General features: G+C 41.3%; 1 protein-coding gene and 1 pseudogene across 1 annotated transcript; one reads left to right on the forward strand and one right to left on the reverse strand.

Moving 5' to 3' along the window:
- Nucleotides 1-11,514: 11,514 nt before the first annotated feature.
- On the reverse strand, nucleotides 11,515-160,525 carry LOC136866015 (uncharacterized). The gene is made up of 2 exons (XM_067142626.2): nucleotides 160,290-160,525; nucleotides 11,515-17,204 (listed from the first exon to the last, which is right to left on the reverse strand). Exon 2 carries the CDS (start codon nucleotides 17,177-17,179, stop codon nucleotides 15,593-15,595), a length of 1,587 nt encoding a protein of 528 aa, XP_066998727.2. The 5' UTR covers nucleotides 17,180-17,204; nucleotides 160,290-160,525; the 3' UTR covers nucleotides 11,515-15,592.
- Nucleotides 83,806-83,924, forward strand: LOC136867561 (5S ribosomal RNA; annotated as a pseudogene).
- Nucleotides 160,526-288,358: the final 127,833 nt, after the last annotated feature.

Here is a 288,358-nt window from a genome sequence, read left to right on the forward strand (position 1 = left end):
GGGTTTTGAAGGTGACTACATACTCGCTACATTTCTGGCGGTGGTGTTCAATGACATTTAAAATTTATACATGTTCAATTACTTGGATAAATGACCTCATTTGATAGGCACTATATTTCCGACTTGGCTCGGGCACGCCATATACAGGCGCTTTGAAATAGTTCACAAAAAAGACTTAAGATTCTTCCGCCGTTGACACGTGGTGCGACTGACGTCACGTAACCCAGAGCGTGGGTCCAAAGGTAATCACCCATTTGCCACGTGTCAATTCCATGCTATCAAGAATCGAACTTCTTATTAAATTGACAATTTAATACTTGATATTCTTAGGGCACAAAGGTTATGGGTTCAATATGTATGTCTTTATAACCCAATACTATATTGTATTAACTGAAGTAGGCAGTTTGTGGGTTACTGTAGTCACGTCCTAGTTCGTGAACCATGGGCAACGGCTGAGTGGCCTAGTAAGTGGTCCTGAGAGTCGGGATACCAGTTGCTATGGAATGGGAGTGGGCATCTCGGACATATTATGAGTCATGGCCCTCCTTGTGCTCACGCGGCTAGGACTATAGAATTCACCGGTGCAAGTAGGGTAGCATCCTGCTTCATGAATTTACCGAGCTCAGAACATTTTAAGCAAGCCTCGGACCTATGGGAGTAACGGAGTCCCACTCCCATTTGACAGGCGAGGGACTCCTTGGAAAGAACTTGGCGAACGAAATGGGATTCGATGGGGAGCTATCAATATTAATAGGGCTTATGGGAGAAAGAAAGTAGAACTGGCTGAGTCAGCAAAGAGGATGCATCTGGATGTGCTAGGAGTAAGTGATATTCGGGTAAGGGGAGATAACGGAGAAGAGATAGGAGATTATAAAGTGTACTTGACAGGTGTTAGAAAGGGAAGGGCAGAGTCTGGGGTAGGGCTCTTTATCAGGAATACCATTGCACGCAACATAGTTTCTGTTAGGCACGTAAAATGAGCGAATGATGTGGGTAGATTTGTAAGTGGGAGGAATTAGGACAAGATTTTGTGTCCGTGTATTCACCATGTGAGGGTGCAGATGAGGGTGAAGTTGACAAGTTTTATGAAGCATTGAGTGACATCGTGGTCAGGGTCAACAGCAAGCATAGAATAGTGCTAATGGGCGAGTTCAATGCGAGAGTTGGGAATAGAACTGAAGGATACGAAAGGGTGATTGGTAAATATGGGGAAGATATGGAAGCAAATGGGAATGGGAAGCGTTTACTGGACTTCTTTGCTAGTATGGGTTTAGCTGTTACGAATACATTCTTCAAGCATAAGGCTATACACCGCTACACATGGGAGGCTAGGGGTACCAGATCCATAATAGACTATATCTTAACCGACTTCGAATTCAGGAAATCTGTTAGGAATGTAAGAGTTTTTCGCAGATTTTTCGATGATACAGACCACTATCTGATCTGTAGTGAACTAAGTATCTCTAGGCCTAGGGTAGATAAAGTGAAATCTGTCTGTAAACGATAAGGGTAGAAAATCTCCAGGACGAGGAAATTAGACAGAAGTACATGGATATGATTAGTGAGAAGTTTCGAACAGTAGACAGTAAGCAGGTTCAGGATATAGAAAGTGAATGGGTGGCATACAGGGATGCTGTAGTAGAAACAGCAAGGGAATGCCTAGGAACAACTGTGTGTAAAGATGGGAAAAGGCGAACATCTTGGTGGAATGAAGAAGTGAGAGCAGCCTGTAAACGTAAAAAGAAGGCTTATCAGAAATGGCTACAAACAAGGGCCGAGGCAGACAGGGATATGTACGTAGATGAAAGAAACAGAGCGAAACAAATAGTTGTTGAATCCAAAAAGAAATCATGGGAAGATGTTTATAATAACCTGGAAAGGTTAGGTCAAGCAGCAGGGAAACCTTTCTGGACAGTAATAAAGAATCTTAGGAAGGGAGGGAAAAAGGAAATGAACAGTATTTTGAGTAATTCAGGTGAACTCATAATAGATCCCAGGGAATCACTGGAGAGGTGGAGGGAATATTTTGAACATCTTCTCAATGTAAAAGGAAATCATCCTGGTGGTGTTGCAAACAGCCAAGCTCATGGGGAGGAGGAAAATGATGTTGGTGAAATTATGCTTGAGGAAGTGGAAAGGATGCTAAATAAACTCCGTTTTCATAAGGCTGCAGGAATAGATGAAATTAGAGCTGAAATGGTGAAGTACAGTGGGAGGGCAGGGATGAAATGGCTTCATAGAGTAGTAAAATTAGTGTGGAGTGTTGGTAAGGTACCTTCAGATTGGACAAAAGGAGTAATTGCACCTATCTATAAGCAAGGGAACAGGAAGAATTGCAACAATTATCGAGGTATCTCATTGATTAGTATACCAGGCAAAGTATTCACTGGCATCTTGGAAGGGAGGGTGCGATCAGTCGTTGAGAGGAAGTTGGATGAAAACCAGTGTGGTTTCAGACCACAGAGAGGCTGTCAGGATCAGGTTTTCAGTATGCGCCAGGTAATTGAAAAATGCTACGAGAGGAATAGGCAGTTGTGTTTATGTTTCGTAGATATACAGAAAGCTTATGACAGGGTACCGAGAGAAAAGGTGTTCACTATACTGGGGGACTATGGAATTAAAGGTAGATTATTAAAATCAATCAAAGGTATTTATGTTGACAATTGGGCTTCAGTGAGAATTGATGGTAGAATGAGTTCTTGGTTCAGGGTACTTACAGGCGTTAGACAAGGCTGTAATCTTTCACCTTTGCTGTTCGTAGTTTACATGGATCATCTGCGGAAAGGTATAAACTGGCAGGGAGGGATTCAGTTAGGTGGAAATATAGTAAGCAGTTTGGCCTATGCTGACGACTTGGTCTTAATGGCAGACTGTGCCGAAAGCCTGTAGTCTAATATCTTTGAACTTGAAAATAGGTGCAATGAGTATGGTATGAAAATTAGCCTCTCGAAGACTAAATTGATGTCAGTGGGTAAGAAATTCAACAGAATTGAATGTGAGATTGGTGATACAAAGCTAGAACAGGTCGATAATTTCAAGTATTTAGGTTGTGTGTTCTCCCAGGATGGTAATAGAGTAAGTGAGATTGAATCAAGGTGTAGTAAAGCTAATGCAGTGAGCTCGCAGTTGCGATCATCAGTATTCTGTAAGAAGGAAGTCAGCTCCCAGACGAAACTATCTTTACATCGGTCTGTTTTCAGAGCAACTTTGCTTTACGGGAGCGAAAGCTGGGTGGACTCAGCTTATCTTATTCATAAATTAGAAGTAACAGACATGAAAGTAGCAAGAATGATTGCTGGTACACACAGGTGGGAACAAGGGCAGGAGGGTACTCGGAATGAGGAGATAAAGACTAATTTAGGAATGAACTTGCTGGATGAAGCTGTATGCATAAACCGGCTTCGGTGGTGGGGTCATGTGAGGCGAATGGAGGAGGATAGGTTACCTAGAAGAATAATGGACTCTGCTATGGAGGGTAAGAGAAGTAGAGGGAGAGCAAGACGACAATGGTTAGACTCAGTTTCGAACGATTTAAAGATAAGAGGTATAGAACTAAATGAGGCCACAATACTAGTTGCAAATCGAGGATTGTGGCGACGTTTAGTAAATTCTCAGAGGCTTGCAGACTGAACACTGAAAGGCATAACAGTCTATAATGATAATGTATGTATGTATGTATGTATGTATGTATGTATGTATGTATGTATGTATGTATGTATGTATGTATGTATGTATGTATGTATGTATGTATGAAGTAGGCTTATTTTAATATCTATCCTTCTCTTTGTATGTATGTTACTAAAAATGAAACTTAATGTTTTTTTTCATGACTTACAACATTTGGACACCCAGGTTTAAACATGACAAAAAACCAACAATATATATACTCTTTGTTGAAGAATGTATGTATATGTATTAAATATATAAAGTCATGCTGTTATACACCGTATGGAAACACAGACCAATAAAACTCAGTAAAAGGCCACATCCCCCTCTTCCATCTCCGTCATATTTCACACCCACTTACCCAACTTCCTCTCTCGACACAACCCCCAACATGCCCGCAAGTCTCGTCCAGAGCGAGGGTGCAACCCTCTTGGTGGACCGCCTCAACCCTTTACGGTGGGGAATGTAAAATGTGAGGGCGTCAGATGCGCCTGCAATCGCGGCATGTTGTTAGAAAAGGCACTCTTAGTGAAGCTTTACTATACTTTATTTTCATGTCAGTAAACCCCATGTCATGCCGATCATGTGTGTCAGTTATTACCTCTTTACCTCCAATATTCTGTGGAGTATATCCTCGTCAAATGTTAACGGAACTTTTGGTCACTCTGTACCTCTCTGAATTCTATGTAAACATACTTGGAGAAAACTTTGACCCGGGGGTACTATCCGAGATATACAGTAGTTGCACAACTCTGTTCATGGTTTCGAGCTTTTCGATGACAGATATGCCCGTAATAAGACTGTCGCCTGCAAGGATGTAGGTAGAGATGTCCTCCTTACTTACAGACAATTCACAATAAGCGTGGTATTTCCGTTGATCCTTCCGGGTGACAAATCGTATAAAAATGACGTGAAACTATACCTGAAGTAGCGTAGAGAAGGTATCCTTCCTTTATGCTTGTCAGGGACTCATCAACCCGCCCATAGAACTATTCGTTCTTATAAAGAAGATTTAAAACTGAGGCACTGTAAATATCGATCATTTTATGTGTTGCTATAGACCGGCTTGGATCAGAAAATGCGTTTTCTATTCTCTCCAATTGAGCTCGTATCATGTGTTCCCGGAAGGCTGCCAACATTCGTTGAAAGCAAGAAAACCACCTAATTTCAAATTGTCATTGCGTGCACCCATAACCTTACCTTTTTTCATTTTGTCACTTTTTGTCACATTTTAGCAGGACTTCAGGGTATGTTAGAGGCCTGTTGGCCGCTTCGAGGCCCTATATGTGGGCTTATGCCCCTAGACCCCCTTTGCTTGTCCCCAGTCTTGTCTCTTGCCAGGCCTAACCAATCCAGTCCAATGGTCTTGTCAGTTGCCAGACCTAACCAATCCAGTCCAATGGTCTTGTCACTTGCTAGGCCTAACCAATCCAGTCCAATGGTCTTATCAGTTGTCAGGCCTAACCAATCCAGTCCAATGGTCTTGTCACTTGCCAGGCCTAACCAATACAGTCCAATGGTCCTGTCAATTGCCAGGCCTAACCAATCCAGTCCAATGGTCTTGTCACTTGCCAGGCCTAACCAATACAGTCCAATGGTCTTGTCAGTTGCCAGGCCTAACCAATCCAGTCCAACGGTATTGTCACTTGTCAGGCCTAACCAATCCAGTCCAATGGTCTTGTCACTTGCCAGGCCTAACCAATCTAGTCCAATGGTCTTGTCCCTTGCCAGGCCTAACCAATACAGTCCAATGGTCTTGTCACTTGCCAGGCCTAACCAACACACTCCAATGGTATTGTCACTTGCCAGGCCTAACTAATCCAGTCCAATGGTCTTGTCTCTTGCCAGGCCTAACAAATACAGACCAAGGGTGTTTTCACAAGCCTGGTTTTGTAAAGACTCTTGCCACTAGTTCCTAAGTTGGCAGCCTTGTGCAGCACGCTGTGATGACGTCCGAGCCGCACCATGTGGATCTGTAATCTATCTTTTGAGAAGGGTCAACGGAATGACAAATCTGCATACTGACAGAGAATTTGTTCATTTTTCGTAACCAATTTTGGCCAACTTTGGACCATGTAAATCATTCTTCAAGATTTCAGTTTTCTTTGAGCTTCATTCCTTTCAGCCGTCCAATGTTGTTTCTTCTTGGTCGCTGTTTCTGGCTCTAGAAACCCCTCAAATGCCCTGAAAGTGGTTCTGTTGTGGATGTCTTGATCCATGCTGTTCATTTCTTGCAGATTCTTCTTGGTGTTAACAAACCATTTGTCATAAGAGTTGCCTTTTCTATTGGGCTTGTTGAAATGGTTAACAATATTCTTTGGGAGTCAGTCGTCGGGCATTCTTGTAATATGTCCAAAGAATTTAACCATTCGTTTGAGTATTGCATCTGAAATCCTGCTGAATATTTTATACACTTCTTTGTTGCTGCGTAATCGGCATGTGCCAGCACATATTTTTGGTAGTTTACTGTGTCAGTTCGTGCTATCTACTTTTCAACAGGCACGAAAGCGGACGAGTATGATGATTTTTATAAGTGTATGAAAGCTAGTAGTTACGAGGTTCGCTAAGTCTCGATTGTCCATAGCATACAACAACGTAAACAGGATTCTGATCAAGAATGGCTGAGCACTTGATCTAGTACTGTCGAGTATATCCTCTGTTTCAGTGATCTGGAACAGAAGTATAGACAGAATCTCATGCGTCAGAGAATAAACATCATCCGTCCTTACATATTGACATGTGTATCTGTCAGACAGAAACTTAGTCTCTTAAAACTCAATCGGATGATGTATACAATTTTCGTAAGGCTAATTTTTAAAAATTATTGTATACAGAACTATTTGATATTGATGGGAGTACAGTGTTAATATATTCTGACGCAGATCAAGATCGCGACTTAAATGTGCGTCCATAGTGTGTAGGAAATGAAAAATATGTCCACCTCGGTTTAGTTGATTAATCAGGCGGAAGTCATACCATCAGATGAAGGAAGGAAATCCAAATTTTCACTAAGCCAAATTTAAAGAAATTCGCAGAGTTTTAAAACGGGATATCGAATTAAAGGCCACCAAACACAGACAGCTAAGCTACGCTATGCTACGCAACGCAACGAAAAAAGAAGCTCTATTGAAGTTACATGTAATGGCACACACAGACTGCTATGCTGAGCTACGCTAACCTAAGCAATACCAAACTAAATTTTACAGTTTGCTAAGGAGGCGATTTTCGACGTTGTAGGTGGATTCGCGCATGCGCAAGATAACTTTTTTTGTCCGGCATCTAGCAAACAGTCGTTTCATGTATGTGGCTTTCGTGAATTACTTCAATATAGTAGCTATTATATTGTTTAATTGGTTTTGTTTTCGTTATTATCATGGAAGGCAGACGAAAGGAAGAAAGACTGATTGGAGAGGTAAAAAAAAATACACTTGTCTGTCAAATTGTTAAAGACAAGCATGCAAGACAACTGTTGGCAAGAAATACATTAAACACTGGAAATTTATTTTACGTATCATTTATTGCTTTTACATATATTTTTACCCTACATTCTATCATTTGGATTTGGCAACTTCATTTTCATTTTTTTAAACATCATCCTCAGTGATAGACGGAAGTTCATGAAAATGTTTCTGATTTAGATGAAAATACCTTGTAATTCTTCGCCATTTCCATGCAAAGCTTAAATCAAATGATGTGACTCACCATGAATTATTCTCCTTCCAATTTCACTCATACAGTATCTTCTCCTCTCTTTAAACGGCTGCCTAACATAGTTTAGCTCAGCTTTTCATTCGTGACATAGCACAACATAGCTTGGCGTTACTTAACACAGAGTAGCTTAGCGTAGTTTTCTGTGTGTTGTGCCCTTAACGGATAAAAAATATGTGAAGAAATCTAAAAATGAGATCAGTTAAATATCAATAACCTGTGAACATTTGTTAAAAATAAAAGCAGATCTGCAGCATGAACGATAATGAAACATGGTGGACGATTGTTTGATGATAAGTCAATTGCTGAGGATTTTGCGAGTTATTTTTACTCTGCCTATTCTGAAAATTATGTTAAATATGATGCCTTAGCATATGAGAACCAGGAAGTAATTCCGAAACTTGTTGTTTCTGTTGTTAAAGAAATAAAAAATAGTGATATCTAAAAGGAAGCCCAAGAGATCTGCAGGTCCTGATCTTATTCTTCCGTATATAATAAAGGAATGAGGTGATGTATTTACTTACCCTTTATCAATTATATTAAATCTTTGCCTCCGTACCGGAGTGCTTCCACTCAGATGGAAAATTACGAAAGTAAGTCCATTTTACAAATCTGGAGACCGGTCAGTTTTAAGTAATTATAGGCCTGTGGCAATCGCCACTGGTATTGCAAAAGTACTTCACAAAATTTTATACCATCGCAGCTTTCAGCAGGTTCAATTTTCCATAAATAACTCTCTGCATGGTTTTATGCCCAGACAATCTATCGTAACTACTTTAATTGTATTCATTCATAAATTTAAACTGCTATGGACGATGGAGCTGAAGATGATGTGACTTATGCTGATTAAAGTATACGGAAATTAGCCTTTTACGTACCTATTTTCTAACAGTATGTTGACACTGTTCGTACCATACCTTTATAATCACCAACAATATGTTTCCTACATGGGATATGAGACGTCCATCTACTGCACTCAATCTCGTGTTCCTCAAGACTCGAACCTCGGCCCTTTGTTATTTTTGTTGATGACGAGTGACCTTCCGTTGTGTATAACTCATTCTAGTATTATACATTTCGCCGATGATGTAAAGATTCTTAAAATAATTAAATCTGTTACGGGGTTACCCGTGGAGCAGAAAGAGGTTAAAGAAGGTGCCGGGGTGAATGGGTCTAACTACAATATCAAAATTAAGTTAAAACTTAAACTGAAGGTTATATTTTCAGAACTTCAAACTTAACAATTTTTCATGAAAATATTACAGGTACAAATAGCAATTATTAAACAAGATTGGGAAAAATCCAAGATTCGAAACCTTAACACTTTGGGCTTTAAGCCCCCTAGTTTTACAATTTTACAAAAGGAAGAGGTATCATTTAATGAGGGGCAGAAATCCCCTAATTCAGGAGCACTTGCTCCCTAAATCGCAATATCTAGCCTCCCCAGAGGCACACTTTACAGTTACAAAACTTGAAAAAGAGCTAACGGGCTCTCAGTTTCTTACTGCCTACTCAAGGCAACATTACATCAATCTCTGGTCTCTCAAACCACCATTTACAAATTGAACTTACTTTTACAGGGGTATTTAATACCCAACCTACCGGGCCTTCATGGAAACGAAGATGTTAAATAACTGGCCCAAACACAAAAGGAATGGAGGCGTACACTGCGCTCCAAGATAATGAAAATTACAAGGCTCTCGGCCGATGAAAACAGGGGCTAATCCCAACCTACTGAGGGGACTCGTGTAGAAATACTGTAACTTTAATACATGGCAGAAACGAAAGGTTACAAAACCGTAGGCACATCAAACCAAGATGAAGGAGAGCTCAAGAGGGTATTTCACTCTCTATCCCCGATTTATAGTTAAAGACTTTCGAAGATTTTACATCGGCAAAAGAAAAGTTACATTTTAGAAAGGTTATATAGTTAAAGATTCGGACCTTTCCCTCGGGTTAACCTGCGGAGGTAGCAAGAAAGAAAGAAGTTGTAGATGTTCAGCTGATCGATGAAAGAGGCCGCCCGCCTCCTGCTTTGACACACACACTCAGTAAGATGACGATCAATTGAACAAGAGACGTGAAAATCCGCAGTTTATAAATCCTCACGGAAGGTTCGGGATCTTTCATGACTAAACCAGCCACACCATCTCACTTTTATTGGTTAAATCCAAAGTGAAGAAGAAATACGGGATTTGTTGGAAATTAATTACAAACATTAGGGATTGGCTAGATTAAAAACTGGCGGAAAGAAAAAGGAAATATTGCCAACCCAAAAATAAATGAGCATCATATCAGTTACAAAACCTAGAAATACAAAACTTCTTTAAATTATAAGTTCTTTCACTTCGCACCAGGGTGCATGATCATAGTTTTTAGTGGTGTCCTCTGTGGAGAAATGTCCAAACTTCTTGATGAATGTCAAACAAAACAAGTAGAAATTCACTCAGGTTAGGAAACTGCACAATAACAAAATTGCATTATATTTCTGTGGTGACATCTTCTAATTAACGTTCCAAGTTGGTGTAGTTTCAGTTTCACTGTTTTACCAATAGAGGAGTTCATTTAGGCGCTAGTTTTGAATGCACGGCGTTGAGGTGTACCTCCCGGTACAAAATCAATTCAGTACTGTCGAAAGTTAAAGGAAGACCTCGATAGTGTTCAACAAATGGAGGAGAATATGAATCGTCTGCACATCAACATTAATGAATTCTATGTTATTACATTTACCAGAAATCAGACTAAAGTCAGCTTTGAAAATAAGATTTGAAACTCATATCTCCGTGCAGTGAATTTTATCAAGGACTTAGGAGTAACGTTTGATTCAAAATTAACTTTCTGTTCACACTTAAATGATATGGTTGAAATTGCATAAATGTTAGGTTTTAGAACAGGATGTTCTCAAGACTTCACTAACCCAAATAGTATTATGGAACTATTCTACTAATTTGTAAGAATCAGGCTGGAATATGCCACTGTCATTTGGAATCTTCGTAGCTCGAAGTACAATGTAGTTGTCACGTTGATTGTCAGTTAATTGTGTTGAGTTGACTGAGCGAGATATCGGCCTTGTCTGGAGACGATCCGAGTGAACAGCAGTCGTGTGATTGTGAGAGTTATTGGCCTTGTCTAGAGTCGAGCCAGGTGGACAGCAGTCGTGTGATTGTGTGACTTATCCGCCTTATCAGGAGTTGAGCCGAGTGAACAGCAATCGTGTGATTGTGCAAGTTATCGGCCTTATCTGGAGTCGAGCCGAGTGAAAAGCAGTCGTGTGATCGTGAGATTTAGCGGGCTTGTCTGGAGTCGAGCCAAGTGAACAGCTGTCGTGTGATTGTGCAAGTTATCGGCCTTGTCTGGAGTCGAGCCGGGTGAACAGCAGTCGTGTGATTGTGCAAGTCATCGGCCTTATCTGGAGTCTAGTCGAATGAACAGCAGTCGTGTGATTGTGAGAGTTATCGGCCTTATCTGAAGTCGAGCCGAGTCGAATCAAACTACAGCGAACTGCTGAGCGAAGAGACTGATAAATGCATAGAGAAGTGGAAGGTGAGAACTGTCAATCAAAATTACGGAAGTAGCGTCCTTTCCAGTTAAAGGCTGCGGAGACCTGCTGTGAGGAATAGAGATTTTGTAAATAGCCACGAATTAGCGAACTATTGTAATTAATTTTCAAGTATAATTTTGTATATGTATGCACTATTTAGGTCATTCTAAATAAAATAAGATCAGTAAAACTATATGTTTTATTCATAAAAGTATGTATGAGTGTATGGTAATCGTTATTCTTCTTTAAAGTAGCATGGACCTTCCTGTAGTTCATCTCCAGACGAAACCTCTGCCATGTGTACTTTACAAATAGGTTATGAGTGGGCATATTTGTGGGATTAGGAATGTAAAACATGCTTCGAGACCAGAAGAAAGCCTTTTATATTCCGATATATTTCTGAAACTCACTTTATGAAACGAATCATCATCATCGTCATCATTTTACAATTCCAGTTTCCCAGGTACTGTTTTATGAAACGAATCAATAACCTATAACATGATTATTTAGGAATCAACTGAAATATTTAGTTCAGGTTTTAATTGTAGGCACTTATACTCACAAGCGGGGAAAATATTAGAATAAATATTTAAAAAATGTATTATTTTCCAAACTTTATTCCATAAAATACTGACATCTATGCCTTACTTCTCTAAATAAATATTACATCACAGAGCTTGTTACTTACAATTTAATAACAGCTATATATAAATTATGATTTCAAACACTGATTTACATAAACTTTATGAATGCTCAAATGTCAACGTATGATCACTTACTACTGTAATATTTCAAAATACTATGCATATTATCACAATTACAACAGGGAAGTACGCTAAAAATTGTTGAACAATCTGTTATGAAAGAATATTGATAGTGAAAACAGCTCTACAATAAATTTTGAAACAGCGTACGACAAAAACAGGTTATTGTGTTTATCATAATTTGTATTGTTCTTTAAAGTAGCATGGAACTTCTTGCATTTCATATTTCTACAAAAAACCTCTGCCTCATGCATTTTACAATATTAGGTTATGAAGTGGGCAATTTGAACCCCGACCAGCGGACGTGACGAATATTCTCTCTCGTTTCCTTATTGCACTGTTTTAATATACTTTCAGCTATGTTGTTATATAAATCTTGTACACGTTATAATCACAAAACACAAGTAAAACAAGTATATCATATTTAGTTAGCGTATCATTTCTACTTAAAAATTACAGTGTGCAGTGACTTATTCATATTTTAATGCGGAGATTGACAAAGGTAACGTGCAGCACTTTGTGAGATTTAAAATTTTAGCTCGTAAACGTTTGTGCGCTCCGTTATAAGAAGTGTACAAGTCGCTACATCAGCAACTCAACCCATTGAGGATTTTGTTAATTGATATTAAGGGCAACGACATCGTGGTAGTTGTTGGCCAGAAGAGATTTTATTTTAAGGATATTATTTTACATGTTAAACAGTTCTCATTTAAGAAAGAAAACACTCCGAACCCCGCTCAGCGGTCACAACGAATATCCTCTCCTATTTGCCTTAAACGGACAATTTATGACGTGTTTTAATGCAGTTACAGCTATGTAAGTGTGTGAATATTTTAAATTTATAACATGAGAAAGCTGGGAATTACAGTATTTTCAAGTCTTCATACTATTTTACGTCGAAGGAAACAAAGAAAATATAAGATTTTGCTGCAAGATTCTTTCCAGTATTCATTGAATTAATTCTATGGACAAAAGATATCTCAAGCCTTTGATAACGAATGTGTTTAGGCTAGTTAATGATGGTCTGAGAATCCTGGTTACTTAAGAACTTCTCAACTAATTGTTTACTCTGTGATCAGAGTGTCCAGTCTGGTGTTCATTAGGTAAAGTTCTTAGAAAGCTGAACAGGAATGTTTCGTGGGAACAGCTGTCATTTCCAGTACAATACGTGTAAACATAAACAAGAGCTCATATGTTTTCTTTGCCCCTTATCATAATAATATCCAAATTCCAATCCATAACACTGTATTCTCCTATTAATCCTTTCATGCCTGGTGTATAGGAAACAACCTTACTCCTTATCCTCGGTTAATATTGAAGACAGTGATTTATAGTTATTTTTTAACTGTTGGGTTTGATTTAGGGACCTTACTTGCCGATACAACGTCGTACAGTCACTGTTAATCTTTCAAGCTGGCACTATGTAGTAATTATTTTTTCGTGACGTACCGATACGTTTTGCCACTGCCATATTGTGAAAATCACCAGTGTTACATTTACGGGAGTAAGTGAAGCATATTTCCTTTTTCTGTGGAACTTTAAATCTGTTTGTGTAATACTAGGTAAGTATAATTGTGACATGCTCGAATAGTGCATTTAATAATGTAGTTAATGTTAAATGACGAACGCAGCGTTTCATTAATATGGTCTTATTTCGTCCATTCCGTGTGTATAGAGTTCAACTAGGATGTATAAAAAGCAAAAAAAAAAAAAAAAAAATCTGCAAGAGCTCTTCCGAAAAGAAAAGGAACATTATCTCCTCTATAAAAATTAGTTCAGTTGAAATGGAAGGAAATTTCGTTATCAATCTAACCTAACCTAACCTTCCACCCCGTCAGCATCCACGCGTACCAACCACCGTTTATTTTACGTGGGCCCTCCCCATCACATTACCACAGGCTTTAGGAGTACCTCTGGCTCAACCATTACTGGCCATGGGTACGTATTGCAGGGCGCAAGTATACTTGCAGTCGTAGAGGGCCACAAGAAGTAAGTTCCGTTTAATTGTGTAAGCTACTCTACCAGTAAGGTTATATCATATTAGCGCTGAACGCGTAGCACTTAGTATACGCGTAACTGTGAAACTAGCCTCACAGTGCGGCGATCACCTAATGGAAACTTGCCTGCCTGCGAAGTACAGAATGGGTTGAAACAAATTTTGGTTAACAAGTAAGAAAAGCAAATGGAATAACTCCTGAAAAACTCAGTTTGTTCTCCATCGATCGAAAAATCATTTACAAGGCAAGAACCAAAATGGTTGGGTTTTCGTTCAGTGTACGCAAACATTCGCTTCTTATTATTCTTCTCATTATTATTATTATTATTATTATTATTATTATTGAGAAAACAATATTCTAAAGATTGAAATAATAAAGAAACATCTTTGCATTAGGATATAAAAACTGATGTCCATAACAGAACTGATAAGTAAGACTCAAATCTGTGATGTGCCAGTGCTAAAAATTGATATCCTTAAAACGAATCTCCTTCTAACGTTAACTGTTTCAAGGAGAAAGTTATTTGATTTACGTCCCACTAACTACTTTTAAGGTTTTCGGATACGCCGAGGTGCCGGAATTTATTCCTGCAGGAGTTCTTTTACGTGCCAGTAAATCCACCGACACGGTGCTGACGTACTTGAGCACCTTAAAATACCACTGGACTGAGCCGGGATCGAACCTGCCAAGTTGGGGTCAGAAGGCCAGCGCCTCAACCGTCTGAGCCACTCAGCCCGGCGAAGCCATCTCAGGTACAAATACTAACATCACTGCACGTATCTAGATTCATAGATGATCTTCGAAGCAAGGCACAAAGAGTGAAAAACAGACTAAGCTGACTATATCCAAACACTTGTTGGAAAATATTTGATTTACACCAGAGCCAATTTATATCAGCCTTGAAGGTATAGCAACTACCATGTGTCAGAAGTATTGGAAGACTAAAATATGCAACATGTTTATTTTAAGAGTACGCAAATTCAGCATTAGCTGTAATTTTTTTTAAAAATAAGCACGCCTGCGTGAATAGGTAGGTGAGTACATTCAGTTTGCTTATTACTTTCAGACAGCGATCGCTGATCTTCCGAAACCTCTTTACTAGCTTAATGTAAAAATAAAATATGTATCGTCCTATGTACAATATCACACTGGCACAGCAGATATCACCTTCGATGAAAATCACTTTTACGTTTTCCACCACACAAAACTAAAATACCATTGCTATTCAGTTCTCAATGACTGAAATCGAATCATTACATTCATCAAAACCAAGAAAGTATACAACTGCCGTAAGCATCTTCTCTATTCTATCTTGTCATGTTCTGTAGGCACATTTATATCACTATTTTGTCACGAAAGACTACTGAGGGGAAATGAGAAGTTCACTTACGTTCTATATATAGTAGGTTTTTAAAATTATGTATATTTTTACAGTAGACTTGAAAATCCATGTCATAAAATATGTATGTAGTCCTCTTGGTATTTATATACAATATTGCAATCAATATTTAGAAACTTATAACTCAATTCACTAGAATTACTTCTATGAACATTATATCTTTGAGATTATTACAGTTCAACTTTCCTTTGGACTGCAGTCAACGTGAAGTTTATTCCATTTCTACAGCAGTGTCGGTGATCCTCAGGCGAGCGTTATCGCACATCGTGTTCTAATGTCATTGGTACAGACAATGCTCATCACAGTTAGACCTCTTTCCCACGCAAATACTCCAATGTGCTTCACGAAGCTGAAATTATCAGGAAACGCAATTTGGTAGTTTTCCCACCAGAATTTCAACGTACTCTGGCAAAGTGAATCTGCATTTCAGCACCAGTTTGTGGGTGTGGAAACATATATAACTTCACCGTGAGTAGAATGAAGAACATCCTCATTTAGGATGCATTAATCTCCATTACTAAAGCTGCGCGCAAAGCGAACCACTGCCTTGAGCCTGGTAAGGATAAACTCTTTCTTCATGTTCCCTTATCCACATCGGAGAAGGTGCGGTAGCCCGTTTGATGGATGACCTTAGAAGCCAGTTACTTAAGGCACGATAAGGTGGGAATCGGAGTAAGTAGCACATCACTAGGGAAGTGAAACGATACATGAATCCCTGGAAGTAAGTTAGAGAAGCCTCTACATGAGGAGACTGAATATTCAATAAACGGCACAAATAAAGAAGTGACACTTCAAAAGTCACTCCAGGAACGTAAAAACTGATACCTTCTACGACACAGCGGTACATATGTTCCCAGTTGTGGTCTACATCACGGAGCTTTGGTTTCATTTTATATTCTAGAAAATCACTGGACCGTTGTCTAACTGTTGCTAAATCACCAGTACAGAAATTGTAGCGATCTTCGATACCCAGCATATACCCAATGCAGCGCCACAAGTGTACAAAGCCTTCGAGATCTTCCTCAGATGCTCCTCCCGCACCAAATGCGCTCGGATATAGCACCATTAGACCTACAAATCCAAACTGAGTAACTGCCATGTCAGCTTGATTGATATACAGAAATTTATCTTTCGATGTATTTGAACAGAGTCCTGTTTCTTGATACGGACATAATGCGCGGAAATCTTCTCGAAGTTGATCACTTAATTCACTCCAGACTGGTGGCTTGAGAGTACATTTCTTCTCAAATGCTTGCGGGTCAAGGCTATTAATACGCTTCCTGTACGTTTCGTGTATATCTCGTACGATTTTCAAGTTTCTACGAGCCTCACTGTTCTCTTTCCATATATCGCTTTCATACCAGGACTTCACACGAATGACCGTCGAGAGATAACGCTTGAATGCCTTAAATGGTGTATCTGATTTCCCTGTGTATATCAATGGCTTCAGGTTTTCTGGATACAAGAAGAGTAACATAAGAGACAGCATTTCAGCGAAAACAAGACCGAAGAAATAGTCTAGCGCAAATTTTTGGCCTCTCTTGTATTTTTCCAAGTCTAACCAATCTGGAACTGAGTCCATCGATACTTTGGAGTCTCCTAAGGACTCACCCGTCTCGAGCAACTGAAGATATTCCGGTAGCACAGTTTTCACTGCAAGAAGGTCTTGGCCAATGAGGAAGTTTGTGATGTCAGAATACTGGTGCTCTGTTCCAGATGATCCAGCTGGAGATTCATCGTTATTCTGGTGCGATTCAGTGGCTGTAGATGTTGTCGGTGATGTCGACAAACTTGGCGTATTTTTATTTTCATTTTGTTGATGCTGATCATTTGCTTCAGTTGACATACTTATGTGATTTTTCAATTCGTTCCTACTGGAATCACTGTAAGAAGTTCCTTTGATGGCCTTATCTTGAGAACTGGGCGAAGAATAAACACGGCCATGAAAGGACAGCGTGCTTGATGTCGTATAGTCCACATTTTTGAACGGGCAGCTGATGAACTTCTCTGCAGGCGGTTCATGAACGTGGCTGTCTTCACTGATAAATGATGACTGCTCATGCAATTGTGATGTTTCATCAGCCTTTTCTACAATAGCCTTCATCGTAGGTTATGTATGAAAGTGCAACCTGAAACAGAAGAAAGATACATTCGTTCAGATAATGTGATTTAATAAAATTGGTGATGATGGTGATGATGATTTTTGTTGTTTTAAGGAGCCGAAATCGAGGTCATTGGTCCCTGATGAAATGGAATGAATGCTATAAATAAGCTGATTTTCTAAAATGATAATGGAAGAGTATGTCTACCCATTAATCGCATTTCTTGATAAGGGGTCGGGGTAAAATGAGAATGGAAGCGAAAGTACAATATCAGGACAGATATGCCTTACATGAAGGAGGATAAAATGGCGACTAATCTGGTTGAAAATGCAAAAGGCACTGGACTCTAAACTAATCCAAATGTCACCAAAAATAGAAGAAAACCAACATATTTCAAAACCTAGGTTGTAAAATATTCTGTTTTGAAAACTTACATGTAAATTGAAAGGCTAACTTTAAAAAATGTCAATGTTTAGGATTTCAGAATCAAGCTACGGTATATCAAAAGATTAATCAATCATCATCATCATCATCTGTTTACCCTCCAGGTTCGGCTTTTCCCTCGGACTCAGCGAGGGGTCCCACCTCTACCGCCTCAAGGGCAGTGTCCTGGAGCTTCAGACTCTTGGTCGGGGGATACAACTGGGGAGAATGACCAGTACCTCCCCCAGGCGGCTTCACCTGCTAAGCTGAACAGGAGCCTTGTGGAGGGATGGGAAGATTGGAAGGGATAGGCAAGGAGGAGGGAAGGAAGCGGCCGTGGCCTTAAGTTAGGTACCATTCCGGCATTCGCCTGGAGGAGAAGTAGGAAACCACGGAAAACCACTTCCAGGATGGCTGAGGTGGGAATCGAACCCACCTCTACTCAGTTGACCTCACGAGGCTGAGTGGACCCCGTTCCAGCCCTCGTACCACTTTTTAAATTTCGTGGCAGAGCCGGGAATCGAACCCGGACCTCCGGGGGTGGCAGCTAATCACGCTAACCACTATACCACAGAGGCGGACGAAGATTAATCAATACTTAAAATTTGAGCTAAAATCGATTAATCGGATCACTATCCCTCATAAAGCAGACAACGAGTACTGCTGAATGCTGGTCATCCCTGAAGATGAGGAAAATTGTATCAGGCAGTTCTTACTTTCGTTGGAGACTGACCAGGTCCACGCACTCAGACATTGTCAGTCATAGTAGGTCTACGTGAACAAACGCAGGGTCGCCTGCCTGCTGCAGACGGCGGTGTTAGAAGTACATTAATACATGATGGCTCAAACTTGCGCGGAACAATGATCTTGGAAGGGAAAGGTGTGGAAAGGAAGGTACCGGAGGGCGTAAATACTGCTGTGCTGCTCCCGTAATACAATTACAATTACGAGCAGCCGACGTGAACATTTCCGTAGCAACTAGCGAAGTGAACTTTGCTCCCCTCTCACTCATGCTGCAGCACATGGACTTGCTTCATACGAAACTCATTTTGTGCGCAGCTAAGGTTTTATGCCATCAGATAGTAATCTATCTCTACTAGGAACAGTGTTTTATATTCTTCATTCAATGGTAGACAAGTAGCATGGCTCGAATACTTCTGCAAGACAATAGGAATGCACTGAAATACCATCGATAGATGTCTCACGAGTGGTAGACGGTATGCGCTTGGCGATCGTCATTTGTTCCTCTATATTTTTAATGGAAGTTGCCTAGTTAATTGATGAAGTTAAAGTTTTAATATATCGCAATGGCAGAAAAGAATACAAGAAAACTGTGATGCTTGACTATTGCAGTGTTCCAATGTTCCGAAATCAAGGTCGATCGTGTTCATACCATCAATGTCCTAAGGAAAAGCCCTTCCGTAAAAAGTAGTTGCATGCACTTCGTAGACAGGACGTAGGAAATAAGCGTGTGACTTAAAAAAATATCAAGGTACGTTCGAAGCATTTTGCAGTTGAAGATTTTGTCATTACTGAAACGAGTGAATGAGATAATTAATTCTAAATCTTCAAAAACGCCTTTCTAATTCCTGTATCAATGTTCGAAGTGAGCAAACTTCTTTTCTAAGAAAGGTCTTGTGCCATTCTGCATCGTATGTCCACCTTTCTTCTGCCATCGTTAGTTATTTTACTACCCAACTAACAATATTCATCTACTTCCTTTAAAACTTCTATATGCTTTACGCCGCACCGACACAGATGGGTCTTATGGCAACGATAGGACAGGAAAGGCCTAGGAATGGGAAGGAAGCGGCCGTGGCCTTAATTAAGGTACAGCCCCAGCATTTGAATGGTGTGAAAATGGGAAACCACGGAAAACCATCTTCAGGGCTGCCGATAGTGGGATTCGAACTCACTATCTCCCGGATGCGAGCTCACAGCTGCGCGCCCCTAACCGCACGGCCAACTCGCCCGGTCCTTTAAACTTCAGTTCCCAATTTTCTGCATCACCTGAGTTCATTCGATTGGACACCATTACTTTTGTTTTGGACTAATTTGTTTTCATCTTGTACTCCTTCCTCAAGACTCTGTCCATATCATTGAGTAAAATTTGCAGATCGTCTGCAGACACAGATAAAATAACACTGCCATCAGCAAATCTCAGGATTTTGATTTCCTCTCCTTGGATTGTGATAGTCAAAGGAAGGGAATAGCGCTAATAGCTTGCCTGTGAAGAAGTAAAGATAAAGGACCAAAATAATTTCCTAGCAAAGCATTAGCCAGCAGGTTATAATTGATATCTGCCTTGAAGGTGAAGCTCAAGGATGCATATCATCAAAGTCCGACAGAACAAGTTTTTATTACACCTAAGAACAGTGTTGCAATACGTCATGGGTCATTTGTCTACGACAAAGCATAGCAAAGCATGTTGCATGAAGACAGGAAAATCACAGAGTGATAAAATGTGTGGAGAATATTCCATCAGTGAGACCTTGAAACTCTATCTCCCAAAGCTATTATAACATCAAACCTTTTTCTACACAAACCATCCGTACAAAGTGAGAAGTATTCCTCCGGTCAAGAAACGGAATAGCCGAAGTGTTCGAAGGGGACAACCACGAACGTAGTCATAAGAGAGTAGGAGGTCATGTTAATTCTTCAGTGGTAATATATGATGGTGGTGGCTCATCTTACGACGGGGGTCATGATTAGCTCAGTGGCTCTGATTCTGACTTCCCACCTAGAAGGTTGACGTTAGAATCCCGGTCCATCCTGAGTTGGGATTTTCATCTCAAAAATCACGTAGTATCAGGAAGGGCTTTTGGGATTAAACCTCCGGCCAAAGCCAAAATGAGCGTGCGAGTTGGCTATGCGGTTAGGGTTGCGCAGTTGTCAGTTTGCATTCGGGAAACCGTGGATTCGACCCTCACGGTCCGCAGCACATCAGGCAAATATCAGGGCTGTAGCTTAATTAAGCCCATGACGCTTCCTTCCCATTCCTATCCCATCGTGCGACGTAAAGCAAATTACTTACGTATCTAATTTCTGATTTCTTATCAATTATTTAACGAATAGATGAATCAATTTGTAATTTTACTCCAACTAACGGGTGTGTTTAATGTTCATTAAATTGATCAGAGATCTTCTTGATTCGCTATGTCCAACTCGGCTCTCCGAAAACCGTAAAATTAGTAAGTGGGACGTAAAAAAATAACACTCATTATTATTATTATTATTATTATTATTATTATTATTATTATTATTATTATTATTGCCGGCCCCGTGATGTAGGGGTAGCGTGACTGCCTCTTACCCGGAGGCCCAGGGTTCGATTCCCGGCCAGGTCAGGGATTTTTACCTGGACCTGAGGACTGGTTCGTGGCCCACTCAGCGTCCGTGATTAGAATTGAGGAGCTATCTGACGGTGAGATAGCGGCCCCGATCTAGAAAGCCAAGAATAACGGCCGAGAGGATTCGTCGTGCTGACCACACGACACCTCATAATCTGCAGGCCTTCGGGCTGAGCAGCGGTCGCTTGGTAGCCCAAGGGCTGTAGCGCTATGGGGTTTGGTTTATTATTATTATTATTATTATTATTATTATTATTATTATTATTATTATTATTATTATTATTATTATTATTATTATTATTATTATTATTATTCAATGAGCCTCCGTTGCTTAGGCGGCATTGCATCAGCCTCTTACCGCTGGGTTGCATGGTTCAAATCCCACTCACTTCATGTGAGATTTGTGCTGGACAAAGTGGAGGCGGGACATAATTTTCTCCGATTACTCCGGTTTTCCCTGTCACCTTTCATTCCAGAAACATTCTCCTATATAATTTCATTTCATCTGTCAGTCATTAATCATTGCTCCAGAGGAGTGCGACATTCCATTCTATTCCTGGCCCGGTCGAATGACTGGAAACAGGCTGAGGATTTTCATGTTCAGTATTATTCAATAATTTTAAATGAAGAACAAAGACTTAAGGAGAACGCTGCGCCTTCGATATTTTCATGGAGTGGCACCGGCACTCGGAAATAATCCCGAGAGCAAGAAAAAATAGAAGTAAGGAAGCAGCTATAACACCGTGTGCGGTTGTGTAACCCTAAATCACAGAGTGACCTATAATTTGACACTGGAACACCATCAATTCCAGACTTCCTGAATACGAAATAATTCATCAATTCCAAATTTAAAATATATATATCTGTCTTATGACCTGAAACAAGGACTTAAAATTCATACACTGAAGAGAAATTCAATTCAGTAGTAGTGGATGCAGCCTCAGATACGGCAGTCATTACAATATCGTGCTTTATGTACATCTCTAACCTAAAATAAATAAATAAATAAATAAATAAATAAATAAATAAATAAATAAATAAATAAATACAATTATATATTACGCATGTTTTCAAAAGGATATTTGAACTTAAAGAATTCAATCTTAACTAAAACACTAGAAGTCCTTGCCTTTCAGTCAACTCTTGCTTCTTTCGGGATAATTTTCCAACCTTTTCCTTTAATTCCGCTTTCAAATCCACAATCGTCATTACACCTATATTATTTCCTATCTCTCTTAAACCATCAGTAGAATATGGTCATTTCATTTTCGTGCATTTAAAATAACAGTTCCGTGTATATTTCGTAGGCAACGCTAAGTCCCATGTAAAACAGTCGACAAGCGTAAAGCGCATGGCGTGTATTACCATTATGCTGCCTAGCGGACAAGTTTTGTGTGATACACGGTGATACATCCCTATAGGATAGACTTAATAGACCATCCAATAAGGTGAGGAGAGGGGTGGGGTGGGGTGAGGTAATAGGACCACCCCCTGAAAAAGACACTGATTTGTTCATACAATTGAGGAATAGCCTTTCAATATTGACAGCTGTATGACTGATGACTTTGGAATTTTACCCTGAAAATATTTATTTATTTATTTATTTATTTATTTATTTATTTATTTATTTATTTATTTATTTATTTATTTATTTATTTATTTATTTATTTCGTTTAAGACTTAAGTGGTGGTGAAGTTAGGACTCGTAGCCCTCTCTTACGTTTAAGCCCCGTTGATTACGACATGTTTGAAGATATTAACGTTATATTATATTTTGTACCAGTAATAATGCTGCGTTTTATTTTTTACGGTAGTTTGAATAACATTGTTTATTGCATGATTATATAATCTGGAATTATCGTATAGATTAAAACCAACAGTTAACACTTTCTAATTTGTGACATTTCTAAGGTAAGATTGGAAATTTTTATTGTAAAGATGTTATGTAGTTTATTTTCCTTTGCATAGATGAAGTGTATAAAATGTTTTACTTTCACACAACAAAAACGAATTTCATGTACAGCTTCCAAGATACGAACCTAGGTGGAGGTGGTGACTATTGTTTTAATAGAAAGCACTACAAGAAAATCATCCTCTATTAACACTAATGAAAAGGAAAATAAAAGAGGTGTGGCTTTTCCAAGAATGAAGGAATCTGCGAAAGAAAGGGAAAGGCTACGAAGGGCGTGAAAATTAAAAACTCCCTAGGCCTCGCAATCCTAATACCGCTCGGGTCAGAAAAGAACAAGAATTGACTGAGGATGGTCGGATAGGAAATATGAAGGCGAGAAGCCTGGCACAAGGAGTGGAATCAATGCCAGACTCAGTTCGGAGACTCGCCGTCACCAACCCTCGCTCTCAAGATTATAGCCTCTGAGTTCTCTTTAAGTCGCCTTTTACGACAGGCAGGGGATACCCTTGGTGTATATTCTATCTACCGTACCCACGCGGGGGCGGGGCGTGGTTACGAACCTAAGATATATCCGTGAACATTTTGGCATCTAATCGCCTGAGGGGCCAACATGTCTTGTAAAACCTACTTTCAGAACAAAAATCAATCGTGCTAGATGTGTGTTTTTTTTCTGCAGCCCAGGATGTTCTACTGACGCACTCAGTCTTGCGTGTGTTCTTTATTTTGCATGTGTGTCAGTGACCCAGTATGCATGTTCTTTCTCTCTCATTGGCCTACTTAGCTGGTTTTCGTGAACTTCCCGGAGGCAAAAGACACTTGCGAATACGGCGAAAGTTCATTCAAAAGTTTTGATGGTTAGCAAGTAAACAAAACTGATTCGAAAACGAAGAGCGTCTAGTGGAGAGTGGCTGACAGGAGGGTCTTCCTAACCCAGGTTCCTGGAGTCATAATTGCTCTGTTTTGTCTCTTAAAACAACAACCTCACACACGCAGAATTCTGCGTGTGCCGATGGTGGTGGTGGTGATTATTGTTTTAAGAGGAAGTACAACTAGGCAACCATCCTCTATATAACACTAATCAGAGGGAAGAATGGAAGGGATCCGACACTTCGAAGAATGAAGATATCGGCCAAAGGAAGACAAGGGCCACGAAGGGCGTGAAAATGAAAGACTCCCTAGCCCTCGCAAACCTAATAGCGTCGGGGTCGGAAAAGAACAAGAGTTGACCAAGGGAGGTCGGATAGGATAGATGAAAGTAAGGAGCCTGGCACAAGTAAGTGGAAGCAATGCCAGGATTCAGCTAAGGGCCCCGTGGTCGCCAATCCACGCTCCAAAGTTCAGAGCCCCTGCGGCCCCTTTTAGTCGCCTCTTACGACAGGCAGGGGATACCGTGGGTGTTATTCTACTGCCCCCACCCACAGGGGGACGTGTGCCGATGATATCGTGAAGTTTGTTTACTATCTGTTACGTCAAGCTGAAATCTGGAATTCCTAATTAAGCAGTATCTGCTGCACTTAAAAGAAAAAAAAGGGCAGTATTTCATCCATATGCATTCCAGTAGATGAATATTATCGAATGCCATGGAGCAATCCAGACCAGAATGATGTACAGTCGAAACCGTTCATTGCGACATCGCTTTTAAAGACATATTGGATATAACGGCGAAATCTGACGGTCCTTTACAAACCCAATACAAACACTGATTTTAAAAAATCGCTTATTACGACGTGTCGTACAAAACGGCGTATTTTTATCACATTTTCGGAGAAATGTACCAACTACAACGTCCAATGTTAATTTTTTGTTTCTTACGCGTTTAAAGGTTATTTTTCAAACTCTCGTTTTGAGTAGATTGTAGATTTCAAATCAGTCTGTCTGTTAAATAGTCAAGGCAAGTATCGCTGTGAAGATGTCGCCAAGTAAAAGTAAAGTGTTTTATATTGTAGAAAAGTCACACATAATATTGAGATTAGAAAATGGGAAAACAAACGTCAGTATAGCGAAGAATTTGGTGTATCACTCTCAACAATTTCTACTATTTGTAAGGACAGAGAGAACATCTCATTTATTAGACAAGACCGTGTACGACATTACTGATCTTTTTACATTGTTCCTACATCTTTCCTCACTTATTTGTTGTATATTTTGCTGATATACTGCATTATTGCCGTTCAGTACTTATTTCACTTATGTTTTTCTTTTTTTTTAAGTTTTAACTTTATTCTGTTAATTGACCATGTGAGTGTGCAGCCGAAAACAGACGGATATGACATTTTTAGCAACAAAACAAAAAGATCGATTTGTGCGACTATCACCTATGACGACCGTTAATTGGCAGGCCTTTCGGAGTCGTCATAAACGGTTTCGACTGTAATTCCTTAAAAGTTATATGAAACCCAATCATTGGAACGTTCCATGTGCCTATTATTTACGTTTTTTTCGCTTTTACCACAAGTTTCTTAAGGCGGAAATAGCACCTTTTGAACAGACACTCCTAAATAATACACGGGTAGATGTAGCTATGTACAAACACAGTTACGAAAGGGTTAATAAGTTTTGTCTTCTTGAACTCTTGAGAATGGGTAAGTTTTGCACTGACTGTCAAGTTCGCCACGTTAGATTATAAGTTTGGGCCATAAAATGTGGTAACTTGCCAATCGAAAAGTTCCATGATTTATTACTAAGCGAATAATAATAATAATAATAATAATAATAATAATAATAATAATAATAATAATAATAATACACTGACTGACAGAGCAAATGCAACACCAAGGAGGAGTGGTTCGAAAGGGATGAAAGTAGGGGAAAAAACAGAGTCGGCACGGAAGAATAATTGATGTTTATTTCAAACCGATATGCAGGTTACACAATGCGCACGGCATCGACTCAGTAGGATGTAGGACCACCGCGAGCGGCGATGCACGCAGAAACACGTCGAGGTACAGAGTCAATAAGAGTGCGGATGGTGTCCTGAGGGATGGTTCTCCATTCTCTGTCAACCATTTGCCACAGTTGGTCTTCCGTACGAGGCTGGGGCAGAGTTTGCAAACGGCGTCCAATGAGATCCCACACGTGTTCGATTGGTGAGAGATCCGGAGAGTACGCTGGCCACGGAAGCATCTGTACACCTCGTAGAGCCTGTTGGGAGATGCGAGCAGTGTGTGGGCGGGCATTATCCTGCTGAAACAGAGCATTGGACAGCCCCTGAAGGTACGGGAGTGCCACCGGCCGCAGCACATGCTGCACGTAGCGGTGGGCATTTAACGTGCCTTGAATACGCACTAGAGGTGACGTGGAATCATACGCAATAGCGCCCCAAACCATGATGCCGCGTTGTCTAGCGGTAGGGCGCTCCACAGTTACTGCCGGATTTGACCTTTCTCCACGCCGACGCCACACTCGTCTGCGGTGACTATCACTGACAGAACAGAAGCGAGACTCATCGGAGAACACGACGTTCCGCCATTCCCTCATCCAAGTCGCTCTAGCCCGGCACCATGCCAGGCGGGCACGTCTATGCTGTGGAGTCAATGGTAGTCTTCTGAGCGGACGCCGGGAGTGCAGGCCTCCTTCAACCAATCGACGGAAAATTGTTCTGGTCGATATTGGAACAGCCAGGGTGTCTTGCACATGCTGAAGAATGGCGGTTGACGTGGCGTGCGGGGCTGCCACCGCTTGGCGGCGGATGCGCCGATCCTCGCGTGCTGACGTCACTCGGGCTGCGCCTGGACCCCTCGCACGTGCCACATGTCCCTGCGCCAACCATCTTCGCCACAGGCGCTGCACCGTGGACACATCCCTATGGGTATCGGCTGCGATTTGACGAAGCGACCAACCTGCCCTTCTCAACCCGATCACCATACCCCTCGTAAAGTCGTCTGTCTGCTGGAAATGCCTCCGTTGACGGCGGCCTGGCATTCTTAGCTATACACGTGTCCTGTGGCACACGACAACACGTTCTACAATGACTGTCGGCTGAGAAATCACGGTACGAAGTGGGCCATTCGCCAACGCCGTGTGTCCCATTTATCGTTCGCTACGTGCGCAGCACAGCGGCGCATTTCACATCATGAGCATACCTCAGTGGCGTCAGTCTACCCTGCAATTGGCATAAAGTTCTGACCACTCCTTCTTGGTGTTGCATTTGCTCTGTCAGTCAGTGTAATAATAATAATAATAATCCGCCTCTGTGGTGTGATTAGTTGCCACCCCCGGGGGCCCGGGTTCGATTCTCGGCTCTGCCACGAAATTTGAAAAGTGGCACGAGAGTGGAACGGGGTCCACTCAGCATCGGGAGGTCAACTGAATAGAGGAGGGTTCGATTCCCACTTCAGTCGTTCTCGAAGTGGTTTTCCGTGGTTTCACACTTCTCCTCCAGGAAAATGCCGGATGGTACCTAACGTAAGGCCACGGCCGATTCCTTCTCTCTTCTTTGTCTATCCCTTCCAATCTTCCCAACCCCCCACAAGGCCCCTATTTAGCGTAGCAGGTGTGACCGCCTGGTCGAGGTACTTGTCCTCCTCCCTAGTTGTATCCCCTGACCGAAAGGCTCACGCTCCAGGACACTGCCCTTGAGGCGGTAGAGATGGGATACTTCGCTGAGTCTGAGGGAGAAACTAACCCTGGAAGGTAAACGGATTAAGAAAGAAATAATAATAATAATAATAATAATAATAATAATAATAATAATAATAATAATAATAATAATAATAATAATACTGCCTCAACTAGCATGTGCAGGCTAATATAATCTACACTGTCTGCATGTTAATTTCCATTCACTCTACCATAGGGGAAAGAAATGAATCTCTTTCTTTTAATCTATAGCTAAATCTAAACGATTTTGTCGGGTAAACACCAAATGGGTCACCAGAGATCCTTTAAATTCCAACATCGCACGATATGGGGTGCCGAATGGACTACTACTGCTACAAAGTCATTTAGATATCATATTCAAGAAAGAACTGCAGCACCCACAAGGGCAATCCCAGCCATAAAGAATCTTTCAGCTCTGTCCCTGGATACAGCAATGGGACTTTTTAACACCTCTGTATCTCCAATACTAACATATGAATTAGAATTGATCTGGGATCGTCTAAACCTCAGAGACTTTGAAAAAAGAAAAGAAAGGGTCAAAGTCTGCTTAGTAAGAATGCACTGAGAGTAGGACAATCAGCATCAATAAGAATGGTTTATATGCTAGCCAAGGACCGAGCTCGATAGCTGCAGTCGCTTAAGTGCGGCCAGTATCCAGTATTCGGGAGATAGTAGGTTCGAACCCCACTGTCGGCAGCCCTGAAAATGGTTTTCCGTGGTTTCCCATTTTCACACCAGGCAAATGCTGGGGCTGAACCTTAATTAAGGCCACGGTCGCTTCCTTCCCACTCCTAGCCCTTTCCTGTCCCATCGTCGCCGTAAGACCTATCTGTGTCGGTGCGACGTAAAACGACTAGCAAGAAAGTATACTAGCCAAGGAGACATTTTACGCATAGGACTTGAGGAACTAACTGTTACTACCAGCTACAAAACAATATACAAAACATCTGGAGAGAAGAGAGGCCAAGAGTAAAGCGATAGTCCTAGACTTCTATCCAACAAGCGTAATGATGGAGAGAAACTGGGTGAAAGAACATCAGGAACTACGACACGTCGTGACCAGATATGCCATTCACGGTTTTCATCACAAAATATTCGCGACCAAATCGTACCACAATCCCAGCGAAAATTGTGTATGTAACCTCTGCAGCCGAGAATGTGACAAACAACACTAAGAAAGTGCACTAAAAATAATGTCATTAAGTGAATACAGTACAGTTTGTTTGGCCCTTCGGCTGGAATAAATTCTTATTATCAAAAGTCCGAATGTACTTGTGCCGGGTTCGAAGCTGAGACCTTGGGAAACAGAGGCTGGCACTCTCCTACTCGTCTACAGAGGAGATACTCAGATCATCTCATGTCATTTGTGAGTCTTTTGGATAGTAGGGTTGGGCATACCGGAACATTCAGTTGTTCCGCAACATTAGGAGCTTGGAGGCGGAGCGTTTCGGTACAGAGTGCCGCCACACGGGACGCGGGACTGTAACTGCATAGTAGAGAGAGAGAGAGGCAACATGACATCCTCCGCGTCAGCTGGAATGTGCCTGTACCGAATGTGCTGTGTTGAAGGCCGCACTAGATAAGCTAGTTGGCCTTGGCTGTGTGCAGTGGGCACTTGGGACACGGGGCTGTAACTGCGCAGTATAGAGCGTTCCAACCTTAAATTGCAGTACAGCAGTAATGGGATAATTCCGTCTCTTTCCTTCTCTCATGTTTTGCGGATAGCGCTGTCCTACTCTAATGCAGCGGGTTTGCCAAATATCCGTAAATCAGAATGTTATCGGTTAAAATGGGTAAATATCGTGTTATGTATAGAATTTCAAGGCGCATTCGATGCCGTTAACAAACAGAATGTAAAAAAATACTTTAGTGTGAAAATGGAAATATAATGGAAAGTTTCGCCAAATGCAAAATCTTCATTGCATAGAACTTATCATGTCATAACTCCTATTTTATATTCATTACTTTCCTAATTTTTTCACTACTGGTAAAGAAACATTTCAGCTCGATGTAGATAGGTTTATTTTTAAATTTAAATAATAACAAAATGCAGTATATGCGTTTATTTTCAGTCATGTTCAAGGAATTTTATGTGCAGGCACGAAAAAGTCAGTCGCTGGCCAGCGTCTTTCCTATTGAATTTGCATGGGGGGTTAAAGCGAGGCAAATGGTCTTCAGATATGGAAGTTATTTTTAAAACAATCCCGAAGTTCTTATCTTGCTTAGTTCTTAATTTGTGACAGGAAAAATATCTCCTTGAATTTTGGTTTCGCGCGTGGCTCGGCTGGCTGGTTGTCTGTCTGTCTAGCTGAAGTACCGGTAATGATCTTCCAAACATGCGCTTTAAACATTTCCAGACAGCAGCATGCAGTGCAGTGCTCATTTCGTCAGTAGTATGTATAATAGTGATTAAATACATATCAGTGACATATGTACAATTCTTGAGGGAAAGTGTATTTCGTTTGTGTAGTTCGTGAGTTCGTGCTCGTGCTTGAGGATCTAATTTCGAAGAAAAAGTGCAGAAGGATCATGGCGTGGTTAAAGCAAAGCAAACGGTCGTCGGATATGGAAGTTATTATTAAATCATACCATTCATACCTCAAGTCCTTATCTCGTTATCTCTTAATTTATGACAGGGAGAACGTCTCGTTTGTTTACGTTTCACGAGTGACTCGGCTGGCTGAGCTTTTAAATATACTGACAGCCGTGTGCAGTGGTGTTCATTTAATCAGTATTATAAGATTGATTAAATAAAGGTCAGTGATATATATATATATAATATTTAATGGCGTGTGGCCTCCGAAGAGGACGAGTGCAGGTCTTTCGAGTTGACGCCGCATAGGCGACCTGCGCGTCTATAAGAATCGCTCCCTACCTGTGATGAATTCTAATGCTGAAGACGGCACACACACCCAGCCCCCGAGCCATTGGAATTAACCAATGAAGGTTAAAATCCCCGACCCGGCCGGGAATCGAACCCGGGGCCCTCTGGACCAAATGCCAGCACGCTAACCATTTAGCCATGGAACCGGACAAGATCAGTGATAAATGTATAGTTCTTGAGGACAAGTGGATTGTGTTTGTTGTTGTTTGTTGTGTTTGTGTAGTCTGTGTAGTTGTCAGTTCGTGCTCGTGCTCGTGCGGGGGGGGGGGGTTCTTAGTTCGAAGAAAAAGTGCAGAAGGATGTACAATGGATCGCCAAATTAAAAAGAAACGTTCCGTAGGTAAACTCAGGGGAAAAGAACGCAATATTTTAACGAGTGTCCTGGATTATTTTTTATAGTCTATCCCGCAACAACAACAACAACAAAAAAAGCAAAAAACAGAAGGACGGCAGAAAAATGCATGGAAAATTAAATACGATGAAATTTTGCGAAGTGGAGTGCGTCGGGTGGTTCACTCTCTTTTACTTGCTAACATACCACCGACATTGAACGTGATTTTGAGTCGGGTAAATGGAGAAGATTCTTTGCCATGATTTTCCAAAACTACGTTGTATCGCTTCTTACATGATATAGGCTTCCGTTATTTAAGACGGGGTAATAAAGCAGCTTTCATTGAAACCGATGAAATTATTAATTGGAGGCACAGATATCTCAGGGAGATAAAACGTTTGAGGGCACAAAATAAAGTTATAATTTACACAGATGAATCGTGGGTAAATATTGGGCAGACAGTGACAAAAGAATGAAAGGACACGACAGTGAAAAGTGCGGCAGGACGCCATTGAAGGGGTGAGTTCGGGACTTAGGCCACCGAAAAGCCGAGGACCGTGATTTGCCTTAGTCCACGCGGGTAATGAACATGGTTTTGTTCCAAATGCTGAACTAACATTTTTATGCCATAAAAACATAAGACAACTGGGCAAATTACGTGAAGGAAGTAAAGAAAAATGAAAGAGATTAGTGGAAAGCAGACGAATTACAGGGCGATGTCGACGATAAAAAGTTTTTAATACGACGTTCTTCATCGTCCGGATCATTCTCAAGTTCATCTCCCGAACCCGGTTCATCCAAAGCGGGAACATTGCATTTCACTCTGTCGAGTTTTATTCTAGTAAAAAAGTCCCAAACAGGACTTCTGTGCGACATCATGGAAACTTTACCGTCTTTTGTACGGTATATATTCCTAGACTTCAATAAAAACACACTTATAGAACAGTTAAACACAAAACAGAACACATTAAGTTATTCGCATGTACCGATTTACTACCGAAGGCCAGTGGCAGGCTGCAACGGAACTCACAGAACAAAGAGGATATGACAGAACACGGAACACTCCAACACGAGCAGCACGTGGCGGGACTGGCGGCGGCACGGGCACACTGCACTTCCGTCTAGCGCCTGACACTCAGGAGCCGTCATGAGCCGTCATCGGCTATATCCGCTGTCACTTGACTCATGGTACCGAACGCATCGTGTCGTCACAGGTCCCGCTTACCTTTGATTACTTGCGAATCTTGAAGTGAAACCAATTAAACTAGTGTATTATTTAATTGTAAAATAGCCAAGAATAACTTCGTGTGCCCAGTATGTTCTACCCGTACTTCCTTTTATTATACACAAGGCTTTCTTTTCTTTCTTATAGTGTACGCATTCTCGAAGATCCCGCGTGAAAAGATGCTTTCAATAAGTAATCTGTAGCTTGCGGTAATGAGGTGAACTTTGTTAAAACGTGAACTTGAGTTTCTTTCTTTCAGAATTTTCAGTGAAATTATTACTTAAGCTAGTGTATTATTTAATTATCAAGTAGTTGCGAATAACTTGGTGGGCTCAGTATGTCAGAATGTTCTACATCCTTTAATTATAGGGAAACTTGAATCGTCATTTTAAGACGAAAAATTCAGGTGAAGAAGTGATATTTACAAGTCATGTAGATGTGTTTCATAATAATATTAGCGACTTAGTTTCTCTTTAAGGTGTTAGAAATAATGAATGTGTATCATATAGCATTAGAACCGATTACAAATTGAGCACGCGATAGCATTGTGAGCGTTCAATTATATCACTGAGCCTGTAATTCTGTTCACAATACACTCTGAACTCGAGGAAAGTGAAAATCATAAGTTCTGAAAAGCTCAAGCACAGGGAGAGTGTGGTGGCTAAATATCCTGCTACGACGATCATGCACGAACTTAGCCGATAAAAATGAAATGGCGTATGGCTTTTAGTGCCGGGAGATTTCAGGACGGGTTCGGCTCGCCAGGTGCGGGTCTTTTGATTTGACTCCCGTAGGCGACCTGCGCGTCGTGATGAGGATGAAATGATGATGAAGACAATACGTACACCCAGCCCCCGTGCCAGAGAAATTAACCAATGATGGTTAAAATTCCCGACCCTGCGGGAATCGAACCCGAGACCCCTGTGACCAAAGGCCAGCACGCTAACTTAGCCGATGACGGCTCCTGAGTGTCAGGCGCTAGAACAAAGTGCACACTGCCGGTATCGACAGTCAGCTAGTAGCCGAAGGGGAAGGGCAGTGCGTAGTGGCGCTTCTGACGGGATAGCAAGTCAATATCTCGGTCTCGCTTGAGAATGTTTCGGAGCAATTGACACTCCGTGTTCCGGAACAGCGGAACATAACTGTGCACCGGCACAGAGTCCCGAAACAGGGACATAGTGCCCAACCCTATTGGATAGGAGACCTTCAATGGAAAGATGTGGAGATGTCGAAAATGTTAAACTTGAACTTCTCTAGTTGTGTAATCACGTGACCCCTACTCTTTGTCAGTCTTAAGAACCGTAGGTCTGGAATCTAACCATGACCTCGCCAGAACTTTCAGCTCCCAACCAGTTTTTCATTTCAGCCTAGCCAGTTTACCTTGTTACCATAGTAGCCTTGGGCACCAGGAAACGGGTCAACTAATAATCTAGGAGGCACCACGGCTGATGCTATACGTCTACAACTTGATGATACTGATGACTAAGTTTCGGAAGTTCATGTTAAAAAAGTACAAAATATGCAAGCAATTCAATACAAAGAGATATTTTCTTAGAAATGAAATATTATTTTAAAATGTTAAGGGACATGCTTCGCCCATATTAAGGGCATCGTCAACCACAAACTCAAACCTGTATGGTGAAAAATCAGGATCCTGATTGTTCTTACAAGTCGTAAAAAGAGGATATCAATGTAGGTGTTTGTCTAAACATAAAAATTATCAGAATGTCCTTGGTTAAAATCATAGTATCAAGCTGCATGTCATAAATTCACATGATTATCCAAAAACCTGTTGGGGGTAGAGCAATAAACAGCTCAAACTTTATAATTAAACAGAAATGTGTTTCCTTGAATACTCCTGTTGGAGGTTTGAGTTTGAGGCTGATGATGACCATAATATGGGCGAAATATGTCCCTTAACATTTTATAATAATATTTAATTTCTAAGAAAAGACCTCTTTGTATTGAATAGCTGTATATTAAAAAGTAACACTTGTATACTTCGTATTTAAGTATTTACTATGTTGTAAATAATGATCTGGTACCCCTAGTTCGTATGGCATACCACACTGACTGAGCAAATGTCATGGGCTAGAGGAGCACTGATGAGCAGGTGTGTTGTCTGCGCATCACACGCCCCCTGTGCGAGCGACAGTTGAGTAGGAGACCTTGTGAGCAGTGGCTGTGCATGTGACAGGTGTAACATGGAACGTCGTCGTGAGCTGACACCGTTTGAACGGGGTATGGTGGTCGGTGCCCGACGGATGGGAAGTGCGATTTCGGAAGTGGTGCGGGAATTCGGCTTCACACGATCAACCGTGTCCAGGGTGCATCGTGAATGGTTGAATGCGGGTGTCACCGTCCACAACAGACGAACGATCGGCCGTCCAGCCGCCCTCGATGACCGTGAGCGGCGACATCTGAGACGGATTGTCAATAGTGACAGACGGGCAACCGTGCAACAAATCACGGCTCAATTCAAACACAGGCCGTGCTAGACACGTCTCCCAGTGGACAATCCGTAGGAACATGGGTTCTATGGGTTATGGGAGCCGGCGCCGCACACGGGTGCCACTGTTAACCCAACGTTATCGGCCACAATGACGCGCATTTGTCGCCAGTCACCAGGGATGGACACTGGAACAATGCCGTAACGTGATATGGTTGGACGAATCACGATTTCAACTGCACCATGCCGATGGGAGGCACCGTGTATGACGCAGACCACATGAAGTGATGGATACCGCCTGCCTCGAAGGTGTGGTCCAGGGCGCTGGTATCTCTGTTACGGTCTGTGGTGCATTTTCCAGGTATGGAATGGACCCCCTAGTTGTTCTGGAAGAGACTTTGAATGGTACACGGTATGTTGAGCTGCTCGGAGACCATCTCCACCCATTTTTGGCCTTTCAGCGCCCAGACGGTTCTGCGGTGTTTCAAGATGATAACGCGCTGCCACATCGCTCCCACGTCGCCCGGGAATGGTTCCAGGAACATTCAGCGGAGGTCCAACGACTGCCATAGCCACCCAGGAGCCCCGATATGAACCCTATCGAGCATATCTGGGATGCCCTGGAACGCAGGCTCCGTGCCATGGATCCTGCACCCACGAACAGACCAGCATTGGCGGCCGCTCTGCAAACGATTTGGTGTCAGCTGCGTCCAGACGACTACCACGGACTTGTCGACTCACTTCCACGGCGTCTCACTGCAGTTCGCAGGGCCAGAGGAGGCCCCACACGGTTACATTTGTTAAGTCAGTGTATGTTAATGAGAATATAACCTCCCACCTCAAAGCAGCTTTAACTTCAAATGAATGATTGGCACATTAACACAAAGCTGATATTATAACAAATAAGAAATAAGAAATCCCTTCAACTTCATTAATAGTACCATTCAGCTTTCAGCTCAGCCCCTGAGGTGTACTCGAACAGGAAATACAGGATTTTATGTGGACTGGCGAAGATATATTTCTAATAAACAAGCACAAGGAACTAAGTTTTACAGCACAAGCATATGGGCACTTGGAAACAAGGATCATGTAAGAGAAATAGATCCGTCACTCCTGTATAAAAAAAGTTCATTGAGAAAACAAGTCATGGAAGCTATAGTGGCCCCTTTTTCTCCGCCAACATAAGGAAATAAATACCACGATATTACCTCGTAATAAATTTGATAATGACAGTTGTTATTTTGCGAAAATTTTAATTGTGATAGAGATAATGATTGCATTTCGGTAGGAAAGTTGTATCACACAAGCTTCTCTCGTGTGCTTTACTTGACAAATAAACTGCAATTATCGTATTTGTTTGTTGGCAATCCTGTTATTACGTTAGCTTGTATCGTTGTTTCACCGTTCGCATTTAATTTAAATTTACATCTAGTGAATAATAAATGCAACATTGATTACGATCTAACATAACCTCATTCTTTCGCTCGTTCGTTCGTTGAACCCTTCCCACGACTTTTACGAATGGGAATAGAAAACAGGAGAAGGAAGGGAAGAAGTAAAACACAGCATAATGCACACAGTTTATATTTTAAATTTATTTATTCCAAACAACAGGTAAGAATCACAAACACACACATGCTTACTCGCAACAGCTAGGTAGTTCAATGTGAAGTAAGTTCCTGATCATAATACTGCGCACTAAGAACGCGTATAATTCTAATTTCACTCCATGCTCTAAAAAAATGGATCAAAAATCTCGTTCAATGCGAAAGAATCTCAACAATAATTTTGGTCTAACAAGCAATATTACTTGCCGTACGACCAAGTTCCCTTCGCGCGTAACGATAACGGTGTTGTGTTATGAATTTGCTGTATCGCGCAACTGCATGTGTAACGCCAACCACTGCCTTCTAAATTAACCCTCCAAAAGGGAATTTTAGTTTTTACTAGTTGGCGGAGATTAAGGGGCCCATCTCGGAACTGCTTGGGACGCTCCCTATGAAGTGTCACTCCTCCCCTGCTTGGAATTCAAACAACACAAATACTGTAGCATCATGGGAACCAAAGAGGATAGAATATGGTAACTATCGCTTAAAATAGATATAAGTTCGAACAAGGTCAATCGATTGGGTAAAGTCGGATTCAATGCAATCCAGCAATATTATCTGCATAATACTTGACGTAATACGACTATCCTTTGTCAGAAGTGCCCACTAAAATCGGGGACGGAAACTACCTGAAGCTAGCTACAGATTGGAACCATAAGCCCCATTAGACTTTCACAGGGGTGCTTTATACATTCATTCAGTATCATAGACCTGAGGTGCAATTCTCACTCTGTTTTCGTAAAATAATAATAATAATAATAATAATAATAATAATAATAATAATAATAATAATAATAATTGTTACCGTGTTTTAGCGGTAGGTAGAGGTGTAAGAAGGTGCGGGCGTGAATGGGTTTTCAAACTACGGAATCAAAGTTAATGTAAAATTTAACGAGGTTATATTTTCTTTTCAATATTAAGTAATAACAAAGAACAGGTACTTAGTAGCCAAAACACAATTTGAAATGTACAATTACAGGGGTTACAGAGTTTGGGCTTCGAGCCCAGAGTTCACAATTCTTGAGCAACTAGCCCAACTTTCCGATATACAAATTTTAACAAAGGGGCAGAAGACCCCAATCAAACCCTGGAGCACTTGCTCCAAATTACACAGTTAAGCCTCCTCGAGGCACACAACACTCCGTTTCCAAAAGAGCCACCCGCTCTTTAATTTAAGCCTCTCCCAGGCCACACCAAACTCCACCTTCAAGTTGTCCACAACGGACACAAACCCAGGGGTAAAATACCCAATCTACTGAGGTCTATTAAATGAAAAGCAGGTTAATTAAATGACCTCTAAAACAATTTGAGAGGAGGCGAACTTGCACTCCTAATACACTTTGATTTTAAAACCTACTTTGGCACTAGGCCGTTATTACAAGGGCTAATCCCATACTACAGAGGTGACTTAATAGCAATTTACATTACATTACGGAAGAATAGGTTGAGAAACAATAAGTTCACCTCAAAACATTATGAGTGGGAGCTCGAGAGGGTTAGCACTCTCTATCCCAGTATGTAGCTTTTCAAGAGAATAGAAGAAAAGACTAGTTACATTTTAGGAAAAGGTTACATGGTGGAACGCTTCGCACCCGCCCCGAGAGTTAAACTGCTGAGCAAGAAAAGAAAGAATTTATTAATCGGCCATTACCTTATTGTTGACCGCTGCCGAAGAAAGAGGCGCCTCCCGCCTCCTGCTAGGTACTTAACACACTGAAAGATGGAACAGAAGTGGCCCAGAGACCCAAAAATCAGCAGTTTAAATACTCTCGCGGAAGTTTCTAGGCGTTAGGGGAAAGAAAACACCCGCCCACAATGTTTTTATTGGATAGGACCCCGCAACAGATACAAGTTGGGGGAAAATACACCAGATTGGTCAGAAATTACTAAAAGAAATTCGGGATTGGATAAATCTAAAACAAGGGGAAAAAGGGGGGTAAACAGCCAACTTAAACCATAACAGAAAGAAATTTAACAAGAAACAAACTTTTGAAATAAAAATTTCTCCAACAAAATAGTTCTTTGACTCCGCACTAGGGTGCACTATTGTTGATCTTCAGTAGTGTCCTCTAGAAGAGAAAGTTCACACTTCTTACTTCAAGCGAAACAAAAACACATCAAAAGTGACACAGTTCAAAAACTCAAAATTTTCCACGTGGTGACATCTTCTGAGAAAATAGAGAATTAATAGAGTAGATAAAGTTCAACCTTCCTCCAGAAGAGGAGTTTCAACTGGCGCAACTTTTAAATAAACGGTGTAGAGGTGTACCGCCCGGTACAGACCTCCCCCCCCAAAAGTTCCTCCAAGGGGTAACACAGAAGAACATAAACTTTTGTTTGAAAATAAGTTCCAAGTTTTGATGTTGAGATTAAGATAACTTGCAGAAGTATTTGAGAAATTTCTTAAGTCGGTTCCAAAATTTTGTTGTTGCAGGTGAAGTAAAGTCTTTATGTTTATAGAAGTTGAATTTCTGAAGATAAGCTTTTAATACTTAAAAGTGAAGGAAAAATTTGCAATGTCCACCAAATATTGCTGTTGAATTCCCAAGTGTAGTTATCTCTTATAGTAACTGTCCATGTAGTTGATGTTGATGAAGTTGGATGGCCGGACCGGCCGTTGCAGCTTGCGTCCAAAAGGAGGCCGCTCGGACCCCTTAAGTACCCTGAGATACCGCTCGCCCGCACTATGAGGGGAGCAGAGGTGTTGAAGCACGCCGCGCCCGCGGTGAACATATACAGGCTGCGGGCAAGTAGCAGGTCGTGCGCCGCACATCAGCCTTGGCCGGGAGGAGAGCTCCGGCTCGCCGTGCACATGTCGTCCTCGCTGGAGAGGAGGGGGCCCATCCCCCTCCCCAGTTACTGCACGGCGCCGCGCGGCTGCGGGGGCACTGAAACATTAAAGCTAGGCGGCAGAATTGTGTTGGACCATCATGTTTCTTTTAAGGGCACAGGCATGTAAAGAGATTGAGGGGCCAGCGGCGTGCAGATATCCATGGCATTTCATCTAAGCCAGCCACTGAGTGTAGTGGAGCAGGAGACGGGAGCGTGGTAATGGCCGTGGAAAGGACAGAATGGCAGTTTAACGGGTCGGGACAGGTTTTACAAAAATGCTTACATCTGAAACAAAATATTATAGGTAGTGCAGAATGCCTTAAAAATGAAACTCAAAAAAAAATATAACCTTCATATCCTTTCAAAATAATATAAAGCAAGTTAACACAGAAATTACACCGGCTTCACCTGGGACAGGTGAACTCTAAATATCCTCTCGGTGGCTGGATTACTTAACAATAAGGTAACCGGCGTAAGAAAATCGAGAATGATACAAGGCCCCTGAAATCTGGGGGCAAGCTTGCCCGCGGGAACAAAATTTTTGACCATTACTTGGTCACCTACCTTTAAAGGGGTGGGTCTCCGTCCACGATCATACCTTTCCCTAACCTTTTCATGAGATACCTTAAGATTGGCTTTAGCCTTCTTCCAAAGATCTTTAATATTATCCGGATCTATTGTCTCGGGCAGAATGTCACTCAGAGACCAGAGGTTAGAGAGCGGCGTGTTGGGAACAAACTTAAACATCAAGGAAGCTGGAGTGAACTTGTGTGATTCATGAACCGCCGAATTCAAAGCAAAAGCTAACCAATGCAGGGACGTGTCCCACCTAGAATGATCTTCATGATGATAGGCAGTAAGTGCGGACCTGAGATTACGGTTAACCCGTTCAGCCAGAGATGGTTGAGGGTAATAAGCAGAAGTGGTTACATGAGAGATGGACAAGTCAAAACAGAATTTACGAAAAAGATTTGATGTGAACGCCTTAGCATTATCAGATACAATATATTGGCACGGACCAAAAGAAGCAAAAATAGAATTTAGACAGGTAATGGTGGACTGAGCGGTAGCCAGCTTAGTCGGAAATAACCAAGAAAATCTGGTAAAACCATCTACACATACAAAGATGAATTTGTTGGCATTTCCCTTCGACTGGGGGAAGGGTCCTACATAATCAATATACAGGCGTTCCATGGGGCGCGACGCTTGATGAGAAGACAAAAGGCCTACTTTAGTGGACATGGTGGGTTTACTGATCAAACAAGATTTACAAGCTTTTACAAGTTCCCGAATTTCACCGTCCATACCTTTCCATATGAACATTTCACGAATCTTTTCACGAGTTTTAAAGATACCCAGATGCCCTCCTAATGGGGTCTCATGATAATACTTGAAGATCATTGGTACGAGAACTGCTGGAACAACAACTTTCATCATCTTATCATGCCTCGAAGGGCAACATAAAACACCATTCCTCAGAACATAAGGGACAACATGTTCCCCAGAAGAAAGGGTTTCCATTATCGGAGCCAGCGTCGGATCTTCACGTTGGTATTTCTCGATATCCCTAAAAAGCATGGGAGCATCTGTTAGGATGGCATTAACCTCAGATAGCATGGACTCGGAAGGTGATGAACTGTCGACCGGTTCGTGGGTCTCGACGTCGTTATGAAACATACGGCTGAGTCCATCAGCAACAACATTTTCGGTACCTCTGATATGTCTAACATCAAACTGGAAGGCGGAAATACGAATAGCCCAGCGGGCTATACGACCAGTACGACGCGGCCTACCTAAGACCCAGCTTAAGGCTTGATTATCTGTCTCCAGGTCGAATTTAACATGTTCCAGATAGAGACGGAACTTTTCTAAGGCAAATAAGACTGCCAAACCTTCGAGCTCATAGATGGAATACTTGGCTTCTTGAGCCGACAATGTCCTAGACGCATAGGCGATGGGTCGCCTCCCTAGTTCAGTCTCTTGAAGAAGGACTGCCGCTACTGCTGACGACGATGCGTCGGTTTGGACAATGAATTTCTTCGAGAAATCAGGCATAGCAAGGACAGGGGCATTACAGAGAGCTAATTTCAGATCTTCAAAAGCGGCTTGTTGAGAAGGTCCCCACTCGAATTTGATGCCTTTCCTACGAAGAAGGTTTAAGGGCGCCGCTCTATTAGCAAAGTTAGGAATGAACTTTCTGAAGAAATTCACCATACCAATGAACCTGGCGATACCTTTAATGTCCTTGGGAGGTTTAGAATCACGGATGGCCTGTGTTCTAGAATGATCGACTGCTACACCATCGGGTGACACAATATGCCCTAGGAATGACATAGAGGGCTTAGCAAAGGCAACCTTGGACAACTTAACAGTTAACCCAGCCTTACGAAGGCGATCAAGAACTTCTCGCAGATGATCTAGATGTTCTTCAAAAGTCTCTGAAAATACTACGACATCATCTAAGTAGTGATATAAGTACTCGAATTTGATGTCGGAGAAGACCCTATCTAGCAGCCTAGTGAGCACAGCTGCTCCCGTGGGGAGCCCGAAAGGCACGCGGTTGTATTCATATAAATTCCAGTCCGTGGCGAACGCTGTAAGGTGTTTAGACTCTTCGGCAAGGGGAATTTGATTATAGGCCTGATTTAAGTCCAAGATGGTGAAGAACTTGGCCTTACGAAACCATGAAAAACAAGAATGAAGGTCGGGAAGGGGCACAGATTGTAACACCACCTTCCGATTGAGAGCCCTGTAATCAATGACAGGCCTGAAGCCTCCTTGGGGTTTCGGTACTAGAAAAATAGGCGAAGAATACGCTGACTTAGAGGGCCTAATAATACCGTCCTTCAACATCTGATCGATGATTTCCTTCAGAGCCTTCATTTTAGGTGGAGATAGCCTATACGGTGGAAAACGGACAGGAATCGAATCCGTAACCTCAATTTTGTATTCAATAAGGTCAGTAACACCAAGAGTATCAGAGAACACCTCGGGAAACGACTGACACAGTTTGCGAATACTATCAGCCTGCTCCTCAGGTAGATGTCTAAGGTCTAACAACATCTCATCCTGGGTAGGCGAAATAGAAGAACATGACACAGAATTACACTTTAATAGTGGTATTTTACAACTAGAAGCAAATTTGAATGTGCACGACCTAGACTTGAGATCGAGCACAAGACCAGTGTGAGAGATAAAGTCAGCTCCCAATATAATGGGGCAAGACAATTGCTTGGCCACAAACAATTTAATTTTCCATGTAAACTTAAAAACACGAATTTTGACCAGTAAGGAACCTAGAATTTCTAATGGAGATGAATTAGCCGAAACGTATTGAACAGGAGAAGAGACATAGTCAGGAAGTTTACAAACCGATTTCAATTTAGAATACCATTCAGCCGCAATAATCGAACAAACACTACCTGAATCTAAGAGAGCTGTTATAGGCTCGTTATTTAACTCAATCTTAAGAAAAGGAACAGGTGCGGGGGTATCCGCCGCAATCCTAAGACATTCTTTAGGGCATTCAAAAGATGAATTTGAAGGCTGATCGTTCTCTGCATTTACAATCTGTTTACTAGGGGCTGAGTCTCGGGAAGATGGATTAGTCGACTCAACCGAAGCCACTAGTCACTTTTTATTATTGGCATAGGTGGAATTTGCACCAGAAGTTGAGCAGGAGGGGGTGCTATTTGAGTTCGGACAATTCTTGGCGATATGTGAGAAGGCCCCACATTTAAAACAGCCTTGTGCTGAACCAGCTCCATTATTTGCCCTACTACTTTTGACCAATGGACATTTATTGCGAAGATGGTCAGGCGACCCGCAAGCATAACATTTACGGGGTGTGACTGGTCGGCGAGGTGGAGGCCGAGTGTTACTAAAGGAAGGCGGGGGTTCTTTCGCTACACGCAAAGAATCGGCGTATCTAACTCCTTCCGCTGAGACGGCCAACGCTTCAAGTTCAGAAAAAGTTTGCGGGCACGCCGCAAAACACAAGTATGACCTATAAGATGGTGAAATGCCTTCCACAATAGCTTGTACAATTTGGTCCTCAGGGAAGTGAAGAGCAAACACCCTGGTATAAAACTTAATGTCTTGTATGAAATCAGCCAAGTTTTCATCCAACCTCTGTACTCGATAATAGTATTTCTGAATCAGAGATGACCTTGCGCGGGCAGGAATAAAATTAGCAAGTAGATGTGCATGAAAATCTTCGATGGATGACTGTTCAGCTATGGCTCTTACTATTTTGTCGGAGAGAATACCAATAGCATACGGATAGATAATTTGCAAGATTTGACACGGAGACAGAGAAAGAACAAGGGCATGATCCTGAAATTCCACTAGAAATCTTAAAAATGAAATTACGTCACTGGTGGTATTAACAGAAAACTTGGATATACCTCTGAGCAACATTGCCAATGGATGAGGCAAGCTACTAAATCCGGGTGACATAGTAGGTAAAGGTTTCAATGGCAAGGAAGTCAATTCAGAACGGATGTTACTCAATGATGCACGACGTTCAGATTCGTTGTCCAATGGGGCAGGGATAGTTTGAGCAGCAACGGTTATCCTATTAACTTCTCCCTTGGGAGGCGCTTCCTCACTACCTGCATTCACTATGGTGGGTTGATCAGATTTGGGAGGAACTTCCCCAGTTAACAATTGAGTGACCTTACTAGATAATTCAGAAATATTTTCCAGGAGCGTACTAGCTTCCTTCCTCTGAACGTCATTCAGTTTTAGAGACAACAGATCGTTAACCCTATTCGAAAAATGATATAGCCTGCCTTGCACACGCTTAATTTGATTAGGAGACGGATCATTTTCCTCAAAAAAACTAACTACAGAAGCTAGCCCAGTAATATTCTCCGTGATCGTGGAAAGAGAGTCGTCAATTTCTTTCTCTCCCAAATTGGGGATGGAAATGGGCAAATCAAGAGACTCTCTAAGCTTGTTAGTGTCTATTGCAACCGTGCCTCCAGATTGCACATTTCTGATAGTTAATTCATAGATCAACTCCTCCTTGCGCAAATAGTTAAGAAGGAGAACATCGCGAGGGCCGGGCATGGTGACAGAACAATTTTGAAAAACTCAAAAAATTCCAGCAACTGGGAAAATAGTTAGAGTTCGGAACAAACAATGTTTAGCCGTCAAAAGGGGCTAAATTGAGACCCATTCAACCACGCTCTGCTACCACTTGTTACCGTGTTTTAGCGGTAGGTAGAGGTGTAAGAAGGTGCGGGCGTGAATGGGTTTTCAAACTACGGAATCAAAGTTAATGTAAAATTTAACGAGGTTATATTTTCTTTTCAATATTAAGTAATAACAAAGAACAGGTACTTAGTAGCCAAAACACAATTTGAAATGTACAATTACAGGGGTTACAGAGTTTGGGCTTCGAGCCCAGAGTTCACAATTCTTGAGCAACTAGCCCAACTTTCCGATATACAAATTTTAACAAAGGGGCAGAAGACCCCAATCAAACCCTGGAGCACTTGCTCCAAATTACACAGTTAAGCCTCCTCGAGGCACACAACACTCCGTTTCCAAAAGAGCCACCCGCTCTTTAATTTAAGCCTCTCCCAGGCCACACCAAACTCCACCTTCAAGTTGTCCACAACGGACACAAACCCAGGGGTAAAATACCCAATCTACTGAGGTCTATTAAATGAAAAGCAGGTTAATTAAATGACCTCTAAAACAATTTGAGAGGAGGCGAACTTGCACTCCTAATACACTTTGATTTTAAAACCTACTTTGGCACTAGGCCGTTATTACAAGGGCTAATCCCATACTACAGAGGTGACTTAATAGCAATTTACATTACATTACGGAAGAATAGGTTGAGAAACAATAAGTTCACCTCAAAACATTATGAGTGGGAGCTCGAGAGGGTTAGCACTCTCTATCCCAGTATGTAGCTTTTCAAGAGAATAGAAGAAAAGACTAGTTACATTTTAGGAAAAGGTTACATGGTGGAACGCTTCGCACCCGCCCCGAGAGTTAAACTGCTGAGCAAGAAAAGAAAGAATTTATTAATCGGCCATTACCTTATTGTTGACCGCTGCCGAAGAAAGAGGCGCCTCCCGCCTCCTGCTAGGTACTTAACACACTGAAAGATGGAACAGAAGTGGCCCAGAGACCCAAAAATCAGCAGTTTAAATACTCTCGCGGAAGTTTCTAGGCGTTAGGGGAAAGAAAACACCCGCCCACAATGTTTTTATTGGATAGGACCCCGCAACAGATACAAGTTGGGGAAAATACACCAGATTGGTCAGAAATTACTAAAAGAAATTCGGGATTGGATAAATCTAAAACAAGGGGAAAAAGGGGGGTAAACAGCCAACTTAAACCATAACAGAAAGAAATTTAACAAGAAACAAACTTTTGAAATAAAAATTTCTCCAACAAAATAGTTCTTTGACTCCGCACTAGGGTGCACTATTGTTGATCTTCAGTAGTGTCCTCTAGAAGAGAAAGTTCACACTTCTTACTTCAAGCGAAACAAAAACACATCAAAAGTGACACAGTTCAAAAACTCAAAATTTTCCACGTGGTGACATCTTCTGAGAAAATAGAGAATTAATAGAGTAGATAAAGTTCAACCTTCCTCCAGAAGAGGAGTTTCAACTGGCGCAACTTTTAAATAAACGGTGTAGAGGTGTACCGCCCGGTACAATAATAATAATAATAATAATAATAATAATAATAATAATAATAATAATAATAATAATAATAATAATAATAATAATAATAATAATTTTATTGGTTTTACGTTCCTCTAACTACTTTTACTGTTTTCGGAGACTTCGCGGTGCCGGAATTTAATCCCACAGGAATTCTTTTACGTGTCGGTAAATCACGAGGCTAATGGATTTGAACATCTTCAAATACCACCGGACTGAGCGAGGATCTAACCTGCCAAGTTGGGGTCAGAAGGTCAGCGCCTCAACCGTCTGACTCAGTCAGCCCGTAAAAAAGAAAAGAAAACAAGAAAACTAAGATTTAGCATGGTTTCTGGTATCCGTTGGCGTACGTTCCAATAGCATCTCTTTTTCAGAATTATGTCTTCTAAATCTGCTACCTGTATATTTCAGGAAAAAGAAAACACATCTAATACAGTATTTTGAAATCCTGTGTTTGAAACTCGACACAGGTAACATATGCCTTGTTAAAAACAATGCCATAATTTAAACAAAAATGCTCAAAACATAACCAAACTAGCTGATGTACCCGTGCTTCGCTACGGAATTCTACATTGTATACAGAATTCTAGGTTATGTAGTGTACACCTTGTGAGCAAGATTGTATTATATTGCACAGCTCTTAACGTTACCCTAGAAAAGCGACGGGGAAGTTACCAAACGATTTTTGTCATATGAAGACTGGGTTAGGGAATTTTCATTGTAATGGTAGGCCCACTTGTCTACCATCAGTCAAAATCAGGTTGGGGAGTTTTCATTATAATGGCAGACACACACTCTCCGCCTGCTTTTTTACATTACAATGACGTCAGTAGGAATGGCGCGATTAAAAGCAATATGAAATACTCGATCAAATAAAAAACCACGCATTTTCTCCTTTTTAACGAATAGTACTACGCTGCCGATCTAACAGTCCAAAGTTCCAGATCTGGAATGACCAGGCCGCAGACAGCCGTGATACGTGAACACACTTCGTCTTATTTCGGCCGCGTGGTGTGTCGAATAGTAGAGACTCTCAGGGCAAAAACTATGCCCTTTTACTAATCTGTTTTCTAGGAGTACCCGATAAGTCGGAAAATCTCAGTTCACTACACAGACGGCGGAAAAATCTATCTGACTTGGAGGCAAATTTTTCCTCTAAGCCACAGGAGAAACCCCCTCTTCACTGCTAATTTGGAGTAAAATGTATGTAGAATTTAATAAAAGTGATGAGAAAGAAGTATTTCTTAAGTAACGGCTCTTTTTAGGGTTGAATTTTGAATTATTTAGTGAATTGTAGTGCTATAATTTGGAATAGGCCTAAACTGTAATTCTAGACCAGGTCATACTACTATTACTAAGTGAGCCTCTGCCAACTGTGCACACTGCTCATTCAAAACAGCGTGTCCGAGTAGAGATCGAATAGCTGGAATACAATGATGAACCAGTGTGTTACCTACCAGCAGTAACAGACAATGTATGAAACAGAGGAATGACATGCTAAAGAAAAAAGTTTTCAAACTCCCCAACTATTTCCCTCCAATATTCAGTCAGGCTGTTATAATCGGTACGCAACAGTAATCCCATCTATCGGAGTTGAGGGTACCATAAGAGGCAAAGAACATCACAATAAACAATGATCAATGCAATGTTATTGTTGATCAATGTTATGCGCTTTCGATATTGTAGGCCTTCACATTTAGTTTTCTTCAGACTCTGAAATACTACTCTTACCATAGTCGGTACGGTAAAACTGAATAAAACATTAATGAACGGAAATTGTATTCTCTATAAATTTTGTTATGTAGTACTTTTCTATAGGACCAAAACATAGGTATTTAAAAATTACATTTTAGGCGCCTGCCCCGAAACTACCATCTCATCCAGGGCCAGTAAAATTGTTTATAGCTTAGACTATAGTTTCTTCTTCCCCGACTCTGTATACCGATTTTCATTAAATTCTATTCACCCATTTTCTCGTGGCTCGGCGTTGAAGTGGACTTAGCAACTAAAATCGAAATTCATGAATATCTGTGTTATCATAGCCGGTACGGTAAAAATGTATAATCCATAAATGATCGGAAATTTAATTCTATGTAACTTTAGTTATGTAGTATTTATCAATAGGACCACTAATAATATAAATATTTGAGATACTTTTAAATTTTTTTTTCCTAGCGGCTTTACGTCGCACCGACACAGATAGGTCTTATGGAGACGATGGGATAGGAAAGACCTAGGAGTTGGAAAGAAGCGGCCGTGGCCTTAATTAAGGTACAGCCCCAGCATTTGCCTGGTGTGAAAATGGGAAACCACGGAAAACCATCTTCAGGGCTGCCGATAGTGGGATTCGAACCTACTATCTCCCTGATGCAAGCTCACAGCCGCGCGCCTCTACGGCGCACGGCCAACTCGCCCGGTGAATTTAATTTTAGGCCTTCCCCTAACCTACCATTTCACTCAGCGTGAATTAAAATTATTTATAACCTAGATTGTAGTGGCTCATCTCCCGACTTTACATACCGATTTTAATGAAATTCTCTTCAACCGTTTTATCGTGATGCGTGTACAGACAGACAGACAGACAGACAGACAGACAGACAGACAGACAGACAGACAGACAGACAGACAGACAGACAGACAGACAGACAGACAGACATTACGAAAAAGTAAAAAGTACATTTCCTTGTTACTGTGGACATAACCGATACAGAAATACTATTCTTTGCAAATTCTGTGCAATGTACAGACAAAACTCTTATTATATATATATGACCTTGCATCACTTAAATTAGCAAAATATGACCAAAACAAAGAAAAAAAAAGTCGTCGAAATATGCATTTATATATAACAATTTTTTTTCCGATTTCGGGTAAAATGACCTCAGGAAAGAAATATTACTTTTCCTTCACATCCGAACCTTAGTGATGCCATGAATGGCTGAATAACTGCGAAATTTTGGAAGTGCCTTTGTAATATTTGACAGACCAGTGACATTCATTTTGTACACACATTTACAATAGGCTGAGCATTGTACGTGATGATTTTGAACACTTCTAATTGCCCCTGTAACCTTCGAGAAAAATCATTCTTTTTTATTTGTGTTGTGTTTGAGTCACTATTCCAGAGATTTGCTGTGCTAACCTTTTCATTTCTACATAACTACTACATCCTACATCTGCTCTAATCTGCTTGTCATATTCGTACCTTGGTCTCTCCCCACCGTTCTTACCACCTACACTTCCTTCAAAAACCAACTGTACAAGTCCTGGGAGTCTTAAGATGTGTCCTATCATTCTATCTCCTCTTCTGTTCAAATTTAGCCAAATCGATCTCCTCTCACCACTTCGATTCAGTATCTCTTTATATTCGTGATTCTATCAACCCATCTCAGCTTCCGCATTCTTCTGTAACACCACATTTCAAAAGTTTCGATTCTCTTTCTTTCTGAGCTAGTTATTGTCCATGTTTCACTTCCATATATTGTCACGCTTCAGACGAAAGTCTTCAAAAACATCTTTCTAATTCCTATATCAATGTTCGAGGAGAACAAATTTCATTTCTTAAGAAAGCCCTTCGTCCGCCTCTGTGGTGTAGTGGTTAGTGTGATTAGCTGCCACCCCCGGAGGCCCGGGTTCGATTCCCGGCTCTGCCACGAAATTTGAAAAGTGGTACGAGGGCTGGAACGGGGTCCACTCAGCCTCGGGAGGTCAACTGAGTAGAGGTGGGTTCGATTCCCACCTCAGCCATCCTGGAAGTGGTTTTCCGTGGTTTCCCACTTCTCCTCCAGGCAAATGCCGGGATGGTACCTAACTTAAGGCCACGGCCTTCCTCTTCCTTGTCTATCCCTTCCAATCTTCCCATCCCCCACCAAGGCCCGTGTTCAGTATAGCAGGTGAGGCCGCCTGGGCGGGGCACTGATCATTCTCCCCAGTTGTATCACCCGATCCGATGTCGGAAGCTCCAGGACACTGCCCTTGAGGCGGTAGAGGTGGGATCCCTCGCTAAGTCCGAGGGAAAAGCCAACCCTGGACAATAAACAGATTAAGAAAGAAAGAAAGAAAGCCCTTCCTTGCTTGTGCTATTCTGCATTTCATGTCCCCCTTACTTCTAACGTCATCAGTTACTTTACTACCCAAGTAACAATACTCATCTATTTCCTTTAAGACTTCATTTCCTAATCTAATATTTCCCGCATCACCAGACTTCATTCGACTGCACTCCATTACATTTGTTTTGGACTTACTTATTTTCATCTGGTATTCCGTTATTCAAGGGGCTGCCTGGCTGAGGCGGTAAAGGCGTGCTCGGTTCGCCCGGAAGGACGTGGGTTCGAATCTCCATCAGGAAGTTGTAAAATTTAAGAAACGAGATTTCCACTTCCGGAGGTGCAAATGGCCCTGAGGTTCACTCAGCCTACACCAAAAATGAGTACCAGGTTAATTCCTGGGGCAAAGGTGGCCGGGCGTAGAGCTAACCACTGTACCCCATCACGTGCCGCGGTTAACAATGGTGGAAGCCTTTACCTTCCACTCCCCTAAGGGCCTTCATGGCCTGTACGGAGGTGACTGTCTTTGTCTTTTATTCCTTTCTTAAAGTTTCTGTTCATACCATTCAGCAACTTCTCCAGATCTTTTGCACAGTGAGATAAAATAACAATGTCATCGGCAAATATCAGGGTTTTGAATTCTTCTCCATGGTCTTTGATTCCCTTTCCAAATTCCTATTTGATTTCCTTTATTACCTGCTCTATGTAAACGTTGAAAAGGAAAGGGGACAAACTGCAGGCTTGCCCCACTCCTTTCTGGATCGCTGCCTCTTATTCAAAGCCCTCGATTCTTATCACTGCAGACTGATTTTTACACAGATTGTAGATGATTCTTTGTTCTCGGTACCTGATCCCGATCACGTTCAGAATCTCAAATAGCTTGGTCCAATCAACATTACCGATTGCCTTTTCTAGATCTACGAATGCCATGTACGTGGACTTGACTTCCTTAATTCGGTCCTCTAAGACCAGACTTAAAGTCAGGACTGATTCACGTGTTCCCACATTTCTTCTGAAGCCAAATTGATCTTATCTCAACTCAATTTCATTTTGTCTTTTCATTCTTCTCTAAATAATACGTGTTAAAATTTTGCAGGTGTGAGATACTAAACTAAGGGGGCGGTTGTTTTCACACTTGTCAGCAACAGCTTTAAGGTGCTTTTTTTAATCAAGAAAGATGTTCCTTAGTAAATTTGTGTATATGGTTTATGACATATCCTTCATTAGCTGGAAGAGATTCTTTATATTTTAATTACATGGCTTTTAACACATTTTAAATGTTCTTGTTCATTTTTTGCCACTTCCTGAGACTCCACATAAAAACATAATAGACATAACGAATGATGCCAATGGAGTGTACAATACTTGATGCAGAGTCTGTGAAGAGGATCCTAAAAAAGATGAATACATTTATGTTGGATATTCAGATTTCCCTCCTCACAAACTTTACATTGACAAGTTGACCCTAATTGCTTCTTTCAGAAAATATAAACCCTGCAGTTTTGTTTTACTTTCTTGAAGACTCCACCGAACCCAGCCCTCCTGAACTACCTAACTTAAAATATAATATTAGTTAAATGAAGAAAATGTCACAATTTCAGAAGAAATCGTTACCAAACATCGAAAAATCAAACTGAAACCCAGGCGCCAATAAACAGCCACTGACTACTGTTCTACAGGTCGAAGCACGCCTGTCAATTATGTAAACATTATAGCCATCTTGATGCTGTTGCATACCAATCCACTTGTCAAACGCTGAAAATACGTTTCATAAAACAGGGAAAATGGTATCATGCAAAAGCTTGAAATTTAGATAAATGAACCCGTTAATAACTTAATTTCATGCATGAAATGTTGGTATTATGTTCTCGAAGATATATTTTGTTTTCAACATTTTCTGCCTTTATCCCCCCTTTAATATAAATCCTGATTATGACTCCTAGATTACAGAAATCTGTATTTATTAAGTAACCTTCCTTGTCGTTCTTTGCCATTTAAAGGTCATAATTCTCAATTCTCAATTTTACTTCATTATTTTATAATTTTGACCTATTAGTTTTACAAATTAATTAATTAATTTATTTATTTTTGCTAGGGGCTTTACGTCGCACCGACACAGATAGGTCTTATGGCGACGATGGGATAGGAAAGGCCTAGGAGTTGGAAGGAAGCGGCCGTGGCCTTAATTAAGGTACAGCCCCAGCATTTGCCTGGTGTGAAAATGGGAAACCACGGAAAACCATCTTCAGGGCTGCCGATAGTGGGATTCGAACCTACTATCTCCCGGATGCAAGCTCACAGTCACGCGCTACAAATTTATTATTTTTAAATTCATTTTTCATAGTTCTTTGTTATCATATAGTCATTCCAGTGCATTTACGTTGAGTACTCAAGATATATTTGAGTCTTTTTACTACTATTTTGTTTTACATCTGACTGACAAAGGCAGGTCTTACGGCGACGATATGAAAGGGCTGGGACTGTCCTTCATTAAGGAACAAGCCCACACTTCTTCCTCATGTGAAAATGGGTCAACAACAGAAAACCATCTGCGAGACTGTAGACAGTGAGATTCGAAGGTTCGAACCCACTGCCTCCCGAATGCAAGCTGACAGTCATGTGACCCAAATCGCGTAGCCAACTCACTCGGTCAACGTATGAGCTCAAATAGTACTTATTTCGGAGTTTTTCAATGAGCACGAACCTGCTGATAGACATTCGTCATTTACATTCGATACCTGTCTATGATCACCGTCATTCACTACAATGGGAAATAAGGTAAACAATGAAAGCTATATGGGTGTAATTTTTTTTATTTATTTCCCCAACTGGGGGATTGCTCCTGAGGACAAAGTATGCAGTAAGAGAATATATTGAAAGTAATTATGAAAAGTTTGGGAGATATGGTTCCTTAGGATTTGGACAAGGCAGTCACTGTAATTTTTTTAATTAATGCCTGATTGAGGTTAATGACCTGCAGAACCTGACGAAAAAGAGAGGAATACTTCCTTCAACGCTAACCATTAATCCCATAATTTCGATATCATCCAGCCGGCATCCTTGTAGATAGAATGCGATGGTTAGTTCATAAGTTGTTTTCTTTTCCTCAAATACCTCTTTGAGTTGTGTTTCGAATGTCTCGAATCTGATCGTAGGACCTATTATAAAGCTCTTTCGGTGGTCTTTGAAGGCTATCACGTCAATCCGACGGGCGCTGCCTGTAGTACAGAGACCGTGAACCTTCTCAAAGATTGTAAAGCCCTTAACACTTGAGCAGTGGTAGATCGTATTTTATGGTGCCTAAGCAGTAACCGAGGACGTGACAAAGAGTTTAGTGTCCATGGTCCTGCCTGGAATAGCTCGTACAGCCCCTACATTGCTTCTCATTTTCAAGTTATCACGCTATTCGCTACAAGATAATCCTTGAATTTCAATTATAATTTACCTCTCATGTAGATAAAAAACATTGTGGACAACCACAGCAAACTTCTGTAGATTAACGAGCGAGTTGGCCGTGGGGTTAGAGGCGCGCAGCTGTGAGCTTGCATCCGGGAGATAATGGGCTCGAATCCCACTGTTGGCAGCCCTGAAGATGGTTTTCCGTGGTTCCCCATTTTCACATCAGACAAATGCTGGGGCTGTACCTTAATTAAGGCCACGACCGCTTCCTTCCAACTCCAACGCCTTTCCTATCCCATCGTCGCCATAAGACCTATCTGTGTCGGTGCGACGTAAAACCACTAGCAAAAAAATATACGATCTGTAGATTCAATTATTTCTGAGAAACGTGTACCTGCCAGGGAATTATACAAAAACATGCATTCAGTTTTTTTTAATCAACTGTACATATCTTTCTTTTATAAGATAATATCGAAGTTACTTTTGTTCCTTTCCGATATTCTCCATTTAGGAATTGCATAGAAGTGCCTTAATGAACTTTCTTCAGTATATTCCAGTTATTTCTCAGTGCCACTTAAGCCATCCAGACTCATTTTAATTTTAGCCGGAGGCTTAAGGCCGAAAGCTCTTCCTGATATCACGTAATTTTTGGAATTTAAATCTCAACCCAGAATCGACCGGGATTCGAACCAAACTGTATGATAACATCAGAATGGATGAATTCTGACTACGAACTGCGGCATACCACAACGCGCTTCTTAAAAAAAATGTTCATAAAACCATTGAACAATGCAGGCAAAACAATATGACTACGAGAGGCACATCAGGATGAGTTATCTGACCTATTTATAACGAATGCTGCGGAGCAGCACGGGACCTCTAGTTATTATTATTATTATTATTATTATTATTATTATTATTATTATTATTATTATTATTTCGTTATGCCTATCCAAAGAGGGCGTTTGAACTTGTTCGTTGGCTTGATGGTTTTCAACTTCTTATCCTCCCAAAATCTTTTCCACCGAGCTCCATAGCTGCAGTCGCTTAAGTGCGGGCAGTATCCGGCATTCGGGAGATAGTTAGTTCGAATCCCACTGTCGGCAGCCCTGAAGATGGTTTCCCGTAGTTTCCCATTTTCACACCAGGCAAACTGGGGCTGTACCTTACTTAAGGCCACGGCCGCTTCCTTCCCATTCCTAGGCATTTCCTCTCCTATCGTCGCCATAAGACCTACCTGTGTCGGTGCGACGTAAAACAAATAGCAAAAAGAAAAAAAATCTTTTCCTGAATGCATTGTGCTGCGTCTTGCGTTCTGTGGACTATTATTATTATTATTATTATTATTATTATTATTATTATTATTATTATTATTATTATTATTATTATTATTAAATGTCATGGCCATCCATCAGTACTTCACACCACAGTCTGCACGGTTTCTAGGTAACATCGCGACGCACATTATATCAAAAGGCATATTATGATCATTTGATTTTCCCAAAGGGAACATTAATACGGTAACATCTTTTGTCATTTTTTGTCAGTTTTCTGAGGATTATTTTTGGCATTTGTAAGTCATTTTTTGGCATTCAGTAAGTAACCAATAGGGTTGGAAGTTTACGACATAAAACAGAAAAAAAATTCAAGCAAATATGCCCTAATACTAGGTAAATATGATCTAAAAGGTAAAATATGTCCTAAAACGGTAAAATATGACTGAAACATTTTAGGGATAGGTAGCAATTATTAGAGTATTACTAACAAGAGATGTGTCAAAAAATGACAAGGCATAACACAGCGGACACATTTAATCATAGGTAAATGAACACTTTATACATTTATTTGGTATCATAGCCTTGAGTTACAGTTCTCATTCTGTTTTCTTAAAAATGAAATTTTTTTACCTGCTGCTTTACGTCTTATGGCGACGATGGGATAGGAAAGGGCCAGGAGTGGGAAGGAAGCGGTGGTGGGCTTAATTAAGGTACAGCCCCAGCATTTTCCTGGTGTGAAAGTGGGAAACCACGCAAAAAAACCATCTTCAGGGCTGCCGACATTGGGGTTCGAACCCACTATCACCAGAATGACAAAAAATGAAGTACCGTATTAACATGCTTTATGGTAACTGTCGTCGTACGTTCGTACAGCAACTCTTTCTCGGAATAATGTCTTCTAAACCCGTTACCTGTTTCAGGAAAAGAAAGAAACATCTACTATAGTATTTTGAAATCCTGCCTTTGAAAATCAACACAGATAACATATACCTTGTTAAAAACGACGCCTCAATTTAAACAAAAATGCTCAAAATATAACCAAGTATGACCTTATATCACTAAAATGAGCAAAATATGACCAAAGCAATAAAAATGGCCAAAATATGCGTTTATATGCAACACAAAATTGCCAAAATATGCACTTATATGCAACACAAAATTGCCAAAATATGCGTTTATATGCAACACAATATTGCCAAAATATGCGCTTATATGCAACACAAAATTGCTTTAAACGGGGTCAGAAACCCATCATTCACAGTTATTTTTCAAACTTCGGGTATAATGACCTGAGGAATGAAATATGACTTTTCTTTAACATTAAAAGCTTAGTAAGCAACATCCAGGCCCTATTGTGGGCTATGTTGAATCCTCATTCCGGTGGATTAATAGGATTTTCATGAGATATTACTGCAAGTTCTTTCGTTATAGAATAAAGTTTCAACAAATAACGCTAAATAAGCAAACTAAGTTAAAATAATGTGGTGGTTGGTTGAGGAGAGAACTGGAAAGCATGATGGATGAAGAACAGTCTGACAGTGCAATAAGTATAGCTTTTGGACTGCTGTTCTTACGTTGTCAGGAAGCTATATATCTCCGTGTTGACCAATCTAGGCACCTTAACACATAATTTCTTACGTATTTCATCCAGTTGCGTGCAACAATTATTGGGATTACATTTCGATATTAACAGCGAGTAACACTCGCTGCATTTTACCAGAATCATCGGTATAGTCCTAACAGTAAGAAGAAGGTTTGGTTTTGGCTTATGTTTTGGGTCCTCATTAGCATCTAGCCACTGTGCATATTGCCCAAACTTATCTTATGATATTCATTTATCGTCACGTTGTCACTTTCTGTTCGGAAGTGGAATGTTTGTGCTTCAGATGAGCGAAGAAGTATAAAGGCACCCGATCATATATACCAGGTGGGGAAAAATAAAACTGGCTCGAAAAATTGACCCTTGTTAATGAATGGGAGAAGTGCCCAATACATGGAATGCTGCAAACGGTAATTTTGATGCACCAATCACTTGCTGCCACATGTCGGCGCGTGCGAATCTCCCGCATCTCCCGATTACATCGTTGTGCCATTATGTGTGAGTGAGTGAGTGAGAGGTGCAAACGTGTTTAGTGACCAGTTGAATGCAATAAAAATAGGTGCTCATGATAAAATAGCTCATGTTCATTGTTGTCGAGTGTTATACAAAGCACGATTCATGGAAAACCTGTGTGGAACTGTTTGCGCAAGAGTTTAAGACCGGACGTATTTGGGCAAAACCTCTAGCAAAGTCTGCGATGAAATACTTAGAGGCAAACGTGTTCTGCAGCGAATAAAAACCGCCATTATACGAAAAGATTTCGAACACCAGAAAAAATTGCTCGAGTGAAGGAAAGCCTGGAATGAAGTCCAACGAAATCTCAACGCCTTTTATCTGTGCAAGTGGAAATTAAGAAACACGACCTGCATCTGTATCCTTATAAATGTATTGTTGTGCATGCGTTAAGGCGTCCAGATGAACCTTCGCCTGCTGGGTTCTGCCGGTGGTTTCTGAGTGAAATGGAGTCAGGTCTTTTGGATCCTCAGTTTTCATTTCGTCAGATGAGGACTATTTCAGCCTGTCAGCGCATGGGAACTCACAGAACGCGCGCCATTAAGCATTAAAAAATCCCATCAGTTCGTCGAAAAGCCGTTGTATAATCTCGAGATTGGTGTGTAGTGCGCAATGTCTAATGTCCGCATCGTAACACGATTCTTTTACCAAACTGTTAATGCTAACCGATATATCCAGACACTGCTTAATCCATATATCAACCCACAGAAGATGAACAACTCTATGGATATTTTCGGCAAGATGGAGCAACAGCATACACTGCCTTGACTATCTTATCAAGAGCGCATAAGGTGTTCGGTGAGGAGAGGACAATCAGCAGAGGCAGTGCAATCAACTGGCCACCTCGATCACCTGATCACTCTCCCTGTGATTTTTACCTGTGGGGAAAATTGAAGGGTCAGGTGTACTCCAATAATCCTCACACACTAGAAGAGCTAGAGCAGAGCAATAAAAACGCTATTGCTGCTATCTCTGAGGCATAAATGCAACGCGTGTCTAATCGTTTGATAAATCGAGCACAGCTCTGCATCGATGTCGACGGTGGCCATATCCAGCATATTGTGTGATGTTCTAAAACAAGGGTCAATCCCGCGTCAGTCCTATTGTTAGTACTTTCCCGGCCAGTTTTATTTTACACTCCCTGTATTTTCAATACATTGATTAAAAATGAGTTTCATTAACATTGACAAAAATTCAAACTGAGGCTGACTGCGAGGTATGACAAGACCGAAAGCTCCATCCTTTATATTGCTCCTGGTTGCTTCTGCTGCGTTGTGGCCAAGTTGAAATTCGTAATGAGAGAGTAGATTGACTTCCATGTTATGTCTATCCGATCACACCGCGAACTACAATTCCAATGCTCATATGCACATATTCAGGGATATTAAACTATACTATCTAAGACCCTGGCACCGTCTGTTGGTGGTGGTTAATATAAATATCACTTCATCTAGAAATCCAACATTTCATATCCACCGAAGTGATACTTAAATTCGTATTTATTTTCATTCATTCCTTGTTTTCAAATAAAATATTCCGGATGTTTGATCTAGCGTTGCGACCTGAAATATTTTTGAGACGGAACAAGATATTGAAAAACTGATGTTTCTATACAGATGACTAAAAAATTTGAGAGTATGCACTTACTGAAGGAAACTGATGAAATTACTGCTTTTAACTCGAAGTTGTATTTTTTATGGAACATGTCTGTTTTTAGTGAAATAAATACCGTGTATGGGCTATGCGCAAAGGGCACTAGTTTTGCAATCTGAGTGAACGCTTTAGACTTTTTCAAAATAATTTCCACCACACTCAATACACTTCTCCATACGTCGAAACCAGTCACTGAACCAACTCTGCCACTTTTCGTCGGTTACACTTTCACACTCTTGATCCCATGCTGCCAGAAGCTCCTCGTCGGATGCAAAACGCCGCCCTTTTAGCTTCATCTTCACTTCTGGGAAAAGTGCGAAGTCACATGGAACAAGGTCAGGACTGTATGGAGGGTGATCAAGCACAGTCAACCCTGATCTGGCAAGAAAATCCATTGTTACATTAGCACGATGTGCCGGAGCATTGTCATGATGCAGGAGCCAAGTGTTGAGCCGTGACCTTGGACGGAGCTGCTTGAGAGCCTCGATGACCTGAGGCAGACAAGTGTCACTGTACCACTTCGCAGTAACTGTCCTGTGTGTTTCTAGCACAACCTGAGTCAGGATGCACCGTTTAGTGAAGAATACTGCAATCATCCTTTTCTTCACTTTCTCACAGTCACAGGAGTACCCTCATCTTCAAACAGCCACACCTTGTTCTGGGATTTTATTGGGACATCGTAATAATAAAGCCAAGTTTCATCCCCTGTAACGATGCTATTGACGTTACGCGAAGTCCCATTTTCAAACTGTTTTTGCATTTCTCGGCACCATTGCACTCGATGTGCCTTTTGTTCCTCTGAAATTGAATGGGGTACCCAAAGGGAACAAACTTTTCTAACATGGAGATGGTCGTGTAGAATTGAATGAATAGTTGGTGCAGGGATGTGGAGGGTCTCTTCTACCTGCCGATATGTTAACCTCCTCTCTTGCTGCAACATTTTCCTCACAGGTTCAATGTTTTCCTCAATCACTGATTCAGACAGTCGCCCAGAACGAGGATCGTCTTCAACCCCACAATTTTCTCTCTGGAACTCTTTATACCAGCGGAAAATTGTTGTCCCATGTGGAAAGTATTTCCCCAGAACAGGAGTCATTTCCTCCAGGCACTGGTCAACAGTTAATCAACGGGCAAAATTGTAGCGGATAACTGCGCGATATTCACCTTTAGACCACACTGAGATCTTAATTTGCTTTCAATCCCACTGCTTGGTAACAACTGGTGTGAAGGTCGCGCCTTGCTGTCTTCTAGACCAGTTTTCACCCCTCTTTTCATCCCTCACCATAAGAGGGGTGTCCAGAAAACCGTTTTTGAGCATTGCAAAACTTTCCTAGTGCCCTTTATTCGAAATCAAGGTATGAATAAAACAGCCTAGTTACACGCATACAATTACAACCATCACAATGACAGACGATTACAGAGAAAAGTGACTCTCTCTCTCTCTCTCTCTCTCTCTCTAATGATGTATCTAGTCTCTAACATATACGAACAAGAGGGAGATGATGATCCAAGCTTCTAATATATAGCTTCCTAACAATATAGGAAGTAACCAGGGTGTGGATATTGCAGTTCAAAGCAAACGCAAGACGTCCCACTGAACATACGTTCTACGGCCAATCGAATGCGACGTTTGTCTTTTTATCTGATCAGCCCAAATGGGGGCGGGGGGTATATTTTGTAATAAGATCACATATTTAATTTACCATCGAATCTTTACGAGTTCGATGATGTTTGATCTTCCTCCATGGCCAAAATAACGTAAGACTCTCTCAGTGACAAACATCATGCACAATTCTCAACACCAGTCTAAATACACTGTTCAATAGCTGAAAAGTCATAGAATTTGTGATAAATTTTGATCAATTCTTGTACAAAAACGTGGCCACAGCTACTCCAAATTGAATGCGCCATGTAGGGCTGTTGCCAATCGTTCTATTACAATATTGTCGTGTTTGTAGGTCTTAAATGCCTATAGTAATGTAAACCGTAACCTATAGTATTGTACGCCGTAGTGTTAAGCACTGGGAATACTGAAGTTGTGTGCGAATTTGTATATGATGATGCTGGATTTGGAATGTTAAAGTAGTAGTATTTCTTGTAATGTTTTCTTTTCATGGAATTGCTTGTTGTATTCTTGTTGTTGTAGTTGTTGGGTAATTATATTTTAACTTTACTTTATTATTGCACTACTGAAAGTGACCATTGCCACCGGAACACTTCTTATTCGTGATGTATTTGTTAATAATAACAAAAAACTTTCGACCATCGGACATATGTTCTGGGGAACGTATTGCGTTCCTTTTTGGGTGGGGTGTACTATCCTCGGCCGATTACTTTCCACATTTTTGGGAATATCCTGTATATTTACGAGAGAGAGTAAATACAGTAGATGGTTAGATCACCACTGCTTCGGCTGTTTGTGGAAAGTCAAGGCTTCGTCTCACCGAACCTGTCCCTATTTAAGTAATCCAAGAATGGGAAGGAAAAGAGAAGTTGAAGATCATGATGATGCTTGTTGTTTAAAGGGCCCCAACATCTATGTCATCGGCCCCTAATGGTACAAGATAGAACGAAATGAAATGATAATTACAATTTGAAAATAATATATCCACGGACTAGAATTAAAAAGAAATGATGATGATGATGATGATGATGATGAATTTAAAATAATTAGTGGATCTAACTGGCAATGCCTTATTTTCTTATAAAATTATATTGAAAATAGATCGAGGTAGAATAAGATCATTTTATATATAAGGAGTGGTCTGGACGAGACACGAATGTGACAGGAAGAGTGAGTTGTGAAAAACGACGTGTAAACTCGTTCAAATTCACTTTAAGAGATTGGTTTCGCTCAATATTTCCAAGTCTAAGCTCGAGCATTCTAGGCAATGCGTGTTTGAATGAACATCAGTTACCAAACGTGGATGAAAACGGGACAGATAGCTATGTTGAGGGGCTAGGATTTAAATGGTCACCTAAGGAAAAGTATAACTTAGTGCTAATAAGTTGCCTGTGAAGAAAAACGACCAAAATAATTTCCTACAAAGCATTACCCATCAGGTTGTTGAAATCTGTCCACCTTGATGGTGAAGTTCAAGGATACATACAATCAAAAACCGACAGAACAAGTTTTTCTTATGCCACGTGGCATTTGCCTACGGCTATTCATGTTGCATAAAGATAGGAAAATCACAATGTGCCAAGGTGTGTGGAGGATATTCCATTATCAAGACTTTGAAATAGCGCCTTCCAAGGCCATCACTACTTTTTCTACACTAATCGCATGTATGAAGGGAGAAATATTACGGTACTCGAGTCAAGCTAAGAATAGCCGAAGTGTTTGAAGAGGACAGCCAAGAACGTAACGTCGTAAAAGAGTAGTAGGCCTATGTTAATTTTTCACTGGTAGTAAATTGTAGTAATTTCATATCCACCTAACTTATACTTAAATTCGTACTTATTTTCATTCATTCCTTGTTTTCAAATCTAATATTCCGGATGTTTCATCTAACACTGTGACCTGAAATATTTTTGAGACGGAACAAGATTATATTGAAATTAAACTGATGTTTCTTCATAGATGGCTCACAAATTGAAAGTGTGCACATACTGCAGGAAACTGATAAAATACTACTTTCACTCCTTGCTTTTTAAAAATGTTTTTAGTGATATAAAAGTCGTTTCTGATGTTAAATTTTGGGCTGTGTATCCGAAATAAAGGTATGAATAATACAGCCTAGTTACACATACAATTACAACCATCACTACGGCACTACTCTCTCTCACTCTCTCTAATGATGTCCTTAGCCCTTAACATATACGAACAAAAGAAAGATGATGACCCTAGCTTCTAAAATACATGGTGTTCCCAAAAATATAGGAAGTGATCAGGGTGCGGATATTATAGTCCAAAGCAATTCATTCTTTCTTTCTTAATCTGTTTACCCTCCATGGTTGGTTTTCCCTCGGACTCAGTGAGGGATGCCACCTCTGCCGCCTCAAGGGCAGTGTTCTGGAGCCTCAGACTCTGGGTAGGGGGATAAAACTGGGGAGGATGACCAGTACCTCGCCCAGGCGGCCTCACCTGCTATGCTGAACAGGGGCCTTGCAGGGGAATGGGATGATTGGAAGGACCGTGGCCTTAAGTTACGTGGCATCTCGGCATTTGCCTGGAGGAGAAGTGGGAAACCACGGAAAACCACTTCCATGATGGATCGAACCCACCTCTACTCAGTTGACAACCGGAGGCTGAGTGGATCCCGTTCCAGCCCTCGTACAACTTTTCAAATTTCGTGGCAGAGCCGGGAATCGAACCCGGGCCTCCGGGGGTGGCAGCTATTTACACTAACCACGACACCACAGAGGCGGGCAATTTTTTTACTATTCAAATAGTTATTTCGTTCTCCCCACAAGGGGAGCGGGCCATCAGTCCAACAAGGGGACTCTCTAGCCGATTACATTTACAAATACAGGGAGAATAATTTAAGTGTTCCGACTTCTCGCATGCCGTGGGAAGTCCCGAGCGATCGCCATATGGCTTCTGTCAACACGGCTAGATAAGAAGTGTTCACTGCAATGCGCAACTGTTTAGCACTCTGTCCCTCAGTTAGTTAGAAAATATTGGACTTTTAAGGTGTATTGTGAGGTAATTATCACGATGGTTAAATACACTATAGAGCAAAGAATATTTTTGGTCGAGTGTTATTTGCACAAGAAGAAGAAACCAATTAAAAGGTGCCTTCGAAAATTCCGTAGACAATTTCCCGGTGCGACAGTACCATCAAAACGTTACGTGCATCAGCTCGTTTACAAGGGGCGTAGTACTGGTTCCGTAAGCTATAAGGGCTGGTTTACACGGGTAGAGTAGCGAGGTGAGTAGAGTAGTTAGTAGAGTAGCCACGTTACTCTACTCTACCGCTGTCTGGTAGAGTTGACACTCGTATCGTTCATACGGGAATAGAGTCGTACAGTAGAGTAGAGTACAGTTGTAGGACCATGTCAAGACGTAAGCACATCATAAGGAAGTGTTTAAAGACATTTACAAACATATTACTGCAGGAGGTTAGTGAAGCGTTAGAAGAAGAAGTAAATGAGGAAAAAAGGGAATGGGTAAGAAGCTGGCTTAGTAGGAGAGATACACTCGGGGCATCGGCATTAATTCTGAGAGAACTTGGCAATTTGGAGAAATATGGGGGGACAAACTCGACACAGTTGGCCAAGAACATGAGGGATCGTCTCAGGAATCATTTTGTTAATGAAGGAACAGTTCCCTGGCAGTACAAGCATGTATTTTAATCCAGGAACACAAACGATTGAATTTTTATGACTTTATTCATTATTGTACAAAAAGTAACGACAGTGTAATCATCCCCTCAGGATTTTACTAGTCTTCGTCTGTGAACACTGTAGTGGTGATTTCTAAGATAAAACTATATGAATGAGCTCCAGTCTAATTATAGATCATAATTCTGGCGAAGGTTTTTGTTCCACGGTGAAGGGGTGAGGTACTCCTTTCCCCAGTTAGACTGTAGTGATGTTTCTATTTCCATTTTTTATTTTTTTTTATTTCAGCCAACCTAAATCTTATCCGAATGAAATTTTACAGAATTCATTTCAAAAGTTATAGAAAGAATACCCATTGGCCATCAGTGTGGCGTCTCAGAACCCACGAGTCTCAAAACTCACGAGTAGAATAATCGGTTGCGTCATGAATAAATTTTTCGGTGTAAGTGTGTCGGATGGATAATCAATTGAATTATGTGAATAGATGAAAAATAGAAATACGCCTCTTGTTTTGCAATCCATGAAGTCCAATGCTGAAGACGGCACAAATACTCAGTTCCCGAGCCATAGGAATTAACAAATGAAAGTGAAAATCCCGGCCAGGAGTCGAATCTGGGACTCTCTGGACCCATTGGACCACAGGCCAGCATGCTAACCATGTATCCATGCAGCCGGGCGACATAAAATTAAAGTAGGTATATTGCCTGCTGCTAGTTAAAATAAATTTTCAGTTGGTAGTAATTACCGGGGCTTTGTTCTATTATGAGGCCAGAAGACGGCATTTACTTATATAAGAAACTTTATTTTACCGATATTAAATATTACGACTGTTAATTCACTCATTTAGTTTCATTAGAGATGAATTTGGTCATGAATCTCATCGCAGGGAAATTAAATTACTTATCTCCATTCCCTTCAGAAAGTGGGCGAGTATGATGAACGGTCTCTGATACGCTTTCCGAAAATAATATGAACTCATGCTCCACACGTATGACTGAGTCATGTACTCCCAGATGCCTTACTTAGCATAGATTAATATATTACATCACGCCCCCACGCGATTACACGAAACGCAATGTTATATACTCGTAGTATTGACTACTTGGGTCACCAAATTTATAAAATCATAAATTAAAATGTGTCAGAATTTTATCTAAAATATAGCGAAGTAGCCAATCGCTATCTTTGACGTTTTGTTGCTATATGACTTAAAAAAGACTCCACAGCGCTGATGTTGATGTTCTTTTCCCCGCCAAGAGAATGTGGAAAGGTTCATTAAAAATCAGTAAGTGTTGAAAACAATGTAGGAAAAGGTGGTGGTGGCGATTACTGTTTTAAGAGGGAGTGCAACTGGGCAGCCATCCTCTATTAATACTAATCAGAGGGAAAAAATGGAAGGTGGCCCATACTTAGAGAAAATGAAGGTTTCGGGCAAAGAAAGACAAGGGCCTTTTCTAAAAAATGTAAGTACCCCTGGGGCCCCTTTTAGTCACCTCTTACGATAGGCAGAGGATACTGTGGATGTTACTCTGCCACCCCAACACACAGGGGAAAATAATGGTCGGTGAATGACACAGAGGTGTATTATTATTATTCGCTAGGGGCTTTACGTCGCACCGACACAGATAGGTCTTATGGCGACGATGGAATAGGAAAGGTCTAGGAGTTGGAAGGAAGCGGCCGTGGCCTTAATTAAGGTACAGCCCCAGCATTTGCCTGGTGTGAAAATGGGAAACTACGGAAAACCATCTTCAGGGCTGCCAACAGTGGGATTCGAACCTACTATCTCCCGGATGCAACATTATTATTATTAATATTATTATTATTATTATTATTATTATTATTATTATTATTTTATTATTATTATTATCAAAACATTTTTCTGTGGTCTTAAAGGTAATATAACGTATTTTTCCTTTTGATATAAATTTAATGTTAATGGTATCGTGGCCTCAGGAGAGGCCTGGTGAGTGAGTCACCGCGCACCTCACCCCTCCTGCCGTCATCGCAGGCACCTGCTATCCGGAGTCGTGAATTTTGAGACTCATTGGAATATTAATTTAGCTCTTAGGGCTGGTTTACACGGGTAGAGTAGCGAGGTGAGTAGAGTAGTTAGTAGAGTAGCCACGTTACTCTACTCTACCGCTGTCTGGTAGAGTTGACACTCGTATCGTTCATACGGGAATAGAGTCGTACAGTAGAGTAGAGTACAGTTGTAGGACCATGTCAAGACGTAAGCACATCATAAGGAAGTGTTTAAAGACATTTACAAACATATTACTGCAGGAGGTTAGTGAAGCGTTAGAAGAAGAAGTAAATGAGGAAAAAAGGGAATGGGTAAGAAGCTGGCTTAGTAGGAGAGATACACTCGGGGCATCGGCATTAATTCTGAGAGAACTTGGCAATTTGGAGAAATATGGGGGGACAAACTCGACACAGTTGGCCAAGAACATGAGGGATCGTCTCAGGAATCATTTTGTTAATGAAGGAACAGTTCCCTGGCAGTACAAGCATGTATTTTAATCCAGGAACACAAACGATTGAATTTTTATGACTTTATTCATTATTGTACAAAAAGTAACGACAGTGTAATCATCCCCTCAGGATTTTACTAGTCTTCGTCTGTGAACACTGTAGTGGTGATTTCTAAGATAAAACTATATGAATGAGCTCCAGTCTAATTATAGATCATAATTCTGGCGAAGGTTTTTGTTCCACGGTGAAGGGGTGAGGTACTCCTTTCCCCAGTTAGACTGTAGTGATGTTTCTATTTCCATTTTTTATTTTTTTTTATTTCAGCCAACCTAAATCTTATCCGAATGAAATTTTACAGAATTCATTTCAAAAGTTATAGAAAGAATACCCATTGGCCATCAGTGTGGCGTCTCAGAACCCACGAGTCTCAAAACTCACGAGTAGAATAATCGGTTGCGTCATGAATAAATTTTTCGGTGTAAGTGTGTCGGATGGATAATCAATTGAATTATGTGAATAGATGAAAAATAGAAATACGCCTCTTGTTTTGCAATCCATGAAGTCCAATGCTGAAGACGGCACAAATACTCAGTTCCCGAGCCATAGGAATTAACAAATGAAAGTGAAAATCCCGGCCAGGAGTCGAATCTGGGACTCTCTGGACCCATTGGACCACAGGCCAGCATGCTAACCATGTATCCATGCAGCCGGGCGACATAAAATTAAAGTAGGTATATTGCCTGCTGCTAGTTAAAATAAATTTTCAGTTGGTAGTAATTACCGGGGCTTTGTTCTATTATGAGGCCAGAAGACGGCATTTACTTATATAAGAAACTTTATTTTACCGATATTAAATATTACGACTGTTAATTCACTCATTTAGTTTCATTAGAGATGAATTTGGTCATGAATCTCATCGCAGGGAAATTAAATTACTTATCTCCATTCCCTTCAGAAAGTGGGCGAGTATGATGAACGGTCTCTGATACGCTTTCCGAAAATAATATGAACTCATGCTCCACACGTATGACTGAGTCATGTACTCCCAGATGCCTTACTTAGCATAGATTAATATATTACATCACGCCCCCACGCGATTACACGAAACGCAATGTTATATACTCGTAGTATTGACTACTTGGGTCACCAAATTTATAAAATCATAAATTAAAATGTGTCAGAATTTTATCTAAAATATAGCGAAGTAGCCAATCGCTATCTTTGACGTTTTGTTGCTATATGACTTAAAAAAGACTCCACAGCGCTGATGTTGATGTTCTTTTCCCCGCCAAGAGAATGTGGAAAGGTTCATTAAAAATCAGTAAGTGTTGAAAACAATGTAGGAAAAGGTGGTGGTGGCGATTACTGTTTTAAGAGGGAGTGCAACTGGGCAGCCATCCTCTATTAATACTAATCAGAGGGAAAAAATGGAAGGTGGCCCATACTTAGAGAAAATGAAGGTTTCGGGCAAAGAAAGACAAGGGCCTTTTCTAAAAAATGTAAGTACCCCTGGGGCCCCTTTTAGTCACCTCTTACGATAGGCAGAGGATACTGTGGATGTTACTCTGCCACCCCAACACACAGGGGAAAATAATGGTCGGTGAATGACACAGAGGTGTATTATTATTATTCGCTAGGGGCTTTACGTCGCACCGACACAGATAGGTCTTATGGCGACGATGGAATAGGAAAGGTCTAGGAGTTGGAAGGAAGCGGCCGTGGCCTTAATTAAGGTACAGCCCCAGCATTTGCCTGGTGTGAAAATGGGAAACTACGGAAAACCATCTTCAGGGCTGCCAACAGTGGGATTCGAACCTACTATCTCCCGGATGCAACATTATTATTATTAATATTATTATTATTATTATTATTATTATTATTATTATTTTATTATTATTATTATCAAAACATTTTTCTGTGGTCTTAAAGGTAATATAACGTATTTTTCCTTTTGATATAAATTTAATGTTAATGGTATCGTGGCCTCAGGAGAGGCCTGGTGAGTGAGTCACCGCGCACCTCACCCCTCCTGCCGTCATCGCAGGCACCTGCTATCCGGAGTCGTGAATTTTGAGACTCATTGGAATATTAATTTAGCTCTTAGGGCTGGTTTACACGGGTAGAGTAGCGAGGTGAGTAGAGTAGTTAGTAGAGTAGCCACGTTACTCTACTCTACCGCTGTCTGGTAGAGTTGACACTCGTATCGTTCATACGGGAATAGAGTCGTACAGTAGAGTAGAGTACAGTTGTAGGACCATGTCAAGACGTAAGCACATCATAAGGAAGTGTTTAAAGACATTTACAAACATATTACTGCAGGAGGTTAGTGAAGCGTTAGAAGAAGAAGTAAATGAGGAAAAAAGGGAATGGGTAAGAAGCTGGCTTAGTAGGAGAGATACACTCGGGGCATCGGCATTAATTCTGAGAGAACTTGGCAATTTGGAGAAATATGGGGGGACAAACTCGACACAGTTGGCCAAGAACATGAGGGATCGTCTCAGGAATCATTTTGTTAATGAAGGAACAGTTCCCTGGCAGTACAAGCATGTATTTTAATCCAGGAACACAAACGATTGAATTTTTATGACTTTATTCATTATTGTACAAAAAGTAACGACAGTGTAATCATCCCCTCAGGATTTTACTAGTCTTCGTCTGTGAACACTGTAGTGGTGATTTCTAAGATAAAACTATATGAATGAGCTCCAGTCTAATTATAGATCATAATTCTGGCGAAGGTTTTTGTTCCACGGTGAAGGGGTGAGGTACTCCTTTCCCCAGTTAGACTGTAGTGATGTTTCTATTTCCATTTTTTATTTTTTTTTATTTCAGCCAACCTAAATCTTATCCGAATGAAATTTTACAGAATTCATTTCAAAAGTTATAGAAAGAATACCCATTGGCCATCAGTGTGGCGTCTCAGAACCCACGAGTCTCAAAACTCACGAGTAGAATAATCGGTTGCGTCATGAATAAATTTTTCGGTGTAAGTGTGTCGGATGGATAATCAATTGAATTATGTGAATAGATGAAAAATAGAAATACGCCTCTTGTTTTGCAATCCATGAAGTCCAATGCTGAAGACGGCACAAATACTCAGTTCCCGAGCCATAGGAATTAACAAATGAAAGTGAAAATCCCGGCCAGGAGTCGAATCTGGGACTCTCTGGACCCATTGGACCACAGGCCAGCATGCTAACCATGTATCCATGCAGCCGGGCGACATAAAATTAAAGTAGGTATATTGCCTGCTGCTAGTTAAAATAAATTTTCAGTTGGTAGTAATTACCGGGGCTTTGTTCTATTATGAGGCCAGAAGACGGCATTTACTTATATAAGAAACTTTATTTTACCGATATTAAATATTACGACTGTTAATTCACTCATTTAGTTTCATTAGAGATGAATTTGGTCATGAATCTCATCGCAGGGAAATTAAATTACTTATCTCCATTCCCTTCAGAAAGTGGGCGAGTATGATGAACGGTCTCTGATACGCTTTCCGAAAATAATATGAACTCATGCTCCACACGTATGACTGAGTCATGTACTCCCAGATGCCTTACTTAGCATAGATTAATATATTACATCACGCCCCCACGCGATTACACGAAACGCAATGTTATATACTCGTAGTATTGACTACTTGGGTCACCAAATTTATAAAATCATAAATTAAAATGTGTCAGAATTTTATCTAAAATATAGCGAAGTAGCCAATCGCTATCTTTGACGTTTTGTTGCTATATGACTTAAAAAAGACTCCACAGCGCTGATGTTGATGTTCTTTTCCCCGCCAAGAGAATGTGGAAAGGTTCATTAAAAATCAGTAAGTGTTGAAAACAATGTAGGAAAAGGTGGTGGTGGCGATTACTGTTTTAAGAGGGAGTGCAACTGGGCAGCCATCCTCTATTAATACTAATCAGAGGGAAAAAATGGAAGGTGGCCCATACTTAGAGAAAATGAAGGTTTCGGGCAAAGAAAGACAAGGGCCTTTTCTAAAAAATGTAAGTACCCCTGGGGCCCCTTTTAGTCACCTCTTACGATAGGCAGAGGATACTGTGGATGTTACTCTGCCACCCCAACACACAGGGGAAAATAATGGTCGGTGAATGACACAGAGGTGTATTATTATTATTCGCTAGGGGCTTTACGTCGCACCGACACAGATAGGTCTTATGGCGACGATGGAATAGGAAAGGTCTAGGAGTTGGAAGGAAGCGGCCGTGGCCTTAATTAAGGTACAGCCCCAGCATTTGCCTGGTGTGAAAATGGGAAACTACGGAAAACCATCTTCAGGGCTGCCAACAGTGGGATTCGAACCTACTATCTCCCGGATGCAACATTATTATTATTAATATTATTATTATTATTATTATTATTATTATTATTTTATTATTATTATTATCAAAACATTTTTCTGTGGTCTTAAAGGTAATATAACGTATTTTTCCTTTTGATATAAATTTAATGTTAATGGTATCGTGGCCTCAGGAGAGGCCTGGTGAGTGAGTCACCGCGCACCTCACCCCTCCTGCCGTCATCGCAGGCACCTGCTATCCGGAGTCGTGAATTTTGAGACTCATTGGAATATTAATTTAGCTCTTAGGGCTGGTTTACACGGGTAGAGTAGCGAGGTGAGTAGAGTAGTTAGTAGAGTAGCCAGTAGCTTCTTCGCTATAAATATCCCAATTATTGATCTATTTAATTTTTTTTGTTCGTTGCTTGTATGGCCCAGGTGTAGAGCTTAAACTTCTAGATCTGACACTGTACTGTAAACAATAATTATCTGGGATATTCCAAACAACACATGGAAACTATTCAATTTGTTGGGGAAATTACTGTTATTGCTGAAAATTAACGGCAGTGGCAAGTGATATGTAGAAGATCCCTATGTATGTTATTAATATGATTAATGTACACAGTCCTGCACCATTGTATTGCCTAACTTAAACATGTCGAGACACATGATGAACACGCTGTGTAACATTGAAACTTGAGAAATCTTCATATTAAGTGAAAATCCAGCTGACACTTGTTTATATTTTATGTTGTATCTTCGAGTGTAGATGTCTGCGGCACCACCTCCAGACTTCTTGGATCTTCGTATTTTCATGAGTTCTTGATTGTATGTACATCGTAATTTTTTATTTTCTGTTTCAGTTCCGTTAACCCAAAACCCTCTTTACTCATTTTCGCAATCAAGTCCTCTTCCGCCGCCCGTCTCATATTCTTATTTCTATAAGTAACGCTGCTTATGTTCCATAAACATTCTTTTTCGCTGTAGAGCTCCACAAATTTGCAAGTTTCTTCTTCCGTCCACTTCATTTTGCCGCCAAATAAACGCTCAACGTAATACCACCGTCTGCACACACATGCAAATACAGCAGTCGAATGACGCGGCAGCTGAAAAATCGAGCGTCCTCGGACTTCTCCGCCAGCTCTCGGAGCTCGGTTCCGGTGGAGGGGGAAGGATAGTGGTAGAGTTACTTTACCGCAGCGGAAACCCACTCTACTCTACTGCCTACTAACTACTCTACTCTACTTGCTACTATCCCGGTCGTTTACACGATGCTAGTAGCTCTACTATCCACTCTACTCGCCTCGCTACTCTACCCGTGTAAACCAGCCCTTAGTTTGCAGTCGTGAGTTTTGATACCATTTGCTACTAATTTTCGCACGTGAGTTTTGAGACGTAACCGGTCATAAGTACACTGTAAATTACGCTGGCGTAGGCCTAATTTGCAGTAGCTTCTTCGCTATAAATATCCCAATTATTGATCTATTTAATTTTTTTTGTTCGTTGCTTGTATGGCCCAGGTGTAGAGCTTAAACTTCTAGATCTGACACTGTACTGTAAACAATAATTATCTGGGATATTCCAAACAACACATGGAAACTATTCAATTTGTTGGGGAAATTACTGTTATTGCTGAAAATTAACGGCAGTGGCAAGTGATATGTAGAAGATCCCTATGTATGTTATTAATATGATTAATGTACACAGTCCTGCACCATTGTATTGCCTAACTTAAACATGTCGAGACACATGATGAACACGCTGTGTAACATTGAAACTTGAGAAATCTTCATATTAAGTGAAAATCCAGCTGACACTTGTTTATATTTTATGTTGTATCTTCGAGTGTAGATGTCTGCGGCACCACCTCCAGACTTCTTGGATCTTCGTATTTTCATGAGTTCTTGATTGTATGTACATCGTAATTTTTTATTTTCTGTTTCAGTTCCGTTAACCCAAAACCCTCTTTACTCATTTTCGCAATCAAGTCCTCTTCCGCCGCCCGTCTCATATTCTTATTTCTATAAGTAACGCTGCTTATGTTCCATAAACATTCTTTTTCGCTGTAGAGCTCCACAAATTTGCAAGTTTCTTCTTCCGTCCACTTCATTTTGCCGCCAAATAAACGCTCAACGTAATACCACCGTCTGCACACACATGCAAATACAGCAGTCGAATGACGCGGCAGCTGAAAAATCGAGCGTCCTCGGACTTCTCCGCCAGCTCTCGGAGCTCGGTTCCGGTGGAGGGGGAAGGATAGTGGTAGAGTTACTTTACCGCAGCGGAAACCCACTCTACTCTACTGCCTACTAACTACTCTACTCTACTTGCTACTATCCCGGTCGTTTACACGATGCTAGTAGCTCTACTATCCACTCTACTCGCCTCGCTACTCTACCCGTGTAAACCAGCCCTAAGAGAAAGAAGCGAAGGAGAACAGCTCTCACACAAGATATACAGGCAAGACTCCAGGTCAGTCCACATACTGTAAGTCGCTTCGGAGATTAGCTCAGGAAAGTGGTATTTCACCTTCTTCAGCACGTAATGCAACAAAATTGTTACGTTTACGATCTTATCGGACTCATTCAGTCCATAACATACTGCCTACAGATTTCAATGCAAGAATACGATTTTGCAATTGGCTAATAAATAGTGTCCACGACGGTGTTGTGGATCCGAACTTTCTTTTTATGAGCGACGAAGCCTGGTTTCATTTGAGTGGATATGTCAATTCACAGAACAATAGAATCTGGGATACAGACAACCCGCACATTTTACAGCCGAGACCTCTGCGCGATGTGAAGGTGGGTGTGTGGTGCGCTATCAGTGCCCGACGAATTATCGGTCCGATATTTTTTCAGGACACGATTACTTCTGACCGTTATATTCACAACATTCTGGAACCTTTTTTGCTGAACTGACTGAAGAAGAGAAAATGTACGGCTATTTCCAGCAGGATAGTGCAACGGCCCATAGGGCCCGTAGCTCTATGCGACGGTTACGGGAAATGTTCGATGATGATCAGATCATCAGTAAAGGCTTATGGCCCCCTCGTTCGCCTGATTTAAGCACATGTGATTTTTATCTATAGGGAAATCTTAAAGGAATAGTTTACAGGAATAATCCTCGAACTGCAGAAGAATTAAAAACTGAAATTAGGAACATTGTGCGTTCTATCGGTGTCCATGAACTACAAACTGTGTTTCGAAATCTCATTACAAGATGTGAAGCTTGCATTGCAGCTGAAGGAGATCACTTTCAGCATCGTCTGTAAATACTGGTGAGTTCAGTTTGATTTCCTAGTTGATTTATTTATTTGTTTATATATTTATTTATTACTGGCGAATTCAGTTTAATTTCCTAGTTGATTATTTGTTTATTCATTTACCCATTTGTCCAGAGCATCTATGTAGCCGGCGAGTTCAGTTTCGTTTAGTTTCTATAGGCGTAATCATGCCGCTTCTTTGAGCCGACTATGCCTGCTTGTCATGGCGGGCACTGCGCTCGCTGTCTCCGCTTCCCAGCGCGCCTAATCCTCGGCACTCCGCTTTGTACTTTCAAATTAATCACCCTGTATTTCTGTTTGAAAATATTTTGATGTAGTTATATGCTAATTTTACAGGTGTTGTGAAAGTAACTTTAAAAGTAAAAAAAGTCTTCTTTTGTAAAACACGTCATCAGAAAAGTCTTTTTCTTGAAGTACTGAATCACTACATTCATAATAAGAGAATAGTAAACATTGTTTTTCTTGAAGTAAGAGAATATTAAGCAAGATGATAAACAATTTCTAAATTTCAATCGATGACATAAAGACATCTTGTTCATGTGAATAAGCCAAATCGCCATAATTTGTGAGGGAAAGGTCACACGATACACTTGACACAGGTTTGATCAGAGATGGCGGTAGTATCGCTATTAATTCCACTAAATGTTTAAGGTGACAGGAAGCCTCCGTGGCTCAGGCCTCTCACCGCTGGGTTCCGTGGTTCAAATCCCGGTCGCTCCATGTGAGATTTGTGCTGGGCAAAGCGGAGACAGGACAGGTTTTTCTCCGGGTACTCCGTTTTTCCAGTCATCTTTCATTCCAGCAGCACTCTCCAATACGTTGCGTACGTTATTATACAAGGCTGGGAAATACGAGGCCTCGCTGGTCGTGCAACTGGTTTCCGCTCGGGCTCGTGAAACGCATCATTTTGCCGCTAGGTACGTTCTTCTTAGTCATACAATTGCGCGGGCGAAGTAATCGTTCAAATAATCGCGAGCGTGTCAAGACGTAATTTTTTTGCTTCATGGGCTTTCTAGTGCTAGTGCGGGTGATAATAATTTAGTGACTGAAATTAATAACCGTATTTACGTAATGCGAACATCGGATAATTCTTAAAAATCATGCTGTACTGTAGTGTTCCTTACTGTTAATCAAAGAGCTCAAAAGGATAAGGATTTCACAGATTTCAGAAAGACGAGAAACTTAAAACTAAAAGGTGTTTCACAATTTCTCGTCAAGGAAATAGACTGGGATGTCTGTGGAAACCTAGTATGCATCCAATGTTTGCAGTAGGCATTTTAGGACTCAGATTAGTGTAACCACATCACTATATAAGTCATACTTTCTAATGTCATCCAATCTGTATTTCAAGTTTTTCCCGGACACAAACAAGCACAATCACATAGAGGAAAACCACGTAAGAGGAAGGCTACAGAAGTGGGAAATGAAGCTAAACTCTAGAAGAAAATTGAACTTCATGTAAAACCAACCACATCTACAAACAGCGAAGAGAACAGCCCTCCACCTGTAATTATCAGTGAACCATTATATAAAACCACAGGCACAGAGTGTTCTATCAAACTTAAACTATGCAGCACTAAAGTAGGTTTGAAACTGAAAAGAATACCGGTAGTTAGAAAACGTAGAAAACAAACAGCACAAACAAGCAGACAAATACTATTACCCCTTTAAAAGAAAAGCATGAATCAACTCAAAAATGAAAAACATCAACATGGACTTGAGAGTTAACTAAATCAAATTACAGAACTAGCCGAACAGGGTGATTTGAAAGAAAATTTCTTGATTGAGCGGTTTCAAGGTTTTTGTAAACAGAAGTGTAAATTCAGAGAAAATGATGCCAAGGTCTGCATATTAGTCCAAAAGGTCATCCACAGGCTACAGGTTCCTAAGATCTCTTAATATTTTGCACCTACAGCACCAAAAATCCTTAAAAAATTACATTGACCATTCCAGAGGAGAGATAGGAATTTCTTCTTTGGTACGAGCTCGCCGGATTGCAGAAAAGAAATCTTTACAGTACGATAATGGAAAGGTTGCTTCTCTTATCATAGAAGAGGTGGCAATAAAATCAAAGCTGGTCTATGACAGGAATTTGGGTTAGCTTCTTTGAATGACTGATGTTCTGTAGAGAGAGATGCTGTCGGTATTGAAGACAAGCTTTCTAGTAAATTGCTCTGCTTTCTGTTCAAAGGTCTTTCCTCACATTACAGGATTTCTGTGTTATATTATTTTACACACAGCAAACCTTTGAACAGAAAAGTGTCAAAGCTAAGTTAGGCTAAGCAGTGATGTGACACTCTGACCTGGAGACCCATTACAAGGACTGATCTTGTAAGTATTCGTTTTTACGTGTGTATACATTGACTATAGATTCCCACAAACACTCTAAAATACCTTTGTAAGTGTGTATAAATTCGTGTTAACTGTGGATCCATACTACGACGACTCATGAAGGACTATTTGCAATACAACAAAAATAGACCATAAGCAACATTCAGAACGCGTGGTTTCTTCGTAAGTATCATAATTAGTTATACATTAGCGAATTTTCACAAGCACTTTTCACAAGATCCATGCTGAACATAGGAAGACAATCAGAACTTGTGTCTTAGAAAGGCGATCTTAGCGGGAGAATTGAAAACTAAATTCGATGACCCCACTTCTCATTGTTCATTTCCCAGCCTTGTTTAATAGCGTAAGCAAAGCTCCAATATTATTTCATTTCATCTGTCAGTCATTAACCATTGCCCCAGGGGAGTGCGACAGGCTTCGGCAGCCGGCACAATTCCTATCCTCGCAGCTAGATGGGGCTTCATTCATTCCATTCTTGACCCGGTCAAATGACTGGAAACAGGCTGCGGATTTTCATTTTCATGTGTAAGGTGACAGGGGAAAAATAACAAGAAGAACCTCACCCAGAGCTGTGTGATCTGCAGTGACCGAAAATTCCATTTGCTTTTAAATTTATCTAAGGGGTGAGGTTGGGGATGGGAAGAGGTGTTGATGAGAGTGTTGGTTGGTTTGTAAGAACAACCAAGGCAACGCAAGACGTCCCAGTGAACATACGTTTTACGCCAATCATTTATGAGTTTTGCCTGTGTACCTTATCAGCTAGAATGGAGGGGAAATTTCGTAATAATTTTGGGGTGGAGCGTTTTTCTTTAAGGCCGCATATCCTTCAATTTACCATCGAAACTTTGCGAGTTCAATGATGTCTGTTCTTGCTCCAAGGCCAAAATAACATAAGATTCTCTCAATGATAACGTCATGCACGATTCTAAACACCACTCCCAATACGCTGTTCAACAGCTAGAAAGCCATAAAACTTGTGATAAATTTTGAATCTTGTTGTATAAAAACGTGGCTACATCTACTCCAAGTGGAATGTGCCAGGTAGGACTGTTAGCAATAATTGTATTACAACATTGTAATATTTGTAATAACTCGTAAACTTTCGACTACCGGACTTACGATCTGAGGAACATATTCCGTTATATGTGGGTGGGGTTGGGGTTTACTATCCGCGGTCAATTACTTCCCGCATTTTTGGGAACACTCTGTATATTAATGAGAGGGAGAGAGAGCACTAAATGATTACATCACCATTACCTTGGTTGTGGAAAGTCAAGGCTTTGTCTCACCGACCCTGTCCCTATTCAAGTAATCCGAGAATCAAAGGAAAAGAGAACAACGTGCGGACTCGTTCAAACTCATTTTAAGAGAGCGGCGGTCGGTAATAACTCTATTAGTGGTGCCAGAACATTCAAAATTTGTAAAGAAATCTTTCAAAGTTGCTAGTATAGACAGTGCACATTTACAACTGCTATAATTACATTAACAAATTAGTAGTTTTAAATGTTTGGGTAATTCCACTTCTGCAATACTAAACCATTTTTATATTTATAAAGGGACATGTTTCGTCTCTCTTGTATGAGACATCTTCAGGTTTGATACAATTCTAGTAAAAACACACAATATTCCTGATAAAAATCTAAAATAATCACTTATAAATAGTTTAGGAGTCAATATGACTCACTCAAATTATACATAAAAATAACTGAAATCAGTTCATATTGTTAAAATATCGTGTGATGAAAATGTTGTCATGAAGGTAGACTGCTGGAAATTGTAAGTTCCATTGGATTTATAATTCCTAAATTAAAAAGTTCAATATTAGAGTAACAGTGTTCTGATTATGTAGTATTATGTAGTACTACTGGTTACCCGCGGCTTCGCTCGCGTGGACTTCGTAATTTGATAAAAGTAATCGTTCCTCGGTACTGTACTCAAGATATTTTCTGAAAATCCCTCAAGTATAAAAACTCACCGAAAAATTGGGTTCCATTTACCCCAGAAACTCTTTGTAAACCACGTTTGTGGTATTGCCTTTTGGGGCTAAGATAACTATGCGACATAAAATTGTACATGTGAGAAACAGTCTTCTCTGAAGTAGGGGAAAAAAGTGTTACTTTATTTTTAAAGGAGATTCCAAATACCAGTTTTTACGTATGTAGAATCTTCAGTTCTTGAGATATAAGTATCCTCATAAATAGAATTCAACTCCTTTTCCATCCTCCCCCCGTTAAGTTGATTCCCCTCTCCCCAAAATGGGCATTTCTTTGTTTTTAAAGGAGATTCCAAATACCAAATTCAGTTTTTGAGATATAAGTATCCTCATAAAAAGAATTCTTTTAACTTCCTTTCACCCTCCCCCATAAGTGAATTTTCCGAAAACAAAAAAGCGTTTCTTTATTTACAAAGGAGCATCCAGAAACCAATTATCACTACTGTAACATCTTCAGTTTTTGATATATATGTATCCCTATAAAAAGAATTCAACTCCTTTTCCACCCCACCCTCTAGTTGAATTCCCATCAAAAATGCATGTTCCTTTATTGTTAAAGGGGATTCAAAATACCACTTTACACGACTGTAACATCTTAAGTTTTTTAGATATAAGTATCCTCATACAAATAATTCAACTCATTTTTCAATTCTTTCACCCCACCCTCTTAAGTGGATTTTTCGAAAACAAAAGAATACGCGATTCTTTATTTTGAAAGGGGATTCCAAATACCAATTTTCACGTCTGCGGCGTATTTACTTTTTGAGATATAGCATCCTCATACAAAGAATTCAACTAATTTTTCAATTCTTTCACACACACACACCCCCCCCCCTAATATGATTTTCCGACAGTTCCCCTTAAGTGGATTTTTCGAAAACAAATTATCTACGATTTTTTACTTTTACAGGAGATTTTAAATACCAGTTTTCACGTCTGTAACATGTTACGTTTCTGAGATATACTGTAGATATAGTCTTTTAAAACATTCACCCGGTTCGTCACACCTGTTCACCTCCACTAAGTGGATTTTCTGAAAACAAAAAATAGTGTTTCTTTATTTTTAAAGGAAATTACAAACACCAATTTGCATGTGTGTAACATCTTCAGTTTTTGAGATATATGTATGTATCCTCATAAAAGTTATTCAACACATAATCAGCCTTTCTCACCCTCTCAGTGGGATTTTCTGAAAACAAATAAATACGTGTTTCTTTATTTTTAAAGGAGATTCCAAATACCACTTTTTACGTCTGTAAACGTTTACGGTTTTGAAATATAGATATACTCATTTATACAATTCATCCCCCTTTTCACCTCCTTAGCGACGGAATATCCTAAAATCCTCCGTTAGTGTGCACCTACACTCTAATATATATGTGCCGTGCGGTTAGGAGCGCACAGCTCTGAGCTCGCATCCGGGAGATAGTGGATTCGAGCCCCACTGTCGGCAGCCCTGAAGATGGTTTTCCGTGGTTTCCCATTTTCACACCAGGCAAATGCTGGGGCTGTACCTTAATTAAGGCCACGGACGCTTCCTTCCCATTCCTAGGCCTTTCCTGTCCCATCGTCGCCATAAGACCTGTCTGTGTCGGTGCGACGTAAAGCAACTAACAAATATATATATATGCATCTCCGAAATTTCATTTCTTTATGTCCAGTAGTTTTGGCTCGACGATGATGAATCAATTAGTCAGTCAGTCAGGACATGTTATTTCGTATAGTCTATAGATTATATGACTAATTGAATTCGACATAGGCTTACTGGTTTTGAAGTACGCATGTTGGTAGTAGAACGGGGCTTACTTCTCTCTTGGCCGACTGGCCTGTGTGTGGCCTGTGGAACTCCACCTAGATGAAATAAGCCCCGTTCTTCAACAAACATACGTACTTCAAAACCTGTGACGAATTCAAATTGTCACATAATACTACAATATTATTGTATTAAGAACATTGTTACTCTAATATTGAACGTTTTAATCTAAGAATGCTCATTCCCAAAACCAACGGAACTTACACTTTCCAGCAGTTTACCTTCATGACATAATATTTTTTTCACAAGATTTTTAACTATATGAACTGCTTTTAGTTTATTTTTATGCAGAATCTGACCGAGTCATATTGACTCCTAGATTTATGGATGTCATTGTTTTAGATTGTTATCAGGAATGTTATGTGTTCTTTACTATAATTGTACCAAGGCTGAAGATGTCTCATATAAGGGAGACGAAACATGTCTCTTTTTTAAATAGAAAAAAGGAATAAAAGTGTGCAGTATTGTAAAGATGGAACTCCTAACTTGTTAAGGTTGACAATGCGGACTAACTATGAAATGCATTTCTTATGAAATTACATTATTTAACTGTGCTATTTATTGTACAGGATCGTTATTTTAATGAAGTACCAATTGAAGCGAATTTAGATGTTGTGGAACTAATATAGGCCTAAGTATTTTCTTTAACCCACCCTCATTTTTTTAAATTAAAGAAAAGTATTGATCAAATTTATAACCTCTCAGGGAATAAAGTACTTATGATTAAAACATATATAAGGTCCACTCGCTGAAAATGTTTGTTCTAAATCCTCGATTGAAACCTTCAAATGAACTAATATAAATGGTTCTAACAACGTAACACATGCTTGCCTCACATTGGAGTAAATAAGCCTGGCTATTGCCAACACAAGCACTTCGTCACAAGTTTAGTTGCGGGCAAAATGACATCAACAAAATTACATGCAACTTGAAGGCTTTAAGGCTACTTTACGAACATTGTGTAATATACATTTGGAAGTGACATATTCTGCATCCATTATAATTATACCCAAGAATAATTTAACGACACTATTAAAAAAAGCATGAAATAAACAGTAGAAAAGTTAGCAAATATGACATTTTGTGCTTGCGTTCTGGTAGGTAAAGGTAACCGTGTCGTAAGCTTCTATTAACGAAACATAGCAAAAATGATAGCAAAAATTGCGGATTGTTTCAGTACAGATAGAGAAAGATTGATTTCTGTCGCTAATACGAGTTTTATAAAAGGCACTAAAAGGGTACGTAAAGCGTTATCTGATCCTGTAATGATTAATAGCGGGATCCGCAGGGCAGAATTATTGGACCATTATGTTTCCTTATATCTATAAATGACATGATTAAATATCTGGAATCACAGATAAAAGGTATTTGCGGACGACCTTATACTGTATAGCAGGACCTCTCAAACGCCCAAAATCTCACGCGTGCAAACTGAGGTGCAGAGTTCCTGTGCACAGTGCATCGGTCTCACTCGGCTCGGCTTGGCCCAACACTTCGTTTCTGGGCTACTCGGCTGAGCTCGGCTCAACTCGGCTCGGGTTTGGAACGCTACGGAGCAAGTGAGGAAGAGGGAGACAGGCGGAGCGAGCGGGACAGACGTGGGGTAAGAGAGAGACAGTGCTATTGCTCCAAATCGAGGAGTGGGGGTCTGCACTCTGATCAACCAAGCGAAGTCGACTCTTGCACCGTGCACAGTGCAATGCACTGGTGCATGCACCCTGAGAGGCCCTACTCTATTGAGTAGTAAATGAATTGCAGGATTGTGAGCGACTGCAGGGGGACTTAAACAATGTAGTGAGATGGACAGCAGACAATGGTATGATTGTAAACGGGATGAAAAGTCCAGTTAAATGTTCCACCAAGATGAAACGTCCTCTCAGTTTTAATTATTGTGTTGGCGGGGTGATAGTACCTCACGGGAAACAATGTAAGTGACCTAGGTGTTATTATAAAGAATGCTCTTTATTGGGGTAATCATTTTAACGAGGTAGTTCAGAAAGGTTACAGATCTCTTCACATGGTTACGAGGGTATTTAGGGGTTGTAGTAAGGATGTAAAGGGAGGGCATATAATTCTCCGGTAAGACCGCATATAGAGTATGGCTCCAATGTATGGGACCCTCACCAGGACTACTTGATACGAGAACTGGAAAAATTGCGAAGCAGCACGATTTGTTCCTGGTGATTTCCAACAAGGGAGTAGTGTTACTAAAATGTTGAAGACTTTGAGCTGAGAAGACTTGGGTGTAAGGAGATGAGATGCTCGACTACTTGGTATGTTTCCAGCTGTCAGTACTGAGTTGACGTGGAATGACATCAAGTAAAAGAATAAGCTCGAATGGAGCTTTTAAAAGTAGGAAAAATCATAATATGAATATAAAGTTGGAATTCAAGAGGAAAGACTGGGGCAAATATTCATTTATAGGACGAGGAGTAAGGGACTGGAATAAATTATCAAGGGAAATGTTCAATACATTTCCAAGTTCATTAAAAATATTTAAGAAAAAGCTAAGTAAACAATTATAAATAAATGCAAATTTGAGGTAAACAACTGATAGAGAATCTGCCACCTGGGCGACCGCACAAAATGCAGACCATTGATTGATTGATTGATTGATTGATTTATTGATCGATTCAAAAAATGAAATGAAATGTCGTATGGCTTTTAGTGCCGGGATATCCCAGGAGGGGTTCGGCTCGCCAGGTGCAGGTCCTTCTATTTGACACCCGTAGGTGACCTGCGCGTCGTGATGAGGATGAAATGATGATGAAGACAACACATACATCCAGCCCCCGTGTCATTGGAATTAACCAATTAAGGTTAAAATCCCCGACTCGGCCGGGAATCGAACCCGGGACCCTCTGAACCGAAGGCCAGTACGCTGACCGTTCAGCCAACGAGTCGGACGATTGATTGATTGATTGATTGATTATGTCTGTTTTAACACGAAAGAACTAAGAATATCTTATCGTTAAAAGGTACAGTATTTAATAGTCGTCAGATTTGGTGATAAAATCGCTAAATTGGTAACGATAGGCGTTGTCTACATTGTGCTTGCCATGTGATGATGCGCTTGTTACGTACTGCACTCTTGTGAGGAAAAATTGAAGTTTTCCGTCACGCCACCACCGGCTCTGCCTCGATCCTTAACACCACACACAAACCTAAGCCAAACAGTCTGCTCTACACAGTGTTTTTATGCGCGGAGGTTGTTCCCGTAGGTCTGTAACAATCTGAAATACCAATAAAGTAATCAGCCAACAGGTCAAAAATCCCCTCCTCCATCACCTTCACCATATCAAATCACCCTACCCATCATCCTACTCCATCAAAACTCCCAAACCCGCCAAATCTCGTGACCAGAGAGAAGACGTTGCCTTCTAGGTGGCCCGCTCCTCCTCTTCAAGAGTGGAATGAAAACTTGCTCGCTCGCTCCCATGAGATCTGTGACACATACACAGACAGGCGCCGCCAGAGCGTACGTCGGTTTACGCGCTCGTTCAGATTCAGGCAGAAGAAGATAATGCACATATTTTCTCAAAATTTACATTTAATATAAACTGTTCTTGAGAGGAAACATGTTTCATATTCTTTCTTCATTACACTGGTGGTGCCATGGCACTAACTGACGAGCCGCTCTTGCTTTAAGAGATGGATCTCGCTAAGTCCAAACTCGTTCGAAGTTCGAGCCTCTGGTCAATGAGTGTGTGAACGAACATCAGCTGCCAAATATACTGTAGAAGCTAACATTAGAACGGAACTAATAGCTATGTTGAGGGGCTAGGAATTAAGTGATCACTTGTTTTTGTTGTTGTTTGAGTCATCAGTCCATAGACTAGTTTGTTATTTGTTATTTGCTTTACGTCGCACCGACACAGATAGGTCTTATGGCGACGATGGGACAGGGAAGGGCTAGGAGCGGGGAGGAAGCGGCTGTGGCCTTAATTAAGGTACAGCCCCAGCATTTACCTGGTGTGAAAATGGGAAACCACGGAAAACCATCTTCAGGGCTGCCGACAGTGGGGTTCGAACCCACGATCTCCCGAATACTGGATACTGGCCGCAATTAAGCGACTGCACCTATCGAGCTCGGTTAGACTAGTTTGATGCAGCCATCCATGCTACCCTATCCTGTGTTAACATTTTCATTTCTATGTAACTCCTACATCTGCTCTAATCTTCTTATCATATTCATACCTCGGTCTACCCTTTCCCTTCGTATCGCCTACACTTCCCTCAAAATTCAACTGAACAAGTCCTGGGTATCTTAAGATGTGTCCTATCATTCTATCCCTTCTTCTCGTCATATTTAGCCAAGTTGATCTCCTGTCGCCAACGGCCATGCCATGCTGAATACACCGGTTCTCGTCCGATCACCGCAGTTAAGCAACATTGGGCATTGTCAATACTTGGATGGATGACCCCTTGGGAACGCCACGTGTCGTCGGCTCAGTTCCCTCTGCTAGCCTCGCTATGTAGGGGTAGCGTGCCTGCCTCTTACACGAAGGTCCCGGGTTCCATTCCCGGTCAGGTCAGGGATTTTTACCTGGTTCTGAGGGCTGGTTCGAGGTCCAGTCAGCCTAAGTGATTAGAATTGAGGAGCTATCTGACCGTGAGATGGTGACCTAATCTAGAAAGTCAGGAATAACGGCCGAAAGGCTTCTTCGTGCTGACCACACGACACCTCGTAATCTGCAAGGATAAGCAGCGGTCGCTTGGTAGGTCAATTACCGTCGGGGCTGCTGCGCCATGGGGTATGGTTTTTGATCTCCTCTCACCAATTCGATTCATTATCTCTTCATTTGCGATTTGGTCTACCCATCTCTTAAGTACTCTTCTATAACAGCACATTTCGAAAGATTTTCTTTCTTTCTGAACTAGTTATAGTCCATGTTTAACTTCGATACAATGCCACGCTCTTATGGCGACGATGGGACAGGAAAGGCCTAGGAATGGGAAGGAAGCGGCCGTGGCCTTAATTAAAAAACAGCCCCAGCATTTGCCTGGTGTAAAAATGGGAAACCACGGAAAACCATCTTCAGGGCTGCCGACAGTGAGATTCGAACCCACTATCTCCCGGATGAGAGCTCACAGCTGCGCGCCCCTAACCGTACGGCTAACTCACCCGGTCCTTTAAACTGCAGTTCCCAATCTAATATTCTCTGCAACACCTGAGTTCATTCGATTGGACACCATAACTTTTGTTTTGGACTAATTTGTTTTCATCTTGTACTCCTTCCTCGAGACTCTGTCCATATCATTCAGTAATTTTTACAGATCGTCTGCAGACCCAGATAAAATAACACTGTTATCAGCAAATCTCAGGGTTTTGATTTCCTCTCCTTGGATTGTGATAGTAAAAGGGAGGGAATAGCGCTAATAGCTTGCCTGTGAAGAAGTAAAGATAAAGGACCAAAATAATTTCCTAGCAAAGCATTAGCCAGCAGGTTATAATTGATATCTGCCTTGAAGGTGAAGCTCAAGGATGCATATCATCAAAGACCGACAGAACAAGTTTTTATTACACCTAAGAACAGTGTTGCAATACGTCATGGGTAATTTGTCTACGACAAAGCATAGCTATTCATGTTGCATGAAGACAGGAAAATCACAGAGTGATAAAATGTGTGGAGAATATTCCATCAGTGAGACCTTGAAACTCTATCTCCCAAAGCTATTATAACATCAAACCTTTTTCTACACAAATCATCCGTACAGAGTGAGAAGTATTCCTCCAGTCAAGAAACGGAATAGCCGCAGTGTCTGAAGGGGACAACCAAAAACGTAGTCATAAGAGAGTAGGAGGTCATGTTAATTCTTCAGTGGTAATATATGATGGTGGTGGCTCATCTTACGACGGGGGTCATGATTAGCTCAGTGACTCAGATTCTGACTTCCCACCTAGAAGGTTAAGGTTCGAATCCCGGTCCATCCTGAGTTGGGATTTTCATCTCAAAAATCACGTAGTGTCAGGAAGGGCTTTTGGGATTAAACCTCCGGCCAAAGCCAAAATGACCGTGCGAGTTGGCTGTGCGGTTAGGGTTGCGCAGTTGTCAGTTTGCATTCGGGAAACCGTGGATTCGACCCTCACGGTCCGCAGCACACCAGGCAAATACCAGGGCTGTAGCTTAATTAAGCCCATGACGCTTCCTTCCCATTCCTATCCCATCGTGCGACGTAAAGCAAATTACTTACGTAGTTAATTTCTGATTTCTTATCAATTATTTAACGAATAGATGAATCAATTTGTAATTTTATTCCAACTAACGGGTGTGTTTAATGTTCATTAAATTGAACAGAGATCTTCTTGATTCGTTATGTCCAAATGAGGAGCCCATTTGAAGTTTCTTTCCTTCTTTCTTAATGTGGTTACCCTCCAGGGTTGGCCTTTCCCCCGGACTCAGCGAGAGATCCCACTTCCACTGCCTCAAGGGCAGTGTTCTGGAGCGTGCGACACTGGGTCGGGGTATATCACTGGGGAGGATGACCAGTACCTCGCCTAGGCGGTCTCAACTGCCACGCCGAACAGGGGCCTTGGTGGGGGATGGGAAGATTGGAAGGAATAGACAAGGAAAAGGGAAGGAAGTGGCCGTGGCCTTAAGTTAGGTACCATCCCTGCATTTGTCTGGAGGAGAAGTGGGAAACCACGGAAAACCACTTCCAAGATGGCTGAGGTGGGAATCGAAACCCCCTCTACTCAGTTGACCTCCAGAGGCTGAGTTGACCCCGTTCCAGCCCTCGTACCACTTTTCAAATTTTGTGGCAGAGCCGGGAATCGAACCCGGTCCTCCGGGGGTGGCAGCTAATCACACTCACCACTACACCACAGAAGCGGACGCGTTTGAACTTACTAGCACTTCTTTTTTTCTTCTTCTTCTCTTCCCAATAGGTCTTCATTCTATGGCTGCTCTCCTTTTTTTTTACGTTGTTTATTCCATCCTGTATTTAGTCGGGTGGGCTTTACAGAAAATTTGTGTTTGTGAATTAAGGTTCTGAATTTTATTCTATCTTGAATGATTCCTTCATAATGCCAATTTCATTTAGGTCTGCACTGGTTTCTTTTAGCCACTTACTGTGATTTTCCATTGATAAAGCTAAGTTTAAACATTTCTTTGTGAACCTGTTATTATCCATTTTATTGTAATCCCCGTTTCCTGATTGTATCTGTATTTTTCTGTAACTTGACAGATTTCATGTGATTTCCTTTTCATCCAAATTCCATTTTTTGCATTTTGCTCCTAAGATTTTCCAGAGGAATGTTCTTTCTCGTTTCTCGATCATTTTTATTCGAGATTTGCCAAAAATTGTGTCCGGCTCCATGGCTAAATCTTTAGCGTGCTGGCCTTTGGTCACAGGGGTCTCGGGTTCGATTCCCGGCAGGCTCAGGAATTTTAACCATAATTGGTTAATTTCTCTGGCATGAGGGCTGGGTGTATGTGTCGTCTCTATCATCATTTCATCCTCATCACAACGCGTAGGTCGCCTACGGGAGTCAAATCAAAAGACCTGCATCTGGCGAGCCGAACTTTTCGGACACTCCCGGCACTAAAAGCCATACGCCATTTCATTTGGCACAAAGTGTAATAGTTTCAGATGCATAAAGTGCAATTTTTACAATGTATGTGTTGGATTTCACTATAGATTTTACGCCGTATCGACTCGGAGAGGTTTTATGGCAACGATGGGAAAGGACAGGGCTATAAATAGGGAGGAAGCGACCGTGGCCTTAAGTAAGATACAATCCCAGCACGTTGCATGATGTGAAGATTGGAAACCACGAGAAACCTCCTTTAGGGTTGCCAACAGTGGGGTTCGAACCCATCATCTCCCGCTTTCAAGCTAACAGGTACAAGGCTCTAATCGGGCAGCCAACTCCCTCGGTAATCATTTGTTGATAAATCCAAATTTTATAAAAATTATATATAAGGCAATTGCACGTTGTCACGTGGAGTACTAGACTGTTTCTTTCCTGTCTTCTAGCCTGGTGATTACGAGAGTCAAGGTACTTGAATAACCTTGCTCGGCACTCCTCGAATTGCAATTTGCACTGTCATTAACTCCTTACCCTCGAGCAAGGTACCGTTGGTCTTTGAACGCCATGGGGAGGGAGTATTGTTGCAAAACGTGTTATGTCTACGAAGTTGTGACACTTGCACGGAATGTAACATTCCTGGAATTTACCAAGCATGGGTATACAGTATGTGAAACAGCGACACTTGCACGGAGGCCCAAGGAGGGCTGAAAAGCAGAAGCAGGAGAGGGAATACTCATGCGATACATAGATAGACAGGCGGATAGAGAGAGAGAGAGAGAGAGATACAGTAGATATATATATATATATATATAGATAGATAGATAGATAGATAGATAGATAGATAGAAGTCTTCAGATTTCATTGCTACAGTTGATACCTGGTGACTACTAGTGTTCCGTGTTGAAATTGTGATAATTGCTCTACAGCTATGGAGTTCACTAAGACCACCAAGGGGAAGCCTTTGTTGATTTACAACGGGCATCACTACATTGTCGACTACAGTATACCAATAAAGATCAACTGACCTATTACCGCGTAGATTTCAAGAAAAGTAAATGTAAATTAATAATAATAATAATAATAATAATAATAATAATAATAATAATAATAATAATAATAATAATAATAATAGACATTATAGTGTATAGGCTTTTGGGCTTATACCGTGTGAAGAAAATAAGTGAAATTCGTTTCGCAGAAAACTGTGCTCTGCGTCCTCAGAAGGAATATCGACTTCTCGGCTTCTTAAACAAGCCTTTCTCGTGGACAGTCGAGATTTCTTCTGAGGACGCAGAGCACAGTTTTCTGCGAAACCTTAAGAATTTCACCTTATTTTCTTGACACGGCATAAGCCCAAAAGCCTGTACACTATCATGTCTATAAGTAGGGGCCGTGAAAGCATTAATGGCAAAATAATAATAATAATAATAATAATAATAATAATAATAATAATAATAATAATAATAATAATAATAATAATAATAATAATAGGCTAATCATAATAATAACAATAAAAATAATAATACCAGACATTCATCAGCAACCGTACATCTGAAAACGAGGAAAAATTCCACGAAGTCCGCACACAGACCTTTAAACTCATCAGAAAAACCAAGAGAAAATACCTGGAAGACCAACTGAATTCGGCCGAACAGGACTTCCTCAACTACAACACCAGAGATTTTTACAGCGTCTTCCGCAACATATTAAATGGGTACACTCCCAAGAACCTCTGCTTCAGAAAACAAAACGGAAAATTGGCACTCGCAGATGACGAAAACAAGGAACTCGCGAGATACTTCGAGTCACTACTCAACTGCCCAGAACCAACAGAAAGGTTTCCACATAAACCCCACCCGAACCCAAACCCAGACTCATCCCCACCTACACAAGATGAAATACGACATATACAACGACTGAAAAACAACAAGGCATCCGGAGACGATGGCATCCTAGCAGAGCTTCTTAAACATCTAGGGAAAAATTCACTCCAAGAACTCACACAAATCATACAAGAAATTTAGACAACTGAAGAACTACCAGGAAACTGGAAAAACGCCATCCTCGTTCCACCTCACAAAAAAAGGTGACCGAACAAATGTGAACAATTACAGAGAAATTTCCCTGGTACAAGTTGCATACAAAATCCTCTCTGCAGTCCTCGTCCAAAGAACACAGGAACAACTAGAACCACTCATAGGCGAATACCAAGAGGGCTTCAGGCCCCACAGATCCTGTGCAGAACAGATACTCAATCTGAAAACCATCTTGAAACTACGACACACCAGAAAACAACTCACAATCTGCACCTTCGTGGACTTCCAGAAAGTATACGGCTCAATTGACCGACGATCCCGCTTTCAATCACTGAGTGAATACGGACTGGACAACAAGACTCAAAAAAATCATCAGACTAACTCTCACCAACACAACATCCCAAGTAAAATTCATGGGAAACATATCTGAAAATTTTCATACAAAAACTGATGCCCGACAAGGAGATGGACTTTTCCCACTACTCTTTCACAGAGCCCTGGACAAAATCATGAGAGAATGGGAACAAGCTCTAAAAGCTCAAGGAAATTGGCAACAATTAAGTATGACAAAAAAAACATGCAAAAATCTCCTGTCTCGCTTTCGCAGGTGATCTCGCGATCCTCGCAACAAACGAACAACAGGCAATCAGGCAGATCGAAACCCTCAAGAAATGTTCAGAAAAATTCGGCCTAAAAATCTCCTTCTTAAAAACCAAGGTCATGTGCAACCACTGCAGCCTCCAGAATTTGAACATGAACTTCTGCACAATCGAAAAGAAATAACTGAGTTCCGATATCTTGGAGAAATTGTAGTACCAACAGGAAAAGAACAGAAGGGCCTCGAGGTCCGCATCCAAAAAAGAAGAGAGCCCTCGGCCGAACGCAAAATATTTACAACAAAAATGTCTCTCAATCCTCACCAAATTTCGACATTAGAACACTGTGATCAAACCTGAAATACTATACGCGAGTGAAACACTAGATCTCCAGAGAAAAACAGTTCTCGAAGACATCCTGAAAGAGGAAGGTAAAATCATCACAAAAATTCTCGGCCTAAAACTGACTGACGAATGATACCGACTGCAATCTCGTACGGAAACCGAAGAGCTCTCAAACCTTGTGGCCGACATCATAAAAAGACGCCTGAAATTTTACGGACACATCAAACGCCTTCCAGAAAACAGACTGATAAGAATCTTACTAGAGGCAACAGAAAACATCAAAACAAACAGGTGAACATCGGAAATCCACCAAAACCTGGAAAAAATCAGGAAGCAAAGTGGCCGACATCGCAGACCGAACCTTCTACAGAACGAAAATCAGCAAGTGGGAAGTAGAGTCAGAGAGAAATCACAAAAAGAAGACAGGACCCAGTGGAAGAATCACGAAGTGACAAAAATCGAAGGCTGTCTGGCAAAGAAGAGGAGCTGCCTGGCCGAGGCGGTAAAGGCGTGCTCGGTTCGCCCGGAAGGACGTGGGTTCGAATCCCCGTCAGGAAGTCGTAAAAATTTAAGAAACGAGATTTCCACTTCCGGAGTTGCATATGGCCCCGAGGTTCACTCAGCCTACACCAAAAATGAGTACCAGGTTAATTGCTGGGGGCAAAGGCGGCCGGGCGTAGAACTAACCATTCTACCCCATCACGTGCCGCGGTTAACAATGGTGGAAGCCTTTACCTTCCACTCCTCCAAGGGCCTTCATGGCCTGTACGGAGGTGTATTTGTCTGGCAAAGAAGGAAATGCACAACTTCTAAGTGAGATTTGCTTGATCAGTTTTTTTCTGGTCTTTTTCGCATCTAATAATAATAATAATAATAATAATAATGGTTTACACCCCACCAGCTACATTTACGGTTTCCGGGAACGTCGAGGTGCCGACATTTTGTCCCTTAGGAGTTCTTTTACGTACCAGTAAATCTACTATCACGCGGCTGACGTATTTGAGCATCTTCAAATACCACCGGACTGACCCAGGATCGAACCTGCCAAATTCCGCTCAAAAAGCCAGCGCCTTAACCGTTTGAAGCACTCAGCCCGACTGTAAAATGGGAATAAAAGGAACAAGTAATATATTTTTAGGTGAGGCAAGTCATGTTTAAAATCCGGATGAAGCGGCGAATGAAGTGAGAAAAAGTGTAGCAAAAAATAAAAAGTGGGATGAAAACGGAGAGTATTTCAACAATTTACAACGAAGTGGTAGGCCAGCTCTTCAATCGAGGCTATGAGAAGTACTTTACTTATCTATTAATACCGCAGTATATGTCCGACTCGTTGGCTGAACGGTCAGCGTACTGACCTTCGGTTTAGAGGGTCCCGGGTTCGATTCCCGGCCGGGTCGGGGATTTTAACCTTAGTTGGTTAATTCCAATTGCACGGGGGCTGGGTGTATGTGTTGCCTTCATCATCATTTCATCCTCATCACGACGCGCAGGCGTCAAATAGAAAGACCTGCACCTGGCGAGCCGAACCCGTCCTGGGATATCCCGGCACTAAAAGCCATACGCTATTTCATTTACCGCAGTAGGCTATATGAAAATCGAGGCTCCGTGCAAATGTCACCATCGTATTTCTGACTCAATAGGGACTCCGTGCTAATGTCTCTATTCTACTTCTGACTCACCAAGTATAGAGACTTTCGGCTCCCTTTAGATTGCTCCCCTACACTAATATTGTGCTCCATACTGAGACTAAAATGCAAGTAAGGCTGCATAATGTTATTTTCAGAGATTGGTGCATAATGGGCATATTAGCCAACATAACACAACTTGCCGTTGTATTCAACGTGACGGAATGTATCCGTGGACTTCACGCGATTTGCGCCGAACTCTTTGGTAGTCAAAATACGGTTTGCAACGACAGCTAGTTTTTCAGCTTAATTTCCACTAGGAGTGAGCCTCGGTGGCTCAGACGGCAGCGCGTCGGCCTCTTACCGCTGGATACCGTGGTTCAAATCCCGGTCACTCCATGTGAGATTTGTGCTGGACAAAGCGCAGGCGGGACAGGTTTTTCTCCGGGTACTCCGGTTTTCCCTGTCATCTTTCATTCCAGCAACACTCTCCATTCTCATTTCATAGCATCTATCAGTCATTAATAAATCACTTTGGGAGTGGCGACCCCATCGTACTAACAGCCAATATCTGCTTCATTCATTCCATCCCTGAGCCGGTCATGACTGGAAAACAGGTTGTAGGTTTTCATTTCACTAGGACTAAACGCGGTTCGACCCAATTTGACTTAAGTCCACGAAAGCGTGCATGAGAAACTATATGAAATCGTATGAAACTTAATTTTGTCCAGAGGTAGACATAATACGGTTTGCAACGATCGTCTAGAGTCTAGACTACAGTACCGTACCTATCTGTCTTCTTTCCTTCACATTGCTTGACTTACCATATGAGCTAATGTATACGTACAATTTTGCTTTTCTCTCATCCGATGCGAATCTACCTCCATTGTTCCAAGCTGTCCGTAATAATAATAATAATAATAATAATAATAATAATAATAATAATAATAATAATAATAATAATAATAATCATTCTTTATTACATAAATTCTACCAAGTTTTTGGTGCTGTCCTGTAACACATACAATACCTCAATATTGTTAATATGAGTTAAGTACACTGACTGACAGAGCAAATGCAACACCAAGAAGGAGTGGTCAGAACTTTATGCCAATTGCAGGGTAGACTGACGTCACTGAGGTATGCTCATGATGTGAAATGCGCCGCTGTGCTGCGCACGTAGCGAACGATAAATGGGACACGGCGTTGGCGAATGGCCCACTTCGTACCGTGATTTCTCAGCCGACAGTCATTGTAGAACGTGTTGTCGTGTGCCACAGGACACGTGTATAGCTAAGAATGCCAGGCCGCCGTCAACGGAGGCATTTCCAGCACACAGACGACTTTACGAGGGGTATGGTGATCGGGCTGAGAAGGGCAGGTTGGTCGCTTCGTCAAATCGCAGCCGATACCCATAGGGATGTGTCCACGGTGCAGCGCCTGTGGCGAAGATGGTTGGCGCAGGGACATGTGGCACGTGCGAAGGGTCCAGGCGCAGCCCGAGTGACGTCAGCACGCGAGGATCGGCGCATCCACCGCCAAGCGGTGGCAGCCCCGCACGCCACGTCAACCGCCATTCTTCAGCATGTGCAAGACACCCTGGCTGTTCCAATATCGACCAGAACAATTTCCCGTCGATTGGTTGAAGGAGGCCTGCACTCCCGGCGTCCGCTCAGAAGACTACCATTGACTCCACAGCATAGATGTGCACGCCTGGCATGGTGCCGGGCTAGAGCGACTTGGATGAGGGAATGGCGGAACGTCGTGTTCTCCGATGAGTCACGCTTCTGTTCTGTCAGTGATAGTCACTGCAGACGAGTGTGGCATCGGCGTGGAGAAAGGTCAAATCCGGCAGTAACTGTGAAGCGCCCTACCGCTAGACAACGCGGCATCATGGTTTGGGGCGCTATTGCGTATGATTCCACGTCACCTCTAGTGCGTATTCAAGGCACGTTAAATGCCCACCGCTACGTGCAGCATGTGCTGCGGCCGGTGGCACTCCCGTACCTTCAGGGGCTGCCCAATGCTCTGTTTCAGCAGGATAATGCCCGCCCACACACTGCTTGCATCTCCCAACAGGCTCTACGAGGGGTACAGATGCTTCCGTGGCCAGCGTACTCTCCGGATCTCTCACCAATCGAACACGTGTGGGATCTCATTGGACGCCGTTTGCAAACTCTGCCCCAGCCTCGTACGGACGACCAACTGTGGCAAATGGTTGATAGAGAATGGAGAACCATCCCTCAGGACACCATCCGCACTCTTATTGACTCTGTACCTCGACGTGTTTCTGCGTGCATCGCCGCTCGCGGTGGTCCTACATCCTACTGAGTCGATGCCGTGCGCATTGTGTAACCTGCATATCGGTTTGAAATAAACATCAATTATTCATCCGTGCCGTCTCTGTTTTTTCCCCAACTTTCATCCCTTTCGAACCACTCCTCCTTGGTGTTGCATTGTCACTGTCAGTCAGTGTACAAGGCACGATGCACATAGTATGTGCGTGCTTGAGTCACACAACCAGATGACAGCTGTGCGGTCACATGCCGAACGCGTGGGAATTAGTAATAGGAACAAAACACAAAGACACTGGGAAGAAGTCTGGCTTGAGACAGTTTCAGTAAGATTACCCTACAAGTCTAGGTATCTGTCGTCATTTATGATATAGTCCATGCACATCACAAAAGCTCTGATCATTAGAATGTTTCTACGTATATATTTAAAACACTAAGCTGATTCTTGTAACCACGATTTTGAGAGAACTGTTGACATCGTAAAGCATTCTGACGAAGGCTCTTGGTCTGTAAATTTGCAGAGCATCTTTAAAAGCATAACAATATCTTGCCGTATATTTTTAAATTCTTAAAGAAAAATGTAGCGTTCTGATTCGCTAAAGCGCCCAAGGCCGCCAGAACCGTAAGAGCGCTGAGCAGGAGACACGATGGGGGAGGTATAAAGCGTTAGGCACGTATGCTCAATCAGACGTCTTTCTTGAACAGTGTGCATTTCATTGAAAATTCCTCCTAATTTCAATGAGTATTCGGAGTCTTAGTTAAAATTAAATTCCGAAGCAGCTGACGATATTCGATTAGTACGACTCGGTATGGTATAAAACCCCAATGGCAAACAGTCATTCATTAACGCGTGAGAATCGTCTTCTAAAATATATCTTAGGTAACGATATTCCATTCCTTGTGGTGGGAAAATTATTTTTCCTTATCGCCTTATCCTTATTGTTGCTTATAGGCAAACCATTATTTATTTATAATTGCATTAAATACTCTCCTCCTTGATCCTTCTTCGAAACACGTCGCTTACATGAAGAAAACATGCGGGGAAAACCACAAAAGAATTGGATTCGCTGATATTTTTTGCAAGAAATCGGTAGTGACGACTATTCTCTCTAGATGGTAACGGCTCAAATATTGTTGGACTACCAGCAAGAATTTTAGCACATGATAACATCGTGATTGAAATTTACAGCAAAATGTTCACTACTGCGAAAGATGCCATCATCTTCACAGAAGTTGCCATTCTTAATGGGCAGTTCAAAACCATTCCTTAGCGTAAACGGATTAATACTGAAGATGTAAGCTAGATACTTCCATTTCCTACATAATTATTGAATTCCTAGGAACTAATGGTTTGCCTTATTCTAAAAACTGGAGCCATAGTTATGCTCCTTAGAAATCGGAACGTTTCTCAAAGGCTCCTGAACGGAACCAAATTAAGGCCTCATTAGTAGAAGTAGATATGAAAATTGATTAGGTTTGGAATTATTAAGTGGAGATAAAGCTGGACAGAGAGCTCTAGTTCCGATAAAACAGTTCCATTTTCTTTCAATAGGCATAAATTTCCAATTCGCTGGGCATTTTATGTCACGATCAATTAACCTCGGTGTCGTCCCATTTGCGATCACTCTTATCAGTACATACAAATAGTCAGGTTGCTGTCAGGGAATTCCCTACCGAAGGACTGGTAAAGGAAGACAGCCCTCAAGTAACTAGCGAATTTACATACTAGGATTCTTACGAATCGTATGTTAAAGCTGATTAAATTACGTATATTTACCGTTTGAGACTGATGCATTAATATCGGGACTGACAGATAATAAAAAGGACTCAAATGAACCTTGTACTTAAAGTTACCAGATGGTTGTGGGTGTAAAGGCGGTTAAATGAGTTTTAAGATGTGAAACAAAAGATGGGCGTATTAAAACCTTTGGATTTTACACTCTCCAATTTCAAAACAAAGGATTTTGCTGTAACACTTTGCTTCTTCGATAGTGCTACCCTTCTTGAAGCAATAGTAGCTCATCTTAGACTTAACAGACTTTTTCTTATGAAATAGGGGACAATATTAAATTACTGCTTTAATAATGCTCAAACTGTTCAAACATTCATACTGACATTTAAGTAAACACCTGCTCAAAATATAATTAGCCTACTTTCATCTATCTGTATGTATGTCTACCCCTTAATCTTATTTCTTGATACTGGTTCCGGATGAGATGAGATTAATTCATACGGGATGTTTCAACGGCCGGATGCCCTTCCTGGCACCAACCTCAGTCGAGGAGCTAATGAAGATGAAATGTGTTATGGTGAATGAAATTGGGTAAGGGGTGGGAGGACTCACCTCTGGCCTGTGGATAGGAACTGTACCGGCAACTGCCTGAAAGTGAAAATATAAACCACAGAAAACCATTCTGAGAACTGCCGACGATGGGGTTCGAACCCACGCGTTCCCCGAATGCTTGGCGCCATAGCCATAGCACGTTAAAACGCGCGGCCACTAGCCTACTTTCACCTATATAAATAAAATTATAATTTGTGTCTGTACGCTCGGATTAGATGTACAAGATTCCAGAACTTAATGTTAACCCTTTATAAGGCAGTAGGCCTACTCAATAAAACACTTTCCTTTCTAACTAACTTTATTTACAGGTTCTATAAGTGCTAAATAATACAATTTGACAGAAAAAAAACAACAATCCAGTCCTAAGGAGGTCAGTAATAAGATGGGAACGTACTTCCCATCGCCTGCTGTCTGCCATTTAGAAGTGGGAACATATTTCCCACCTACGGACACAATTTCAGTTCAGTTAATTCACTTTTTATTTAGCAAAAATATTTCGGACACCTATGTGGGCTATGGGAAGCATATTCCCACATAGAGTGTGAAATAGATTTATAACTCAGAACTCTTCAGTTCGTAAAATAAAGTAAATAATCTGAGACCAAATGAGAAAAATGCACAATAAACAAAGAAAATTCATGTAAAAAGTATATAGACTTATAAAATTTTGATTTTTTTACCCTATTTTCACTTCATAAATCTTGTTCAGGCGTTGCGCTGGCACAAAATCGCTCTTCAGAAGTTTTCCAAAGAAGCTAAAGATTAAGATTCCAAGGAGATCAGAATAGTTCCACAGCTATTCACAAGAGTGCAGCACACATCAATACATGGGGAAATAAACGCCCAGCGCCCAGAAATGGCAAAAAACCGAGGCGGGAAAATAATTCCCACCGCCTTATAAATGTTTAGATTAAAATAAGTTGAAGAAATGATAATTCTATAATGATAGCGCGAAAAGGTGAGATTGCATTCGGGAAATAGTGGGTCGAATCCAATTGTCGGTAGCCCTGAAAATGATTTTCCACGGTTTCCTATTTTCTCAACAAGCAATTGCTGGGGATGTACCCTAATTAAGGCCACGGCCGCTTCCTTCCAAGTTCTAGTCCTTTCCTATCCCATTGTCGCCATAAGACCTATCTGTATTGGTGCGACGTAAAGCCAGCGATAAAAAAAAAAAAACTCATGTCACCAAACATCCCTGACTTTTCCGTAAATTTGTGTAAGAGTATCCATCATATAAAGTACAAGGCTTGCCTTTCTTCGTCTCAATGACCTGCATGTCGTAAGTAAATACGCAGATAACAACGTAACAACAAAAGCTACATGAACGATGGATGTCTACAGCTGGAATCATTTCAGTATGTTAAAAACTATAGATTAATATTATCTCGAAAAACCTTCAAGAGGGAGTTTGTGTGGAGTACACCATAAATAGCAGTCCCCCTGCTGTAAGGACGTTGAAAAATCCTGATAGACTGCTGATAATTTTACAATGATCGCAAATGGGACACGAACTGGTCTTTCTTCACATTCTTGTTTTCCACTGTAATGGAAGTGATCGCAAATGGGACAACTTTTGCTGTGATCGCAAATGGGACACAACCTTAACCTCAAGGGACGTGAAGGTCTCTATTTACATCAGCCAGTTTTCAGTCATGACCAGTTAAATGTTACAATGTCAAGAGTGCGATATTTTAAAGTTGTAATTATGCCAAGCGGTAATTATACAAGGAATGCACCGAGCAAGAAGGTACGTGGTTTGGTTCACGTAACTATCAGCTTGCATTTGGGAGATACTGGGTCTGAACCCCTCTGTCGGTAGCCCTGAAGATGGTTTTCCATGGTTTCACATTTTCACAGCAGGCAAATGCGGGGCTGTACCTCGAGTAAGGCCACGGTCGTTTCCTTCCCACTTATAGCCATTCCTATCCCATCGTCGCCGTAAGACCTACATGTGTCAGTGCGACGTAAAGAAAATTGTAAAAACTTATACAGGGTTATTACAAATTATTTCAGCGATTCTAAAGCTCTACAATAACTTTATGATTTCACATATTGTCACAAGGCTCTGCACACACACAGACAAATTCAAAAAGTTTTTTTGACATTTACAAATGTTCGCTGTGTGCCCGTTATTGATTCTGCAGACATCAAGCCTATAATCAAGTTCGTTCCACACTCGGCGCAGCATGTCCCTATCAATGGATTCCAAAGCACGGTTGATGCGAGCTCGCAGTTCTGGCAGGTATGTTGGGAGAGTAGGTGTAAACACTGAGTTTTTCACGTAACCCCACACAAAGAAATCGCATGGGGTTAGGTCAGGAGAGCGTGGAGGCCATGACATGAATTGCTGATCATCAGCTCTACCACGACCGATCCATCGGTTTGGTAATCTCCTGTTTAAGAATTGACGAACATCACCATGGAAATGGGGTGGAGTACCATCCTGTGGAAGACGAGGTCCACGCTGTCCTCCAGTTAAGGCATGAGCCAATTTTCCAGCATGTCCAGATATACGTGTCCTGTAACGGTTTTTTTTTGCAGAAGAAAAAGGGGCCGTACACTTTAAACCGTGAGACTGCACAAAACACAATAACTTTCGGTGAATTTCGAATGTGCTGCACGATAGCCTGAGGATTCTCTACCCCTCCAGATTCGCACATTGTGTTTGTTCACTGCACCATTTACAAAAAAAAAAAAAAAAAAAAATGTTGCTTCAACACTGAAGACAAGTTTCGTACTAAACTCATCCTCACCGAGCTCGATAGCTGCAGTCGCTTAAGTGCGGCCAGTATCCAGTAATCGGGAGATCGTGGGTTCGAGCCCCACTGTCGGCAGCCCTGAAGATGGTTTTCCGTGGTTTCCCATTTTCACACCAGGCAAATGCCGGGGCTGTACCTTAATTAAGGCCACGGCCGCTTCCTTCCACTTCCTAGGCCTTTCCCATCCCATCGTCGCCATAAGACATATCTGTGTCGGCGCGACGTAAAACAAATAGCAAAAAAAAACTCATCCTCTTCCATACACTGTTGCAACCGCGCCGAAAATTCAAGGCATTTTACTTTGTCATCGGGAGTCAGGGCTTGTAGCAATTGTAAGCAGTAAGGCTTCTGCCTTAGTCGTTTCCGTAAGATTTCCAAACTTTCGGCTGTGGCATGTTCAGCTCTCTGCTTGCTCTCTCCGTCGACTTCGGCTGTGGGCTACGCGTGAAACTTGCCTGCTCGCGATCAACTGTTTCTTCAGTCACTGCAGGCCGACCCATTCATTTCCCCTTACAGAGGTGTCCTGAAGCTTTAAACTGCACATACCATCGCCGAATGGAGTTAACAGTTGCTGGATCTTTGTGGTACTTCGTCCTGAAGTGTCGTTGCACTGTTATGACAGACTGATGTGAGTGCATTTCAAGCACAACAAACGCTTTCTCGGCTCTCTTGTCGCCATCTTGTCTCACTGCTGCTGCGCTCTCGTGGCAGAAATCTGAAGTGCGACTTGAACAGACCAAACCTTTTTGAGGTTTTCTACATGACTGTTGAGTTTCGTGACCATATGTCAATTCATGGAGCTACAGTGAATTCATGAAATCGCTTCAATCATTTGTAATAACCCTGTATACATAATAAAAACAGTACAAGAAATGTCGTATATAAGGAAATCCTTCAATAAATATTTACCACATTGACCGTTATATCTTGACGGGTTTCAGGTAGTTATGTCTACTTTATTGCCCTACTGGTTTTATTTTAACGTCGCACCAAATCAGACAGGTCTCACGGCGACGAGGAGATAGGAAATGGAAGAAAAGCGACCGTGGCTTTAATTAAAGTACAGTCCCAGTGGCAGTAGACACATTTCGTTAAGCACTGCCAACGGCCGTAGCCGTGTTGAAACACCGGATCCCGTGAGATCTCCGAAGTTAAGCAACATTGGGCGTGGTCAGGAGTTGGATGGGTTGCCACGCGCTGTTGTTGGGGGTAAGGGAATGGAGGAGCGGAAAGGAACTGACCACTCTACCACACGTAAACTCCGGCTCAGGAACACCTCTGCGGAGGTTCGGACCTGCCTTCGGGCAGAATAACCCTTACCTTACCTTACGTTAAGCACTTATCGACACTGTTCAGTATGAAGTTCTAAGCCCTTAATTAAATTTCTGAGTAGCTCAGACGGTAGAGCGTTGGCCTTCTGAGCTCAACTTGACACGTTCGATCCTGGCTCAGTCCGGTGGTATTTGAAGGTGCTCATATACGTCAGCCTTGTGTACGCAGATTTACTTGCACGTAAACGCGTCTTCGAAAACCATAAAGATGTTGTTAGTGGGACGTAAAACCAATATAATTAATTCCTTAATTGATTAAATTTCACCAGGCAAATGCTGTACAGTACCTTAATTATGGCCACGGCTGCTTCCTTCCCCTTTCCTATCCCATTGTCGCCATAGGACCTATCTGTGTCGGTGCGACGTAAAAAAAATTGAAAAAAAAAGAAGATAATTTTTTTCAACCTAGGGTCGGTGAAGTTATCTTTACTCATTTCGATTTATTGTCATAGGTTTGAGGCTGCATGCCCTTCCTGACACCACGTGACTTTTTGCGTGTGAAAGTTCTAACCTAGAATCTTCATCCATCTGGATGTGTAGGACATTGCCTAATCACGTTTTCCTTCTCTCCTTTACCTTCACAGCCTCGATCAGTATTTATAAATATAGAAAAATTATCAATTCGCATTGTCAATGGTCCTATAGTGAGCCTTATATCACAAACAATTCAATAAATAACATCATGGTCACATGTTGCATGTTCCGTCTATTTCAAGAAAAAGATCATCATATCATTTACTTTAAACTTTCCATACTTTTCAGCAAATGTACAGTGTACATTGTACACCACGTATTAATGGGCTTCAAGTCATCACCACTTTTTCAGAATACAACCTGTGTACTTGTTCAAGTTCTCTGTATCCCCAGAGTATAATGTATGTATTTGTTCACTTTAAGCTTTCCTCCGTTTTCAGGACACAATCAGTGTGTTTATTCACCTCCGAAGATAACTGGTTTCATAACATAAACTGTGAATGCATTCGCTTTGAGATCTTCAAATCTTGCACCATTTAACATGCGTATTTATTCACTTTAGGCCTACGTACTCTCAATATAACAGATAATAATCTGGGTATTTAATTACTTTAATTCTAGTTTTGTATAGTATAATCTGCGACTTAATCCGCTTTTAAGTTCTGGGAATTTTGTAGAATAACATTTTTGAATGTATTCGCTTTTAAGTTCACCCAATTTTTAGAATGCATCTATGTACTTACATGTTTACATTTATCCCACTTACTGTATATTTACTGTAATATCTTTATATGTATTCACTTTAAGCTCTCCAATTTTGCAGATTATGATCAGATTATTTTGTTTACGCTCTCCTTGTTTCTCAGGACATGACTGAACACGAAATGATGTACCTAAAGCGTTCCCTGGTTTTTTTCCCCCCAGGACATAATGTCAATTTGTTTTGAGTTGCCATTGATGCTTTCACGGGCCGTACCTATAAACATGATATAGGATTTGGGCTGATGCCGTGTCAAGAAAATAAGGTGAAATTCTTTACGTTTCGCAGAGAATTTTTCTCTGCGTCTTCAGAAGAAAATCTCAATTGTTCACGAGAAACGCTTCTCAAACAATGAGGTTTGAATTTAGACGAAAATAGAAGTCGAAGTGGTACGTTCATTCGTCACCAGATGGCTCACCGGAGCTCCTCCTATTTCTCAGAATATAAACCACGTCATTCAACTGCTTAAAGTTCTCTCTACTTATAACATCGTAATCGACGAATTTATCTACTTCACGTTCTGTGTAACTAACAACTGTTATTAATTTAACACTTCGATTAAAAGTGCGCTGACCGGGCGAGTTGGCCGTGCGCGTAGAGGCGCGCGGCTGTGAGCTTGCATTCGGGAGATAGTAGGTTCGAATCCCACTATCGGCAGCCCTGAAAATGGTTTTCCGTGGTTTCCCATTTTCACACCAGGCAAATGCTGGGGCTGTACCTTAATTAAGGCCACGGCCGCTTCCTTCCAAATCCTAGGCCTTTCCTATCCCATCGTCGCCATAAGACCTATCTCTGTCGGTGCGACGTAAAGCCCCTAGCAAAAAAAAAGTGCGCTGTTTCACGAGCACATTTCCAACAATTGTTATGAAACAATTCTTAAAGACAAATTAACATGTTTCCGTGAGATTTATGAACGCGTTTGGCAATGATCGTCTTTTGTTTCTTTACATAAAGCCCCCTAGCGGTATGTTGGAATAGTGCTTTGTCACATATGGTTAACATTATTATAGGTTATGGTTAGTAGAGACCGCTAAGACGTGAATATGTGCAGTAAATGGCAACAAAAGCGTTATTATGATGAATGCGGGACGAATGTTATAGATTTTAATTTGGAAGTATGTGAGAGTGCTTGAAAAATGAAAGAATGGTATATTATATCACAACATTCAATATATTCTTATAGAGTGTAATCTAAGGCTTCTACATCACCGGGAATATGTGATAATTGATATATCTTGAATGATTTTGGGGCATTCTTTTACTGCGGGCAAAATAATGTAGGTAATCCCTAGTTAATGCTGCAATGACAGCAGGAATTCCTTGGAGAATTCTACACACTCTTGCCTACACACTCATGAACATAGTCGTCTACATGAAAAGAGTGTGAAGCATAATATCTAAAAAATATAAGCAGCTGCTGCACTGGAGACACTGATAAGTTTCAATCTGTGAGAAACTCTAATCTATTTTCAATTTCTTCTAGTAGGTACCTTGTTCATCATGGCTTTGGTAATTAGGTATATTTGTAGAAAACTTTCTTCTGAAAACTCGAAAAAGTCAGTTTTTCTTTCGGACTTTGCTTTCGTCAGTTTATGAATGGCCTTCACATGCAGCAGTAAAGCTTCAAACACGTCTTGTACATGGTACCATTTTGAAATTTTAACAGCTGTTAAGAAGTTTAACACAGGGCTGCTGGAATGTTAATTTAACATACGTATTAACAATCTGTTAAAGTTAACAATTCTTGATGTGATGGTCATTTTGTTAAATTATGTATTAAGTCTCCGTACCAGCAATGTTAACACTTGACATTCGTTGAAGAAACTAAGCCTTAGTCTACCTTCGATTCTCCTTATATATTGGTCATTACGAAGAGCCACTCTGGCTAAATAATACAGAGAAAATTTTCATGGCCATCACAGTCGTAGTCTAGAATTACCATCACCTTCACATTGCTCGGATTCTGAAGCACTTTTGGCTTTCATGGAAACAAACCACTCGACCGGTCTCTCACAAACGACGCTAGCGTGATGTTTTGGATGGATAATTAGTATGGTATTGTCAGGTAGGTTGCTCGAGGAAAGAAGACACTTTCAATCAATCAATCAATCAATCAATCAATCAATCAATCAATCAATCAATCAATCAATCAATCAATCAATCAATCAATCAATCAATCAATCAATTTAGGGCTATCGCCCAGGTGGCAAATTCCCTAACAGTTCTTTACCTCGTCTATTCTTAAATCATTTTCTTCTTCTTTCTCTGCCGCTTTTCCCACACGTGTGGCGTCGCGGGTGCGGACTGTGTCGCACTGCTGGATTTGGCTATGTTTTACGGCCGGATGCTCTTCCTAACGCCAAAATTATGTGGAGGGATATATTCACTATTGCGTGTTTCTGTGGTAGTTGGTAGTAGGCCTATAGTGTCTTGTGTAAATGAAAAGGAGTGTGTTGGGACTAACGCAAATACCCATTCCCCGAGCCAGAAGAATTAAAATCCCCGCCGCACTCGGGATTCGAACCCGGGTCCCTCTGAACCTAATCCTTAACGCTGACCATTCAGCCAAGGATTCGGACATCTAGTCTGCTCTTAAATGATTTCAAAGAAGTTAGAAATGTATCAAACATCTCCCTGATAAATTATTCCAATTCCCCCCCCTTTTTTTTTTTGCTAGTTGCTTTACGTCGCACCGACACAGGTAAGTCGTATGGCGACGATGGGACAGGAAAGGGTTATGAGTGGGAAGAAAGCAGCTGTGGCCTTCATTAAGGTACAGCCCCAGCATTTGCCTGGTGTGAAAATGGGAAACCACGGAAAACATTTTCAGGGCTGCCGACGGTGGGGTTCGAACCTACTATCTCCCGAATACTGTATACTAGCCGCACTTAAAGCGACTGCAGCTATTCCTAATTCCTCTTCTTATACACGAATATTTGTCCCAATTTTTCCTCTTGAATTCAAAGTTTATCTTCAGTTTACGATCTTTTGTACTCTTAAAAACCTCCGCTCACGCTTATTCGTCTACTAATGTCCTCGTGTTACAGACCTAAAGAAAATGGATTATTTTGAAATGTGATGCTGGTGAAGAATGTTACGCATACATTGGACAGCATTTCACACCAATGATTCAATTTTAAACCAGCTCAACCTGAGAATCAGATTATCACCAATATGTAAATAAAGAGTTTTACAATAATGCTTTGGACACACTATGCGACGTGGGAATGACAGCATAGAAAAACCGATCATTACTGGAAGTGTTCCCGGCAAGAGAGATCGTGGACGAGTTCCCACTCGATGGTCGATCATCATTAAGATCACATGGCAGATGCCACCCACCCTCGACGGAGGGTCTGCCTTACAAGGGCTGAACCCGGCTAAAAATAGCCACACGAAATTATATTAAGATCATAGCTGCATTGAACATCTTTGGTGCAGCACGTCTGGCCGAGGACTGCAAGAGATGGAGACAACTGACCAATAGCATCCTGGGGGATCAGGATCCTCAGAGCTGGGGGAACAATAAGATAGAGAGATTGCTAGCTTAGTGTAGTCTTCATAAGGCAGACCCTCCGACGAGGGTGGTCGGCATCTGTCGTGTATGAGAAGCTACGTATTATCGTGGTGGAGGATAGTCTGAGTTGCAGGAATGTTGGGTACACCACAAACACCCAGTCCCCGAACCATGCGAATTTGCTATTTAAAATGAAAATTCCTGAACCGACCGGGAATCGAGCCCGGTGTCTTCTGACTATTCAGCCAAGGAGCCGGACAGCAGTCTGCTTAATCCCCAAGGAAAATAAATGTACACGTTGAAACACGTAAACACAGACCGCGTAATGATGAATTACAGTTGTATACAGGGTGATCCAAAAGTCCGTTAATATTTGTCGAGGCAATACTTCACGGAATATTGGAGGTAGAGAGGTAATGATTGACACACATGATTGGCATGGCATGGGGTTTTATTGACACCAAAATAAAGTACATAAAATAACCAACAGATAGCACTGGACAGCAACACGTCAGTGATCCCGCATGAGACCCGTGTACGGTAGGCCTATAAAAAGAGTGGTCGTGAGAGAGGGCATCAAATGCGCCTGCAATCGCAGAATGTCATGCTTGGCCTCCCCGATCCCCTGACCTCAATTCGAGTGATTATTGGTTGTGGGGTTACCTGAAGTCGCAAGTATACCGCGGTCGTTCGATCTCAATAGGGATGCTAAAAGACAACATCCGACGGCAATTTCTCACCATGCATAAGAATATGCTGTACAGTTCTGTTCACAACATTGCCCCTCGACTACAGGTATTGTTGATGAATGACGGCCGACGTGTTGAGCATGTCTTATAAAGAACATCGTCTTTGCTAAACCTCGATTGTTATACTACTTATTGCTTGTGTATCGTATGAAGCGCCATCTGTTGGTCATTTTGTGTACTTTATTTTGGTGTCAATAAGACCCCATGTCATGCCAATAATGTGTATCAAATTATTACCTCTCTACCTCAACTATTCCGTGAAGAATTGACTCGTCAAATGTTAACGAACTTTAGGGTCACCCTGTACTTGCTGCTGGCTGCACGCTGCATGCATATAATTGTAGCATCGTAATATAGTAGGTACAAGGAAAACGGGTCTTCTTCTCGCTGAAGGCCATCTCGTTTGATGTAAAACATTTTGTAGAAATACAGAGTTATTGTGCTTGGTAAAAACACAGTTTAGTAATACTCTACGCAAGTCAATAAATATTATCATGGTCTACGAAACGACCGCTGCTCAGCCTGAAGGCCTGCAGATTACCAGGTGTCGTGTGGTCAGCACGACGAATCCTCTCAGACGTTATTCTTGGCTTCCTAGACCGGGGTCGCCATCTCACCGTCAGATAGCTCCTCAATTGTAATCACGTAGGCTGAGTGGACCTCGAACCAGCCCTCAGATCCTGGTAAAAATCCCTGACCTGGCCGGGAATAGAACCCGGGACCTCCGCGTAAGAGGCAAGCACGCTACACCCTATACCGCGGGACCGGCCTAAAGTGAAAATAAACACTATATTACTAACTTTTTTCACTGATAAATTGTAGAATTTGCATTATAGTTTGATCGAATTCCACTCTAACATGTAACACGTAAATTAAATGATGAATTTTGTTTGTGGCGGCCCCGCGGTTGCTTGGTTGGCCAAGCCCTTGAAGGGCTATAACTCCATGAGATTTGTTTCCGTTCTTCCTGTCTGTACATTTGAAAGATGAATGTGGCAATAAATGATTATAATTTTCCTAAGCAGAGAGTGGGATAGTGTGCCTGCCTCTATTCCCGGCCAGGTCAGGAATTTATATCTGGATTTGAGGGTCTGTTCGAGGTCCAGTTAGCCTACGTGATTACCAGGCACCAAGAGTAAAAATCCTCGTACGGAGATGACGATAAGTATTCACTCGTAAGTGTCAATATAAAGAAATATCTTCATTGGAACAATCGCATTAACAAGTTTTTTAGGTAAATGTTACAAATCTCTTCATATGGTGATGAGAGTATTTAGGAGTTGTAGTAAGAATAAAAAGGAGAGGGCATGTACATCTCTGGTAATGAATATTTCCCCCAGTTTGTCCTCTTGAATTCTAATTTTATTTTCAAATCACAGCCGTCTCAATCTCTATAATACATTTAAAAACTCTACTCACGGTTATTCGTCTACTAATGTAATTCCACGCCGTATCTCCACCGACAGCTCACAACATTTACAAAAATTTACAAAAACAAAAATTAAATAAGTACTGTATTTCCAATACAGTATTTGTGGAGTGAGACTGGAATTTTTCTTCTAATGCTTACACAGTACATACAGCAATAACATATTTGAAAGTGACGAAGGAAGGAAGGAAGGAAGGAAGGAAGGAAACGTCAAAAATATAAATTCATCAGTAATATCGCACACGGTCCAGGCTAATACATGGGATGTTCTCTCTGTCCACGTTCGTTTCCCTATTTAGGAATTGCCATATTATTTATGACTTTTCTTCAATATTAAAGATTTTCCCTTTCTTATGTGACATCTTCATAACGATGCTTGCCTGCACAATTTAACAGACTGAATTGAAATGTACAATCTACTGAAAACAAGAGTTTGAAAATAAGCTGTGCATTGCTGTCAGAAATCCCCAAACGCGTAAAATACAAAAATTAACATTGAACAGTATAGCCGATAAATTTCTCCAAAATATGTTATAAAAATACACCGCTTGATACATGTCGTAAAAATGACTTTGTTTAAAAAACAGTGTTTATATAGAATTTAGGCGGGACCGTTATTTTTTCGCCGTTATATCCAATACGGTTTGTACTATTCTCTCAAATGGAGGACATTTTGGTATTACTGAAAATTCCTCCTGGACGCCGGACCGGGAAAAGGATGTCACCTGGTCACCCTGTATTATGATGCACGTGGTCTGTTGTTAAAAATAATGACGTTTGGCAGCGACCTCTGTTATTCAGGATACTGAAATAGCCGTGTGCCAAAGAGACGATGAAGGCTACGTAAAACGATTGCTGACACTATCAAGTGCGCTAGAAGCAAAGGAGAATAAGAAATCTCCATAAATATGCCAGTGTGGCACAGTAGGAAATGGACATTGAAGATATACTTTCTGTATTATGTAAGTGAATTGGTCATTGATAAAAGTAATTAGACTATATACAAAGAGAAGCAAGTAAGTTTGCTAGTGTTTTAACCTTGCACCGACTCAATTAGGTCTTTAAAGAAGTAAACTGCCTTGGTGAGAAGTCAATGCAACGTCACTCAGCTAATTTTTTTGTTGTGTGGCCTTGGCTGTAGGTAATTTAACATTTCACGTTCTTCCGAATGCATGCACACAGCTACACACTTCAAACTACATGTCTAAATCGAATGGGTTATTTTCTTTCTTATTGTGTATGTATGTATGTATGTAAGTTGACTAATCAGCATAAAGGTAGGTTAGATCTTGAAAATTATTATTATTATCATCATTATTATTGTGGTTGTTGTTATTTGCGAACTTTTAAAGCGTTTGAGTCGTATAAACTGTCACAGTACTTTTTTTCTCAATTCAGCAGCCCGAAGGTTGGTTAGATATGAAAAATTATTATTATTATTATTATTATTATTATTATTATTATTATTATTATTATTATTATTATTATAGCGAATTTTTCGAACATTTGAGTCTTATAAAATGTCACAGTCGTTTTGCTCAAATCCGCAGCCGGAACGTCGATTAGATTATTATTATTATTATTATTATTATTATTATTATTATTATTATTATTATTATTATTATTATTATTATTATTATTATTATAGAGTATAATTACTTCCATCGTCAATAAGTCTCGAATGATAACTTCTTGTATACAAAATTAGGTTGAGGCTGAAAACATCCCGTACCTAAAACATTCATTATCTCCTAAACAGTTAGCCGCAAAAATCTCAGTTTTAGCTTAAAATTTATCAACCATTTTCCTCTAACAGGTGATACAATTATAAAATCCCACCCCGACTGTTTCTTTTCAAAATTTGGGAGTAAAATGTATTTTTAAGGTTAAAGACGTCTTAAATTATAATTTAAATAACGTTTAGAGTAAAAAATAGGTTTGGGGTATAAACAACCCTTAATTTAAAAATTAAATCTCTCTTCAACAGTTCGTTGCAGAAAACTGAATTTTAGCTTAATATGTATCAATAAGTATCTTCTGACCGGTAATATGTATCTACTCACTGCAAACTGTTACTTTTTAAAGTGTTTCTAAAAAACGTCAAACGTTAAAAAAGTTTCGGATAATACTTTAAATAATGTTCAGAGTAAAAAAAAATAGGTTAGGGGTTAAAACAAGCCTTACTTAAAATTCAATATCTCTTCAACCGTTCGTTGCAGGAAACTAATTTTTAGTTAAAAATTTATCAAATATTATGCTCTAAACCAGTAATGTATATTGACTTACACCAAACTGTTTCCTTTCGAAGTTTTAGAGTAAAAATGACTTTGGATTAAAAAGCTTCCGATGACACTTTAATAAAAATGCTTAGGGTAAGAAATAGATTAGGGTGAAAACAACCCTTAAAAATCCAATATCTCTTCAACCAGTTATCGTAAAAAGCTGTTCTTAAGATTAAATTTTATCGTTTTACTTCCTCTAAAGTTTTTCGTAATGTCTGTCCTCTTTATTACACTGTGTATCTCTACTCTACCGCACAATCGCTTAAAAAGCTCTGTAGCGCCTATGCAATGTCTTATAACGCCTAAGAAGTTCCGACATGTCAAGAAAAAAGTCCTATCACGTATAAACCAAGTCCCTAAAGTAGCCCAACTTCTTTCTTCTCCTCCTCTGTTGCCTCCTCTTGCTTTTTCCTTTTCCTCTTCCACTGCCTTGTGATCCTCAGTATAATGTACAAAACAAGTCCCAAAAATGCCCTATGACACACAAAACCGAACCTATAATGCTCGAACAAGTTCCTACGAGATTAGCCTGGAGTGTCGAACTCGAAGTAACAAGTTGTGAGCCTCCCCTAAGTTAGCTCTCAAACGTTAGCCACTCATAACAGTAATGTGTATACATTAGCTTTACACTACCTCCCACATAAACCTATGTATAGTCAGTCACTATCTTGGTCTGGATTCCAAGCCCAGCTGCGAGTCCTTCAGATAGTCTCCCATTCCTATTTAAGCAATGCGTACGTATTAAGTCTTACACCACCTACCTCCTAAGTCCTATATGAACCATGTATAGTTGCTACCTTGGAGCTCAGCTCCGATACCCTGAAGTTGCCCTCCAAATTATAAACAATGCATACGTGTTATACCTTACACCACCTCCCTAGTCCCATACAAACCAAGTATAGTCGCCAACTCAGATCCGACTCCTTAACGTTGCCCTATAAATTTATTTTTATACACAATGTATACGCATTAAGCCCTTTTTTAACTCACTACTACAGTAACACAACTTATCATACCAATTATGCATACCTACATGTAAACAGAGCTGATGACCACGGTGTTACAAAGCTCCTAATAAAATCAAACCTCAAAAATAGTCCGTTCATAAAAGAGCATGAAACCATTTATACAGGTAATATATAGCAGCCACCTTGCCTAGTAGCCCAAGCCTACAAGCTAGTATAAGGGAAAACAGCCAGTTAAGAAGAAGAAGAAGAAGAAGCCCCTAGGACTGTTACAACTTGCCCCTATGTATAGCAGTCAGTAAGTCGGTTATGGTAAGTCTGGAGTCATATAATCATCGAATTTGGGTCTGGCAACCCCACTGTCAGGATGGAAAATAGCCGTCATTTTGCCTAGTTAGGTTAAGCCCTGGCTCGAACCCAAGTCCGCACACATAGCCAGCCATCCTACAATTCAAATCTCCCGCTCCCAAATCTGTAAAGTTGGCAATACCTCTGTCAAGTTGGCACTCCTGTAACTATTTAGTTTTCTATCAGAGTGCGGCACACGCCCCCACGTGGCTGTCAAAGTTACAGCTAGCTGCCAAAGAAAGAAGTGACAAATTCAAATTTCCCCCGCTTGTGACGTCACAGTCATGGTTGAGGCTAACGCGTGGTCAGCGTGATTTTAAGATTGCACTTTTAGCCAGCATGTGCGGTTATACGCAGCACACGCGTCCATGTGGCCGTCAAATTCAAATTTCCCGCGTTGTAGGGAAGGGCAGCCGGTTAAGTTAACGCCTAGACAGCGTGAGGTTAAGCTTGCACTCTTAGCCAGCATGTAAGGTTAGGCGCAGCACACGGCCCCACAAGGCTGTCAAAATGACAGGCTGACCGCGCCCACTTTTCAAATCGCCCGCCAAAACATTTCAAATTTCTCACGCTTTTAAGCCACGCCCCTCAGCCAATCAGGAGCAATCTCGCGCTGTGACGTCATCAGTCATGTGACCAACAACAGGCAATCAGCGCTTGGTCTATTACTGTCATAAGGTCCCTTTTTATACTGTCTTTCATTGATTTTTTTTGTTTCTCTAGATTTACTTCAAGTCATTCATAGAGAGAAAATCGTAAAGGGCAGGGTGGAGTAAATTTTAGGTAAATGTGGAAACTACACAAGGAGAAATTGCAATGTACGTGAATGCGTCAGATGTTATGCATGCAGAAGTAAATTCACAGTAAATGCGAAGTAAATTCATCAGAAGTAAAAATAATTACTGCCTTTTATAAGAAACTCGAACGGTCTATCACCATAAAATCAAAATTGCTTCCGTGCGAGGCCGGGCTGAGTCACTAGTTCTTAAATAAATTTAATAACTAAGTGCCTTATTTAAACCCATCAAAATCAAGGACCGATCATCAGGTATCACGATTCATGTAGGGTAGGATGGACATTTCATATCCCCTCCTCTAGCCAGCAGCACACAGCTACCCATCCAAGAACTTATCACGCCCAATATTGTTTAACTTCGGAGATCTCACAGGAGAGGTGTTTCAACATCGCTCTCTTTCACAACATTATGAGTAAATTTTAGAATGAAAGGGAAAATGAGGCTTGTCCTCCATTTTTCTCCCTCACTGATGGCTCTTTGTTTCTAGCCAGCAGGCTGAGTCATTAGGCACAGGCTGCGAAGTTTTCCCTGCTCAAGTTAAAAGACACCAACTCATGTGAATCATAAAGGTGTATGTGTCAATTAGTGACACTTTTGTGTATATCATTGAGTTCTTCTCACAGATTGCGTTCTACAAATTTTCTACATTATGTCATCATGTTCAGTGCAGTTTCTAGAACACTTCCTGGTACAAAAATAGAGCACAGTACGGAAGAATCGCTGTCGAAGTTTGTTTACTTGTAATAAAATATTCCCTGTCTTAGTCTATGTATTTATCCAATACACAAAGCACAAGTTCTCTCAGTACAACTTATGAAGGCCTTTGGATGAGTGGAGGAAGCCTAAAGGCTTCGTCAGTCTGTCTGTAACCTCGGCACTTAATGTGATGGAGTGATTAGGTCAATGCCTAGCCACCTTTGCCCCAGGAATTAACCTGGTACTCACATTTAATGTGAGCTAAATAAACCTCAGGGCAATGTGGCGTTCCAGAAATGGAAATCCCGATTCTACATTTTCGACTTCCTGATGGGGAATCGAACCCATGTTCGCCTTTTCCACCTCGGCTTGGCAGCTCCTTGACCAATACACATTTTCTAATAAAAATGTGCAGTTCTATTATCCTCTTCAGTCCTGAGCATAAATCTTGAGGATTTTTACCGAAATATTAATGATAAAGATACCATATAATATATTACAGTAAATGTTACCAGAAAGGGAATTTAGGTAACAAACAAATCACAGGCTTCATATCCACTTTATGGGAGTGTTCTCATGTTTTATTCATACGAAGCTATCATTCAGATTACTTCATTCGTAGGGGTACTTCTATATCTTGGATGAATTCAGTATTAATTTATTCTTCGACATTAAATTATTCAATGATCCAATGAGTTCTGAAGTTGATATGTGACAACAACTTTAAGGACAATTTGCTGTGAATGTTATCATTTACTGTAAACTCGTTCGTAAAACATAGAAGTGCACTTATTTAAGGGCAACGTAAAGGTAAACCTCTGTCTATTTAACAAGCACTAGCCAAGAACTCTTCATGGTAAAGTGCACCCTCGTTTCGGTCGTGCTTTACTCGGGCATTTAAACATTTTCTGCCAATCTTGGAACCGTGATTCTGGAAGTCCCTAAACTGAGACACATTTCCCAATTCCCATGATGAACTAATTACAAACAACTCATAGAGGTATTGTAATAATGCAGGCAATTACAAAATACTACAGTATTAAATAGATTCGCAAACTTCTTTGCAACCATCTTTCCCCTAGATCATAAATTATGGAGTAGGGAGAATTTCATTCATGCCGGACTGCGAGGTGCTGGTGGTGATTGTTTTAAGAGGAAGTACAACTACGCAACCATTCTCTATATCAGGGGTTCTCAAATCATTTCGGTCGCGCCCCTTCTGAAACATGAAATATCTAGCGCCCCCCTCCTTAGTCTTCTTTGCTTTCTTAGCACTTCTACTACTTCGCACAAAAAACGGATCACGAAATCTACAGTATTTGCTTCTGTCTGTTATTCAAAAGACTTCTGGTAACGCCTAATTTTTAAATAATCTGCTCGATATTTACGCAGTTTGCTTATAGGAGTAGAATTAATGTTGCTGGTGGGAGCAGAAGTAGAAGCGAAATAGCAGTGTACTTTGATTAAATTCGAATCTTGTTCTTTATTACGACTGAATATTTTCGAAGGAGGGCAAGCTCTCGATAAATCACTTCCATGGGGTTTGTTTTTACCACTGCTGTAAGCCACTTATCCATGGGTATTGCACCCATAAGCGAATGTGCGTAATTATGTATGAATTAAAAGTTGAATAATTCGCATATTGGAATACAGCAGTAGGCTGTGAATGCTGGCAGTCACAAAGCAACATTCTGGCGCCGTTCAGACTGCAAGTAGATCCGCAGAACTTTTCTTAAGGCACGAGCAGCATATAGCTGGCCTAAGTGGTACATCCAATAAAGTTTATGGTGCCGACAAGAAGTGGGAACTTTCTACTTGGTTCTCACGGGAAAATCACGCGGTTTCCCACGGCGCAATATAACAAGTAAGTCAGACCGAAATTAAGAAGATTTTGAATATATTTCTTAAAGCTTTAACCTACGGACGCATGATAAATCGGTCCCAAGTGCAAGATTACTACGCCACATCCCTTCCACAGAACTATTTTCGAAGTGGGGGAGAACTGTTTACAAAACCAACGAGCAGTGTGGTGAATCTTCAGTTCTTGTACGAAGTGTCAGCTTTCAAATTCAGTCTTGTACGGAGTGAGTTCAGTCTTGTGTGAACGTTTTCTTTTGTGAATTCTGAGTCTGGTAGGAACGCGATCAGAGACACTTGTTGGCATCCGAGTGAGCCATGTATTCACTTGTGAGAGTAATATTTCAGGAGAAATGAACACTTTAACAAACTTTTATGTAATTTGAATTGATGCAGAGATAATCAGGCAATAGCTACATTTTCAACACTTGCCTTAATTGAACTTACACAACACACCGAGAGGAACAATGGATCACGTCGTAACATGTAACTGCATAAAATTTATCTTAATAAATGTGTAGTTTGGATATTTGTTGAAAGGTCATTTTATTTTTTTATTTTTGAGGATGATTAGTATAAAAATGTATCCACACATCATTGGAAACAGTACTTTTAGCTTGTTTTCATCACTTTCAATGAACTGTTATGGCAAGCGAGATGTTACGGGAGAGAAATTAGTTAAAGCAGTTACAGGGAGGAGAATGACTTTGTTTCACTAATGGAAGGCCGCGGTGTTAAGACCTTGAGTACACTGTTATGTTCCGAAGAGGTGAACAACCGGTAAGCCTTAAACAAACAAACTGAGAGGGGTGTGAGACACAGCAGGAAACGCCAGGCAGGTAGCGGAGAGAAGACTTTCGACTTCACGTCAGGTGTTTATGCAGTGTTATTGTATAATCTTCATTGAAGTGCTAGAAAATGCGAGTGTTTATGTAAATGTGAACGTGTGTAACGCCTTTATAAAGATGTATGAAGCATGTGCGTGTGACATTTCGGATTACCACATCAGCTTCAAGATGGAATTCTAATTCATCATGACAGAGCCCGGAGGGTGATCCAACCTGCCTCCAGCACTAAGGTAATGAGCAACAAAATGTATAAATAAATATGTAGGACTATGAACCAATCGATGATCACATGTAGCTTAGACTATTAGATAGGATTGTAAATAATTCACATAATAATAATAATAATAATAATAATAATAATAATAATAATAATAATAATAATAATAATAATAATAATAATAATAATAATAATAATAAGTGTGAGCTAGTGTTATTTGCGTACTTTCTTTAAGTAAATGTGTTTTGCATATTATTTCTGGATCATTTGTAGTAAGTCCCTTTGACAGGTTAGAATTCTGTTTTGCGAGATTTAAATAAGTGTAATGCAGATTAATAATAATAATAATAATAATAATAATAATAATAATAATAATAATGTTATTATAACGTTGGTTGAGCGATATTTTTGTTGAAGTTATGATCTTGTAGACGCCGCCTTGTTGATTTTAATGTTTACTTTTGCTACTAGCGCATTCAGTTTATTTCATGTTGTGTAATCATCAGTTAGATGACCGTTTCCGGTAGCTCTCATACCGTGTATTTTTGCGACGATTTGTTTGACACGCGAATGTTTATTTCTGTGTGTAATTGCGGTTACACATTTTCAATAGCCGTGTTTTTGAGAGGCAATCTCGTCATTTTAGTAAACAGTTAGTGACAGGAAGCCATTGATAAGTCAGCTCTGATATTTTGTGAGATGTGAAGCAGAGGAGGATCAAGAGATCGAGTTAAGTGAATAATAATATCCCTGATGATCTGCGTTGATAATGGAAATGTGATATTGGACCATGTCATGAACAGTGTCGTAAGAAATGGAGATGTGCACGACAGATATTTCGCCCGCCGGATACGAGCGAGGCCGTATTATGAGTTACTACGTCGAGAATAATGATGAATAAATAGAATTGAGAGATGAATAATTTAACCAAGAGTGTTAAATATGTAACGACATGGATTATGATTGTAGGCGGGAAGCCTGTAGTGTTTCAAATAGTTTCCAGGGAAAGTAGATGCTCGGAAAACATGCGAGTTAGTGCACGAGGTAATGTGTGAGCAGAGCGGCGAATCAATGTGTATTTTGACAGTCATGTAGAATCATGGATGACATGTAATACCAGTAATTATTGTCCATAAAGGCTGAATAGTGTCATAGCCAGTCATTTTTCATCTGAGGTTAGAAGATTGCCATCAAATTCACATATTTTGTTACTTGTAGCAGGGTAGATTTTTTTTATTATACTCCGATGTTTGCGCATTTTATTTATTTTTTAACTTTCAACAGGCAGCGATGTTTGGGATCTAGATTTGTTTATTATTATTCCTTCTTTGTGTATATTTTATCACCGTGTTATTTTAGGATCTGATCATACGTGAATTATTTGTATTTCATTGATGTAAATAAATAGGTGTAGGTAGGTTAGTTTTGATTTCAGTATTTTTTTGTTGGAGCAGTGTTTCTCCATTAACAGGTTCATTTATGTAAATAAGAGTTCATGTGTAGGATAAGAGATCATCGATTAGTTCATAGTCAAAACCATAGTAGTAGTATGCTCATACCAGACATTCAGTAATTACCAAGCATTAGAAATCCACTACATTTCAATTAGGAAAATGAAGCGATCTTTAATAAACCAGTTGTATCATAAGTGCTGCAAATGAATGAGGTAAATGAGATGGGATCTGCCTCCATCTAGTGGTAGTACCACAAATACGAATTCGTAATGAAAATGCAGTCAGCGGCAAATTAAGTAAAATTAATAATGTAAAGGGATCGCTTTCATTTGAGATGTAAACATGAGGCACTTGGCCTAATTAATTTTTATTTTAAGAGGTCCAGGCTATCACAGTCATGCAAGTATGATTTAAATAATTAAATGAGTGATTGTAACACTCAGGTTTATGTTTCAATAATTTTCTTGTTTCAACCACGAGTAGTTTAAAATGTGGCAATGGTTACGTGGTGGATGAAGTACAATGTTCATGGTTGTTTTGTTTTCTTTTCCTCTTATTTGTTATACATGGTTAGTGCAGTCCATGATTATTTAGAGTTGGGTGTTTCCCAACTGAGTCACATGTGTTAAATATTTGATAAACACCTCTGAGTCAGTGTTGATTTGATGACTTAACCAATGAATTAATTATTCAACTACGCAAGTTTATTTTGATAGACATTTTTCAATGTATTACAATTCAGTATTTCAAATGAAGAGGTATTTCTGACCAGAATTTTGAATTTATTCACGTCATCGTCTTGGAGACAGTGTCGACGTAATCTTATAATTTAAATTTGATCGACCTTCAGTCATTTTATTAGGCAGATAATTGAGTTATTGTAAGGTAGATCTTTAATTTCTTTTTTTAAATTTCAATTTCATTTTACTTTGTTTATTTTTCACCAGTTTATTTTCAATTTTGGCACTTTGCACTTTGTTCAATAAATCAGTTTATTTATTTAAATTTTAATTCAGTCTTTGGGTACCGTCATTTATAGTTTAGTTTACCCCATCTTTTCATTTCTTAGATCCCCCGATCGACGTGTGGCCCATCACCCGTGGGATATTTTTGGACGCACCACGACTGAGGAAGAAGAGTCTACATGCAGCGGTAAGTATTTTATGTCATTATTTACAGGAGCAGCCGGCGCACAGATGAAGAAAGAAGATCACCGCATTGGGTGCCTTTGCAAGAGCACAGTATGGCGATGGTCGGTGGATGCAGAGTGGGTTTCGGCCCTTGGATTTCGGCCCTTAAGAGGCCACGGCTTGCCCGTGGTCCAACAGATCTGTACTCTGACCGGCCAACCGAGCAGAGGAGAGTTGGCCACGGCTCTACCGTGGCTCTACGCCTCTGCATTCGGGAGACGGGCCTGGGGCACAGTGCCGGACTTCACGCCTGGCCCCACCCGTCTGCTGTCCTGAGAATGATTTTCCGTGGATTTCCATTCTCCTGCACTAAGGCGAATGCCGGGACCGTTCGTGGTGTAGGCCACGGCCACCCAACCCCTCACCTTCGGGCCAATCGTCTCCACTGAGCACGCACTAGAATTCGCCTGTTTACTCACTGTCTTTCAGCTGACTGCAAAGGCCTGGCTGAAATCGAGTCGACAATGGCAGAAATAGAAGAATCTATTTTTGTAAGGAAGTGGTGGTCATATTGTCAAGCGGCGTGTTACTAAGTGATTACGTGATTGGTAAGGTGATACCGCTGCGGGTGGCGAGTGAAAGGGTGCTGTGGAGAAAATGTTACTCCCACCTTTTCTCAGAATACGTGCTGGCAGGATCTACTGGTCAGTTCTTGTGAAATAAGACAACAAACGTACAAGTCTCGAATGGCGATGGAAGAGCTTCTTGCCTAGATTCATGCAAGTTAGAATCTGAGGATTGCAATATTTGTTACGGAGTATGAAGTATAAATATTTCGATTAGAGCCTGCCCCCTCCTTTTTCACTTTCTGCGGCCCACTTTGAGGACCACTGTTCTATATAACGCTAATCAGAGGGGAAAAAATGGAAGGTATCCGACACTTCGGAAAATGAAGGTATTGGCCAAAGGAAGACAAGGGCCATGAAGGACATCAAAATGGAGGTTCAGATAGTGAACCTAGTTTGACGAATTACATCTCGCCTCAATCTGGTGGTATTTAAAGGTGCTCAAATACGTCAGCCTCGTGTAAGCAGATTTACTGGCACGAAAAAAGAGTCTGTGGAAAAGGTTGTGGCACTTTGTCTTCTCCGAAAATCGCGAAAGTGTGACGTAAGAACATTAATATTATTATTTTTTATACCATTCCGAACCCTGGGAGAATTTAAATGTATACTTCTGGGTGTTCAAAAAATCAGAACAGGTGTTGGTAAAGAATTGCGTCCCGACCACCAGCAGGATCAAAGAATGAAGTATTTAAGTTTATTATTATTATTATTATTATTATTATTATTATTATTATTATTATTATTATTCACATAAAGTCGAGCTAGCGGAAAGTATACCATAACTATAAATGGAAATAGACGTGAATTGATGAGGCACTTCGAGGCTTCTTAGAAACTTAAAACTCGCTACCATAGTAGCTGATGACACCCGAAAAATATCGAAATATGGAGGCGATTTTAGTGACGGTGCAGACCTTCGTTTCATGGTAACTGGTGGCTAAATGGTAAGTTATATCAAAAAACAGATAGCACAATCGTCGCTCATTTTGCAGAGATTTGTAACTTTGATCCTATGATTTTTGTTGTATCTTGATCCCTTATACGTTAGATAGAGATGCATTTCTCGATTTTAGGTACATTTTGTAATTTTTACAAGCATATTTTGTAGTTTGACACATTTATAGATATAGGCCTATTCATCAAATTCGGTTTGCACAATGGCACAAACAGTGGCCATATGCTAGCTGAATTTTATGATTCTAGCTGTCACATAAGTAGGCCTACATGAAAATGAAAACAATGTGTAAGAACTGTATCCAAAGTTCACCCTATTCAAAGTTTCTAACGCAAAAATAGATTGTATACGAGAAAATGTCATAGTATCAACCATGTAGAGCAAGAAAATTAGCCTCTGATGGCTCAATTTGTTTGTCGATATGAGGTACCGTTTAGGAGCAATTAATCTCGGAATTACAAATGTGCGTCTGGCAGAAGGAAAGACAGCGTATGATCTCTAGAATGCAAGCTACATCTAATTTATATGGCCCGCGCAACTCATTCGGTTACACAGTAATATACAGTAGTTTCATCTTCCCTTCGCAGAAGCTTTTTAGATTACACTCACCGTATAATCAAAGCTACACTTCCTCGTACGGTGGCGTGTCGCCTTAGTGTTGATAATATTATATTTTCTTTCTATCGAAACCGATATTCTTATCTGTAGCGCGGGCAAGTCATGCTCATGCTTAGCCCAGTGGCTTAGCCATATTTCAGTAATGTGTAGGAAGACGGCAGCTGACTAACGTTTGGCGTATGCACTGGCGAATTTGATTGGTAGCGACAAGCAAAGAGTTGCATGGAAGATACTTCTATTTCCATTTTCGAACCAATATTGAAACTTTAAACGTCTAGCTAAACATCGGCTGACCATTGTTTATGCAATGGAAGATCGATCGACTTTTAGACGTTGTTTAGGTGGACGTTGTTTAAGGCCTAAAACCAGTCATCGTTTCTGCAATCGGCCTATAATAACTTTATTTCACAGTACCCACAGAAGGCCTGCCTTTTAAACGCAAAACTATTTAGAAAACGTCTAGTCTTTGTTGTAGTACGTACTGACCCAATAGAATAGTATTTGAAGTTGCCGCTTTTAGCATTGATATGTCTAGAAAATTACGTTACGATTTAAAAGATTCCGAAATATCTGCTATGCCAGTAGCGTTGGTATAGCGCGGTGTTTATCTCGTGACCACAGCAGTAGCACGGTTAGTGCGCAACAAAAAAACTTCCGCGAATTGTCCGCCTGGGGTTATTGAAAGACTTTTACAAGGTCAGCATGTTCGTGAAGCATGTTCTGCAGGCGCCATAAGCAGTGATGCGAGAATATATTAGTATGAGCAAATAAGGATTACATCCATTAAATATATTCGAAACACCTGACTTTGAAGTATCAATTAATTATGTTTGAGTCATAACTGGTTCGGTTACAACACAACAGCTTATTATCTAATGATCTATTGTGTTCATCGAGTGGATCCGCAAAGCGCATTTTCATTTAAAACAAAAACTTGGAATCAGTAGGCGCAACGTTAGGGCCTGCAGGGCCTACAATGCAGGCGGGCCTGGGCCCTTAAGGGGTCCCACAGACTCCTCGCAAATAAATAAAAATTATATATATTTTGCCTAATGTCACTGCAGAGAATTGATCTGGGCGGATTTGTAAAATCAGTCGATATTTTTAAAATTTGTACGATGAGGAATAAATTGCCATTCGAATGCACTAGCAGCAGTTTATTGTACCGAGTGTAACACAGCACAGCTGTGAACAATGGTTGCCCTTGATACCTATCGCAACACCGCGACACACTCCTTATAAAAGACCTGCGCCAAATAATTACAGTAATGAAAACTGATACCAAAATATATTTCAGTTAGAAACTAATACTTTATTGCTGTGTAGTGTACCTGAGATCATATTATGCACAAATTTTGCTGAACATTTATCTTTTGTCACACATTTACTGGGCAACCATGTATAATGCCGATAAGAAGTTGGTCTAATAGCAACCGTCAACTCAGTTTCAAACGAGCTCTCTCTCTACGGAGTTAATAACAGACTAGGCTTATCAGTCGTGGGGTTTGATATTTTTAAACTTTATTTGAAGAGTTTTGATTTTTTTGTAACCGAATAAATTATTATAACCGGGACTTCGGCATCAGTTACAGAGTATAACTTAGTCCTGAAGTTACTGAAAAATGAAACAAATTAAATTTAAGTTCCAACATCAAAGTGGTGCATGGTTGGGTGTTCAGCATCTCAGCCGTTAAACCACGGATTCAGTCAAATAAAACCTGTTAAAACATGACATTTTTAATAATCAGATAACTTTGTTTATAACTTGACTTTATAACTTTACAATATATGGCATTAATTCTACCTGCTGTATTTAAATGTATATTAGTAATTCTAAGGTTTATTGCATTTTATTCGAGGGGGCCGAATTTTTATTTTGGCGGGCGGGCCCAGATGGCATTCGTTACGGCCCTGCTTGGAATCACACTAACGTACGCGGCAGCTGAGACCCTGAACAGATATTATCCAACATTTTTATTTACATCACTTGCGTCCTCCCATCCTCCAGACTTGGAGATAGAGTCTCCAAATATAAACAATGTTAGTAAAAACAAATTAAGGTCCTAGCATAACCGTTCATGTATATTAAATGAGCCTTACAGTACCTGCACAACACACTTAAAATCTATCTCGAGTCTCACATTTGGAAGGTATTGAAGTCAATGTATTCTACACATCCTATAATTCAGCCTTGAAGCATGTATTAATAGGAGTTTCTAAGTTGCATTTCTCGATGTTATCGGTTGAATTTTGAATACACTTTTGTTAATGAAATTCGCTTTTATTATAAGCTCACTGGAAAGAGATATTAGTCACACTAGTGCACGCACTTTAAATTATGTTAAATTTACTTTTAATTTTAAGTAGTAATGGCCGTATGGTGCGTGAAGTTGCAGGATTTTGGGTGTTTCACAGCGGATTGTTCAACGTGTCTACAAGTAGTGGGCACGAAACATGACGTCAGAAATCCCAATCTGTTAGCGAGAGAACATTGCGACGGGAATTGTATGCAATGAACATATGGAATCGGTCACCTCGCAGGAGGCCATTGCTCACACAGGCACATAAAGCAGCGCGTCTTCAATGGGCTAGAAATCATCGAGCGTGGACACTAGCTGACTGGCGAAACGTAATGTGGATTGATGAATCAAGTTTTTGCCTGTATTCCAATGACGCACGTCACCTATTCTCCGGACCACCTTTTGAGCAGACTAAAGCGGAAGTGACGTCATTGCCTCGTCACACTCGCCGTGGTTGCCAAATGAGCCGGCGCGCGATTCAAAGCGGTACTCCACCACTATAATACAGCACAGCTCACGGATTGAACCTCGAATGAATTTAAAATAATTAATACATTAACGTATGCGTGTTAGAATCCCATACAGTTTTTTTTTTAACGGCTTACATCTTTAAACAATTAATTTACTGAATTACATTTTAAATGTGAAAACCTACAATCTGTTTTCCAGTCAATGACCGGGTCAGGGATGGAATAAATGAAGCCCCGTCTTGCGGCGAGGATAGGAATTGAGCCGGCTGCCGAAGCCTGTCTCACTCCTCTGGGGCAATGATTAATGACTGAGAGATGAAATTAAATGATACTGAAGAGTGATGTTGGAATGAAAGATAACAGGGAAAACCGGAGTACGCAGAGAAAAACCTGTCCCGCCTCCGCTTTGTCAGCACAAATCTCACATGGAGTGACTGGGATTTGAACCACGGAACCCAGTTTTGAGAGGCCGACGCGCTGCCACCTGAGCCACGGAGGCTTTCACAGTTTTAATGTACTAACTACAATATCACGCTTAAAGCATTGCGAACGAATTATTTGACATAAACAGTAAGCCTTACATTCATTAAATTATTACTATTATTATCAATATGTATATATATAATATTTTATTATTTATTATTCACTATTATTGTCTAAACATATTGCCTGATTCCTGATTGAAATGAGCTGCTACTCACGGGCGATTTATGAATAAGCGAGAGAAGTGAGGATTATGTACTCGTACTGGAATTAACTTGAAACTGGCAGATGAAGTTGGGCATCCAGGTGAAAACTTGTCCCACCTCCGCTTTGTCCAGCACAATTTCAATAAATTAATTAATTAATGCAAATATATTTTTGTAAAAAAATATTATTACATATTATTATTATTATTATTATTATTATTATTATTATTATTATTATTATTATTATTATTATTATGCAGGAGATTTCAGCGTTAGCTTACCTTGTGCCGTAGTAATTAATCTGTGTCACTATCGAGTGGCTGCACACCCAAGTCGGAATCAGAGCCGGGTTCAGCACACGAGGTAATCTAATCCCGCCGTCAATACTATTCGCTCGGAAATGCTTATAAATAGACAGAATCATATTTCTCTCGCCGGACGTAAAAATCTTGCGTTTCTTCTTCAACTGATAACAGTCTGGTGAATTTTTGTTCGGATCTATTGCACAATAATATCCAATAACGAGTAAGAAGAAACCTACAAACGTACAAGGCATAACAATAATGATGAATTAGCACACAATACGCACATACACTGTTTTTGTAAAAGCGAAGCACACTGATAAAATTCTCTCACTGCTGTTTTAAACAGACTATGATTGGAACTGTACCCGGACATCCACCGAGTGATTAAGTATGGCAGCTCCGCATTGACTGCACAATTGCCAAAACTCGCTCTGAGTAGCGCACCCCGCTTGCCCCCTCACCTACCGTGGGACAACACCGTAGGCGCTGCCCCTGTCGCCCGCGCCATCCCCTGGTCTATACACTCACTTCCGCTTTAGTCTGCTCAAAAGGTGGTCCGGAGAATAGTGCACCGAAGACCAAATGAAGCATTTCATCCTGGATATGTGCAAGGTCAGGTTCAAGCCGAAGGTGGTTCTGTGATGTTTTGGGGGTGTTTTTCGTATCATGGATTGGGCCCGCTTACTGAAGTGACCATTAACATGAACCAGCAGGTCTATTTAAACATTCTGGATGATGAGGTGTTGCCTTTCAGTCAACATCTGCATAACGAGTATGCTACTGATTTTTCAAGATGACAACAGCGAAGTTCATATGGCTGGGAGCACATGTGACTTGTTTTATGAACACGCCCCCACCCTATTACATCTCGATTGGCCAGCAAAATCACCTGGTTTGAACCCCCATTGAAAATCTGATGGACATGTTGGAACAGCGGGTAAAACACCGACACGAAGATCCCCACAACTTAGTGGAAATGTGCCGTTAATTCCTCAGCGAGTGGCTTAACCTGGATACGACGTACCTGCATAACCTTGTGGACTCACTTCCTAACCGAATTCAGGCTGTTATCAAGTCCAGAGGGGGAGTTAAGCGGTATTGAATGATGCTTGTAATGATTTCCCCACGGGTGACTAGTTTTTGTCAGGTGAGCTTAATATCCTATTGAATTTCGAGCAGCACATCGAATAAATGGTATAAATTATCATTTTTATAATACTTCTGTTTCTTCGTCGTTTATCCAGTAAATGATCTATTAGAAAGTCCATGGTATACTGTTCACCCCTTCTGTTCTCCCTATACATGAATGACCTATCAGAACAACTGACAAACTGTAAATATCACTTATACGACATACAATTTTAGGCTATAGCCATACCAAGCAGAATGGCATACACGAAGCAACCATGAAATTAAACGAAGACCTATCGAACATTAACGAATAGACTAGAAGCTATTGGCTGAAGATAAATCCATAAAAATCGCATGCCATCATAATAGGATCTTACAGAGCATCAATATACCGGTAACCAAGATCAATGAAATACCTGTAACACTGAAAGACTCCGTTAAGAACCTCGAAATAAATAATTTTTGATAGGTTAAGTTGGTCGGAGGACGTAATAAAATTTTGTCAACGTGTATTCGGTTCATTACACTCACTATACAAAATGGGGGATTTCCTACCAGGAAATTGCTAGTTCAGTGACTAATACTACCAATATTTGATTATGGCGATGTAGTCTACAGTAACATAAGCAGTTCACTTGGTTCTAAACTTCAACGGATGCATAATGTCTGCATTCGATTCATTCTAAATGTTCCACTCCAATCCCTTCTCAGCCCATTCCTCCATCAGCTGTCCTGGTTAAGATAAGTTAATAGACGTAAGTACCATGCTGTTTCTCTTCTGCATAAAACACTACAAATAAGCAAACCAGATCAACTCAGAATAGATTTCATCTACCTCTCCGCTTCAGGACATCAACACGATCCTTAATGTCCATGCCCAACAGTCACAGCAGTCCATATAACAACTCATTTGCTGGAAGTTCTCCCTACATTGAAATTAATGACACAAAGAAGTACCCTCAAAACTTAAATTATTAAATAAATATTATGTAAATGCAAGGTTAGTAACGTTATTTTTTCGGTTCGTTTTGGCCTATTAGGGACCACGGGATTCGTCTTAACTCTTAGCTATGGTATTCCGATGCATAAAATACTACAAACAAGTAAACCAGATTACCTCAAAATAGATTTCAACTACTTCTCCGCCTCAGGGCATCAATACGATCCTTGCTGTCCATACCCACCCATCACAGTAGTCCATACAACAACTCATTTGCTGGAAGTTCTACCTACATTGAAATTAATGACACAAAGAAGTGCCCTGAAAAGTTACATTATTAAATAAATATTATGTAAATTTAAGGTTAGTATTTTTTTTCGGTTCGTTCCTGCCTATTAGGGACCACGGGGTTCGTCTTAGCTCTTAGCTATGGTATTCTGATTTTTCTTGGCCCAGTACGCTTTCATTTTCTGGCTTTGTGCCTGCTTCCTTCCATCCGTCCACTTAGGTCTGGTGGTCCATGTACTCTTTTTGCTTGTGAGGGGCAGTGGGAAGACTCCCTGTGGGATTACCTGTCGGTATTGAGATAGGTTCTCTGTGGTCCCTAATGGGATCTGTAGTTCCTCTAGGTCTGATTTTACTGAGATGGTCCATTTGGCCTTGGAAGCCTTTCCCCTACTTGTCACTGTGAGAATTCTGTAGGTGAACCTGCAGGGTTTTAGCCGGTTCATCTGCCCAGAGAAGGTCAGTCGCCTTTTCCTCATCCTATGTCTTCTTGATGTTCGTAGAGCTCAGCCTTGTGCCTGATGCTGTAGATGCCATGGGTCTTAGTATCCTCGTCAAGATCTTCTTCTCTTTAAGTTATAGTTTCCTGAGTGGGCCTTTCGATTCATCAAGATGCACTCAGAGTCGTGGAGTACAGAGAGCCTTACCAATGAGTTGTAGTGCTTCAGCTTAGGTTTTGGGGCAGGTACTTGGAGGTGTAGATACTTTTACAGGATGACAGGACCGGGCGAGTTGGCTGTGCGGTTAGGAGCGAGCTGGTGTGAGCTCACATCTGGGAGATAGTGGGTTCGACCTCCACTGTCAGCAGCCCTGACAGTCCTGTCTCATCGTCGCCATAAGACCTATCAGTGTCGGTGCGACGTTAAACAAATAACAAAAAAAAAAATAATGACAGTCCCTCTCTGACTTGGTGCACCTGGTATCTATCGCCAAAGGTTAGTGACATTATGCTTTAAAGTGTTCAAGGTTTAGTTTTTAGTCACAGTAAATACCGTACATTCATTTAAAATTTTTTAAATGAATTTTTAAGATAATTTTAAATTTTATTTAAATCACATTTTAAGTTAACTTTAAATTATATTACATTTACTTTCAATTTTAAGTAGTAATGACCAGCATAGCATATGATGTTTATGCAGGTGTATAATTATATGGTTTGGCGTAATAGCAGGCTTCACAGTCTAAGCCCCGCCATGTACAGAAATGAATAAAAATTAAAAAAATACATACTATTAACATAATACACGACACAGACACCACTTGAACTGACGTTCAACGGTACGTGACTACCAACAATGCACTTCCAACGTTTTAACCGCGTTGGGCGCTTCGAGTCCCCTTATTTCAGGTAAACAGTTTAGTAGAGCGCGCTTTAGGGACTCCCTGCGTCCATTTTCGCAGCCACACAGTTTTTAGCACTAAGTCCGCGTGCGATATTCAAGATTGAGAAGCTCTTCCCCAAGGTTGCAGATTCCACGGCATGAAAACCCTCTACTGAAGCTCTAAAACCCTCTAACTCGTGAAAAATACCTCTACATTTTTCGCTTGTTCGAACTATCTCCTAGAAGCGTCAGAAAATTATTACTGTTGGCTTCATTATTATTATTATTATTATTATTATTAATATTATTATTATTATTCTAACAAAAATCGAAGTTTTGAAAGGCTAAGAAATAATATTTTAGATAAATACAGTACAACATCAAATACTATACATCAAAATTACGCATTTTCGAAGGGTTTCTTGTAGCTAATATCTAAGAAATAAGCGACGTCTTGCCAAATTTCAACTACGTTTTCTGTATTGTGCCTTTCTACAGACCTTAGGTTTGTCCACTGAAAGTCTATTGATGTGATCTCGTCTTAGTGCCATGGAATAACAGATTTGAAGACACGTCGGTATTCATTAGGTGGTAATATTGCAAGATGTACCACTTTAGTGTTTGCGGGAAGCGCTGTTGCAGCTGTGTGGAGTTTCAAAACAACATTTACAAATCTTTCCCTGATTACAGTTTCGGCATCAGCAATGAGTACATTTAGGCTTTCTAACTTCTCCACTTTTTTAAAATCTCAGAATAGCATTATCTAAATGAAGTTAGAGTGATGTAAAGCATGAGTCAATTGACACTCATAATTATTTTAAAATGGATATCGAAAGAAGAGATACATCGTAAACTCAACAAAATTAATCTAACTTACGACAGCAAAATATTTAAAATTGTCAGGAAATACGAGAGAAAACCTCAAGACTTGCATCTTACCTCTGACCCTGATCCTCTCTGACAGACATTAAAAAAAAGAACAGAATTGAGGAAAACCTCCGATCGTTGCGCTTCTTTCTTTTTGGTGACTGTTTGTTAAAGCGGGAAGTGCACTCCACAACAGGAAGACTCGGCACATGTCAAACCAAGGACAGATAACGATGCACGCTGAATCATATTCAGTTGTTGATAAACTTAACCACGATAGGTTAATATGGTTGCTTGATCCGTACTGACTTGTCTGTATCTATTACAGAACTATTTAAAACTAGCAAGATACCCATGCTTCGCTACAGTATTATACTGAAATTTATAATTGGATGCTTATTGTTTTGTATAAAATCCACCGAAATTCGCGATCTGACTCGTTTTCTGAGAGAATCCGCCAAAATTCACGATCTGACTCGTTTTCTAATAGATTACGGCAAGTTTCCTCCCATTTTTCAATCTTTCTTTCCAGCAAACGATTTCGTACTTGCCGGGCTAGGTCCAGGTATTCCACGCGGTCAGTTGGGTCCCTAAATCTTTGCCATCTTTTCCTATAAGCATTTTTAATATGGATCAAATCCTTCAGGAGATCCGGCGTGGTGTCGTCTTGGGTGCCTTGGCGATACTGAACCCGCGGCCGGACTGCATTCTTAGTCATTACCGGTCCAGGACCCGTTTCCGGCGCGGTCCGCACAATTGACGACGGTCCAGAACATTATTATTATTATTATTATTATTATTATTATTATTATTATTATTATTATTATTATTATCATTATTATTATTATTATTATTATTATTATTATTATCATTATTATTATTATTATTATTATTATTATTATTATTATTATTATAGATGTTCTGGACCCCACAGCAAGATGCAAGACCGCTACTTGGGCGGTAAATTATATCTGCTGCCAGTGTCATTGTTGACAATATGACCCGCATCATTGTCGCACGTAGGCAAGTGTGCGGGATTTCTGGCGATACGAATGACATACTGTACTTCCGTGCATTATTATTATAGAGGTGAATAATTGGACGGCCAATCTCATTCCTATCGTTTATTTCAAATGTGTTTAAATTTTTATTTATATGCCAGGAGAATCTACTGTAATCTAAGAACGTTCTCCGAAGGAAAATATGGTTCTTGTAAACGAACCCAGGAAAGATTAAAAATGATCGGTTTATGATCAGAATAAGTACATCGAAAATCTAGAGCCTGTTTCCAGTCATTCGACAGGGTCAGGAATGGAATGAATATAGCCCCCATCTAGCGGCGACAATAGGAATCGTGCCAGCTGCCGAAGCCTGTCGCACTCTTCTGGGGCAATGATTAATGAATGACAAATGAAATGAAATGATATTGGACAGTGTTGCTGGAGTGAATGATGACAGGGAAAACCGGAGTATCCGGAGAAAAACCTGTCCCGCCTCCGTTTTGTCCAGCACGAATGTCACATGGAGTGACCGGGATTTGAACCACGGAACCCAGTTGTGAGAGGCCGGTGCGCTACCACCTGAGCAACGGAGGCACCTTATAAGTACATTATGAACAGGAAAATCAATTGGTCTCACCTCCTTTCACACCCCACCGCCGTTAAGTACATTTACCCCGCCCCCGCCACCCAAAAAGATTAAAAGTAGCCGTGTTTTTTTTTTTTTGTTTAAAGGAGATTCTAAACACCAATGTTCACATCTATTACCTTCAGTTTTGAGATATAAGTATCCATAAAAATAATTCACTTTATTCACTTCCTTTTACACCCCCCCCAAAGTAAATTTTCCGGCAAAAAATACTTGTTTCTTTAACAGTAAAGGATCTTCTAAATACCAATTATCACGACTCTAACTTCTTCAGTTTTTTATTTATGTGTCCTCATGAAAGGAATTCAACTCCTTTTCACTCACGCCCCCCAAAATGATTCCCCCCCTCAACAAATAAAACGGGCTTTTCTTTGTTTTTAAAGGAGATCCAAATACCAATTTTCATGTCTGTAACAACTTTAGTTTTTATTAGAAGTAAGTATTCTCATACAATTATGACAATTCATTTTTCAATTCTTTCAACCCCCCCCCCCCCCTTTGTTGGATTTTCCGAGAATACATGTTTCTTTACTTTGCAGATTCACAAATATCAAATTTCACGTCTGTAACATCTTCATTTTTGAGATATCATTAGCCAAATTAAAAGAATTCAACACCATTTTCAGTCACTTTTACCCCTCTCCCCTCCGCCCAAGTGGTATTTCCGAAAACTAAATATACACGTTCCTTTATTTTAATAGAGATAAATAATACCATTTTTCACTTCTGTAACATGTTTTCTTAGATATACCGGTACTGTATAAATTCCCATTTTAAAATTTCACCACCTTTTTAGTTCCCCTTAAGAGGAATTTCAAACACAAATCACCTATATTTCTTTACATTTACAGGAGATTCCAAATACCACATTTTACGTCTGTAACATTGTACGTTTCTCACATATTCTGTAGATATAGTCTTTCAAAAAATTCACCTCAATTTGCCACTCCTGTTTAACCGCCATTAATTGGATTTTCCAAAAACAAGAACAAAAATACCCGTTTCTTTATTTTTAAAGGAGATTCCATATACTAATTTTCAGTCCTGTAATGTCTTCAGTTTCTGACATATATGTATCTTCATTAAAGGAATTCAACCCATTATTCACCCTTTTACACCCCACCTATTGGGATTTACAGAAAACAAAAAAATACGTGTTCCTTTATTTTTAAAGGAGATTCTAAATATCAATTTTTACATGTGTAAACTTTTAAAGTTTTGAGATATAGATACACTCGTTTTAAAAATCCACCCCCCTTTTCATCCCCACTATTTGGATTTTCCAAAAGCAAAAAAAAAAAAAAGTTTCTTTATTTCTGAAGGAGATCAAAAATACCAATTTTCAGGTCTGTAATATCCTCAGGTTCTAAAATATAAGTAGCCTCACAAAAGGCATTCAACCCATTTTCACCCTTTTCCACCCTTCCTATTGGGATTTTCCGAAAACAAAAAAATACGTGTTTCTTTATTTTTAAAGGAGATTCTAAATACCAAATTTTACATCTATAAACTTTAAAAGTTTTGAGATATAGATACACGCATTTTCAAAATTCACTCCCTTTTCACCCCCCCTAATTAATTGGATTTTCTAAAAACCCAAAAATACGTGTTTCTTTTTTAAAGGAGATCCCAAACACCAATTTTAAGGTCTGTAATATCTCCAGTTTCTGAGATATAGGTATCCTCATTAAAGGCATTTACCCCTTTTTCACCCCTTTTCACCCCTCCTATTGGGATTTTCCGAAAACAAAAAAATACATGTATATTTATTTTTAATGAAAATTCTAAATACCAATGTTTACATCTGTAAACTTTTAAACTTTTGAGTTATAGATACACTCATTTCAAAAATTCACCCCGCTTTTCACCCTCCCATTAATTGGATTTTCCAAAAACAAAAATGTACGCCTTTCTTTATTTGTAAGAGAGATCAAAAGTACCAATTTTCAGGTCTGTAATATCTTCAGTTTCTGAGATATAAGTACCGGTATTCTGATTAGAAGCATTCAACCCTTTTTTCACCGTTTGCACCCCTCCTATTGGGATTTTCTGGAAACAAAAAAATACGTGTTTCCTTATTTTTAAGGAAAATTCTAAAAACCAATTTTTACATCTGTAAACTTTTAAAGTTTTGAGATATAGATACAATCATTTTAAAATTTCAACCCCCTTTTCACTCCCTTAGGGATGGAATATCTAAAAATCCTCTCTTAGCGAGAACCTACATCTTAGTATGAATGTATTTCCAAAATTTCATTTCTTTATGTCCAGTAGTTTTGGCTCGGCGATGATGAATCAGTCAGTCAGTCCGTCAGTCAGTCAGTCAGTCAGTCAGGACAAGTTATTTTATATATATAGATAGTTTTACTTGAGTCTGCCTTGTCAATACACCTTATAGTGAAAGAAAACTATTTATTTTACCATACATGTTTCGGGAAGTAATCCATTCCCTTCATCAGTGGTATTTTAAGGTATTATAAGGTGTATTGACAAGGCGGACTCAAGTAAAACTATTTTAAATAGTTCTGTATTCAGTTGACAGTGCTCTATTAATCTTGAATCAACTGAAGTTGAAGGTAACCTTCTTACATTGACGCTTTTAACTACTACAGTATATAAAAAGAACTAAGGATTATTTGCATACACAAAGAAGAACAAGCCGCTAACATAATTTAATTTTACACGCAGGACAAGAGAATACATTTTCGTAATTTTACAGCCACGTCCATCCCAAATATAGAATACTTTAATACATAATGTTTTTGTCATGTACTAAAATGTATATACCTTTTAACATTCACATCTTTTAGCTGAACTGTAGATCACTTCTTCACAGTTTGCTTTTTAAATTAAGACCCTGTAAGACAATTTAAGTTCTTTACTACTTATCTGCCAACGGCCGTAGCCGTGTTGAAACACCGGATCCCGTGAAATCTCCGAAGTTAAGCAACATTGGGCGTGGTCAGGTGTTGGATGGGTTGCCACGCGCTGTTGGTGGGGGGTAAGGGAATGGAGGAGCGGAAAGGAACTGGCCACCCTACCGCACGTAAACTCCGGCTCAGGAACACCTCTGCGGAGGTTCGGACCTGCCTTCGGGCAGAATAACTACTTATCTAATGAAAATATAAGTACCTTAATACAAAGAATGTATATAAACCTCTTTAATTACACCAGCTTGAGGTTAAATTGTGTAATAGGCCTATATCATTGATAAAGAATGGTTATACAGTGTCCAAACTTTTAGTTGAGTGCAATGTTAAGTGAAACACTTGTACTTTTAAGCTAGAAATTCACTGAAGATGACCCACAAATAGGGGTCGAAACGTATATGACTTTTGAACATTTGACATGAACATTTGACCCCCTCACGGAGGTTTGAAGTGTCTATTGAATAGGAGAATTGAATAAAGACTCATAACTGTATAACTGTAAACTTTCCAGCTGAAGTTATATAAAACAAATTAAGACATCGAATTTAGGAAATAATGCTGCCTTCAAGAGTGCTTTTACTTACACAGACAAAAATTTATCGTTCGTTCGCAGTAAAGGCGACACTTTACACAGCTTTTCTGCTCAGCGGAGGGAAAGGGAAGTGGCTTAAACCGCTATCTTTATGACGTGATATTGCAATATAGAGAGTAGTGGAGTGTATTTGCGAGTTAACGATAAGCAGCTATTAATTTTACTCTCACAATTATGTAAATATACCTATATAAGCATATTCCAGGGTTATTAGAAGAATTTGTTCTGTTTGGATGGTTTTAATTTTCTGGATATCTCGTCTGACACTACTATCTCAAGGTGGTTTCCATTCATAGGATAAAGTGAAAACCTCGTTGTGCCCACACGACCTGGACAACAATACGAAAAAGGATTGAAATATGTTTGCCGGGTTGAGTAGTTCAGACGGTAGAAACGCTGGCCTTCTGAGCGCAAGTTGGTTTTCCCCCCGTCTCAGTCCTGAAGGCGTTCAAATACGCCAGCTTCGTGTCGGTAGATTTCATGGTAAAAAAACACCTGTGGAACAAAATTCTGGTACCTCAGCTTCTCCGAAAACCGTAAAATTAGTTCGTAGAACGTAAAACGATTCTTATTCTTGTTACTATATCTGGCCTCTTGGCTGAATGGTCGCCGTAGTGGCTTTCGGTTTAGAGGGTTCGAGTTCGATTCGCCGCCGGCTTGGAGATTTTAACCTTAAATTGTTCATTCCCTTGGCTCGGGGACATCCCTGCAACTTACACACCACACATAGCACTATCCTCCACCACAATTAAACACAGTTTCTTACACACGGTAGATGTCGTCCGCCCTTGTTGTAGTGTGTGCCTTACTGGTGGTGGTGATTATTGTTTTAAGATGAAGTACAACTAGGTAATCAGCCTCTATATACCACTAATCAGAGAGAAAAATGGAAGGTATCGGCCAAAGAAAGACGCGGGCCACGAACGGCTTGAAAATGAAAGACTTCCTAGCCCTCGGAAATCTAATAGCGTCGGGGTCGAAAAAGAACAAGAGTTGACCAAGGGAGGTGGGTAAGGATACATGAAAGTGAAGAGCCTAGCACAAATAAGTGGAAACAGTGCCAGGAGTCAGCTAAGGGCCCCGTGGTCGCCAACCCACGCTCCAAAGTTCAGAGACCCTGGGCGCCCCTATTAGTCGTCTCTTACGACAAGCAGGGGATACCGCGGGTGTTATTCTACCGCCCCCACCCACAGCGAGAGCGTGTGCTTTACAAGGACTGCACCGGGTTAACAAAAGCGACAGGAAATTATTATCTATATATATAAAATACTAGGCTGATTTTTATTAACGCGAGTTTGAGAGAATGTCTGAACCGATTGACATTGTAAAGCATTCTGATGAAAGCTCTTGGCCTACAGATTTGCAGAGTATATTCAAAAGCATAAAACATTCTTGTCGTATATTCTGAAATTATTAAATAATAATGTAGCATTCTGATTGGCCAAAGCGCTCGTCAGTAACTCAAGGCCACCTGGATTGTGGGAGCGCTGAGGCATTCGATGCGAGAGGAGTGGTGGAAGGCGGCAAGCGCGCATGCACCGCCCGACGTCTTACTGGTCAATTGTTCCAGTCTGTGATGTGTTGTAGAGAGTCGCTTTGTCGAGAAGAAGCTAATCAGCGGGATATTACAGTCTCTTTGCAGCTCTTCGTATATCTTCGTTTATATATTTCATACATTAGGCTGACTTCTTTTACCGCGAGTTTGAGATAGCGACTGAACCGATTAAAAATTCGCTTGGCATTTCATTAACACGATCAATAAAGCTCAAGGGGAAACACTAGAACGTGCAGGTTTCAGCCATGGCATACGCTGGAATGTTGTCAGGAGAGCGAACTTTTGACGTCCTTAAAGTTGCAATACTGCCGAAAAGTAATTGTACAAAGAATATCTGTTATATGGAAATCCTTCACTAAATATTTACCCCATTGTCATGTTTTGACGGGTTTCAGGTTATTATTATTATTATTATTATTATTATTATTATTATTATTATTATTATTATTATTATTATTATTATTTCTTAATCTGTTTACCCTCCAGGGTTGGTTTTCCCTCGGACTCAGCGAGGGATCCCACCTCTACTACCTCAAGAACAGAGTCCTAGAGCGTGAGACTTTCTGTCGGGGGTACAACTGAGGAGAATGACCAATACCTCGCCCAGGCGGCCTAACCTGCTATTCTGAATAGGGGCCTTGTTGCGGGATGGGAAGATTGGAAGGGATAGACAAGGAAGAGGGAAGTAAGCGGCCGTGGCGTTAAGTTAGGTACCATCCCGGCATTTGCCTGGAGGAGAAGTGGTAAACCATGGAAAACGATTTCCAGGACGGCTGAGGTGGAAGTCGAACCCACCTCTACTCATTTGATCTCCCGAGGCTGAGTGGAGCCCGTTCCAGCCCTCTGCGCGAGGCTCAGCACGGCAAATGTAGGCTCTGCAATGACGTAGGAGGTACTCATCTCGAACGCCGTTTGTAATGAGCCCGATGTGCCACTCATGTTGGGTATTGACGACATGTAAAACGCACACCCATCTCACACTTCGAAGCGCTACAGCGTCCAAGCCGTGCGTTTCTGGATATGGGTTCCTTCTTGAAAACGGACCAATTTGCCTTCCCGCACAACATTCTAAGGGTTGTCGGTATTTTATTGGGACGCCCTGTATTTTTAGATTTACAGAATTAAAAAAAAAGGAATTTCGTGTTTGTTAAAAAAGGACTTCCAGCATTTAGATTAAATAATTTTTCCACCTTCAATGAATTCAGCGAACCTACAATGGACATCGTGGAGAAAGAAATTGAAATTACGTAAGTGGAATCATATTTGGCTTAACCACACTACAGTTACAGAAATTGGAATTCCGAAACTTTACCTTACTTGGCTTTGCAGTATATCACAATAGTTGTCTGCAGGTCCTTATGTGGAAAGGATCGTCGGTTTTCAGACAGCACGTTGCGGAACACCGAGAAACTTCTCTGCACGCCAACGGGTGTTAAGGGTTCATACGTGAAGCAAGTGATATCTTCCTCTTCAAAAACACTCACATCAAGATTTTCTCCTTTCAATATTTCACTTATCTTGCACATCATTTGTGATGGAAGAACTAATGATGAATGCAACTGAGAATGAGCAGTAAAAATGTAGTCGAAAGAAGGTAAAATTGTAAAACAAGTCGTTAAGACCCGAAAAATACTTTTAAGAAAGTCCACTATGCCAAAAAATGCCAAAAAAGGACAAAACCTACCTTTTTCTGCTTTACAATGACCTAGAATGAACACACAGTATATTATATTGGGCCTCCTCTTCGGACACTCGAGAAAAGAAAGGATTTTTCCACAACTTCCGCACGCTATTTTTGTCCCTTATGTATTTCAAACGTGAGAGTAAGTATAAATGCGTGTGTGATGCGGGTAGAACTACTTTCCACCTCGATATTACAAAACGGACAGAAAAGTATTGCGTTTCCTACTGAGTAAGAAACGCTGATCAAGTTCACAAAGCGCACATCCGTAAAAGAATGCAATCATGGGCGCCCGCAAGGGGGGGCAAGGGGGGGCACTTGCCCCCCCCTGGAATTCTAAAGATGTTGATGTTCAATGGTTTAATATCATACCAGACTATTTCATAAACTGAAATTACTGACAGTCATCTAGCATATGTTATAACAGGAAGTTTCTGTAAACAAATTAATGTTGCTGACGTTATATTGGTTTTTATATTCAAGAAAATTGTTAATTTGCCCCCCCCCCCCTGGAAAAGATCCTGCGGGCGCCCATGAATGCAATCCCTTATAAGGAATTCTAGTAGATTTTCTGAGCACTGAATGAAAATACAGGCTGATTAAAAGCCGCACTGGCAACGCTCTGTATGTTATGGGGCAACGGTTCTCATCCTCTGAGAAACAACGGCAAAGTAAATTATCTTTCTATAAGATGAAGGCCCAATACCGAGATGAGTGGCCACGGCTATGAAGCCAAGCTCTGCAATCGGGAGACAAGTGGGTTCGAACCTCACCGTCAGCTGTCCTGAGAATGGTTTTCTGTGGTCTCCCATTTTCACTTCCTGTCAATTGTCGGGACAATTCCTACTCCTATTCATCGGCCACAGCCGATTCTTTCCAGCTCCAGTTTTATTCATTTCATCTCCGTTAACTCAGCTGAGGTTGGCGTCAGGAATGGCATCCGGCCGCAAAAACACGCCATTTAATTTTATCTCACCTCATCCCCGACCCCGCAACAGGAGAACGGGACTAAGCAGTAGAGATGGCCTACGAGAACACAAAAGACTGGCGTATTTGTGCTCCTTCATATACCACTGGACTGAACTGGGATACTGTAAAACCTGCCAGCTTGGGTTCAGAAAGCCAGTGCTCTACCGCCTGAGCTACTCACCCCTTCTCATTTTATATGCCATGAGATGTACAGGTCCGCCTCTGTGGTGTAGTGATTAGTGTGATTAGCAGCCACCCCCGGAGGTCCGGGTTCAATTCCCGGCTCTGCCACGAAATTTGAAAAGTGGTACGAGGGCTGAAACGGGGTCCACTCAGCCTCGGGAGGTCAACTGAGTAGAGGTGGGCTCGATTCCCACCTCAGCCATCCTGGAAGTGGTTTTCCGTGGTTTCCCACTTCTCCTCCAGGCAAATGCCGGGATGGTACCTGACTTAAGACCACGGCCGCTTCCTTCTTTCTTCCTTGTCTATCCCTTCCAATCTTCCCATCCCCCACCAAGGCCCAGTTCAGCATAGCAGGTGAGGACGTCTGGGAGAGGTACTGGTCATCCTCCCCGGTTGTATCCCCGACCCAATGCCTCACGCTCCAAGACACTCCGCTTGAGGCGATAGAGGTGGGACCCTTCGCTCAATCCGAGGGAGAAACCAACCCTGGAGGGTAAACAGATTAAGAAAGAAAGAAAGAGATGCACAGTCGCTCAAAGAAAAATTGTTCGCAAGGTTATATGTTCCTCGCATTTCATATTTTATCAGACTAATTATTAATTATCAAATTATCGCACTTACCGGCGAAAAAAGATAAACACTAGATATATCAGACAAAATTTAATGTTAATCCATTTGAAACCTGATATAAATTAAATGTTATGACATTACAACAATATGGCAATGCATCATAAGTTAATTAGCCCATTTGAGAAGTTTGAGCACAATACATTATTGATCGTGACAATCACAACGCTAACATTACCGTTTCCCGCCTTTGGACAGGAATAACCACGAACAGCTGTCTTAAGGATTGTATTGCTGGGAATTCTCGTGCTGCGTAGAGCCTCCGCGGCTCAGACGGCAGCGCGTCGGCTTTTCACTGCTGGATACCGTGGTTCAAATCTCGGTCACTCCATGTGAGATTTGTGCTGGACAACGTGGAGGCGGGACAGGTTATTCCCCGGACACTACGGTTTTCCCTGTTATCCTTCATTCCAGCAACAACTCGATTATCAATCAATTCATAGCATTTATGAGCCATTAATAAATCACCTTGGGAGTGGCGACCCCATTGTAATTTACAGCCTATATATGTTTCATTCTTTACATCCCTGACCTTGTCAAAGACTGGAAAACAGGTTGTAGGTTTTCATTTTCTCGTGCCGCGTATTTTTGTGGACATTACGGCTGGTCTACAACAGTCAGTTTCGCTTCTAAGTTAGGTCATAATGCCTCTTTCACGTGAAAGCGCATCAAAGGCCGTGGCATTACCGGAGGATGGACGCAGTATACGCTATCAATCAATCAATCAATCAATCAATGAACATTGATCTGCATTTAGGGCAGTCGCCCAGGTGGTAGATTACCTACCTGTTCTTTTCCCAGCCTTTTCTTAAATTATTGCAAATAATTTAGAAATTTATTGACCAACTCCCTTGGTAAATTATTTCAATCTCTAACTCTTCTTCCTATCAACGAATATTTGCCCGAATTTGTCCTCTTGAATTCCAATTTTATCTTCATATAGCGATTTTTCCTACTTTTAAAAACTCCACTCAGACTTATTCGAGTTGTCATTCCACGCCATCTCTACAATGACAGCTCGGAACATGCCACTTAGTCGAGCAGCTCGTCTCTTTTCTTCCAAGTCTTCCCAGCCGGAATTTTGCAACATTTTCGTAACGAACAAATCTGGCTGCTTTTCTTTGTTTTATTTTTCCAGTTCTCGAATCAAGTAATCCTGGCGAGGGTCCTATACACTGGAACCATACTCTTGTTGGGGTGTTACCAGAGACTTGTATACCCTCTCGTTTAGATCCTTACTACAACCCTAAATGCCCTTTATTTACAATACCGTTTATGTGATTACCCCAATGAAGATATTTCCTTATATTAACACCTAGGTACTCACAGTGATCTCCGTAAAGAACTTTCACGCCATCAACGCAGTAATTCAATCTGAGAGGACTTTTCCTATTAGTGAAACTCAAACCTGACTTTTCAACCCGTTTATCATCATACCACTACCTGCTGTCCATCTCACAACATTGTCGAGGTCGTTTTTTTCAGTTCCTCGTAATCTTGTATCTTGTTTATTACTCTATACATTACAACATCATCCGCAAAACGCCTTACTTCTGATTCGAGTTCTTTACTCGCATGATTTGTTGTTTACAGCGCGAGTTATATAAATAAGCTGCAATAGTTAGTACAAGATGTTTCATTGTAACTTATTTCTACTTATCCGGTTACCTTGATAAGCTGTTCACCTTGTGAACTCTCCATACTCCGTAGCAGGCACTTTACCTCACGGCCGTCTGAAAGACCTACTTTATGGTAAAAGTATTTATATAACACATTTGGTTATTGACTGAAGTAACTGCACTGAAAACGTCTACAATCTCAATTCCTTCTGACAATGGCCAATATTTTGACTGTCACAGTTACTTAATTTAAGAGGTTAGGAGCAGTGTTTCCTAATAAGAGGAGGTTATGTTAAACACAACGGCCGTAGCCGTGCTGAAACACAGGATCCCGTGAGATCTCCGAAGTTAAGCAACATTGGGCGTGGTCAAGATTTGGATGGGTTGCCACGCGCTGTTGGTGGAGGGTAAGGGAATGGAGGAGCGGAAAAGAACTGGCTACCGTACCGTACGTAAACTTCTGCTCAGGCACACCTCTGCGGAGGTTCGGACCTGCCTTCGGGCAGAATACACCCTTACCTTACCTTTGCCTCAGTTGATCAGAGGCACTGTCCGACTCGCGGGTTTAATCCCAGCTGAGATGCTCGATTCTTGCAGCGTGGTCAAAAATCTTGATAATCCATGTTGTTATCCGCATGGTAAAGATCTCCGGTTCATTCAGTGACACCCGACAAAATTAAATTAACTCAATCATAAGAACCTTCCAATAGAAATTGCACTCTTGTTATTAGATAGCAGCATAGTCGGAATATCGAAACTGATAAGCTAGCTGCCCAGATGCCACTATTTCCGAAGGCTGAGGCCGTACGATTGTTTTATTATTATTATTATTATTGTTATCATCCTCAGATACTGGGAAGTATTCTTTTAACGTTAGAAACCTCCGTTGAACAGACAGTTAAGCACCAACTTTCCACAGCAAAATTAAGGGTTGAAATGTCTGTGTGTGGATGGGGGGGTAGAATAACTCCCACGGTACTCCCTGCCTGTCGTAAGAAGCGATTAAAAAGAGCTCCAGGGGCTCTTAAGAAGAGAGCTTGGGTTGTGACCATGGGGCACTTAGCTGAGTCCTGGCACTGCTTCCAGTTACTTGTGCCAGACTCCTCACTTTCATCTAACTTATCCGACCTCCCATGGTCAACTCTTGTTCTTTTCCGACTCCGACGGTATTGGGTTTGCGAATCGTAGGGACTCTATCATTTTCACGCCCTTCGTGGCCTTGTCTGTTTTTGACCGATACCCCCATTTTTCGAGGTGTCAGATCCCTTCCGTTTTTTCTCTCTGATTAATGTCATATAGAGGATGGTTGCCTTGTTGTACTTCCTTTTAAAACAATAATCACCACGACCACTACCGCAATTTGCGTGCCACACATTTCCAATTATGACGACGAAAGTTACTTCATTGGGCTACGGTAATTCGTAACACTGAATAACATTATATGTTTTGAAGTGTGAAACCAATGCCAACCAACTCTGAAGAGCTGAGAGTAGGATTTCAACATTTCTACTCAGTTACAATACTTAAGGATTTATTTATTTATTTATTTATTTATTTATTTATTTATTTATGTGTTTATTTTCCTTAAATTTTACATGTACAATCTAGGAGTGGTAGATGGAGAAAGAGCAACCTCCACGTACATGGAAGTGCCTCCATCCCCGCATGTATGTTTACATAAACTCGATTGAATATTTACATATGTGCAGACAATTTTAAATTTACATATTTAGACTCCAAACTCTATCCTCTTAGAATAATAATTATCATGATTTATACTATACAGAGTAGAGTAAGAAGACCCAGTCATTTAAACCTCCACTCATTCATAACCACTTTCACACCCGCATGCATGCACATTCGCCCACATTCAACTGTACTTGCACACATGATTCTTGAAATTATAATTTATCAAGCTATACCCGTATACACCGCATATGGGTTTCTATTTACATAGCCTATAAATTTTCTTTACTGCGTGGAGGAAGTGAGAAAGAGGGAGTAGTTTTACTTCAGTTGCAGAAGATTCCAGAGACGAGCAGACCGTGCGTAAAATCCGTTTAAATATGAGGTTGTTCAGGCGAGGGGTGGAACAAGAGTGACTCCTTGGCCTCACTTAGCAGAGCGGTAATCAAGCTGCTGGCGGTTGAAAGGGGAGAGGTGTCTGTTGTCTGTCAGGGATTTCTTAAGGAAGGCTACGTCTATTTGTTTCCGTAACGAGTTCACTGGTGGCAATGACCTGGCTGTGTTTACAGGGATATGTTTGTTAATTCTACGTTCTGTTCGTCGCTGGATACCTTCTAGTTTCCTCATATTTTCTGTCTTCGTCGATTGCCAGGAAGGAACTTTTATAGCGTTCCTCTTGGATTGTAGGTGAAGTTTTCGCGAGTTCTATGGCATTCTTCGTGAATATAACAGCGGTATACGCCGTGAAGAATATTTTCCCTTCTTTATCGTTGCTGTACCTATGCTCAGTAAGCGAGTGAAACTGTAAAACTTCGGCGACGGTAAAATACTTTCAAAATGTTGCTATTTGGTTTACGCCGCATCGAAACAGATAGGTCTTATGGCGACGATGGGATAGGAAAGGCCTAGGAGTGGGAAGGAAGCGGCCGTGGTCTTAATTAAGGTACAGCCCCAGCATTTGCCTGGTGTGAAAATGGGAAACCACGGAAAACCATCTTCAGGGCTGCCGACAGTGGGTTTCGAACCCACTATCTCCCGGATGCAAGCTCACAGCTGCGCGACCCTAACCGCACGGCCAACTCGCACGGTTTCAATTTTTTTGCTCATTCAATTTAGGTTAGGCTTTTCAAGTCAAAAAGCAAACGAATTAGTCCGTGTATATTTCTATGGAAACAATGACGACTATCATGAAGCGTCAGCGGGTGAAACTGTAAGTACATTCTTTAAAATCTGCTCTAGCCTAGTTGATGGTGCCGTCACTGCCGTGAGTGCTAATTTGGAAATATGTGCGAGTGTGTGGTTGAAAAATTCTTATTTAAGCAAGTTATAATTTCGTAAGTTCCTTAATAACTAAATTGTTTTATTTATTTATTTATCTTATTATTTATTTATTTGTTGTCCGATCTGTTTCCACTCAGTTATCTAGTGAGTTTGTTAGTTGCTTTACGTCGCACCGACACAGATAGGTCTCACGGCGACGATGGGACAGGAAATGGCTAGGAGTGGGAAGGAAGCGGCTGAGGCCTTAGTTAAGGTACAGCCCCAGCATTTCCCTGGTGTGAAAATGGGAAACCACGGAAAACCGTTTTCAGGGCTGCCGATAGTGGGGTTCGAACCTACTATCTCCCGAATACTGGATACTGGCCGAACTTAAGCGACTGCAGCTATCGAGCTCGGTAGTGAGTTTGTAAAATATTAATGTTGGCTTTATAGAGAGGTTGGAAGCCTGCGGTCCACCCCTCATGTTGTTCCGCAGATTCTGAGGCACGTAAGTGGACATGCCTCTCCCTGTCAGCGGCTTGTCGTGACGTACTCGCTTCCTTGTTGTCTGTGGCCCTTTGTAGTTTAGTATTGTTTTGAATTATTGCTGATCTTGATTTGCTTCTACTTTCTGGTATAAAGAAAGCCAAGTACTGGGTTCCGATATTGTAGGCCTTCACATCTAGTTTTCTTTAGACTGTCATTTTAGGACATGCAATTCTCCTTTCATCACGTTTCTTCACGCGACTTTTTCTCATTTCAATAGTCATCCTTACATCTTTCCTTCCTGTAACTAGCTGTGGTAGTACTCGTAGTTGGCAGGACAATAATATAGCAACTGCAAGTTACCTAACTCCCCAGCTACTTTTCGCCAATATTCAGGCAGGCTGTTTTACTCGGGACGCATCTAACCCCATCTATCGGAGATGAGTGGCAGCAGTAGAAAGAACACATCACAAAAAGGTCAATGAATCTCTGTTATCATAGCCGGTATGGTAAAAATGTAGAAGACATAAATGGCCGGAAATTTAATTTTATATAACTTTACTTATGCAGTAATTATCGATAGGACCACTAACAAGATACATTTTTGAGAATTAATTTTAGGCCTTCCCCTAAACTACCACTTCATTCAGCGTGAATAAAATTCTTTGTAGCCTAGACCGTAGTGCCTCGTTTCTAGACTTTAGATACCGGTTTTCATGAAGTTCTCTTCAGCCATTTTCTCGTGACGTGCGTACATACAGACCTAAATTACAGAAAATTAAAATGTGCATTTCCTTGTTATTGTCGACATGACCGATACGAAAATAAAATTCCTTTTTAAATTCTGAGCAAGGTACAGACAAAAATCTTATTTTATATATACACATAGGTAGGCCCTAGTAGATAAAAGCGTGTGGCCTCCGAGAAGGCCTCGTTCAGGTCTTCCAAACTGACACCTTATAAGCAACCTGCTTATCTGCGAGGATGGGGTCCTGCCTATGATGGATTCTACTGATGAAGACGGCAGATACAACCAGCTCCCGAGCCATCGGAATTAACCAATTAAGGTTAAAATCCCGGATGCAGTCGGGAATCGAATCCGCGGCTCCTTGGGTCAAAGACCAGCACGCTAACCATTTAGGCCTACCCATGGAGCCGGACATGAAACATAATGAAACAAAGCCATCTCCTTACACACAAGGAAGGCCCTTGGAGGAATGGAAGGCAGAGACTCCCACTTTCCGTCGACACTAGGTGGAACAGAGTGGTTAGCTCTGTACCCAGCCATCTTTGCCCCCAGGAATTAACCTGGTCTAGGCTGAGTGAACCTCAGGGGCATGTGCTTCTGCAAAAGTGGAAAACTTGTTTCTTGTTTTTTTTTTTTTTTTTAAAGTTTTCGACTTCCTAACGGGGAATCGAACCCTCATCCTTCCAGGTGAACCAGACAAGTCTTTCCCGCCTCCACTAGGCAGCTCCTACAAAAAACATATACATAAAGTAATCATCAAATGTTTCCAATATTTATTTGAACATCTTCTTCTTCTTTAATTTTAATTTAATTTTATATAACTTTACTTATGCAGTAATTATCGATAGGACCACTAACAAGATACATTTTTGAGAATTAATTTTAGGCCTTCCCCTAAACTACCACTTCATTCAGCGTGAATAAAATTCTTTGTAGCCTAGACCGTAGTGCCTCGTTTTGCTACAAACTGGTGGGGTCGTGGGTGCAAACTGTGTCACACATATGGATTTGGCCTTATTTAGCGGCCCTTCCTGACGCCAACGCAATGTGGAGGAATGTATTTCACAATTGCATGTTCCTGTGATAGTTGTTGGTATGATGGTTTGTGTGTTTTTGAAGTGGACTTTGTTGGGACCAAAACGAACACCCAGTTCCTGAGACAGAGGAATTAACCAGCCTTGATTAAATTCCCGATCCGACCGGGAATCGAACCCGGACCCCCCTGAAACGAAGGTATTAACGCTGGCCATTCAGTCAAGGAGCCAGATTTACTTTAACACTAGCTGGCGTACCCATACTTTGTTACGGAATTCTAAAGTGTATACACGATTCTAGATGAAGTCATATACACGTTGTAAATAAGATTTTATTATGTTGCACAATAACATAGGTACTTAAAATTTTAATTTTACGCGCCTTCCCCGAAACTATCATATGATCCACCGCGAATAAAGTTATTTATAGCCTAGACTGTAGAGCTTTATTCCCTGACTTTACATACCGGTACTGATTTTCATTAAATTCTAATCACCCATTTTCTCGTGGCTCGGCGTTGATATGGTCTTAGCATCACGAATAGAAATTCATGAATATCTCTGTTGTCATAGCCAGTATAGTAAAAATGTATAAGACATAAATGATAGGAAATGTAATTATATACAAGTATAACTTCAGTTATGTAGTATTTATCGATAGGACCACTAATAACATGGATTTTTGAGAATTGAATTTTAGCCCTTCCCGTAAAATACCATTTCACTCGACGTAAATAAAATTATTTGCAGCACAGATTGTAGTGCCTCATTCCACGGCTTTACATACCGATTTTCATTAAATTTACTTAGCCATTTGTTCGTGATTCTCGTACATACATAGAGACAGAAAGATACATACAGACAGGGATGATGGAAAATTAAAAAGTGCATTTCTTTGTTACTGTGGACATGACAGATTCAGAAATATTATTCTCTTTTAATTCTGAGCAATGTACAGACAAAACTCTTATTTTATATATAACCGGGCGAGTTGGCCATGCGGTTAGAGGCGCCCGGCTGTGAGCTTCCATCCGGGAGATAGTAAGTTCAAATCCCACTGTCGGCAGCCCTGAAGATAGTTTTCCGTGGTTTCCCATTTTCACACCAGGCAAATGCTGGGGCTGTACCTTAATTAAGGCCACGGCCGCTTCCTTTCAACTGTTAGGCCTTTCCTATCCCATCGTCGCCATAAGACCTATCTGTGTCGGTGCGACGTAAAGCTACTAGCAAAAAAACTTTATATATATTGTAGATCCAAATTAGTCATGTTAATTTACATGCCTGCTTGGTGTCCACAGTTCTAGAGGTAGTCTCGTTACGGTGATTGATGACAGTTGCATGTTTTGAAAGGCAGGACGTCCGTTTATCGGTCGAGGGCAACGGCCGGCGGATATTATCACCTCCTGCATGTTGTTTGCGTGCCTGTACTAACTCGCTGTCACAATTACTCGCAGGAGAACTTATGTATTAGTAGGTCAACGAGGAAAAAAAAAAAAAAAGAAAAAAAATTACAAAACCTTGTAAGACCTTGGACAAGTTTCATTTTCACGTAGTAAATATCCACTGGACCGCCTCTGTGGTGTAGTGGTAAGTATGATTAGCTGCCACTTCCGGAGCCCGGGTTCGATTCGCGGCTCTGCCATGAAATTTGAAAAGCGGTGCGAGGACTGGGACGGGGTCCACTAAATTTCGGGAGATCAACTGAGTAGAGGGGTGTTCGATTCCCACCTCAGCCATCCTCGATGTAGTTTTGCGTGGTTTTCCACTTCTCCTCCAGGCAAAAGCCGGGATGGTACCTAACTTAAGTCCACGGCCGTTTCCTTCCCTCTTCCTTGTCTATCCTTTCCAATCTTTCCATCCCCCCGCAGGGCCACTGTTCAGCATAGCAGGTGAGGCCATCTGGACGAGGTACAAGCCCTCCAACCCAGTTGTACTCCCCGACAGAAAGTCTCACGCTCCAAGACACTGTTCTTGAGACGGTAGAGGAGGGCATCCCTGAGTCCGAGGGAAAAACCAACCCTGGAGGGTAAACGGATAAATAAATAAATAAATAAATAAATAAATAAATAAATAAATAAATAAATAAATAAATAAATATCCATCGAGGTTGAAACTTCCGTTGCCCTCTCCTAATTCTTTCTTGACCGGGCGAGTTTTCCGTGCGGTTAGCGGCACGCGGCTGTGAGCTTGCATCCGGGAGATAGTGGGGTCGAATCCCACTGTCGGCATCCCTGAAGATGGTTTTCCGTGGTTTACCATTTTCACACCAGACAAATGTTGGGGCTGTACTTTAACAACGGCCACGGCCGCTTCCTTCCAACTCCTAGGCCTTTCCTATCCCATCGTCGCCATGAGACCTATCTGTGTCGGTGTGACGTAAAGCAACTAGCAAATTCTTTCTAGTTCTCATCGATCTCAGATATACAGTCAGCCCTTGGCATTTTACTTCCAAGAGAGTGAGTCGAGTCCCAGATGGGACTGATGGCGCCTGAGGACGTTTAAATACAGTACTAGTCATTGGTTTTGTGCACATTGAGAAACATTTGAGAGATAAAATTCCGACATTCTGTGTCTGTAAAGACTGCTAGCAGTTAGAAACAGTTAAACCATTTATTATTATTGTTTCGTATAGACCGACTAAGGACCACGATATTCAACTACTGCGTTTGAGATGGGTTTTGATGTTTGCCCAGTGATTGCGCATCCTATCCTTCCTCTTCTTTTTCCAGAGGGTACATGGCTTCTAAAACCTCATTTGCTTAAGCATCCTGCTGAGAGATGTCCGGTCTTTTAAATCTCTTTCTGTTCTTCCCAGTTCCTGCAGATCTTTGTTTACTTCCATCAACTATGGTGAATTGGTCTTCCTCTTTTGCCAGTAAACGAGAAGCTGGTTGGTCAACCTGTCATAATGTATCCTGTTGACGTGTCCATAAAATGCTACGCGTCTCTTCCTGGCCAAATCCTTGATTTCTTCTCACGGTATTTATAGAGCTCTCGGTCGGGTCGCCTTTTTTATTTGTTCTCTTCCTTGACTGGTCCTAATATCCTCATCAATATTTTTCTCTCCTGGATTTCGAAATGTCTATTATTATTATTATTATTATTATTATTATTATTATTATTATTAATTATTCATCGTTAGGGTCACTAAGGACCGCGAGATCTCAACTGTTTGTCTTCTTGCGCGCCCACCAGGTGTTTAGCCTTTCAGAGAGTGCTTTCTTCCATACACCAGAATGGACATGCTTGAGTTGAGTTGGGACTTCTTCTTGATAAAGTGTCTAAGTTTGTGCCTGAGGGGTGCTCGGAAGGAATGTCTGTTTCTATGATTCCATACTTTAAAAGATCCTTATCGATCTTCACCAACCAAGGAGGAATCGTTTTAAGGCTTCTGAAGTAGGATAACAGACGTTTACCTCCGAAGAGGTGAGAGTAAAAAGTTATCCGTTTTCGGATTACACTTGATATCTTTCTGGTGTGTGTGTATATTTCTAAGTTGCTCCGAAGTCTGTAACAACCATCTTTGAGGTTGGGACCAAGAATTATTTTGATAATCCTCCTTTCCTTCATTGCCAGTTTTTCAAACAAGCTATGTGTTCGAAGTGTTAAACATTCTGTTGCATATAATGCTTCAGGTCTAATTACAGTCTGATAATGTCTAATTTTTGCATTTCGAGAGATGGCCTTTTTGTTATAAGTTGTATATTTTGAGGGAGTCGGAAGCCTGTTTCAAACTTGTTGAAACGTGTTAAGACGGCGAACTTCTCAGAATTGTTAAATTCGACCCATTCACCAACATATTTGAATCTTTCCACACGGTGGGAAGTCAGAAGGTGTGGTAGAGCGTGTATAATGTTAGAAATGAAGTGAGGTTTGGTGTAGGTGATTTTGAGGCCAATATTAACTGCGCATCCATGCAGGTAATTGTTTTGCTGAGTACGTAGTTCAGGAGAGCAAGTAAGGAGAGCGAGGTCATATGCAAAAGCAGGGCAATCAATACTGATACCATTACAAGCTCGTCCTATTTGAATTCCATTAGGAACTCTTAGATTGGAGAACATGTCTCCATTCCCGGATGACCCTCACGAGAACACAGTTGAAAAGTAGTGGTCATAGTCCAATTATTATTATTATTATTATTATTATTATTATTATTATTATTATTATTATTATTATTATTATTATTATTATTATTATTATTATTATTATTGTTGTTGTTGTTGTTGTTGTAAAGACGGAACGTATGCTTGTGTGGACATTCATTTTTACCATTGACCTACGCAGAAAAAACCTGGACCTTAAAGATAACAGACCGCCCCAGGATCGACTCTATGGAAATGCGGACCAAGGAGTCGATCCTGAAACAGATCGGCATCAAAATAAGGTTATCGACATTTATCAACAAGTAACAAGTCAGGTACCGCCGTCACATTGTCAGAAAACTCAGGATAGTGGATAACACAATTACTGAATGGACAGTCACCAGCATAGGACGTGGTCCTTTGAGATGGGCGGTTCAGCTCACGAGCCTATTATTATCATCTATCGACTGTTGTAAGTAAACTTCTCCCCCTGCTTTTCCATTTTCTCCAATCTTAATTGATCTGGTGTCTTAGTGTTTCAACCTCCTGATGTCATTATCTTTGCGATCTTCCTAACGACATTGTGTGTTGTCATGACCTCGAAAGAACAAACATTGTTGGAACCTTGTCTAGTCTCGTGTCCCCCGTGATATTAATCTACCAATTATTTCCAGTACATCTTTACCTACATTCATATTTCCTTTGATCATATCTTGTCTCTGGTGCTGATGCTTACCATATAAAGGTAAAGCTATATAAACGCCAGGAATCGAACACAGAGCCCTCTGAACCGAAGGCCAGTATGCAGACCATTCAGTCAAGGAGCCGACTAGAATTATATATTAATAAACCCACACACACACAAAATGTGGCACACACAATCCATTAGCCGGGCCGAGTAGCTCAGAGGGTAAAGCGGCTCAATCTGATAGAATTTAAAGGTGTTTAAATACGTCCGTATAGTGTTAGCAGATTTACCGACACGTTGAAGAACTCATGCGGAGCAAAATTCCGGCACCTCGGCGTCTACAAAAACAACACGGTTACAATATGCCCTACAAAATTACACATGCCCCAAAAATATACATAAATTCTTCAAGTTATCCCAGTTAATTCGGGGATCAATGGAGCCACCCAAGCTCATTTTGGTTTTGGCCAAGTGATTTTTCCGGTGAAAATCTCAACCCAGGATGGAGGGGGATTTGAACTTCAGACTTCCGAGTCCAACACAGCAGTTAAGCTACTGAGCTAATCATGCCCCCACGCCTCAAAAATTCTTCTACCGCTTTTCCCACACCTGTGGAGTCGCGAATGCGAACTGTGTTGCACATGTAGATTTGGCCCAGATTTACAACCGGGTGTTCTTCCTTACGCCAACCCTATGTGGAGGGATATAATCCTTATTGCGCGTTTCTATGATGGTTGATAGTATAGTGTGTTTTCTGAATATGAAGAGAAAAGTGTTGAAACAAACACAACTACCCAGTCCCAGAGCCAGAAGAAGTAATCAGACGCGATTAAAATGACCGACCTGGCCGGGAATCGAACCCAGGACCCTCTGATTCGAAGGCCCCAAAGCTGACCATTCAGCCAAGGAACCGGACGCCTAAGCCAGATAAATAAATTAATTAATTTAGTCCGTCTGTATGGTGTAGTGGTTAGCATGATTAGCTTCCACCCCCGGAGGCCTGCGTTCGATTGCCGGCTCTGCCACGAAATTTTAATGTGGTATGAGAAATAAATAAAGAAAGAAAGAAAAAAAGAAAGAAATAATTAATTATTTCTTCTCTTATCTGCTTACAATCCAGGGTTGGTTTTTCCCTCGGACTCAGCGAGGGATCCCACCTCTACTGCCTCAAGGGAAGTGTCCTGGAGCGTGAGACATTGGGTATGGGGATACAACTGGGGAGGATGACCAGTACCTCGCCCAGGCGGCCTCACCTGCTATGCTGAACAGGAGCCTTGTAAGGGAGGATGGGGAGACTGGAAGGGATAAACAAGGAAGAGGGAAGGAAGCGGCCGTGGTCTTAAGTTAGGTACCATCCCGGCATTTGCCTGGTGGAGAAGTGGGAAACCACGGAAAATCACTTCCAGGATGGTTGAGGTGGGATTCGAACCCACCTCTACTCAGTTGACCTCCCGAGGCTGAGTGGTTCCCGTTCCAGCCCTCGTACCACTTTGCGAATTTCCGTGGCAGAGCCGGGAATTGAACCCGGGCCTCCGGGGGTGGCAGCTAATCACACTAAACACTACACCACAGAGGCTGACCAGTTACATTGTTAAGGATTACTAGTTTGTAAAAGGGACAAAGTAACTGCTACGTTATACACGTCGTCTGTTCCACATCAGTAATTGTATGAACGTTCACCTGATGGTTGGGTTGCCTCTTGAACTATGACGGAAGATGTTTGTGAGCAAGTTATGAAACTCGCTCTTAGCGGTAATTTCTCTCTTATTCAACCGTGCTTCCTGGATGAGAGGAACAATAGCATGTAGTATAATAATATAACATTTCCAACAATCTCTTCACGTAACACTGTACCATCGACCGCGTGAGAACGAGAGCCATAATCGTGTACCATTAGTTTTGATGACAGATTTATTCCTTCGAACGGACGTTTAGAGATTTGTGACCGAGCTCGACAGCTGCAGTCACTTAAGTGCGGCCAGTATCCAGTATTCGGCAGATAGTAATTTCGAACCGCACTGTCGTCAGCCCTGAATATGGTTTTCCGTGGTTTCCCATTTCCACACAAGGAAAATGCTGGGGCTGTACCTTAATTAAGGCCACGGCCTCTTCCTTTCCTGTCCCATCGCCGTCATAAGACATATCTGTGTCGGTGCGACGTAAAGACAATAGAAAAAAAAGAGAGAGAGATTTGTGTTTATTGTTCCGGCAGTGCGCCATGAGAACGTTCAACTGAAGTAAGTGCAGCGGTATAGGAGGGCTGAGTGGCTCCGACGGTTGAGGCACTGGCCTTCTGACCCCAACGTGGCGGGTTCAATCCTGGCTCAGTCCGGTGGTATTTGAGGGTGTTCAGGGGCACGTGACTGTGAAGACCACAATAAAATAATAGAAAATCACTATCTTTGCCATCAAAATTTGGACATAAATAATTATTCTAGGTGTACAAAAATTACCATGTGCATTTAACGAACACTGTAGATTGTTATTAGGTTATTGGTTACTCATTACACTTCATGGTTAATCTTTTATGGCACTTTATTCCCTGTGATATTTTTAAGGCTGCAAATCCACTCCAAGCTTTCTTCTTCTTTATCTGTTTATCCTTCTTTATCGGTTTATCCTCCACGGTCGGTTTTTCCCTCGAACTCAGCGAGGGATTCCACCTCTATCGCCTCAAGGGCAGTGTCCTGGAGCTTCAGATTCTGGGTCGGGGGATAAACTGGGGAGGATGACCAGTACCTCGCAAAGGCGGCCTCACCAGCTATGATGAACAGGGGCCTTGCGAGGGGATGGGAAGATTGGAAGGGATAGACAAGGAAGGGGAAAGGAAGCGGCCGCGGCCTTCAGTTAGGTACCATCCCGGCATTTGCCTGGAGGAGAAGTGGGAAACCACGGAAAACCACTTCCAGGATGGCTGAGTTGGGAATCGAACCCACCTATACTCAGTTGACATCCCGAGGCTGAATGGACCCCGTTCCAGACCTCGTACCACTTTTCAAATTTCGTGGGAGAGCCGTGAATCGAACCCGGGCCTCCGGGGGTGGCATCTAATCACACTAACCACTACACCACAGAAGCGGACCACTCCAAGCTATCGGAAGGGTAAATTCGGAAACTACTCATGTGACCCGAATGATAATTTTACAGCTTCTACCCGCAACATGTAGTTACAAAGTAGACAACAATACTTATATTCGTTAAAATAGTTTTGTTGTTACCACCTCTGTAGTGTAGTGCTTAGTGTGATTAGCTGCCACTCCCGAAAGCCCGGGTTCGATTCCCGGCTCTGCCGCGAAATTCGAAAAGTTGTACGAGGGCTGGAACGGGGTCCACTCAGCCACGGGAGGTCTATTCAATAGAGCGGGGGTTCGGTTTCCACATCGGCAATCCTCGAGATGGTTTTGCGTGGTTTCCCACTTTTCCTCCATGCAAATGCCGGGATGGCACCTAACTTAAGGCCACGACTGCTTCCTTCCCTCTTCCTTGTCTATCCCTTCCGATCCTCCCATCCCCCACACAAGGCCACTGTTCAGCATAGAAGATGAGGCAGCCTGGGCGAGATACTGGCCCTACTCTTCAGTTGTATCCCCGACCCAAAGTTTCACGCTCCAGGACACTGCCCGTGAGGCGGTAGGGGTGGGATCCATCGCTGAGTCCGAGAGAGAAACCAACCCTGGAGGGCAAACGGATTAAGAAATAAAGAAAGTTTTTGTCAAGAAAAATCATATTATTATTATTATTATTATTATTATTATTATTATTATTATTATTATTATTATTATTATTATTATTATTATTATTATTTAATCTCCAAAGTGCTGTGAACCCTATTTTACCATAAGGTATGTTAGGGTTGTAGTTTATGCAAAATATACAATTTGTCTGATAAAATTCAATACATAAACAGCAAAATAGACATGAAAGAAAAAATCATATATTGTTATTCAAATTTTCATAATTGTGTACTAAAATAGTGTACTGTATTTCATTTGTCTGTGAATAATGGTTAGGATGCTGGCCTTTTGTCACAGGGGTCCCGGGTTCGATTCCCGGCAGGGTCGAGAATTTTAACCATAATTGGTTAATTTCGCTGGCATGGGGGCGGGTGTATGTGTCGTCTTCATCATCATTTCAAACTCATCACGACGCGCAGGTCGCCTACGGGTGTCAAATCAAAAGACGTGCATATGGCGAGCTGAACTTGTCCTCGGACACTCCCGGCACTAAAAGCCATACGCCATTTAATTTTTTACAGAGATAGTAAAAAGAATGTTTAAAAAGCAAAACACTTTTACAGGAGAGCAGTACAAACTAGAAAATGCAAGTCTAGTATCTCAGTAACTATTAATGATAGACCAATGTCATATGGCACACTGTTTTAGTTTGCAATTGCCTTAATCGTGAAATCCAATAATAAATGTAGCTCTTTATCCATGAAAAATGGACCATAAAATATTTGACACATTTAAGATTTGGATAGTAATATTTGAAATTTTCCTACTAGAAAACTATTTTATCAACTGTCATGTTTGCACTATTTTTTTTACGTACAAGCTTCCGGTAGAAACTTTAAAAATATCATTCATGCCACATGTGTAGTTCCCGAGTTTACCCTTCCGACAGCTTGGAGTGGATTTGCAGCCTTAACAAAACATCGCAGGGAATAAACTGCCATAAAAAATTAACCATGAAGTATAATGAGTAACTAATTAGCTAATAACAACCTACAATGTTCGTTAAATTACACATGATCATTTTTGAACTCCTAGAATAAGTATTTCTCTCCAAATTTTGACGGCAAAAATAGTGATTTTCTACTACTTTTCTGTGGTCTTCACAGACATTTGCCCTCAAATACGTCAGACTCGTGTCGATAGATTTACCGGAATGGAAAAGAACTCCTGCGGGACTAAATTCCGGCACTCGGCGTCCCCGAAAACCGTAGAAATAGATAGTGGGACGTAAAACAAATAACATTAATATTTGCAGCGGTCTAGTTAAAAATATTAAACACCACTATCACTGACTACACTTATATATATGTTTACATTCAACACAATACAATAGAGCAGGGCGAGTTAGCCGTGCGGTTGGGAGCGCGCAACTGTGTGCTTGCATTCGGGAGATAGTGGTTTCGAACCCCACTGTCGCAACTCTGAAGATGGTTTTCCGTGTTTTCCCATTTTCACACCCGGAAAATGCTGGGGCTTCACCTTAATTAACGTCACGGCCTCTTCCTTCCCTCTCCTAGGCCTTTCCTATCCCATCGTCGGCATAATAAGACGTATCTGTGTTCGTGTCCGCCTCTGTGGTGTAGTGGTTAGCGTGATTAGCTGCCACCCCCGGAGGCCCGGGTTCGATTTGAAAAGTGGTACGAGGGCTGGAACGGGGTCCACTCAGCCTCGGGAGGTCAACTGAGTAGAGGTGGGTTCGATTCCCACCTTAGCCATCCTGGAAGTGGTTTTCCGTGGTTTCCCACTTCTCCACCAGGCGAATGCCGGGATGGTACCTAAATTAAGGCCACGGCCGCTTCCTTCCCTCTTCCTTGCCTATCCCTTCCAATCTTCCCATCCCTCCACAAGGCCCCTGTTCAGCATAGCAGGTGAGGCCGCCTGGGCGAAGTACTGGTCATACTCCCCAGTTGTATCCCCCGACCAAGAGTCTGAAGCTCCAGGACACTGCCCTTGAGGCGGTAGAGGTGGGATCCCTCGCTAAGTCCGAGGGGAAAACCGAACCTGGAGGGTAAACAGATGATGATGATGATGATCTGTGTTCGTGCGACGTTAAGCAAATTGTAAAAAATAAAAAAATACAATAGCACTTGAAATATAATACACAATACTTATTCTGAAGTCCCAGGCTTCCTATCCCAATAATGCTGAACCAGTTGCTGTACAAAGATACACAAACAACAGTGCAAACACCTGAGTGACACAGGTTCAATATGGCACACCCAGAAATCACCACAATGCCCTAAACCCTAAGTGAGCACTAACATAATTACAGTATATTGGTTGACTGACATTTTCAGTGCTCACTACTCACACAGTATGGGAAACGACTGGATATATTTCATGTTAAGTAGGCCTTCACAACCACAAAATACAAACACAAATGAAATTATACTTTTAAACATAACTTCTACTAGTTTCGTTACTACAGGAGTAAATGAAAATCCACAGCCTGTTTCCAGTCATTCGACCAGGTCAGCCTGTCGCACTCCTCTGGGGCAATGACAGATGAAACGAAATGATATTGGAGAATGTTGCTGGAATGGAAGACGACAGGGAAAATCGGAGTACCCGGAGAGAATCTTGTACCGACTCCGCTTTGTCCAGCACAAATCTCACATGGAGTTATCGGGATTTGAACCACGGAACTCAGCGGTGAGAGGCCAGTGGGCTGCAGTCTGAGCCACGGACGCACTACAGGAGTGAATGAGGGAAACAATTTCGATCATTGTTATCAGAATAATCACAGCTCTGCTGATAGTTTAAAACCTATGTCACGATAAACTTCATAAATCTGGACTTAAGTATTCACTCATGTTAATAACAATTTGCCTTACGTCGCACCGACACAGATAGGTGTTACGGCGAGAATGGGAAAGGGCAAGGAATGGGAAGGAAGTGGTCGTGCCTCAATTAAGATACAGCCTAGTGTGAAAATGTGAAACAAAGGAAAACCATCTTCAGGGTTGCCAAGAGTGAGGTTCGAATCCACAGCTCCCGAATGCAAACTGACAGTCATGATAATTAAAAATGGAATGGATTAATATGATCATTTTATTTGAATTCATCATATCTGATAATATTACTGAATATTATGAATTTATTGTCTCTTGATAATGAAAATAATGTATTGTGTCCAAATGTTGATAAATGACTCGTGCTCATGGCGACAATGTGTCAGAGAAACAGTTCATTTCAAGAAATGATATACGAAATGAACCAGTGCCTCCTAGGTTGTGTGAACGAAAATCTTCCACTTCAAGTGGTCAAGGGTATGACAAATGTAGACTCAAAGGAAAATACAGTTCAGCTAAATTCACAGTAAGTTTAAGATAAATAACACATTCGAACTGCTATAGTAACTTGCTGTGAATAAATAAGACTCAGACATTTGTAAACATTTGAATATACACTGACTGACAGAGCAAATGCAACACCAAGAAGGAGTGGTCAGAACTTTATGCCAATTGCAGGGTAGACTGACGTCACTGAGGTATGCTCATGATGTGAAATGCGCCGCTGTGCTGCGCACGTAGCGAACGATAAATGGGACACGGCGTTGGCGAATGGCCCACTTCGTACCGTGATTTCTCAGCCGACAGTCATTGTAGAACGTGTTGTCGTGTGCCACAGGACACGTGTATAGCTAAGAATGCCAGGCCGCCGTCAACGGAGGCATTTCCAGCAGACAGACGACTTTACGAGGGGTATGGTGATCGGGCTGAGAAGGGCAGCTTGGTCGCTTCGTCAAATCGCAGCCGATACCCATAGGGATGTGTCCACGGTGCAGCGCCTGTGGCGAAGATGGTTGGAGCAGGGACATGTGGCACGTGCGAGGGGTCCAGGCGCAGCCCGAGTGACGTCAGCACGCGAGGATCGGCGCATCCGCCGCCAAGCGGTGGCAGCCCCGCACGCCACGTCAACCGCCATTCTTCAACATGTGCAAGACACCCTGGCTGTTCCAATATCGACCAGAACAATTTCCCGTCGATTGGTTGAAGGAGGCCTGCACTCCCGGCGTCCGCTCAGAAGACTACCATTGACTCCACAGCATAGACGTGCACGCCTGGCATGGTGCCGGGCTAGAGCGACTTGGATGAGGGAATGGCGGAACGTCGTGTTCTCCGATGAGTCACGCTTCTGTTCTGTCGGTGATAGTCACCGCAGACGAGTGTGGCGTCGGCGTGGAGAAAGGTCAAATCCGGCAGTAACTGTGGAGCGCCCTACCGCTAGACAACGCGGCATCATGGTTTGGGGCGCTATTGCGTATGATTCCACGTCACCTCTAGTGCGTATTCAAGGCACGTTAAATGCCCACCGCTACGTGCAGCATGTGCTGCGGCCGGTGGCACTCCCGTACCTTCAGGGGCTGCCCAATGCTCTGTTTCAGCAGGATAATGCCCGCCCACACACTGCTCGCATCTCCCAACAGGCTCTACGAGGTGTACAGATGCTTCCGTGGCCAGCGTACTCTCCGGATCTCTCACCAATCGAACACGTGTGGGATCTCATTGGACGCCGTTTTGCAAACTCTGCCCCAGCCTCGTACGGACGACCAACTGTGGCAAATGGTTGACAGAGAATGGAGAACCATCCCTCAGGACACCATCCGCACTCTTATTGACTCTGTACCTCGACGTGTTTCTGCGTGCATCGCCGCTCGCGGTGGTCCTACATCCTACTGAGTCGATGCCGTGCGCATTGTGTAACCTGCATATCGGTTTGAAATAAACATCAATTATTCATCCGTGCCGTCTCTGTTTTTTCCCCAACTTTCATCCCTTTCGAACCACTCCTCCTTGGTGTTGCATTGTCACTGCCAGTCAGTGTATGTTTGTAAACTGAATGATAAAGATGTTGAACCACGTTTTTGTATAGGTATTCCAAATTACTGGTGGTTCTTTAGATATTGCGCACACATATGTACTGTATGTGTTCCAAGAGTTAATTAAATTCCAGGCTTAATATTCAAAATTTACTTTTTAATATTCCAAATATACTTCATCTGGTGTGAGATAGGTATTCACCAGATATATTTGCTTTTAATTTCGTCAATTTTAAGCGTATTTACACATATTGTATTCAATCATTTGAAACTTTAGATGCGGATCACATTTGCGGTTAGAGGAGCGCAGCTGTGAGCTTGCATTCGGTAGATAGTGGGTTCAATTCCACTGTCGGCAGCCTTGCAGATGGATTTCCGTGGTTTCCCATTTTCATACTATGCAACTGCTAAGGTTGTACCTTAAATAAGGCCACGGTCACTTCCTACCTACTCCTGACCCTTTCCTGTACCATCTTCGCAATCAGACCTGTCTGTGTCGGAGTGACGTAAAGCCAATTGCAAAACAAAACAAAAGTTTGCAATATTATATGCATGTGCCTTCAGTGAACCTGCATTACTACTGCTTATTTTCGATAAACTATTACATAAATTAAACCTGTTGAAAAGCATGTAAAAATGAGCGGAAATAACGAATAATTCTGGATTTATCGAACTTACATATATCATTGGTGTTGGTTATACACAATACATGCTTGTTATGTAAAGCTGATGTTTGAAATTAATTATGTTTCATTTTGATAATGATTCACTTTTGTTTATAGTGGTAAAACGGTGGGTTCATCAGCTGAGGATTTACTTTCAACATTCATATTTTTAACGATACATTTGAAACAGGATAAGAATAATTTTTCCTGAAAATGAAATATAACTATCAGATACTATGCGAAAAAAGAAGGATACATTTTTACGTTCATCTTCTCAATGAACTCTAATAGATTAAGCAAACAAATCTTTGACTTTTTCCGTAACCGCAAAACAAAACCCAATTGATTTAAATAAACTGAAACAGACCTAGTAGAATAAAACATTACAGAAAATTCACTATTCGATCGAACAGCTAAAGTAATAACTGAAGACGAACATATGAGATTCCAAGACAAATCTACATTAAAAGCCAACCTATTATCTCGGAAGGCGACAGGAAACGAAGATCAGAAAGAACGAAGAAATACTGGGCACTATGAAAAGAACAACACACGGAGAAATGACTGATTCAACGTACCCCAAAAAGGGAGAAACCATAGCAGAAGAAAAAGAGAATAAGAACTAAATTATGATAACAGAAATTAAATGTTTTATTCTTCCTGTAATAATGTTTCTACTGTGCCTTTGTGTATATAGCAAAATGTGTATTAAAAAGAAGCCTGTTTCGCTTCATAAATATGGTTATAATCAAAACTCTTACCAGCCTGCTCAATATATTTCTTTTTTTAATCTATAATGTAATGCCCCGGTATTTAGTATTCCTGGGTGCACTACGATCTTTACGTTCAGTGTGTACCAAAATAGACAGAATACAGACTAAGAACATAAATATATGCATAGTTCTTTACCTGTGAATTAGACTGAGTGCCAATGGTCTTTTAGCGTGATGACATCACGAGTGTAACACAGTCCCCGACCCCGTCAAAACTGCACGCGTTCGCAAGACAGAAAGTGCACAATGTAAACCGCGGTGCCCTTGACTCCTGCAAGCAAAACCCGTTCTTCTCAACGTGCCGTATATTGACCGACAGCAACAAACTCCGCGCATGCGTACTTCGTTTTTCCGTCTGCGCACCTTCGCGAATCGAAGGATGAATCCAAACTGGTTACTGGCTCGCGCCTGACAGGCACCCGATAGCGTAGAGACTACGGCGCACGTGATGCCCTGCCAGCTCGATCAGCTGTTTTTTCACACACGTGTGTCTGGCGCGGTGACAGAGGGGAATTGCCCCTCTCTCAGTGCGTATTGTCAAACATTGCGTAGCCGCAGGTGGGAGCAAATGCGTTTGGCGGGTTTCTTTTCGACGCTTTAAACGGGGAAGTTCAGTCGTGCAGTGCAAGTACATGTTATAAGAGGCGCATAATGACAATAAGCATAGGAATGATTATTTCGTATTAATTTATGTTCGATTTCGCGAAAGAGAAACAATTTTTCGCGTTATTTCGAAAAATAGTCCTCAATTTCGCTTTAATCATTTTCTGAAATTCATAAAAATCTTCTTCATGCTATTTGTGAATTATTTAAATGAAAGAGAAGCAATGTTGATAATAAATCATTATTCCTTTGTAATCTTGATTAGGACTGTAATACAGCCCTAATCAAGATTACATAAATTACCCTTTCACCGTACATGACCATAGCTTTAACCCTATATGTCCATATCACCAAGGGATTTTTTCCTACAGTACTAAAAAAATACTTTCGTCGAATTCAGAAATCCTTAGTCTGTCTTCTGTTTACCTTCACACACGTGATATTGGAATCCAATTCCAAGCTCGTTATTTTCTATGAATTTGGCAGCCATTACACAGGTTGTGAGTTTCATTAATAGGAAAGGTCCTCTCAATTTATTTTATTGCCTTATGGGGATCACTGTAAGTGCTTAGGTGTTAATATAAGGAAATATCTTCATTGGGGTAATCACATAAACGTATTGTAAATAACGGGTACAGATCTCTGCACATGCTTATTAGGGCATTTAGGGGCTGTAGTAAGGATGTAAAGGAAAGGGCATATTAGTGTCTGGTAAGACCCCAACTAGAGTGCGGCTTCAGTGTATGGGACCGTCACCAGGATTACTTGATCCGAGAACTGGAAAAAAATGAAAGGAAATCAGCTCGATTTGTTCTGGGTGAATTCCAACGAAAGAGTAGCGTTAAGAAAATGTTGCAAAGTTAGGGATGGGATGACTTGGGAAAAAGGAGAAGAGCTGCTCGACTAAGTGGTATGTTCCGAGCTGTCAGTGGAGAGATGGCGTGGGAGGACATCAGTAGACGAATAAGTCTGAGTTGTGTCTTTAAAAGTAGGGAAGATCACACTATGAAGATAAAGTTGGAATTCAAGAGGACAAATTGGGGCAAATATTCGTAGGAAGAGGAGTTAGGGATTGGAATAATTTACCAAAGGAGATGATCAATAAATTTCCAATGCCACTGAAATCATTTAAGAAAAGGCTAGGCAAAAAACAGGTAGGGAATCTGCCACCTGAACGACTGCCCTAAATGCAGACCAGTGGTAATTGATTGTCTAGGACGAGCGATTATAGAAGTAGAACAAGAAGAAAAAGAAATATGTTCCTTAGTTTACGCCAATTCTGTCTTAAGAATAGCCGCATTTAAATGTACTTAAATGCTACTGATCTCAGCTACTGTGTTGAGGACAGAATGGCGTTCCGGTCACCATAATGGAAGGTATATTATACTACTCCAAGTTCATTTCTATTCATCTTAACACAGCATGTTTCAAGAAATTAGCGATTAGTTTCAAGTCATAAGACACTTAACATACAGGAAATGCAGAGCATTTACAAAGTAAATAGATATATTTCTTTTTATTTTCTTTCAAGCTGCTTTACGTCGCACTGACGCAGATAAGTCTTATAGCGACGATGGGACAGAAAAGGGCTAGGAGTGAGAAGGAAGAGGCCGTGGCCTTAATTAAGGTACAGCCCCAGCATTTGTCTGGTGTGAAAATGGGAAAATACGCAAAATCATCTTCAGGACTGCACGCAGTGGGGTTCGAACCCACGATCTCCCGATTACTGGATACTGGCCTCACTTAAGCGACTGCAGCTATCGAGCTCGGTACTTACAGGTCTTAGGACAGGCAGGGGATACCGTGGGTGTTATTCTACCGCCCCCACCCACAGGGGGAAAGCTGAGTGGACGCCGTTGCAGACCTCGTACCGCTTTTCGAATTTCGTGGGGGAGCCGGGAATCGAACACCGCAGAGGCGGCTGAGTTAATAGTTAAAGAAAATAACGGAAAGAATTAGCTGAAAGGACAACAGGGCTTGTACAAATTGTTGTTTTTAATAATTCCTACAATTTCTAATTTCAGCCGGTTAAAATGAATAAAAATTAAACATTTTCTCCAGAAAAACGCCGCTACTGCCTGTGGTGATGTATGGTGCGGAGAGTTGGACTATGACCCAAGGTGATGAGGAGTTGCTACGGAGATGGGAAAGGAAGATACTTAGGAAAGTCTATGGACCAATAAAGGATGGTGGACTCTGGCGAATCAGAAATAATAAGAAAATCAGAGAGCTGTAATAAACCAGAGAGTAGTAGACTGCGATGGTTGGGACATGTAGAAATAATGGCAGAGAACAGGACAGTAAAAGGAAGTCTTCGATGGGAAACGAGAAGGTCGTCATATGAGGAGCAGACCGAGAATCAGATGGTTGGACAGCGTGGAGGAGGATTTGAGAAGGATGGGAGTTAGAAGATGGAGAACCAGAGCAGTCAACAAAGAAGAGTAGGTGGAGATTGTCCAAAAGGCCAAGGCCCTACAGGGGCTGTAGCGCCAAGGAGTAAGTAAGAAAACAAATATTACTATTATCTTTAGGATTTGTTTAAAAATTATATTTATACTAGTATTTGTTATCGTGTACTACTCGTCACCGTATAAGCTTATAAGTACAGCCCGGAAGTTCAAGCATTTATCTTGGCTAAAATAGGCAGACAAATAAGCAATTGTTTTCATTTACTATCAGTACGTTACTATTATTATTATTATTATTATTATTATTATTATTATTATTATTATTATTATCGTTACATTGTAATAAATTATATTTTATTTTTTCCATTCATTAATTTCTTGCTATTTGCTTTACGTCGCATCGATACAGATAGGTCTTATGGCAACGATGGGACAGGGAAGGCCTAGGAATGGGAAGGAAGCGTCCGTGGCCTTACTTAAGGTACAGCCGCAGAATTTGCCTGGTGTGAAAATGGGAAACTAGGGAAAACCATCTTCAGGGCTGCCGACAGTGGGATTAGAACCCACTATCTCCCGGATGAGAGCCCACAGCTGCGTGCCCCTAACCGCACGGCCAACTCGCCCAGTGTTTTAATTTCATTTTTTCAATATGTGGGCCTAAATAAGTAAAAAATAAGCATTAATGTTTCAAATAGGCAACAGAAGCAAAAATAGGGAAAATAATTAAATAATTATTAAATAGTAACTGATGCTAGATCCTAGGAGTCTGCCTAAGAGGGGTCTTCACGATCCTGGCAAATGGGAGCGAAACACGTCGTTGCGACCATCCGCGACAATAAACTACTGGATTCAGCAAGAGAATCCAACTAGCCTCTTACACTCCAACTCCAGCACGAAACCTACAAGAGGTGCCACTGTTAAGCCGAGCAACCCTGTGGAAGGTTGGGTAACTAAACCCAGCGGGAAACTAGGTCGGTGGACTGATTCGTGCTGGGGACTCCAAGGCTCACAACCTTGGGAGTACCTTGGTCGGTGCGAAATATCACCGATCCCAGTCTACAGTTTTTCAACTGTGAAAAGCATGGAGGAAATTTCAGCTAAAGCTACCACCCCAGGTGGTAACCAAGCCACTGTCGTCTTGTACGACGCTAGCGGGCCTTCGGATTCTGAGGAGCACGGTAGCTAGAAGACAGACGGTAGGTGTCACGCGCAGCCGGCCACAGGTGTAGGACGTCAACGGACCGTGGACCGTCTACCAAGCGTTGTAACTTACTACAAATCAGTGTGCCGAGCGCCCCCCTTATTTTCCTTATCATAAGTACGTTTACGTTGTAATATAATATTTTCACAAGAAAACCACTAAGATATTGCCTAAAACTATTAGTTTTATTATTTTGTGTGCTTTCGTAAATATTGCAGACCTACTTTAAAACCCAGAATAGTTTTAAAATATTTTTAAAATGCTTCAATACACCGGAAATGTTAGTATTTACAGTTCCCAATTACTTGAAAGAATTTAATGTAAGTACCCTCTACACGTACAGATGAAATAAACCAAAGCTTAACTATCAATAAATGATATTAACCGAAAAAGTCTAAATAAAATACACAAGATTAAATACTGCATGTTGTTACTTTTCCTGAAAATAGTAAGTACTGTACTAACATTATTGTTTATTATTGCTTGTTATTATTATTATTATTATTATTATTATTATTATTATTATGATTGAATATCTATTACAATATGGAGCCCTATTTCACAAAAGTATATTAAGGCTGTAGTTTATAAAAACATAATATTTCAAAACAAAAGATTAAGAGTTCAATTTCTTAAAGATAATAATAAAAATCTACATAACAAAAATAACATCACTACTAATTTATGCTTACCTTTGAGGACTTAATTTTCTTCATTTTCTTCGATTTTTTTCGTGCAGCGTCAGCATGCGCATCCGTAGTCCAGCTTTCATTCTCTGACCTCTTGAGTGCTCTCTTTTTATTCAGTTCTTTCATTCTAATAAGTGAACGAGTTTTCACAAAACACGTAACAGCGAAGTCGTCGACTTCACTATACTTAGGTCTGATGATATTTACCAGTTCCTTCATCACTCTTGGGCACTTTCTTAGACCATTCCCATGGAACATTTGAAAATCTTTTGCTAGTTCGCAAACAGTGTCGAACTACTGGGGAGATGGATTCATTAGGCCTCCTCTAGACAACGCCAAGATCAGTCAGAGTCCCTAATATTAATGCATTTTCCACTTTTGCCTCCGTAGATGAAGCTAGTGGTGATTCCTTTTATCGTCAACTGGTATGCAATATACCCCGCCAACATTTTCAATACGTCCTTATTTTCATTATGTAAGCAATCTTCGAGATTGTGCTGCTCAGTAAACTGATCTATTAATGAGTTAATTATACAATTAAAGTCTTCATACTCTGAATCATAAATTTTCAAGTTAGTTTCGACTGATTCTATGGTGTCATTAGTAACAGTGCAGTCTACTTGGTCGAGGACACCTACAGTTAATGTTTCACACTCTTCCCTGTTGCAGTTTGCAATTTTAATTATGTCATATGCACTTTTGCTCAGTAATAGGGACTTGATTCTCTTGGTAACTGTTGTGGGCAGGGGGTGGTCATATAAAATATACGATATAGCCTTAGCCACAGTGCCAGAGAGAAGTTCAGCAGCTTTTCTTACGTTTTGTCCTTCACTACCAGTTACTAGTAAATGTTGTTCGGTTATTTCATGAGTGAATTTTAAGTCCCCAATTTTCTGGTACTGTACTAATTCTACAAAGATATCTTGCTTGAGTGCTTGAGTAAAATCACTGACACTAAGGATATTATAGACTGATATTAGTGCGCCAAACAATGCGTAGCATAATGGGAGAGGCGGGCCAGTGACGTCACGACCACGGCAGTCCACTGTGCATCCGTCTCGTGACACCTACCGTCTCTGTTCTAGCTACCGTGTTGTGGAGCCTGCACCGACATGCTCGGAGGTATCGGAGACTCCACGAAAAATCAGACATAGAGCCAAAAGATGTAGCAGATATCCTGGATTCAGGAGGTCAACTGGACTGTACCGCGATTGACCTATCTAAGGCATTTGATAGGGTAGATCATGGGAGACTACTGGCAAAATGAGTACAATTGGACTAGAAAAAAGAGTGACTGAATGGGTGGCTATATTTCTAGAAAATAGAACTCAGAGAATTAGAGTAGGTGAAGCTTTATCTGTCCCTATAATAACTAAGAGGGAAATTCCTCAAGGCAGTATTATTGGACCTTTATGTTTCTTAACATATAAATGATATGTGTAAAGAAGTGGAATCAGAGATAAGGCTTTTTGCAGATGATGTTATTCTGTACAGAGTAATAAATAAGTTGCAAGATTGTAAGCAACTGTAAAATGACCTCGATAACATTTTGAGATGGACAGTAGGCAATGGTATGATGATAAACGGGGTTAAAAGTCAGATCGTGAGTTTCACAAATAGCAAAAGTCCTCTCAGTTTTAATTACTGCGTTGATGGGGTGAAAGTTCCTGTTGGGGACCATTGTAAGTATCTAGGTGTTAATATAAGGAAAGACCTTCATTGGGATAATCACATAAATGGGATTGTAAATAAAGGGTAGAGATCTCTGCACATGATTATGAGGGTGTTTAGGGGTTGTAATAATGATGTAAAGGAGAGGGCATATAAGTCTCTGGTAAAACACCAAGTAGAATATGGTTCCAGTGTATGGGACCCTCACCAGGATTGCTTGTTTCAAGAACTGGAAAAAAACCAAAGAAAAGCAGCTCGATTTGTTCTGGGTGATTTCCGATAAAAGAGTAGCGTTACAAAAATATGGCAAAGTTTGGGCTGGGAAGACTTGGGAGAAAGGAGTCGAGCTGCTCGACTAAGTGGTATGATCCGAGCTGTCAGTGGAAAGATGGCGTGGAATGACATCAGTAGACGAATAAGTTTGAGTGGTGTCTTCAAAAGTAGGAAAGAGCACAATATGGAGATAAAGCTGGAATTCAAGGGGATAAATTGGGGCAAATAATCGTATATGGGAAAGGGAGTTACGGATTGGAATAACTTACCAAGGGAGATGTTCTATAAATTTCCAACTTCTTGAAATCATTTAAGAAAATCATCTAGGAAAACAACAGATAGGGAATCTGCCAACTGGGTGACTGCCCTAAATGTAGATCAGTATTATTTGATTGATTGATTGATTGATTGATTGATTGATTGATTGATTGATTGATTGATTGATTGATTGATTGATTGATTGAACTTTATTCGCAGATGGTACGCTCAGTTTGTGGATACAGGTTGGTCGTGTAAGGGAAAAGAAGTGGGCGTCCCGCTGTGTCAGAAGCGGCAGTGAATCGAATCAGGAGCGTTTATCTCCGTAACCCTAAGAAATCGACTACAAGAAGCAGCTGAATGTATCTCAAAACACACTACGACGTGTGTTACGAAGGCGCCTGAAGATAAAACTATATCGCTAATAGTTGCGTCAAGCTTTAACAGGCAGTGACAAAGTCCTACGTTCGAATATTTGCATCGCACTGCAAGAACGTTGTGAAGAAGATAATGGTTTTGACAGACTAGTTTTCAGCGACGAAGTAACCTTCCATGTGAGTGGAACGGTGGATAAACAAAACGTTTGAATTTGGGGAGCAACAAACGCCCATTGTTATGTGAAGCATGTACGTATTTCCCCAAAGGTGAATGTGTTCTGTGCTGTTTCGAAGACGAATGTCTATGGCCCGTTCTTCTTCAGTGAACAGACAGTGTCAGGGCTGACTTTCCTTAATATGCTACAGAATTGCTGTTACTCCAGTTGAGTGACGACAGGGGTGTTTACGTGCTGCAACAGGATGGTGCACACCAACTCATTTCCATAGGGACGTCAGAGCGGTTTTAATCTAAGAACGATCACAACGCGGAACCGATTGTGATCATACTCTTACCCTGGCCACCAAGTTCACCAGATTATACACCGTGTGATTTCTTCCTAGGGGGATACGTCAAAGATCAAGTGTTTATTCCTCCTCTACCGGAGAATATTCTGGAAATGAAGCAGTGCAACCGAGCCGCCTTCCTAAACATCACCGCTGACATGTTGGTGGGTGTGTGGGAAGAGATGAACTATCTAGTAGATGTGTGTAGAGTGACGAAAGACGCAAATATTGAGCATTTGTAATATATGTATTTAAAAAACTTTATGAGTTACAATACACAATAAAATAAGATGAATGCCTAGGAACAACCGTGTGTAAAGATGGGAAAAGACGAACATCTTGGTGGAATGATGAAGTGAGAGCAGCCTGTAAACGTAAAAAGAAGGCTTATCAGAACTGCCTCCAAACAAGGGCCGAGGCAGACAGGGATTGGTACGTAGATGAAAGAAACAGAGCGAAACAAATAGTTGTTGAATCAAAAAATAAGTCATGGGAAGATTTTAGTAATAACCTGGAAAGGCTAGGTCAAGCAGCAGGGAAACCTTTCTGGACAGTAATAAATAATCTTAGGAAGGGAGGGAAAAAGGAAATGAACAGTGTTTTGAGTAATTCAGGTGAACTCATAATAGATCCCAGGGAATCACTGGAGAGGTGGAGGGAATATTTTGAACATCTTCTCAATGTAAAAGGAAATCATAATGGCGGTGTTGCAAACAGCCAAGCTCATGGGGAGGAGGAAAATGATGTTGGTGAAATTATGCTTGAGGAAGTGGAAAGGATGGTGAATAAATTCCATTGTCATAAGGCAGCAGGAATAGATGAAATTAGACCTGAAATGGTGAAGTATAGTCTGAAGGCAGGGATGAAATGGCTTCATAGAGTAGTAAAATTAGCGTGGAGTGTTGGTAAGGTACCTTCAGATTGGACAAAAGCAGTAATTGCACCTGTCTATAAGCAAGGGAACAGGAAGGATTGCAACAACTATCGAGGTATCTCATTGATTAGTACACCAGGCAAAGTATTCACTGGCATCTTGGAAGGGAGGGTGCTATCAGTCGTTGAGAGGAAGTTGGATGAAAACCAGTGTGGTTTCAGACCACAGAGAGGCTATCAGGATCAGATTTTCAGTATGTGCCAGGTAATTGAAAAATGCTACGAGAGGAATGGGCAGTTGTGTTTATGTTTTGTAGATCTAGAGAAAGCATATGACAGGGTACCGAGGGAAAAGATGTTCGCCATACTGGGGGACTATGGAATTAAAGGTAGATTATTAAAATCAAGCAAAGGCATTTATGTTGACAATTGGGCTTCAGTGAGAATTGATGGTAGAATGAGTTCTTGGTTCAGGGTACTTACAGGAGTTAGACAAGGCTGTAATCTTTCACCTTTGCTGTTCGTAGTTTACATGGATGATCTGATAAAAAGTATAACATGGCAGGGAGGGATTCAGTTAGGTGGAAATGTAGTGAACAGTTTGGCCTATGCTGACGACTTGGTCTTAATGGCAGACTGTGCCGAAAGCCTGCAGTCTAATATCTTGGAACTTGAAAATAGGTGCAATGAGTATGGTATGAAAATTAGCCTCTCGAAGATTAAATTGATGTCAGTAGGTAAGAAATTCAACAGAATTGAATGTCAGATTGATGATACAAAACTAGAACAGGTCGATAATTTCAAGTATTTAGGTTGTGTGTTCTCCCAGGATGGTAATATAGTAAGTGAGATTGAATCAAGGTGTAGTAAAGCTAATGCAGTGAGCTCGCAGTTGCGATCAGCAGTATTCTGTAAGAAGGAAGTCAGCTCCCAGACGAAACTATCTTTACATCGGTCTGTTTTCAGACCAACTTTGCTTTACGGGAACGAAAGCTGGGTGGACTCAGGATATCTTATTCATAAGTTAGAAGTAACAGACATGAAAGTAGCGAGAATGATTGCTGGTACAAACAGGTGGGAACAATGGCAGGAGGGTACTCGGAATGAGGAGATAAAGGCTAATTTAGGATTGAACTCGATGGATGAAGCTGTACGCATAAACCGGCTTCGGCGGTGGGGTCATATGAGGCGAATGGAGGAGGATAGGTTACCTAGGAGAATAATGGAATCTGTTATGGAGGGTAAGAGAAGTAGAGGGAGACCAAGACGACGATGGTTAGACTCGGTTTCTAATGATTTAAAGATAAGAGGTATAAACTAAATGAGGCCAGAAATCGAGGATTGTGGCGACGTTTAGTAAATTCTCAGAGGCTTGCAGACTGAACGCTGAAAGGCATAACAGTCTATAATGATAATGTATGTATGTATGTATGTTGTATTCCTAAGTCAATTGCATTGTGTAGTATGACTTTTTGAAATCCCGACAATCATTTTGAATAACCCTGTATAATGTACGTACGTACACATCATCATCATCATCATCTGTTTACCCTCCAGGTTCGGTTTTCCCTCGGACTTAGCGAGGGATCCCACCTCTACCGCCTCAAGGGCAGTGTTCTGGAGCTTCAGACTCTTGGTCTGGGGATACAACTGGGGAGTATGACCAGTACCTCGCCCAGGCGGCCTCACCTGCTATGCTGAACAGGGGCCTTGTGGAGGGAGGGGAAGATTGGAAGATTGGAAGGGATAGGCAAGGAAGAGGGAAGGAAGCGGCCGTGGCCTTAAGTTAGGTACCATCCCGGCATTCGCCTGGAGGAGAAGTGGGAAACCACGGAAAACCACTTCCAGGATGGCTGAGGTGGGAATTGAACCCACCTCTACTCAGTTGACCTCCCGAGGCTGAGTGGACCCCGTTCCAGCCCTCATACCACTTTTCAAATTTCGTGGCAGAGCCGGGAATCGAACCCGGGCCTCCGGGGGTGGCAGCTAATCACGCTAACCACTACACCACAGAGGCGGACCGTACGTACACATAACAAAATAAAAAGTGCACTTAGCGAGAATATGCTACAAGTTTGAGCGCTGTACTTGAGTTGAGAAGGACAGGGAACAAGACAAGATAAAATATAATTATACTTTCTGCTACCTATGCCATCAGCATCCAAAATGCAACCGACTAGATTCAAACCTGTTACCCTTGACATCTTGTGCCTACTTTCGTAATACTCATGAAGCATGTGTTATCTGTACTGGCATCGAGTAAGAGAAGTCACGACTCTAGTCTTTGACATATTCAACCTTCTAGCTGCTTCTATTGTTGATTTTAAAGTAGAACAAGAACTATGGGATGTCAGCACTCAATGGTTGGGCTGTATCTACAGGTCATCGACGGGAGGTTAACATATGGAACAGAAAAGCATTGCATAGAAAATAGTTTAGCCGCGTTACCACATCACAACATGACAACTAAGTCCTGGTAGCTCCAACGAGTGAAATGTTACCTTTCCAACCATTGGTTCGACCTCAAGTAGTGGCAGGAAATTTAAAACTGTCCATTCAGCTAGCTGTAACTTATAAGTGGCCCGGCCCCGCGGTGTAGGGGGCAACTCGTCCGCGGCCCGGGTTCGATTCCCGGCCGGGTCAGGGATTTTTAATTGTAAATGATTAATATCCCTGGCCTGGGGACTGGGTGTTTGTGTCGTCCTTAACATTCCTTTCTTCACATCCAACACTCTACACTTCCACCATTCCACTTACACGCAGGTTCCTATCATATGGTGAAAGTAGTGGCAAAAGATCTACAGAGGTCGACGCCACGAACAAATACCATTTTAAAAAAAATCTTAGTAAGTTATACATATATCCCTATCCCTGTATTAGCCAACAGGTCAGACGGCGTAACCTTCACACAGGCCACGATGTCCTCTGGATAAGTGGAAGTCAAGATTTCCACTATATGTAACCTCGGAACTGGCAAGGGATCCGTTTGGATTGAATCAAAGAAAGGTCCTAAATTTAATATCTATGGTTACAATTTACTTTACGTCGCTTTGACACAGATAGGTCTTACGACGACGATGGGAGAGGAAAGGGCTAGGAGTCGGAAGGAAACTTCCTTGGTCTTAATTAAGGTACAGCCCCAGCATTTGTCTGGTGTGAAAATAGGAAACTGCGGAAAACCATCTTCAGGGTTGTCGACAGTGGGGTTCGAATCCACTGTCTTTTGAATACTGAACATTGGCCGCACTTATGCGCCTGCAGCTATCGAAATCGGTAATGGCAATGGTCATTTGCCGTCAAATTCACGGTGGTGCTTTGATTAATTACTAAGATATTGACGGACACCTGCAGTTAGCCTATGGTGATTTAGAATACCAAAACAACCAAACCCCATGGCGCAAAAGTGCCGAAGGGCCCTGGCCTACCAAGCGACCACTGCTCAGCCCGAAGGCCTGCAGATTACGATGTGTCGTGTGGTCAGTACGACTAATCCTCTCGGCCGTTATCTTATCTTTCTAGACCGGGGCCGCTACCTCACCGTAAGATAGCTCCTCAATTGTAATCACGTAGGCTGAGTGGACCTCGATCCAGCCCTCAGATCCAGGTAAAAAAAAACCTCTGGCCTTGCCGGGAATCGAACCCGGGGCCGGGACCCCTTCACCATGGGGCCGGCGATTGAGGATGCACTGTAGCAGTATATCGATAGTTCTTCCATCTTAAGTTACATAAAATATTACATACCGAAAATTAGATCCATGTGTCCCTGAAAACCTTGGATGCGTTAGTGCAACGCCTCATGCCATACTTTAACTCCAGTATTCAGGAGATAGTGGGTTCGAACCCCACTGTCGGCAGCCCTGAAGATGGTTTTCCGTGGTTTACCATTTTCACACCAGGCAAATGCTGAGGCTGTACCTTAATTAAGGCCACGGCCGCTTCCTTCCCAGTCCTAGCCCTTTCCTGTCCCATCGTCGCCGTAAGACCTATCTGTGTCGGTGCGACGTAAAGCCAATAGCAAGAAAAAAGCATACTTTCACGGAATGTTCCGTCCAGCGAATGGAAGGTGCAGACGTACTTTGACGGACACTTCGTCCGCGCGCACGGACTACCTACAGCGCATATTTATGGTTACCAAGTCAGCGAGGTTTGTTCTATAAGTTTTAAAATGTAACCAACAGATGTCAGAAACTACCTGAACTTCATTTTTATATCATAAGCGTTGGCTCGCTCCTGGAATAAGAAAAATAAAACGCACCTCACCGCGTGTTATTTGTAAACAAATGATGGTAGCGGCCTGGAGTGGAGCGGATGGTGTTATTCATGACTGGCTTGAGAATTTTGATGTTGAGATTCACTATGAAAGTGTGCGAAGTGGAAATAGTTCATATTCAAATGATATTGATGAAGGTGAATCTGATTCTATTTCCCAAGAGCCAGCGCCGACGGATAATTCAAAGATTTTACACAAGGTACTACAATATCAACAGGTAGGAACGTCATCAATGACTGGATTTGGGAACTTGAAGCTAATTAACTTACTGATGTCACACGTAAGACAGTTTGTGAAATTCACTCCGTGGTAAAGAAAAGGTTAAAAGATAATGCAATAGAATTGTACGTGGTCAATGAATTTCTAACCCCACAGTTCTGGGATCATGTAACAAAAGAAACCAATGGTTATGTCTGTAAATATCTCGCATCTTTGCCAAATTCTCCTCACACTGGTAATACTCCCTTGACGCCTCCGGATCGACATACTGGCTACTACCAATCAAAAATGGCTCCAACTCAAGAAATTAGAGAGAGTGGTGCAGCACCGGGACACTGCAAGGATACCTCATTAGAGTACCTCAAATGAGAGGTTGCTTTGCATGTGGACACCTGTTTCTTAAAATACCATGTACGTGACAGGACTTCTCCAAATCATGAATGTATAGTGGAATGCAAAAATGTGTGTAACATCCGTGTATATATTCGTCTGCATTTCCTTAAAATAACCGAAAAAATAAATAGTGTGTAAGAATACCATTTTTTTCAAAAAAGGCCAAAGGGTTAAACCACCAGCAAAACAAACTTTACAGGGAACAAAAACGGTTTCAAGGGAGAAAAAAATCACAGACTGGGCTGAAATGGCTTATATTAATCGAGATTACCATGCCAGGTACGAATAAACAGGCACAAGCCATTCATGCAATCGGCTATGAATTACTAGAATGACTCGCTTCCAAATATATTACGGTACTTCCAGAAATCATAACTCTTGCATTTACTGTCGAGTTCATTCTGCTGAGTTGTAATAAATGGACACCCCTCATTGCACCTGACTGTAGTCTATTGTGTTACGAAACAAGAGCGGAAGTGATGAGGCGTTACTCAATGGATACATTATGATTATGTAATATTTGATAAGAAAATATGACATGCAGGGTAAGAAGCCATCCTTTCTCCAGGATGCATCAAGTTCCGTTATGTAATGAGAGAAAAGCTCCCACTTCAGAGAGTGTAAAGGCAGCTGTGATTCTAAGCGTAAGTAGTGCTGACTCAGCATTTTAGCCATTCACAACACTATATTCATTTTTGTGCGGCATTTTCAAAACATTCTGTACCTAGCAGAGTTTCATTGAGCTAACACTGACTCGTGAGTTAAAAGGTATTTATTTAGCAGTTCTTCTAGATTTATTTATAGGTTCAGAAATGTAATTATCCGTAGCACACGCATATACACGAGGGAGAAATAAATATATTTTCTTATTCTTACTCTTCTTCTGGTGTCGTCTCCCTACAGAGCTCCACGTATTTACTTCAGATGAATGGCAAAATGGATCTAACCAATACCGTGAACTGTCAAATACCAGCAAAATACGTCGATCAGCTTCTGAACTGTGAAGAGCCGAATCACAAGTTAGAATTTTCAGAGACTCATGAAACTTAGAAGTAGATCCACCGCCTACTGTTGAAGTAATCGAGAAAGCAATTAAAACCCTAAAAAAAAAAGGTAGTGGAGAAGACTCCATTACATCCGAACTTATAGACTAAAATGGTCTCAACCAAAAGTCATAGGTGAACTTCAAATCATATTTGAAGAAATCTGGAAATCGGAGAAGATCCTAGAAGAATGAAAAGTGGCTTTTATATATCCTATGTGTAAGAAAGGTAACAAGAAAGATGTCAACAACTATCGGGGTATATACCCTTTGCCAGTGGCTTCTAACATATTTTCAACAATATTACTGAACAGCGTAGAAACAACTCTTGACAGTCATATGGGCGAATATCAGAGTGGATTTAGAAAGGGCAGACCTTACTCAGAACAAATATTCAACCTGAAGTCTATAATCCGTCACATAATAATGAACTCAAAAGACATATTAGTAACATTTATAGATTTAAAAAAAAAAAAAAAAAACTTTTGACTCTGTTGATAGGAAAACTCTAAATAAAATAATCCGAGTGAAATTTATGGGTGAAATATCTAAACCATTCAGAATAAGTACAGGTGTAAGGCAAGGTGATGGTTTATCTCCACTCTAATTTAACTGCGTTCTGGTGAAAATAGGAAGCATTTGGAATGAAAAAACGGAAAGAACACAAGCTATCACCAATAACACAGGGAAGAAAGAACAGGCATTGTCTAGCATTTGCAGATGATTTTGCCACACTTTCAGAAAACCTGAAAAAAACAGCAATACAAGTAAATCACTTGGGAGAGCCAATAGAACAGGTTTAAGATTTTCTGTAGAAAGAACTAAATTTATGACAAATATCAATATTGCTCCAGAATTTCTAATAACACAAATTGGTCGAAAACGGAAAGTAAAGAAATTAAGATATTTGGGAGAAACAGTTCAAGAAAATGCTTTGGAAAAGTGTGCTATAGAAGAAAGAATACACAAGATACGGTATAACTAGGAATATCTGCAACAAAAAGTGTTATCTCCAAACCTCAAAATACAACACTACAACACAGTAGTCAAATCGGAATGCGTACACGCGAGTGAATGTCTAGTACTGACGTACAAGCTCAATAAATTATAAGTACTGGAAAGAAAAAATATACGGAAAATACTCGGTCCTGTGTTACTAACATTTATAGAGTCCGGCCTCGCGGTGTAGGGGGAACGCGTCCGCCTGTCACCCGGCGGCCCTGGGTTCGATTCCCGGCTTGGTCAAGGGTTTTTAATTGTAAATGATTAATATCCCTTGCCTGGGGACTGGGTATTTGTGTTGTCCCCAACGTTCCGTTCCTCATTCAACACTCTACACTTCCTCCATTCCAATTACACGCAAGGTCATATCACATGATGCAAGTAGCGGCAAAAGATCTCCATAGGTCGACGCCTCCGAGCATTTCTAGATATTAACAAAGCTTTTGACTCTGTTGATAGAAGCAATACGGAAGAGGCGATTGATACTTTTTGGATATTCATATAGAATGGATGACAACAGGTTAACCAAACATATCTTCAAATATCTTTGGAATAAGCTTTTTTTTTGTCCGCCTCTGTGGTGTAGTGGTTAGCGTGATTAGCTGCCACCCCCGGAAGCCCGGGTTCGATTCCCGGCCCTGCCACGAAATTTGAAAAGTGGTACGAGGGCTGGAACGGGGTCCACTCAGCCTCGAGAGGTCAACTGAGTAGAGGTGGGTTCAATTCCCACCTCAGCCATCCCACTTCTCTCCCAGGCAAATGCCGGGATGGTACCTAACTTAAGGCCACGGCCGCTTCCTTCCCACTTCCTTGTCTATCCCTTGTTCCCATCCCCCCACAAGGCCCCTGTTCAGCATAGCAAGTGAGGCCGCCTTTGCGAGGTACTGGTCATCCTCCCCAGTTGAATCCCCGACCCAGAGTCTGAAGCTCCAGGACACTGCCCTTGGGCCGGTAGAGGTGGGATCCCTCGCTGAGTCCGAGGGGAAAACCGATCCTGGAGGGTAAACAGATTACGATACGACACGATAAGCTTTCTTTTGCTACTGGCTTTACGTCGCACCGACACAGATAGGTCTTATGGCGACGATGGTATGGGAAAGGCCTAGGAGTTGGAAGGAAGCGGCCTTGGCCTTAATTAAGATGGGAAATGGGAAACCACGGAAATTTATCTTTAGGGCTGCCGACAGTGAAGTTCGAACCCACTATCTCCCGGATGCAAGCTCACAGCCATGCGGCCCTAACCGCACGGCCAACACTCGCTCGGTTTTTGGAATAAGAAGTCAACAACAACCTGGATCCATGAAGTCAAGAAAGATTTGGAATGAAACAATATAAGAGAAGAAGCAGTGGCAGAGAGAGGGATTTTTAGAAAAATGGTGTTAACAATGGAAGGATTCTAAGGTCGGACGGAAAGAAAACAGGTTCAAAATGGTCCGAGGTGAGGAAAAGGAGCTGATGAAGGAGTATTGGAGGAAGAAGAAGGAACAACAAAGGATGAAACATTGAAACTGTCACGTTGTCCCTAGAAGATCACAAAGGAAAAATAAGAATAGTAATAATGGTTTTAGCTCCCACTAGCTACATTTATGGTTTTCGAGACGCCGAGGTGTAAAAAATGTTGTCCCTCGAGAATTATTTTAGCAACCGTTAAATCTGCCGACACGAGGCCCGTGTATTTGAACATCTTCAAACACCGTCGGACTGAGCCGGGATCGAACACCTAAATTTGGGTTCAGAGAGACAAAGTGCTCTGATCCACTCACCTCGGCAGACCATCAGATAGACGCCGTACGTATCTAGGAAGTATATTAAAAACACGTACCAACACGCGCCTAGAAATACTTATGGGCACAATGATTTCATAACACTACATGTAGGTACTTTCTCCCGATTAAAGAAAGTGTGTAAACTAGATTTAGATTTTAAATAAACTTTATCGAAAGCCCTTTTCAAATGCCTATCTGTACCATTCTCTTCTTAGTTTCTATTCATTTCTAGTATCAACTATTGCAGGCGAGATTGCTTCCGTATTCATGGGATTCTGTGAAACAAAACCGGTCTCTAACTAACTGTGAGTTAATGAACTCATTATGTAATGATACTCATTACTCTTAGCTCTTACCGTCATTAATATTCTATAAAGGGCATTATCTTAATAAAAATCCATACATAACATGACTTTTCTCTTGTTCTGTGGCATTTTAAACATCTACTCGAAGGAACTTTAGTTATAGAACTCCATATGTTGTCCGTTACTGGGAGTGATGAGTCTCCTCGCTTATCATGCATGCATGAATATTCATGAACCCATTCATAAATCCATCCATACATTTATCTTCAATCCAGTTAGGGAATCATTAATTAATTCATTCATTCATCCATTCATGTAGAAAAAATCGTAGGTGTGGCCCTTGCATGTGGTATGGTGATCCGCCCGTCTAAGGAAGCACAAATTTAGGCAGGGAATCATTAATTAACTCATTCATACATTCATGTAAGGACATAACCGAGGTAGGACGGGATAGGACGGGCCTATCCCAATCGAATGGGGTAGATTGTCTACAAATGCAACAGAGAAAAAAGTAAGGGAGAGGGGCACATGGAGAGCGGGATTTCCGCTTACATGTGCCCTCCTGAAATTAGGGAACGGTGAGAAATTAGTGTTTGGCAGCTATTAGATCAGGTGGGGTCTTCCGTTTGGGCCTCAAGAGAAAGGGGCGGGCGTGTTATCCCTGGGAAGGTGGCTCCTTTTCTTACCAGGGGTGGATAACACGACAGTAGCTATGCATAAACCCATCCATGCATTCAGCGAATCGAATGCTCTCTGCTCAGTTAGTGGTTATCCGTGACTGGGAGAGAAGTGTTCATTCATTTATGCATGCAAGACAGTTCAATTCAGTCATAGAATCATTCACTATCAACTCATTCATGCATTCATGTAGCCATATGTATATTGTCTGTGAATATGGAGGAGAACTCTGTACAGACTTATGACAAATAAATAAATATATATAACTCCATATGTGGCGCTACGAAGATAAGGGGGCAAACTCAACATGGGGCGATATTTATTTTATATTTCGAATGATGAATCAGGTGGTAGTGATTATTGTTTTAAGAGGAAATACAGCCACTTAACTACCCTACCATAACACTAGTCAGAAGAGAAAAAAGTAATAATAATGATAATATTAATAATATTTTTACATCCCACAAACTACTTTTACGTGCCAGTAAACCTACCGACATGAGGCTGACGTATTTGAGCACCTTCAAATACCACCGGACTGAGCCAGGATCGAACCTGCCAAGTTGCGGTCAGAAGGCCAGCGCCTCAACCGTCTGAGGCACTCAGCGCGGCAAAGAAGAAAAAAGAGTAGTCAGACACTTCGAAATATGCAAGTACCGCCAAAAGAAAGGGAATTACCACGGAGGGTGTGAATGAAAGATAACCTAACCCTCGCAAGCCTAATACCGTCTGAGTCGGTAAAGAACAAGAACAAGGGAGGTTGGGAGGTTGGACAGGATAGGTCAAAGTGGAGAGCGAGGCATAATTATTGGAATGCCAGACTCAGCTAGTCACATTTGGTCGCAAACTAACGTTCCCAAATTCAAAGCCGCTGGGATCTGTGGTGGTGGTGATAGTTGTTTTAGGAGGGCAACCATCCCCTGTTAACACAAATAAGAGAGGAAATAGATGAGGTCCGATACTTCGAAACATGAAGGTATCGGCCAAAGAAATACAAGGGCCACGAAGGTCGTAAAAATGAAACTCCCGAAAACCAAACCCCATGGCGCAACAGCCTTGTACCATGGCCTACCAAACGAATGCTGCTCAGCCCAAAAGCCTGCATATTACGAGATTTCGTGTGGTCGGCACGACGAATCCTATCGTCCGTTATTCTTGGCTTTCTTGCCCGGGGCCACTATCTCTCCGTCAGATAGCTCCTCAATCATACTCACGTAGGCTGAGTGGACCTCGATCCAGCACTCAGATCCAGGTAAAATCACTGACCTGGCCGGGAATCGAACCCGGGGCCTCCGAGTAAGAGGCAGAAACGCTACCCCTACACGGTGGGGCCGGCTAAAATGATACTCCCTAGGCCTCGAAAATCAAATACCGTCGAGGTCGGAAGAGAACAAGAATTGACCAAGGGAGGACGGACAGGATAGATGAAAGTGAAAAGCTAGGTACAAGCAAGGCGAAACAGTGCCAGTGCCCTGTGGTCGCCAACCCACGCTCCAAAGTTAGAGTCCTTGGGGATGCTTTTAGTCGCCTCTTACAACAGGCAGGGGATACCGTGGATGTTATTCTATCACATCTACCGACAGGGGAAAGGTCGGGGATTTCCCTTTTCAGTCGCCTCTTAACAACAGGCAGGTATGGATGTATTCTACTGCCCATAACCGCAGAGGGTATGTAAGTCTTGGAGAACAGTAATATGAACCAACTATATTGAATTTACTCTCCTTCCCATCCTTCTGGAAAAAATTCAAGCAAAACCTTTTTTACGTAACCGGCTGTACAATTTAAAGTTATATTTAAGGACAGAATAATCTTTCAATTCACACAGGATTATAAACAAGAGTTCTACATACACAGTAAAACAATTTTGAACTAAAAACACCAGTTAAACTTCAAAAAGGAAACGCCAAAATTACAACCCCCCAAAAAATCTGTCTTACAAATTAAAATACATTCATTACATACATACATTATCATTAAAGACTGTTATGCCTTTCAGCGTTCAGTCTGCAAGCCTCTGTGAATTTACTAAACGTCGCCACAATCCTCTATTTGCAACTAGTGCTGTAGCCTCATTTAGTTCTATACCTCATATCTTTAAATAGTTAGAAATTGAGTCTAACCATCGTCGTCTTGGTCTTCCTCTACTTCTCTTACCCTCCATAACAGAGTCCATTATTCTCCTAGGTAACCTATCCTCCTCCATTCGCCTCACATGACACCACCACCGAAGCCGGATTATGCGTACAGCTTCATCCATCGAGTTCATTCCTAACTTAGCCTTTATCTCCTCATTCCGAGTACCCTCCTCCAATTATTCCCACCTGTTTGTACCAGCAATCATTCTCGCTACTTTCATGTCTGTTACTTCTAACACCGAGCTCGATAGCTGCAGTCGCTTAAGTGCGGCCAGTATCCAGTAATCGGGAGATAGTGGGTTCGAGCCCCGCTGTCGGCAGCCCTGAAAATGGTTTTCCGTGGTTTCCCATTTTAACAAAAGGCAAATGCCGGGACTGTACCTTAATTAAGGCCACGGCCACTTCCTTCCAATTCCTAGGTCGTTCCTATTCCATCGTCGCCATAAGACCTATCTGTGTCGGCGCGACGTAAAGCAACTAGTGAAAAAAATAGTTACTTCTAACTTATGAATAAGATATCCTGAGTCCACCCAGCTTTCGCTCCCGTAAAGCAAAGTTGGTCTGAAAACAGATCGATGTAGTTTCGTCTGGGAGCTGACTTCCTTCTTACAGAATACTGTTGATCGCAATTGCGAGCTCACTGCATTAGCTTTACTACACTTTGATTCAATCTCAATTACTATATTACCATCCTGGGAGAACACACAACCTAGCTACTTGAAATTATCGACCTGTTCTAGCTTTGTATCACCAATCTGACATTCAATTCTGTTGAATTTCTTACCCACTGACATCAATTTCGTCTTCGAAAGGCTAATTTTCATACCATACTCATTGCACCTATTTTCAAGTTCCAAGATATTAGACTGCATGCTTTCGGGACAATCTGACATTAAGACCAAGTCGTCAGCAGAGGCCAGACTGCTTACTACATTTCCACCTAACTGAATCCCTCCTTGTCAACAGATGATCCATGTAAACTACGAACAGCAAAGGTGTACGATTACAGCCTTGTCTAACCCCTGTAAGTACCCTGAACCAAGAACTCATTCTACCATCAATTCTCAATGAAGCCCAATTGTCAACATAAATGCCTTTGATTGATTTTAATAATATACCTTTAATTTTATAGTCCCCCAGTATAGCGAACATCTTTTCCCTCGGTACCCTATCATATGCTTTCTCTAGATCTACGAAACATAAACACAACTGCCGATTCCTCTCGCAGCATTTTTCAATTATCTGCCGCATACTGAAAATCTGATCCTGACAGCCCCTCTGTGGTCTGAAACCACACTGGGTTTCATCCAACTTCCTCTCAACTACTGATCGCACCCTCCCTTCCAAGATGCCAGTGAATACTTTGCCTGGTATACTAATCAATCAGATACCTCGATAGTTGTTGCAATCCTGCCTGTTCCCTTGCTTATATATAGGAGCAATTACTGCTTTTGTCCAATCTGAAGGTACCTTACCAACACTCCATGCTAATCGTACTACTCTATGATGCCATTTCATCCCTGCCTTCCCACTACACCATTTCAGGTCTAATTTCATCTATTCCTGCCATTTATTACAGTGGAGTTTATTTACCACCCTTTCCACTTCCTCACGCGTAATTTCACCAACATCATTTTCCTCCTCCCCATGAGCTTGGCTGTTCGCAACACCACCAGGAAGATTTCCTCCAAAATATTCCCTCCGCCTCTCCAGTGATTCCCTGTGATCTGTTATGAGTTCACCTGAATTACTCAAAACACTGTTCATTTCCTTTTTCCTTCCCTTCCTAAGATCCTTTATTACTGTCCAGAAAGGTTTCCCTGCTGCTTGACCTAGCCTTTCCAGGTTATTGCCAAAATCTTCCCATGACTTATTTTTGAATTCAACAACTATTTGTTTCGCTCTGTTTCTTTCATCTACCCTTGAGGCGGTAGAGGGGGGGATCCGGAGTCCGAGGGAAAATCGGACCCTGGATAGTAAACAGATAAAGAAGAAGAAGATCAATCAAGCTATTCATAATTGAGTCAGTTTTCAAGCTTAATGAGGAATTAAGGAAATACTCACACACTCTCTCTCAGTTTCATGTTATATATTTCTGCCTTTATTTTGATGTAAGCATTACTGTAACCGTATTCTTGTGTAAATAATTCAGCTCTCTTCTAGAAATTTGCTATTATTTATCGGACTGAAGAGAAACACACTGTAATAATACACAAAAACTAATATATTACAAGTACATACGCCGCAAGTCAATAAGAATACACAAAGGCTAAGGCTGCAAACCGTACCAAATTCGTGACCAGACAAGGTTATGTTAAGTTAGCTTGATAAAGAAATTTTCTTCCATTTGAACTGAACTGATCTTAATAGAAGAGGTAATGTTGCTTTCCTTTTCGGAGGAGTTCTTGCAGATTTGTCTTGCTTCTTAGACATCCTAAACGAATTCCATACGTCAGCATTGGACGAAATAAGACCGTAATTAATAAAATGTGCGCCACTGTGGTGTAGAGGTTAGAGTGATTAGCTGACTACCCGTGGAGGCGTGGATTCGGTTCCAGGCTCTGCCACGAAATTTTAAAAGTGGTACGAGGGCTGGAACGGGGTCCACTCAGCCTCTGAGGTCGACTGAGTAGAGGGGGTTCGATTCCCACCTCAGCTATCCTCGAGGTGGCTTTCCGTGGATACCCACTTCTTCTCCAGGCGAATGCCGGAATGGTATCTAATTTAAGGCCCCACCCGCTTCCTTTCCTCTTACTTGTCTATTCCTTCTAATCTTCCCATCCTCCACAAGGTCCCTGTTTAGTATAGCAGATGAGACCGTCTGGGCGAGGCACTAGTCCTCCTTCCCAGTTGTATCCCCGACCCAGAGTCTCACGCTCGAGGACACTGCCACTGAGGTGGTAGAGGTGGGATCCTTCTCTGAGTCCGAAAGAAAAACCAGCTCTGGAGTGTTAATCGATTAAGAAATAAAGTAAGAATTATTAAAATGCTGTGATCGTTATTTCACACCAACTACGTTATTAAATGCACTATTCGAAAATACAACAATTATACTTACCTGGTATTACCCAAACAGATTTACAATCCCACAGGAAAAGAAAATGAGTTACCAAGACGCAAAGTGCCTTAAGTCTATTATTGTTTTTCACCAACAAGGAAACCTGTAATTTTTTGTGTGCAAGAGGTAGGATCACAATTCTTTCAGCATGAAATTGAAAACAAATAAATAAATAATAAGATTTTAAATTCATGTGCGAGAGAAATGAAATTTCTATGATTCTCTAGATATTTAAATGTTTAGTTTGGACATAAGTCATTTTGATGCATTACATTGTACATACAGTAAGGGTATTTGCAACAGTAAACAGCTTAATGTAATTAATGGCATATGATACAGTACTGGGAACATAGGTTATTTGGAGGAAGGAAGAAAAACTGAAAAATAATTTAATTACTATATATTATTTCCATTCGTGTTACTCTGCTTACTTTTCCTTTATTTTTTGACAGAAAAAAACAGTATTTCACATATTAAAACTTGGTCAGAAAGGGCAGCAGGTTCTTTAATTTAAACTGTTATGTTTCAACTGCTCTAATTGACATTCTTCAGGATGTATAAAATTATGGCTCAAAAATGGTCTTAAATAAAGAACAACAGAAGATGAAAAATAGATCAATTAAGTCACTTCAATAGCCAAAGAAAATGTATACATTAAAAGCACTTGCTTAAAATGGCCATTACTTCATCTTCTTCAGCAATGTCTAATAAGTCATCATCTAAATCTTCTTCTAGATATGGAACTGTGTCATTATCACCAAACCGTTCGTCGTGTCTAGTCAGTGTTTTTTAAAAATTTCTGGTCTTCTAAATTTTTCCAGTTTTCTGTGAAGTGTGTTTCAAGCAGACATTTTAGATCCTTTTTTCTTTTTTAAAAAACTTAATTCCCTCAAGTTTGAACTACGTCCCAGTTCTTCCCTCTTTACAAAATTGACTTAACTACCGAATGATCTGTATTGTAAAGAACTTCTCCACGCACAATAATGTTTCCCGTACGAGATCTTGCAATTATTGTTCGTTTGCTAGGCTTTAGTTGAAAATGCCACGTTACAGCTGACAATCAGTGGAGCGAAGCTGACAGTATTACCAAATTTGATAGTATTAAATAAATATATTTTAACTTTAATGAATGCGGAGCATATATCCTAAGGGACAAAACATGACGGCCTCAGTACCTGGAAGCGAGCATGAAGCCAGCTGTCTATCACACCCTGCACCACTGCGGTGAAACTCTAATGGGGCTATTGGTTCCAGTCTGTATCTACCTTCACGTAGTTCCACTCATTCTTTTTAGATCGCGTTGGAGGTCATTCACAGCGTGTAAATAGTTCTAGAGCATCTGCAGGCAGGTTCTATAGATGGCAGGCACATAAGCCTGAAATGAGTGCTTTTAATAATAATTAGAGTCTGTCTGACTCGAGGTGAAGTATTTCAAAGTCAAACCTTTAATCAGTGCGCCGTTCTGACAAAGAATTAGTCATATAACGTTAATTATTGTGGAGAAAATATTCCTAGATTGCACTGAATCCGACGTTATCCAGTCGACTAATCTTGTTCGATCTCACTCATCGATTTTAATCGATAGTTCCCACGAGGCTATTTGTGTTCCTTGAATTACAAGTGTCCATGTGCCTGTGCTCTAAATCTTTGCTCATTGTGCTTATTTATTAGAAATATATCTTCGCCAGTCCTTCTGCAATCCTTTATTTCCTGTTTGAGCACACCTCAGGGACTGGAAGCTGAATAGTTGGTGGACGATTTGGCAGCTCCAACTCAGAGGAGGTAGTAAATCCTATAAGCCGCTAATAGAGTTCGGGCTGCCTCTGGGGAGTAGTGGTGTGAGGCGAGGTGGTCATGTTTTGTCCCCAAATATATCTCTACCTTTCAAATCGTGCTCATGTGGAATGCAGTCGAATAAAATCAGATGATGCAGAAAATATTAAGTTAGGAAATACAATCTTGTAGGAGGTATATGAATATTGTTACTAGGGTAGTAGAATAGTAAACTATAGCAGAAGTAAGCGAGACATGACGTATAGACTAGCACAAAAAAAAGTCTTTCTTAAGGGGAGCAATTTGCTCACATGAAACACAAATAAGCATATTAGAATCATACTTCTGAAAAACAAAAAAACAAAAATGTGTGGAGCATGGTATAAGGAAGTGAAACATAGACAAAAAGTATAGTATGTATACAGGGTCTCTCATAAAAACACAGACCGAACGCACGGTGTTTGTACTCTGCGCTACGGCAGGTGCAGTTTGGGAGGCGCAGGCATAGCTCTTGACCTTGCAAGCAGCCTGCACTTTTTCGACCTGGCAAGTATCAGTCGCCAGTCTGAATCTCAGCTGTTAACATGATGAGCCAGTTATCATTGCCAAGCCGTATTTTGGTATGTAAAAGTTCTGGTTCCATCTTAATGGTCATGTGAACAGTCATGACTCTTGCTACTGGTGAGCAGAAAATCCTAATGGTGTTCATGAAGTCCCTCATTATGATAGAAGTTTGGTGTTTGGTGTACTGTTAGTGGGTCTATTTTTTCGAGATGAGAGTAAATGCAGAGGGGTACCAAGATGGCATTTTGACACGATTCTTCCATCATTTAACGGAAGAAGAAAAATTGCGTGGGTGGTTTCAACAAGATTCAGTCTTTGCTCATACAGCAGAAGATTCCCTATTTACAATCTCGGAAGTGTTTGCAGACATAATGATCAGTGCTGGTCTATTTCCCCCTCATCCTCCAGATCTAACAGTGTGTCGCTTTTACTTGTGGGCTAAACTGAAAGACAAAGTGTGCCGAACAAATCCTCACACATTGGAGAAACTGAATGAACACATAACGGATGAAATCAGAAACATTACAGTGGCAGAACTCTCTCGCGTCAGCCAGAATGTGGTTACCAGATACAATGCCCGTAAAAATCAGGAAGAAGACACTTCCAGCATCTTTTGTAAAGTAAGATTTCATATATACGCGCTTAAAGCAGGGCGGCCGCGCGACATAAGTTCGGCTGAGGGAGCTGCCGTAGCGCAGAATACAAACACCATGCTTTTGTTCTGAGTTTATAAGAGACACTCTGCGACAGAAGCCTCAGCTTGGAGACGTCAGAACTTCGTCATATGCTATGTATATTCAGTGCTTCTGTACGCCGCGGAAATATGGGCTCCGAAATGTAACACCATTAAGAGAATAAATGCCTTCGAAATGAGGGTGTTCGAAAAATGTTCTCGTGGAATGACCACGTCTCCAATGCTGCCGTACTCAAACGCATGAGGGAAAGAGTGCTGATGTGTGTACAATCAAGGATTTTGGTTTTTTTTTGTTTTTGCTATTGGCTTTACGTCACACCGACACAGATAGGTCTTATGGCGACGATGGGACAGGAAAGGGCTAGGACTGGGAAGGAAGCGGCCGTGGCCTTAATTAAGGTAGAGCCACAGCATTTGCCTGGTTTGAAAATGGGAAACCACGGAAAACTATTTTCAGGGCTGCCGACAGTGGGGTTCGAACCCACTATCTCCCGAATACTGGATACTGGCCGCACTTACGCGACTGCAGCTATCGAGCTCGGTCACAATCAAGGAAAGAAAGACAGCCTACCTTGGGCATATTATGAGTAATGAAAAGTACAACCTAAATGCAGGGTAAAATTGATGGAAGTAGAGGTCACGGTCGAAGAAAACACTCTTGGCTGAGAAACTTACGGGATTGGACAGGACTAGATTCGCGTAGACTGATGAGGACAGCCGAACATCGTGCAGACTTCGCTGTGATTCTGGTCAACAACCAGCAATGGAGAAGGCACTAGAAGAAGCATAAGAAAAATACGAAGGTGTTTTTTTTTTTTTTTTGCAATTTGCTTTACGTCGCACCGACACAGATAGGTCTTATGGCGACGATGGGATAGGAATGGCCTAGGAGTGGGAAGGAAGCGGCCGTGGCCTTAATTAAGATATAGTCCCAGCATTTGCCTGGTGTGAAAATGGGAAAAGACGGAAAACCATCTTCACGGCTGCCGACAGTGGGGTTTGAACCCACTATCTCCCGGATGCAAGCTCACAGCCGCGTACCCCTAACCGCATGACCAATTCGCTCGGTAAGAAGAAGTGGAGGCAAAGGAAAGCTGAGGTGGGCAAAGGCATGAACGGATTAGGGTAGATGTAGGATGCAATAGTTATGATGTACAAATGGTTCAGACAACATAAGGACGCGTAAAGAGCTGCTTCAAACTACAGTAGTCCACGGACTGATAAACCAAACAACATGGAGAAAGGATATGAATGGAAGAATATTTGAGGGAACTGACACGATTAGCGACTTCAGATTGTTGAAACTCTTCTATAACGTGTGAGGTTGCATACAAAATCTGGTCTTTAAGTGAAACCAATAGCATTAAATACGAAGGTTATATAATTTCGTTATTACAGAGTACTGTAGAGGCCAAGAAGTAACGGTTCCGTATTTTTCCAAGGCCTGGTTGGCTTGTACTTCGTTTCCCGGTTCTGGGAAGGATAGTCTTTTTTCTTTACGTCGCACCGACCCAGATAGGTCTTATGGCGACGATGGGACAGGAAAGGCCTAGTTTTTGGGAAGGAATCAGCCGTGGCCTTAATCGAAGTACAGACCCAGCATTTGCCTGGTGTGAAAATGGGAAACCACGGAAAACCATCTTCAGGGCTGCCGACAGTGGGGTTCGAACCCACTATCTCCCGGTTACAAGCTCACAGCTGCGCGACCCTAACCGCACGGCCAAGAAGGATAGTTTCAAATCTGACAAAAAGGCACGTGTCCGTCCCTGTGGTGTAGTGGTTAATGTGATTAGCTGCTACCTCCGGAGACCCGCGTTTGATACCCGGCTCTGTCATGAAATTTGAAAAGTGATTCGGAGGTTAACTGAGTAGAGAGGGGTATGAGTCCCACCTCAGCCGTCCTCGAAGTTGTTTTCCCTGGTTTCCCACTTCTCCTCCAGGCAAATGCGGAATGGTATCTAATTTACGGCCAGGGCCGCAGCCTTTCCTCTTCCTTCCTATCCTTCACAAGGCCCCTGTTCAGCTTATCAGGTGAGGCCGCCTGGGCAAGGTTCTGTTCATCATCCCCAACTGTATCCTCCAACTCAAGGTTTCACGCACCAGCACACTGCCCTTGAGGCGATAGAGGTGGGATCCCTCGCTGAGTCCGAGGGAAAAACCAATCTTGGAGGGTAAACGGATTAAAAATGAAGACAGAAAGAAAAAGTCACGTTCCGATCATTCGAATTGCACGTGCTTATGTCACAGTCACGTAAAACTTACTTTTTAATAATAATTTTACCAGGTGTACACCTTCCCAGGTTATTTAAAATGCGCGCCTTCTCTATGGCCATTTATGACGGTGACCAAGAACTTTTAAGAATTTCTATAACTTTCTTCTCCAATGGTTAGATGGCTCTGCCATCTATTTTCCAGCGATCCCTAGTGGGCTAAGCTCTAATCAAATAAGGAGATATTTCAGTTGTTGTAGTTGGTAAACCATTTTTGGGGTACAGTATTTAACCTGATTGTGAAATTTTGTCATTGATAATCCCACCGCGGGGCAACCCGTATATTAACAAGATGAAGTGGGGTCTCCCAATTGGTTACTAATGTAATTGAACATGTAAATAGCGACTGATTGCTTGATTGAGGAGCTCAGATTCTATAATATTCTATCTGTCCGGAGGAATTATGTTATTTCATACGTAGGTTAACGACAGGGAGTTTCTCCCAATTAATCTTGTACCTGATTAAGGACTTTTAAGTCCAAGGCATTGTTGGAGCCCCGAGTTCGTTATTTAATGTGAATATCCTCAAGTAATATTTCAGCTGTTTCTTGTTATATTATTAAATTACCTTATCTGAATTTTAAGAAAGGAAAGAAATACAGTCTCCAATTTTTGTTAAAGTAAATATTTTCTCCAAGTGATCCCCTGTCCAGCCATTCACTCCACGCGCTTCCTATTCCTCTGTAAGCCACGGAAAGCCGGTAACACGTGGTAGCAGTGCGTGGTTGAATGGGTCTGAACAAAGTCCCTTTTGACTATTTTTCACTAAATTTGGTATTTGGACACTATAAATGTTTCAGCTTTCTAAATTTTCTAAATTTTGTCCAAGTTACTATTCATCACATCTGGCCCCAGAGACGTTCTTGCTCCTTGGTATTTACGTAAGGAGGAGCTCATTTACGAGTTGGCTAGCAGAAAGGTTCAGTCTGGGGGCACGGTTGCGACAGACGCATCACGATTAAAGGATTCTTTATAATTGCATATTTCTATCCCTGTTTGTGGAGAGAAGGAAGTTGGTGAGTCACTGTCCGTGATCACCATCAATATATTCGATCTGGATTCCGTGGCTAGTTTTTGGAAGGAGGTAACCAACTTAAAGGGGTTCAGGCCATGCTTTTTCATTTTTATAACAGTGTGGGGGATTTGTTGTATCTTAAGCTAAGTGAGAAACATTCTAGTTTGGCTAACTCATTATGCCAACATATCTCTGAGTTGTCTAATAATTAAGATTTGTTAGTAGGAAGAGTGATTATGTTGCCCCATTAACTATGGATGTGAACGAGGACGATAATAAATCTTCGGATAGTGGGGAATCTATTAAACCACAGCATGTGTCTGCCCGATCTGAACAGACAGCTAGTACCGTGGAAAACCCACAACAACTTCGCTCGTTTTTATTAGCAATGCCGTTTTTGAACCACCTAACGCTCCGGTGGCCGTACCTGTTTTATCCCCGGGCTTTAGTGGTTTGCCACATCCTCTAGCCGTATGGCTTAAAGGGATTTCCAGATTTTCGGCCAACTCCGCGAATGACGCCATTTCATTTTCAAGATTCCTAGTAGAAATCCAAGATCATGCTATGGTGTTTGCTCTCTCACACTCTCAAATTTGGCAAATTTAATATCCTTATTTTTTTATATTTATTGTTATTTTATGTGGCGTGGCTCAGGTTATGAAGCCTGATGTATGGGAAACAATTTTATAAGTGCTGCGTTGTACAAAATACAGAGTATTGCGATTCCTAATTACATATAATTGATTACGAAATTAAATTAAATTAAATTAAATAATAAATAAGGTAAATTTCTGAGAGTTACTATAAAAACATTAAATACTAATTTCTTAAGTCTATGTACCATTTACATCATCTTTCTACATTTCTACTATGTATGTCTCTAATTACAGACGGAAGGGAATTCCAGGAGCGTATGGTTGCAGGTATGAATGAGTTGCCGTAACCGAAAGTGCGGTAAGTTGGGAAGCTAAGCGGGGAAGAGGTTTCTGACCTTGTAGGTATACTGTTTGGGGAAGACAAGTATTTAAGATCCGTTCTCAGATAACTTGGAGTGTCTGTACGGAGGACGTTGTGGACAAGCAAAATCGAAGATGGATAGAATTAAGCTTTGAACAAGTAATTTTTTCGTATTTAGTGGAAGGAGATCCCGCAAACTGTTAAGGGAGTCCAAAGAAAAGAATACTCGTTGGCAATTTTCGTCGTGTGCTTCGTCCAGTTTAAGTACTCATCAAAAACGAGGCCAAGGCATTGAATAGGACTGGAGGAAGTTTTCAGTTTGGTATGTTGGTATGATTATTGGATCCTAGTAGGATTGCTTGTTATTTGAATGGGTTGACTGTAAGGGAGTTATATGTTCTGGTAGGTCATTTAAGTACAGTGAAAACAGCAGTGTCGCCGGAACACTGCCCTGAACTACGCCAAATTCAGTTTGTTGCCAGTGTGATACTTTCGGACCTGCTGACACGCACTGCTGCCGCCCAATTAAATAGGAGTGCAGCCACGTCAGTGCGCTTGAAGAAAATTGTTGTGCTTGTAGCTTAGCTAATAATATTTCCCTGTCCACGCAGACAAATGCTTTACTTAGGTCTAAAAGTACAAGGATAGTCATTTGTCCGTTGTCCATTTCTACTTGAATGTCATTTGTAACTTTTAGTAGTGCTGCGGTAGTGCTGTGGTTGGATCTAAATCCCCACTCGTATTTGTCGAGCAAATTGTGTTTGTTAACGTAATTTTTTATCTGGTTGTGAACGACAAGATTAATAAAGCTATATCTGAAAGGAGTTCCACTGAGACATTCCATGCACACCTGCTGGCGAACTTTATTCCTTCTAGAGCCTTGTCTTCTTTAGTTCAGAAATACTATTTCAGATTTCAGAGGCTAGACGAAAAACTAGTTGAATTCGTTCAGGACATTGAATTCTACGCCAGAGTTTTTCCTTGCACTATTCCGAAGGTTAGATAGTGGAGACCATGCAGACCATAACTATCGATAACATCTTATCGCTCTTATTTGTGCTTTGCTTCCCGTCCTCAAAATTTAGGAAACTTGAGGCCATGTCATTTTATGCGGAGGGAGTGGAATATGCCGACACCCTAAAAATTGCGCGCGTTCCAGTCTCTTTTTTCATTTATTATTTTATATATTTTTATGTTATTTATGTATTTCACTCGTTACGTGTAAGATAGGGACACGTGTCCCTAACTTTGCCAGTTAAAATAAACCATATCTATCTATCTATCTATCTATCTATCTATCTATCTATCTATCTATCTATCTATCTTCTAATGTTTCTCGCCCAACCCCGCGCAGAACTTTCCTTCCTCGTAAAAGTTATGCTTGCGGATCTGCGGACCACTTACGGAATAAACGCCCCCAGTTAATTCCTAAAGGTTCTAAAAATGGATGCTCAGCCCCTTCAGGCTTTTAGGACATTATACACTCTTACTCAACTTTCAGCAGTAACAGTAACAAAATTTGACTAGACTGTCCGGCTGAGTCTTCTTCCCGGTCAGTGTTTTCATGCTCAGCCAAGGTTAAATCAGATTATCCGGTTTTTTGTATTGAACAAATACCGTCTAAGGTTATCTTTGAATGTCCTAGAGAATGTTTAAACATTGTTCCTGAAGCTCTAGGATCTGCACCATTCCTCAAAATTGGAATAAACCATGAACCTGTCACCCCCTCTTAGATTCCGGAAGTATTGTACCCATTATATCAGAAGAGTGGTATTGTAAGTTACAGACCTGTTTTAAATATGCTGAATATGTTTCACCTAGTGTAAAATGTGTTTCGGCCAACTATTCTCCTTTAGAAATTTTAGGATTCACCTATGGAAAGATTCGTATTTCTAAGTTTACTTGGAAATTTAAGTTGTATATTGCTAAACATTTATCACACCCTATGATACTGGGAGCAGATTTCATGTGTCATTCGTGTCTTCTTTAAAGGAAATCTTGCACTTTCAAGTTTGATAATAAGTTCCGTGTGCCTATTTTTCCTTGTAATTCTGCGTCATATTCTCGTGCTTCCCTACCTCAGAGTGAGATTACGTTAGATTTTATTCATTTACCTGAGGATCAGGCCACCAACATTCTTACATTACGTCAGTCATTTTCCGACGTATTTTCAGAAAAGTCAGGTGCGACTGAAATGATCGAAAACAAGATTGAGGTTACGGATTCAATCCCTGTCAGACTTCCTCCTTGTAGATTGTTACCTCCTAAGATAAAGGTCCTCAAAGAAATCATTGATGAGATATTGAATGACGGCATCATTCGTGCCTTTATTTCGACATATTCATCAACCATTTTTCATGTGCCAAAACCACAGGGCGGCTTCAGGCCAGTACTTGATAATAGGGCGTAGAATCGTAAGATTTTTCTCCAGTTATTAGCCCTTTCTGAACTCCATTCATGATTTTGTTGGTTTCATAAGGCTAAATTCTTCACAATCTTAGATTTCAATCTAGCCTATAATCAGATACCTCTTGCGGAGGAATCAAAACATTAAACTGCTTTTGCTACGTACTGGAATCTATACGAATACAACCGCGTGCCCTTCGGACTCTCCAGGGGAGCGGCTGTTCTTACTAGATTGATAGATAAGTTCTTCTCCGACATTAAGTTCGACTATCTCTACCACCTATTATATGATGTTGTTGTTTTCTCAGAAACTTTCGAAGCACCTCATCTAGAGGAAGTACTAAAACGTCTTCAAAAGCAGGCTTGACTGTCAAGTTGTCGAAGGTATCTTTTGCAAATCCATCGATGTCTTTCTTGGGGCATATAGTTCCCCCAGTGGAGTTTCTGTGGATCAATCTAGAAATCAAACAATCCATGATTTTAAGCCTCCTGAAAATGGTCAAGGTGTTGCTTGGTTCATCGGCATGATAAAAGTGTTTAGGAAGTTCATTTCAAACTTCGCAAACCAGGCAGCACCCCTGAATCTGCTTCGTAGGAAAGGTGTCAAGTTTGATTGGGGTCCTTCCCAATAAGCCACATTCAAGGATCTCAAATTAGCCTTCTGCAATGCCCCTGTTTTGCCTATGCCGGATTTTTCAAGCAAGTTTATAGTACAGACCGACACTTGTTCATCTGCTGTCGCAACGATTCTTTTACAGAAACCCGAAATCGGAAGGGGCCCTATCGCCTATGCGTCTAGTAACTTGTCACCTCAAGAATCTAAATATACAGTTTATGAATTAGAGAGTCTTTATGTGCTTTTTGCCATGGAAAAATTCCGCCTGTATTTCGAGCATGTCAAGTTCGAGCTAGATACCGATAACCAAGCTTTTTTGGGTGCTTGCTAGCCCTTGACGTACTGGTCGAATTGCTCGCTGGGTAATTCGAATCTCTGCCTTCCAATTTGAAGTGTGACACTTTCGATGTTCAGAGAATATGGTCGCGGATGGGTTAAGTAGGATGTTTCCGGTGATCCACAAGTTCTTCTGATCCGAGGAAGACCCTCCGTCTTCTCTTCCCACACATTCTTGTGTAAATGCTATTCTTACTTATGCTCCTATTTTAAATCATGATATTGCTAAGTATCAACGTGAAGATCCCGTGCTTGCTCGCAACATTGAAACCATTTCTTCTGGGGAACATGTTGTTCCTTATGTGCTGACTATGTTGTCCATCACGGCATGACCAAAAGATGAAAATTGTTATTCCATCCATCTTAGTACTGGCACCTATGATCTTTAAATACTACTAAGGGGCATCTGGGCATTTTCAAAGCCAGAAAAAATAAGGGAACTGTTCATCTGGAAGGCTATGGATGACGAAATTAAAGAACTGGTGAAGGCATATCAAACCTCTCTGATTAGCAAGCTCCCATGAACTACCAAAGTTGGGTTGTTAACATCTCATCAAGCTTCTCGCCCCTTGTAGCGACTGTACATACGTGGGACCCTTCCCTCAATCAAAAAGGAATGGCAATAAATTCATCCTTGTGCGTGTGGCTGTTTTTATCCGATTTTAACAGTTGTATCCTACTATGCTCACCACTGCACAAACAATTATTTCTTGCCTCAATGCAATACTTGCGTCATTTGGACCATGCCAGTATACCGATTCCGATAATGCTAAAGCTTTTACTTCCAACATATTTCGTAAGTACTGTTTTTATCTCTCTGTTTCACACGTCACAACTTCTCCCTATTACACCCAGCCATCACTGGCTGAGCGGGTCAATCGAAATCTTCGATCAGCACTTATTGCCTTCCAGCACGAAGACAATTCTCGTTGGGATACATCCTTGCATTGACTATTCTTGGCTTTTAATTCGGCCGTTCATGAGTCCCACAAGTTTTCAGCAATTTCATTCATGTTTAAGTTCATTCCAAACACTCCATTGTCTAATTTGTGGTCTATCAACGAGCTGACACCAGAGAATATCCGGGACCTGTGGGAAAAAGCTAGGAATAACTTAAAAGCCTCTCATAGGAGAGTAAAATCGAGGCATGAACATTAACGGAAACCCACAGATTTGAAATTTGGAGACCAGGTCATGGTTAAAAATTTTGTTCCCTTGGGGAAGCTTGCTCCCAGATTTCACAGACCTTACGTAATTATGAATTTTCTCACTCCTGTCACCATTCTGGTGAGTAATCCGGAGACTGAAATGATTCGCGTTCACCTCTCTCAAGTCAAGCCTGTTTAAAGGGCTCCCTTCACTTAGCTTAAATGCTACCATTTATTAAACTGCTGAGGTAATTCTATTTCCTTCCTTTAGTGATTTTGTAGGTGCAAGTTTAAGTATTATTAGGAAAACTCGTGCCCCCCTATTTGGGGTTAAGTAAAGATAGGGAGGACTTCTGCTCTTTGTTTTACATCAGAAATTATGTATGTAAAATAGTATCTATTCATATGGTTAGGTTGCATCTTAAATTTTAACTTATTGTGTTTGTTGTAAAATTCATTTATATAAGTCTTCACTTCTAATATTTCTACGTATTCTTCCATAGCCACCCTTGCCTCCAAACTTAATCAGAAACTCAGTGTTGCACCTTCTCCAATGTCACCAGCCACGTTCAAGTATATATGTACCATCTTGTACGACAGTTACTCTGACCATCAAATATCGCTGTTACAGTGCCCTACATTACACCTGAGACCACGAGCAGTCAATCTGAGAGAGATGCCAGCACGGGGTTCGGGCTCGCCTTGCTTCGACCAAGACTCCAAACTCTACCTTATCCGGGCATATTATCGTGGGAAGATGCTGGCCTCCCATCAACTCGGCTTTGACTCTCATAGTATTGGGAGGATGGTATCTCAGGATACCCAAGGGATCCGAACATTGCATCTGGATATCGGTCCATGCGGCCGAACCTGCCGTCAACCCTGGACACTACAGCCCGGACTTGGACTACTTCGGTGCTGTAACCTTCACAACTCTTCTACAGAAAACCAAAATAAACAAACAAGAAAGGTCTCTTAACAAAGATTTACTAAAGATCGCCGATGTATTTCTGAATTTAAACATTTCCGAGGTTTCAAAACTGTTCACTCCATCGTAAAACATTAGGGGGTGGAGGTCTGAGCCAGGGGTACACCTTCCCGGCTATTTAAACTGCATGCCTCCTCTTTGGACATCTACGACAGTGACCAAGAACTTTTAAAACTTCCTAAAACTTTCTTCTCCGATGGTTAGATGGCTCTGCTATCTATTTTCTAGCGATCTCTAGTGGGCTAAGCCCAAATCAACTCAAGAAGATATTTCAATTGTTGTAGTTGGTATAAACCTTTGTTCTGGTTATTGTATTTTTTGATGTGCAGAAGTTGTCAAAGCTTCATTTGGTTCCTCCTCTAATGTAATCTGCCTATCGCATGCCTGTAACTAAGTTCTTTTGCAAATCAAACCCGGGAGATTGTGTGGAAATTTAGCCTATCAGAGCTCTGGATTTTGATTTAATCTGGAACGTGCCCTGCGGAGCTATTTAAGGAGAGCGCTTTAAGGCCGTCTAGTCTGACTTGCTCCGGTAATTGAATCGATTATTTCAGAAAGCAGTCAAGTGCCAAAAAATAGAAAATGAGTTAATGGCTGAATATGTTACTAAGAGGGTATACGCACATTTCGGTACTGAAACCAGTCAAGAAACGTCCTCCTATAATGGTCAGGCATTACGTTGAATTTCGTATTTAGTTTAGAAACCAGTTAAGTGACACCGCTTGGCTGGTTTCTGCAGTAAACTGCTGGCACATGTTATGATGTGTCGCACATTTCCAGTTGGAGCTGCTGTTCTGAATCCAGTATAGCCAGCTGTTCAGCTGTTTTTATTGCCATTGTTGTTTTTCTCGAATCGCATGTTCGTAGTTTTGTGAACAATTGATTCAAAAAGTGTTTCTTTTGTTTGCTGTAGTTTTTTTATAATCATTGTGATATGTCTGACAGTTCAGAAGACGAACCTGTATCTAAAAGGAAACGAGGATTGGTACACAAACAAAGCCACACGCGTAATATTATTCGGAATGCAAGGGTAAAAGGAGAAGGTTATATTTCTTACTCAACCAAGGAAGTACCTGGTCTGAGCCCTACATTATTCTTTGTTATTGTTTGTTTTAGGTACCCATCAATATCAAGAAAGGGGCTCCCTGGCCGAGGCGGTAAAAGCGTGCTCGGTTCGCCCGGAAGGACGTGGGTTCGAATCCCCACCAGGAAATCGAAAATTTAAGAAATGAGATTTCCACTTCCGGAGGTGCATATGGCCCTGAGGTTCAGTCATCCTACACCAAAACTGAGAACCAGATTAATTCCTGGGAGCAAAGGCGGCCGGGCGTAGAGCTAACCACTGTACCCCATCACGTGCCGCGGTTAACAATGGTGGCAGCCTTTACATTCCACTCCTCCAAGGGCCTTCATGGCCTGTACGGAGGTGTCTTTGTCTTTGTCTATCAATATCAAGAAGGTACGTGACGTACATGCCTTAAAACCTTACCTGATGGAATATGAACACTTTTATGAGAGAATTTTCCACTGGTCTACTACAGAGACAGAATGTTGTGTGGAGTTTGTTTATGAGGATTCCTTACCTCCTGTCATGATGAGCAGGCTTTGCTGATTTCGTTTTTTAATAATTATATTTGTATCAGCAATGCAGTCTAAACCTATTAAAATATTTTCTATTTCCACAAATATGGGGTTTATGACAAATTCCTTTCAAAATTCAAGAATTATCCCATAAAAATATGTGTGCAACACTCGTTTATTTCAGAAACCAGTTAAGTGGAAATTTTTTCCGACCTTTTTACAGCAAAGTTAATAAGTACAAACTATTTTTCCTTAGATAGAAAGTATTAAGAGATATGATACTTTCAAGCTAAAATATTACAACCCCTACCATAACATTTTGTCTGATGCTAGACAGTTTTTTTTCATTTTCCCAAAAATGACACACTTGGCGCTTGACTGGTTTCTGAAATAATCTATTCAATTGAGAGAGCGACTTGACGGGTGTTAAAGAGGGCCAGAAGGCAGGGCGCGGCCGGCTTGAAGAAGATCCAGAGTTAAAAGGTAATGGCATAATTTACCTACACATGTGATTGTGCCGGCATGTGTTTCGAGGGGAAGTTTTCAGCAGTTTTCTTAAAATCTAACATGTAATCTTTTCTTTTTAGGGCTGAAATGTACGACCTTCTCCGCAGTCTTAGGATTGAATTTATATTCTCTATGGGGAAAATATTTAATGTAAGGGAACACGAGTGGTGACCCTCCTCTCCCCTTCTACCTTTGAGCTTGGTGATTACAGTTTTCAACCTCTAAATTTTGGAAATTTGTCTCGGCCGTCAAACGTTCCCCTTTAGTCTCCCATGTTAGTATGGGATTATCCTCTCTGTCATTGGGCCTTAAGCTCACTTAGGTTCTTGTCTTTTCCGAGACATTCTTCTAAGGAGTGTTGGTGTTTCGCCAGCTTGCCTTTTGTTAATGGCCTGCTTTGTGTAACCTTTTCCTTCCCTTCTTAAGCCCTATTAGAATGGGTAATATGCCCCTGTATATTCTTCATGGATCTGCGAGTAACCGCATCTACGTTTAGGTTTCCTTAGGGAACAGTACTTAACAAGGTTGTGAAATTTTATAATTTATAACCCCACCGCGGGGCAACCCGTATATTAACAAGATGAAGTGGCGTCACCCAGTTGGTTACTAGTGTATAATTGAAAATGTAAATAGGAACTAATTGCTTGATTGAGGGTAGCGTCTATATATTTTGGAGCTAAGACTCTATAATATTGTACCTGTTTGGAGCAACTATCCTTTTTCATAACATTGTACCTGTCAGGAGCAATTATGCTCTTTCAAACGTAGGTTGACAACAGGGTGTTTCTCCCTAATAATCTTATACCTGATTAAAGGCTTCTAAGTCGTTTGTATTGGTGGAGCTGACGAGCTTGTTATTTAATGTGAATATCCTCAAGTATTATTTGAACTGTTTCTTGTTATATCACTAAGTTACCCTATCTGAATTTTAAGAAAGGAAAGAAATAAGTTTTCAAATGTTTGTTAAAGTAAATATTTGTTCTAAGTGATCCCCTGTCCAGCCATTTACCCCACGCGTTTCTTATTCACTTGTGAGCCACGGATAGCTGGTATAATAATAATAATAATAATAATAATAATAATTGTACCGGGCGGTACACCTCCACACCGCTAATTTAAAATGTGCGCCTGTTGAAACTCCTCTGCTGGAGGAAGTCTGAACTTTATGGACAGTATTAATTTTCAAGTTTCTCAGAAGATGTCTCTACCTAGAAATTTTGGAGTTTTTGAACTGTGTCATTTTCGACGTATTTTTGTTTTGCTTGTAGTAAGAAGTGTGAACTTTCTCTTCTAGAGGACACTACTGAAGATCAACAATAGTGCACCCTAGTGCGAAGAAAAAGAACTGTTCTTTGGAGAAAATTTTATTTCAAAAGTTGGTTTCTGGTTAAATTTCTTTCTGTTATTGTTTAAGTTGGCTGTATACCCCTCTTTTTCCCCTTGTTTTAGATTTATCCAATCCCGAATTTCTTTGAGTAATTTCCGACCTATCCGATGTATCTTCCCCCAACTTGGATATGTTTCTGTACCCTAGCCAATAAAGTGATTGTGGGCGGGTGTTCTCTTCCCTAAAACGCCTAGAACCTTCCGCGAGAGTATTTAAACTGACTTTTGGGTCTCCGGGCCACTTCTGTTCCATCTTTCAGTGTGTAAAGTACATAGCAGGGGGCGGGAAGCGCCTCTTTCTTCTCCAGCTGTTCAACACCAGGTAATGGCCTCTTAATAACTTCTTTTCTTGCTAGGTTGGCAGTTTAACTCTCGGAGCGGGTTCGAAGCGTTTCCACCATGTAACCTTTTCCTAAAATGTAACCAATCTTTTCATCTATTCTCTTTTAAAGCTGCATATTGGGATAGAGAGTGCTAACCCTCTCGAGCTCCCACTCACATTGTTTTGAGGTGAACTTATTTTCTCAACCTATTCTTCGTTAATGTAAAACAAATTGCTCTTTTCTAAAGTCACCTCTGTAGTATGGGATTAGCCCTTGCATTAGTGGCCTAGAGCCAGATTAGGTTTTAAAAACAAGTGTATTAGGAGTGCAGATCGCCTCCTCTCAAATTGTTATTTTAGAGGTCATGTAATTGCCCCTTTTCATTTAATAGACCTCAGTAGGTTGGGTATTTTACCCCTGTGTCTATGTCCAGTGAGGACAACTCGAAGGTGGAGTTTGGTGTGGCCTTTGAGAGGCTTAAAGTTGAGAGCGTGTGGCTCTTTTGAAAATTGAGTGTTGTATGCCTCGTGGAGGCTTTTCAGTGTAATTTGGAGCAAGGACTCCTAGGCATGAATGGGGTTTTCTGCCCCTCTGTTGAAACTTGTGTTTGGGGTAAAACTGAGCTGATTGCCCAAGCATTGTGAAGTCAGGGCGCGAAGCCCAAATCCTGTAAATATTGTAACTACCCTTTGGACTTGTTACTTTGTACCTGCCATGCTTGTTATTTCTTTGTTTTTGAAAAGAAAATATAACCTTGTTAAATTTTACATTAACTTTGATTCCGTAGTTTGAGACCCGTTCACACCCGCACCTTCTTTCACCTCTACCTACCACTAAAACACGGTAACAAGTGGTAGCAGAGCGTGGTTGAATGGGTCTCAATTTAGCCCTTTTTGACGGTTAAACATTGTTTTATTCCGAACTCTAACAATTTTCTCAGTTGCTGGAATTTTTTTTTGAGTTTTTCAAAATTGTTCTGTCATCATGCCCGGACCTCGCGATGTTCTCCATCTTAACTATTTGCGCAAAGAGGAGTTGATATATGAGTTAACTATTAGAAATGTGCAATCTGGAGGCACGGTTGCAGTAGACACAAACAAGCTTAGAGAGTCCCTTGAATTGCCTATTTCAATCCCCACCTTGGGAGAGAAAGAAGTTGACGACTCTCTTTCCACGATCGTCGAGAATATTACTGGGCTAGCATCTGTAGTTAGTTTTTTGATGAAAATGATCCTTCTCCTAATCAAATTAAGCGTGTGCAAGCCAGGCTATATCACTTTTCAAATAGAGTTAATGATCTGTTGTCTCTGAAGTTGAATGACGTTCAGAGGAAGGAAGCTAGTACGCTACTTGAAAACATTTCTGAATTATCTAGCAAGGTCACTCAATTGTTAACTGGGGAGGTTCCTCCCAAAACTGATCAACCCGTCACGGTGAATGTAGGTAGCGAGGAAGAGCCTCATAAGGGAGAAGTCAATAGGAAAACCATTGCTGCTCAAACAACCTCTGCCCCATTGGACGAGTCTGAACGCCGTAACTCATTAAATAATGTACGTTCTGAATTAACTACCTTGCCATTGAAACCTTTACCTACTATGTCACCCGGGTTTAGTAGCTTGCCTCATCCCTTGGCAATGTTGCTCAGAGGTATCTCTAAGTTTTCCGTTAATACCACCAGTGACGTAATTTCATTTTTAAGATTTCTAGTTGAATTTCAGGATCATGCCCTTGTTTTTTCTCTTTCTCCATGTCAAATTTTGCAAATTATCTATCCGTATGCTATTGGTATTCTCTCTGATAAAATCGTAAGAGCCATTGCCGAGCAATCATCTATTGAGGATTTCCATGCCCACTTGCTAGCTAACTTCATCCCTGCTAGGGCCAGGTCCTCCCTTATTCAGAAGTACTATTATCGGGTACAGCACTTGGATGAAAACTTGGCAGACTTCATCCAAGGTATTAAGTTTTATACTAGGGTGGTTGCTCTTCATTTCCCTGAGGATCAGATTGTACAAGCTATTGTGGAAGGGATTTCACCACCCTACAGGTCATATTTGTGTTTCGCGGCGTGCCCGCAAACTTTCTCGGAACTTGAAGCATTGGCCGTCTCAGCGGAAGGAGTTAGATACGCCGATTCTTTGCGTGTAGCGAAAGAACCCCCGCTTTCCTTTAGTAATACTCGGCCTCCACCTCGCCGATCAGTCACCCCTCGTAAATGTTATGCTTGTGGGTCGCCTGACCACCTGCGCAATAAGTGTCCACTGATCAAGTCGAGTGGGACAAGTAATGGGGCTGGTTCATCACAAGGCTGTTTTAAATGTGGGGCTTTCTCACATATCGCCAAGAATTGCCCAAATTCGAATAGTACCCCCTCCTGCTCAACTTCTGGTGCAAATTCCACCTATGCCAATAATAAAAAGTGACTAGTGGCTTCGGCTGAGTCGACTAATCCATCTTCCCGAGACTCAGCCCCTAGTAAACAGGTTGTAAATTCAGGGAACGAGCAATTTTCAAATGCATCTTTTGAATGCCCCAAAGAGTGTCTTAGGATTGCGGCGGATTCCCCCGCACCTATTCCTTTTCTTAAGATTGAGTTAAACAATGAGCCTATAACCGCTTTATTAGATTCAGGCAGTGTCTGTTCGATTATTTCGGCTGAATGATATTCTAAATTGAAATCTGTTTGTAAACTACCTGACTATGTCTCATCTCCTGTTCTATATGTTTCGGCTAATTCATCTCCATTAGAAATTCTAGGTTCCTTACTGGTCAAAATTCGTATTTTTAAATTTACATGGAAAACCAAACTGTTTGTGGCTAAGCACTTGTCTTGCCCCATCATACTGGGAGCGGACTTCATTTCTCACACTGGTCTTGTGCTCGATCTTCAGAGTAAGTCGTGCACATTCAAATTTGCGTCCAATTGTAACATTCCCTTGTTAAAGTGTAATTCTGTATCATGTTCATCTATTTCGCCTACCCAGGATGAGATGTTGTTAGACCTTAGACATCTACCTGAGGAGCAGGCTGATAGTATTCGCAAATTGTGTCAGTCCTTTCCGGAGGTGTTCTCTGATACTCTTGGTGTTACTGACCTTATTGAATACAAAATTGAGGTCACGGATTCGATTCCTGTCCGTTTTCCACCTTATAGGCTATCTCCACCTAAAATGAAGGCTCTGAAAGAAATTATCGATCAGATGTTGAAGGATGGTATTATTAGGCCCTCTAAGTCAGCGTATTCTTCGCCTATTTTTCTAGTCCCGAAACCCCAAGGGCGCTTCAGGCCTGTCATTGATTACAGGGCTCTCAATCGGAAGGTGGTGTTACAATCTGTGCCCCTTCCCGACCTTCATTCTTGTTTTTCATGGTTTCGTAAGGCCAAGTTCTTTACTATCTTGGACTTGAATCAGGCCTATAATCAAATTCCCCTTGCCGAAGAGTCTAAACACCTTACAGCGTTTGCCACGGACTGGAATTTATATGAATACAACCGCGTGCCTTTCGGGCTCCCCACGAGAGCAGCTGTACTCACTAGGCTGCTAGATAGGGTCTTCTCCGACATCAAATTTGAATACTTGTACCACTACTTGGATGATGTCGTCGTATTTTCGGAAACCTTCGAAGAACATCTAGATCATCTGCGAGAAGTTCTCAATCACCTTCGTAAGGCTGGGTTAACTGTCAAGTTGTCCAAGGTTGCCTTTGCTAAGCCCTCTATGTCATTTCTAGGGCATATTGTGTCACCTGATGGTGTTGCAGTCGATCATTCGAGAACACAGGCCATCCGTGATTTAAAACCTCCCAAGGACATTAAAGGTATCGCCAGGTTTATTGGTATGGTGAATTTCTTCAGAAAGTTCATTCCTAACTTTGCTAATAGAGCGGCGCCCTTAAACCTTCTTCGTAGGAAAGGCATCAAATTCGAGTGGGGACCTTCTCAACAAGCCGCTTTTGAAGATCTTAAATTGGCTCTCTGTAATGCCCCTGTACTTGCTATGCCTGATTTCTCGAAGAAATTCATCGTCCAAACTGACGCGTCGTCGTCAGCAGTAGCTGCAGTCCTTCTTCAAGAAACTGAACTAGGGAGGCGACCCATCGCCTATGCATCTAGGACCTTGTCGGCTCAAGAAGCCAAGTATTCCATCTATGAGCTCGAAGGTTTGGCAGTCTTATTCGCCTTAGAAAAGTTCCGTCTCTATCTGGAACACGTCAAATTCGACCTGGAGACAGATAATCAAGCATTAAGCTGGGTCTTAGGTAGGCCGCGTCGTACTGGTCGTATAGCCCGTTGGGCCATCCGTATTTCTGCCTTCCAATTCGATGTCAGGCATATCAGAGGTACCGAAAATGTTGTTGCTGATGGACTCAGTCGTATGTTTTCTAACGACGTCGAGACCCATGAACCGGTCGACAGTTCATCACCTCCCGAGTCCATACTATCTGGTGTTAATGCCATCTTAACAGATGCTCCCATGCTTTTTAGGGATATTGAGAAATACCAACGTGAAGATCCGACGCTGGCTCCGATAATGGAAACCCTTTCTTCTGGGGAACATGTTGTCCCTTATGTTCTGAGGAATGGTGTTCTATGTTGCCCATCGAGGCATGATAAGATGATGAAAGTTGTCGTTCCAGCTGTTCTTGTACCTATGATCTTCAAGTATTATCATGAGACCCCATTAGGAGGGCATCTGGGTATCTTTAAAACTCGTGAAAAGATTCGTGAAATGTTCATCTGGAAAGGTATGGACGGTGAAATCCGTGAACTTGTAAAAGCTTGTAAATCTTGTTTGCTCAGTAAACCCACCATGTCCACCAAGGTAGGCCTTTTGTCTTCGCATCAAGCGTCGCGCCCCATGGAACGCCTGTATATTGATTATGTAGGACCCTTCCCCCAGTCAAAGGGAAATGCTAACAAGTTCATCTTTGTATGCGTAGATGGCTTTACTAGATTTTCCTGGTTATTTCCGACTAAGCTGGCTACCGCTCAGTCTACCATTACTTGCTTAAATTCTATTTTTGCTTCTTTTGGTCCGTGCCAATATATTGTATCTGATAATGCTAAGGCTTTTACATCTAATTTATTTCGTAAATTCTGTTTTGACTTGTCCATCTCTCATGTAACTACTTCTGCTTATTACCCTCAACCATCTCTGGCTGAACGGGTTAACCGTAATCTCCGGTCAGCGCTTATTGCCTATCATCATGAAGATCATTCCAGGTGGGACACGTCCCTGCATTGGTTAGCTTTTGCTTTGAATTCGGCGGTTCATGAATCACATAAATTTACTCCAGCCTCGTTGATGTTCAAGTTTGTTCCCAACACGCCGCTCTCTAACCTCTGGTCTCTGAGTGACATTCTACCCGAGACAATAGATCCGGACAACATCAAAGATCTTTGGAAGAAGGCTAAAGCCAATCTTAAAGTGTCTCATGAAAAGGTTAGGGAAAGGTATGATCGTGGACGGAGACCCACCCCTTTGAAGGTAGGTGACCAAGTTATGGTCAAGAACTTTGTTCCCGCGGGCAAGCTTGCCCCCAGATTTCATGGGCCTTGTATCATTCTCGATTTTCTTACGCCGGTTACATTGTTAGTAAGCAATCCAGCCACCGAGAGGATATTTAGGGTTCACCTGTCCCCGGTGAAACCGGTGTAAATTTTGTGTCAACTTGCTTCATATAATTTGATAGGAATATGAAGGTTATAATTTTTTTTTTTGAGTTTCCACTCTTAAGGCATTCTGCTGCTTCTATAATATTTTGTTTTATATGTAAGCATTTTTGTAAAACCTTCCCCGATCCGTTAAACTGCCATTCTGTCCTTACCATGGCCATTACCACACTCCCGTCTCCTGCTATACACACTGTGGCTTGATTATATTAAATACCATATTAAATGCCATGGATATCTGCACGCCGCTGGCCCCTCAACCTCTCCACAAAGTCTGTGCCCTCAAAATGATGATGGTCCAACAAAATTCTGCCGCCTAGTTTTAATGTTTCAGTGCCCCCGCAGCCGCGCGGCGCCGTGCCGCGACTGGGTTTGAGGAAGGGCCCCCTCGGCCCCAGCGAGGACGACATGTGCACGGCGAGCCGGAGCTCTCCTCCCGGCCTAGGCTGATGTGCGGCGCACGACCTGCTACTTGCCCGCAGCCTGTATATGTTCACCGCGGGCGCGGCGTGTTTCAACACCTCTGCTCCCCTCATAGTGCGGGCGAGCGGTATCTCAGGGTACTTGAGGGGTCCGAGCGGCCTCCTTTGGACGCAAGCTGCAACGGCCGGTCTGGCCATCCAACTTAATCAACATCAACTACATGGACAGTTACTATAAGCAATAACTACACTTGGGAATTCAACAGCAATATTTGGTGGACATTGCAAAATTTTTCATCACTTTTAAGTATTAAAAGTTTATCTTCAGAATTCAACTTCTACAAACATAAAGACTGTACTTCACCTGCAACAACAAAATTTTGAAACTGAATCAAACCAAATTAAGAAAATCTTATAAATTTTTTTGGCAATTAATCTCCATATCTACATCAAAACTTGGACCTTGTTTTCAAACAATTTCATGTGTCACCCCGGGAGGAACTTTTGGGGGGGGAGGTCTGTACCGGGCGGTACACCTCCACACCGCTAATTTAAAATGTGCGCCTGTTGAAACTCCTCTGCTGGAGGAAGTCTGAACTTTATGGACAGTATTAATTTTCAAGTTTCTCAGAAGATGTCTCTACCTAGAAATTTTGGAGTTTTTGAACTGTGTCATTTTCGACGTATTTTTGTTTTGCTTGTAGTAAGAAGTGTGAACTTTCTCTTCTAGAGGACACTACTGAAGATCAACAATAGTGCACCCTAGTGCGAAGAAAAAGAACTGTTCTTTGGAGAAAATTTTATTTCAAAAGTTGGTTTCTGGTTAAATTTCTTTCTGTTATTGTTTAAGTTGGCTGTATACCCCTCTTTTTCCCCTTGTTTTAGATTTATCCAATCCCGAATTTCTTTGAGTAATTTCCGACCTATCCGATGTATCTTCCCCCAACTTGGATATGTTTCTGTACCCTAGCCAATAAAGTGATTGTGGGCGGGTGTTCTCTTCCCTAAAACGCCTAGAACCTTCCGCGAGAGTATTTAAACTGACTTTTGGGTCTCCGGGCCACTTCTGTTCCATCTTTCAGTGTGTAAAGTACATAGCAGGGGGCGGGAAGCGCCTCTTTCTTCTCCAGCTGTTCAACACCAGGTAATGGCCTCTTAATAACTTCTTTTCTTGCTAGGTTGGCAGTTTAACTCTCGGAGCGGGTTCGAAGCGTTTCCACCATGTAACCTTTTCCTAAAATGTAACCAATCTTTTCATCTATTCTCTTTTAAAGCTGCATATTGGGATAGAGAGTGCTAACCCTCTCGAGCTCCCACTCACATTGTTTTGAGGTGAACTTATTTTCTCAACCTATTCTTCGTTAATGTAAAACAAATTGCTCTTTTCTAAAGTCACCTCTGTAGTATGGGATTAGCCCTTGCATTAGTGGCCTAGAGCCAGATTAGGTTTTAAAAACAAGTGTATTAGGAGTGCAGATCGCCTCCTCTCAAATTGTTATTTTAGAGGTCATGTAATTGCCCCTTTTCATTTAATAGACCTCAGTAGGTTGGGTATTTTACCCCTGTGTCTATGTCCAGTGAGGACAACTCGAAGGTGGAGTTTGGTGTGGCCTTTGAGAGGCTTAAAGTTGAGAGCGTGTGGCTCTTTTGAAAATTGAGTGTTGTATGCCTCGTGGAGGCTTTTCAGTGTAATTTGGAGCAAGGACTCCTAGGCATGAATGGGGTTTTCTGCCCCTCTGTTGAAACTTGTGTTTGGGGTAAAACTGAGCTGATTGCCCAAGCATTGTGAAGTCAGGGCGCGAAGCCCAAATCCTGTAAATATTGTAACTACCCTTTGGACTTGTTACTTTGTACCTGCCATGCTTGTTATTTCTTTGTTTTTGAAAAGAAAATATAACCTTGTTAAATTTTACATTAACTTTGATTCCGTAGTTTGAGACCCGTTCACACCCGCACCTTCTTTCACCTCTACCTACCACTAAAACACGGTAACAATAATAATAATAAGAAGAAGAAGAAGAATAATAATAATAATAATACTTGGCATTAATGAAGAAACCATTCAAGATAGAATAAAATTCAGGACATTAATTCACAAACACACATTTTCCTTAAAGCCCACCGGACCAAATACAGGATGGACTTTACACTGTAAAAAGGAACACGGCGAGAGAATGGAGAGATATCGGGAAGAGAAGAAGAAAACAACGCTAATACAAAGGGCACTAGGAAAGTCCTGCAATACGCAAAAACGGTTGGCTGGACACCCCTGTTATGGTGAGGGATGAAAAGAGGGATGAAAACTGGTCTAGAAGACAGCAAGGTGCGATCTTCACACCAGTTCTTACCAAGCAGTGGGATTGAAAGCTAGTTAAGATGTCAGTGTGGTCTAAAGGTGAATATCGCGCAATTATCCGCTACAATTTTGCTTGTGGATTAACTGTTGACCAGTGCCTGGAGGAAATGACCCCTGTGCTGGGAAGAACTGTCCACATCGGACAAAAATTTTCCGCTGATACAAAGAGTTCCAGAGGTTAAATTTTGGGGTTGAAGACGATCCTCGTTCTGGGCGACCGTCTGAATCAGTGACTGAGGAAAATATTGAGGCTGTGAGGAAAATGTTGCAGCAAGAGAGGCGGTTGACATATCGGCAGGTAGAAGAGACCCTCCACATCCCTTCACCAGCTATTCATTCAATTCTACACGACCATCTCCATGTTAGAAAGGTTTGTTCACTTTGCGTGCCCCATTCACTTTCAGAGGAACAAAGGGCACATCGAGTGAAATTATGCCAAAAATGCTAGAACAGTTTGAAAATGGAACTTCGCGTAACGTTAATAACATAGTTACAGGTGACGAAACTTGGCTTTATTATTACGGTGTCCCAACAAAATCCCAGAACAAGGTGTAGCTGCTGTGACTGTGCGAAAGTCAAGGTCGGTGAAGAAAAGGATGATTGAAGTATTCTTCACTAAACGGGGCATCCTGACTCGGGTTGTGCTAGAAACACAAAGGACAGTTACTGCGAAGTGGTACGGTGAGACTTGTCTGCCTGAGGTCATCCAGGCTCTCAAGCAGGTCCGTCCAAGGTCACGGCTCAACACTTGGCTCTTGCATCATGACAATGCTCCAGCACATCGTGCTAATGTAACAATGGATTTTCTTGTCAGATCAGGGTTGACTGTGCTTGATCACCCTCCATACAGTCCTGATCTTGCCCCATGTGACTTCGCACTCTTCCCAGAAGTGAAGATGAAGCTGAAAGGGCGGCGTTTTGCATCCGACGAGAACCTTCTGGCAGCATGGGATCAAGAGTGTGGAAATGTAACAGAAGAAAAGTGGCAGAGTTGGTTCAGTGACTGGTTTCGACGTATGGAGAAGTGTATTGAGTGTGGTGGAAATTATTTTGAAAAAGTCTAAAGCGTTCACTCACACTGCAAAAATTTCCTAGTGCCCTTTGTAAATTCGAACGCGCTCCTTTGTTGGGCATAAGGTATCAATAATAATACTGTTGTGTCAACGACATAAGCCCGTTGAAAAATCGGATTCCGGGAAATCTGCGAATTAAAGCAACATCGGGTGTGGTCACCGCTTGGGTAGGTAACCTACATACTGTTGGTTAAAGGAGGAGAAGAAGAAGATAATTATTCACATTTTTGCAAGGGACCTGCGACTCAGAATCCATGATTTTATTGGCCTCTGGTAACTTATACTTCGGCCTGTGCGCAGTGGCCTGATTACCAATATGAAGATTTGGGTAACACATTTTAAAATAACAAAAATAATAATTATGCTGGATAGTTAAAGTAAAAATTGTAAGACTGACTATTGATAGGACCGAGCGAGTTGGCCGTGCGGTTAGGGGCGCGCAGCTGTGAGCTTGCATTCAGGAGATAGTGGGTCAGAACTACGCGGTCGGTAGCCCTGAAGATGGTTTCCTGTAGTTTCCCATTTTCATACCAGACAAATGCTGGAGCTGTACCTTAATTAAGGTGACGGACGCTACCTTCCCTCTCCTAGCCCCTTCCTCTCCCATCGCCGCCGCAAGACGTATCTGGATCGGTGCGACGTAAAGCAAATTGTAAAAAGACAAAACTCAAAAGTGGCAGACCGTCTAGATGGCACCACTTCAGAAGATCCGTAGCTTGGTAGCTCACGACATACGAATATTATTATTATTATTTTATTATTATTTTTTCTTGTTTTTTCTTAATCTCTTTGCCCTGCAGGGTTGGTTTTTCCCTAGGACTGAGCGAGGGATCCAACCTCCACCGCCTCAAGGGCAGTGTCCTCGAGCGTGAGTCTTTGGGTCGGAGGATACAACTTGGGAGAAGGACCAGTACCTCGCCCAGGAGACCTCACCTGCTACGCTGAGCAGGGGCCTTGTAGGGGATGGGACGATTGGAACGGATAGATAAGGAAGAGGGAAGGAAGTGGCTGTAGCCTTAAGTTAGGTACTATCCCGGTATTTACCTGGAGGAGAAGTGGAAAAACATGGAAAACCACTTCCAGGATGGCTGAGGTGGGAATCGAACCCCCCTCTATTCAGTTGACCTCCCGAGACTGAGTGGAGCCCGTTCCAGCCCTCGTACCACTTTTCAAATTTCTTGGCAGAGCCGGGAATCGAACCCGTGGAACTCTATATAGATTGGTACACAGTGGACAACTACGCACTCTACACTTATGTTGGCAGTACAGAAGGTCGTTCGGGGTCTCTTGGGACAATGTTTGAAGGGTAATTAGCTTATGAAAAGCCATGTGTCCACCAATTGTCATGCTCAATTATTGGAAAACCAGCATTTCTAGCTATAGCCCGACAACGTAATTTCCATTGCAGGAGATTTGTTTGCAGAGCTAGCATGTCTATGTTATCCAGTCCTCTTGACAGGCTTTCCAGAGGCCATTGACATTGCGTGGACGTCTATTTTGTAAGGCTCTTTTTTAGGAGTGCAAACGCACAGAAGTCCACGGGTGACCCATCGGGTGCCTTTGCCGTAATGTCGATGAAAGGAATTGAACGGATTGCAGTGTTCATCTCCATTCTTTCTATGAACAAAGGAGTCGAACGAGAGGTGTGGCTGGATGCTTTATCTTGATGTATCCACACGTGATTTTTCGCCCTCCCATACAGTGCTGGAATATCTGCGTTGTAAATAGGTGTTAAAACTTCTGGGTTATAGCATGTGGAGTTTGCCTTCACATTATTAGTGACATGGCGAATGGTTAACTTGCCATTGTAGCAGTAACCAGCTATGATCATGAAACAACCTGGAAAAGTTTCCTGCCATTCTTTATATACTGTTTTATAACTATTTTTGTCTCTAGGGGTGTAGTAACTCGATTGGAGTTTGTTACGGTTATTAAGGTACACATGTGCTTCGTCTAATGTCACCACATTTTTCCATCTGTCCCTGCCAGGTAACCCTTATACAGATTTCTTGCGTTAGTACAACATTCCTAAATGTGACGAGGCAACAACTTGTGAACTCGGCGCTTATGCCGCTTTTCCAATTGCAGGTCCTTGTTGGTTATGGTGTTAACTGTTGAAACAGACACCCCCAACTTCGTGCGATAGTGCTTTGGGGGCCAGGGTTACCATCTGAGACAAGGGCCTTCACTTCCCTCACCACTTCTGGTGTACGGCTGATGGCTGGTCGTGGATTTGCCCTCTGGAATTAAGCCCAGTCAGCCTTTGCCTTTTTTATTCAATACAGCACTGATCCCATTCTTTGATATCAAGAAATCATGCTTCTTGCACATTCCTTGTATTGCAGAAAAGCCATATTTAGCATCGGAAAGGGCTGTTATTGTAGCCCTCCCAGTAAGAGTCAATCCGCTTCGGCATCGTTGCAACTAATGTGACGTAACTCTACACATACGTTCTCAGTACTGACGTGAATCATCGCTCCCCGTTTTGACGTGCTCAAGTTGATTACAGCGCCACCAGCGGCCTTCAAACTAGTCACCAGAGATCCCGAACGACCCTCTGTAGTCCCAGAGTTGCAGCTCAGATCCTTACCAACGTAACAAATATGTCCTAGGCCAGGTCATTCCAAGTGGACAGCCCTTGGCTATCAGGGCTGAGTGAGATAGCGAGTGAGTGGGAAAGAGATGGAGGGGAGTGAGCTGTATGGACGGCACATTTTTGAGATACAGAAAGAATATAATAATGACAACAAAAATCACCATTTAAAGAAATAATACTACACGATAAAACTCTCCTTTATTCTGCATTTAAGATGTTCTTGACATTTCGTTGATTTAGTGGTGTCAGGGGAAATTGTTCGAGAATAATGAATGCGTAACTCTGCTTCAAACGCAACATCGGACAAACCTGACTTAGTTTTACTCTTATTGAGATTCATGACTGAAAATGTGTGTTCACAAAAATAAATTTTAACTGTTAGGTTCTTATGTCTGCCGAAACTAATTTTGAGTAATTAATTTGATAAAATCTGATGATGTCCGTTCAAGAACGAGACATATCATTTTATATTAATTAAGTTGTTTCTTTTCAAATTACCATAATATGTTTTCTTTCTCTTGTAGTTTATAAATTTACTATTAAAAATTAGTTTCGGTAGACTGAAGAGCCTAACAGTTATAAATTAACTAAAAAGAGATGGCTTCAGATAATACAAAAGAAATATCACAAAGTATACGAGCCAAACTTAGTAATTCATTTGCATGTCAGTGAGTGGATTCGCAGAAAACCTTTTTGTTCCCAGTTCTTACAAAAATGTAAGGATGCCTCGTTGAATATTGTAATGCCTAGCTTTCGAAATTGCATTACATTGACGCCTGATTAGTTTTCTTTTGAAATTTCACTAGAGCCCACTCAAAATGAACAAAAGATGTTTAATTCAGGTGACATGTCTTCGATGTTTCTAAACCATTGGTTAATGATTTAAGAGCTTCACAGTAACTGTCAGTGTTAAAATGGGACAAGTAGTATGGTTCTGAGGATGGGAATTATTAAAAAACATTCTCCTGTAATTGTTTTTCGAATGAAAGTTCTCCGGGCTGAGTGGCTCAGTCAGTTAAGGCACTGGCTTTCTGAGCCGAAATTGGCAGGTTCAATCCTGACTCAGTCCGGTAGTATTTGAGCGGAAGCGGCGATTGGGCATTAGAAGTGGCCAAAGAGGGGTAGGGGGGCTACAAAGTTGTATAGAGAACAAAAAGTACCCGGGTGAGAGTGAGATAGCGGCCGTAGAGGGGGGGGGGGATTACATAAAAATTGAAAAACATTAAATATGGTAAGTTTTTGTTGCTTTTTGAGCGAATATGGACAGAGAGGTAAAGGTTCACAGTATAGCAACTTAAGTGGCCTAATAATTGTTTGAGAAATTGATTCAATAATATACATACAACGCTCAACAAAGGAACAATAATTACACGTATATTATAAAATTAAATAGAATTACGGAATGATTTTAGAATTAAAAATTATTTAGTATTCGATTACACGCTAACAAAATAACAGAATAGACAGAACTACACAGACACATTGAATAACTGAGACTGCCAGAGTGAAGTATGCGCGCAGCAGGACCTTGACAAAAATATACCCTTGCTTACCCTCTTTCACAAAATGTGCTGCACGTTGCTGGGACAGTCTCCAGTACTTGCTGTGGCGCTGTAAGAATCGGTTAGCTGCGACGAATGATATTTTGTGCGTATTTCTGCTAAGTATGTTCCTTAATAATTAAAGGAAAGAATTACTTGATAAGACAACAGGGTTTGTACATATTGATTTTTTAATAATTCCAATAATTCCTAGTTGCAGGCGGCTAAAATGGAATAAAATATAATTTTTTCTCCATAAAGTGCGGAGGGTGGGGGGAGGGATGATGACGGTGACTGATCCGCCCCTTCTAATCGCTGCCGCTGTATTTGAAGGTGCTCAAATACGTCAGGCCCGTGTCGGTAGATTTACCGGCACGTAACAGAACTCCGGTGGGACAAAATTCCGGTACATCGAGGTCTGTCCGCCTCTGTGGTGGAGTGGTTAGTGTGATTAGCTGCCACCCACCGGGTATGATTCCCGGCTCTGACACGAAATTTACAAACTGATACGACGACTGGAACGGGGACCTCTCAGCCTCGGGAGGTAAACTGAGGTGATCTTCCCTGGTTTCCCAATTCTCCAACAGGGAAATGTCGGGATGGTACCTAATTTATAATCACGGCCGTTTCCTTCCCTCTTCCTTGTCTATCCCCTCCAATCTCCCCCACCTCCCCCGCACAAGACGCCTGTTCAGTGTAGCTAGTGAATCTGCCTGGGCGATATACTGATCTCTCCGCCCAATTGTATCCCCCGAACCAAAGTCTCACGCTCCCTTCCTTGAGGCGGTATAGATGGAATCCCTCCTGAAGGGTAAACGGATTAAGAAAGAAAGAAAGAATGCCTTGCATTGAATAGGAAAGGTATGACAGAAAAGTGTCCGCCTCTGTGGAGTAGTGGTTAGCGTGATTAGCTGCCACCCCCGGAGGCCCGGGTTCGATTCCCGGCTCTGCCACGAAATTTGAAAAGTGGTTCGAGGGCTGGAACGGGGTCCACTCAGCCTCGGGAGGTCAAGTGAGTAGAGGTGGATTCGATTCCCACCTCAGCCATCCTGGAAGTGGTTTTCCGTGGTTTCCCCACTTCTCCTCCAGGCGAATGCCGGGATGGTACCTAACTTAAGGCCACGGCCGCTTCCTTCCCTCTTCCTTGCCAATCTTCCCATCCCTCCACAAGGCCTCTGTTCAGCATAGCAGGTGAGGCCGCCTGGGCGAGGTACTGGTCATACTCCCCAGTTGTATCCCCGACCAAGAGTCTGAAGCTCCAGGACACTGCCCTTGAGGCGGTAGAGGTGGGATCCCTCGCTAAGTCCGAGGGAAAAACCGAACCTGGAGGGTAAACAGATGATGATGATGATGATGATGATGATGATTGAAAAGTTAGAAGCCAAAGAAAGAAAAATAATGAAAAAGTTCCAGGGACTAATCAGAGAAAATGGTGAGTACAGGAGACGGCATAACAATGAAATGTACCTGAATATGGATAGGGTAATGGACATCATTCGGAAACGGAGCGCGCAGAGATTGACCAACCGGATCTTTTTCTACTTTGTAAACGAGAAACCCAAGGATGCTGGTTCACCGAAATTTAAAAATGAAATGGCGTATGGCTTTTAGTGCCGGGAATGTCCGAGGACATGTTCGGCTCACCAAGTGCAGGTCTTTTGATTTGACTCCCGTAGGCAACCTGCGCGTCATGATGAGGATAGAATAATGAAGACGACACATACACCCAGCCCCCGTGCCAGCGAAATTAACCAATGATGGTTAAAATTCCCTACCCTACCGGGAATCGAACCCGGGACTCCTGTGACCAAAGGCCAGCATGCTAACCATTCAGCCAAGAGCCGGACACCGAAATTTGAAAAAAACCTTCGAGAAATACGGATCAAACCTGAAGACATCCAGGAAGGTGTTACTTTCCAGAAGAAAATTCGAGTATACCAGCGATTCCAAGGAAGGCCAAAGTTGAAATTGGGCAAGAAATGCGAATGTGCGAATAGTGGGGAAGAATTAATCCTCAGGGATGCAAACGTTTGAAATAACGTTGTCCACACCCGGCCAAACGAAGCATAATAATAATAATAATAATAATAATAATAATAATAATAATAATAATAATAATAATAATAATAATAATAATAATAATAATAATAGCAGCTAAAGTAGGGCTGAAGATCGCCATCAACAAAACACAGTTTATCACCAACATCAAAGATGCACCCAAATCAATCCCACTGGGGGACAAAACAGTACAGAGGACTAACTCCTTCAAATACCTAGGAGAATAGATAACCCCAAACATGAATGAAGATCAGTCCATGGACAGCAGATGCATCAAATTGGAAAATGCCTACCACCTATGTAAGAGTATGCACAAATTCAAATCCCTCTCCCTTAACCTCAAAATCAGGCATTACACTACTGTAGTGAGACCGTCAGTACTATACGCCTCAGAATGCCTAAACATGGTAAGAAAAGGGCAACTTAGAAAACTGGAGCTGAAGGAAAGGAAGATCCTGAGAAAAATCATGGGCCCCATTAAAGAAGAAGGCAAGTACAGAATCAGGCACAACAACGAACTGTACCAACAATTGGAGAGCATTACAACATCTATGAGGAAGAGGAGATTGAACTTCTACGGTCATGTCATGAGAATGGACAATCAGAGGCTCACCTCCAGAATCTTCCACACCATCTCTAGAGGGAAAGCGACTAATGCCAAGTGGGCAAGACTCGTCAGAAAAGACCTTCAAGAATTGGACATTGCTCCCAGTGAAATTTATGACAGGAATAGGTACAGAACGTTGATCAGAACATCAAACTCTCTCCAGTCACTAACAGAAAAAACAGTACGTCCGGGAGGAGGTGTGAAATGGACTCAGGAGCGAAAAGACATTCACAGTGCAAGAATGAAGGAGTACTGGTCAAAGAAGAAAGCTGCTAGAGATAAGAACCACGTGGTCCATAGCAGGCCCAAACGGAACTAAAATAATAATAATAATAATAATAATAATAATAATAATAATAATAATAATAATAATAATAATAATGTCCGCCTCTGTGGTGTAGTGGTTAGCGTGATTAGCTGCCACCCCCCGGAGGCCCGGGTTCAATTCCCGGCTCTGCCACTAAATTTGAAAAGTGGTACGAGGGCTGGAACGGGGTCCACTCAGCCTCGGGAGGTCAACTGAGTAGAGGTGGGTTCGATTCCCACCTCAGCCATCCTGAAAGTGGTTTTCCGTGGTTTCCCACTTCTCCTCCAGGCGAATGCCGGGATGGTACCTAACTTAAGGCCACGGCCGCTTCCTTCCCTCTTCCTTGCCTATCCCTTCCAATCTCCCCATCCCTCCACAAGGCCCCTGTTCAGCATAGCAGGTGAGGCCGCCTGGGCGAGGTACTGGTCATACTCCCCAGTTGTATCCCCCGACCAAGAGTCTGAAGCTCCAGTACACTGCCCTTGAGGCGGTAGAGGTGGGATCCCTCGCTAAGTCCGAGGGAAAAAAAACGAACCTGGAGGGTAAACAGATAATAATAATAATAATAATAATAATAATAATAATAATAATAATAGTAATAATAATAATAATAATAATAATAATTGTCGTCACCATCGCCATCGTATTCGTATGCATTTGTGATTGCCAAAACATTTAAAAATAAAGTAACACAGATGTGGTATCACAGTACATTGTAAACAGATCCACGTGGCTGAAGGCTTCTCTGTTAATTTCCACGGCAGCAATGCAGCATGACCACGTACTTTCGCCACGTGAGCACTGTTCGCCTGTCAGGGACAGTGATGAAGTACATCTACGTCCACCTAGTGTAATGACTGTGATTAGCTTTCGAGTTAAATATTGGGTAGTGAACTGAGAATATTCAACCTTGGAGCAGGTGCCCCACTTCGACATGAACCTAGGAAATTATGGTCGTCAAGGTTTGCCCTTGAAGCTAAGGTAGTAGAAATTCACATTTATTGTCATCGGACGGGAGAAGGATGAAGCTTCCTTCGCGTGATATGTACGTCCTGACAGAGAATCAAGGAGGGAAGGAAGGATTACGAAACTGTTTCCGTCTCCCAGCTTTTGAAGCAGTGTCTGCAGAGGAACTTACCCACTGAACCTAATGCAGTAAAATACCTCTAAGATGGACACATACGCTTCGTTAAAAATGTGTCCATTGTAGCGGGGTGTTTAATCTACACGAGGGTGTACAGTATTTCAAACACAGCGTAGCCAGGATCGACCAATACGGGTGGGGTTATAGATACAAAATGATAATAGAACACAATGAAGGTGCTTGTGCGTGTGTGTGGTGCGTGCATGCGTTATAAGAACACTCATACAAGTGAATTATGTTAATATTCAGATTGGAGTACACTACAAAATATTACATTAAAATGCTGAACAAGAACAATATGATCAAGGTCAATAGTTTTACAGCGAATTGTATGTTCAGATTACAATCTAAAATCCAACTTCCTAGACTTATTAGAAAATTGATTCAAAAGATCTGTTGCATCCGGGAGATAGTGAGTTCGAACCCCACTGTCGGCAGCCCTGAAGATCGTTTTCCGTGGTTTCCCATTTTCACACCAGGCAAATGCTGGGGCTGTTCCTTAATTAAGGCCACGGCCGCTTCCTTCCCAATCCTAGACCTCCTACCCCATTGTCGCCATAAGACCTGTCCGTGTCGGAGCGACGTAAAACAAATAGAAAAAAAGAGACCTGTTGGTTTTACAATTATGTCTCTGAATATTCAGAAGAGCCAACCTACTGAGTCGACTTTCACTTGTTTATTGTCAGTTTCTGTTTATTTTCTTTTGTATAAATTTCAAGGGGGGGGGGGGCGGTATTCTAACCCATAGTAACCCGCCCCTGATTTCAAAAGTACTCGAACAGTGCAAGAAAGGAAAAGCTCTGAACTAGTAAATACTATATGTTTGTTTGTCCAACCCTTGTCCCGTTTCTCTGTCGTGGCGGGTTTTTTTACGGCCAGATGCCCTTCCTCATCAGAGGAGTTAATGAGATGAAATGAATGACGTGATATATGACAGTAAGAAGGGAGAAGGTGAAACACGGTGCCGGCATATAGCCTACTCCTGTCAACTAGCACCAAGGGGCCTGCTCAAATGCTTAACGTCTCCATCTGACGGACGAATCACCATCAATAGCGTCAAATGCCTTCACTCCATATGAGCAATGCGGAGAGGTTTGGAATTTAATCCAGGCTTTTGGCGCACAGTCTACCCTGCCAGCCAATTTTCTGATGGTGAAAAATTTTCCACCAACGGGACTCGAACAGGCTTGCCACGGTGTCAGACCGTCTATACTTCCACGCCTTAACGATCATGACCACAAGGCGGGCAGCTAGTAGATACTATATGTACATAATAAATACAGTGTTTCAGTACACTGAACTTCTACTAAAACTGTAAAAAAGCACTACAGTATTGCCCTATGTTTTATTTTGCTTATTGTACTGTACTCACCTTAGTCATCATCATCATCATCTGTTTATCCTCCAGGGTCGGCTTTTCCCTCGGACACAGCGAGGGATCCCACCTCTACCGCCTCAAGGGCAGTGTCCTGGAGCTTCAGACTCTTGGTCGGGGATACAACTGGGGAGAATGACCAGTACCTCGCCCAGGCGGCCTCACCTGCTAGGCTGAACAGGGGCCTTGTGGAGGGATGGGAAGATTGGAAGAGATAGGCAAGGAAGAGGGAAGGAAGCGGCCGTGGCCTTATGTTAGGTACCATCCCGGCATTCGCCTGGAGGTGAAGTGGGAAACCACGGAAAACCACTTCCAGGATGGCTGAAGTGGGAATCGAACCCACCTCTACTCAGTTGACCTCGCGAGGCTGAGTGGACCCCGTTCCAGCCCTCATACCACTTTTCAAATTTCGTGGCAGAGCCGGGAATCGAACCCGGGCCTCCGGGGGTGGCAGCTAATCACGCTAACCATTACACCACAGAGGCGGACACCCACCTTAGTGCTTAGTAAAAAATCAGTCACAAGATTTTGATTTGATTTTTTAATTTTTGAACGTGCCCTTTCTGATTCAATTTACCGACGTAATCCAAACAGTTTTTCAATAATTTCTGGTTGGTTTTATACGGTCCGCCTCTGTGGTGTAGTGGTAAGCGTGATTAGCTGCCACCCCCGGAGGCCCGGGTTCGATTCCCGGCTCTGCCACGAAATTTGAAAAGTGGTACGAGGGCTGGAACGGGGTCCACTCAGCCTCGGGAGGTCAACTGAGTAGAGGTGGGTTCGATTCCCACCTCAGCCTTCCTGGAAGTGGTTTTCCGTGGTTTCCCACTTCTCCTCCAGGCGAATGCCGGGATGGTACCTAACTTAAGGCCACGGCCGCTTCCTTCCCTCTTCCTTGCCTATCCCTTCCAATCTTTCCATCCCCACGCAAGGCCCCTGTTCAGCAGAGCAGGTGAGGCCGCTTGGGCGAGGTACTGGTCATACTCCCCAGTTGTATCCCCGACCAAGAGTCTGAAGCTCCAGGACACTGCCCTTGAGGCGGTAGAGGTGGGATCCCTCGCTAAGTCCGAGGGAAGAACCGAACCTGGAGGGTAAACAGATGATGATGATGATGATGATGATGATGGTTTTACACGAAGACATAACGTTCCAATTGATTAATACACAGCACAGCTTTTTGACGAGTAGGTGTCTCCTAATAATAATGTTATTTGTTTTACGTCCCACTAACTAATCTTTTGCGGTTTTCGGAGACGCCGAGGTGCCGGAATTTAGTCCCGCAGGAGTTCTTTTACGTGCCAGTAAATCTACCGACACGAGGCTGACGTATTTGAGCACCTTCAAATACCACCGGACTGAGCCAGGATCAAACCTGCCAATTTGGGGTCAGAAGGCCAGCGCCTTAACAGTCTGAGCCACTCAGCCCGGCAGGTATCTCATTGGGGCGGCAACTTTTTCTTCTTCTTCTCTATTCCTTCTTCTGAAGAAATCACTTTTTGTAACACTCCATCAATATTGTTTCAGGAACATCATCGTTGATTCCCAACACATTATCGAAATAATTAAAAACACCAACTTCAGGGAGAAATCTCAATTCCTCAGTTAATGAGGTGTTATCTATGGGAGATGAACCTTCCTCTTCAGTTGATTGGTAAATATAGGAAGCCTGTCTGCCTTAACATATTGGTTTTAAATGTTCTTGGACGGGCAGCATTTCCAATGGCAATATTAAAATTGCTTGCACTAAAGCATTAAAAAAAATCAAAACAAAATAAAGTTTTGAACCTGTCCGAACTGTCATTTAAGGGCTGTCCAATGTCCATAGACGAGGGGTGTTCAATGTACAGAGGATTTTTAACATTTAAAAGTATTGGGAATTAAACGGTGCATTCAATATGTTATGACCTGCTGGCCCCGCGGTGTAGGGGTAGCGTGCCTGCCTCTTACCCGGAGACTCCGGGTTCGATTGCCGGCCAGGCCAGGTATTTTTTACCTGCATTTGACGGCTGGTTTGAGAGCCACCCACCCTACGAGATTACAGTTGAGGAGCTATCTGAAGTTGAGATAGCGGCCCCGGTCTAGAAAGCCGAGAATAACGGCCGAGAGGATCCGTCGTGCTGACCACACGACACCTCGTAATTTGCAGGCCTTTAGGCTGAGCAGTGGTCGCTTGGCAGGGCATGGCCCTTCGGAGCTCTTGCGTCATGGGGGCGGGGTTAATGTATGTCCAATCAAAAGGAGTGTCCAGGCGTTAGGGGTGTCCAATGTAAGGCGTTTCACTGTACTGCGTGTACAGCTTGTGAGAAAAAGCAAAGCCAATCCGGACAGGCCTTTACGGTCCATGACCTCGGCTCTAAGTGGGACCAGTGCTCTCAGGATATATTTCTAGTCATCTTTTCTTTTTTTCCTACAATTCGCTGAACGTCGCACCGACACAGGTAGTTCTTACGGCGACGATGGGACAGGAAAAGACTAGGAGTAGGAAAAAAGAGGCCATGGCCAAATTAAGGTACAACCCCAGCATTTGCCTGATGTGAGAATGGGAAGTCCCTAAAACAGCTAAAGAGCTGCCGACGATTGGATTTGAACCGACCATCTTCCAAGTGCAAGCTCACACATACGCGATCCAACATTTTCAAAGGCTGTCGATGGTGGGGTTTGAACCCACCAACTCTCAAATGCTGGCTCACAGATACGCGATCGAACCACGTAGCCAACTCGTTCGGTAGATTTGGGTGTAGTTGGATGAAAATGAAATGAAATGGCGTAGGGCTTTTAGTGCCGGAAGTGTTCAAGGACAAGTTCGGCTCTCCAGATGCAGGTCTTTTGACTTGACGCTCGCAGACGACCGGCACATCGTGATGAGGATGAAATGATTATGAAGACAACATATACACCCATCCTCGTGCCAGCGGAATTAACCGATTTTGGTTAAAACTTCCGACTTCGCCGAGAATAGAACCCGGGACCTCTGTTACCAAAGGCCAGAACGGTAACCATTTAGCCATGGAGTCCTAGTTGGGCAATTCTCTCACAAGGTGGCATTCCCTACTCGTCACCACCGATTTCGCTCAAATTTATAGAACATGCAGGGCTTGGCAAAAAATTAAAGTACCTAAAGTGGGAACTCCAAATGGCCAAGCGTATAGAATATAAAAATAAAAGTGAAAATGTTGACGCGGCTATCGTACCCTATAAGCCACTTACGTTGGTGTGCATGCCGAGTAATTGTTGGCGTAGCGGTAACAGCTCGGACTGGTAATTCGATGGTCATGGGTTCGACTCCTCGTGTGGAGAATATTTTTCTCAATTTTTATATTATTTATTTATTTATTTATTTATTTATTTATATGCAGAAGGCATATAGGACGTCATTTTTTAATTCTTCTTATCTTAATCTGCTTACCCTCCAGGGTTGGCTTTTCCCTCGGACTCCGCGAGGGATCCCACCTCTACCTCCTGAAGGGCAGTGTCCTGGAGCTTCAGACTTTGGGCCGGGGGATACAACTGGGGAGAATGACCAGTACCTCGCCCAGGCGGCCTCACCTGCTATGCTGAACAGGGGCCTTGTGGAGGGATGGGAAGATTGGAAGGGATAGACAAGGAAGAGGGAAAGAATCGGCCGTGGCCTTAAGTGAGGTACCATCCCGGCATTCGCCTGGAGGAGAAGTGGGAAACCACGGAAAACCACTTCCAGGATGGCTGAGGTGGGAATCGAACCCACCTCTACTCAGTTGACCTCCCGAGGCTGAGTGGACCTCCCAGCCCTCGTACCACTTTTCAAATTTCGTGGCAGAGCCGGGAATCGAACCCGGACCTCCGGGGGTGGCAGCTAATCACGCTAACCGCTACACCACAGAGGCGGACCTTTTTTTTTTTATGAGCGCACAATTGTGGAACATTTGGAGTTGCGAACTTTCCCGACGTGTTCAAACAGAATATATATATTTTTTTTTCTCTCCTTTATTAGCTATCTCCCCTCCTTGGGGAATGTGCCATAAACGTGAATAGTCGTTTCGCTGTAAGATTCGTTTTCACCTGACAAGTGAAGGTTGCTCCTGGCGGCTGTACACAAACAACATATTCTTGGCGCAGATAGAAAAAAGTCTGACAATGAAACCCCAATTTTTTACCTTTTCAATGCCTTTTGCGTATAAATAAATAAAATCAATTATTCACTTCTTTGCTTGATTGGAAAATGAATATACAAGTCGACAGAAAAAACCAGTCTCCACACGGGGAGTCTAAACGCCGACCATCGAATTACCAGTCCGAGCTCTTACCGCTACGCCAACAACTACTTGGCATGCGCTTTAACATAAGTGGCTTATACGGTACGATAGCTGCGTCAACATTTTCATTTTTATCTTTATTTTCTATACGCTTGGTCATCTGGAGTTCCCACTTTGGGTACTTTAATTTCTAGCCAAGCCCTGATGTTAGAACATTTGAGCGAAATCTGTGGTGACGAGTAGGGAATGCCCCCTTGTCAGTATTACTGGCAGTGAATAAACATGAAGATTTCTGAGAATGGGGAACTACTAACATTTAACCTCTATAAGACTGAAGGTGTCCGCCTCTGTGGTGTAGTGGTTAGCGTGATTAGCTGCCACCCCCGGAGGCCCGGGTTCGATTCCCGGCTCTGCCACGAAATCTGAAAAGTGGTACGAGGGCTGGAACGGGGTCCACTCAACCTCGGGAGGTCAACTGAGTAGAGGTGGGTTCGATTCCCACCTCAGCCATCCTGGAAGTGGTTTTGCGTGGTTTCCCACTTCTCCTCCAGGCGAATGCCGGGATGGTACCTAACTTAAGGCCACGGCCGCTTCCTTCCCTCTTCCTTGTCTATCCCTTCCAATCTTCCCATCCCTCCACAAGGCCACTGTTCAGCATAGCAAGTTAGGCCGCCTGGGCGAGGTACTGGTCATACTCCCCAGTTGTATCCCCCGACCAATAGTCTGAAGCTCCAGGACACTGCCCTTGAAGCGGTAGAGGTGGGATCCCTCGCTAAGTCCGAGGGAAAAACCGAACCTGGAGGGTAAACAGATGATGATGATGATGATGAAGACTGAAGGTAAGTAACATTACCTACATTCCCCAACCGGATCAGCTATAAACACAAACAGTAATATTTTTTTACTCTTTCCTTCAGTGTTTACCATTCTAAGTACCGGTATTCGTCATTAATGTCCTCCCACTGCAAATGTTGCACTGGAGAGACACAGACTATAAGGTGTTCCCGGTACTTCATCGTATAAGCAACAACTGTGTTCCAGCAATTGAGACCAATTACAGTACGATGCTAGTCAGCTGTACCCACGTGACAGGATGCAGTTAAAACGACAAGCACGATACAATTCACGTGAAAATAACAAACATGTTAAAAAAACGTGAGCTGTTCACACCGCAGCTGAGTGAACACATAAGAACATCTCTGAAACCGGTCCAATAGTTGAAGTTGCCAGCTGCGTCCGTTGGTGCCAACTTCGATTCCCGAATTAAATCGACAGTCTATTTATTATACAGTTCTGAATGAGAATGAAAATCCACACCCTGTTTCCAGTCATTAGACTGGGTCAGGAATGGAATGAATGAAGCCCCCATCTAGCAGCGAGGATAGGAATTGTGCCGGCTGCCGAAGCCTATCGCACTCCTCTGGGGCAATAATTAATGACTGACAGATGAAATGAAATTATATTAAATAGTGTTGCTGGAGTGAAAGCCGACAGGGAAAACCGGAGTACCCGGACAAAAATCTGTCCCGCCTCTGTTTCGTCCAGTACAAATTTCACGTAGGCTGACCGGGATTTGAACCACGGCATTCAGCGGTGAGAGGCCGGTGCTGTACCCCCTGAGCTCTATAGGTTGTGTTTAAACATCTTAATCTAATATCACAAGAATCTGAAACGCTGAAGGTCATAACGGTCTATAACGAAGTTGTAAGTATGTATTTTTTAAAGCATTTATTCACAGCATGCTCCACTACAAGACAGTAATACTACATGATTTGAATAATCATATAACAAATTTAACTCAATTTCATAATTGCATGTGAGGTGCATTCATAATTTGACGCTTGTTATTTATTATACCGGGCGAGTTGGCAGTGCGCGTAGAGGCGCGCGGCTGTGAGCTTGCATCCGGGAGATAGTAGGTTCGAATCCCACTATCGGCAGCCCTGAAAATGGTTTTCCGTGGTTTCCCATTTTCACATCAGGCAAATGCTGGGGCTAAACCTTAATTAAGGCCACGGCCGCTTCCTTCCAACTCCTAGGCCTTTCCTATTCCATCGTCGCCATAAGACCCTTCTGTGTCAGTGCGACGTAAAGTCCCTAGCAATATATATATATTATAAAGTTCTGAATGAGAATGAAAATCCACACCCTGTTTCCAGTCATTCGACCGGGTCAGGAATGGAATGAATGAAGCCCCCATCTAGCAGCGAGGATAGGAATTGTACCGGCTGCCGAAGCCTATCGCACTCCTCTGGGGCAATAATTAATGACTGACAGATGAAATGAAATTATATTAAATAATGCAATATTAAACGAGCAATTGTTGTAGACTATATAAAAGGTGTCTCAAATCTTTTGGGTCAAATTGAAACTTGTGTTAGTGGGTCCACAACCGATTATATTGAGATAGGGAACCAGTGGTCGGAATTGCATATTTATTGTGGTACGGACATACACAGCGTACACCACCTAACAACAACGTAGCCCATAGTAACTGTTCGAAGTGACGACCGCCAGTCTCAATGCATGCTTGGGAACGGAGCATGAAGTTTTGCCACACTCTCTCAAAGAACCCTGGTATCTGCTGTACCAGGAGACATGCAACTTGGACCGTAGCAAGCAGGTCTTCATCCGTTTCTACTAGGGTTTCATACACCAACGACTTGAGGTAACCCCAGAGAAAAAAATGTCAATTGGTCTGAGATCCGGCGATCGCGCTGGTCATTGGACAGGACCTGCATTTCCAATCCAACGATGAGGGTAGGGGTTGTTCAGGTGTTCGCTGACATTAGCATCGAAGTGTGCTGGTGCACCGTCGTGTTAAAACTACATTATTTTGCGGACAACACGGGGTACAGTCTCCAGGAACTTGGCAGCACATCTCGCAGGAACACCAGGTAACGTGGACCAGTCAAACGGGGAGGCAGCAAATAAGGACCTATTAGGTGATCTTGGACAATGCCTGTCCATACGTTAACACAAAATCGTTGCTGATGGCCACCATTGTCGGTACTGTCCTCACTGCAGACATGGCTGTTGCGGCTGTTGAAGACACCATCACGAGTGAATGAGGCCTCATCCGTGAACAATACAAACTGTACAACGTTCGGCACTACAGCACTGCGGTGAATAATCCATTGACAGAAATGAACGCAGGGCTCAAAATCCTTTGGTTCCAGTGCTTGTACGCATTCTTTATGATAAGGGTGTAATACCTGTTCGCCACTACTCTTTACACAGTATCCTTCGAAATGTGCGATTCACGGGCGAGTTGACGGGTGCTTATTGCTGGGTGGTCGGCCTCACGATCCTACAGTATCTCTTCGAAGTCTGGTGTTCGGACATGTTTTTCGCGGGAACCTTGGCCGGGTCTCTGTGGCGAAAACGCCGGGCTGAGTGGCTCAGACGGTTGAGGCGCTGGTCTTCTGACCCCAACTTGGCAGGTTCGATCCTGGCTCAGTCCGGTGGTATTTGAGGGTGCTCAAATACGTCAGCCTCGTGTCGATAGATTTACTGGCACGTAAAAAGAACTACTGCGGGACTAAATTCCGGCACCTCGGCGTCTCCGAAGACCGAAAAAGTAGTTCGTGGGACGTAAAGCAAATAGCACTATTATTATTATGTGGCGAAAACGACCCCGTCTCTCGTAAGTTGGTATCCACGGAGAGAAACGTCTCTCAACTAGGATGCCGCCTATTGGCAAAGCGTTCTCTGTACATTCGTGCTGATATACGGACACTACTACTGCCGCACCGTACATTAAATGCATGTCGGCCAACTCTCGTGACGAGTAACGTTCTTTGACTACACACCTCACCATGGACACATCACAAGCTGTCTGATGAAATTGACAACTGACATCAGGGATAGTGGTGTTCGTGCGGTACAGGTTAATGCGCCGGTGCGATGCATGCGGTCGTCACATGACACACGTGCTATGAGCTAATTTGTGTAAAGTACGTCTGTTTAGTGGTCAGGGGTGTACGCTGTTTATCACCTGCTGCCTGTTGCAGTGTACAACAGACACCCAGGAGTGCGGCAGAACTGCTTACGCCGTTGCAATACATGCATTGAGACTGGCAGTCGTCACTTTGAACAGTTACTATAAGCTGCATTGTTGTTATGCGGCGTACGCTGTGTATGTCCATAACACAATAAATACGCATTTCCGACCACTGGTTCCCTGTCTCAATATAATCGGTTGTGGACCCACTATCACTTGTTTCAATTTGACCCAAAAGTTTGAGACACTCTGTATGTACAAACTTTCTCGAAAACGGCTCAAACAATTTCGATGAAAATCACAGACTATAGACTTTTGGGGTCTATAAATTGATTTGTCAAGGTTCCATTTTCGGAAAAATCATTTTTCAGTCGTTTACGTGCGTTTTCTACAGAGTGACAGTGACACCTATATTTTTATTATTATTATGCTAGTTGCTTTACGTCGCACCGACACAGATTGGCCTTATGGCGACGATGGGACAGGAAAGGGCTAGGAGTGGAAAGGAAGCGGCCGTGGCCTTAAATAAGGTACAGCCCCAGCATTTGCCTGGTGTGAAAATGGGAAACCACGGGAAACCATTTTCAGGGCTGCCGACAGTGGGGTTCGAACCTACTATCTCCCGAATGCTGGATACTCGTCGCACTTAAGCGACTGCAGCTATCGAGCTCGGTTATCTTTTTTTTTTTTTTTTTGCTCTTGGCTCTACGTCGCACCGACACAGATATGTCTTATGGCGACGATGGGACAGGAAAGGGCTAGGAGTGGGAAGGAAGCGGTCGTGGCCTTAATTAAGGTACAGGCCCAGCATTTGCCTGGTGTGAAAATGGGAAACCACGGAAAACCATTTTCAGGGCTGCCGACAGTGGGATTCGAACGTACTATCTCCCGAATACTGGATACTGGCCGCACTTAAGCGACTGCAGCTATCGAGCTCGGTATCTTTTTATTAGGAAGCCAGCTAGACAGTAGCGTTTCAAGGTTTAATTACCAAACAACAAATGGTTATTATTTTACAAATCTTAGTGAGGGGTGGTGATTATTGTTTTAAGAGCAAGTAGAACTAGGCAACCAACACTAATCAGAGAGAAAAAACGGAAGGGATCCGTTCGAAAAATGAAGGCATCGGTCTAAGAAAGGACATAAAAAGAGACTCCCTAGGCCTCGAGTGCTCTAATACCGCCGAGGTCGTAAAAGAACAAGAGTCAACCAAGGGAGGTCGGATAGGATAGATTAAAGTGAGGAGCCTGGCACAAGTAAGTGGAAGCAATGCCAGGAATCAGCTAAGGATCCCGTGGTCGCCAAGGCACACTCCAACGTTCAGAGCCTCTGGGGCCCCTATTGGTCAACTCTTATGACAGGCAGGGGATTCCGTGGGTGTTGTTCTACCGCCCCCACCCACAGGTGGTCAAATCTTAGTGACACCTATGCAATCGATTCCTCGAAAACGGCTCTAATGATTTCTTTCTTAATCCGTTCACGCTCCAGGGTTGGTTTATCCCTCGGACTCAGCGAGGGATCCCACCTCTACCGCTTCAAGTGCAGTGTCCTGGAGCGTGAGACCATTGGTCAGGGTTATGAAACTGGGGAGGACGACCAGTACATCGCCCAGGCGGCCTAACTTGCTATGCTGAACAGGGCCTGGTGTGGGGTGGAGAAATTGGAAGGGATAGTCAAGGAAGAGGGAAGGAATCGGCTGTGTCCTTCGGTTAGGTACTGTCACGGCATTTGCCTAGAAGAGAAGTGTGAAACCACAGAAAACCACTTTGAGGATGGCTGAAGCTACTCAGTTGACCTCCCGAGGCTGAACAGACCCAGTTCTAGTCCTCGTACCACTTTTCAAATTTCGTGGCAGAGCCGAGAATCGAACCCGGACCTTCGGGCTGACAGCTAATCACAATAACCACTACACCACAGAGGCGGTCTAATGATTTCAAGAAATTTAATACTGAGCAACAGATGGTGGATTTCTAACGTAAACAATAATAATTATAAGGAAGCCAACACTAGACAGTAGCGTTTCATTGTCAATAATGTTTTATTGTAACAGATGGCAGTTCTGTAATGGATACAAATAAAATGTGATTTATATAAATTGCTGTATTTTGTTTTTCATGATACTTTATCACAGTTCAACAAATATAAATGAAAGTTCACAATGATTCCGTGTAGCTCGGTAAACCAGGTACTAAATACATAACGTAAATAAAACTATACCCTTTCCTTTTCACAGTTGTTAAAATACTATTGAGTTCGTGAAACGTACCAATTGCTTAAAATATTTTTTGACTAACCTGCTTTTGTTCATTGACCATGACTCTGTACCTAAACTACTTTTAAATAAAACGCTTCTTTCTCTCTCGAGTAATTCCCACGGACATAATAATTGGTCCACAGTTTGATCACTGACATTGCGTGGACGTGTGGGACTATCTAAAATTTGGAAACGGTGAAAATATGCTCTTAATTTCCCACGATCCGTTAACCATTGCGGTGAAATTTGGCGTCAGATAATTTTTTTTTTGCAAAGTATGTCTATTAAACTGGTAAAGAATGATTTTGTCAGTGAACCCTTCGTCGTTTGATTCCATTCACTCTGCTATTTTCTTAGGCTTTCATCTCTCAATTCCATAGTCAAAACACCTTTAGGTTTTTTGCTGTAACACCCACTAATTTCACTGCCGTGAGCTACCTTGGCCAGATGATCCACTAGCTCGTTACTGTAGTTTCCAGCATGGGTCTTAATCCATGTCAACTCGATTTTCCAGTTGTTACTTGCAAGCATCTTCGCTTTCATCTCGATTTGCTGAAGAAGGTATTTGTAGTTATTACATTTTAATGAGTCCATTGTTAGTTTACTGTCAGTGAATATTATAGATTTCCGCGAGATATTTTTCTTTATTACAAATGTTTCAATTGGTTCAAGTGCTTTCAGAATTGCCAATTGGTGTTCTAGATTATTCGAACATCTCTTATCCAGTTTAATGTTTCAATGTCGCGTAAGTTATTTTCCAAAAATACAGCTACTCCTAAACCAACTCTGATGTCACTCTTGCTTCCATTTGTGAATATTTGAAGGATGTAATTTTCAGATTCATTGAACTCACTAATTGCAATGTTTTCTGCTAAATGTAGTCTGTGTTCAATTCCTACTGCAAGGTCTATTTAAATTATTTCGTCTGGGCTCATTTCCTATAAAGCTTCGTATAATTTTGCTCTCACTTCTGATTTAATAACAATAAATGTAAGTCCTGTCAGATTACACAGTGCTTCGTTAGATATAACCCGGAAACTGTTCGCGACTTTGATGTTAATAAACCTTTCCACTCTTATGTAAATTTTTCTTGCACATTCCTTTCCCATTGCTCCTATCCATACAGGTGCTCCATACAGCAGCAGAGGTTGTATTGCTCCTTCATATATTACCTTAAGACTCTGATGTTGAAGCCCCTGACATACGAGGATTGGGGCAAAAGTCATGGCAACTATTTTTTAATTGTAGATATGTGAACGGATCACAAACGTATATGTGTCGTGTGGTAGTTCTGCAGGCATAGTGTGTATGCAGAACAATAGATGGGTCTGTGATAGCTGGTAGTAGCGCAGCGAGGGCTCTGAAATTAGTCAGTGTCGTACGATATGGAAGTAACCCGTGTTGAGCAGCGCTAGCCGTTCTCCGAGGGAGAAATGCGATAGAATGTCACAGTGAATTAGTGGAAACCCTTGGGAATAATGCCCTACCATACCGTACAGTAGCACGGTGGGTAGGAATGTTTCAGCAAGTACGTGTGTCAACCAGTGATGAGTAATAATAATAATAATAATAATAATAATAATAATAATAATAATAATAATAATAATAATAATAATAATATTTGTTTTACGTCCCACTAACTACTTTTTAAGGTCTTCGGAGACACCGAGGTGCCGGAATTTAGTCCCGCAGGAGATCTTTCACGTGCCAGTAAATCTACCGACACGGGGCTGTCGTATTTGAGCACCTTCAAATACCACCGGACTGAGCCAGGATCGAACCTGCAAAGTTGGGGTTAGAAGGCCAGCGCCTTAACCGTCCGAGCCACTCAGCCCGGCCCAGTGATGAGTAACGTTCGGGACGACCTGTCAGTATGCGGACCGACGTGCCACGTGCCGTCATCGAGCAGCTCCTGGATGAAGACATACGATGGACGCTATGGAGTTGGAGAAGGCAAGTGGCATCGAGAAACGCACCGTCCACAGGATATTGCGTAATGAGCTGCAACTGCGCAAAATCGCATTGCGGTGGGTACCGCATGCACTGACGGAAGTTCAAAGGTGGGTGCGCTATGCAATATGCTCCAACCACCTTGCACGTTGGCAACAGGACGGCGATCAATTCTTGTCACGAATAATCGCCATCGATGAATTTTGGGCCTGGGCATACGAACCAGAACTGAAACGTCAGTCCGCGGAGTGGCGACATGCTGGATCACCAAGGAGGCAGAAGGTCCGTCAGAATCCTTCTCCAGTCAAATTGATGGTGATCGTCGCGTATGACGTCAGGGGTGTCATTGTTTGCCACTTTGTTCCACATGGCAGAACAGTGACCGCACAGTACTACAGGCACTTCCCGGTGCGACAGGTGTGACGTGGCGTTCAGGAGAAACGTCCGGATCTTGTGGACAGTGCAATAATCCTGCACGACAATGCTAAACCACATAAAGCAGAGTGTGTAGAGCAGCTATTGCGACGTTGGGGATGGGAAGAATTGGAGCACCCACCATACTCTCCCGACATTTCGCCCTGTGACTTTGATCTTATTCGAAAGATTAAGGAACCACTACGTGGTAGGCGGTTTGCAACACAAGAGGACATTGCTAATGCTGTGCGCCAACAGGTGACCCGATTCACACATGATGCGGCAAATGCTGAGGCAGATGGTATTCAGTGCCTCTCACATCGTTGGCAGTGTGCTGTGTCAGTAGTAGGGGACTACTTTGAGGGTCTTTAAGCCCAGGTTTGTCATGTCCACTTCATGTGTACTGTGTTGTCATTCTTTTGCACCGGGAAGGCCATATTGCCCTGTATACTACCGTAATAAATTAGTGTTACTATATTTCAGTGCTATTCATTGTCCACACATGCAGTTAACACCTTGTCCTTTCGTCAGTATATGTCACATTTTCCATCCGGACTGGTATCTGCAAGAAAAAAATAGTTGCCATGACTTTTGCCCCAACCCTCGTATTTTCGCTGATTTTGACAATGCGTGAATTAACTTCGTACACTTCTTAGCTACATAATATATATTATGATGCTTAGAGTTAAGTTTACAGTCAAATATTATCACGAGATTTCACTGCCGACTTGCTCCAAGGTACCTTCTTTACCTGGTTTTATTATAAGTTTTATCTTAGCACTTTCCCATCTCTTCAGAAAACGTCCTATTTTTTAAACAGCCGTTGTACAAACTTGTGAAACTGTTCAAAGGCTGGAAGTAAAATTCTGCTGCTGATGTCATCTTTGCCTAGAGCTTTATTACGATCTATGTTTTCTTACGCATATCTATTTTTCTCTGGCGTTAAATGTCTGTCTTCAACTATCATTATATAATTTCACTTCTCGTCGTTTTCTTTGTGTTATGAGCATAGTTTTTGATGTCTCTTCTCTGATTTTTTCTTTTTTAGCCTATGTTGATTTGTTAGTTTCCACGTTCGTATAGCATTACTTTTCTTTTACGGTTTCTCCTTTGATATTTAATATTAATCATCTAATAATAATAATAATAATAATAATAATAATAATAATAATGTTATTTACTTTACGTCCCACTAACTACTTTTTAAGGTCTTCGGAGACGCCGAGGTGCCGGAATTTAGTCCCGCAGGAGTTCTTTTACGTGCCAGTAAATCTACCGACACGGGGCTGTCGTATTTGAGCACCTTCAAATACCACCGGACTGAGCCAGGATCGAACCTGCCAAGTTGGGGTTAGAAGGCCAGCGCCTTAACCGTCTGAGCCACTCAGCCCGGCTATATTAATCATCTGCGAAGGCTACTGCTAATATTCGTTTTGTAAATTTTATTTTTGAACTTCTTGTAAGTTAATATATTGTCACATTAGGGTATTTCACGAGCATAATGGGGATATGTAATGAAAGTTCTTTTTCTTCAACGCTTTCTCCCTACATTTATGTACAGGGTCTCTCTTATAAACTAAGACCGAGCGCACGCTGTTTGTACTCTGCGCTACAGCAGCTGCCTCAGCCCAAATTACGCAGCGCGCGGCCACCCTGCCTTAAGCGTCTATACAATCTTATATGATTTCTTACCTTATAAAAGATACTGGAAGTGTTATCCTTTATAATGAGGAACTTCATAGACAACATTTCGATTTTCTGCACACCAATAGAGAGAATATGACTATTCATACGATCATTAAGATGTAACCAGGCCTCATCCGAAAAGAACACAGGCTGAGGGTCGAATAAACGATCATTCAATGATGCAAGATACCACTCACAGTATATCACTCTTGTGACTAGATTAGCAGGTTTTAAACAATGGATCCGTGTAAATCTGTACGGTTTGATGTGTAACAGCTCTGTAGCTCCTACTTGTTGTGCTAATTTTGCGAGTGATTTATTCGGTGTCCGTTCAAGATTCTTACCAATATCATCTAACATTTCCTCTGTTAAAGCTGTTCGTGTATGCGCATGTTTTTTATTGAGCACTGAGCCAGTATAGTAGTATAGTAGGCCTGCCTTCATTTTCTCCTGATCCATGCAAAATTCTCTTGGTTAGATCATTATTGCTGGAGAAATTATAAAAAAGGACACAAAAACAGACAAGTTGCCATCTATGTTGGCCGTGAGGGAAACACGTGTCAAGGGCAAGCAATTGAAATGCACACAAAATCGCCTGCACGAAATTAATTAATTACGCCCGTTAAATGAACTGGAAAAATCAGCAAACAACACCATCATGACTTGAAAATTACACCACAATACATCACGACAAGTAAAGCGTTCCTAGAAAGTCTTCAAATACCCCCACTTCAGACAGCAGCCTCACTCACTTTGTCATGGTTCACGAGGGTGAACCTGCGTCGGGCAACATCAAGTAGAGTTCCTTTAATAAACTTGTGAGATTTATATAGTTGGATCGAGATAGAATATTTTACCAAGTGGTAAATGGCAAATTAAGACTCAATTAGCTATTGATACAGTGTAGTTACGACATCTATCACAATTGGTAAAGAAAATAATTAGTTGACTTAGTATAGGATTCCTGAACTTCTCAAATGGAAACAGCGAATTCATAGATAGCTTTCGTGACACGGTGTATTTTTGTAATCGGTAAAGGGAACTGTAGACTGGCAGAGATAAGCTCTGGCAGAGATAAGCTTCGTGTTTCATATCTTTAAAACACCTGGCCTAAGCGGTAGATGGAGATTCCCATAGACGAGAGTTCAGTCCTCGTCACGAAACGGAGCGGTTGTACATATTATGTGTGTCTAGAATAATTATTATTTACGTGTGTTGGATCAATTAAAGTGTAGAATCTGTGGAATTATAAGTAATGTATAAGAGAAGAATGTGCTCTTCAGTCATGAGTGACTAAATTTGAGACGAGCTGGCACAAAATGGAGCCGAGATAACTCCATGTCCATGACGCAGTTACAGGTCTGTCTAATTTAAATATCATGTTGTTTAGTTAGAAATGTACATGCTTGTCCCGTTAAATTAATATGTGGTGTGTGTAAAAATTAGGTTATTGCAATGTTGAGGCGAGGTGTCTATTATTCATGACAGTGTGTGAAACTTTAAAAATGTGTTTAAATTTTTTTAAATATAAAAGGTGAAGTTTTAAATATTGTACTGAAAATCAATGAAATAATGTTCGGGCCGATAAAAGTTACAATAATGATAACGATAAAATAGCCGTTGTGAGCGTGATAAGTCAAATATAAAGTTATCCAATAATAATAATAATAATAATAATAATATTAATAATCACATCAGGATAAAATTTGAGATGATAAATTATGTGTTCAGCAGTAATGTCAAGCGAGAGTTGCGATTTATACCGAAATACAGTGAAGTCTGATAAAGTTGGCATTTATGTTTTGGAAAAACTTAAATTTTGTGACACCGTGTGTTTGTGATACAGAAAATCACGGTATGCTATTTTGCTCTTGAGGTCAGGAAAATTTAGAGAAGTTAATTATGAGATCCTTATACAGTTGTTGGTCATTGGATTGCTTGTATTTGAATCAAACAGGAAGAATTGGCTTGCAATGGAAATGAAATATTATGAGAATAGTTTTTTTTTTGCTAGGGGCTTTACGTCGCACCGACACAGATAGGTCTTATGGCGACGATGGGATGGGAAAGGCCTAGGAGTTGGAAGGAAGCGACCGTGGCCTTAATTAAGGTACAGCCCCAGCATTTGCCTGGTGTGAAAATGGGAAACCACGGAAAACCATCTTCAGGGCTGCCGATAGTGGGTATGAGAATAGTAAGGAAGATGTTAAAGGCTGAGTAATCCTATATTTTTTGAGTGATGTATGATAAACAACAGGCTGAGAATAAGAGGCCCGGTTTTTCGACGGAGAGGAATTTTTGTGACAGGGTGTATGTTAAGGTGTAATATTTCTGAGACAGGCTGTGTAAGCTGACGATGTCCTGTAAGCAATCCAGACCAGATGACAAATTTAAAGGTGACCAAAACCAAGTGAGCGCATTGTAACGCCTATTTTGAGTACAAGTTGATGTTCACCCATGATTACTATTTTATATGAGACCGTAGGTTTGACAATTAAGTCAAAGTGACGGTTCTATGGGGAACCAGCAAAGTGCATTTCGTGATAGCCGACCTCACGAACAAAATGCATTCTGACACACGATCGGTGTAATATTTTATTATTGTAAATTGTATTCTGTTCTGTATCTTTACGAGACGAAATTATCGCTGACTAGAAACATTGCGGGTGTGAAAAATGAATTTTATTAGAATGATAGTTTAGCCTGAGTTGATTGATGAAAAGTTACTGTCGTATGTCCGGCGCTCCTTTCTCGCTCCGCCAGCCAGCTGTACGCGCGCCTGTGTATCATTCTGCTAGCTTCGACGCGCAGCCCTCAGTGCGCGTGCCTGACCATCGAGTGTACTATAAATAGGAGCTCCCTTCCTGCTCACTCGCCCACTTGCCCCGGTGTCCAGCTCCAGAATACACCCTACGTCGAGCACGGAGGCTACTCCTCTTGAAAATGTGCTTCGACCAGGTGGACTGAATTTCTGGCAGTACGAGGTTTCACCTCTGGTCACCGCTCCCTTACCTGTTTCCACTGCCTATGTTCCGTAATTCTTTTACAAGCCATTTTCATTCCCTAACTTATGCAAGCTCCCTTAGTTTCGCTAGGTGGAATTTCTTCAATCAATTGAACTTGCTTTTTAGGAATTCAGGCACTTCAACAAATAAGGACTCTCATGAACATTTATGTTAGTGTGCCAGATAGTTCTCGACTATCAACGTGTCAATTCACAAAGACTATCTTTTCAAGATAGAAGTGTATATAAAGACTGCAAACCTGTACATATTGTATAAAGACAGACTTTTCTCAAGATTTAATATTCCTTTTTGCTTCAAAATAAATTTCAGTTATTTGTGTAAATATCATAAAGTGAAGCAAATAAAGTTGTGTATTGTAAACTTCAACCTTGGTTACAACAGTTACTTCACTGGATAGTTCACGGTGATACATGCTTGGAACGTTGAGATGAAAGGCCATTTGGAGCCTCACGCTTGAGTTATGCCGTGGATATCGTTATGGTATTTTATTTTTTTATTTTCAAAATCTTTCTCCACTCGGAGGCTGCCAAAGACAAAGAATACATATACAATTTCATTTTTTAACGTTAATTTTGTCTCAGTCTGGCAAATATAAGTGGTGTCTGAGTATCAAAAGAGAACCCCTGAGCGATTTCAGCCCCCAGTCGATGAACTCCTTGGTACTGATGTTAAAGGTCTTCATCAGTTCTATCGTCTTCTTAGGGACTGTCCTTCTCGCGCCGATCATGAGACCCCTCGCTTCCATGTCGTCCAGTTCGTATTTATTCTTATAATACAGCACTGTAGGCTGGTAGATAGATGTCTTTTCTCGGTCTACTTAATCTGGCTGGTCGGTGTGCGTTTCAAATCTTACTGTGGGGTCTAATATATATATCCTTTCTTCGCCTTAATTGCGATCATAGCTATCCTTCTCGTGCTGCCATTTACTCCAATGCCATGGACTTCCTCATGCACTTGAAATCCTTTCTTACGAAGCGTCTGTGCTTTGGATTACCTGATGTGATATCTAGTGTTTCGAAGAGCTTCACCGAAGGCACAGGAACCCAAGACGTGAGGTAAGTTTTCAATCCCACTACATCTTCTGCAGCGGTTGCCATTAAGGGACCTTCCTGGTACATCTCTTACAGGTGCAACGTTACATGCCATTTTCAGCGCATCCTCCACTCCGTGCTGGAAAGGCCATCGTGGTTTCTAACCCAGCGGTTTGCAGGAGGGAACTCCTTGTACAGACACACTCCCTGACCTTTACTTCCCAACTGGTCACCATTTCAAAAATTCAGATTCTCCTAAGTTATTTCTGAGTTTCTTGGTGTCATACCCACTGTGTCCTTCATATCCTCAGTTCGAGATGACAATGCATGGAGGAATTTTATTTTTTATTGTGTCAATTGCTATTAACTTGTAATGAACACCATGCTTTCGAGTAATATTTTGCAACCTATCCAAAGCAACTTATAGTAGGTTTGGTTCTATTAAGGGACTATTCGGGGGATGTTCCAATATCCGATAGGATAGTAGACTGGTGGATAACCTTAATTAAATGTAAATCTGGAATTCAACTTATTGAAGGTCAGATTTTCCACGGATCATGTGGATTAACTATCAGTTATCGTTTGGATCAATGGTGCCAGATTTTCAGGTTTTATTCTCGTTTTCTGATCTCTGCTGTCCACGAATTTTACACTACATTTTCATTCTTTTAAACATAATGTTAAACAATAATAAAAAGATAACACTTATGTATTGTGTCTGCGTTAAAACGTTGTAAAATTATTAAGTGATCTTAATTTAATAAATATTTTTATCGTGATTTAATTTGAATAAATATTTTAGTAAGCACATTTTTGCTCCTCATTTAAAGTAGTTAGGCTCTCTTCTGAACCCTATCGTTTGGGCGATGAAGTGACAGAAAAAACTCGCAACGACCCCAAGATCTAAGAGTTCGATATTGCTCTACTGAAGCAGCCGAAGCAGACGACCAACGATGGAACGGTAAGTTCAAGGGTTTAGTATATCTCAAAAATTTCACATATTAGAGTCGTGAAAATTTGTATTTTTAAAATTTAAAAATTAAGTAAGACGCAGTTTTTTGTTTAAGGAAAAACATTTAACGGTGGGGGGAGGAGGAGTTAATAAGGACTGAAAATGGGTTTGAATTATTTTTATCAGGGTACTGGTATCTCATAACTGAAGATGTTACAGACCTGAAAACTTGTATTTGGAATCTCCTTTAAAAATAAACACGCGTCTCTTTGTTTTCGGAAAATCAAATTAAGGCGGGGGCGGTGTATAAAGGATTGAAAAGGGGTTGAATTCTTTTGAGGATACTTATATCTCAAAAACGAAAGATGTTACGGGGGTGAAAATGGATACTTGGAATGTCCTTTAAATATAGAAACACTTTTCTTTGGAGGGCGGGAAATATACTTAAGAGGGATGTAAAAGGAATTTAATTCATTTTTGAGAATACAAATAAGAAGTGGACTAAAAACAATACACCCCTAAGGGTTTTTTACTAGGGTGTGAGGAATGATGACAAATTTATGCATTCATTTGAAACTGTTTGAATTACGAAGTTACATTTTCAAATTACATCCTAGGTGTTAAATAACAGGAGGTTGGAACAAATTTAACCCCTCAGAGAGTTTAATCGTGGTTAAGCTCCTTCCTTCCTCCGAGACGGTTTAACGTGCGTAGACAAAATTCGAAAAAGCGGTATATATTTTAATCTTAGGTGTGGAATAGGAAATATTTTTACACGTTCCACCCGTAAAGTGTTAAATGATGTTAGCTCCGTAAAATAAATGATTCATCCCTCCAAAACAGTTTGACGTAATAATTGTATTTTTATGAGAAGGGTTCTCATTTATGTGCTACGAGTAAAATATCGCATACTTCAAAATATTTCTCCCATAAAGGGTTTAGATGGTGGTTGACTCTCAGAAACACAATATGCATTCTTCCTAAACCGTTTCAGGCACGAACTTAATTTTTTATATCCTAGAATTAAAAATTCTTCCGTATGGGGTTCCAATAAGAGTTTGATCAGAAAATAAATAATTATTCTCCCAAAACCGTTTGACGCACAATACGAACTGAGAGCGTATTTTATAGGCTCAGCTGAGAGTGGACTCTACAAAATGTAAAACTTTTAATAATAACTTTCAGTTTAAAATCATAACGAAGCACTGGTATCTTGCTAGAAGGTTATATACATACATTGACATAAACCACTTGAATTTTACTTTCCTCGACAAACTAATTCACATGAAATGGTGCCCATATGTTCGTTAGTTTTCAAAAATGCATCATTTTATGATCTGTTTTTCTTGTCATGAAAGGAGAAATAACTCCAATAAATTACAACCAGTCTTTCATCCAATGACGCCATTGTTCAGCTATGAACATCTGACTAGCAGTGCGTTCTGATTGGTTGATTTCTTACGTTTCGCATCAGCTTAAATGCAGAAGCTTAGACCCTTAGACCAAGACCGACTCCAATTCCCAGACCTTAATGCTACTCTCGAACGTTCCAAGATGGCGTATCGAGTATTTTTTCTGATTACATTAGACATGTTTGCGAAATTAGAAACTGGTTCGATAGCAGGCAGTTCGGGTTTAGGAAATGTTATTCTACTGAAGATCATCTTGTAGGATTCCATCACGATATAGCAGATATCTTGGATTAAGGAGGTCAAATGGACTGTATCACGATTGACCTATCTAAGGCATTTTATAGGGTAGATAATAGGAGACTACGGGCAAAAATGACTGCAATTGGATCAGACAAAAGAGTGACTCAATGGATGGCGGTATTTCTAGAAAACAGAACTGAGAGAATTGGAGTACGGAAGCTTTATCTGATCCTGTACTAAATAACAGGGGAATTTCTCAAGGCAGTATTATTGAACCTTTATGTTTTCTTATATATAAATGATATGTATAAAGAAGTGGAATCAGAGATAAGGCTCTTTTTGCGGATGATGTTATTCTGTATAATAAGTTAGAAGATTCTGAGAAACTGCAAAATGACCTCGATAATGTGAGATGGACAGTAGGCAACGGTTAAAAGTCAGGTTGTGAGTTTCACAAATAGGAAAAGTCATCTCAGTTTTTACTACTTCGTTGACGGGGTGAAAGTTCTTTTTGGGGATCATTGTAAGTACCTAGGTGTTGATATAAGGAAAGATCTTCATTGGGGTAATCACATAGACTAAATGGGATTGTAAATAAAGGGTACAGAACTCTGCACATGGTTATGACGGTATTTAGGGGTTGTAGTAAGGATGTAAAGGAGAAGGTATATATGTCTCTGGTAAGATCCCAACTAGAGTATAGTTCCAGTGTGTGGGACCCTCACCAGGATTACTTGATTCAAGAAATGGAAAAATACAAATAAAAACAGCTCGATTTGTTCTGGGTAAATTACGACAAAGAGTAGCGTTACAAAAATTTTACGAAGTTTGGGCTGGGAGGAATTGGGAGAAAGGAGACGAGCTGTTCGACTAAGCGGTATGTTTCTAGCTGTCAGTGGAGCGATGGCGTGGATTGACATTAGTAGACGAAGAAGTCTGAGTGGTGTTTTAAAAAGTAGGAAAGATCACAATATGAGGTTAAAACTGGAATTCAAGAGAATAATTTGAGGTAAATATCCGTTTATAGGAAGGGGAGTTACGGATTGGAATAATTTATCAAGGGAGATGTTCAATAAATTTCCAATTTTTTTGCAGTAATTTAATAAAAGGCTAGGAAAGCAACAGATAAGGGAATGCAACCTGGGCGACTGCCCTAAATTCAGATCAGTAGTGACTGATTGAGAGCATGTCGGAAATGTGAGTTTGTTGTTTTCGCATGCAGTAGGTGTAATTAATGAAAGTTGACGTTAAATATTAGTTTCTTTTTAGAATTCATGTGTGCGATTTTATTTATAGAAGTCAGTGGACACTTTGGATCTGTAATTTTACGCAATAATATTATAACTATCATTTTAACAATTTTATAATGTATTACCACCTATCCAGTAACGTAGAATCTTTGAGAAAACGTTCTTTGATTAAGTGAAATTTCTACATGATCAGCTTGTTGTTGTCTTTTACTGTGGGGCTGTCCATCTATTCTAGTAAAATATGCGTGATCCTAGTTTATTGTATGGGATAGATGGTTATTGGCGAAGTGTTTTCATACGTACAACAGTGATTTTTCTTATGATGTTACATGTATTCATGTTAAATTACCGCCACTGGCATGGAATGACGTAAGTAGAAGAATAAGTTTGAGTGGAGCTTTTAAAAGTAGGAAAGAATATGAATAGAATATGAAAGTAAAGTTGGAATTTAAGAGGACAAACTGGGCCAAATATTCATTTATAGGATATGAGTAACGGATTGGAATTTATTATCAAGGGAAATATTCGATACATTTCAAGTTATGAAAAAGCTAGGTAAATAATTATAAATAAATTTAAATATGAAGTAGACAGTTGATAGGGAATCTGCTAACCTGAGCGACAGCCCTAAATGCAGATCATTGATGACTGATTTATTTATTTATTTATTTACTTATTTATTTATTTATTTATTTATTTATTTATTTATTTATTTATTTATTTATTTATTTATTTATTTATTTATTATATATACATGATATTTCCGTGTTAGCCAATACCTGCAGTCTGGCTACTTCGTCCGCCAGGTTCTTTTTATATTACGGTCTTGCTTAGACCTCGCAAGTTTGTGCAGTTACTTATAGTTCGTTAATGTTTATGTTTACATGATCCATTGTGAACGGCTCCATTCTACTGCATGGAATATAGTGTTTGTTTACGGTACGTTTTAATTAAGAATGGGGAGTAATATCACCTAAAAAGTGATCATTTGTATCTTTAATTGTACCCAATTCAGAGCAACAACAGCTATCATGTTTTAAATATTGGAAGAAATAACGCCTTGACTTTTATACTATCAGTTTGAAGACAATTAAGGATGTGGAAAAAGTGATCGCGCTATCTGGCCAAGGTAATGACGTAAGGTCATCAGGAGAGAGTTGCTACCTGGAGACATTCACGGTCATGGTTTGCAAAACCGGTGCATTGCAAAACCGTGTTCGCCCTTGTGAACTATGTTTTTCTTCAGTAATGTGATATCTTCGTTTTCAAGGTTGTAGCAGAAGACTTCAATGGGGCTCACGCGGGATCTACAGAAATCTCTTGCAAAATACGACGACGCTCTGAGAGAGATATGACGTGATTCATCAACGGCTAGCGACAAATATCTTGAACCACAATGTAAACGGGGAAGACGGGATGAGGTTGCCCTGTGGGTGAAGGCGATAGAATGCATTTATGGTATTTATGGTGTCGCATGGAGTGACCAAAACAAGTAACCATCAGGTGCTTTCAACTTGGGAGAGTGGTTGACGACCACGGGGTTCCTAGCTGAGTCTGGCTTTTTTCCACTTATTTTTAACAGGATTCTAACTTTCAGTTTCCTATCCAACCTTCCTTGGTCAACTCTCGTTCATTTCAGACGCCGATGGTATTAGGTCACAAGGCCTATGGGGTCTTTCATTTTCATGCCCTTCGTGACCCTTGTCTTTCTTTGGCCGATACCCTCAAGTTTCAAAGTGTAGGGGCCCCTCCATAGTTTCACTATGATTCATGTTAATAGAGGATGGTTGCCTAGTTGTACTTCCTCTTAAAACAATAATCACCACCACCAACACTTCCTTGGTCAACTCTAGTTATCTTCCAATCCCAACGATATTGGGTATGCGAGGTCTAGATAGTCTCTTATCTTCACTCCCTTCTTGGCCCTTACCTTTCGTTCGCCTAGATATTCATTCTTGGAGTTGGTGATGGTGATTATTGTTTTAAGAGGAAGTACAACTAGGTAACGATCCTCTATATAACACTAACCAGGGAGAAAATGGAAGGGATCCGACACTTCGAAAAGTGAAGGTATCAACCAAAGAAAAACCAGGGCCAGGAAGGGCGTGAAAATGAAATATTCCCTAGGATTCGCAAACCTAATACCGTCGGATTCGGAAAAGAACAAGAGTTGATCAAGTGAGGTCGGATAGGAATTATTAAAGTAAGGAGCCTGGAACTAGTAAGTGGAACCAATGCAAGGACTCAGCTAAGGACCCCGCGGTCGCCAACCCACATTCCCATGTTAAGAGACAGTGGGGCCCCTTTCAGTCACCTCTTACGACAGGCAGGGGATACTGTGTGTGTTATTCTTTCGCCCCCACCCATAGAGGGCTTCATTCTTGGAGGCGACCGCCCTCCTCTTGTCCTTCTGATCAGTGTTGAAAGAGGGCCGTTGCCTCGTTGTACTACCTCTTTAAATCAGCAGCAGGAGCAGCAGGAGGAAAATAGGAAGGAGAAGAAGAAGATTGGCAAACACGTTGCCTCGAGCTTAGTCTGGCATTATTTCCACTTACGCTAGACGAGTAGATCTTTTTCTTTCCTATCCAAACTCCCTTCATGAACTCTGGTTCTCTACCAGCACCGATGGTATTAGCCTGGGAGTGGAATTTCTTACAATGTTTCGACATCCACGCTACGGCGCCACTGATGCGCAAAATAGGAATAAATTCTCTATGACAGTCTCCATCCTTTTCTGATCAGACAGCACAAGAAGAACATTACTCGTAGCAAGGTCTTTTCAGCCCCTACCGTAATATGTAACTCCATAAATAAGGATATGATCAGTAGATTATAAATGTACAATGGATAGAAATCGTTATATTTCATTATTGCTCCTGGTACAACGGACATTCTTGATAGATGGTTTTTGGGAAAGTCTTATATTGCATAAAATTATAATTTCAATGCAAAGCTCGTAATTGTCGATAGTATACTTTCTAAGGGTACAATCAAAGGTTCCACCTTTACAATATTAAATACGATACATTTGTGGTAGTAGTTAGGCCTACTGGTATAACTGTAGTATGGTAGTATTTAACATGAAGAAACACAACCTCGTACCTCACAATGCTCTTCTTATCTATTATTTTTCCTTAAGACTGGTCACGCCTCCCAGTTACATATGAATATGCAGTCCATCAGAACAATTTGCTTTTTTTTTTTTTTTTTTTTACTTATACATGCGTGGTAAGGAAAACGAACCTTACCGTACCGTACTCTAGGAATGTATGTTTGCGTGTCGTATTTACGCACTACTACAATATGCTGTATTAAATGTTCATTTTTTCGACGACTATGATAAATGACTATTGTCGAACACCTATCATTTGAAAACGTATCGGACATAACCCTAAAAACTAAGAAAGGGTAAATAAAAGGTATATAATATTTTCCTTTTTAAGGGTACAATCAAGGGTTCCACCTCTAAAATACCGTACTAAAGTCCGGTTTCATCAACACATGTTAGTACTTAACAAGATGTTAAATAATTTTAACATACGATTTAAGAAAATTTGCGTTTCATCAACAACTGTTAACATTAACATATGTTAAACTGCGGATTAAAGTTAACATCAGCCATTTCCCATGTTAAAATGGCTAACATTAGCATTTAGCAACCTGTTCCAAAATGGCTATTGTGAATCTTCCTTCAGATGCGGAATTGCTCTATTTAGATTTTTTACACAATAAGCCTGATCGAAGAAGAGTTCAGCGAAGTAATGACTTTGAAAATTTGATGGATGCAGAATATCTTTATAGATACAGGTTATCTAAAATAGTCGTTGCTAAGGTTGTTGACGAAATTCGAGTGAGGTTGGAATATCCTACGAAGAGAAACTCGCCTCTTTCTCCAATGTTGCAGGTAGTGATAATATTACGATTTTTTGCTACTGGTTCTTTTCACAAAATCGTCGGAGACAATGCTGGAATTTCTAAAGCCACTGTTAGTAGATTTGTTTGTCGAGTGTATGCAGCAATAGCATCAATGAGATGGAGGTATATAACATTTCCTTCAGTAGAAGAGCGTCAGCAAATTATCCGCGACTTCTATGAAATAAGCCGTTTTCCTGGTGTTTGTCCTAGGTGCAATAGATTGCACACATGTAAGAATCCAATCACCTGGTGGCAATTGGGCCGAAATATATCGTAATCGGAAGGGATATTTATCTATTAATGTTCAGGTGATTAGTGATCCTAACACCGAGCTCGATAGCTGCAGTCGCTTAATTGCGGCCAGTATCCAGTATTCGGGAGATAGTAGGTTCGAACCCCACTATCGGCAGCCCTGAAAATGGTTTTCCGTGGTTTCCCATTTTCACACCAGGCAAATGCTGGGGCTGTACCTTAATTAAGGCCACGGCCGATTCCTTCCCACTCCTAGCCCTATCCTGTCCCATCGTCGCCATAAGACCTATCTGAGTCGGTGCGACGTAAAGCAACTAGCAAAAAAAAAAAAAAAAAGTGATCGTAACCTCCAAATCAGGGATATAGTTGCTAGGTGGTATGGTTCTGCACACGACAATACAATATTTATAACTCCCATATCGGAGCACAGTTGGAAGTGGGGACAATTAATGAAGTGATTTCGTTAGGTGGCAGTGGATACCAGCTATGAAAGTATCTGTTAACCCCATTGAAACCCTTGCGGGCTTCCTCCCAGGCCTCGTCCTTTTCTTTTATCATCAACCCATCTGTGCGCTTGCACTCAGTAACTTATATATATTTACTAATTCAATTAACAACTCTTTTTAGAAGGAGGAAAAATCAGAACTACGATTCCGTTTCACTTCACGCGCCATATTTTACAGCTGTACTCAAACAAAAGCGCATCGGAGCGCGCTGTAAAACAGCATGTTCGTACCACTGCCTTCTTGATTCGCACCAGTTCGCAATATTGGGAGAGTTAACAGTCGATTAGTTAACATTTCACAAGAAAAGTCTGATAAAACGCAAGAAACCTAACAAGTTGTTAAATTTTTAACTCCGTATTAACTAAGTACTTGTTAGTATATATTTAACATGTGTTGATGAAACCGGGCCTTAAAATTGTGATTAATTAGGGTGACATTAACAAGTGTCGGGATATATTTCGTCCTTCTTTTTGAACATCATTAACTGAAAATTCTTACAAGGTAAGTAAAATAGACAAGGTCACAAATACACATTAAAATACGATTCGGGTTACCGAATACGTCAAGTTAAAATACGTTATATAATTCGAAGAATGTTCTTGAAATGTTGGAGCTCAATTGCCGTTGTTTGTTCTGTTGGATTGAAGAAAGGTGTATACTTTTATTCTCAATGATGTAAAAAGTTATCTGTTGTAAAAAATACGGTAGGATTAAAAAGGTTTAAGTGGATTGTGAAACTGATGGTACAGAAATGAAATTTAAGCATTAATGTTGAGAAAATAGACCAAGAAGTGTTTATTTAGGACTATTCAACTACGACATAATCTTTCTCCTTTTGTGCTCTTACAGTCAAATATTCCGTCTGCCTCATAATCTCTTAACTAAGAATTATTAACAATACATCATCAACATAAGAAGAACTCGATCATCGAACTTTCAATGGAACTATTACGTGCGTTCAACAATTTTATCTTCAATTCTTAGTTAAGAGGTCATGAGGCAAGCGGAATATTTGAATGTAAGTGCACAAAAGGAGAAGGATTGTGTCATAGTAGAATAGTCATAAACACTATTTGGTCTATTTTCTTAACATTAATTCTTTACTTCTATTTCTGTATTACCAGTTTCCCAATCCACTTAAACCTTTTTAATCCTACCGTATTTTTACAACAGATAACTTTTTACATCATTGAAAATGAAAGTATACACCTTTCTATAATCTATTCGTTTCTGGCCCGTATTGATAGTTCAGGTACAAGTATGAAGGATGAGTTCTCCACCTAATCAATACTTTATTTTACATAGTGTCAATATTATTTACATAAAAAGGCAGTACCGGTTTCGACCTGTAAATAGGTCATGTCAGAGATTTTTCATAAACTCTAAGATTTGTATCCAATTTCATCCTCAGCAAATAGAACTTTTGTAATATGTAGTAATCACGGGGCCAGTTTTTTAAACCCTTCCACCCCAAAACTGTACCATATGTATATATCATAATGTTAAGTATTTTTTAGAATAGTGGCACTCATTAACACATTTTTCAGCAGTGATATAGACTGAGTATAAGCTATGTGTCCGTGAACTGGTTGCTGAACCTCTTATTCTAAGTAACACGACGTCCCCGCATATTTTTGGCACCACAATGCACTTTAAACATCTCATAAACCGTTGGACATAATGTTGGCATTGAACACAGATAACTTGACACCTGAATGTTGGTGATTCCTAATAAACTCTAAGAATTGTATCCAATTCCAACCTCAGGAAATGTAATTTTTGAAATATCTATAAATCATAGGGCCAGGGAAATAGCCCCTTAACCCCCAAACTGTACCATATGTATAGTCCTATATCTTAACATTAAGTAATTTTAGAATAGTGGCATTCATGTTTATTTAATGGCATCATCGTTTAATTTTAGTAGTATTTAGTCCGTACAGTCGCTATTAAGTAGATTCTCTAGCAGTTGAAGATGATCTATTTACAAGTCGAAACCGGTACTATCTTTTTATGTAAATAATATTGACACTACGTAAAATAAAGTATTGATTAGGTTGAGAACTCATCCTTCATACTTATACACCTTTCTTCAATCCAGCAGAACAAAAAACGGCAATTGAGCTCCAAAATTTCAAGAACATTCTTCGAATTATATAATGTATTTTAACTTGACGTATTCGGCAACCCGAATCGTATTTTAATGTGTATTTGGGCCTTGTCTGTTTTACTTATCTTGTAAGAATTTTCGGCTAATCATGTCGAAACAGAAGGACGAAACATGTCCCGACACTTGTTAATGTCACCCTAATTAATCACAATGCTTAGTGTCGTAAAGGTGGAACCTTTGATTGTATCCTTAAAAAGTATACTATCGGCAATGTGGGCTTTGCAATAAAATTCGTTTTATGCAATATAATATTTTCCCAATGTGATTAAGGAGGCGAACATTCACACTGTGAGTTTAGGCTAAATTTGTTTGGTTTCACCATTGGTTATCATCAGGGACAGTATTTTGATGACCTGAAAATACTTTTAAAATATTATCTATAAAATGACCGCAAACATTCAGTAAAATGATCGAGAAATTTTAAAAAATGACATGAATTTTAAATGAAATTTTGCAATCAATTACTAATCGAGTTGTTATAGCCTATATTTATATTATAGACATTATAATAAGCTTAGTTAAGAGGTTATGAGGCAGGCGAAATATTTGACTAAGTGCACAAAAGGAGAAAGATTGTGTCGTAGTAGAATAGTCCTAAATAAACACTTCTTGGTCTATTTTCTCACCATTTATGCTCCAGTTCCATTTCTGTACCACAACTTTTCAATCCACTTAAACCTTTTTAATCCTACTGTATTTTTATAACAGATAACTTTTTACATCATTGAGAATAAAAGTATACACCTTTCTTCAATTCAACAGAAAACCAGGTGAAATTCTTTACGTTTCGCAAAGAACTTTGCTCAGCGACTACAGAAGAAACTCTCGACTGTTCACGGGGAAGAATTCTCTAATTGGAGGCGTCTACCCTGAAATGTGAACATTTCCAAGAAGTAAGTGGTGAGCAAAGTTTCTTTAGTCCCCAGATCGACAAAGCGTTGTGAAGATTCACAAGTCCCCGTATTCATCCTCTCTTAAATTTGCGATAATATCCAGTACCACACGCGTAAATGCTTCAAAAAATTCTCAAACATGTAAGAAAATGACTCAAAAAGTATAAAATAGTCCAATAAATTCCATAAAATGACCAGATAATGGCGTACACGTTTAGAAAATGACCTAAAATTACACAATGGCAAAACATGACAAAAATTACCTAATAAATCAGCATTTCTAGATTGTGGGAACTATGATCAAAATGTCTGTACAAGTTAGCAATGTCTGTTGTGAACCAATTAAATGATGAAACGTCATCAAAATCCTCGTCCTGGTCAAGATCGTTCAAATCACATCACTAGAAATGATCGGATAGTTTAGTTAAAATTTGATATTACACTGAAGGTTATGTTCATAATTACCACCAATGACTAGCTTGGCTACAATCATCGAGTCACTATAGTCCCCGACCATGTTCACTACCTACCATTATCAGAATTGAATGATAAGCTAATTATCACGGTTTGTGCCTGATCATTGCCAATGATACAAGGTTAGATTATGTTCCATAAAGCATTACCGTTACCATCTACCTTATTACCAGCAATTACATTTCACGAAACACGTCCTTCACTTGGAAAGGACATTAGATAATAACTTATACTTCGTTTCTAGGTTTCATGTAGATCTGGAAGTTTTAAACATTTAGCAAAATTCATCGGTTTCAAAACAGAACAATACGTAATGAAATATGGCGTTTATTCTACTTACAGGCAAGGAGTTGCATATTTTCAAGGGAAACTCACTTCTACAGTTCTCATTCACAAACTTCTTAGAAAATAGTTACAACCAACCTCACAACCTAATAGAAGACCATAGAATAAAGTAACTGTAATTACTACATTAAGGACACAGGTAGCCTATATAAAAATGTACACACAGATTGGCAGCAATGAGCTCGTTGATCGGCAGTGTCGGGAAGGGGACTGAAGCCAATGCATGCGCTTCGCCGCCATGTTGCCTTAACGAATATTCACGCTTGATTTCTGTGTAGTCTATATAGATATACAACTCAACCAACCTGGACCTCTGTTGAGAAAGCCAAGCTCTACCTGTCACAAGTCAGGACAAATGGCGAGAGATAGAGGAGTAACACCTCTTTAAAAAACTTTGGATCGCCTGCCCCGGGCGATAGTACTTTGCAAGGGGCCCTAACCAGAGTTACAATAAAGACCTCAACGGCAGTGAAGGCGGAAATACAATTTATTGGTTAGGTGAAACTGGCGGAAGGGGCGCCTGGAAACTGAAGTTAACAGTAGCAACCTACTGCCTTGCCGGAAGAGGAGGGATCCTCAAAGACTGAGGGACCATCCCCGACAGAAAAGGCAGCCGCCCATCAGACTGTGAAGGGGCAGACCTCCTCGTGGTTGTGCTCAGGGGTGACTTCTCGGATGTAAAAAATAAGTAGTCACGAAAATATCGAACAGATGTAGAAACCGGACAGTCTCTATGATGGCGACCAAGCAATGGACACGGATTGATCTAAGAATGGCTACGTGGAACGTATTGAGTTTAAATACAGCAGGAGCTAGGAATATGAAAGATCAACTGAGGAAGTAGCAGACAGGAATAGCAGCTTTGCAGGAGATTAGGTGGGAGGAAACATGCAAGATTGATTCTTGGGACTATACAATGTTTTGTGGTAGTAGTGGGACAGCTAATTTTGAAACACGTAGAGCATATAAGGCGGCGATATTGAACTTTGAACCAATAAATGGAAGGATATGCACATTGAGAGTTAAAATGAAATTCTTCAATATGAAATTGATTTGTGCTCATGCTCCAGAAGAAGAAACGACTAATGAGGTTCAGAAGATTCCTTTTATGAACAGCTGGAGCGCACATATGATACAATTGCGGAAAATGATGTGAAAGTGATTCTAGGAGATATGAATACCAAGGGTGGAAGGGAAACCGCGTATCGGCCAATTGTGGGAAAGTGTAGTTTACATGAAGAGTACAATGATAACTGAACGAGGTTGATTGATTTTGCGGTAAGCAAAAACCTCACCTTAAGCAGCACAAGGATATACAGAAAGGAACTTGGACTTCACCGGATGGAACCACAGTCAACCAGACAGATCATGTGCTTATTCAAAGAAGGCATGGCACAGATATAAGGGATGTTAGGGTGATGAGGCGGGGGGAGGGGGCAGATGCTGATTCGGACCACTATATGGTGATGGTTAAGTACAGACAGACGATATGAACAACCATCTATAACCAAGTAGAAAGGGATAAAATGTATAACGTAACTATAATCAGCACAGATGAAAAGGAAAGAGATGAATTTCAAAGGAGAATGAAAGAAGCAATAAGAGCGATTACTGCTGAGGAGGAGGTAAGCCCTGAGATACACTGTAGTACCAGTAGAGATAAAGGCAAGAATAGCGGCAGAGAACAGATGCTATTATAATTTCCATAACTTGTTGTGATTGTCAAACATTTCAAGGCAGCTGAAGTTGACAGTGTAATGAACGATTATAAAACTTGCAGTTATGTATCTATCGGAAACATGGACAATTACACAACAAATTGGAAATACTTTGGATGCATGGGAACGTAAAGTTTTGAGGAAGATAATATATGGTGCAGTATACGAGAAGGTTGGTTGGAGAATTAGGAACAACAAAGGACTGTATTAACTCTATAAGAATCTATCAATAACTGCAGATATAAAGGTTAAAAGATTACGGTGGTTGGGACATGTGCAGCGAATGGAGGAACAGCGAGTGCCAAGGAAGGTGTTAGTCACCAAGGCCGAGGGAAGTCGTTCAGTGGGACGACCAAGATTACAATGGCTGGATGATGTAGAGGCAAACTTGAGAAGACTAGGAATAAGGAACTGGAGAAGGCTGGCCGCTTCGAGAGGTGACTAGAGGAGACAAGTGATCGACAAGGTTCAGATCCTTCAAGGACTGTAGCACCGGATAAGTACGGTAAGTAAGTAAGTGAGTGAGTAAGTAAGTAAGTAAGTAAGTAAGTAAGTAAGTAAGTAAGTAAGTAAGTAAGTAAGTAAGTAAGTATATAGATATACAGGATGTCCGAGAAGTCCCCGTTCCTCTACGTCAATACATTATATTGTATACTGGAGTACTTACATATAGGGTGGTCGGAAACAACATGAGCCGAGTATGTGAGCGTTAGAGGGTTGGTCATGCTGATAAGTAATTTGAAAAAATAATTAGATACAGGCTGTGGATTTTCATTTCATTTTCAATTAGATACCTCGAGCTGTTGTCGTTTAATTAGCTGCTGAAGTTAGCTAATCAGCTAGTTTCGCTGGCCAAATCAAATGGGCTGTACGAGGTGGTGTTGCAAAGTCTGCAAGTGACTTGGTCGGGCTTGAGAGTCATGCCGAGAAATGAGCATCAAACACAAACACATCTTGGGTTTCAGCCAGTGCCACCGTAGCGTGTGTGTTATGGGCCGAACCTGTCAACAGGGAGGTCCTTGTTCAAATCCCTCCCTTGGATAAGTTTATTTCTTCTACTGGGGCTCAAAACCCGGTCATTAGCCACGTGCAGATTAAACAACACCCCCTCAAAAAGTCCATCAGAAGTCACCCGCGAAGCGATCTGATTAGCTAACTTCAGCAGCTAATAAAATGACAACGGCTCAAGGTATCTATTTTTTTTTTCAATGACCAACCATCTAACGGTGAGATACCCGGTTCACGTTGTTTCCGACCTCACTGTATAAAAACTATGTATCCGGGGGATATCTGTATGCACCAGGGTGTCTTGCACGGAGTTCTTCCCGTTTCTAAGTCCTCATTGATATCTTGCGGAGCATCTCAGGAGTTGTGTTTCGAAACGCTTCCTCCCACACGCTGGCGCAATTCGTCATTAGTCGTGTACCGACGTTGAGCCACCTGGGACTTGATTACTCCTCATAATGAGTTATCTGGCGTGGTAAGCTCCGTGCTTCGTGGTGGCCACTTCAACGGGGCTGAGATGTTGGTGAGCCACGCCCAATCCAGCGACATCGAAATTGTTCATCGAGGAACTCACGCACCCTAATAGCAAAAAGTGCTGGAGGCCCGTCCTGGTGTAACCACACATGATCCATGATTCCCTTATCTTGGATATGAGGTATTATCCAAGTTTGTAACATGTGCAAATAAGAATTTCCATTCACGTACGCTTCAAAATAATACGGGCCGAGCAGCTAACGTGATGACACCCTGGCCTAACTCATGGCCCTTTCCAACTCATGCGCATAATAGGGATTTTCCTTACAAGGGAACTATCGATAAGGTCATATCAGAACCGAGGATGCAATTTCGCTGAGAGGATGAGGAGATCATAAATTAGCTACGAACATAAATTTAGCTGCAATTTCAAAATGGAAGGTCGAAAACTTGATTGAAAATCCGTGTGACAACGCAGCTATTGGACAGCCCTTGCACCTTGTTGGCGCGGCGCGCAGCGGAGTGGAGTTGCAGCTGTGCCGGAGAGAGAAAGAACTAACTGGAAGGCTACCACACGACAAGGTCACTTTAATATTAGCAAATGAATGCGAAACCTAAATGAGGTATGTTGATCACATGATAAAAAAATTAAAAAACAATATTTTGGCACCACGCACAACTAATATGCACTTTAAGGCCACATTGTTCTTCACAGTTCTCCTTGCTTGCTTGAAGGCAATATTTTGCAGACACCTCGAATTCGGTTCGTTTCTCCGTTGTGTGTTTGGTTGCGAACCATCAATTTATTTATTTATTTATTTATTAGATATAGTCTATGGAGGGCCATTTTACACTAATAATGAAATGAAGTGGCGTATGGCTTTTAGTGCCGGGAGTGTCCGAAGACATGTTCGGCTCGCCAGGTGCAGGTCTTTTGATTTGACTCCCGTGGGCGACCTGCGCGTCGTGATGAGGAACACTAATAATAATAACAAGTTAGCCTCTGTGCTGTAGTGGTTAGCTGCCACCCGCGGAGGCCCGAGTTCGATTCCCGGCTCTGCCACAAAATTTGAAAAGTGGTACGAGGGTTGGAACAGGCTTAACTCAGCCTCGGGAGGTCAACTGAGTAGAGGAGGGTTCGATTCCCACTTCAACCTTCCTCGAAGTTGTTTTCCGTGGTTTCCCACTTCTCCTCCAGGCAAATGCTGGGATGGTACCTAACTTAAGGCAATAGCCGCTTCCTTCCCTCTTCCTTGTCTATCGCTTCGAATCGTCCCATTCCCCCTCAAGTCCCCTGCGCAGCATAGCAGGTGAGGCCGCCTGGGCAAGTTCCTGGTCCTCCTTCCCAGTTTTATCCCCTCGACCAGAAGTCTCACGTTCTAGGAGACTGCCCTTGAGGCGGTGGAGGTGGGATCCCTCGCTGAGTCCGAGGGTAAAACCAACCCTGGAGGGTAAACCGATTAAGAAAGAAAGAAAGAAAATTAGGCCTAACGGGTTTCAATAAGTATAATAAGATAACAATCGGTATAAACAACAATAAGTGTACCGGGAGGTACACCTCAACGCCGCGCATTCAAAATTAGCGCCTTAATGAACGCCTCTATCGATCGAAAGGTGGAACTGATACTACGTGAACTTGGAACTTTAATCAGAAGATGTCACTACTGAAATAGTAAGTAGTTGTGTTATTCTGAAGTTTCCTAAACTGATTGAATTTCCCCTTGTTTTGTTTTACTATACATCAAGACGTTTGGACATTCTTCCACAGATGACACTATCAAAAACTATGATCATGCACTCAGGTGTAAGGTGGGAGAACTTATAAGGTAAAGAAGTTTCGTATTTTTAGGTTTGCGTAACTGAATCTATGTTCGTTTATTTTTGGGTTGGCAATACTTCTTTTCTTTCCACCGGTTTTGAATCTGACCAAACAGGAATTTTTGTAATTAATTTTCAACCAATCCCACATTTGTTGTTCACTTTGAACTTGCCAATAAAAATTAAGAGGGTGTGTCCTGATTAGTCTTGAATTCTCTCGAACCTTCCCTGAGGGTATATAAACTGCGGCTTTTCTAGCTACTTTGTCAATTGATTGCCGTCTTTCTAAGTGTGTTAAGGCAGGAGGCGGGGCGCCTCTTTCTTCGGCCGGCAGAACATCTGCAAGGTAATGGACCCTCTCGAGCTCCCCTTCATCTTGGTTTGAGGTGACTACGATTTAGTAACTGTTTCTTTTTTTTTCTGTAATGTATTAAAGTAATTTCCATGCGAGCCACCTCAGTAGTTTGAGACTAGGCCCAGTTTAATTGGCCGAGAGCCCTGTAGGTTTTAAGGTTTCTTTATCTGGGAGCGCAGTGTACGCCTCCATTCAGTTTGTGTTCGGGCCATTTATTTAACCTGTTCTTTTCGCAAAGTCTCTGTAGGTCGGGTACTAGATACCTTTGTTAAAGTTTTAATTCAATTATTGATATTGTAGTTAGACCCATTCACCCCAGAACCTTCTTTAACCTCTTTCAGCTCCACGGGTAACCCCGGAAGATTAAACATCAACAGTAAATGATTAACAATAACAATTGAACAACAATGGCGACGTTAACTGGCTAGGATCTTTGAACCGTGAGGAAGAACACTGAAAATGAATGAAGGATTGCATTTTCAATATGCTGTTTCTGTGATAAATATTATACCAGAAGTATACCCAAGCCGACATAATACCTGTTAAATGTCAAAAACTTATCCAAGGGCGGTATTTTCCCTACAGTGCCAGGAGGAATACCTTCAAGGCATCATTTAACACTATAAGTAGTCCAGTAATCTAACAGTAGCAATCATTTGTCTTCAGCGAATATGAAGAAGGCTTCTATATACATACTGTCGAATAACACCAAGGGGTTTACTTAAGGCATAACTTCCCCATCCGCATGACGAATCATCATCAACAGCGTCTTATGCCCCCACTCCATATGAGCCTTCCGGAGAGATTTAGGACAGAATCTAGGCTTTTGACGCGTACCACCACCTCTCCTAGCCTACCGGGCAAGATTTTGATGGTGAAATTCTTTTCCACGAATAGGACTCGAACCAGCTAACCACGCTATCAGACAATAGAGACTTGACGCCTTAACGATCATGGCGGGCTGTAATCTTATAAATAAAGTTGAAGGGGGTACGCTGTCTGTAATTTCGTTTGTTTTGCCCATTTTTGAGATATTTACCCGTTTTAGGTCAACTCAAGACCGAATCGGTGGTTTTTTACTTTTCGTGTCTGTTTGTCTGTTTGTTTGATCCAACATCACGGCAAAACGGCTGGATAGATTTCAACCAAACTTCATATTTGGAGTATACTCACCCCGAGGAAGGTTTCTATATGCATTTCATTTTAAAATCTTTGATTGGACGGGGGTTTATAGGAAAACCAGAACGGTTTCCCTCCATTTTCTCTTATACTATTGATTTCCTGTAAACTCCGTGGACCGTACGTGAAACGTCTCTTCATTATAAACAACTTTCGTTATGTTCATAATTTACCTTACTATTCAAATGACGGAGAAATTTACTATTTTCTGCGGGTATCATGGTCTGCGTGTGTAACCGACAGACCGACAACGAACCTACAGGTTACCATGGCAACGTCTCTGACTGCTTGCCAGCAGGGAAGTAACGTATTGCCATTTTCCTCATCATACCTTTAAATTCATGGTTGTTCCTTCTGTAGAAGGCAATCGGCCATTCTGCGGGATATGGCGGAATATCGTTGGAGTTTATAACCGTCCTCGAATAGCTTAAGTAATAACACCATTAGTCATCTTATCTGTTGACCTAAGAATGCCTGCGCCTAAATTTCTCCTCTGTTACTTCTTTCTTATATCAATAACTCACACCAGCAAAATTTATTGAGGGGCATTTGGTTTTCCAATACATTCACTTGGTATTTACATATTTGTCGTCATCCGGCTGTCCTCAGTTTTAGGTCCATTTTCTATTAATTTCAACTTTCTTTACTGAATTATTTTCTTCCTTTATTACACCGTATGTATGCGAGTGCTAATCCCGAAAGCTTGACACTCTTTCCTTTGAGGAAATATTCTAGGCTATGCAAATGTATAACTTTCGGCCCCGGAAAATATCGAAATATGGCTGCAATTTTAACGACGGTGCAGATCTTCGCGAAGTCCTATCACATAAGGGAAGGCACAACCTCCGTTCAATTTGGAGTGATCTACAACCTTGGTCTTATGCCTTTTTGTTGTATCTGTAACCCTTTTACGTTTGATTTTTGTCTATTTCTCGATGTTAAGTAAATTTGGACTTTTCACATGCATAATTCATACTTTAAATCACTTATAAGAAATATAGAATCATCAAACCCTACACGAAAATTGGCCCACCCAGTAGCCATATGTGAGCCAAATGCTATGTATGTAGCTGTCACATAATTATCTGAAAAGTATGCAATGTGAGATAATCTTACAAACATTTTACCCTATTCAACGTTTCTAACTCAGTCTGACCCATGAATAGGTCAGATATCATACGACCAGCCATTTAGGCCGCTAAATCTGACGTCTTATGGTACAATCCTTTGTCGATATGACGTACCGTTTTGCAGCAGTCAATCTGTAAATGAAGGTCTGCAATATTTTAAGCACGCATATACTTTCGTATGTCGATCTATATATATTCACTAATGTCGTCCCGTAGCGATCAAGAAAGGGTGTGTCTGCTATTGTAATCAGTACTCCCCACACCGACTTTGACTGGCAGTAGGAATGATGTCCTTCTCCAACACCTGTGTAACTGGCATTAGTAAGGAAGGCCTACCATTGTAGTGAATAATTCACTTCTCGATTTGACTTGCAGAAGGCAAGGGAGCATGCATTGTTGTTTAAAAGTCCCCTACCCGATTGTGTTTGGCTGTAGGCAAGGGTACCCGCCCTTATAAACAAATGTATCCATCTAAACTGTGACTGGTATTAGGCATAGTGGCTTGTTATTTTGATGGAAACTCACCAACTTGGTGTGACTGGTAGTAAGCTGGCTGGCTGGCTGTAGGAAAAGGGGCCTGTCGTTATAATTATAACTGCACAACTCAATTTCGACTGGTAGTTGGGAAATTGCCAAACATTCTAATGAAAACTGTAATCTGTCTGGAAGTAGGAAAGGGGGCCTGCCATTGTAACGAAAACTCCCAAATCGATTGCGACCGCGCAGTAGGCGATGGGGCCTGCAATTATAACGAAAACTTCCCAACTCGATTGTGAATGGCAGTAGGCAAGTGACCCTGCCGTTATCATCACAAATCCGTAACAAGCACTTTACATTGGAAACACCGTATAGGGAGCCTCCCTATGCTGTTTCTCGGATAACGCTAAGAGACATATCATTTTAAAACAGTCTTATTTACTGTATGTACGGTATTTACTTCGATATTCGAATACAATTTAGAATACCGTAGCGAAGCACGGGTACATTTGCTAGTAATAATATAATAATAATAATAATAATAATAATAATAATAATAATGAAGAAGAAGAAGAATCGTGTAACGTTTCACTAGAGTAGCTACATTTACGGTTTTTAGAGACGGTGAGGTGCCGGAATTTTGTTCCGTAGGAGTTTATTTACTTGCTGGTAAATCTGCCAGGCTAACATGTGTTAGATGACCTTCTAATACTGCTGGACTGAACGGGGATCGAACCCTTCAACACATGATGATGATGATGGTGATGCTTGTTGTTTAAAGGGGCCTAAAATCTAGGTCATTGGCCCCTAATGGTACGAAATGTAATGACAATTTAAAAGTCCAAAATCATTCACTGACCAGAATTCAATATGTGATAACGAAGAATGATTGGATGGATATGAATTTAAAACAATTAGTGGATCCAACCTGCCATGACTCACATTCCTAGAAACTAGCGTTAAGCAACAGTAGTACTGACCAAGGGACTGTTTGAAACTCCACAGCCTGTTTCCAGTCATTCCACCGGATCAGGAAATCGAATGAATAAAGCCCCATCTAGCGGCGAGGATAGGAATTGTGCCGGCTGCCAAAGCCTGTCGCACTCCTCTGGGGCAATGATTAATGAATGACAGATGAAAAAATATTGGAGAGTGTTGCTGGAATGGAATATCACAGGGAAAACCGGAGTACCCGGAGAAAAACCTGTCTCTCCTCCGCTCTGTCCAAAATATATCTCACATGGACTGACCGAGATCAGAAACACGGAACCCAGCGGTGAGAGGCCGGCGCGCTGCCGCCTGAGCCACGGAGGCTCTAACGGACTGGTTCTAAAGCACAATCCTGAATCGATAATACTTCTAGTCTAAAGGGTTTCAAAATCTACGTCATCGGTCCCTCATAATGGTAGCCTACTTATCGCTAGGAAAGTAGAACCATGGTAATTGTCATGTTGCGGTACTAATCAAGAGTAGCGTAAATTCGCGGTATTCCACATATTATGGTACATGCACGCACATTAATGGTGTCCCGACGTAAACAATCAACACTGCCCCACTCCAGTACTGAAAAAGAGGGAGAGAGTAAGGGGATAGTGTTGAAGGCCACTCTCCAGTACTGAAAAGGAGGGGAAGGGAGTGAACAGGTAGTGCTGAATACACAATCTGTGTATTCCGGCGTTATACTGTAACATTGTAATACGATGTCTCCTATCCTATCACAGGTGAATCGAGGCCGTATTATTGGCATGAGGGAGGCTCACATGGTCCCCCAAGCAATAGCACAAGCAATACCATGCAGTCTTAAGACAGTTTGGAGATGGATAGAAATATAGCAAGAACGAGGTGAAGAAGGATTGGTAGATCATAGGACACATAACAAGGCTCCTAGAAGAACTACTCCGGAACAGGATGCTGGAATCATTCAAACTATGGACAATTCTCCGTTTACAACTATCGATAATGCGATTGCCGCATTGGAATTGCCAGTAAGCCGGACTACCGTGAGTCGCTGACTCCACGCGGCAGGTATTTACAATCGCCGAGCTGCGAAAAAGGAGCGACTTCTTCCTATCCACAGAGAACTTCGCGTAGGCTTTGCACTACAAGAAAGTGTTACTCCACGACAGGAATGGGAAATTACAATTTGGTTGGATGAAAAGGTAAACAGCTGAAGTGCTGACGTCCAGTTGGAAAGCGTTATGAAGAGCCCTTTGTCCAGGTAACTAATCAGTCGGGTCGCATCACATGTGGCGTATTGGGTGCTGGTCCAGGAGAGTTGATAGAGGTCACTCCACATATGACTGCTTGTGAATATGTGGACATTTTAGAGGGTGCCGTTCAGATGTATTTTCTTATTGCTCAAGAAGTAAAATGTATCTTCAGTTATGTTTATAAAGAAATGCTTACACAGTTATACACCAATACCTTATTTTAGCATATTAATTTTCTGTTTATAGAATTTATCGTAATTCTATATCCGATGTGGTAAATTATGATGATATAACTTCAGTAAAGTCCAGAACAAAGTTACGAACCAATAAAAGATATTTTCAAATTACTACCCGGTATAACGCAGCTACAAAATCTTCCTAACTAGTATAAAATACTTTTCGGTTAAAAACCTCCTTTACCTCTTAATACTGTAATTATCAGAGTAGGTTACTTTTTTAATTTTGTATGTTAAAATGCTATTTGTTCGGGGCGTCGACATATACAGTTCTTTTGCCCCTACTTGCACAATATAAGAACCTGCATGTAATTGGAATTGCGGAAGTGTTGAGTGTTGAATGTGAGGAACGTTAAGGACGATACAAGTACGCAGTCCCCAGGCCGGGGATATTAATCATTTACAATTAAAACCCCCTGACCCAGCCGGGAATCGAACCCGGGGCGGCCTGACGCGTTGTCCCCTACACCGCGGGGCCGGACGAGTAGGTAACCTAATGATGTACTTCAATACATCCGCCACTGTGCCCATTTCGATCACAACGATGTCTTGTAGCGGGCTGTCTGCATGCAGTCCATGCAGCAATGCGTTAAACGAGAAGGTGAGTCATTGTGCCTTCGACACTACCGCTTCACTCCCTTCCCCCTTGTTCCTTGTTTTGTACTGGATTGGCCATCAACACTACCCCTTCACTCTCTCCCCTTCTTTTCAGTACTGGAGTGGGGCAGTGTTGATTGTTTACGTCGGGACACCATTTCTGTGCTTGCATGTACCGGTACTACTCACAGGCCCATTCAACCCAGTGCTCTACTCTCCGAGTCACTCAGCCCGGCAGAGAAGAGGAGGGAGGCGAGATTCAGACACGTCGTGAAGACTTCCATATTCAATTGCCAGCACAGCACTGCGACTCAACACCAGTGGATTTCGATCTCGTGGAAGGGCGAAGACGTGATGGACGGTATTAATTACGATACGATGGTGACTCCCGAGGACGTCGTGAACCTCAATATGGCGAAGACCCTGCAGTCAAACAGGAATGCGGCCACGGAGGGCAGAGAGAAGTCTTAATTAACTTCATGAAAAAATCGTAGAAGTATAGTCCAACAAATATTTTTACATAAATCTGTCAACGGAGTGATTGATAACCCACACTTTCTTCAATATCCTTTCTAAAATCCCTTCTACTGCATTGCTTCCTAGTCATTATTACATAAAAATTCACTCGTTATAACATTGTGTGAACAGTTTAATATAATGGAAATTAACTACAGTTATCCGTATGTGCACCTATATGCGGAGAGATAGGTAGACCAAGCTCGATAGCTGCAGTCGCTATTTCGGCCAGTATCCAGTATTCGGGAGATAGTGGGTTTGGACCCCACTGTCAGCAGCCCTGAAAATGGTTTTCCGTGGTTTCCCATTTCCACACCTGGCCACGGCTGCTTCCATCGCTCGCCTAGCCCTTTTTTGTCCCGTCGTCGACGCTATAAGACCTATCTGTGTCGGTGTGACGTAAAACAACTTATAAAAAGGAAGAGGTAGGTTGTATGTATGGTACCAATACCGGTGCGCCCATTGGCGCTCCTCTGTCGGTCTTATTATGCGAGTTTTCTGTGTGAGGTAGGATAATATTTTAAGGTAGTATTTTGTTGTGTTTTTCTGTTTATGTGTTGTGGTGTATTTGTGGTGTGATTGTAGTAGGTTATATGCGTGTTGCCAGGTAACTCGTTATTCTGTTGTGGTGTGGCTGACACAGTAAAATTACTGTTACGGTGTGGTAATACCGGGCGGTGACCCATCCAGGCACTGACCACACCTGATGTTGCATAGGGAATGCAACGGCTGCAACGTATTAATTTGCGCAAATTAATAATTGCGAGTTTAGTAAGTTATTGCGGGTGTAATTTGTAAGCCAGCGTATGTATTGTCAGTTCTTGTGGCGCTCCGCCTCGGCTGTACCCGAGGTTACAGTGCTTCGGTGGATTTGGCTGTTGAGGAAGTGAGAACTTTCTTTCGTTCGTTCTTTCTTTCTTAATCAGTTTACCCTCCAGGGTTGGTTTTTCCCTCGGACTGAGTGAGGAGTTGAATCATGGCTGAGAAATGATATAATGGATGCCGAAATATTCTGACGGAACTGGAGTGTGTATCGTAGAGATGGGATAGGAATGGTAGGATGGGGAGTATTCATACTGATGAAAGAAGAATTTCTAAGCTACGAAAAAGTTAAGGATGAAAAACATGAAATTTTGGGTGTAAGGCTCATTTCTAAAGATAATAGGCAACATGATGTATTTGGAGTGTACAGACCGGGAAAGGGTAACGCTGACGCTGCTTCAGAATTACTTGATAAGATAATCAGCTATGTTGGAAATGATATGGAAATGAATGTGATAGTAGCAGGTGATCTCAATTTAACAAATGTCAATTGGGAATGTAATGCGAACGACAGGAAGCATGAAAAACAAATGGCAAATAAGTTAGTATGAGAAGGGCACCTGATTCAGAAAGTGATGGAACCAACTAGAGGGAAGAATATTTTGGATGTGGTGCTGATAAAACCAGATGAGCTATATAGAGAAACCGAAGTAATAGATGGTATTAGTGATCACGAAGCTGTTTTTGTCGTAGTTAAAAATAAATGTGAAAGAAAGGAAGGTACTATTAGGCAGTACCATATGGCTGATAAAACAGGCATGAGGGAGTTTTTAAAAAGTAACTATGATCGCTGGAAAATGGTAAATAAAAATTTAAACAGACTCTGAGATGGGTTTAAAGCAATTGTTGAGGAATGTGAAAATAGGTTTGTACCTTTAAAGGTGGTAAGGAATGGTAAAGATCCACTATATTATAACAGAGAAATAAAGAGTCTAAGAAGGGGGTGCAGGTTGGTACGAAATAGAGTTAGAAATGGTTATGGAAGTAAGGAGAAATTGAAGGAACTTACTAGGAATATTATCTAGCAAAGAAGTCGGCTAAGGATAACATGCTGGCAAGCATAATTGGTGGTCATACAAATTTTAGTGAAAAATGGAAGGGTATGTATAGGTACTTTAAGGCAGAAACAGGTTCAAAGAAGGACATTCTGGGAATCATTAATGAACAAGGGGAGTATGTATGCGAAGATCTTCAGAAAGGAGAAGTATTCAGTCAACAGTATGTAAAGATTGTTGCTTACAAGGATAATGTCCAGATAGGGGAGGTGAGTAATACTAAAGAAGTATTAAAATTCACCTATGATAACAATGACATTTACAGTAAGCTACAACAGTTGAAAACTGGAAACGCTGCTGGAATTGATAAGATTTCTGGGGATATACTAAAGGCAATGGGTTGGGATATAGTACCATATCTGTAAAACTTATTTGATTATTGTTTGGTTGAAGGAGCTATACCAGATGAATGGAGAGTTGCGATAGTAGCCCCTGTGTATAAAGGAATGGGTGATGGACATAAAGCTGAAAATTACAGGCCAGTCAGTTTGACATGCATTGCATGTAAGCTTTGGGAAAGCATTCTTTCTGATTATATTAGACATGTTTGTGAAATTAATAACTGGTTCGATAGAAGGCAATTCGGTTTTAGGAAAGGTTATTCCACTGAAGCTCAACTTGTAGGATTCCAGCAAGATATAGCAGATATCTTGGATTCTGGAGGTCAAATGGACTGTATCGCGATTGACATGTCTAAAGCATTTGATAGGGTGGATCATGGGAGACTACTGGCAAAAATGAGTGCAATTGGACTAGACAAAAGAGTGACTGAATGGGTTGCTATATTTCTAGAAAATAGATCTCAGAGAGTTAGAGTAGGTGAAGCATTGTCTGACCCTGTAATAGTTGAGAGGGGAGTTCCTCAGGGCAGTGTTATTGGACCTTTATGTTTTCTTATATATATCAATGATATGTGTAAAGAAGTGGAATCAGATATAAGGCTGTTTGCAGATGATGTTATTCTGTACAGAGTAATAAATAAGTTACAAGATTGTGAGCGGCTGCAGGGTGACCTCAACAGTGTTGTGAGGTGGACGGTGGGCAATGGTATGATGATAAACGGGGTTAAAAGTCAGGTTGTGAGTTTCACAAATAGGAAAAGTCCTCTCAGTTTTAATTACTGCGTTGATGGGATTAAAGTTCCTTTTGGGGATTATTGTAAGTACCTAGGTGTTAATATAAGAAAAGACCTTCATTGGGGTAATCACATAAATATGATTGTTAATAAAGGGTACAGATCTCTGCATATGGTTATGATGGTATTTACGGGTTGTAGTAAGGATGTAAAGGAGAGGGCGTATAAGTCTCTGGTAAGACGCCAACTAGTGTAAGGTTCCAGTGTATGGGACCCTCACCAGGAATACTTGATTCACGAACTGGAAAAAAATCCAAAGGAAAGCAGTTCGATTTGTTCCGGGCGATTTCCACAAAAGAGTAGCGTTACAAAAATGTTGCAAAATTTTGGCTGGGAAGACTTGGGAGAAAGGAGACGAGCTGCTCAACTAAGTGGTATGTTCCGAGCTGTCAGTGGAGAGATGGCGTGGGAGGACATCAGTAGACGAATAAGTTTGAGTGGTGTCTTTTAAAGTAGGAAAGATCAAAATATGAAGATAAAGTTTGAATTCAAGGGGACAAACTGGGGCAAATATTCGTTTATACGAAGGGGAATTAGGGATTGGAATAACTTACCGAGGGAGATATTCAATAATTTTCCAATTTCTTTGCGATCATTTAAGAAAAGGCTATGAAAACAACAGATAGGGAATTTGCCACCTGGGCGACTGCCCTAAATGCAGATCAGTAGTGATTGTGAGGGATCCCACCTCTTCCACCTCAAGGGCAGCGTCTTGGAGCGTGAGACATTAGGTGGGGATGCCAGTAGGAAAGTGGAGCAGTATCTCGCCCAGGCGGCCTCACTTGCTATTCTGAACGGAACGTTGTGGTGAGATGGGAATATTGGAAAGGATAGACAAGGATTAGGGAACGAAGCGGCCATGACCTTAAGTTAGGTACCATTCCGGCACTTGCCTGGAGGAGAAGTGGGAAACCACGGAAAACTACTTAGAGAATGGCTGAGGTGGGAATCGAACTCCTCTACTACTTGACCTTCCGAGGCTGAGTGCACCTCATTCCAGCCCTCGTACCACTTTTTCAAATTTCCTTGCAGAGCCGGGAATGGAACACGGGCCTCCGGGGATGGCAGCTAATAACGCTAACTACTTCACCGCAGAAGCAGACAAGTGAGAAATGGGTTTATTTATTTTCTGGGTATAAATATTCTTACTTTCTTGGCCCGGGGGGAGGGGGAGATTAGGTCTGTTGGTTTGGGTATTAGTTTGATAGTAGTAGTGGCGGCGGTCTGCATTGGTCAAGAGTAGGTTTAGCAATAGTGAATGGAGGGTAGGAGGGAGGGACGTGGTGGTAAGGTTTCCTGGGTTCAAAGGTGGAGTGACAGGGAGGCTTAACAGAGGGAGAGGTTCTCTACTGGTATGTTTGAGGTGGTGTGATGTCTGTAGTGTGCCCTAATTGCCAATGTAATAAACGGACAGCCATGGAACGAAGCGGCGTCGCTGCCTTGGCAGTTGACGCACTTCGCCTGGTACCGAGACAGCTTATAAGCAGTTGCAGCGGGTGGATTCTGAGCAAGCTGTTGCGGAATGATTTAGCTTCAGGCAATTAAAGCACCGTGTCACTAGCACTGGGCGTGGATGTGTGCGGGTTCGATTCTCTGGATTAGTGTTATGTGTTTGCTGTTTCTGGGATTTGGGAGCATTTTTTTAAACGCCTGTTAGTAGTGTGTACAACTGCATTCTGTGTTTCCGGGCTTGAGAGCGTTACAGTCCCAGTCCTGGGTTCGGTCTGTGTTGTAGGGTTTGCGTGATGTGCTGGTGTTGTTGTGTACCGACCTCCCAAGGGTTCGAACCGGCGGACTGTCAGATGAACGGCAGCCGGGATTCACAGCCGGTATTCAATCTTAGATATCAAGGGAAATAAATCAGTGTCAGAGTAATAACCAGTAATACGGGACACCTTGTAGTGTCAGAACATTATGCGGTAATTATATTCAGATTTAATAATTAGAAGAATGAAGAAGCTTTTCAGTGAAGTTACGAGTAGTGGAGAGCATTAGTCAGGCAGAGGGCTTGCGGAATGCGCCGACGAAAATATCTTTACAACAGCGTATGTTTGCTTGTTTGTGTATCGACAAACAGAGTCTAATAGTTAGTATAGGAGCAGGGCGGCTCGCCGACAAAAGGGACAAAGTCAGTACAGTTGTACTCTAGTAGAGACAAGGAAACAAGAGTGCAAGAGTAGGACAGAAACAGTAGTACCCAGAGGGCAGCACCTACTGAGACAATTAGTTCAGAATAGTAATTGAGGGCGCCACCTACAAGGCGAGCAGCTTGGTAACGCCCATGGACCCAACCCCTAAGGTAGTGGGAAGGGACTGAACTATGCTTCCAGGAGAGCAGATATAACCCTAAGCCAAGATGGTGCGGGGCTCTCTCTCGACCAGTAATTCGTACTCTTAGGACCAGGCTCCTTCGAGCAGTCAGTCGTGACAGTGAAGTTGTGCTTACATGCCACAGGGCAGTTTCGGACTTAGTGCGTAGCCGTAGGGTAGGCTCGTGAAGCAAGCTCTCGTCAGACCGACTTAATTAGAACCTATAATTGAATTCATAAATAGTGTATATAGTCGTCATGGGTAATAAAGGACAGTGAAGCTAATTCATCTTTTATTTCGGGAGTTGCGGGACAGAGTTCGCACCTACAATTTTTCTCCCTACTTTACCGCTCGGCAGGACAGGTAATACGCCAACTCCAACGGCCTGGTGACCGACCAACTAGAACGTCTCACAGGACAGATAGGTCACGACAGTGTTGGGAAGGGGTCTGTTTGTGTGTCTGTGTCTGTGGTGGGTGGTAGGATTCCTGTGGCTTGATGGCGGGTTTGCTTTTGTTTTGATGTGGTTGCCTGAGTATATTTTGTGAATTTAAGTGGTGGGTCGTTGGCTTGAGTTCCTGTGTGTGTGGTCTTGTGTTTGGTTTGTGTGTATTTGTCTATGGTTTTTGCTTGTGTGGATGGATGATACCTGACTAAGTATGGGATGTTGTGTCTTGTAAGGGCTGTGTCTGGATCTGTGTCTTCTTCTGGAAACAGTTCATGTACAGAATATAGTTTATTTGGGTGGGCATTGCACGCAGGGAGTACATGAGTAGCTTACGGTGGTCGGTTAATTGGAGCTTGTAATCAACTATGGGGGTGTCATCGACTAAAAAATCTTGCACGGAAGTGGCATTATAATGGGGGTTGGTTTCAGAATAGCAGGCATCTGCTAATGTGGGTTTGACTCGGAGTCGTTGGTGGTAGGATGACTGCAGATCTTGATATGTATGATTCATAGTGGAAGAGTGTAAGTGAGAGGTGGAGTGTAGTGAGTAGATATTTACCGGTGTCCTAGCTACTCAGTCCACCAGGGTGATCCCGGCTACTGGGTGGGGTAACAGGTTGGAGGAGAGAGGGATCTGGGGTGCTTGGAAGCACTGGAACGGTCAAACTCATTAGAGGACTGGCTTCGATTTGGTGCTTCTCAATGGGAATCGTCGATTCAGGTATAGTTTCCGGAATTCGCCGTGACAAGATACGAGATAGCTATCGCACTGAGAGATGACAAATTTGCCTTTTTTGGCGTGGAATTACCCGCTAATTGGATGGCAAATAGGTTGGCTGGGGCGAGTTGTGCTCGCGATTGTAGACTAATGAGTGCAACTGTTGCGCTCCGGGTGGCCGGGTAGTTGAGTTCTGTACTAAGGTTGTACCGAAGGTCTGGTAGTTGACGGCGACTGGTCTAGCGTTCTGGGTACTGGTCTCTTGGCTGGCGTACTTCGTTCTGTTACTTTGCATGGTTTCTTCCCTGGTTGTCGTTCGTGCCACCTATTTCCGAAGAGATAGGTGGTATGAGTGGTACCGATGCCGGTGCGCCTTTGGTGTTCCTCTGCCGGTCGTATATTTATGTATTTGTTTTTTAAGTTAATTTCCTGGAGGTAGTTACTTAACACTACAAGGACCAAGGTTTGGTTGTTACACAGAGGGCCAAGGGAGGCTTCCGAGGCCCATTCTAAGAAATACGTCATAACTGCGGGTTACACTGAAATAAATTATGAAACACCATTTTATGAATAATTTTCAGGAAAAATTCAGTATAAAATATTATATTCTAATTAAATTCACCAAATAACAATTACAAACACAAATCAAACACAAACATCTTTTTAGTCAGTATCAGTGTCATTTCTAGGCTCACATTTTAAACAGATTACAGTTTTCTTACGATGTTTGCCACAAACAAGTTTCAAACACTTACACAAAGAAACTTTGACTTCCCCAATTTATTACTTTTCACCTTTTTTTTTTTTTTTTTTGCCACAACTTGAACACAGCAATACAGTAGCATCCACCTCCCTTGACATCACTTGGCGGAGCTGCCATAACTTTAGGTGCTCTTTCCAGCTTCGTGCCCAATACATCCCCCATAGCACTAATAACTGTTTTATTGATGCCTGTAAGGTTCTTTACCCGTTGGTAAGTCTGAGGTTTTATTAGATCCAGTGTCCGGCTCCATGCCTAAATGGTTAGCGTGCTGGCCTTTGGTCACAGGGGTCCCGGGTTCGATTCTCGGCACGGTCGGGAATTTTTACCACCATTGGTTAATTTCTCTGGCACGGGGACTGGGTGTATGTGTCGTCTTCGTCATTATTTCATCCTCATCACGGCGCGCAGGTCGCCTATGGGAGTCAAATGAAAGACCTGCACCTGGCGAGCCGAACATGTCCTCGGACATTCCCGGCACTAAAAACCATACGCCATTTCATTTCATTAGATCCAGCGAAAGCTGTCGCAAAAATTGGAGCGTGCGATTAAAATGTTTCTCTTTCCATTATGGGAAGTCCAAAATGAACAATGTGAAGATAATTATGAAAACAATGCCAATTATTGTCAAGAAAACAGACAGCGGCCATCTTCTTGTTCCTCTTTTCACGGAGTAGTTCCTAGCCATCTGGTAAACTGTGTCAACCACTCCTTTGGAGCTCTTGTAAACTAAGACCAGGCTTGTATTTGTCATCGTCACTTACATCTTCTCCTGTGTGTTGGGTTGAAAGCATGATGAGGTTACGTTTAGGTTTTCCTTCACAATGTAGGAAACAATTGCCACTGGTGGACTGTTAGAATCACTGGCAGTGAAAGTAAACATAAGAGAATGAAGCGGTCCATTTTTTGCATTCTTCTGTTCCACGGGTATGTGCTTCCGATTTGCCTGCAAAGTGCCTACTAAAGTAAGGAAAAAGTCATTCCATAATATCTCAGCAAGTTCAACAGATGTGTAGTACCTGTCTGTTGTTACATTTCTACTAGACTTTGTTATAGGCTCTACAAGCCTAGTGACCAATGCCATAGGACCCCTTTCAGTTCTGGGTTCATTTTCCTTTTTCCCAGCATACAGTTCCATTTTCAGAATGTACCTTTTTTCCGCATCACACAATATTTTTACCAAAATTCCCTATTTACCAGGCTTGTCTTTCATAAAACTTTAAATAGACATCTCCCCCGAAACAAACATTTCGTCAATGGTCACATTAACTCTAGGGGAATAAAATTTCGGCTACTCAAATAGTTCTCGTAGAGCTGCAAATTTGTCGGTGGCTCTACTTTCTTCCCTTGTTGATTTATCATCAGATCTAAGTAGTTTGACGATTGCATTGAATCTACTACGGCTCCCAGAGTAAACACGTAAACTGGGTGCCGCTTTTCTTAGCGTCCTAACGCCAAACATTGGGTGAGGCTCGGCGCCACGAAGTCGGCGTTCATGTTGCGCAATCCGAAGCATTACGACACTGGAACACATCTTGAATTCTTTGTGCCATTCCCTATTCAGTTATAATACTAATCAATGAGACACCTCGATAGTTGTTGTAATCCCTCCCGTTCCCTTGCTTATAGATAGGTGCAATTACTGCTTTTGTCCAATCTGAAGGTACACTACCAATTCCCCATGCTAATCTTATTACCTTATGAAGCCATTTTATCCCTGCCTTCCCACAATACTTCACCATTTCAGGTCTAATTTCATCTATTCCTGCTGCTTTATGAAAATGGAATTTATTTACCATCCTTTCCACTTCCACAAGCGTAATTTCACAAACATCATTTTCCTCCTCCCCATGAGCTCGGTTGTTCGCAACGTCATCAGGAAGATTTCCTTTTACATTGAGAAAATTTTCAAAATATTCCTTCCACCTGTCTACTGATTTTCTGGGCTCTATTATGAGTTCACCTGAATTACCCAAAACACTATCCAATTCATTTTTCCCTCTCTAAGATTCTTTATTACTGTCCAGAAAGGTTTTCCTGCTGCTTGGCCTAGCCGTTCCAGATTATTACCAAAATCTTCCCAAGACTTCTTTTTGGATTCAACAACTATTTGTTTAGCATTGTTTCCTTCATCTACATACAGTTTCCTGCCTGCATCAGCCCTTGTTTGGAACCATTTCTGATATGCCTTCTTTTTTTTTTTTTTTTTTTTTACTAGCTGCTCTCACTTCATCATTCCAGTAAGGTGTTCGCTTTTTTTTTCATCTTTACACACAGCTATTCTTAGGCATTCCCTTGCTGTTTTTACTACAGCATCCGTGTATTCCACCCATTCTCTTTCTGAATCCTGAATCTGCTTAATGTCTACTGTTTGGAACTTCTCACTAATCATTTTCATATGCTTCTGTCTAATTTCCTCGTTCTGGAGATTTTCTACCCTTATTCGTTTGCGGACAGATTTCACTTTCTCTGTCCTAGGCCTAGAGATGCTTAGTTCACTACCGGTATAGATTAGACAGTAGTCTATATCATCGAAAAACCCGTACATTCCTAACAGATATCGGTTAAGATATAGTCTATGGATCTGGTACCGCTATCCTCCCATAAAATTTGTCAACTTTATCCTCATTTGCAGCCTCACATGGTGAATACACTGCGACAATCCTCATTCTAATTTCTTCAACTGTCAAATCTATCCTCATGATTCGCTCATTTACAAGCCTAACAGAAACAATGTTGCGTGCATTAGTACTCCTGATGAACAACTCTACCCCACACTCTGCCCTTCCCTTTTTAACACCCGTCAAGCACACTTTATAATCTACTATCTCTTCTTCGTTATCTCCTCTTAACCGAATATCATTTACTCCAAGCACATCCAAATGCATCCTCTTTGCTGACTCAGCCAGTTCTATTTTATTTCTTCCATAAGCCCCATTAATACTGATAGCTCCCCATCGAATTCCATTTCGTTCATCAAATTGTTTCAAAAGTGTCCCTCACCTGTGAAAAGGGAATGGGACTCCGTTACTCTCATAGGTCCGAGGCTTGCTTAAAATGTTCTGAGCTCGGTAAATTCTGTGAAGCAGGATGCTACCTTTACTTACACGTAGTCCAAGTGAAGATCTCTCCTCTAACGGGTTAGGGACCACCGGTGGATTGTATAGTCCTAGCCGCATGAGCACAAGGAAGGCCATGACTCAGAACATGTCCGAGATACGCACTCCCATTCCGTAGCAACTGGTATTCCGACTCTCAGGACCACTTACTAGACCACTCAACCGTTGCCCATGGTTCACAAACTAGGACGTGACTACAGCAACCCACACCATGAACCATAATAATAATAATAATAATAATAATAATAATAATAATAATAATAATAATAATAATAATAATAATAATAATAATTTGAGCGAAATAAAATAGCTCTCGCGGACCAAACACACAACATCAAGAAATCCACTAGTGTCTGTTCTGGTATCCAGCGACTAGTGGTCTGCATCTGTTCACCTAGTTGGTGCGGCAGTGAAATATGGCTTGATCTCAACAATCAAGTCTGTAATTACCGTGATCTTTATTAACCCTTTATAGGATAGTGGTTAATTAATTAACCACTTCGGATAAGGTTGAATATATATCACCACAACCAACTTTTACCGTGATCTTTATTAAAGATTACCACAACCAACGTCAACTTGAAGTAATCATGTTGGAACAAAAGGAAAGAAATCCGCTACCCCAGGCCCCAGTCAACGAACTGGACTTTCCTGGTCATCGGATTCTGGGGGATCAGGAACATCATGAGGAGAAGAGTCGGAGCTTCTCAAAATCTCTTCGCAAACACTACATTGGCACTCTCAATGCAAACACTCTCTTCAAGCTTGGAAAACTAAAACAACTTGCAGATATGTTAGAAAAATTTCACATCAAAATTCTTGCCATTCAAGAGACGCGCTTTATAGATGAAAACCATTTCGACAGAGAAAATTACAGGATTTACAAATGCAAACCTGCTGTCAGAAGAGGCATACCATTATTGTTTGGACTCATCAACTATGGTTGTCCAATAAAACAAATTCAATAAATGAATATTATTTATGGATATGGTTAATTTATTGAGCACAAAATATGCATGTCCCTAATAGGATTGTGGTTAAAATTTTGCCAAACAATTTTAGTAGTGATTATCATAAAAGGATTTAGCTGCTATTGATTAAAGGTTTGTTTGGTACGGGATTTGCAGTACACAAATCAGTGTTGGATAACATCATAGACTTCAATTCCATATCAGAACGTATCTCCACACTCTCCTTCAAATCAGGTAATAAAGCATACACAATTATCAATGCACATGCACCTACAAATGACCATAACAGAAAGAACCCACAAGAAATTGAAGACTTCTGGGAAGACATGGAAGAAGTAACCAACAACGTATCAGAAAGACATGTGAAAATGTTAATGGGTGACTTCAATGCGCAATTAGGTAAGGAGAGAAAATACAGACAAATAACAGGCCCGTACTCGGCACACATTCGCACAAACAAAAATGGGAAACACCTCATAAAATATTGTCAAAATTTTAACCTCAAAATTACGTCAACGCAATTTCAAAAGCCAAGACGAAAACTTACAACATGAAAAGCACCTAAAACAGTGTGGGGAGAATTCCAAATTGATCGTGTGGCCATTTCCAAGAAAAATATTCGGGAAAATTAAATGTCAGAACGCGTAAAGGATTCTTCGAGTCTGATAATTATTTGCTACAAGTTAAGATTAGGCCAGTCCCAAGACAGAAAAAGACAGCGCAAAACAAAATAGTCAAACCTGATCCGGATTACTTGAAGATAAACAGGGAAAAAATCGTTGAAGAAATTCATAGGCATTCAACAGGCACTTGGACAGATCTTGCGAAGACAGTTCAGAAGGCAATGCGCTGGGGACAACCTCCTAGAAAACGAAAACATAGATGGTGGAATGTAAGTTGTGATCAAGCCATTGAGAGAAGAAAACAAGCATGGGAGAAGTTCAGCAGTAACAGAACATCAGAAACATGGAAGGAATTTCACTTAGTTCAGAAACAATTATCGAAGGAAATCAGAAGAGAAAAACGAGCATACGACAATAACAGGCTAAAAGAAATTGAGGAAGATTTCAAGAGAAATAATACAAGAAATTTGTACAGAACTTTCAAAGAAAATATTAAAGGCTATCAACCTCCTAGCCTCTGCTTCCGAAGAACAGATGGATCCCTGGAAACAAACACGAAAGAATACTTGTAAAATTCTCTAGCATTACTTTGATAAACTTCTTAATTGCAAGAAACCCACAGAAAAACTAACACTCCAAAAAACTACATCCAACCCCGATTCTAATCCACCCACAATAGAAGAGATAGAGGAAATCATAAAACAAATGAAAAATAACAGAGCAGCAGGAGAGGATGGTATTATCGCCGAGATCTGGAAGCTCCAAGATGAAAATCTCACCCAAAAAATCGATAAGATTTTCACAGATATTCGGGTCACAGAGAAAGTGCCAGAGGAATGGAAATGTGCATTAATCCATCCATTACATAAAAAGGGTGAAGTCAGATCCAAATAATTACAGAGGTATTTCGCTAGTACCAGTTGCGTACAAAATTTTCTCTAAGGTGCTATTAAACAGGCTAGAACCACAAGCAGATCCACAAATAGGTGAATACCAGGCAGGCTTCAGAAAAGGGACATCATGCATCGAACAGATCTGGAACTTGAGAACATTTTTGAAAGTCAGACAAACAAGAAACACTGTAGTTACCTTTGTGGACTTTAAAAAAGCGTACGACTCCATAGACAGACAGACGCTCTTTGACGTACTGGAAGAATATGGCATTTGACAGAAAAACCAGAGTTCTTATACAACAGACACTTACAGACACCACCGCCAAGATCAAGTTCATGGGAGAAATTTCGGAACCCTTCCAGACACACACAGGTGTCCGACAAGGATACGGGCTCTCACCAATCTTGTTCAACATGGTGTTGAACAAAATTATCAAGCAGTGGGAGGAACAAGTTAAAGGAATACAGCTGGGAAGGACATTTGAAACAAAAACAATAATAAAATGTCTGGGATTTGCGGATGACATAGCCATAAGCAATAATGCACAGAGGCAAAGGAAGCACTGGAACGCTTGCATGAAATAGCTGCCAAAACAGGTCTACAGATATCTTACGAGAAGACCCAATACATTGGAACGACAGAACAACAATGTGCACACCATGCATACTGTATATAGATCCGTAAAAAGAGTAGAAAAACTTAAATATTTAGGGGAATACATACAAATAGGAGGATGAAACAAGGCGTCTAACATAGAACGAACGGAAAAACTCCAGAAAGCATACACACTCACATGGTCACATTATAATCAGAAAAACATATCAAGACAGGCCAAACTTAGACACTACAAACCAGTCGTATTACCAGAAGCATTGTATGCGTCAGAAACGACCACAATTGGAGCATCAGGCATCATAGAGACAGAAAAAGTAGGACGTAAAATTCTCAGAAAAATATTTGGACCAATACACAGAGATGGCATATGGATGAAACGACCTACTGAAGAGCTGTACCAGCACACTGACAGACTTACAGACATAATCAGGAAACGCAGACTAACTTTTTATGGGCACATACAGAGAATGGACAGCAACAGACTCACAAAGAAAATCTTTGATGTAGTAAACAGTTCAAGCAAGAAAACAAATTGGTATCATGAAATAGAGGAAGACTTAAGGCAGGTGGGGATCAACAGGCAAATGATAGGAGACAGAAAATAATTCAGAAACAAAATTAGGAATACAAAATTTATAGTAAATGAGAAGAAGAAGAAGACAGGAACATTGTGGACAGAACAAAGGAAACAGGAGCACAGCCAAATGATGAAGATATTTTGCCTGCGTGGCAATTTTTAAGATCTACTACACTTAACTTATCGCATGGGTAATACCATTTAATATATTTACGAGTTCATTATACACTCCTGAATCAAATTTTGAAATTCCCAAGCCGAAACCTCCCACCATTGCATATATTACAAGTTCTATGTTACATATTAGGGACTTTCCCCTTTCCCTTTATAATGATATCATTTGTATATCCACTGTATGGTGAAAGAACACATAAATTACATGAAGACGGTGGCATCTCAAGAGTGTTTTGTTTTCTTAAGTCTCGGTTTGAGAGTAACGGATAAATACATTTCTGATTAAATCAACAAATTTCGCAGTTATGAAAATCCCAGCGTCGCCTATCATTAATGGTCCCTATTAATATCACTTCACATTAAACATTACCACGCTACTGAATATACGTGTCTCTTCGAGGTAACAAACTTATTACCAATATTTACAATGCAGACATTTCAACACTGCTGGTAAGCCTGTAACGCTCAAAATGAATCATCATACAATTACATAAAATGCATAATATGAAGGACCATTACCCCTGTAAACAAGACAATAAATACACTCCAATGCTTCCAAAATCTGTGATCCCATAGAGGTCTTCCGGTATTGATCCAAGGACTTCGATACCGGTCGGGTATCGAACCGCGTCTTCTTGACTTCGAGATGCTACCTGAAATTCTCTAACTACGACTTGATTTCAGTACCCTATTTGGTGGAGTGCATCTACTACGGGCTTATTACACACAAAGCCTTCCGATAGTAAATACCAATTCTACGCGAGCGAATATTTAAATGCCGTGTTTCGAAATGAGCGTGACTACCTCTGCTGGTCAGAAGCACCATATGCTTGGGGACAAAGCCCTGGTCTGGAGCCTCAGCTCCTTTTTTCTCACCCGTCTACCATAAATCACTCGCCTAAGGAAACGCGCCCTGGCTAAAAACAGCTGAGCGGTTATACACAGTTCCATCAGGAATAAACGATTAATTAGTGATTCATCTACCGGTACCACATTTTTCCAGGCATATTAGGCCCTACCCTCCATGGACATCATTCACGTATTTCACTTTCTTCCAATGCCTCAAACACATTACTGGCTTATATTATTATTATTATTATTATTATTATTATTATTATTATTATTATTATTATTATTATTAGCTCATGCCTGGATATCTTCACATATTTTCTCTATCACCATCAATTTCAAACACATGTACTTAATATCCACACTATTCAAATACCTTCCAGAATATTTTAAGATGACCTTTACCGACAGGGAATTACAGTATAACATTTCAACACTCACGTATATTTCTAGATCATTAATTCACACCTCGAGTCGTCGTTTTCCATCTTCACTTATTATCATCCTTAAACTACGGGAGGATGTCTATAACCATGCAAGATTTTAAATTGTGAAGCACCTGAACAATTAATAATTGGAACTTAAGTTCTACCAACTGATTTATAATAGAAATACATAGAAGTCAGCCGAATTATTCAAATCCACCTATCTACGAGTGTTTCATTAAACACACATAACAACTTATAGAGTAGAAATCACTAATTCATGCATATACCCCGGGAAAACTTTGGTGATTAACCACTAATCACCCAGAAGACAAACAAAAAAACTGTACCCCTTTGGTAATCGTATATCTCACTATGTACACACTATGAATGAAATAAAAATGCGTGCTGCTGAATTTATCTACAAAGTTAAATTATCATATTGATGCGATATTTGACGGATTTTCATGCCAAGATATCATTGGAATATACTTATCACCTCGGTGTGTAACCTGCTGTCATCTGGCGACACCCATATGGATTTAGTTAGCCAAAACCGCCATCTCGCTGGTAGAAGGTCCTGGGTTCACCTCTCTGCGCGTTGACTCCATGATATAATGGAAACAGCTACCTCAAAGCCGTTGAAATCCCACGCTGTCCATCCACTCAGGAATACCGCCGTCACATAAGCACGATCTCGCAGATGTAGGTCCTGAGTTCAAGGGGTAGTCACATATATGTGAACACAGATGTGAGTCGAGTTATTTGAAGTACTGTTTATATGAGCTCAAGATAAATGCAGTAATAGTTGTGACCGTGATAGGCTCAAAATGGACTACCACAAGTAGCGATTAATGTCCTTGAAGATCGCCACTCGCCCCCCGTTCATTACATATAGCGGCAATTGATCATTTGTCTATCCCTAAACTGAGCGCCACTCTTCAATTACTCATTCCTGGCTAATGTGACTATATTCATTTTGGAACGTTTATAACATCTGATAATTTCACACGAGTTAACTACACCACACTGATCTTTGGCTCTCTACTTACTGCACACTGACGTTTACAGATAGCTTGGCCCGGTCCCTAAATGAAAATTTATTTAGCCTGTATAGAATATAACAATAATATCTTCTATTCACTCTATCACAAGAGCAATACTAATCACCATACTTGATGTAAGTAAGTATCATACACACCTATCACACAATGACTGTAGAAAGAAACACTTTGTCCGCACTGTGACGTGAACCACACGAAGAATGATATAGAATAGACGAGATGTGCAGGGTGGCGCGCCTTATATAGTCGACTAGTGTATTTTGCTAGGGAGAGGGAACGCTCCTCCCACTTTGACATATATGGCCCGCTAATAGTCATCATACATAGTCGAATGGATACTCAATTTGAAGCCTTACACCCTCTATTTATTGAACTATTTTCATTACGAATGCGTCCTTTGGTTTTTTAGGCGCGCTGGATGTGGGTAGTGGGGACTCGCCACTCTGCGTTAATAAACCCCCAAAGGCCACCTGGTCTTCGTCACTGCGATGCTGTCTCAAGTGGCGTCATTAAGAATGCGTCGAGAACTAAATATATTTACATCATTAAATACTGCAAATTATACGGAATTCATTGGTCCCTTTTATGTACTTTTCTTGGGCTTGTGACGAATTATTATTATTATTATTATTATTATTATTATTATTATTATTATTATTATTATTATTATTATTATTATTATTATTATTATTATTGTACCGGTTGGTACACCTCTTCGCCGCACATTTGAATTTTCCTCCTTAAAGTACCTCTCTACTGGAGAAACCCTGAACTTTAAGAACTGAACTAACTCTACTGTTTATCAGAAGATGTCACTGTGTGTTTTTGATTTTGCTTTTGTTTTTCATTGATCAAGAAGTGTGGACATTCTCTAACAGATGTTTCTACCAAAAACTATGATAATGCGCTCTGGTGTGAAGGAATTAACTTTCTTGGAGAAATTTTGTATTCATAAGTTTTGTCTTTACTAAATTTTGTTCTGTCATTTGTGGGTTGGCAACATTAATCCTTTCTTTTCGCCTGTTTTGAATGAAGCCAATCAGGAATTTCTGTAATTAATTTTCGGCCAATCGGGGCTTTCTTCTTCAATTTTGTGTGTAACTGTGTACTGTAGCCAATAAAAGTTTGAGGGCGGGTTGTTGTCATTCATAAAAGGTCTCGAACTTTCCATGAGGGTATAAAAACTGCTGATTTTCTTGTCTCCGGGCCATTCGTATAAAATCTTTCTCAGTGTGTGAATATGTAGCAGGGGGCAGGAAGCGCCTCGTTCTTCAGGCAGCAGCTCTTCAACAAGGTAATGACATTTCAACATCTGTATTTCTTGCTAGCTCAGCAGTTTAACTCGCGGGGAAGGTTCGAAACCTTTAATATGTAACCTATATCTCTATATATGTAAGCCTTTTCAATCCTTGTAAAAACTTCACATAACTTGAACTGTAATTCGCGGATAGAGAGTGCTTTCCCCTCTAGAGCTCCCCTTCATTTTGAAATTGAGGTAACTACGTTTTCGTGACCGTTTCTACTCTTCCTTAATGTGTTCAAGTTTTCTCATACGAGTCACCTCCCTAGCTTGAGATTAGCCCCTGTGTAATCGGCCTAGCGCCACTTAGGTTTTAAAGGTGTCTTTAGGAGTGCATGTAAACGCCTCCAGTCCTTACTGTATTTTGGGCCAGTAACTTAACCTGTTTTCCTTCATGCGAAGGCCGTGTAGGTTGGGTACATGATACCCCTGTTTCTTTGTAAGTGTGCCTTGAGGGCAGTTAGAAGTACAGTTTGTTGTGGCCTTTGATAGGCTTGTAAAATCGAGAGCGGGTCTGCTCTTTTTTGTATTTTGATGGGGGCCTCTAGGAGGCTTAACATGGTAATTAGGAGCAAGTGCTCCTTGGTATGATGGGGTTTTCTGCCCTTAAATCAAATGATTTCCTTAGCAAGGTTGGGCTGGTAGCTCAAGGAATGTAAAGTGGGGCTTGGAGCCCAGGGCTTGTAACGAATATTGAACTTGTTCTTTCATTTGTAAGATTATTCTGGTACCTGATTTTTCCATTATTATTTCACTTAGTAAAAAAAACTCCTGTCCTCATCCCGAGGTGGTGCAGCTCTTTTCAGGCACACCCCCATTGGAGGTAAGCTGCATGTACCATTTCAACCACATACCAGCCCTCCTGCCATTCTTAAATTTGTGGCAGTACCGGGAATCGAACCCGGGCCCTCGAGGACGGCAGCTAATAACACTAACCGTTACGCTACGGAGGCGGACGTTTCACCTAGTGAAAAATGTTAAATTGCCTCTAAATCTTGTTAAGTTTTGATATTTTTGAAAATATAACCTTTATTGAAATTTTAGGTTAATCTTTTGGCCTTGTAGTTAGACCCATTCCAACCCGCACCTTCTTTCACCTCTGCTGTTCCACAGATACCTCGGAACAATTATTATTATTATTATTATTATTATTATTATTATTATTATTATTATTATTATTATTATTATTATTATTATTATTATTATTCAGCCACGAAATTTGAAAAGTGGTACGAGGGCTGGAACGGGGTCCACTCAGCCTCGGGAGGTCAACTGAGTAGAGGTGGGTTCGATTCCCACCTCAGCCATCCTCGAAGTGGTTTTCCGTGGTTTCCCACTTCACCTCCAGGCGAATGCCGGGATGGTACCTAACTTAAGGCCACGGCCGCTTCCTTCCCTCATCCTTGCCTATCCCTTCCAATCTTCCCATCCCCCTACAAGGCCCCTGTTCACCATAGCAGGTGAGGCCGCCTGGGCGAGGTACTGGTCATACTCCCCAGTTGTATCCGCCGACCAAGAGTCTGAAGCTCCAGGACACTGCCCTTGAGGCGGTAGAAGTGGGATCCCTCGCTGAGTCCGAGGGAAAAGCCGAACCTGGAGGGTAAACAGATGATGATGATGATGATGATTATTCAGCCCACGAAATCTGTGGTTTGGTATCCAGGAAATAGGCAGGCAAGTGATGGTAATATACAGTTCTAAAGTTGAAACCCTGTAAATTAACCACACCTTCTGACACAGGCAGCCTTTTAAGTCTAGCGTCATATCGCTAGTTCCCTTGCACTATACAGAGGGTAATACCAAGGTCACGCGGTACTCAGACCTTTTTACTCTCCTTATGCGTAATTAGGGCTCCTGTCCCCGAAATCGCTCAGCGTTTTTCGTGTCCTGGACAGGGCATAACATGCTATTTACACTCAAATATTTAATAAATTGATGCGGTAAACGGTCTATATATATTACTAGGCTTCCCGACATGTCTAATAACGTGGTATTGAACGGTTTCAATATATTACTGAATATATTCTCCACTTACGGGCAAGTTTCAATGAAACTGTTATAACATATTTGGCATAAACATAAACACTACAAAACTAAACAACCATAAATGTGTTCGTAATTTCATCCCTCAAGAAATTGACGAAAAGTACAATTAATTTTAATATATTTTTTCTTTCTAACCTTACCAAACACTTTCTCTATAATGAATTACATGAAGGCCATTTATGAAAAATGTTTCTTCGGTATTCTGTTTAACATAGTTCTTCAGCGTTGCTCGTGGGATGTTAAACGCTTTACTTGCGCGTTTCTAACCCATTATCTTGTCCCTCACTGCCTTAATAGCCTTTTTCATAGCCTCCTTATCCCACTGCTTACGTTTTCCCATCCTAAAATAATAATGAACTACATAAATAACAAATAAAATGAAGGGGGGCGAAATTATGAACATTCCCTGATTTATTATAATGGCCGCTACAGTAACTCACGCCAACCACCTCACTGTAGTGATTACACGCCAGGAACTACAGTACACCATTCGACTGAAACATAGTCCAGTATTTCATACACATATCAGTGCTCACTCTAGGAGTACTGGCTCTTAATTTGAATGCTGCACTAACTCAGCTCAGCATAAAAAATGAATCCTCCTTTATAAGATGTTCCTGAGTCGCTGACTAATTTTACAAATATTATATATAAATCTGCATTTAACTTGAAAATCTGAATATCTGCATTTAAAATGGAAATTATAAAAATTAACATTCATTAAATAAATTACACACTTGTCGAACCTTGTACTCACACTTACTTGTTACCTGCTTACTTACACATACGTTATTTGAAGGGCGCCAGCTGTCACTCAGTACAGCAATAATAGAATGAGATTCTTGACTATCTCTAGGGTGTGGGGTAATAAGCTTACTTTTGACAATATACCATATAATTTCTGGGAAAAGGAGATTGGCGTTCGGTTTCCCCATTAATTTTGAGGTTAAGATATTTTACTGTCAATGAAATAAAACTATGAATTCGTTTGATAGAACAATATATATTCTTTAAATAATATATCAAAAATAGTGAGTCTTGTAGCAATAAAACAGATGAGAATATGAAATTATGACATTGCAACTGAAAGAAACTAGGCATGAATTTGAATTCTTCTTGACCGGACATTTAACAATTTATACGAAATATTTCCCTCACTGATTCACTTGACTGTACCTTCAACACTTTTAGTGTAATTACGACGTATTCCTTTGATCTGGTGTTTACTGTAGATGTGTCACGCCTAACTTGGTGATACATGCTTGTGACTGCTTCTTCTCCATCTCATCTGACTTCTTTGTAAGTCAATATGGTATTACCTCTTGGTAGGTCCTGGGTTGCCCTCTCTGACTTCATGGTAAGCCCTTACGTCCGTGTCTTCCACTAAGTGACGGACCAACCATTTGGTCTCACTCTCTCAATGACCAATAATGGCTCACTGAGTCTTCACCATCTCTCGTTCTCACTGGTTGACTGACCAACTAAGGCCTCTTGATCTAGTAGACTACTTCACTGTACTACATCCGTATAACTAATGACTGACGCTACAATATGCATCCACCTTATATAGACGTTGGTTGACACAGCTACGTAATCTCCAGAAATAACCATGACATACTCCCACAACGCGCCAAATATTACATACAGTGGTGAAATAGCCCGGAGGCGGCTAACTCTCTGAGCGCATATTCTAAATAAATACGATGACATAGCCATGAAGTGGCGATGACTTGGCAGAATCGCCAGTGGTATCGCAATATAACAACGTCACTTCCAATCTCTGATATATACAACAATTCTCACTGTACAGGTATTGAGTGTTATCCTACACATACGTATATATGTATACATCTAAGTACAATCTTGCAAGCAGCAGGCAATTGCAAAATCGAATTGAATAAAACGGATAATTACAATAATAGTAACAATATCACAGATAACATAATAATAATAATACTGACATAATAATAATAATAATTGTTACGGAGATATCCGTGGTAGTTATGCGTGAAAGAAGGTGCGGGTGTGAACGGGTCTCAAACTACGGAATCAAAGTTAATGTAAAATTTAACAAGGTTATATTTTCTTTTCAAAAACAAGGAAATAACAAGCATGGCAGGTACAAAGTAGCAAATCAAAAGGGTAGTTACAATATTTACAGAATTTGGGCTTCGCGCCCTGACTTTACACTGCTTGGGCAATCAGCTCAGTTTTACCCCAAACACAAGTTTCAACAGAGGGGCAGAAAACCCCATTCATGCCTAGGAGCCCTTGCTCCAAATTACACAGAAAAGCCTCCACGAGGCATACAACACTCAATTTTCAAAAGAGCCACACGCTCTCAAATTTAAGCCTCTCCCAGGCTACACCAAACTCCACCTTCAAGTTGTCCTCAACGGACATAAACACAGGGGTAAAATACCCAATCTACTAAGGTCTATTAAATGAAAAGGGGGTTAATTAAATGACCTCTAAAATAACAATTTGAGAGGAGGCGAACTTGCACTCCTAATACATTTTGATTAAGACCTACTTGGCACTAGGCCGATAATACCAGGGCTAATCCCATACTAAAGAGGTGACTTAAGAAGAGAACAATTTGTTTAACGTTAACGAGAATAGGTTGAGAAAAATAAGTTCACCTCAAAACAATATGAGTGGGAGCCCGAGAGGGTTAGCACTCTCTATCCCAGTATGTAGCTTTAAAAGAGAATATATGAAAAGAGTAGTTACATTTTAGGAAAAGGTTACACGGTGGAACGCTTAGAACCCGCCCCGAGAGTTAAACTGCTGAGCAAGCAAAGAAAGAAGTTATTAATCGGCCATTACCTTGTTGTTGACCGCTGCCGAGGAAAGAGGCGCTTCCCGCCTCCTGCTATGTACTTAATACACTGAAAGATGGAACAGAAGTGGCCCGGAGACCCAAAAATCAGCAGTTTATATCCTCTCGCAGAAGTTTCGAGGCGTTAGGGGAATGAAAACACCCTCCCGCAAATTCTTTATTGGCTAGGGTACAGAAACATATCCAAGTTGGGGGAAGATACATACGATTGGTCAGAAATTAATAACAGAAATTCGGGATTGGTTAAATGCAAAACAAGGGGAAAGAGAGGGGTATACAGCCAACTTAAACAATAACTGAAATTTTTTTAGCAAAGACAAACATTTGAAATAAAAATTTCTCCAACAAAATAGTTCTTTGACTTCGCACTAGGGTGCACTATTGTTGATCTTCAGTAGTGTCCTCTAGAAGAGAAAGTTCACACTTCTTACTTCAAGCAAAACAAAAACACATCAAAAATGACACAGTTCAAAAACTCAAAATTTTCCACGTGGTGACATCTTTTGAGAAGGTAGCGAATTAGTAGCGTAGATAAAGTTCAGACTTCCTCCAACAGAGGAGTTTCAACAGGCGCACATTTTAAATTAGCGGAGTGGAGGTGTACCGCCCGGTACAGACCTCCCCCCCCCAAAAGTTCCTCCCGGGGTGACACATGAAATGTTTGAAAACAAGGTCCAAGTTTGATGTAGATATGGAGATTAATTGCCAAAAAAAAATTTATAAGACTTTCTTAATTTGGTTTGATTCAGTTTCAAAATTTTGTTGTTGCAGGTGAAGTGCAGTCTTTATGTTTGTAGAAGTTGAGTTCTGAAGATAAACTTTTAATACTTAAAAGTGATGAAAAATTTTGCAATGTCCACCAAATATTGCTGTTGAATTCCCAAGTGTAGTCAATGCTTATAGTAACTGTTCATGTAGTTGATGTTGATGAAGTTGGATGGCCAGACCGGCCGTTGCAGCTTGCGTCCAAAGGAGGCCGCTCGGACCCCTCAAGTACCCTGAGATAACGCTCACCCGCACTATGAGGGGAGCAGTGGTGTTGAAACACGCCGCGCCCGCGGTGAACATATACAGGCTGCGGGCAAGTAGCAGGTCGTGCGCCGCACATCAGCCTTGGCCGGGAGGAGAGCTCCGGCTCGCCGTGCACATGTCGTCCTCGCTGGGGCCGAGGGGGCCCGTCCTCGAACCCAGTCGCGGCACAGCGCCGCGCGGCTGCGGGGGCACTGAAACATTAAAGCTAGGCGGCAGAATTGTGTTGGACCATCATCTTTTTGAGGGCACAGGCTTGGTGAAGAGGTTGAGGGGTCAGCGGCGTGCAGTTGTCCATGGCATTTAATGCAATCAAGCCACAGTGTATATTGGAGCAGGAGACGGGAGCGTGGTAATGGCCGAGGCAAGGACAGGATGGCAGTTTAACAAATCGGGGGAGGTTTCACACAAATGCTTACATATAAAACAAAATATTATAGAAGGGGCAGAATGCCTTAAAAGTGAAACTCAAAAAAAAATATATAACCTTCATATTCCTTTCAAAATAATATGAAGCAAGTTAACACAGAAATTACACCGGTTTCACCCGGGACAGGTGAACTCTAAATATCCTCTCGGTGGCTGGATTACTTAACAATAAGGTAACCGGCGTAAGGAAATCCAGAATAATGCATGGCCCATGAAATCTGGGGGCAAGCTTGCCCGCGGGAACAAAGTTCTTGACCATCACCTGGTCACCTACCTTCAAAGTGGTGGGTCTCCGTCCACGATCATACCTTTCCCTAACCTTTTCATGTGATACCGTAAGATTGGCTTTAGCCTTCTTCCAAAGATCTTTAATGTTATCCGGATCTATTGTCTCGGGTAGAATGTCACTCAGAGACCAGAGGTTAGAGAGCGGCGTGTTGGGAACAAACTTGAACATCAAAGAAGCTGGAGTAAATTTATGTGATTCATGAACCGCCGAATTCAAAGCAAAAGCTAACCAATGCAGGGACGTGTCCCACCTGGAATGATCATCATGATGATAGGCAATAAGTGCGGACCTGAGATTACGATTAACCCGTTCAGCCAGAGATGGTTGAGGGTAATAAGCAGAAGTAGTTACATGAGAGATGGATAAGTCAAAACAGAATTTACGAAATAAATTAGATGTAAAAGCCTTAGCATTATCAGATACAATATATTGGCACGGACCAAAAGAAGCAAAAATAGAATTTAAGCAAGTAATGGTAGACTGAGCGGTAGCCAGCTTAGTCGGAAATAACCAGGAAAATCTGGTAAAACCATCTACACATACAAAGATGAATTTGTTGGCATTTCCCTTCGACTGGGGGAAGGGTCCTACATAATCAATATACAGGCGTTCCATGGGGCGCGATGCTTGATGCGAAGACAAAAGGCCTACCTTGGTGGACATGGTGGGTTTACTGAGCAAACAAGATTTACAAGCTTTTACAAGTTCACGGATTTCACCGTCCATACCTTTCCAGATGAACATTTCACGAATCTTTTCACGAGTTTTAAATATTCCCAGATGCCCCCCCAATGGGGTCTCATGATAGTATTTGAAGATCATAGGCACAAGGACAGCTGGAACGACAACCTTCATCATCTTGTCATGCCTCGAAGGGCAACATAGAACACCATTCCTCAGAACATAAGGGACAACATGTTCCCCAGAAGAAAGGGTTTCCATTATCGGAGCTAGCGTCGGATCTTCACGTTGGTATTTCTCGATATCCCTAAAGAGCATGGGGGCCTCCGTTAAGATGGCATTAACATCAGATAGTATGGACTCGGGAGGTGATGAACTGTCGACCGGTTCTTGGGTCTCGACGTCGTTTGAAAACATACGGCTGAGTCCATCAGCGACAATATTTTCGGTACCTCTGATATGTCTAACATCAAACTGGAAGGCAGAAATACGGATGGCCCAACGGGCTATACGACCAGTACGACGCGGCCTACCTAAGACCCAGCTTAATGCTTGATTATCTGTCTCCAGGTCGAATTTAACATGTTCCAGATAGAGACGGAACTTCTCTAAGGCGAATAAGACTGCCAAACCTTCGAGCTCATATATGGAATACTTGGCTTCTTGAGCCGACAAGGTCCTAGATGCATAGGCGATGGATCGCCTCCCTAGTTCAGTCTGTTGAAGAAGGACTGCCGCTACTGCTGACGACGACGCGTCGGTTTGGACGATGAATTTCTTCGAGAAATCAGGCATAGCAAGTACAGGGGCATTACAAAGAGCTAATTTAAGGTCTTCGAAAGCGGCTTGTTGAGAAGGTCCCCACTCGAAT

This window comes from Anabrus simplex, chromosome 3 (assembly GCF_040414725.1).
Source record: "Anabrus simplex isolate iqAnaSimp1 chromosome 3, ASM4041472v1, whole genome shotgun sequence".
In the NCBI taxonomy this organism is placed as follows: domain Eukaryota; kingdom Metazoa; phylum Arthropoda; class Insecta; order Orthoptera; family Tettigoniidae; genus Anabrus; species Anabrus simplex.

Excerpts from the sequence above, each read along its gene's own strand:
- LOC136866015 (XM_067142626.2), bottom strand. The coding sequence starts at position 17,179 with ATGAAGGCTATTGTAGAAAAGGCTGATGAAACATCACAATTGCATGAG.